Raw genomic sequence first — 281,452 nt, 5'->3', positions numbered from 1 at the left:
AAAATTATTCTGTTCATCAAGGTGGCATTTATTAAATGTAAAAAAAAAAGTTCAATATTTATTTATTAAAAATGTATTTATTACTATGTAATGACTTACTCCAGTCATTGTTGCTTTAATTACTATTACCATTAATAATATAACAATAATACTAATTAATATTACAGTGATTTCTGAAGGATTATGTGTCTGGAGTAATGAAGATGAAGTTTCATCTATAAAACCACCATATGCTTTAATTAAATTATAAAGTATTTTTGAACAGTTTTTTTTCAGTGCAATAACACTTTACAATTTTACCGTTTTTACAGTATTTTTGATGAAATAAATGCAGTCTTGTGAGCAGGATAAGCTTATTTTAAAACATTTAAAAATCATACTGACCCCAAACTTTTGAGGGGTAATGTATGTATATATGTATATATATATATATATATATATATATATATATATATATATATATATATATACATACAGTTTAACAGAGCAAGGAAATTTTCACAGTATGTCTGATTCTTTTTCTTCTGGGGAAAGTCTAATTTGTTTTATTTCGGCTACAATAAAGCAATTTTAAATGTTTTGCAAACCATTTTTAAAGTCAAAATTACTCGCCCCTTTAAGCTATATATTTTTACTTCTATAGAACAAACCATCATTATACAATGCCTAATTACCCTAACCTGCCTAGTTAACCTAATTAACCTAGTTAAGCCTTTAAATGTCACTTTAAGCTGTATAAAAGTGTCTTGAAAAACATCTATTCAAATGTTATTCACTGTCATCATGGCAAAGATAAAATAAATCAGTGATTAGAAATGAGGAATTTGGGGGGGTGAAATAAACAGGGGGCTAATAATTCAGGGGGGCTAATAATTCTGACTTCAACTGTATATATGTATATACACTAAAAATGCTGGGTTTTTTAACATTGGGTCAAATCCATCTATTGGGTTAAAAAGTGTACATCTAAATTTAATTGAAAACACTAACCCATGTCCATACTTGGCCAAATGTTGGATTAGTACAACCCAGCATTCTTTAGAGTGTAAATATTTAGAGCTAAAATGTTTCAGGGGAAACATTTGAACGTTGTTCAAGACCATATTCTTCTGTAAATATTAGGCTACATCAATATTGGCTACTGCACGTGTGTTCTTAACTTTGAGAGAATCTGCAAGAACGTCCTTGAATGTTTCCAGATATAAATGGGATCGCGCCAAATGCGTTCAATAATCACTATTACCAAAAAAGGCGAAGTTTAAGTCCTATAGGTTTTAGTTTAACTTGTTTTTTTTATTTTAAATAATATAAAATGTAATTAAATGCGCCCTCGGAATAATTCTAACTTAATGAATGCTATTTAAAATGATTCCTCTTTTTACATTCAATTTATTATTATATTTATTGGTTAGATTTATCCTGGTGTTACAGGAGAAGGTCTGCGAAATCGCATTGGAACAAACAATGCAATCTGTTTCATATCATTATACAAGTAGGCTGGTCGTTTGCGTGTGCGCACTGCCGTGTGTTGGGAATCTCCGGTCAGCAGCGCGCGCTCTTGTCGGCGATCTTCGCGCTGGAAGGACACGAGTTGTGAAGCTTTCATTCAGGAAATTAACAGCTGGTCTTATTTAATCAATGTTATGTATTTACACGATATGTGGTGAAGTGTTACCAATATATTCATTTAGAAGTGCTTTTGGATCATGCATCCTCCACTGAAGAAGTGACCAAGAGGACAAAGGTGGGCAAAATATCGTTTGCTTAAACTGAAATAATGCTGTGTTTTGTAATAATATTTTAATTAGCAAGCTAATTTAATAGCACTGAGTCATAACGAATAAATAGATAATTATTCCGTAGAACAAAATAATCAGTAAAATTATTTGTAGCACATAAAGATAACGAAACCCCAGAGGTGTTTTTGTCCTGTAAATTTCTTGCTTTTAAGAGAGAAAATGAAGTCAAGTGAGACACTCATTACTCTGAGATGTCTGGTTGCAGAACTGAATTGAATCTGTCTTTTAGGTGTGTAAGAGCTGGCTCCACCATTACAACTGTTAGATTACCTCTCTAGTGCTGCATGAGGAGAGAGGGATTTTAGTCATACAACTGCTGTGTTGAGGTGTGCTGCTGCTGTTCATACAGTCTGCCTGGATGCAGATTAATCTGATGGTCCAACAAATCACAGTCATTATATTGTTTTTGACAGAAAGCAACATAGTGTCTCACGATGTTCTGGTTATATTAAGATTATCCATTATTGTTCATTAATAATGGAGATTTTAATTATGCATCAGGTGAACTAATCAACAAAGTCAATTATCTTTTCTCTTTCTATTTATTCAGATAGGCTAGATGTGCTTTTATATTTGATGCTCAATAGGGGGCATGTTGTCACAATTTTTTTCACAAACTACATTTTGAAAATACCCAATGTTATTTGTCTTGCTAGGAAGCCTGTTTCTCCTAGTAAATATAGGATAATTGGATTTAGGTATTATTTTTAAATCTCACATTTTTTCAAGGTTCAATTGCACATTTATATTTTAGAATTCTCACTTTTATTTTCATAATTGCTACTTTGTCTCTCAGTCAGAATTGTAAGACAGTCTATAAACCTGCAACAACAACAAAAAAATTATGAATTGCGAAAACAACCTGCATATACAAGAAGAGAAGTCACTTACAATTCCAACTTGCAATTGGAGGAATAAAAGGAGTTGAATCAAACTCCGAACTGCTAAAAATGAAGCCAAAAATAAGAAATAAAGCTCATAGTTGACTTATAATCTAAATACTTTTCTTTTTTTTTGTCAGAATGGCGAGACAGCATTTAAACTCACAACTACAAGAAACAACATAATTGCAATGCAACATTGTGAAACATACAATTAAACTGATGAAGTTTGTATTCATAAATATTGATTAGGGCAGGGTAAATGATTGAAATAAAAATCGCAAAGCTGTGAAAACTTAAAAAATGTCAAGAGGAAACAACACAAAAAAAACAGCCTGATCTCAAGAAACAAATGTACCTATTTTACTTCCGAAAAGTATATAATTCCCACAAATTCCCACACAATTCATGTTGTCCCATTGTAAATCTACTGAGTTAGCTTAATTGTGTTCACAAATTTAAGCGGATTGAACATAAAACAATTAAGTTGTCCCCGCAAAAAACGTTGTGTTTGTTTTTTCAACTCATTTAAATAAATAGTTTAAACAAACTGCAAAAGTCATTTTGTTGATTGTTTGATTTCATTCATATGCAAAATGTACGATTTTTAAAAGGATGCTTTGCCCCAAACTTTTCCCCATATTAGGGGATGAACAAATTGCATTAAAACATACACATGACATCGTATAAACTCATATTCACCACTAAATCAAAAAGACAGAAATTGCCCTAAGATTGCGTTGGGAAATCCCCATAGTGTTGCATTAAAAACACTAAATTTTACTGCTTTTATTGATTCAGTGTGCCTGATTGTCAATAATTACATGACTATGGCATTATCTGACGGATTTAATTCAAACATTCGACTGAAGTTATATTTTGAATTATGTTTTGATTTTGAAAGTGATTTTGCGAAGCTTGTCAGTAAACTATGACTCTGTGTAGTAACCGGCTTTGCTGACAAAATGCGCATGCAAATTGCCTTCGCCTAATCACAAAGCCCAATCTATCTCACACAGCCATATCATCCTGCAGCCCAAAACCATATACTCACTGAAGCTAAGTAGGGCTGAGCATGGTCAGTACCTGGATGGGAGACCAAGTGGGAAATCTAGGTTGCTGTTGGAGGTGGTGTTAGTGAGGCCAGCAGGGAGCACTCAACTTGCGGTCTGTGTGAAGCCTAAGGCCCCAGTAAAGTGAAGGGGCCACTATACTGTCAGCGATATAGTGATGAGGCATTAAACCGAGGTCCTGACTCTCTGTGGTCATTAAAAATCCCATGGCACTTGTAAAGAGTAACCTCGGTGTCCTGGCCAAATTCCCTCCATCAGCCCTGACCTATCATGGCCTCCCAATCATCCCCGTCTACCGAATTGGCTTTATCACAGTCTCTCCACTACACCTATAGCTGGTGTCCTGTGGCTATCGTCGCATCATCCAAGTGGATGTTATACACTGGTGGTGGTGTGGAGAGCCCCCCCCCAATGATTGTGAAGCGCTTTGGGTGTGTGGCCATACGCAATAAACGCACTAAATAAATACACATTACTTACTTACTTACTTACTAATATCAATTGAGAATTTCTATTTCACAGATATGTCTCTCACAAATCCTCTTCTTTATCTTAGAAATGTGGAAAATACCTCAGAATTGTGAGTTAAGAAGGTAGCTTATTCTGCTACAATGCTAACAATAAGCTGTTATGCAACAAAGTGTTCAAAAATGTGATATTATTGCGTTTGCTGAACTGTAACATTCTGTCTCAGCAGGTTCAGTGTGACTCATTGACTTCTTCCATTCACCCTTTACAGTGAACACTTGTAACTCTGAACATCTAACAACTTGTAAGAGTCCTCGAACAGACAGAAGCCAAAACGTCTGCTGAAGTTGTTCAGTTTAAGCCAGTATTAAAGAGACTTCTTCTCCATAAGTACATATGAGTGGCCGTTAATGGAATTTTATTGCAAAGAGATAAAAGTGGATCCTCAGTGCTCTACAGCTTTTAGGAGATGACGACGAGAGCGTTTCGCTATCTCTTATGCACAATCCAGCAATGATTACCCCGAATTCAAAAATAATAACATACGGTCCTGACCAGGCATCATTTCAAGACGTTATCTGTACATCTTTCACTTTCATGAGGACAGAGAACACAGATTAAAGAGATTCCCTGGCTGTGATGTTCACTGTGGTCTGTTCGGGTTACTTAAGTCTGTCTTTTATACTGAACACACAAACAAGTGAACCGCAGTGGACATCCATTTCCAGGCCGGCGTATAGTGGTCTGTGCTGATATCAAAGGTCATTCAGATCTGAGGAAATACTGAATTTGCTTCATGAGAAAATGCCCAAGCAATACATGAATTCGTTTTATTTCTCTCCTGTTGAAAGAGCGGTTCAAAACTGGGAGGTCGTGACCCTGAAAATGGGTCAGAGGTCTGTTCTCACAAAATGCAGGGTCACAGATAATACAACCCAGACTACATTAAATAAGGGTCATGTGTACATGGCTGAACACCGTGTGTTTGGTGTGGTGAGTTATTATGACATCTCTGATATTATGTTCAGAAGTTAGATAGTTATATTTATAATTATATTTATTCCTATTATATCATTAAGCAAAATGCACAAGTGTTCATATTGTAGTAATTGTAATATTTAAATGTAGTAATATTCACTTGTTAAGTGTGACGTCACGTGAAATGGCTTCCAGGTCCAAACGCTCTATCAAACTGTATGGGGAGACTCAACAAATGGTAATAATAAACGTTTACAAAGCAATGTAATACTTTTGAAAATCATGATCACAGTTTATATCCATACCTAATATCCGATGTCCAGAAAGGTATTAATTTTTTAAAAATGTTAAAGTATTGGTGTCTGTGATGCATCAAGTCCAAAGATGGTTATGTACATTCAGAAATTGAGTTGTGATATATTTATGGTAGTAAATTTACTCTTTCTCTTTCTCTCTCTCTCTATATATATATCGTTTATTTTCTTTTTGGCATAGTCCCTTTATTCATCAGGGATCGCCACAAAGGAATGAACCACCAATCGAGCGGCATATGTTTTACACAGCGGATGCTCTTCCAGCTGCAACCCAGCACTGGGAAACATCCATACACTCTTGCATTCACACACATACACTACGACCAATTTAGTTCATTCAGTTCACCTATAGCGTATGTCTTTGGACTGTGGGGGAAACCGGAGCACCTGGAGGTTTCAACACGAGAAGAACATGCAAACTCCACACAGAAATGTCAACTGACCCAGCCGGGGCTCAAACCAGCGACCTTTGTGCTGTGAGGCAACAGTGCTAACCACTGAGCCACCGTGTCACCCCCCATTATCCATCTCCCTTTAAAATAAATACTTTCTATAGGGGGCTGCACAGGGGCGCAGTGGGTAGCATGTATCGCTCTGCCAGTGAGAGTGGTTGAGCTCAAGTGCATCAAATGAAAGCAAATGAGAGCCATATTGAAAAGGGCGGAGCATGTCAGACACTAAAGAGCATTTGATTGGTTTTGATTTGATGGGAAATTAGTTTGAGTTGATGGGAATAAAACTTTGATTTGATGAATTGTTGATCCATTTTGGGCGGAAGTGACAAACTACATCTTTACATGTTGATATCAGTTTTATATCTCCTAATGCAATTTGTCACTGTTTTGGAGCAGACTAGCTTATAAATAGCTTCAAAACTAACATCTAAAAAATGTATTTTAATTTCATGGGACATTTAATAAAACCACACCAAAATCACATCGTCTATATTCACTGAGAAATGTTTAAAATGATTCATTTTAGGCAACACAATAGCTTAGTGGTTAGTGCACCAACACATGGAGTGGTAGCACTTTAGTGCCTCCCGAGTTTGAATCCCGGAGGACATTTCCTGACCCTTACCCTCCCCTCTCCCACTTCGCTTCCTGTCTGATTACTGTCCTATCTAATAGAACAAAATGCCAAAAATAAATCTTAAAAAAAAGATTCATTTTCAATGGGGCTATACTCATTTATGCTGAGTGTAAATATATTAGAAAACATTACTAAAATAGATTAAATTTGGGCAGCCATTAATCCAGTCTTCAGAATCGAATCCAACAATGCTTTTAAATAATAAAACTACTCATTTTCTTATTTGTTACCACAAACTTGAGCTACTGTGTACATTAAACAAATATTGACTTTCTATTGACCTCCTACATTTCTGTTTACAGCGTTTACATTTATCTCAAACAGGTGTCTGTTTATTGTCACCACACCATGGCAGACATGGATGACCTCCACAATGAATCCCGGAGAAACATCTCTCTAGATTTATCCTCCTCATCCTTCACCGGACTCCAGCTGCTGATGGTCCTGAAGCCGCTCTTCATCCCACTGTACACCATGCTCGTCCTGATCGCCTGCTCTGGAAACCTGCTCCTCCTCATCCTCATCGGCCTTAACAAGAAACTCCACAGCACCACAAACTTCCTCATCGGAAACCTGGCCCTGGTTGACCTGGTCATGTGCCTGTTCTGTGTCCCCCTGACAGCGTTTTACGCCTTTGATGAGCGCGGTTGGGTGTTTGGCCAGTTTATGTGTCACTTTGTTACTCTGATGCAAACTGCGACTGCATTTGCTGCAGTCCTTTCGTTGACCGCCATTGCCGTGGATCGATATGTAGTGGTCGCCTACCCAATTCGGCGGCGTGGAGGTCGTTGGTTTTGCGCATGGCTGGTGGTTAGCATATGGCTCTGCGCATTAGCAATGTCGACTCCCACTGCTCTACACACAGTCTACTTGGATCTCAGTGAAACAGGCCATGAAATGGCGGTCTGTGAAGAGTTCTGGCACGGGCAAGAGCTCAGTCGTCTGATATACTCTTGTTTTTTCCTGCTTCTTTCTTATTTTGTTCCTCTGGCTGCAGTTTCCATATCCTACTGTGCCATCTCGTGCCACCTGCAGCACAGAGCTACACCTCGCCTCATGGCAGCTACACCTTCCAACCAGGAGAAATGGGGACGCAAGAGGCGCAAGACATTTCGCCTGCTGCTGGTGTCCGTTCTGTCGTTTGCCTTCTCTTGGCTCCCACTGCAAATAGTGAACCTCATTCGGGATCTGGACACCGACTTCGTCATCCTGAGCAAGAATCACGTCAATGTGATCCAGGTGTCATGCCACTTGCTGGCCATGAGCTCGGCCTGCTACAATCCTTTCATTTATGCTTCTCTGCACAAAAAGTTCCTGTCATATCTGTGCCACAACATGTTTCAAAGACGAAAAGCTCACTGCACGCAGAGCAGCATCACCACCTCCAGCCGAATGACTCGCTTGAACACTTGTAGCACTCTGGCTGACATTCCCATGGCCATTAGTAAGACTTCACAGGATTGAGACTTTTTTTCTCTCTCCTCCACATAGATGCTTGAGACTGATCAGCCTGAAGGCAAGGTTTGTACCATCAGAACTGACTTGCTAAAGCAGTGGCGTTTGACAAATGCTATATATAAACTGAAAAGCATTTTATCTGCTAGAACGTTAAATGTTTGAATGTAATTTAAGGATCAGTCTTGGGAAGTGTTTAGAAGTTGTAAGCAAATATGTTGTATCTCCTGACCAGTAGGTGGTGCTGTGGCAAAACCGCTTATGTACCTTCAGGTCATACTTGTAATAACATATACCTACACTGTAAAAACTTATATAAACAATTAGTCCTGACAGCATGTTTTAAGTTCATTGTAACTTATAAAACTAAGTTAATCATGCTCTAACTTTTATAAGTTACACAAGCTGTTTTAAGTCAGATTAACATAATATACGTTCAATGGACTTATAAAGTTAATTTAATTCAGCTTAAAAATTGAAGGCAACCAGGATTTTTTACGGTGAAGTAGCTTTTTTTCTGAATAAGCTAAATGTTTGTAAAGATACAGCCTTGTGTCTTTTGTGGAGTGTTATTTGTCATATTTGTGTGCGCATTAGTAATCAACACAGGCTCACTGAAAAATCTGCCTACAAAAAAAAAACCCGATAACACTTTAATTAAGGTCAGAATTCACTGTATTAACAAACCATTAACTAACACTACTAGCTTAATAACCAGCTAATTAGCTGTTTATTAATAGTTAGTAAGGTAGAAGTTTGGTTTAAGTTTTGGGTAAGATTAGGAATGCAGAATAAGATCACGCTAACTAACAAACAGTATTTTAACAACAGGCAGGTAATAAGCCAGTAGTTATTAGCATAAATTGTGACCTAAAGTATTACCAAAAAAACATACTTCAGCGTATGTTTGACAGTAGTTTCTAGATAAAATGAATGCTACAGAGCAATATTACACCAACAGTAGCTCCTTTTCACACTTTACATGGACATATTCTTGACAAATAAAGGATTACTTTTGAGCAACCACAAATATATAGCCAAAAACACCTTAACAATCTCCATGATTTATAATCAAAGAGATTTGCCTCAACAATCTGTCTCCTTATGGACAACTTTTCTAGCGTGGTCAGTTTGCTTGGTAGCTCACCTTGTTCTGGATGCAGACTTGGTGCAGTGCAATCTGAGCTGCATCCGATGCTTTTTAATGAGCTCACCTAACCCCACCCCTAACCCTACCCGTCACAGCGACATCACTTACTCCATTGAGTGCATTGTGTCTGACATTGCATCGTTGAGTGATGCAATCTCAGCTTGCATCATAAAGGCTGCATCCAGATACTATTGCACCTTGTAGAGTACTGTACTTGTGATGTAGATCACTCGCGTTCAAGCTTAACGCAGCATGGTAACACAAAAGAGACAAATGTAATGTTAAATCATGATTAAAATTACATGGTCGGGGTGCACTTTTCTACTAAGCTTGCTTTTAAAAACACTATTGTTTGGGTTTAGGGAGGGGTTTAGGTCAGTTTTTTGCTTGTCTATGTGATCTGTACAAAAAGCCCTGCCTTTTCATTGATGTTTACACGAAAAATGTGTATCTGAAACATACCAACAAAAAAAGTTACATATTTCACATTCGCAAAAGGATAGATGGCATCTTCTACTAGATTTGTCATCTGAAATGTGCAACAAAAGATACCTGAAGCAACATATTCAGGTTTGTGTTAATGTAGACTGAGGCACAGTAAGCCTGAGTTGTTATTACTGGTTTGAATAAACATGCTGAGTTCTTTAAGGGGACCTATTATGCAAAAAAAATCACTTTTTTTAAGGGGTTTTAAAATTTAAACAAATTAGCTTGACAAAAGTCTGTGAATATAACCGGCTTTTATTTTTTTAGAATCACACTTCATAAAAACAGACACACTTTGTTTGACATTCTACCTTTGTATTAGTCATCAGAGGGGAGAAGCCCTGCCCATTAGTGACAATCTCTCCCTCATTAGCATACAATGTTAGTCTTGTTTCTGAATCTGCCACTATGCTGAAACATAGGCAGTGTTGCCAGATATAGCTGACTTTTTCTAACTTTTTTCAAAACCCACCCAAACACACAAAAATGCTCCAAATATTAGATTAATATTTAATCTAGTTTTTATTCATTTAAATCGAAATTAACTTAGTTACTTTAACTGTCACAGTTCTTTAACCATACATCAACCAACACCAACAGTCAAAGAACCACAACATAACTGGATCACATCGACACTCCCCCCCTCTCACCCACACACTGCACTTAATATTGTGTAGATTACACTATTACATCTATTAGAGTATGTTTTACTTTCAAAATGGGGTATAAATTCGTCCCGTTTGGTGTTTGAAATTCTTTTGAACATAATAAGTTTGTTTCTATGTCTGTTCTTGCTGTTAATTGCGGAAAAAACAAGATTGTTAAAAGTGTTATGATAAACCGCTGAGTTTAACTGCAGGCGCTGCGTGAATGCGCGTGCACGTGATTTTGTTACAACTTTCCTTTGCGGGTGCGCCCATGTAGTTTGCTCTATGCACTGGTCATTACTAACTGACTGGAGTAGGAGCACATGTTTTGTTAAATAAGTTGCATATAAAATTTACATTTCAAAACCGTCCAAATCTATGCCCTTTTTACCCGCACAATCAAATTCAAAACCTCCCAATCTGGCAACACTGCACATAGGCATTTGTAACTCTACCCTCTGGGAGTACATTCTCCTTTGATTTTAAATCGACTGGCACCAAAATGTCACAATCAAAGCCTAAAAGTGTCAGTTTCAAAGAGTTATAAAACATTATTTGTTTGTCATTTTGAGCTGAAACGTCTCATACACACTCTAGAGTCATCCGAGACCTATTTTACATCTTGTAAAAAGGGGCATAATAGGTCCCCTTTAACGTTTTGTTACCATGGTCTTAAAGGTGATCCGAGTTGATTTTTGTAAAAATCAAAGCATGTTCAAAAATATATGTTATTGTATGTATTGCTTTGCTTTTTGTATTCTAGAATTAAACAGCCTGAGGGCAAGAAATTGCTATATGTGAACTGAAAGATGTATGTATGTTTCAAATAAACATCTAAAACAAACCTGTAGACCACACTCCTAAAAATAAAGGTGTTTTCACATGTGGCACCACAGAAGAGCCATCATTGTTTCCCCAAACTTCAGTGGAGAGCTTCTACACTGTAAAACCCAACAGTAAACTTTATTAAATGAAATGAGTGTAGTTAACTCAAACTTTACTGAAAGTTAATTCTACTCATTTCAAAAGAGTAATGAGTTCATTACTTCAACTTAAACGAAGTAAATTCACAGTACTCATACAGTATAGATTAATTTGTAACTCAAATGGCTTGTAGCGGTTTGAGTTGCCTTAACTTATTGTGTCTTACAGTACTCAGCTGGTTTGAGTTCTCTTCATTTATTGAGTTTTACAGTGCTCAAATTGCTTCGTTTACTCAAATGGATTAAGTTCACAGTACTCATTACGATTCGTTTTTGAACTTAAATGATTTGTTGCAATCGGTTTCCTCAAATGGTTTGATTTACCTTAATTACAGTGTAATAGATGTGTAACATCGATATAGTATATTTATTTTATATTTATCTTTAAGGCTGCAGTTTGTCCTTAACAAAAATGACATGTTTCTTGACCAGCTATGGGGGTTTATTCAGTCCTTCAGGTCAGACTTGTGATCATGTACCAGGATGTGATACTGCATTACAGCTGACTTATTTAACGCCACAAATTTAAAAATACAAATACTAAGATGGAATTTATAGATATTATAGATAGCATTTTTACCTTACTTAGTGCTAAATAATGAAGTGTTACCTTAAAGGGATAGTTGATCCACAAATGTACATTTACTCAATATTTACTCACCCTTAAAAGGTTGCAAACATTCATGAGTTTCTTTATTCTGTTAAACACTAAAGAAGATATTTCAAAGAAAGCTGAAAAACTGTAACTATTAGCTTCCATAGTAGGAAAAGCACATATTGTGGAAGTCAACCTACAGTTACAGGTTTCCAGTTTTCTTCAATATATCAGTAACACTATAGAACAGTGTTTCCCAACCCTGTTCCTGGAGGCACACCAACAGTACATATTTTGGATGTCTCCCTTTTCTGACCCATTAACTTCAGGTGTTGGAGTCTCTTCTGAGGTTATGATAAGTTGATTCAGGTGTGTTTGATTAGGGAGAGGTTGAAAATGTGTACTGTTGGTGTGCCTTCAGGAACAGGGTTGGGAAACACTGCTATAGAATAACGGTCTAATTGTTAATGTTAATTAAAGTATTTACTAACGTCAAGTATCAATAATCTTGTATTTATTAATTATAGTTCAGCATCAACTAATGCATTATTAAAATCCAGTTGTGCTTGTTAACATTAGATACAGCACCATGAGTATCTTATATAACATTAACTAGCCTCAACAATGATTAATGAATACAGTGATACATCTACTACTAATAGTTGGTTCCCGTTATTAAATACATTAACTAATGGATCATCATTTTATTGTTACCAATATATCTTATTTTATGTTAAACAGAGAAAAAAAATGTCAAACAGGTTTGTGACAAGTGAAGGGAGAGTAAATGAAGACAGAATTTAAATCTTTGGGTGAACTAACCCTTTAAATGTATGTGTATTAGTACATAGAACGTATTAGTAGCTAAAGTGTGCTTATTGGTACTATTTTACCTTTTGTAGTACCCCGATAACCCTTTTTGTACATTTTGTTTCTGAGAGTGCACCTAAATGGACTTGGTAAACATGTTTGGCAGGTTGTGATCCCTGTTCTAAATTCAGACAGTTTAATATCATATCTAAACATTGTAATACAAACGTTTCTGCTGTTCTTTGGCAGCAACTGTCACAGCTGCTAGACGAAAAGTGCAATCCTCTGTGGGCTAGACCGCCTCATTTAACAATGCTCGGCTTGACCTTTGTGGACTTTGAAAGATGCTGCCTCTGAATTGAGACCATTTGCAACACCACGTCCATTGAGGTGTTTTCATCAACTGCTCTATTTTGAAGAAAACGACTATTCTGAAATGCAACTTTTAGGATGGCAAGGCCTGAAGGTCATCCCAGTTGATTATTGTGAAAAATCAAAGCATGTTTAAATGTTTTTAAAGTATTTTTCATCATTATAGCATCTAAAATGAAATAAAAAGGATTTGTTTAAGACACTAATTGTTCAAGCGACAGATAGGTGGTATAAATGAAAAAAAGGGAAAAAGGCTGCAGTTCACTCACTGTTCTTATGTATTCATTTAGTGTCATTGTACGGTGATGCTTTAATAATGTATGTCCATCTGCTTGATGTTAAGTACTGCACTCAAGTGTCCATTAGAGGTTTACTTAAAACAAAAACCCCTCTGTAATACCAAACAATGTAATGCATAGCATATTCAATGCAATAAAAGTGTACCAAGCACATTTGCATTGTTGATATATTCTTTTTGAATACTTAATGTTGACCTATTTCATTTGAAATATTTGATATTAAAACATTAAGATTTATTTTGGTAATGGGGGATTTTTCAATCATTTCTTTTTTCTGCTGGTTTTCATCAATTCTTCACAACAACAAGGCACTCTTCATGAGTCTTCAACTTGTCCATTAAACCGATTGTGATTTTGCTTGAAAATGTATTATATGTTGAGGTTGAAGGTTTTAAAGCAGGAGTAAAAGCAGACTATCAATAGAGTACAGTATAAAACGGTTTATTTATTTATTTTGCTTAATATTAATAAATGCTTATTTACTGTTGTAAACTGGCATTTTATTGTATCTACTGGTTATGTTTTCCTGTAGCATTTTAACACATACACTCACCGGCCACTTTATTAGGTACACCTTACTAGTACCCGATTGGACCCTGTTTTGCCTTTAGAACTGCCTTAATCTCTGGCATAGATTCAACAAAGCACTGGAAATATTCTTCAGAGATTTGGGTCCATATTGACATGATAGCATCACGCAGTTGCTGGAGATTTGTCAGCTGCGCATCCATTATGCGAATCCCACGTTCCACCACATCCCAAAGGTGCTCTACTGGATTGAGCTCTGGTGACTGTGGTGGCCTATTTGAGTACCGTGAACCCATTGTCATGTTCAATTCGCGCTTAGTGACATGGCGGGTTATCCTGCTGGAAGTAGCCATCAAAAGATGGGTACACTGTAGTCATAAAGCGATGGACATGGTAGGCTACTCAGATAGGCTGTGGCGTTGACATGATGCTCAATTGGTACTAATGGACCCAAAGTGTGTCAAGAAAATATCCCCCACAACATTACACCACCACCACCACCAGCCTGAACCATTGATACAAGGCAGGATGGATCCATGCTTTCATGTTGTTGACACCAATTTCTGACCCTACCATCTGAATGTCGCAGCAGAAATCGAGACTCATCAGACCAGGCAATGTTTTTCCAATCCTCTATTGTCCAATTTTGGTGAGCCTGTGTGAATCGTAGCCTCAGTTTCCTGTTCTTAACTGAAAGGAGTGGCTCTCGGTGGGTTCTTCTGCTGCTGTAGCCCATCCGCCTTAAGGTTTGACTTGTTGTTCATTTAGAGGTGCTCTTCTGCATGCCTCGGTTGTAATGAGTGGCTATTTGAGTTACTGTTGCCTTTATATCAACTCTTACCAGTTTGGCCATTCTCCTCTGACATCAACAAGGCATTTGCGCCCACAGAACTGCCACTCACTGGATATTTTCTGTTTTTCAGACCATTCTCTGTATACTCTAGAGATGGTTGTGCGTGAAAATCCCAGCAGATCAGCAGTTTCTGAAATACTCAGACCAACCTATATGGCAGCAACAACCATGCCACGTTCAAAGTCACTTAAATCACCTTTCTTCTCCATGCTGATGCTCGGATTGAACTGCAGCAGATCCTCTTGACCATGTCTACATGCCTAAATGCATTGAGTTGCTCCCATGCGATTGGCTGATTACAAATTTGCGTTAACAAGCAGTTGGACAGGTGTACCTAATAAAGTGGCCAGTGAGTGTATATAGCAAATTATCAATACAAAAAATATATATAAGTAGATTAATCCTGCAGAATTATTTCATTTGTAGAATTCAAATTAATTTTCAATATTTCTTCTTTGGCTCCATTTGAACATTTTATATCTGCAAAGTTGTGTTTTTCTGTAGCATTTTAACACAAATATATCAACAAAACATAACAAATATTCATTCATTCATTTTCTTTTCGGCTGAGTCCCTTTATTAATCTGGGGTCACCACAGCGGAATGAACCGCCAACTTATCCAAAACATGTTTTACTCAGCGGATGCCCTTACAGCTACAACCCATCACTGGGAGACATCCGTACACTCTCGTTCACACACATACACTACAGACAATTTTAGCTCAACCAATTGACCTATAGCACATGTTTTTGGACTGTGGGGGAAACCGGAGCATCCAGAGGAAACCCACATGAACACAAGGAGAACATGCAAACTCCACACAGAAATGCCAACTGACCCAGCCGGGGCTCAAACCAGCAACCTTCTTGCTGTGAGGCGACTGTACCTACTGTGTCACCGTGCTGCCCAACAAAGCAAATAATTATTACCAAACAACAAGTAAAATAATCCTGCAGTATAAATAATTTGTTTATTTGAAAATAATTTTCTTCTTTGGCTCCATAAGGACATTTTATATTCGTCTGCCCTTGCATCGGCAGATGGTAAATGAACCAAACGCAAATGGCCTAATAAACATCCTGCATTTAAGATGATCACGGCGCACAGAACCGTAACAGAATTACAAGCAGTTCAATTTAAAAGCACAAGTTCTACACCAAACTTCATGACCTCGCCTAAATCATACAGCTGATTACATCACGCTAATTTATAACAAATGCAATTAAGCCGGTTAAACTTTAAACGAAAAGCTAGTATATGGAAAATCAGCTCAGCTTTATTGAGCGTGGAAGTGTAAGAGGAGTCTAGTGTACACTCGGATGCTGAATACTCACTCCGCGTTTTGTACACTACACAGTAATTAGACATTATTGCTGACCATCTTCAAAGGAAGTGTGCAAAACACTGTTAGGCTGCATAAAAGGCCACGGACTCTCTATTACTGTATTATGAAACTACTTTCATCTGCCGCACCTGCTGTTCAGTGTTTTCGCCTTTTTGTTTTATACACTTGGCTGCTTTCATATTGTTATGCATCAGAAAACTGATTAAGCTGATAAGATGTTTTTTTCAAGACCTTTTAGTGATTTATTTTCGGTTTGCTTTCAGAAGCCTATTTAACTTTGTCCACATACTTGCATTTATTAATTTTGCGCTAAAACCGGCAATCATAAAGTACATTTGTTTACAGTCTCATGGGTAAATCCCTTGATTTTCTACACTACCTGACACAAGTCTTGTCGTTGATCCCAGTTGTAAGAACAACAAATAATAACTTGACTTCTAGTTGATCATTTGGAAAAGTGTCAGAAGGTCGATTTTTCAGATGAATACTCTGCTCAACTGCATCCCAATCATCACAAATACTGCAGAAGACCTAGTGGAACCCACATAGACCCAAGACTCTCATAGAAATCAGTCAGGTTTGGTGAAGGAAAAATCATGGTTTAGGGTTATATTGAGTATGGGGGCGTGCGAGAGATCTGCAGAGTGGATGATAACATCAACAGTCTGAGGTATCAAGACATTTGTGCTGCTCGGAACATTACAAACCACAGGAGAGAGCAAATTCTTCAGCAAGATAGCGCTGCTTCTCATACTTTAAGATTTGATTGGCCAGCCCAGTCACCAGATATGAACATTATTAAGCAGTTCTGGGGTAATATGATGGATGAGGCACCGAAAATAAATCCAAAGAATCTTGATGAACACTTTCTTTGCCATTCAGATGACTTTATTAAAAGTTATTTGAGTCATTGCAGAGATGTATGGATGCAGTCCTATAAGCTCATGGGAGTCATACACAATATTAATTCTTTTTCCACTGCACCATGACTTTATATTCTATACTGTACATTATTTCTGTTGGGTGACAAGACTTTCGTCTAAGGAAAGTCAGACTTTACTGTCCTAATTAAATGATTAAAAATCAAGGCATGATCATATTTGGCCTTTCATTTAAGCCACTTCTGATACCAAATGATCAACTAGAAGTCAAGTTATTATTTGTAGTTCCTAAAACTTGAATTTGTCAGGTAGTGTAATGAATTCTCTCTGTCTGATGAAGAAAGCTGGATTTAAAAATAATCCGGCAGCATTTGTGCTTGACTTCTGAAATCTAAATTACACAGGCACTTTATCTCTTCGAGTCTAAGTGGTGCAATTACACACTTCAGACTTTTCTCCAACTTCAGATCGCAGCACCTACAAAATCCCAGACTATGCATTTGAAACTGCAGGAGTAGAAGGAAATCAGATGCCGCACGTTAACAGGATGCGAGATTAATTCAGAACCCTTCTGCCGAGCACATGCTTGAGCTTTGCCAAATCAGACAGTAATTAAGAGATGATTAAATCTCTATCAAGCAGGTGTTTCATAACATATTCACTGCTTTTAGAACTCAAGTAGCACAAAAGTGAACAGCCTCCATAATTAGTGTTATCTTAAACAACAATTGTTTGCACGTTTACGCTCAGCATTATGTAATGTTTACACTGATAAACGATGCGGCACAGTTTTGTTGCCTATTAAATCTTGGTGTTTTTGTCATTGCATATTTGACTTAAACTATCCAGCTTACTTTATTTCAAATATGCAATGACAGTAATTTTTATTTTTTAAAAATTTACAAACAGGTGAATCAAACAGACATCATGACACCATGATGTTACACTAGTAAAGCAAGCTGTTGTATCTGTTTAAGTTCTTAAAATTCACTTTACGTTGTGGATAATCACTACACTGTAAAAAATCCTGGTTGCCGTAAATTAAATTTATAATGAAGCTGAATTAAATTAAATGTATGAGTCCATTGAACTTATATTATGTAAAACTGACTTAAAACAGCTTGCATAACTTATAAAATTAAGTTCGAACATGATTAACTTAGTTTAATAAGTTAAAATGAACTAAAAACATATGCTGTGATGACTTATTGATCATATTTTTTTACAGTGTACGTACTAACATTTAAATGAATAATTTGTTTAAAAAAATGTCTGCACGTAATTAAATCTGTAATTATTTTCAGTAATTGCATTCATAATTGCACTGTTGACCCATCACTAACACCTTAACTCAACCTTAAACCCACCCATACCACCAAAGTAGCACCATAAGATTTGTGCAATATAATAGTTTATGAAGTACCTAGCAGTAAAGGCCACTTAATATAAAGTGCGACTAAATATACTTCTTTGGGATTTGATAAGCTATGTCTGTTGTAAGCTAGATTTCTCAGTTTTACCGTATGAGGATGTTTCAGGCTTCTTGTTCTCAATTCTTTTATTTCACAGAGTTTTTGTGCAGAGATCAGTCCTGCTGTTCAGCTCACAGCTAGCGGTTCCTGCACACACTGTACTGTCTACATGTGAATGTGGCCTTAAACAGAATGGATAGTTTTCACCCTGATGTTCTTGCAGACCCATATAACCTTTATCCACTATAGAAAACACTCACGCTGCTCTTTTGCATATAAAGTGAATGGTTAAATCTATCTTTCTTTCTTTCTTTCTTTCTTTCTTTCTTTCTATCTATCTATCATATACAATGAATGGTTAAATAAATCAATCAATCAATCAATCTATCTATCTATCTATCTATCTATCTATCTATCTATCTATCTATCTATCTATCTATCTATCTATCTATCTATCTATCTATCTATCTATCTATCTATCTATCTATCTATCTATCTATCATATACAATGAATGGTTAAATAAATCAATCAATCAATCAGTCTGTCTGTCTGTCTGTCTGTCTGTCTGTCTGTCTGTCTGTCTGTCTGTCTGTCTGTCTGTCTGTCTGTCTGTCTGTCTGTCTGTCTGTCTGTCTGTCTGTCTGTCTGCCTGTCTGTCTGCCTGTCTGTCAATCTATCTATCTATCTATCTATCTATCTATCTATCTATCTATCTATCTATCTATCTATCTATCTATCTATCTATCTATCTATCTATCTATCTATCTATCTATCTATCTATCTATCTATCTATCTATCTATCTATCTGACGACATTATTTGTCTATTTATCCCCCATTAATCGATCATCTCATGATTGATAGATCCATCCATCTATATCAGTCCATCCATTCGCATCTTTGTCTATTTATTTCTCTACTCATCGATCAATCCATAAATCCATCAATCTACTGTACACCATCCAGCCACACCTTTATATTTCCATGTATTCCCCATTTTATCAATTCATCATTGTTGGATCCATCCATCCAATCATCCATCCACCCATTTATCTGTATCAATCAATCAATTCATCAACATCTTTTTCTATTTATTCCTCCACTCATCGATCAATCCATTAATCCATCCATCTACATTAGTCCATCCATCCACATCTGTATATGTCCATTTATTCTCCATTCAATCAATTCTTAATTGTTGGGTCCATCCATCCATCCATCCATCCATCCATCCAATCATCCTGCCACCCATTTATCTTTATTAATCAATCCATGCATCAACATCTTTATTTCTATTTATTTCTCCACTCATCGATCAATCCATTAATTTATCCATCTAAATCAGTCCATTCATCCACATCTTTATACGTCCACTTATTCTCCATTCAATCAATTCGTAATTGTTGGATCAATCCATCCATTCATCCATCCACCTATTTATCTGTATCAATCAATCCATCCATCAACACCTTTGTCTATTTATTTCTCCACTCATTGATTAATTCATATATCCATCCATCCACAGCTTTATGTCTATTAATTCCCCATTTATTGATAAATCCATCATTGATGGATCCATCCATCTGCATGTCTTTATATCTCTCTGTTTATCCATTTATCATCCATCTCTATCAGTCCATCCATCCATCCATTTATATTTTTATATTTCTATTTATTCATCCATCCATGTCTGTATTCATCTGTCTGTCTGTTTGTCTGTGCAAACACATTATTGATATTGCTTCTAGTGTAATTACCTCTGTATTTACAGTATGTGCCTTGCTCAAGGGCAACTCATCTGGGTATCGAAGATGGAGAGAGTGTGGTTCATTCATACCTTCAATTTGCCATGCAGGGACCGGGAATGGAACCACCAACATTTGGGTTACAAGTCTAACTCATTGACCATTAGCTCTTCAGTGTTTGGACTCTCAGTAGATTATTAAACCACACTGAACTGAGCTAAACTGAACTGAACTTAAATACTGAAAACTGAACTGACACGGATTCAATTTACTATGATCTTTCATGTGAAGCTGCTTTGACACAATCTACATTGTAAAAGCGCTATACAAATAAAGGTGAATTGAATTAGGCCATCACCACTATTTGCCTACCCATCTATCTATATACTGTCTGTCCACCAGTCTATTTTTCTATCCATCCATCTCTCCATACATCTGAATTTATCACCAGGTCACCATCTCCACCAAGAAGAGTGTTGAAGAGACTGAAGTCGTCTGAATGAGGATGACTCAATAATGACATTTGAAATCTTCAGTGTGTATCAAGTAAGCTCAAGCAGTAGTGAAAAGCAAACTTCTCATCAGAATGGCACGCTTAATGGATGAATATTCAAAGGGAGTGAGGGCTGAATATTGAGTGCAGGGGGAAAATTGATTCAAAGCTAATTACAAGAAAACAGAGGAGGCCCTTGTGTGCTCTTTGTAGAGTCTGGCTAGTTTAAAAGATGAAAAGTAAATTAGCAACTAGCACAGTGAGGAACAGGATTCTCAAATGATGCTCACCAGCAAAAGAGCATCAGTTGCAAAAAAAAAAGAAGCAAAATGGCATCATTTGTCTGATAATATGAATGCAAACTTCTCGAGACCAAAGACTCTTTTTAACATTAATACAGCTACCTTAAACCCATCTACCAGTCTTTTTCCAGGGATGTCCTCCCCTTCATATAAACAATTCTTATTTTTCTTTAATAGTAAAATAATATATCTTCAACTAGGGATAACTCCTCCTTCTCTAACCTGCTTTCCCTGACACTGCAAGTATCTTTTTAAATCAATTTAAATTAGATTCTGCAGATCAGAGTTACTGGAAAATGTCGAACACTCCGATCAACCGGTGGATGTTCTTCCACCTTTTTTGTTTAAGTCTTTGCTGATGTTGCCCCATACTTCTTGATAATAACAAATAGCAGCCTAGAATCTTTTTTAACCAGACAGCCTAAAACAGGGGTGCCCAAACTCAGTCCTGGAGGGCCGGTGATTTGAAAAGTTTAGTTCCAACCCCAATCGGACACACCTGTGCTAGCTAATCAAGCTCTTACAAGGTATTTTAGAAACATCCTTGCAGGTGAGTTGAGGCAAGTTGGAGCTAAAATCTGCAGGACACCGGCCCTCCAGGACCGAGTTTGGACACCCCTGGCCTACAGCATGCAAAGTATCAGGATTCTGCCACTTCGGTCCAGACACTAGTCCTGTCATGTCTTGCATGTTGTGCTCAGCTCGAGTTTTCTCAGGTCAAGCACTCATTTTCTGTCATTGTGTGTCGTTGTACGACAGCCGTTTTGGCCGTGCGCTCCTGCTTGATGTGGTTTTGGTTGGCTCTGGGATCAGAACATGCATATCGCATGTGTGAGTGCATGGTAAGTGTTTACATTCATTGTGCGCTTGTGTCTTATGTTTAGTCTTCTGTTGGCTTTAGACCATGGGTTTATTTTTTGCACCCAGCTCTCTTCCAGCCAAGAGGATCCCAAGACCAACCCCTAGCCAGAGGACTGCCACACCAGTAGAACTATCGCCCCTTTGGTGTATTCACCGAGGGTCTCCTCGAGGCAGGCTTGGATTCAGCGAGACAACCCTCATCCACTTTTTCTGGCTGTATTTTATGAGCCATTTGATTAAAAGGAGCTAGGCGAACTTGGAAAGTGGACTTATTGGGAGGAGGTGGAGTATGCCTGCCTCAGAAAAGAGAGCGAGATCCTCTAGGGGGAATAGACCCTTTTCACCACCACCAGCACCACCTCCCAGCCCATAACCAACCCCCAAGGGTTAACCCACACCCAAAAGTGGAGACTGAAGAGGAAGGCATCTTCAGTTAAGGCGGTTCCAGCCCCAGAGTTCCCACTAGTCTCAGCTATAGCCCCAAGGGGTCCTGTTGTGTCTTCCAGCCCTGATCCCTGCCAGTCTGCCCAGTCAAGTTTGTTTGTTTATTTGTTTTGCTAATGTTTTCCCTCTCTGTGTTGTTTTTGTTGCCTTGTTTTATTTTTATTATTAATGAACCCATTTTGAGTTATTGAGATTGAGTCATTGTCTCCCTACCTGATTGTGAGTAAATTCAGATCTGCCCTTTGTTGTAAGATTTTTTTAAAGATTTTTTTTCACAACTGCTAAGTTTTTTTAGCTCAAAATATTTTATTTGGAAATGAAAGTTGTAAAAATTGTGCTATATAAATAAAATGGTCATCCTCATTGTCAGGTACAGCCCATCTAAACTACTATTCATCCCCAGTCAACAAATACCTCCTCAATATCTCCGGCTTGATGCATCCAGAGCTTATCCTGCACAAATACCAATGCTAAATTACCACACTGTAAAACCCAACAGTCAACTTTATCAAATGAAATGAGTGTAGTCAACTCAAAATTGACTGAGTTAATTCTACTCATTTGAAAAGAGTTTTGAACTCAGTGTTGAAGGTAATGAGTAAATTAAATACCTCATTACTTCAACTTAAATGGAGTAAGTTCACAGTATAGATTATTTTTTTAACTCAAATGGTTTGAGTTGCCTTAACTTATTGGGTTTTACAGTACTCAGTTGGTTTGAGTTCTCTTCATTTATTGAGTTTTACTGTGCTCAAATTGCTTCGTTTACTCAAATGGATTAAGTTCACAGTACTCATTACGAATAGATTTTGAATTTAAATAGTTTGTTGCAATCGGTTTCTTCAAACGGTTTGAGTTACCTTAACTTTTTGGATTTTACAGTGCAGTGTCAACACTGTTTAAGGGAACGTTTCTTCTTGTATATACAGTAGATGTCTGCTATTTGCTATCTGACTTTTATTCTACCAATAGTTGAAAGTCCTCAAGCAGCTGAACACCAGATATGCTCATCCATAAACAACCGAAGTATATTTTCACATATTTTCCCCCAAAAAATAATGTGCTGAATTTAACAGAGTAAATTTTGGATAATTGGATGAATAAACAGTAATTGCAGTACATTTATGTCCATTTCCACATGGATGGACGTGCAATCAAAGATTCATAAGCTGCGACTCTTCCTTAATCAGAGTAAGCTGAAACAGCCATTTGCTTGTTTGTCCATGCAGAAATAGAAAACAGACCACACCACCGCCATGGTTTATTCATTTTCCAAAAGGTTTATTCATTTTCTATTTCCAATCTGCTTAATATGACTCACCAAATGAGGAAACAAGAGTAACCAAATTACTTTACTTAATATAATACACATCATATGGACACTTCCTCTGCTCTCGCAGGTAATTGCCTTGTAGATGATTATAATGATGCTAAATTTGTGCGTGCTTCTTGGGGCATTCGTCATATATGCAGAATCTCTTTTATCTTGACTCGTTGTTGAAGTTATTTGGATTTTTAAGTGTGAAATTACAAGCAGTTCCTATTTTGGTGTCTGCATTAAGTGAATTTACATATAAAGCCTATTGCTTTATTGTTCTGATGCTTGAAAGCTAGCTAGCATTTAGTGAGATAAAAGTATTTAGCTCAGATAAATATTCTGTGTCCATTTGTTGATGTTGGACGAAGCCGTAATTCATATCTGTAATTCATCTTCGTCACTCCAACATGGAGTCTGCGTGCGCAGAAATCCACAGATTTCCACATATTATTAGCCAATCACTGAATCTTTTTATTTTCTTATGCAAATGTGAGCAAATATCTATTTGTTAAGTTTTTTATATTAATTTCAGAAATATTATTGACTAATATGCAAATGCTTATAGGATTTATTTCAAACAAAGTTTATATTTTAGTAGATACGGTAATTTATATGAGACATGACTTGTTTACAAAACTAATGTATTTAATTGGATTTGCATTGTAAACATTAAATAAAAATGTAAAAGTTTTAGTTTTTTTATTTCATGTTTTAGTTACTATATATCCGAAATTATTCTACATAAATCCGCAGATTTCTTCTTCTTTTTTTTTTTTTTTTTACAAAATTCAAGCAGAAATAGCAAAAAATGTCTGCAGATTGTGTCTGTCTCTGGTCATAACTTCTGATCAACCCATGTGGTTTATTTTGTGACAACAACAATATGGAATGCAATATGGCAGTGTTTCCCAACCCTTTTCCTGGAGGCACACCAACAGTACATATTTTGGATGTCCCCCTTACCTGACTAATTAACTTCAGGTTTTGGAGTCTCTTCTTATGTTCTAATTAGGTGATTCAGGTGTGTTTAATTAGGGAGACATTGAAAATGTGTACTGTTGGTGTGCCTTCAGGAACAGGGCTGGGAAACACTGCAATATGGTATACAATAATTACCTCCATAACAAATGAAAATTGAAAAGTTTTTCAATGACACATTCTAATTTTACCAACAGGTTTTCTAAACGCGTGCTCTTTTCTTCCTTCACACTGTTAAAAGATTAGTTAATACAATGAACGTGCACCCTATACTGACACTGAGGAGAAGAAACCATTAAATAAAGTCATATTTTGTAGCTTCATAACATTCCAATTGAACCACTACAGACATGGGGAATGTTTTTTTTTTTTGTATATTGGAGTCTGGAACATTGCTGTCTATGAAGAATCAGAGAGCTCTCAGATTTCCTCCAAAATATCTTAATTTGTGTTCTGAACATGAACAAAGGTCTCAGGGATTTGGAACAACATGAGCATGAGTAATAATAACATATTTTTCATTTTTGGGTGAACTAACTCTTTCATTCTTAAACCTTTTCACTTAAATTACCTTCCTAAATAAGTCAGTAGTAATACTATTATTAACCCTTGTGCACTGTTCAAATTTGTTATGTTGGGGATGAAAACATCTACAGAATTAAACTGCTATAAAATTGCGTCAGATTAATTATTTTTTTAATTGCTTTGCATAAATCTGTCAATCAACCTCAGTTCTGATCAAAACTAGTAAATTGTTTAGAAAATTACAGGATTTTAACTCTTTAATTGCCAAGTTCACAAGTGATGTCACTGATTTGGTGGAAAAAAACACACAAAATGACGTGTTTTCAATGTAAAAGGTAATTGTGGACTGGATTTTTAAAAACTTTTTATCACAGTCTTGGACATGTGAACGATTAGTAACAACATTAGCTTTGATGCATTGTTAGATTTTTATTTGTTCTCCCTAATTTACTGTTGGTGGCTGTTTTTTCCCTATTGACCTCCATTATAACCACATTTGATGGTGCATAAATACACAGTCTTTGTTTTTGTTTACTCCATAGTTCTGAGAGCCAAGATGCATATTTTGATTTTCTCAGACACATCAAGGTAAGTGTGCAAAGGTCATTCTCACACACTCTCAGACACACAGTACACACACACTTTAATTTGCTGTCCATATAAAATCCAAAAACTAAGCTTTTTTGCACAGGCCTATCTAAAGGGTTAAGGGTGCCAACTGATGATCAACAGTAAAAATGACACATTTTAGCTCTTCAAACCGGGAAAACCACCAACAATCGATCATATGGTGTCATGGTTTTGCAATCAAAAAAATGTGGTTATAATGGAAGTCAATAAGACAAAAACAGCCACCAACAGTAAATTAGGGAGAAAAATGAAAATCAACCAAAAACAACTCAAAGGCAATGTTGTTTTACATGTCCAAGACTTTGATAAAAGGTCAAAATATCCAGTCCACAATTTCTTTTTATATTGAAAATACATCATTTTGTGTTTTTTATTAATTATGAATTTAGCAATTAAAGAGCTAAAATCCAGTATTTTTTAAGCAATATATAAGTTTTGATTAGGACTGAGGTTGATTAACAGATTTATGCAAAAAATGTTAATTATCTGATGCATTTTTACCACAGTTTAATTTAGTGGATGTTTAATTTCTATTCCCTAATATAACAAAAGGGTAGTAAATTTGCCCATATTGTTGAGTTAGAAAATAAATAAATAAATAAATAAATAAATAAATAAAAATAAATAAATAAATAAAAAATCAAAGCATGTTATTAAAATATGTGTCAAAATAAGATTTGTCACCAAAAATCCTTCTGCTAGCTGAAACATAGAAAAAGCAATGGCCAAATTAAGACTCAAAATCACCCCAGAGTGGATGAAAACATCCCCAACAGTACATAAGCGGTTAGAGCATAATGCGCATATATTTGAAACCCTGACACACTCACACAGAAACGCACCCTTAAACTAAAACTTTTTGTTTTAAAGTTACTTCAAAAACTAGGTCACTGTATGACACCAATGACCATCCATGACACGAGGATCAAACTGAAGCGTTTCAGTCCTTTCCATGTCACACTCTGTATGACAAAGTGCATTACTGTCTGTCTTCTCTTCTTCCACCAAGTTCACCGTCCACCTGAAAGCCACTGGCCACATGCAAATGAGGCCATCGCCACGCTTAGAAAAGCCATTTAAACTTCCATTTCTGACCGGTCTCGTTTAGTCAGCAGTGTCAGGCGGCATTCATTAACTTGTTTCAGTCCTGCTCTGTGGGCTTTAGTCTTGATGAATCCCTCCTCATACCAATTACACTGATTCTGCTTGGCAGTCAATCCCTCCGACTCGAGAAAAGGTCTGTGTAATGGCTTTAGATTAAGACCTGATCTCCAGGAAAAGCAATGAGAGCCTGAGCTCCAGTTGTTCACCCATTATGGCCACTCGTTACCTGCAGCGGCTCGAGGCAGCGCTAATAACCAGCCTACAGTTGGCTTAGAGAAAGACTGGGTGACCGAAGGCAGGAGGCCATGCTTATAAATCAACACTTATTTGAATTAGTCACTAGTTGAGTCGAGGTGGTGCTTTAAAGAATGCACAGACGTCTGAGAAAACACCATGTTTTTTGAGAAAACAAGTCACAGTTGATTAAGTTAAATGAAGAGGAAAAAATAAAACATACAGGTAAGTCGCAGTGATCACATTTGATCATTTAATTCAAGTGTAATGTAAAATTTTAGTTCACTTAAAACAGCAAATCCATCAAGTTTATCTGTATTAAAAACATAGCACTAACATGTTTCTTTATCCTATGATCATAGGGGAACCACTTTAATTATAGCATATGAAGATGATCAATGTTTCTTAGAAAACACTGTGCAATTCTGAGCATACCCTTAAGGGACACCTATTTTACCCCCTTTTCAAGATTTAAGATGAGTCTTTTGTGTATCCAGAATGTGTTTGAAAAGTTTCAGCTTAAAACAGCCATCAGATTATTTATTATATCTTTCAGAATATTGGAAATTTCTGCTCTGAACACATTGTAGCTGTTTTTGTTGCCTGTGCCTTTAATGCTAGTTCTCTCCGCCCACCATTCCCACGTGCCTGTCAGAGTGTGCCTCAATCTCCGCCTCTGCTGCATCAGATAAACAGCACAGTGACAGACATGAAGGAAGCAGATCTCATGTAACGTTTGTGAGAAATACTACAGTAAGAACTTTACCAATGATTATTTGATGTATTTGTTGTGGAGTTCATTCAAGCACTTCTGCAATGATGAGTCACACACAATGTCATTACAAAGTTCAAACGCACACACAGACACACACACACAGCACGCGCGTTTAACTTTGTACTGTTTTTGCATGGAAAATGTGACAGGATACATGCTAATATCCACTGCTGTATAGATATCCGTTATGTTAATGTACAAAATAAACCTGATTTAACGTCCACAATCCGGGACTGAAGCATTTTCTTTTATGATTGTTCTGACATGCGGCTGTGGGGATAAAGACGGTAAAATCGCTGTAATTCATTACAAACATGCACTGATTTAAAAACATTTTAAACTTGTAAAACTCACTCTTGATCACGTTTGATAATGATTGATGATCACAGAGCGCTGAACAGATCCTTTAATCCCACTTGCTCTGCGCAAGTCCTGTCTTGTTGATATGATTATACGCGTTACTACAGAGACATGTTAATACGCGGCTGTCAATCAACTCAGGGGTGGGGAAACCGCACTCCTACATCCCATTGCGGTGGGCCTCAAAATGGGAGAGATTTGGATCCTATTTTAACATCAGGAAATAAAAAAGAGAGACTTATTGTGTTTATATCACTCCAATATCACGTATATTATGTGGACACACTGTACCTATGCACAGTTCTGTCCAAACAGCTTCCAGAAGATGATTTTCATCATAGGTGCTCTTTAATTCGCATGATACCGCATACCCCCCAAACCTGTAACCCCCCCCCCCCCCCCCCCCCCCCCCCTCCTCAACTTTTGGTACAGTCTCCATCCTACCACCCCATATTAAAAATAAGTTTCACGAGTAACAGATGTTTGACTGAATAAAGAATGCATATTCGGGGAGAGGGCACTGAGCTCAGAATGACACCCTTCATTCCAAGGTGGTGTGGATCTTTTTTAAAGCTATATTTTATTGATATTTCAGGGATATCATCCTTTGTGTGCTGAAATTACTGATGTGCAGTAACTACAGTATAGAAATAAACTGATCAAATCAATACTTTATAGTTTCAGATGATTCAATTTCAACCTATGCAATTTTGTTTTAAAAATTAAGTGCCGGAAGTGGCCAAGTGTACAAAAGCAGCAGAATGCAACTGTTAGTCCAGTATTCAAGTCAATAATAAGGCCAAATTCACACATATTTAGTTATTCAAGGAAGTCACAATCACAATTTATGACTGCAAAGCTCTACTTTGAGCAGGGGCGGATTGAACCAATAAGCAAGGTAAGCAGCCGCTTAGGGGCCCAGGAAATCTGAGAGCCCCTAAATAAATATCTAGAAGTACAAATGACACCTATAAATGATATAACATTGTTTTCTATTATATTTTAGAGTGAGGGTCTAAAAATTAATTTGAATGTAATTATTACATATCCACAAATGTGTCTCCTACCTTCAATCATGGAACAGTCCAGCAGTCAAATCAGTAAAGATTTAGTTAAAAAAAGAAATGGTTCATTTGTTATTTTTAGTTGTGAATTCATTTTAAGGAAACAAATCATTTCAAAAGTTTTACAAGATTCTTTACATGTTGTTATTATTATTTTGTATTAATATAAAATGCAGAAAAGAAGATCGAATTATATAAGAAAAAACTGCAAAATAGTAATAAAAAAATTAAGTACGAAAGAAAGAACATTTAGGCCCAATGGCTGGAATTGCTTAGGGCCCCGAATTCACTAAATCCGCCCCTGACTTTGAGCCATAGCTGATCTTGTTATTGGGGGATGTGAAGATCCCCGGCTATACTATTAGACAAAATGTAACAGCCAGCATCCAACTAACAATTTATAAAATGACTAACCGTTTATTCATAATAATAACACATTGACAAACACTGCCCACAATGCCAGCTCTTGAGCGAGAGGATCAAATTTGCATGTGTCAAATTCTGGCAGGTTCCTACACATGATATCAGATGGATACAAGTATACCAAAAGGTCTATTTTGAGCGATGCTTTTGTTCGTTAACCTTACAGGCAAACTTCCTTTCTGAGCAACTAGCTGTCTTTCACACCACAGTGTGAGAAACCTGCTCAATGCTGCACAAACTTGTCTAGCATGCTCAGAGTTTTCATTTGTGGTTTTGGTATAAGAGATGTGAGGCGTGTGTGTCATCTGAAGGTTTCAATGCAGCCTCTGTCTGTCCTCCACACGAGCTGCTCACATCAGTTTTATGTTGTACATGACTTAAATATTTCCCTTTTTACTTAAGTATAAAAGCCTCTGTTGGTTAATTAAAATTTGACACATGAAACTACATCAGTTGAACCATTTTAGTGTCTAATGTGATGAGACATTTAATTTATCACTGTTTCTATGATTACAGATTAAAATCACAGGCCGTGAACACACTCAATTCTGAATCTGGATGTCGGTTCACCTTTTAGTTCTTAATCTTGAATCTTTACACACAGAGCTCAGTCATTTAAAAGACTAACAACTCCATCGAGTACGTAAACAAAAAGTTTTGTCCTGAAACTCTGAACAAACAGGCGCACAGGTTAATAAATTCTATACCAACTATATGGCGTAGGTGATTGATCGATATCGCCTATGAAGCACAATTTAAGATACTCCTCCACACCAGTTCCATACACAAGATATTAGAACCAGATAGATATCTCAATAGTCAATACACTTGTCTCTAGATAGTGTTAATATATTTTATATTGTAAAAAAAAAAGGCTTATTATATGGCCTTACCCTATCTCTAAACCTAATGCTTATACACTCACTGAACACTTTATTAGGTACATCCTACTAGTACCAGGTTGGACCTCCTTTTGTCTTCAGAACTGCCTTAACATTCGTAGATTCAACAAGGTCCTGGAAATATTCCTCAGAGATTTGGGTCCATATAGACATGATAGCATCAGGATCATGATAGCATTTGCACCCACAGAACTGCCGCTCACTGGACATTTTCTCTTTTTCAGACCATTCTCTGTATACTCTAGAGATGGTTGTGCATGAAAATCCCAGCAGATCAGCAGTTTCTGAAATACTCAGCCCAGCCCATCTGGCACCAACAACCATTTCACGTTCAAAGTCATTTAAATCACCTTTCTTGCCCATTCTGATGCTCGGTTTGAACTGCAGCAGATCGTCTTGACCATGTCTATATGCACTGAGTTGCTACCATGTGAATGGCTGATTAGAAATTTGCGCTAACAAGCAGTTGGACAGGTGTACCTAATAAAGTGGCCAGTGAGTATAAGTAGCCTGTGGCAATATTTGAATTACAAAATACCCTGTTAGATAAAATGTACCCTGTATGATTTTCAAGCATTTTGTATTACAAGGACACAAGGCCAATCAGCCAAACACTGATGAAGAAAAGAGAGTAAAAGCCATATTATTTCAAATTGTCGAACATTCCAGCAAATCAGACAGGCAAAAGTACAACTAGGTCATACCCATGTCATTATACACTTTTATGTCCTCGCAAACCACATAAACAAGTACACACACTAAATGCAACTTGTTTTTTGGAAAATATGGTAATATGTAAAAGGACGAAGCACAATAGCTAAAACGTGAATGCTGGATAATGAGGCTATTGTACTGCATAAGCCTTAACAGGTATTTTATTTAAATCCACATGGAGCTCAACAGTTGGTCATCTATGACGCAGCGGTTGTTAAGTAGCACTGAGAGCAGCGAATAAAAGACATTGTCCCGTCTTTCTGATCAACAGCGGGGTAAAGTAAAACGAAATAAAAAAAGGTCTGTTAGTATTTTCTCATTACTATGCAAATGCAAAACTCATAACAGTGTAGTGACCTCCAGCATTAGCCCGTGTTCAAGGTCCTGGGTGGAGATCTCATTTTCATGCTGCACCAGAAAACAGCGTCTGGTTTACAAACACTCTGGTCACTCTCAGCCGTGCTGGATGAGGTAAGAAAGAAGCCAGCGGGGAGAAATGCTTCAAATGTATTTTTCACAGAGGAAAGAAAAGAGTGAGTTGTATCTCCTCCATTGAAGATGACATAAAAACAGTTGATATGAGAAAACAGCAGTGCACAGGCGTATACCGTCAGAAATTCAAGATCTGCGACTTCTATCAAAACAATTTCCTTTTCACACATGAATGAATAGCCTATGTTCATTTTAATAGGAATATATGTGATCAGGATCTGTTTGGCAATGAAAATTCCACAGTCCAAACACATGCGGTATAGGTGAATTAAATAAACTAAAATTGGTCGTAGTGTATGTGTGTGAATGTGAGAGTGTATGGGTGTTTCCCAGCACTGGGTTGCAGCTGGAAGGGCATCTGCTGTGTAAAACATATGCTGGGTAAGTTGACGGTTCATTCCACTGTGGCGACCCCTGATGAATAAAGAGACTAAGCCGAAGGAAAATGAATGAATGAATGTGGTGAAACTCAGTTACTTCGAACAAAGATCTTTGCAACTGTTTGAAAGATACACATGAAATATCTGACACTAACTTTAACTGTTATTTTTTTTGTCAAACATGACAATTTAGAATCAAATAGAGAGATTTAATTGTGAATATATTTTACTTATAGACAAATAGCTGTTTAGGAAGTCACCTATTAGCAATTTTAGTTAAACGTTATTTATTTTACCATCTTTGTGCACCATTTTTCTCAGAAAACATACTTCTAAACTTTTCAAATGTTCACCAGATGTCAATAACAACCAAATTAATCCATATATACAAAGAAAACAAAACTAAATGGGTTAAAAATTAAATGAACATGACATGGTGGAAAGTATTGAACACACGAAGAAAGGGAGGTGTAAAAGGCATGGAAAGCCCAGACAGCAGCTGAGATAGTTCAGCAGTTAGAGAACAATCCTGCCTACTAATAGCTGTCCAGGAATAGTCTATTAGTAAATTTAGTTAGACATTTTTCAGTTATTTATTTCACCATTTTTCTGCATCATTTTTCTCAGAAAACATATTTCTAAAGGTGCTGTTAATTTTTCAAATGTTTACTAGATGTTGGTAACAACCAAATTAATCCATATATTCAAAGAAAACACAAATAATTAGTATAGGAATTAGATGAAAATGACACTGGGAAAGTATTGAACACATGAAGAAAGGGAGGTGTAAAAAGACATGGAAAGCCCAGACAGCAGCTGAAATCTCTCAGCAGTTAGAAAACAATCCTGCCTATAATCATAGACAAATAGCTGTTCAGGAATCATCAATTTGCAATTTTAGTTAGAAGTTTAGTTATTTATTTTACCATTTTTCTGCACCATTTGTCTCAGAAAACATATTTCCAAAGGTGCTGTTAACTTTACTAATGTTCACCAGATATCAATAACAAAAAATTAACCAATATATTCAAAGAAAACACAACTAATTGCTTTAAAAAATTAAATAAAGATGACATGGGGGATAGATTAATAGACAAACAACTGTTTAGGAAGTCATCTATTAGCAATCTTAGTTAGAAGACATTTAGCTTTTTTATCGAGTTTTAAACTATTTTACATTGGTTATAATAAGACATAACAATATTTAAATCTCTGAAAGAAACTGAGGCATGCCATTATTCTTCTGTCATTAGTTTGCGCTAAATATTTAGGATACAGCAATAGCAGACCCATTATTTGCCAATTCTGTTACTGTGGTATTTCAGTCAATTTCTCCTTCACATTTTAAAAATAATAGTATGATAATTTATAAAATTCTGTATTTGTATCTGGTTTGAGGTCAGTATATTGAGCTTAAACACAAAAAGGTTGAAAAATCAAATGTGGGGGTTTAGTTTACAGATTCAGTTCACTGCAAATTCTGCATTTGTTCTATATTATTACAGTTTGAAGAAAATGCTTTAAATGTACCCTCAATAAATACACAGTATATTCTAACACCCATACACGTATACACACACACACACACACACACACACACCCATACATATGGTTTTATCTCACTATTAGTCATTAGTATGGCTTCCATGCATCATGCTTCAAAACTAAGACAGGTGCAGTATATCTAGAGTAAAACAGCTGCAATTCATTTCCTCCCTGGCAACATCCATCATATCATTTCAATGACACTCTCAGCTATCAGGAGCATACTGATTTTACCCCCTTTAGATATATATCTCATCTTCTAAGCTTTCTGAACACCATCCCACAGTCTCATTTACAGCAAGCACTAGAAGATTTAGTGCAGTTCGGCTCATGAGTTTACACATTCCTCGCAGAACACACAAAATATTAATAACCTTCAGCAAAAAAAGAGGAATGTATTGTCCAGAGTAAGATATTTCATATCTAACAGATGTTTAGATATACTCCACAAGACTAAATGATGGCTGAATATACATAAAAAAACTAGTTGTTAAGTTTTGGATCTTAATACTTTTACCAGGATGACTTTGTGGTGTTTTTTTAATCTGAGAAGTTAAACTGTTCACTGTTGTCAGAAAAATCCTCCAGAAGCAGTAAAATTATCATGACAAACAAGGGACTCTTGATAAACAATGACAAAAAAAGTAATATGTGTAATCGTAATGTACTGGAAGAGCTTAACTTGACCATTCTTTCTTACATTTTTCATTACACGACGGGTAAAAATAAACAAGAGGAGGTTCCTATATTTTCCATTAGCACATTCCACCCTGTCAGCCTGTTCATTAGTGGGGTATTTTAGTGACTGTGACTTCATGTGTCTTCATCGATGAGTCATTGAATAATTAAATAAATTCATTCAAAACCTTTAGTTCATTCTGGAAGTACATGCAACCTTATAAGAGAATCATTGATATGGTCTTCATTCCAGAATGAAATACCTTAGTGTCATAGATGAAACATGCTTGAATCTTTTTGATGCTGTTAATTGAGCTAAATTAAACAAAACGAGACCATATTTTGTGCAAAACACTCACTGACTCACTTTCTTTCAGCTTAGTCCCTGCTCTATCAGGGGACATCACGGTGGAATGAACCACCAATTACTCTGGAATATTTGTTTTATGCTGTGGATGACCTTCCAGCCACAAATCAGCACTGAGAGTACATCCCCCAGTGCTGGAAACCTCTCTCATTCACACACACGCACGCATGCACGCACTATGCCCATTTGTAGCTTATCCAATTCATCTGGCATGTCATTAGATGTGTGATTTCTATACAGTACATTTGTTCATTGGATTTATTTCAGAGGGAGATGATAAATTGGTTAATACTATAGGATGTTTGAACAAAGGTTTTACTTTACACCTACGCTTAAAGGAACAGTTCACAGAATTAAGCATATTGACTTTCAGACCTCAGGCCATACAGTGTGTTCTTCAGTAGAACATTATAGGAGATTTTTAGCTGAAACTGTGGCTCTTGGTAATTTATAAAATGCAATTTAATGACTTTCGGCACTTTTAAAGTCAAACACAATACAACGGTAATACAACATTAATATCCTTGACTTCTGACAATACATTGAGGTCTTATGAAGCAAAACAACCAGTGTGTGAAGATTGAAGAACATTATTTAGAAAACTCGCACTTCAATATGACACTTATGCAATCATTTGCCAAGGCTGTAGATTGAAAATAGTCTTAAAGTCCATGTGAAATCAAAATTTACATTGTTTTTTTTGCTAGCACATTGCTATTTTTTAATGAACAACTAATAAATGAAAGATAGTCCACTGAAAAGGAAAAAAAGGTTTGGTAATCTTTGATGTCTTCACCTATATACTCTCTCCAATGGCTATCAGCCCCACCCATACCAGTCACCACTACCAAGCAGACCAATATCACAGATCTTGTGCTCTGCATTGGTGTGATTTACACTCAAAAAATGACATTTGCTGTTTGTTCAAACTACGTATTTAATAATACGAGTTGAACCAACACAATTCTTGTTTTTTGGGGGACAACTTAACTGCTTTATGTTCAATCCACTTAAATTTGTAAAAACGATTAAGTTAACTTAACCGATTTGTGTTGGGACAATATGAAGGAATTATGTGGAACCCTGCATTTTTTTCAGTGTAGTACAAAAAATGTGCCACAAGTCTAATTGTGCCATACGTGTTAATTTAGTTTTGCCTGCACTTTAAAAAATCCACAGTCACTTTGTGTCGGAAACTTGTGGCACAAAACTTATTCGTTTTTACAAATTTAAGCGGATTGAACATAAAACAATTAAGTAGTCCCAAAAAACTCCCGTATTGTGTTGATTCAGCTCATTTGAAATGAATCGTTTGAACAAACAGTGAACGTAACGATGTTTGAGTGTGTATTTGTTTAAGTTTAGTTTTTTTATTGTTGTTGTTTATGACTCTCAAAGGTGTTTGCAGTCATCGGCTTTCATTTTATGAAATCACCTACTACCCCTGATTTAGTTAAACATCTTACTTTAATGTTCTGCTGAAGAAAAAAGTGTCAGCCATCTTGAGTGGCCTGACAAGAAAGAACAGCAGATTTTCATTTCTATATGAACTATTACTTTAAGTGTCTGCTGAGCACCTGCGATCTAAAGCTACATCTGGTAATCACTGTATTGCTTTTTAAAACAACTTGATGTGATAGTATTATTCAGCAATTCACAGAAGAAGCCGAAACATCTGTTCCATCTGTGCTGTTGCATAATGAGGACATAAAATTAAATAAAGATCTTCATCTTTTTCTGAATCTGAAAAACCTTGAATATATGCAAGGTGAGAATGTGAAGGGCTCCTTTTTGAACTGCTCTATAAAAACGTATTTATGATTCTCAAATACGGATTCCATGCATAAAACTGTATAATCTGTAGTTAAAAGTTATGCTAAAATGCCTTAATTATATTTACAGAAGAATATAAACACTAAAAAAAAAAGATTTTACCTTGATCATCTGCTGCTCCCTCTGAAATAACATGCACATCTATTTTACTGGAATAAAAAGGGAAGAGCAATGTATAAAATGAAGATATAAATGCATATAGTGTGTGTGTGTGTCAACATAAATAACCTGTGATGAACCACAGAGATAAGTGATGTTATTTACTCTGCTGACCACTGCAAGGCTGCTGATGCGAGCAACAGGGATATTTCTCTCTTCTCATATTCAAAGACTCATTTTGTTATTATTTTTTCGCTCGTGAACTGATCTCATCATTGACAGAGCAAAAGGTGCACCATTCAAGTCTCTCTCATCAGTACGTGAGATGGCATACAAGGACTGATACGAGAATAAATCAGATGCTTCATGAATATGTATAATGCTGCTTACCTGCTCAATTAACTTACAGATCTAAATGCCATGCAACATTTTGAATCTCTAGCGGCGTGCAGTTGGTTGATAAGCGATGAGCTGCAAAATTTGATTTTGCTTTCCTTTCGTTTTCTTTCATTATCTAAGATTTGATTACAGCTCTGAAATTGTTTGTAAATATGTTGCGCGTTTGTTTACGTGCTGAGCTGGGAATACATTTCCCCTACTATGAATAAACGTTGATAGTTCTTAATTCGTAAATCAGTCCAGGTAAAAATTTCCTATGCATAACTCCGTCTGTTAAAATGTATTAGCATTTGGTACATCTCCACATGTAAATACAGCTCTGACACATCTACACGATTTCAAAACATCCAGAAAGACAACAGAACAAAGTCAAATGATGAAAATAGCAAGCAATAGTTTGCTCTTTAGGGTAAACCACAGGTATTCTCTAAATGTAGGCAAGAACCAATTAAAGTGCTTGTTCGTTGGACAGATGGCGACATCTAAATGTGCTTATCTCACAGCATTAGAATAAACTCACAACTAAAAACATCATTATTGCTTCCAAGGCATCATTTTTCATATGGATCATTAATAATGCAAACAAAAAGACTGCGGAACAATCTAATTTAGCCCTCAGTGTGAGATTCATTCATCTGTTTGCACCACTCAGGTACAGTATATTAATGAAAACAATGCACATATACAGTTGAAGTCAGAATTATTAGCCCCCTTTGAAGCTTTTTTTTTTATATATATTTCCCAAATGATGTTTAACAGAGCAAGGACATTTTCACAGTATGTCTGATAAGATTCTTTTCTTCTAGAGAAAGTCTTATTTGTTTTATTATTAATAAAAGCAGTTTTTAATAAAAAAAAAAACATTTTAAGGTCAAAATTATTAGCTCCTTTAAGCTATATTTTTTCAATAGTCTACAGAACAAACCATCATTATACAATAACTTGCTTATTTACCCTAACCTGCCTAGTTAGCCTAATTAACCTAGTTAAGCCTTTAAGTGTGGTTTATTTATAAACTAATTTCGAGAGGATCACGTGCTTATGATCAACACGGCTGGCTCCTCATTAGCTTCGTAATGTGACCCAATAGATGATTACGGAAGCATTATAAATAACCAGAGTTTTTCACTTCAGTTATCTTCGTCTTGAAGCTTCCCCCCCTTCCACCCCTACTTCCTCCCCCTTTTTCCGATAGGGCGACACGGTGGCCCAGTGGCTAGCACTGTTGCCTCACAGCAAGAACACCGCTGGTCCAACCTCCTATCGGGCTGGTTGGTGTTTTTGTGCAGAGTTTACATGTTCTCCCCGTGTTCGCGTGGGTTTCCCCCGGGTCCCCCGATTTCCTCCCACCGTCCAAAAACATAAACTATAGCTAATCGACTAAACCAAATTATCACCAAAAACAACACTAGTTTACCCTTTTCACGCGGCGACAAGCAGGGGAGTCCTCGAGACCTACCAGAGCTCGAACTCTGCTCTCGCCCTTCTAACGGGAGGGAGCCCCGGGCTCGAAGATATTACGAGCTCAGGGCTCTGTCCCAGGACAGCATGCCAAATATGCTTCATTGATTATGAGCTAAGTGTGAACTCTTGAAATGTCACTTTAAGCTGGATACTAGTGTCCTGAAAAAATATCTAGTCAAATATTATTTACTGTCATCGTGGCAAAGATAAAATATCAGCTAATAGAAATAAGTTATTATAACTTTTACGTTTAGAAATGTGTTGAAAAAATATTCTCTCCCTTAAACAGAAATTGGGGGAAAAAATAAACAAGGGGCCTATATAATTCTTACTTCAACTGTATATGTACGTTAAAAGTATAGTTCACCCAAAACTGAATATGCTCTCATTATTTACCAATGTAATTATTAACCAATGCAATCTCATCCCAATTCATAACTTATCGATTTAGTAGCTAATTCATATTAATTTGGATCTCATTAGTACATTTTAGTATGATTTGCTCACCCCCCCAATGATGGTTGGGATTAGAGGTGGGATTTGGGCATCTTACATTTTTATATGACTGAACTCGTATGAACTTGTACGAATTAGCCACTAAACAAACAAAATGGAAAATAGTTACGTTTTTAACTTCTTTTGTTTTTCGGAAGTTTTTCGGAAACCAATAAGCCAGTTCCTCCTACTATGGAAGTAAATTGTAACTTTTCCAGGGGTGTGAAGTAACAAATTACAAATACTCAAACTACAGTAATTGAGTGGTTTTTCTCAGTAATTGTAATTTACTGAGTAGTTTAAAAATCTGTTACTTGACCTTGAGTACATTTTTAGTGCAGTATCGGTACTTTTACTCCACTACTTTCCTTTAACCTGTAGTCACTACTTTATTTTTTCTTGTCTATGGGGATTGAAAAATCAGTCCTATGATTCCTGTCCAATCAAATCACACATAGAAATCGCATTATAATGAAATACCTCAAGACATGCGCGATTTATTATTGCAGCAAGCTGTTTTGGAGCATTAAACGTGTCCAAGAAGATGTCCAAAATCTTTACACACATTGACCAAGAGACTGTTTAGATGCATGTCACTGTTGAGAAGATGATGGATGTTTACTGTATGATGACCAAAATGGCCTTAAACACCCAGCAGGCACAAGACCTCAACATTTCGTTTGGAAATGAAAATCGTTTTGACGTCAGAACTCAACATTTTAGATTAGATTAGATTCAACTTGTCATTACACATGTACAAGTACAAGGCAAAGAATAGCAGTTTAGGTCTAACCAACAGTGCAATAGCAGCAAGTGCAGGATATAGGTATAAGTTATAAAGTGCAGTTATAGAAAAACTATGGTGATATTTACAGATGGATGTACTATGAACATTATATACAGGTAGTATTAGCTATGAACAGATTTACAATAAATGAATATATGTACAGGATGCTATTAATAATCAGAAGTGTGCAGATAGATAAACAATTACAAATTTATATGTACAGTGGGTGTGTACATAATTCCAAATGTCCATGTGCAGTGGGTATGTACAGTTCAAATAAATGAATCAGTGCAATGAATATGTGCAAATTTAAATGTGCAAATGTTAAATAGTGCAGTGATTGTGAGGAGTATAAATTAGATGAGAGTGGGGGATGTATTGGGGGGGCAAAAGAGTCAGTGAGAGGCAGAGTTCAAGAAGGAGACAGCTCTGGGGAAAAAGCTGTTCCTCAGTCTGCTGGTTTTTGTCCGGGGGAGCCTGAAGCGCCTGCCGGAAGGCAGGAGAGAGAACAGTCTGTGAGCAGGGTGAGAAGTGTCCTTAAGAATACTGCGTGCTCGGCGCAGACAGGGTTTCTTCTGGATGTCCTCTATGGCTAGCAGTGTAGTCCCTGTGATGCGTTGGGCAGTTTTCACCACCTGCTGCAGTGCCTTGCGCTCAGCAACAGAGCAGCTTCCATACCAGACTGTGACGCAGTTGGTCAGGATGCTTTCTATTGTGCAGCGGTAGAAGTTCACCAAGACGGCTGATGAAAGCTGGTTCTTCTTAAGTTGCCTCAAGAAGAATGCTGATGAGCCTTCTTGACCAGGCTGGAGGTGTTGGTGGTCCAGGAAAGGTCCTTAGAGATGTGGGTCCCCAGGAACTTGAAGGATGAGACAGGCTCAACGGCCATCCCATTAATGTGGATGGGATCATGTGAGCCTGATCGTCCCTTCCTGAAGTCCACAATGAGCTCCTTGGTCTTGCTGGTGTTAAGGAGCAGATTATTGTCGGTGCACCAAGTGGCCAGATGCTGTATCTCCTCCCTGTAGGCAGTCTCATCATTATTGCTGATTAGACCAATCACTGTGGTGTCATCTGCAAATTTGATGATGGTGTTGGATCTGTTCACAGGCCGACAGTTGATGGTAAAAAGGGAGTAGAGGAAGGGGCTCAGCACGCAGCCCTGTGGTACACCAGTGTTGAGTGTGACGGTGGTTAAGCAGATGTGGCCTGATCTAACATTCTGAGGTCTGTTAGTCAGAAAGTCTATAACCCAGTTGCAGAGAGACGTGTCGATGTCCAGGTCTCTAAGTTTGATCATTAACTTAGAGAGTATGACAGTGTTGAATGCTGAGCTGAAGTCAACAAACAGCATTCGTGCATAAGTGTTTTTATTGTCCAGTTGTGTGAAGACAGAGTGCAGTGCTATGGAGACGGCATTTTCTGTGCTCCTGTTGCCACGTTAGGCAAACTGATGTGGGTCTAGTGTGGATGGCAGAGAGTCTTTCAGACATCAGGCTGAGGTCAATGTCCAACCTAAAATCAACCAAATATCAATGTCTAATGATGTTACAGCTTGACGTTGTGTGGACGTTACCACTATGACATCTATCATACTTTGGATTTTGTTTGCCATAACTGATGAATAAATGTCAATTTTTGACATCAATATGACGTTGGTTTAAGATGTTGGATCGATGTTGGATTTTGGTCACTTTCATTTGACGTTGTTATTGGTAATCAAAATAACGTTGTCCTTAGGCGCTGACTAGACATTGAATTTTGGTCACCTGATATCACGTCCGAAATCTAACCTAATATTAACGTCGTATAATGTTGTGTGCCTGCTGGGCAATAACTAAATGCACTACAGAATGTTACGTTTACACTCATCCACAAATGACATGTTACTGCATCAGCTTTCTACAGCATAATACTCAATACTCTTTTGCTCTTTTTACTCAATAGCACTTTTGAAAGGTCTACTTTTTACTCATACTTTAAGTAATATTGACCACAGATACTTTTACTCGCACTACATTTTTAAGCAAGTAATGGTACTTTACTTAAGTATGATTTTTCAGTACTCTTTCCACCACTGACTGATTTTTCAAAATTAAATATCTTCTTTCGTGTTCAACAGAAAAACGAAACCCCTAAAGTCCTTGTAAATAGTGAGTACATTTCATTTTCGGCTGATCTACACCCTTAATTATATATCAACTGGTAAATAAAAGCTGCTTCATGTAATTTGAGCAACATCAGTAAATCATACGCTGAAGATCATATTAGATGCATCTGTGGAACATAAACAAGAAGGAGGAATGTCTTTCTGGCCTCAAACCAAAAAAATATATATAACGCAACTAGCAGATTTTTTCATCCGTTTGCAAGTACTTTATCCTATAGACTCTCTGGATTCTTCAATCCTCATTGAGACCAGTTCTCTTCAGAATCTAGGCAGAAAGATAAATCTACAAGTGGATTGGTGATCCTTGAAGGCCACTGAGAGTTTGAGCTCGCCAAGAAGGAAAATTCATTTCAGAAGTCATAAACTCAACAGCTTCGCTAGGCTACTGAGATGATGGTTAAAAAAACACTTAGAGGGCGATCAAACAGAACACGATGTGTGTGCAGTGGAATGAGGGAGAAAAACGCAAGGCCTCAGATATGTTTTTGGTACTTTAGCCCTATGTTTAAGAACAAAGTGTTATGAGATGCTGCAAAAGGCTTGAGACGTGAGCGCAATGGTAAAACATGCCCGTCTTCTGCATTTAAAAGAAATTTCTAGCAAAATTCAGTGGCTACAAATCTGACTAGGACCAGAGCAAGAGATCTATTTTAGAAACACTGCACAGGCTTCCTGTTCCAGCTTTTAAATTGATTTTAAAATTCTAAAATACTAAGTTATAAGGCCTTTAATGGACTTGTGCCAAAATATTTGTCTGAGCTTTTAATCCCTAAGCACATGCTGCCAAAATTGTGAAATTCTCTTCCCTTTTTGATATTCAGAATGGAGAATCCTGAGTGTTTTTAAATAATCTCTTTAAAAGTTCCTTTTTTAGGGTAGTTTTTATGTGATGTTTTTAAAAAATGTATTCCTAATATTTCATTGTTTCATCATCTTGGCTCAGTGCGTATGATTTTTATCTAGGTTTTATTCATTTTTCTTTGTATGTGTCTTTTACCTCTTGTATTTAAAGTGCTTTGAGATGCTGCTTTTAAAGGTGCTATTTAAAGTAAAATTTGTTATTATTATAATTATTGATGAAAGCAGTGGAATCAAAATAACATGTCGTCACCTTATCCTGTATCTTAATATGCTAGTTTCTTGTATACAGTTGGTGGAAATTGAAAGAAGGTATGTAATGTGTATATGAATTAATAGAATTCATAGATTAGTTTGTGAAAAGTATAGCAGAGACTTCTGTTACACTTCTGAAATCTTTAAACTGAGGTCAACTATACTCTCTAAAAAAATGCTGGGTTCCACACAATTGATTTTTGTTGGGACAACATAAAGGAATTAAGTTAACTTATTAGTTCTAACAAATTTAAGTGGATTGAACATAAAACAATTAAGCTGTCACAAAAAGAAAACTTAATTAAATTGAGCAGAATCAATACAATTCTTAGTTTAAACAAACAGCAAATGTCATTTTCTGAGTGGATGTGACCCTGGACTATACAAAAGGGTCATACAGGTTGATTTTCGGGTCCATTTATAGATTTAGACTAACTGAATAAGCTTTCCATTGATTTGTGGTTTGTGAGGATGGGACAATATTTGAGAAAGCTCCAGCTCCTCCTCCTATAAGCTGTTTCAATGCGTACACCTACTCTGCCCCCAACTCCAACCCCCAGTGACATCACTTGTAGAAGAAGTGCAGCAGGGAGAAGCTGGAGCTCAGCTCAGCCCATGTGGCTCTGCAGTGCGTAACAATTACAAAATTTGACTGAGATTCAACTATTTGAAAATCTGCAATTTGAAAGTTCAAAATAATAAATAAAATCTTAAAACAACTCTTTATAGTTGCCCAAATAAAATGCTTAGTAAGGCATACAACTAATCGAACATTATATTTTGACATATTTACACAAAGAAATAATCAAAGAATTTTCTTTTCATGGAACATGATCTTATAATATCGAAATATCCTAATGATTTTTGGAATAACAGTAAAATAAACAATTTGGACCAAAGCTATTGCCCAAAATATACCCATCCAAAATAAGGCTTTGTTGTCAAGGGTCACGTACTGTACGCTTTAGGACTGGTTGATATGAGAAAAATAACAACTAAAATAAAATCATAATAAGAAAATAGTAACATTTTCATATCGGTTGAGATCAATAATTGATGAGCTAATTGTATTTCCTCCCTTTTTTCTAAAGGTATGAAGGCAGATTTTTGCTCCTGAGCAAAAAAATGAAAAAACAAGAAATTATGGGTTTTTAATCATTAGAATATAACAAACATTTCACAAATTAATCTGTTTTAACTCTTAGAAATCTCCATTTGACAACAGCTTGTATATTCATGTTCATTAATAAACACAGTAACAAGAGCCTGAATATTTTAGTGCTCTGATCTTCTCACAGTCAAGTTTATATTATTATTTGCATAAAGAAAAAAATTATTAGTATCTTTGCAGTGATTTAAAACAAACATCCAGACCACATCCACGCTGCTGAGAGTGAACTTGTGTGCTTTGCCCTTTAGAGGTCTCTAAAACAATGAATATTTACATTAAACCTTCACTATTAAAAAGAAATCCCATAAAAATATCTAACTGAAAATGCATGCAACTGAAGGTTCTCTGAATTCAAGAAAGCCTGACTTTTATTAGATTTAATTTATACTATTTTAGTAAAATCTCATTTATTAATCAAACTTATTTTCATAACGATAATGATTGTATTATGACACACACAGGGTTAGACAGATATAACCCTAACCTTTTTTGTGAACGTTTTGACTTCCTTCAGGGGATGATCAAGCCTTAATTAGGGGTATCAAAACCCTCTCAAAAACACCCCCTGTAATTCACACAGTTTACAAGATGAATTAGCAAAATGAAGTGTTTTCAGCAGCTAGCAGTGTCTCATTTCTCTTCTAAGAGTTTGTGCTGTCGGGCAGAATAGGGTCATGGCAGGCTTGGCATGACACCCTGTGGTAACTCTGCTCCAGTGCAGCTTGTGCTCTGTAAATCAGAGATGTATTAGATGTGGTATAATACTTGAATGAGGGACCACCATCCTTTCAAAGGCACTCCTTATGCGCTCCAAACTTCATTGAGACATGCTGAATTGTTCATCTGTGATTTGAAATGCTTCCGAATTGCTTTATTAGTGATTTTTCTTGCCAATTACTTTTAATTAGTTTTATCTATTTTGTTTTGTAAAGTTGCTTCCGACCATAACATGTCCACACTAAATGGTTATAAGTGACATGTTTAAGGAATTATATGCAACATCTTTAATTTATTCTCTGAGGTAAGGAGAGATCTCCACTTAAGTATCATACTTGGACTGAAAATGTGCTTATAAATTATAAAGCTTAAAAGCATTATAAAGCTTAAAGCAACAGAATCAGTACTCAGTTTCAGCTGATCACCATGATAAGGAATCGGTACTCGATATTGGCTGCAAAAATCCTGATCAGACATCCCTAATACATATAGCTATATATGCATTTCATTATTACTAAATGGTGTTCAGAAAGTTGGAAATAAAGATTATTAGAGTAGGTTATATAAGAACATACAATTTAAAAACAGTAAAGATTTGTTGTAAATCTGTCAATTTTCTGTGGGAAAATAGTTTCAAAGGCAATTCTTTTTTACAAAAATAATCTATTATGATTTTGTACAATCATTTTCAATCAACAATCACCAAAAAAGTAAAGGTTTCAGTTTGAATTTTTCTAACACTTTTAGTAATGAGCTTTTCTAATACACACTGTAAAAATAATTAAACATCGATTTCATCTAAGTTACTGCGACACCCAGAGCCTTCAGGAAAAATCTTCACACATCTGAAGAAAACTTTATTACGTAATATGGATTTTCCATGACAATTTTGACACCGATGCCTCAGGACGGCTTTGAGAATCTGTTAACATCGCTCAGCCCGTGTTAAACATAATTACGCCCTCCACGTCAATACATAAAAAATAAAGCAGCTCCGTTTTCATTTAGCAAAACAAACGAGACAGGGAAGATTTGATGCTTATATATTATTTATTCCTTTTAAATATTTTCCTCTTATAATATACACTTCTATCTTAAATAATACAAATGCGCTGTGCTAGATCTATTATTTCAAAGAATGCCCAGTACTTCCATGCTGCACTGAAATATATATATTTATATATTTGTATAGACACGCTCGCCCACATACACACAAACAGCCATTCATCAAAGGAGCGAAGAGCTTGGAATTGATGGTCAATTTTGTATACAGAGGAATGAACATAATCCTCTCTCCTTGTTTTGGTACACAACATGTTGTATCTGCCATCCAGAACATTCTGCTAGAGAAGTATACATTTAAAAAAAAAATATGCAAAGATTTTTTCTTTTGTTTTTTTGTTTTTTTTTTGTTGTTTTTCACACAAACAGCGACCATTAAGGATCTACTCGACCACACCGCCAACCAAAGCAAAACGAGCTGGGCTTTAAATGTTCCGCGAAACCGCTATGGCATTAACACGTCTAAACTGGCATATCTGATGCTATGAAAAACAGAACGAAAGATCAAGATTATTTCACTTCTGCTTCTTTGTATATTTTGGTCGACACGACTAAAGTTGGGCATGGGAGTAAAACTATTAAACCACATAAATGATATCTTATAGCTTCATCACAATGACATAATTACTTCTGAATGATTAACATTCGCTCAAATCTCAATAAGGAATGAGTTCAGTGATTTCCATCTGAACATAAAAGTAAGACAACTTAGTCTTTATTAAAAACAAACAAACAAACAAAAAGGTCCTCATTTATCATGAACCCTATGAATGCAACTCACATTAAGTCTTATTTATTTTCAGAAACAAAAGCAGGGAGGCGTGAAGGTCAGCGCAGTGCGTTCAGACAATCTTTTTGATGGTGCAAAAAATAATAATAACAAAAAAAAAAAGAGAGCAGGCCGAAAAACTTAAGGAAAAACGATACCAATCGACTGGCATTTCTTCACATAGCAGACTTGTAACTATTCAAAGGCACAAACAGACCCACATAAAACAGCGTTCTCATATCATAATTAGCGATCTTGTAACAAAACTACCATGTAGGACGAGAAGCAAAGGGCACACGTCGAAAGCAGGCCTGTGCGCGCGAGATAAAGTTTGTCCATTCACATTTTGTAACTGACGGTTAAGCGAGTTCTCTTCTCGTATCTCTTTGTACACGTACGACAAATACACAGTATTTTCCTGCATTGGAGATCAGTAGCAGGTGACATGTTTTGAACGGAGTCAGACCGCTGACTCGGCGAATGATACGTTTTTAGTGCAAACTAATGGAGCTGCGACTGTGGATGTTAAGGAGTGGCGTGATAACCTTTGGTTTGCTGGGAAGGCAGAAAACGGGAGGGAAAAACTTGGTGTGGGATATAAGGCAAGTCATGATGGGTGACGGGAGGATGAAAGCTCATTACACATTGGTCAGAACGACACGTTAACCAAACGCACTCTGGGATATTTGGTCCGCCATGATAACAGTAAGTCTGTGATCCCCGACACCCTGTTTTGTGAATGACTGATTGGCCAGTGCATTTGTGGATCGATCTGATTGGTGCCTCCTGAAAGACGGAGCTTGGGTTCGATTTATCGAAAAATAAATATATTTTTTAAACCTTCCGTCTACAGGCGATTCGTTTGACAAGGGCGCCCAAAAAAGAGATTATTAGAGCTCTATTCCATAATTCAAGGTCATTCTTAATGTACCTGCATTAATTACTTCATCTTGTTTTGTTTTTACACTCATTCAGCAAATATAAAAGATAACTGCAAAAATAAATACTCAAATTTATGGAGTGAAAAATCACATTTTGGCGATCGGTACCTTTGAACTCAAGGTAGTTGTGCTCACAATGTCATCTTATAAACAGTTTAGCTTTTCTTTTTCTTTTCTTAGGAGAGCATTTATCCTATAAGGGAAAACCAAAAGCAACACCTCGCTAAAGACCTGTGGCCATCCAGTTGATTGGGCTCTGATTGTGTCGTAACGTTTTGGATTCTGGTTTCAGTGTATGGCTCCATTCAGACCTACTGCAGGTTCTTCAGCAGACGGCCGTAGCGGAAGTCGTAAACGTGACGGCAGACGAACACCAGGTCGGGGTCGATGTCGTTGGGCACGCAGCGATGAGCTGGGATTACATAGCTGGAAGGAGGGACCAGGGGGCTACGTTTGGGAAAGCCCTCCTCACGACACTTCACCAAGGCACAAAATCTGAAATAGGGATGATATTGAGTGATTACATGAAGGATATTGGGTGATGATGTGGCTCAGCTGATCAATGTGATCTCTTACCTACAGTACTGTGCTAATGTCAAAACATAGCACTTATCTTCAATACACGCCACACTGTTTTCATCCTGATGCCGAGACGCGAAAATCTCATTCTGGGGGAAAAATAAAAACACAGAATCAGTATTTTATATCTAACTTAAAGGGCACCTATGATGAAAATCAACTTTTGTAAGCTGTTTGGATAGACTGATTTGTATGTATAGTGTGTTTACAATCATATTGGAGTGATATAAATACAATAAGACCATTTTTTTTTATTTCCTGACGCTAAACTAGGATCCAAATCCCAGTGATTTTGAGGCCCACAGCAACATGATGTAGGAGTGCAGTTTTCCCTGCTCACCATATTGATTGACAGGTGCCATGCCTCCATAACATGCATACACATGTCCACAGAACATACATTTGGCAAAGAAACTGGGATTAAAATGTCAGTTTCAGCTCTCTGTGATTTTTATAAGTTTAAAATGTTTTTAAAACAGAGCATGTTTGCAATAAAGACAGCAAAATCTGTGTGAGACTGATCATTTCAGAAAGGCTTGAATAAACACCACAAATACATGAAATAAACTTACTGTATTTCACCTTCATCTGAGTCTGTCTCTATCACTGACTGCTGTTTATCTAATATAATGCAGGAGAAGCAGACATGCATGTAGGAACGGTGGGTGGGGAGAAGCAGCTCATTTGCATTTAAAGCCACAAGCTACAAAAATAGCTACACTGTATTCAGACACCAAAATGGGCAGATTCTGGAGGCTATAATAAATAATCTGATGGGTATTTTGAGCTGAAACTTTACAGACATATTCTGGAGATACTGAAGGCTTATCTTATATCCTGTAATTGGGCTAAAATATGTGCCCTTTAAGGGAAGATATGCTGTAAATGAATGAAACCAAGGGCGACGCAGTGGCGCAGTAGGTAGTGCTGTCGCCTCACAGCAAGAAGGTCGCTGGTTCGAGCCTCGGCTGGGTCAGTTGGCATTTCTGTGTGGCGTTTGCATGTTCTCCCTGCGTTCGCGTGGGTTTCCTCCGGTTTCCCCCACAGTCCAAAGACATGTGGTATAGGTGAATTGGGTAAGCTAAATTGTCTATAGTGTATGAGTGTGAGTGAATGTGTATGGATGTTTCCCAGGGATGGGTTGCTGGTTTGATTATTCAAGATTTGAGGTGACGTGAAAAAAAAATTATTGATTGATTTAGGCGGAAGTGACAAACTGCAAGCTTTAGATGTTTATATCTGTTTTATATTTTCTAAACGTGAATTGTCACTGTTTTAGAGCACACTAGCTTAAAGATATCCTTAAAACTAATAGACTAACATTTTTTATTTTAATTTCATGTTACCTTTAAATGACAAATTTCACAGAAATATTTACTCTCAGGCCATCCAAGATGCATTGAATTTTTGTTTCTTCCCTAGAACATTAAAACCATTTTAAGTCCAAAGTGTGGTACTTGTGGAAAGCGCAGACATGGTGCAATTGTTACTTAAGATGGTGTGATGTCATCAAGTCTAATATTTATACTTAAATGTATTCCATCTAAATCTTACAAAAGGTCAGGATATGCAGAATGTCAAAAAAGGTGTTGTTTTTTTTTTTAACCAAAAAATGCAATTATGGTCAGATTGCTGAAATGATGGCTGGTTATAACATACAAAGTATACAGGCTACTAACTGCTGTTGTTAGTACTATAACTGTTATTTTGTGTTAAAGTAAATTGTTGTCGTTTATGTTTGGTGGATTAGTTTTTATTGCTAATGGGTTATGTAAACTTGTGTTTTATATTTTTAGCTGAAGGCATTATTAGCTAAATTAGCCAATTAGCTAAAAAGTTCTGCTAAACGGGGAGAAATTCTCAACACATTTGTAAACATTCATTTATTTTCTTTTCGACACACAAATACATACACACACTCAAACAATATGGCCAATTTAGCTTACTCAATTCACCTACAGCGCATGTCTTTGGACTGTGGGGGAAACGGGAGCATCCACACAAAGGAAATCCACGCAAACACTGGCAGAACATGCAAACTCCACATAGAAATGCCAATTGACCCAGCCGAAGCTCGAACCAGCAACCTTCTTGCTGTGAGGCGACATCGCTACCCACTGCGCCACATTTGTAAACATAAAAATATCAATAGCTGATTTCTAATCACTAATTTTATTTGCATTTGCCATGATGATAGTACATAATATTTTAATAGTTATTTTTCAAGATATTAGTACTGAAAATAAAGGGCCATTTAAAGGCTTAACTGGGTTAATTAGGTTAACTAGGCATATCATGTAATTTAGGCAAGTCATTGAACAACAGTGGTTTGCTTTCTAGCTTGTTCTCCAATTGAAAAAAAAAGGCTTAAAAGAGGGAGGTAATAATGTTAACTTTTATTCAAGCCAGACTAAAAGAAATATGACTTTCTCTAGAAGAAAAAAATATAATAGGAATTACTGTGAAAATTTCCTTGCTTTGTTAAATATCATTTAGGAAATATGCGAAAAACTATATATTTTTTTAATTTACAGGACGGATAACAATTTTGCCTTTAAATGTACTTGAATCTTAATATTTAAATCAACTTTTAATGTATTATTTAACAGAACATTTTTAAAGACGTTTTTAAATGTCAACATTGTTTCATGGCTTTTTAAAAGTATCTTTTGAATTAGCGGAATTGTAAAAAAAAAAGCTCAGGACTGTTTACCAAAGCTGTAAATTAATTATATAATATATAAATTATAGTATTGCTGGCACTGATAGACAGCGCAACTGTGCTGTGGGTGTCCTGAGTTTGAGTCCAAACTCACGGACCACTGCCATTTCCTTCCGATATTCTGACAAAGACTATGGCTGCGTCCGAAATCACATACTTCCATACTATATAGTTTGCTAAAATCAGTATGTGAGCCGAGTAGTATGTCTGAATTCATAGAATTCGAAAATCAGTATGAGAGAAGTCCCCGGATGACTTCCTACTTCCGGCGAGATTCTGAAGTGCACACCCCTTATGCACGCTGCGCTATCCCATGATGCCCCACAAAGGAATTCATGAATGGGAGTGTAGCGACGCAACTGATGCAGGTCGGTCATGTGACCATGACAAAATGGCTGATACAGTACATCCATATTCCACTCATTCTTCTCATATTTATACTGTATAGAACATACTTTTTTAACGGTCGAGTAGTACGTTTACTTTCAAATGCAGTACCTACTGAGTAGTATGCGTTTCTGACGCATCCTATAGAATACACAAGACATGTCACTAGTATTGTTTTAAATGGAGAAAAGTGTAACGGTCAATATGGCTAATAAAGCTTGCCTTCTAGTACAGGAGCCAATCATCGATCGCCATAGACTGATGATAATCCAGGGGAGGGGCTTGGACCAGCAGAAGTTTCTGCAGAACTTATGAGACAGTTGTTGTTCATTTTATTGGTGATTCCTAATATGAAATTCAATCTTACAGTAAGCTTGGCAAGTAGCTTTGGAGAATTTGATGTTTCCCCATTCAGACAGAATGCCCTAGCATACTGCCTCAGAGGCATTTTAAAGATGGCCGTCGAGTGAAATGACTTGTCTTAAAGGGACTTTGATTCTGCCCTAACATAATAAAGTCGACAATGTCAAAAATAAATCTCACAAACTAAAAAACAACATGTTTATAATGCTGTAATTAACGTTCAGTTCTTTGAACAGACTGATTTTTTGGCTTCATAACAAGAGCTTATTGTACTCTCAGGAGCCACAAGCATTAATTCTGTTTTTATGAGTTTATTTTTTTTTACTCCATAAGAATCAGTTGCAGTTGACCAGCATTTTATGATTCAGTACAGATCTTGGTTTTAGCTACAAATTCTCTCATGTTCTACTAAAGAAAAAAGCAATCTACATTTAAGATTTTTAGCCTGAGGGTAAATTAACAGCACATTTGAATTATTGGGTGAAAGTGCCATATAAATGTTCCCGGTCTTAAATTATGTTAATAATCTGTTTGTAATTGCTGGGAATCATTTGTTTGTCCAGTGTTCCCATTTCACTGGTTTACTGAACACAGGAAACTTGTGCTGCCTACTTCCTCCATAGAACTCATAATCAAAGGAAGTTCAATGTTGACATTGCTAGTCCCCGGAGGACCACAATGCGGTGCCATGAACTGTTGTAGACTCACCTCACAGTGCATGCTGGGAATGCGACCCCCCTGAGTGTGTTCTGGGCGATAGTACCAAAACAAGCTCATCATCAGCTCCCCTAAAAGAGGGTATCCAGTGTTATGAGCTTTTCTGTGACTTTCATTGATGGTCCAATACAAGTGTCGAGAGGAAGGCTTACCTGACTCAGGGTCATCCCAGAAGGCAGAGACTTTGGCCACGTAAGGCAATGACTTCTTCCTGGGACCTGAGCGCAGTAGCACTGTGTCTCTGACCCTGATCACCTCTCCATCTCTTTGCACTCCTTCATAGCACCGCCGCAGGGATGCCGAGTCCTCAGCCTTCAATCAAATTAAAAACACAAGCACATTACACTTCAATAAAATCTATTTTTATTATACTCTTTAAGAATTTAAGGGGGTGAATCCCGCTTAAGCAAACCAGGTAGACTGTGGACTGCTAGAATGATTAATGGTTTCAAATTTGGATTATTTTTAACTTGACGTGATAACAAACTCAATTTGGGCCATATAAATGAAAAATGTTTAAAGGCATATAGTTGTATATGATCACACCAGAGGCGCTTGATAGAAGATAAATGCTTACTATAAAAACTGTCTGCACTAGACATGGGCTGGTATAAGATTCTGACAGTATGGTAACCTTGGATAAAAATATCACAGTTTCACAGTATTGTGATCACTGCTCTAGAATATGTTTTTTTAATGTCTGGGCAAAAAAACTAAAACTTTTTCCCCTTTGAACACAAAATATTTTACTTTGAGAAACATTTAAAATATTTTGGAGCAGTAAACACGTCAGGCTAAATGATTCAAATTCAAAACCACAGTAGTTCAAAAACACAGATTTCTTTACAATTTAAAACGGCGTCATTAAATATCTTTTCTGATGGAGATACTGTTGCCCTAAAATACAAAAACACACAAAAAACATCCTTACATATACCGTAGAAACGGCATAGAAGAAAGTTTTGGTGATTTTAAAAGCTTGACTTTTCCAAACCACGGTATACCTTAAAAGCGGTTATCGTCCCATGCCTAATCTGCACTGTGTTAACATGCTATTTAACAGCACTGCTGTTAAACAATAACAAAAGTGTGCATTAAAGGTGGAAAAATATCACGCTACACTAAATTTGGGATCAGTGACAATGTTTAGTTTTTTCTTGTTAGTTTTGGTCACACTTTATTTTGATGGTCCATTTGTTGAATTTAAGTTACTTTGCATCTACATGCCAACTAATTCTCATTAGATTATAAGCAGACTGTTAGGTTGGGGTTAGGGTTAGTGTAAGTTTACATGTACTTTCTTATAGTCAGTTAAATGCCTGTTGAAGCAGCAGTATCAGCAAATATTAAGCAGACAGTCTACTAATACTCAATTGGACTACTAATACTCAAAATATAGTGTTACCTGATCGATCCATAAACTACCCCTGAACCTAACCTTAACCTACTGTGCTCAGCGTAACTGAGTACACTCCATTTCGAAAATTAGTATTATCATCCATTTCTCTGTGAATACAGGCAATGTATTTTGATGCATTTAAACAAAACAAATTTATTAAACAGATATATTTATTTAAATAGTATTTTAGTCACCAAACATATTTAGAAATTGAAAGATAATAAAATTTAATTCAAGCAAAATATTGCAAAACAAAATTTAAAAAAATTGCAACCTCCAAAATTTCAACTAAATGTTTATATTTTTTTTAAATTTGTATTTATTATTTTTCTATAACATATAAATCTGGGTGTACTAGTTTTTGGACCGTTATCGTCAGTTATTTTGTTCGATAAGCTCCAGATTTGGCTTCAGTACTGCCTAATCTAATGTATATGCACAAACATTATATTGTACAGCTTCCTATTAAAAGTATGAATTTAAAAGATAGATTTCTGAGGGTGTACTTATATATGCTGAGCACTGTATGTGGTACCTTATATACACAGTACTATCTTAGGCAAGTACATTAAGTACTCATACTTTAAAATAAAGTGCAACCAAAATAACTTTACAGCATCATATCAGACAAGGGCAAGACTAGAGCAGCTCAAACACTTACAGTAACAAATGCATGACTCAGCAGTGTGCTTGACTAAACAGATTTGCTATAAAGATTGAATAAGCTCTCATTAAATACAGATGTTTCAGTTCATAAAAAAATACTAAAATGGAAAAAAAAACTGCCTGAATCAAATGTTTTTAAAGCACAAGTGCTTATTGTCTGTGGTTTACCCACCGGCTATTTAAAATATGCTAAGGAAATATTTATTTCAAAGTACCTCACTGGAATTTAATAATAATGTCCTTTCCGATGAATGTTTAGTTCTGACATTTTGCAACAGCTGTTCTAAGGAAACGGCCTGGGGCATCATTTTGCCATTTGCCATGAATAAACAGAAACTCTTTCAATGAACCGCTGCTCTACTTCATGTTCCTGCCACCTAAATGTCTTTTTAAGAAACTTCCACTATGCCAGTCATGTGTCAGGACGGGGCGGCTGGAGTACGTACCACAATGAACACTTCCTTTTCTGTTGCCACACCAACAGGCAGCCAGCCGTTTGTTGCCCGGCGACGGCTGATCTTCGACTGCTTGGCAGCAGCACTGCCATGGCCTGATCCCAGCTGGCCATCCTTAATGTGGGGGCAAACAGCAGAGTCCCGCACCCCAGAGCGAGAGCCACTGGGCGGCTTGGCCCTCTGAGGACATTCCCGTCCCACTCGAATCTGCACCTGGGATCGCCCGGTGTCAGGAAGAGGCGTCTGGAGGTGGGGCACTGACTGGGTGGGTGGAGGCACACTGGAGATGGGGCAGATGGACAGAGGCAGGGCAGAAGGCATCGTGATGGACGAGCTGCGGTCATCCAGAGGGTAAGAGTAGTCTTCTACATGGTGGAGGAAGCAGAAAACACTGGTTCATAAAATCTTCAACATGCATTTACGGCCATATACAAACACCATATTGGATGTAATACAACACAGCAGACTAATGCAGTCATAAATGAGTCAGTGTGCCAGATGCTGTGTGGTCAGATGCAAAGCGAAGAGCTGGAAGCACAATTATACACAACCTTGAGAGGAATGGATTTTTATGACAGAAACTATGTTATCAAATTTGAAAATGGTGGAACAATTGATTAACACATTGTTGTATGTAAGTTTTCATTCATTTTTTAAACTAATTTACTATATGGACAGCTACTGTAGATTCCAATCAGCCAGTCCTTATAGCGGTTGAAAAATAAACAAAAGATTAAACTACTTCCATTGATTCAAGGAGATTAATAAACACATGACCACAATAAGGCTATTAATTAAGAGCTGTTCACATACTGCATCTTTCGCGTGCACAATTTCGTAATTTCTATTCTTGCACGCATACTGGGAGTTAAGCACTCATGCTTTTCATGCGCATCTAGTTGAAAAAATGCAAGAGCGCACCGCGAGTCACATGACAAGAACTGACCAGTCAGATTCACACTTTGTATGGAATTTATACACGTTTCTACTCTAAAGAGAAAAAAAATACAATATGTCAAACAATTTCATAATATAGTTGATCAAAAGTGTCTTTCAGAGAGATGTTCAGCAACCTTTGACTATATTTGTTCTCTTTAAAAGGGAAATACATGATGCTTAGATATTATGCTTATATTTACATTAGACAAATCCTATTTTTTATTCTTAGTTTTATTTATTCATTCATTGTTTTGTCATTTTTTCAGTGTAAAATTATTGCTCATGTTTAAATGCCAGAAACTTTTATCACTTATTTTTAAGTCCAAAGAGAAATGGACTATTGTTTGTTTTTTATTATTATTTTGTGCTGTATTAATTGATTACTGAGCAGCAATAAATAACACTTTAAAATATGAGGAGTTTTCATGTGATTTCCTAAACTAGTATGCATAGAAATCATAACCAGGAAACCATGATTATTCCTCAGACTATAATCGTACAACCAAAATCTATAATCGTTGCATCCCTACACCAGGCAAGAAGAGGAAATCGTCGCAGTTTATTTTGTGTGACAGCACCTTAATAGCACCTTTTAACCTCCTGATCATTTTTAAAAGGGTTTAAAAACTCCTAAAGCTGTTAGTTTCAGTTCATGGTGTGTGCGGTTAAAAGAGACGATTTGACAACCTATATTAAACTGACCAATCTGGAGGTAAGAAAACCATACAAAATGAAGACTGCAGTATCACTGTGAATCTGAACCCTAAAAAGGGAACTAAGTTCAGCAGAAACAGCAAGTACTGTGTGTGTTATAGGGATGTTCTTATTTATAAACCATTCACCGCTAACAGACAGTAAGTCTTTTGACCAATTATATTGCCAGTAAAATGGTTTTAAAAATACTGTATATAGGCATTGTTAAAATGTTACAAATTCTGCTACACTTCAGTCAGAAAACGTTGAAAAGAAAAATAATTAAGTGCACTTTCCTCGTTAGCAACTTTGCATACTATACATTGGAGAACAGCTGTGTTATACATTGGAGAACAGCTGTGTTATAAAACTGGTATGAACTTTATGTGTTACACAAACATGGAGACACAAGCAACTATTTTAAAAGAAAACACAAAAATTACAATGGTGATATAATTATAATGAGCAGTTTTCTAATTGCCGTGACTCAAGGATGTCAAAAGGTTTGTGTGGGCATTTAAAAAAAACAAGACCAAATTGTGGGCCAACAGTGGATGAGCCAATCTTGGGAAACCTCCTGTCAATTGCTTATGCAGTTCCCATAGTGATGAGGAAATTTGAGGTGTGAGCCGGTGTGTGTGTGATGCATTCTTCTAGTAATGCATGAAAGAGTCGTCTTAAACTCTGAAATGACAAATCAACCATTATTTACTCATCTCTTGCAGCACCAAAGCTGCACTGCATCCCATTTTCACTTGTGGCGCGCACAAGTTCAAAATTCATTCATTCATTTTCCTTCAAATGCCAACTGTCTCAGCCAGGACTCAAACTAGCAACCTTTTAGCTATGAGGTGACAGTGCTAACCATTGAGCCACCATAATGCCCAAGTTCAATATATACTGTATTTTGTTTATCAATACAATTTTAACACAAATTTAATTGTTGCCATTTTTGGGAACTTTATATTCTTAACGGTTACAAGTACTTAATCCCTCACCCCCACTGAGAAGGTCTATGTGAAGACTCTTTAAAACACTCCTTTAGTGCATTACACAAAAAAATGATGTTTGTTCAAACTACTCATTTAAAATGACAGGTGTTATTATTATTATTATTGTTATTTTTACTGACATTATTAATACCATTACATGACTATCATTGTTGACATTCCCTACCGCTGATTGGTTTTGTTTTATCTATATTATTCACTTCATTTCTTGATATTACGACCTATAATAATATGCTTATATATATATATATATATATATATATATATATATATATATATATATATATATATATATATATATATATATATATATATATATATATATATATATATATATATATATATATATTAATAAATAAATAGGCACCTGCGGTAGCACCCAAAAGGCAAAGGAAGATGTTAACCATCGCACAGAAAGTTGGACTTCTGGACATGTTGTAGGAAAGTAGAAGTTACGCGGCTGTAGGGCGCCATTACGGAATAAATAAAGTGAAGATCAAATGGTTTTGATCTTTGGTTTCAATCTATTATACTGGACATATTTTTCTATAAAGGTTTGAACTTTGAGAGTGTTTAAACAAGAGAGAAAAAGGTGAAAATGTCTGTCTGAGAAAAGTGTATAAATCGTTTAGTGAGGGCTTTTCTTAAAACATCTATGATAATTGTTTAAAATAAAGCTGACTACTTTATTACACAGATTTCACTTATCCTGGGTTATTTTTAGAATGTAACTCCCATGAATAACAAGGGACCACTGTACAACAAAAATGTAATTATACGTTTATAGATATATAATTCGCTTTTAGCATTAGAAATACTACTGGGACTAAAGAGCTCATGCAAACTAGCAGTTTAATCATTACAGAATCACAAAAAATGTTGTGGTATTTTTACAATCTATTAGTTTAGGACAGCTTTGGAGGTCTTTAAACCTCTAATGAGTCTTACATTTTCGGGATGCTCTTAAAAACATAACTGGGAATGTAGTAGGCTACAGAGTTTTCGATCACTTAATGTAGTTTAGTCTTTAATTCACGCAAAGTCGAATTAGCGTACGTGACTTAACTGAAATCATCCAATTACCTCTTTCGATTTACGGTTACTGTTCACTGCTATAAAGAAACAGAATGAGTTTTTTCACAGCTGATTAACTAGTTACCGGATTTAACAGATCGAACCTTTTGTAAGCAAGATCAGGAACTCAAGACAGGTTTATCAGCACCATCAGCCTTTCTTTCCCCTGAGGTCTGACATCAATGAATACCAAACACAGACATTTTATTACAATCGGGAATCCCAGAAATCTAATAGGAGTCAACAAGCGTAAATTGAACTCCAATTCTGACCAAATCAAACAGCCCTCAGACTAAGTGCACACAATGAGATGTGGCTAAAGCGGTAATCGCACTCTGTCTGCACAAATAAAGGATAACAATACTTTAGATAACCCTGTTCACTGTGCACCCATCTGGGTTAGAAAAAAAAGTAATGCAGTCCATTGTACATTCACTCAAGCGTGAAGTGTTGTGTTATTGAAGAAAATCTTCACTTCTCCCCACAGTATAGACAGCTTTAATCAATTTGCACTCTCCTAATAGTCCATTTTTAGCACATACGGTATTGAACACCTCAATATAGCAGACGGTGCAATGTGAGAGTATCTTTTGTAAGTGTACAGCTTTCTATTTTCAATAATTGCACAATTTGCACAATTTAAAAGGATTGTTTACCCCCAAAATAAATCTGACATCATTTTAATCACCCTCTATTTGTTTAAAAAAAAAAATGTTGGTATAACAAATCTATCGAGTTTCTTTCTTTTGAACTCAAAGAGATTTTGAGGAATACACAGCAAAACTCAGTCCAAGGCACTCGAAATATGTGGAAAAAAGTCCCTATTTACATAGCTAATCCTTAAAAACCTAAGCGTTTTGGTAAAAAACTGCCTTCATCAGGGTAGTAGTGATCAGGTGCGTCTAAAGTTTCTTTTGAATGCTACGGTCTCATGACTAACAATACTAAAATATTATATTAAACACAAGCTCAACTCAAAAATCATCATTAATTCAGCATTGATAGAGGGGATTTTAAAGAATGTTGGTAACTGATAGCCATCAAACTTCTTGCGTGGGTGGAAAAGGCAAATGCTAGGCAAATGCAATCCTTAGGGGCACCAAAATGAATGTAGTTTTATTGTAATGAATATATATTTTTACATTTCCCATACTATGTCAACACTATGAATTTAGACTATTACAAAAAAGCAATCGCTCCACGTAAACAGAACTATTTTATTTGCTCTCCCATCTCAACCCTGTTCGATACATAACAAATGCCCCTCATGTCCCTCCCCTGCAAAGCCACACGAAGGCCCAATCCCAATTCTACCCCTTAGCCCTACCCCTGGTTTTGCGTGTTCACGTGAAAGGGTAGGTGCCTCCCAATTCTCCTTAGTTTGAAGGCGTAGGGTTAAGGGGTAGGGCTAGATAGAAAAGTGTAGTGGCTGGGAATTCACTTTTTACAGTGTCTGGTTGGTGTAGTGTTGTTGTTTTACGTGTTTACATAGATAAATATAACCACGGTGTAAATGCACAGTAAAGTTACGAGCTTATTGCCACGTTATATCATTATGATAACATGGTATCGTTGCCTTCGGTGATTTCCTAAAGATCAATACCAAAAAATAACACAACTGGAGTAACTACAGCAGTCGCGGTAGTCTGATCTCAAATGAAGTACCGCGATGACATATGATAACGTGAGCAGGTGTTGTAGTGCTGTCCCATTTCTTAGGGGTAAATTTGGAAGCCCTTTCCCTTCACAATCTGTTTCAAGAGTCAACGGGAATGGGTAGGGGAAAGAGTAGGGTTAAAAAATAGAATTGGGCCTTAGGCTACTGTACGAAGACGAAAAACTAATTTTGAGTAATGAATAATATTCATATAAATAAACTGAAGTTAAAGTTGGGATCAAAGGGGGTGAACGGGAGGTTTAAAAGTAGTGCAATAAGACTGTCAGGAGTTTCAGAGATCTGAGATTTTGTTACATATTTTTCTTCTCACAGGATAACACATAGTTTTACAATACAATTGTTAAGTATTTGCCGATTCATTATGTTTTTAATTTGAATTAGCTAATTCAGTAATGTTGGATGTAACTGGACCTTTAGCAACATTTTATGTAAAATTCGATCTAAAAGTTTGTTTCCGCTTTTAATTCAATTCATTGTGATAACGTTAAAAACGTTGCTGCCATCTACTGGAAAACACAGTAGCCTATTGCAGGAGTTTCCAACTAGGAACCAATCACAGATTAGCATGATGTTATCTTAGAAACAGGCTCAGCCATTACACCATCCGCGTTTACATGTGAGTGATTTCATGCAAATCATCAAGTAAAACAAAAATAGCGAAACCCTTTCTCAGTTTTTTTGTGTAGACTTGTGATTTACAGTACTGTAAAATACTAAAACATGTCTCTGTCAACGTTTTCAAACTATTATATTTGATTTACCAGTCACACAAGTGCCAATTTTACGTGTCACAACCATAATGGAGAGATGTCGCATTCATAAGGAAGCTTTTTCTTCTTAAGTGCAAAAATGTTAAATAAATAAAAAAAAATAAAAAATAAAAAAATCAATAATTTTTGTTCTATAGTGAGCTAATTCTTATCTTTTTGATTAGCCTTACTTCTTTATGGTTGTGTAGTTTAATTCACAGAATTTCTACTAAGTATGTTGTATACTGTAAACTCTAACTGCTAACTTTTTTGGTCACTTCCATAACGCATGTTTATTTTCCTTTTAAATTTAAGGAAATTTCTATTTAAAATTCAAAATGGTTTACAGATTGATATTTTTCTGATCTCATAATTCTGTGGAGAGTTGTTTTGGAAAAATAAACAGATTCAATATAATGTTAACATATCCTTTCTCTGTGAATTTATGTTTTAGGTTTTAACTGCAAATGTCACGTTCCTAATGATGGAATTGCTCATGTACCTTTGTATCATTCCCACTGAAAGATTAGACTGAATCAGGTAAACTTGATAGGGCTGCATGATCAATTAAAGGCAATATTTGTGCTCATTTTGTCAGCAAAGCCAGCTGCAATCAGAAGTAAATCCTCAGCACCTGCTTTCAGATGGAGAAGCGTTTAATACACAGAGCCATAGTTCAGTGACAAGCTATGCACAAGGTCCTGCAATCGAAGAAAATTGTTCTATGATTTGACAGCTGTGTGCTTAACATCTCAGTGAACTATGCCACAGCTAATGATAATCTGAAAGCATGTAAAAATCCAAGAGAGTAACATGTTTTTTGAAATGATCTATAGTTGTGTGTTCAGCAGATGAATCAATAAATGCAGTTAAATACTCTGTTAGATTTCTTGTGTCTCTTCTTTGTGGTGTATTTGTGGTTTCCACGCGAGAGTGCTCTCTGCACTTCAGAAGAAATGTACTACTGTCCACTGAGCTATGTTTCCATGACAACATGTGCACAATTAGTAGTGTCCTAAAGGTTGAAAACCCCTGGCCTACTGAATGCTAAAGAACTGTTCAAAAATTGTGCTGGAATACCTGATTAAATTATTCATGCTTTTGTTTAAATTATAATGTGCCTTAATAGGCAGCACCAAAAACAAGTTTGCGATCTGATCTAAGATTCGCTGTGTTTGTTGTGAAGGACAGATCTATTGCTCAATGAAATCATGATCAACTTAATAAAGAATGATTGGCTGACAGCTCAGCAGCATAATGACGTCATCTGATTAATATTCAATTATCCATGTGAGCAAAATTATACGAAATTCATAGTAAACATGAACTGAACTTAAACGCTACAAACTGAACTACACTGTTCCTATTTACTGTGACCTTTTATGTGAAGCTGCTTTGACACAATCTACATTGTATAAGCGCTATACAAATAAAGGTGAATTGAATTGAATTGAATTGAATAAACAGTTTGTTAAATATAATACGTAATACCTTTCCACCTTTGTTTTGAGCTGCAGGCTTTACACTTTCATGTGTCAAGAGTATTTAGCAATTTATTTAGATTTCCATTTAGAGCGGACGTTTTTTATTATAGTAGTCTAGGCCTATTTAAGTTTCTGAATCGGCGTAAGGAATAGGGATGCACTGATAAAATTGTTTTGGAACCAATCCGATCTCGATACCAAAATTCTGAGTATAGTCACGAGTTCACACTTGCAATCATTTAAGAATAAGGCGTATTTGGCATGCTGTCCGGGGAGAGGGCTCTGAGCTCGGGGAGACACCCCAACTCGAGTTATTCCCCTTATCAAGAAACAGAGAGGAGTTGGGATTCGAGCGAAGTATCTAGCCCAGCCCCAGAACACTCCCCCTGGGAATATAATGCTTAAGAGGTGAGGTGTCAGGGTGGTGGAGGGATGCTAAAGTCGTGAGATGCTGCAGGTAAGACAGCTTTGGTATATATAGGGGTTTGGTCAAGAACTGATTGGATAATGGAATAATTGTCCATGACGTATTTGATACTGAAACTTCTGCGTGTGCTCCTCCCGAAATTTGTTTACAAAACATCACATCGATACAGATCTGATCCTGATCCAGTGCCGTTTATTTATTTATTTATTTATTTTTTAAGCGTAATACTGTTTCTATAGCTCTGGTGCTAAACTCAAATAATATATCTTCTTTGGTAAAAATAACAGACCTACAGGCCTACTATACATGACAGACCACACAACCTAACTAAAAACATGATGCTTGCTGTAAACTAGGCTACATTTGAGCATTCGTTAGGACATTGATATGATCTGTTGTGGTCCAGCTTATGTTTCCTTTTTTACATTAAGATTTTTCTTTGAAATCTGCAATAGGAAACCACTATTGACCCTAATCGTGGGTAAAATAACCAGCCTTCTAGCAAAACCTGATATTTTTCAAACTAAACTAAACTGTCTGAGGCCAGTTTTACTTAATATTCCCTCGCCAAATCTCGCCGTGAGTGAAAATTCAAAACAATGTCTGCTTAAATGCTTCAGTGGCAAACAAACTGGTCTGTTAAATACAATATTGATCTAAATAAAATGTGAAATATCCGCAGTTTCACAGAAGCCTATATTAGGCTAGATAATTTTATATTAATGACAATGTATAGCCTATTTCATTTTTATTCATTTAATCAATTACTTAGATGACAATGAGTCAGGCTTTACGAACTATTTACAGCGCTTAAAGTATTTACCTCTGAAGAATAAACTCAGACAGAAAAGGATGAGAGAACAAAAACTCATTATGAGAATAATCTTACAGAGCGGCGCGTCTGCGCAGCCGGATGTGTGAATGAAGCGCTTGATGCACCAAGACACAACGCACAGCCCACTGGTATCCGCGGACACGTTCAAAACAGCAGCACAAAAGGAAGAAATCAGTCTCTTCAACATCTGTCCAATGTATTATTAAGACTTTTTTAAATGTAAAACTTCAGGTAGGCTTTCTTAGTGTGTGAAGAGCAGGTGATAACCCTCTCTACTCTAGTGTTGCGGAGGCGATCTGCTGATCTAACAGACATGGCGCAACACGATTTAGAAACAGCAGTTAACTCCTTGTTGCAGGTCAAAATGAAGCCATTTAATGCAAAACTAAATGCATTTCTCCACTGATTATTTAAACTAACAGGAACAAATAGTTTTGGAGAAAGTTTTTCCGTGTTGTCAACTCGACATGCAGTTTAAATTGTGGATGATCGAATTTGGATCAGTACCAGCTGGCCGATACTCGATTCAGCAAAAATATGAAGTATCGACCCGATATCCGATCCAAGTATCGAGATCGGTGCATCCCTAGTAAGGAATAATTGGCTGTCTAAATTAATTTTGCATCAAAAAAGCATTTTAATATCAGTAAAGGTGTCTGCAACTTCTGCGAAGCATCAAATCACTGTTATATTAGCCATCAATACATGTGCATGACCGCATAAATTATTATTCCTAAAAAAAAAAACATTTGAAAATTGTGCATGTCTATTATTATACTAAAGCTGGGTCAGTACCTTAAAATTAGTTTGCGTTTCTGTCTAACAAGTTCATCTTAATAAATGTTCTTAAGGTGAACCACTCCATGACACTCTTTGTGCTTTTATTTCGGAGTGCAGGTTGCATATATATATATATATATATATATATATTTTTTTTTTTTTTTTAACTATTTACTATTTTGCCAAGTGTATACAACTACTAAAAAATCAAAAGTGATTGATTATAGGTTCAGAATGTCGATTTCGATTACTTTGATTAATCGCCCAGCCCTAACCAGAACTGTTGACAACAACTCTCGGATGAGTTTCGAAGAATAAAATGATCCCGGATCGTGTCAAATCATGAATAAACAAATCCAGCTAATTGAGTAATCCACATACGAAGAACGGACCCCTGGGTAGTCCCTGTTGAACTTCCATAGTATTTACCCACACTATGCATGTCAATGGAAACTGGGTTCAACATTCTTCAGAGAGGGAAAACATTTAAGAGTTTAGAACTTGAGTAAATGTTCATTTTTGTGTGAACTATCCCTTAAATAGTCATCCAAATGCAGCAGTTTTAAAGTAACACTATGTAATGCCTCTGCTATACTTGTTTGTCTCAGCACCGTAAAGTCATGCTGTACCTAAAGAGAAACCCGCAGAGAGTCAGATCGGTGTCTCATTAACGGAGATTATAGCGAGTGAAAAATGACATTGTATAACCCAGCCGTGTGGTTAAAAAGCGACGAGGGAGCATGTCTGCGGAGGTCTCTGGTTCGCAAGCGGCTGCGCGACCACAGCTGCCGCCTCACAATGAACAGACAGTTCAAGACTCCTGCCAACAAAAATAAACCAGCACCCTCCCCACCTGTGGCAATTACTCACATTCAAACCAGCAGCGAGCAGACTGCAGGGAACATGCAGCCACAATGACACGGCTGGGGAAGGGAATTTCATTTCATTTGTCTCCCATTCATGCCGTTCGCGAGTCCTTGATGCGACGTCGATGGGGTTTCTTAATGTCACTGTATTTGTTGTGCGTACCTTCAGATCAATCACTTTTGAGACCGCTTGAGCTCATTCACAAAGACGTCTACTGCTGAGACTGGGTCAAGAATGTGGACACAAATATGGTATGGAATGACGATGATGAATGGAAATCACTTCATCAGTTTCAGAGATAAACGTTTCTGAAAAATTCAGTCGTTTGTTAATTTACAGAGGTCGAAAACAACTTTATAGACAACTAAATGGTTATACTCAATTGTTTTATTGCTAAACAATTTCATGCTAAAATTCGAAATTTTGGGCTCTGTAAGATTATTTTTTAAAGAATATTTGAATTAATCAAGTTCGATTTATATATATTTTAAAAGGGCACCTATTTTACCCCTTTTTCAAGATTTAAGATAAGTCTTTTGTGTCTCCAGAATGTGTCTGTAAAGTTTTTAGCTCAAAATACAATGTAGCTGAACACAATGTAGCTGTTTTTGTTGCCTGTGCCTTTAATGCTAGTTTTTCCCGCCCACCGTTCCCACGTGCCTGTCAAGAGTGTTCCTCAATCTCCGCCTGTGCTGCGTCAGATAAACAGCACAGTGACAGACATAAAGGCTGCAGATATCACGTAACGTTTGTAGTAAAACTTTACCAATGATCATTTATTTGATGTATTTGTTGTGGGGTCAATTCAAGCCTTTCTGCAATGATGAGTCACACACACACAGCATGTACGTTTAACTTTGTACTGTTTTTGCACAGCAAATGTGACGGAATACATGTTAATATCCACTGCTGTATGGATATCCGTTATGTTAATGTACAAACTGTTAATGTACAAACTGATTTAACATCCACAAACCGGGATTGAAGCATCTTCTTTTATAATTGTACTTACATGTAGCTGTGGTGATAAAGGCTGTAAACTCGCTGTAACTGATTACAAACATGCACTGATTTAAAAATGTTTTAAACTCGTAAAACTCATTCTTGATCACATTTGATGATGATTGATGATCACAGAGCGCTGAACAGATCTTTTAATCTTGGTTGCTTTGTACACGTCCTGTCTTGTTAATATGATTATATGCATTATTGCGGAGACATGTTAATATGTGGCTGTCAATCAATTCCGTGGGCAGGGAAACCACACGTCACGTTGCAGTGGGCCTCAAAATGGGAAGCATTTGGATCCTATTTGAACATTAGGAAATTTGCAAAAAGAGACTTATTGTCTTTACATCACCCTAATACACTATACCTACACACAGTTCTGTCCAAACAGCTTACAAAAGATCATTTTCATCATGGGTGCCCTTTAAATGTTGTAAACTATGACATATTGAATTGATTAAAAATTAAAGCATTAATTTCTTAAAATGAAACTGAATTTAACAAAAAACACTGAATATCTAAAAAATATTAATTCATATTTAATTAAAAGATTAAATATTAATCTAAAAATTAATCAAATAAAACCGATGCTGAGGTGGCGCAGTGGGTAGCACGTTCGCCTCACAGCAAAAAGTTCACTGGTTCGAGCCTCGACTGGGTCACTTGGCGTTTCTGTGAAGTTTGCATGTTCTCCCCGTGTTAGTGTGGGTTTCCCCTGGGTGCTCCGGTTTACCCCACAAGTCCAAAGACATGTGGTATAGGTGAATTGGGTAGGCTAAATTGTCCATAGTGTATGTATGTGAATGAGTGTGTATGAATGTTTCCCAGTGATGGGTTGCAGCTGGAAGGGCATCCGCTACGTAAAACGTGCTGGATAAGTAGGTGGTTCATTCCACTGTGGCCACCCTGGATTAATGAAGGGACTAAGCCGAAAAAAAATGAATGAAGGAATAAAACCTACAATTGAAACCTATATTTCAATTCATTATGCAATGAATATTTTAGGGGGAACTGACAACACTAATATTTTTTTTTAAAGCGACACTTTTAGATTCTCATAAAAAAACTACAGACACATAATTTTGTGGAAAAGAAAGTGTTCAGTCTGTAGACATACATTAGTACTTAAACCGTACTAAACCATAATGGTGACATTGCCACAAACTGGTGTGGCATATACAGTATAATACAGGACTTTGCATCAGAGCATGAAGGGATCGTTTTGAAACCATAGTTGCCTGTACACAAAAAAATAAAAAGATTCAAAACAGGAAACATTCTTTTTTTTGTTTAGTAGGTATTCTGCCAAGCATATGTGCATGCTTTAAAGTTTCTATTATGCTTGTCATAAAATTGCAACAATAATGTGAAATGAGAGAAATGTCTCTTTCCTCCATAAGTCAATCATAATCACCAGTACAGAAATCAGAATTACAAAGCATCTGTTTCAAGTGTAAAGGCTCCCAGTTACTTGTATAGCTATTGACTTTATTCTGCAATACGGAACAGCGCTTGTTTTTGAGATCGGTTTAGAAATTCCGACATAGTTGCCTTTGGAATAAAAAACTAATAAATAAACAATTGCTATACAAACAAGTATGTTCATGACTATACAAAAAAAAAATGTAAGAATATTATAGAAAAATATCAGATTGCAACATCAAGCATTTTTTAATGTCTAAAAATCAATGGAAGTAAATGAGACTGGTCTCGAGTCAAAACATTTTCAATGGCTGCACCCACTTGTACATGAAGAATAAGGTCAATAGGCATGGAGTTAGTTTGACAAAACAAGAAACATTAGAATCTTTTATTCCATTGCGCATCCTACCTGTTTCCATTTTGTGCATGCAGCTGGAGCATCCTGCGTTGTACGAACAGCCCCTGCTAGAGATGGGTTGCGTGGGTCTGTAGGCATAGCTGCTGAGCCTGCAGGCTTCACCATAGCAGGTGCCCACAGAGTTACAGTACGCCGGATGAGGGATCCCCGTAGGATGGGACACCGTAGATGGCAGCAGTTTGGGTCTCTGGACCCCGCTAGAGCACATCTTCAGCGGGGGAACAGACGAGGGTGGGTGGCTTCCTTGGTTTGAGCTTACTGGAAGCGATGGAGTCCCATGATGAGCAATGTGGACGTAATACCCAGGATAACAGGGATACGGATGGGCACCGATGGGCATCGCTGAATGCGTCAGAGTGTGTGGAGAAGGTAGAAATCCCTTCAGAGAATGTTCATCCGTTTCCGGGTAGGGTTTTTGGCCGAGGAACAGGGCTAGTCTATGGCAGTACTCCACTGATCTCTCTTGGGAACAGCAGTAATATGATTTCACATCAGTCTCCGTTTTCTCTTCCTTCACAGGCTTTAGGGGAAAGCCGAGCATGGATCTGCACTGATATCCTGGGCTAATAAAGCCATGGCTTCCTGTGCTCCCATCCCATAATGCCTCATTGTGTAGAGCATGCTTCTCACAGAAGCTGCAGCACTGCTGCGACACCTTTAACGTAGACTGACAGGCCAAGTTGTGCTGCTGTTTACGTGACTTAGACAGTAGCTGCTTCCCTCGCACTCCACCAGCGCTCGGTTTGCCTTCTGTTTTACCCCTGCGCTTCCCCGCCGAGGACGTGCTGGTCAGCTTGAGCAGGGCTGCTGCATTTAAACCAGCCAGACGCTTGGGAGCGGGACTGTTTAGAGTCTGAAGATCAATAGTGTCGCTTTCTGTCTTCGCTTTTTTGGGATTCCGGTTCTGTTCCGTCTCTCCGGTACATCCTCGTTTTCTGTTGTCTTGGCCTTTTCTGGGACAATCATTATCTTTAGCAGTGTCTTTAGAGAGAGAGGGGTCTCCTTTTGTCTGTTGCTGCTTCTTTGAGGGTTTTGATGTCTGCTGGGGGTCTACTCTGTCCAAGAGCAGACTGTTAACGGCTTCTGCATTCAGAGAGGCCAGCCGTCTCTGGCGAGGTTCAAGGATGAATTCTGTGTATAAGGCAGATTTATCAGGTTTCACTTTGCTTTTTGGTTCGGCCGCTGATTTGCAAGACTTACAGGCTTTCTTGCGACACTTGCAGATTTTTGACTTCCCCTGCATTTCCTTCACCTGGGCCTTCATGCCATTCCTACACGTTTCACTCTCGTCCAAGCGCGTCAGTACAACACAGCAGTTTAGTGCACTCACTTCACCCAATCCATGCCGTCCCCTGAGGGGGTACAGCTTCCGGTCTCTCTCGGCAGACTTCCCTTTTACCTCCTTAGCTTTTCCTCTTTGGGTTGAACATTTTTTAGCCTTCTTTTCTGGCCAAGTTCTGTCCATAGTTATCCGACAGTTGACCTGGTCCACAGATTCACTCTTATATCCACACAAAGAGTTCCTCTGCCGTGCATGGGTCATCACACTCTGCCATGCAAAACCTATAAAAGAAAATCAATAGGATTTGTAATTAAGCAGCTGTAGTTGCTATGATTAAATAAGTGGTGTGTGTAGATGAGCCATTATGATTTTCTTAACCTTTACTAATTAACATTAATGCAACCGGCTAAGTGAACTAATGTTGAAAAATCAGCACCTTAATCAGGTCGCAGGTCTGGCAAGAGTTTAGAGAATTTTAATTGGGCAGGGACAAACATGGCTACTAAACCGAGTAGGTGCAATAAACACTTTTTAATGAGCATATGTTGTTCTGGCCTTTTCTAACTGCAATCTCTCAAATTGAAAATGTTTTATCTTAGCTGGCTAGTATTTTACCTAAATCATTGCCTTAGAACACACTGGCATCACAGGCTCAAGAACTGATTACATTCATCTCTAATAGACCTGGAACACCGCCATAATTACCCTGTGTCCATTATTCAAATGAATGATGATGTAATTGCTCAAACATACACAGGGAGACCACAAAACATAATATTATGACGCTGTGTATTAGTATGATTGATGTGATCGTACCATCATGTCTGAAATGTTCAGTTTCACACAAATAAAAATGAACAATCTTTCAAAGCAAGTTGTATTGCTTCTTTATTCGGTAAATTTGAAGAAACTAACATGCCCTTTTCCCTGTATAATGACTGAAATTCAATAGCTTTTGGAGGAGTAAGTAATTATGACGACCGGATTTTCATTCATGTAAAATAAACCTCTGAAAGTTGAACAAAGACACTTGATTAAAATTACACAGTGAGAGGCTAGGGTGCTGCTAAAGGTTTCCCTGACGAAGTAGTTTGATTCAAAATGATAATTTGGTTGCCATTTAGTCTCCCTCAAGCAATTCCAAACTTGTTCTTCTTTTTGGGTGAACCCAATACAAGATATTGTGTTTCTCACCACTGTCTCCACTGGCCTGCTTGGTTTGGGACTTATAGAGCTGCGCATCGATGGATTTGCTCTTTAGTGTTTGGACTTCTAGCAGTGAAATTTAAACCACACTGAACTGACCTAAATTGAACTCTGAAAACTGGACTGACACAGTTTCAATTTACCAGAACTTCTATGTTTAGCTGCTTTGACACAATCTACATTGTAAAAGTGCTATAGAAATAAACATGAATGGAATATTTTGAAGAATCAGAAACAGGTAGCCTTCAACAATGGAATTCAACAGGTATCAGATTCCATCATTCCACAAAAATATGTTATCTTGTTCTCAACAGCAACTCAAACAGATGAGGAACAAGTGGAGGGCGAGTAAAAGATAAACTATAGGAATTATGAAGAACATTGAAGAACAATTAATGCAAGTATTCCACATTAGGTGTGTAACGGATCATGGTTGATCCGTGATCTGTACAGATCACAACCCAGACTGGAAAGCATGTGACCTGCTGATTAATAACTTTTTTTTTTAACTTGTAGGTTAATCCGACAAAGATCGCCTCCCAAATCATTCGAATCGAATCGATGATGGAAAAAGTTGTGGTGGGACCTAAATGTTTTCTTGAGTTATTAATTTAAGGTGTCTTCTGTGACTGTTTGTTTAGCCTGCATTAATCCATTCAGTGTAAAGTTGCACAATTAAACATTAAAAGATTGTGATCTCAATTCAAACCCGCATAACATGAATGATAAATTATAATAATTTGCATAGGTTTATTAATCCTTCAAAAGCGCTGTATTAAAATCTGCGTTTTATCGAGAGAGAGTCAGTTTACACTTTTTCAGTTAGTTAATAACAATTAAATAACACAGAAGTACTGGGAGAACAGTTTACAGTTCAGATATAAACGCTGATGTTTATAGTAAAGATAAAAATAAAAAAAAAATCACAGTTTAATGGAACTTGATGCTAGTAAATGTTTACACAACTACATTGTGTAACCAATGGGTGGCGACAAACAAGCATCAAAATTATGTCACTGAATAGGTTTTCAAAAATGAAACGCCTATAATGAAACATGAAGTTTTATGTGTGAAGTTTTTAATCATTAATTGAAAATAAATATGATGTGTTGTACAAGATGTTCGATTTCTATATTTAGCAGTATCAGCAACAGTAGCAAATAGGGATGCTCTGATCGATCAACTGGAGATATCGGCCGATAATCACATTTTATGACTGGATCAGTACATGCCAGTCTGGGCGATCTCATGAACCTATGGCAGGCGTTTTGAATTGGATAACATACCCCGGAAATCGTGGAGATGAGAGTGAATTAGCAAGAGATTGGAATGGCCTTGCATGTATTAAAGCCTTTTTACATAGCCAAAAACACAGAACTTTTAGTTTTTATATATTTTATCTATTATTTTCTGTAAAGCTGCTTTTGACCATGACATGTCCACAATAAATGGTTATAAGAGACATGTTTAAGAGATTATATGGAACATCCTTCATTTATTCTCTTAGGTAAGGACAGAAATAGCCACTTAAGTGTCATACTTAGAGGGAAAATGTGCTTAATGCATTATAAAGCTTGAAGCATCAGAATCAATACTCAGTATCGGCCGATCACCATGACAAGGAATCGGTATCGGCTGCGAAAATCCTGATCGGAGCATCCCTAGTGGCAAAGATAATTTTTCGTATTGAATATTTTCCTTTTTTTCAGCTGACTCTTTCTTAATTTTTATTTATATTAAAATGACAGGTTCTAAGTTCTGTTTGTTAATACCAATGCTTTTTGCAGTAATATTTTTGTATAAACAAAAGGCAACTGACATTTGTCTGCTCCCTTTTTTGCTGATCCAAAAAAAACGGTCCAAACCCTAGTGTGATCCTAACCGTGAGATTTGTGATCCGTTACACCACTACCCCGCATGATGAGAAAATAATTCTGATGACATTCTAAAGATGTACGACATGCTTCCCCAAGAGCTATTGATTAACTGAAAGGCAAGTCAGGGGTCAAACACACATACAGAGTCATACGACAGTAATTGGGCTTCAAAGGAAACTTAACACTACCAGACATGAAAACACTAACTGCTCTGACCTATTGACAAGTTCCTCTTTCTTTAAAAGGAACAGAAGTCCTTCAGGCTTTCCAGCTCTGAAGTTTGACCTAGTAGCTATTATTCGCCAAAGACAACTTTTAATGTCTGATGGATTGCTCTGATTCTGTGCTCTATGTTCTGTATTATTATCTCTGTGAAAAAAAAAGGTCTGAAGAAGTATGAATGCTACAGGCTTGCTTGGATTGTGTGAATGGATTCATTTATTCATGTGCTCGGTTATTAAGTTTGACAGCTGCTGTATTTGAAACTCCATCTGTCAAATAAAAGAGGTCATCATAAGCATCAGTCAACCTCAGATGCATACTGCGCTCTCCTTTACAACGCACAGCGCAAGTTCAGCACCCGTGAAAGAAACCGTTTTATGAACGTTCCCAAAACTAAACTCCAAAATTTGGACATAAAAAGGCATCCTCCATAATTGACAACTGTAGCATTCTCTCGTTTCAGAAACGGTCCACTTCATCTCTCCTACTGCGCTCTATACCATTTAAAATCATTCAGCCATGCCAGATAAAGAAGGGAATCATTCTGTGGTTCAACTAACCGCAAAAATGACTATTCTAAAGTGTTCAGCCAAACCGATTGACCCTTATACTGAAAGTAAAATTGACCAACTTTTAAAGTTCAGTATATCGTGTCATTATGCATGGGGTTGTTGACATGAAAATAATGAATATAATAAATAGACATAATTTAAAATGCAGTAAATGGTTAAACATTTCATGTCTTCCATGGATCTTGTTATAAAAGCTGCTGTGTTATTAAATGTTTTTACATTTTTGAACCAAATCTCAAACTGTTGGTGTGACTGGATACCAACATATCAATAGATTACAGCACTTACATAGTGGCTATTTTAATAAATGGCGACCATTTGTGTTATCCATATATTTCTAAAACATGAAACTTAATTCATTTTGTCACTAAAAATGACATTCTTTGCTAATTTTATATTGCCATTTGCACAGAAAACTTTAATTAGTTGAAGGACCCCATTCAAGGTCATGTGTCTGAATCCCCCTGTGAAGCCCATGACGTGCACCTGTTCAGTTTTTGTCTCAGAATTTTCCACAGATTTAATAGAGCTGGGTGATTTGGCCTAAGATCAACATCTTGATTAATTGAACATTTTAACTCTATTCTGACTAATGAACGATTATTTTATTTATTTATTTTATTTTTTTGCCCTCAAAGTTCACTGACAAGTGTTGGACAGTAAATATGCTCACACATTACAAGTGTGAGATTTCTGAATGAAGGGTGCATTACTTGAATTTAAAACAATTGAAGGAAATACACACCATCTATTATCTATGATTATTTACTGAACATCAACGTTGAACAATGGAAATTTAAACACATTGCCTAAAATTAACAGTTAAATAAGTAATTTGCCCTTTTGGAAATAAAATACAATTATTTTTTATATTTTTTTTTCATATTAAAAGTAAAAAATAAGCAGTAGCTCTTCTAATTCAATTCAATTCAATTTACCCTTATTTGTATAGCGCTTATACAATGTAGATTGTGTCAAAGCAGCTTCACATAAAAGGTCATAGTAAATAGGAACAGTGTAGTTCAATTTGTAGTGTTTAAGTTTAGTTCGGTTTAGCTCAGTTCAGTGTGGTTTAATAATCACTACTGAGAGTCCAAATTTTGAAGAGCAGATCCAACGATGCAAAGCTCTATTGATCCTGAACCATGCAAGCCAGTGGTGACAGCGGCTAAGTAAAATAACTCTTTTATATCCTGTAAATAATAATTTAAACAGTGCATTTCTAGCATCTTCTGTAAACAAATTATTATTTACGTTAAAATATTTGAATGTAATAGATAATATGCTGTATCAAGGCATCTCGGGTGCAGCTTCCAATCATCATCAGTGAAGTGCAAAGTAAGCCTCAAGAATGGGTCCATCATCCCACATGATCAGAGATCAGATGTGGCTGCAAAGTGGCCGCAGACGTAGAAATCAGCCACAGACTTTAACAGAGAGGGGTCACGTGACATGTAGGAAAAGTAATAGAAAAAAATGTCCTGGAAAAATTTGATCAATTAGATTTTGAATGTCTATTTCGCTTACTTTTCGATTAATAGCCCAGCCCTAATATTGAACTTTTTTGGAACTACAATAAAACATAATTTTACGTCCTTTTTAGCGTGACATCACTTTTTACTGAAAACGTCATGAAGTCACAAGTCATGAAGAAAAAATAATATATTGATATTTTCATGTAAAATAAATAGCACTCCATGAAGACAAGTCGATCTCACACTATTTCACTCTATTATTATCAGTTGTTTTTCTTAATTTAAGTCTTGAAGACACATTCATTCATTCATTTTCCTTTGGCTTAGTCACTTGATTCGTCAGGGGAATGAACCGCCAACTTATCCAACATATGTTTTACACAGCGGATGCCCTTCCAGCCGCAACCCAACACTGGGAAACATCCATACACACATACACTATGGACAATTTAGCTTACTCAATTCACCTATAGCACATGTCTTTGGACTGTAGGGGAAACCGGAGCACCCAGAGGAAACCTACGTGAACACGGGGAGAACATGCAAACTCCACACAGAAATGCCAACTGGCCCAACCAGGACTCGAACCAGTGACCTTTTTCAGTGAGGCGACAGTGCTAACCACTGAGCCACCATGTCACCCCTTTTAAAGATACAGCTCAGGAAAAATTTTAAAAATAAAGAAGAAATCGGTGAAAGAATTTATCATTAGTTAGTCATATTTTCCAAAACATCAGACTTCATAAATATCAAACTACATAAACATATCTGGTGTATATTTAAAATAAAATAATATATAATGGTGTTTGCTATGTCAACAACTACCCATATTTTATTTATGATGTTTTTAGTGGCATAATTTCTACTGAGCACAGGGGGAAATGTTCACTTTTCAAAAGCCTGTTTGTGTTCCCCACACGCTCAAATTCATTTGTTATGATTTTTTTTTAGCCTCAAGCAAGTCATCGTCACGGAGATACAGGATGGGGCAGGACACAGAGAATCTGCCTTTGTGGAAAAGTGCGTCCAGCAATGTCTACACTCTAAAAATAGCTCACTGAAAGTTCTAACAAGCAGGTATCGCGGTTGCGGCACAGTCAGCGATGAAACACCAGAAGCAGCAACAGATGACTGTAATGTCATTATGGATGAAAAGAAAGAAAGGAGATGCGAGTTGGCTGAGTATATGAGCTCAGGTCAGGATAATCTGATTTTCTGTCAGACAGAATCTGTGATTTATTTAACTTTTTCAGGTACAGAAGTTAGAATAATAGTTTGTTTAACAGTGGAAGTTGTTCCTTGATGTATTTAAATTTCATTCCCACAAACAAAAGATTGAAGGGATAGTTCACAAAAATTTATTCTGACATCATTTTCTCACCCATTACTTGTTTCAAACCTGTTTGACTTTCTTCTGTTAAACACACATGAAGATATTCTGAAGAAACCACTTCAATTCCAAGTAAATACTATGGAAGTCAATGGTTGCAGGTTGAGCATTCTACAAAACATCTTATTTTGCATTTAACAGAATAAAGAAGCTCAAAAAGCGTTTGGAACCACTATTTGGAACCAATATTTATTTTTTGGGTGGCCTATCCATTGAATAAGAAACATTTTTGACTTTTTGAAATGATTACTGTCGACTGGCTTTTATTAAACCATAAAGAAAGACATTTTTCTCGTACATAATTTATAGTCTACTATTATTTTTAGCAGAAATTATCATTATAATCAACATTTCAAGTATTACCATATTTTTTTCCCTAAATGTATGTAACAAGACTTAAATAATAATAAAACAAGTTTACCCATTTTGTGTCCCCCTACTTCTTAAACCAACGTTAAACTCTTTTGATTACGGTTATTAAAATATTCCCTATGTATGGTAAGTTTTATTATTTTAATGACTATTTTTCAACAGATTTGATGGAAGTTTGCAAAATGTAGGTAATTTTTTTTAAAGTTGAACATTAAAGGAGATTTTACATGGAAACTGTGGTTTATTGATGAACAAAATGCAGGTCAACAGCTACTGGTACTCTGAAAGTAAAAAAAAATTCTAAATAAAAACATACAAGCAAAACTACATGAGTAACTCCTGATCTCCTGATGCTACATTAAGATCTTGTGAAGCGAAACAATCCAAAAAACTAAACACTTACAACATGATTAACTTTAATCCACAGCCTCAGCAAACTGCGCTAAGCATTTTTTACGAGTGTGTTGCATAATGATGTATACATAAGCGCAAACTCACACATGATGCAGTGTTTACAACAGTGAGGAAGGACGCTTGTGCTGTATTGCTCATTATAACAGTCCTTGCTTTTGATTATCCTTGATGTTGCAGTAAAACAGTAAAAAAACTGTGTCAGTTTTATTTTCTTGCATGGGTCATAAGACCTCAATCATCAGGAGCCACAGAATTTGTTTGGCCAGTATATGGTTAAGTTTTTTACTTTTAGAGTACCAGCAGCCATTGGCTGGCATTCTAGGTATAACCAAGGACAACGGTTTCTGCTAATAAAAAAATCTCTAAGCTGAAGAGAAAGTCATCTATATTGTGTGGTCACACACTCTCAGAAATAAATGTACGCGAGCTGTACACTGAAATTGGTACCTCAGAAGTATATATTAGTACCTAAAAATTTTCAGAGTAACACTTTTGTACATTTTAAGTACTAATATGTACCCTTGAGATATTAATATGGACCTTTAAGGTACAAATTTGTACCTTTTGAAAAGGTACAACCCCAGTGGCAGCCAGCATACCTTTATTTCTGAGAGTGCAGGGTGAATAAACGTACAGCAATCTTTGAATTCTTGTGTGAATGATCCATTTAACACTGTGCACAAAGCCATGCATTAACAAAATTACATCTTGCATTTTTTAAATTTCACGAATCAACATTAACCTGATTGAAAAAAAAACACATAAAAGAAAAACTAAGCTTTTAAAATCTATTCTACTTGCTTTACAGCAATTACAACAATTCAATCTCACAGTGTGTGTTCACCAATGTCAAAAGCTTTAAATAAACGTCCGAAGGACCACTAAAAACTAAATCAACAGTCTGTAATTCTACGAATGTCACAAGTTATTGATCTGGACGGATGTGGGGCTCATAAAATAATAGACTAACTGCTGGTCACGTCCAATTGACTGACACAACACAAACTCTCCAGTCAAAGGTAGCTGGACGATGAATTGTTGGCACTATGCTGTGGAAAATTAGAGGTTCCCTTTCTAGTTTCAGGAGTGGGTGAAGGGAAATGGACCGCTGCCCATAATTTACCAGCATTCCGGGTGTTTTTTTTTTTTCGGGTTGAGGTATCAACCCATGACTTTCTGGCAAATAACCGGATAGCCATCTGGCATGTCGGGTAAAACAAAAACGTTAAAGAGAAAAACGCGCATAGTCTGCGTTTTAATATGTGCTTTAAACGTGATATCTGACGCGTGAAGACCAAAGTTGTTGTTGTTCCCTTCGTGTAATCTGAAATTCAGCCACTGGCTGTACGCGAAAAGATGTTGCATTTCCTCCTACACTGCAGATATGGAGAAAGGGAAGGTGTGGATAGAAACCAGAAAGAAGGAAACATCTCAGTGAAATGTACAGCGCGATTAAAGTAATCCTGGATAAAGGCGGCGAGCGCGTGCTGGAGGTGTATGATGATGAGAGGAGCTCTCGCGGCTCATAGGGCGTATCACACACACATAACACACATACACACACTAAAAAACAACGCTGTTCGTCTCTCATCCCACGGTTTCATCCACCGCATACCTCATAACTGCGAAACCTAACCAACACGGCCAACTCGAACCCGAGCTATCACCGCCAGTGCTGAAATCGACACTAAACGGCCAACCGTGAGAATCAAACGCCGAAGCGGAAAGCGCTCGATCGGTCCCTGGCGAAATTTCCGAGCTCCGCGGCGGTATCCTGAGCACGACGGAAGAACAGTTTCTCAAGAAGAACTCAAAAAAGCGTCTCTCGAACCGAATTCACAGCGAAAAACGATCGCGGATCATGTCATGTTTCGGTCTGTTTCCCCAGCGGAGAGCGAGCGCGAGAGAAAAGCGCATAACCAAGATAAAACAGATTAGTAATCCTTCATTTACCTCGTCATCCACTCACTCCGCCGTATTCCCGATCAAATAATCACATTCCGCGAGCGACGAGGGTCCTCTTGTCGGGCTATTACAATAATATCGATGTTCAACAGTGAAATGAAACGAGGGGAGCACACACAGCTGACAAGACACGTTTAATCGGTGACCTACTTCCGAAGTAGCGTGCAGCTCCAGATAATATTCATGCGCTGCATTCGTGAAAGCCGCCGCTGCGCTGGGACGAGCTCTCGTTAGCATCACTCAGGTAGTAGAGTGATGAAAAATACCCTCAACAAACAAAATCCAAAAAAAATGAGGAGGTTTAGTCCCCACCGCTCCGGAAAACTCTCTGTTGGTCAGTGCTTGATCTCGTGCAGCGAGCAAGTGCCTTGGATCAACAGCTATTACATAATGGACTGCCTTGGACTATCTCATCATCAGCAATAGCCTACTCAGAAACTAGATAATGGAATAATTTCCAAAGGGGAAAAAGTTCGACCGAGGTTATCAGAGCTGTCTAGGCTCGATTTATCGTTTAAATGATTATATCTGCTCAGGTGTAGAAATACTAAGCAAATACTGAAGCTTTTGCTCCAACAATCCTTCCAGGAACAAGTCCTAGTTTCTTAAGTCAAATCTAATTCAGACAGGCTGGTTTTTGACCTTTCTCATTACAGAATGCTTGTCAAGCTTAGCTTCTTGCCCTTTTTAATGTACAATGTGTGTGAAACCTCAGGCTAATATAAACACATTCATAAATTGCACTGCAATAGATGTGCCACCATGTAATCCTATTTTAGGGTTTAAAAACTGAATAATAATTCAGTGTAAATATAAATGCTACAGAGAAATCGAAAAGAATCCTCAATGATATTTTTTGGGCAGGAAAACACACCCAAATAAGTCTATTATATTTGTATATAATGGTTAATAGACGGTTATATGCATTCAATTCAAGAAAATGTTGTTCACAAATAATAATAATAATAATAATAATAATAATAATAATAATAATAATAATAATAAAACAATATAGACCATTTTGAGGGATGTAAACAAAAACAATGGTCACAACGTATTTCCTGTTTTACATTTTTAATTTCTATATAGCTTCTTAGAATCCAAAAAGAGCCCCATATTGATAAATAATGTTATGATAGCTGTTTTAACATTAAGTTATGATTGAATTGTCTTTTTTTTTTACAGTTATGAAATAGTTTGACATGACCACATTGAAATGGTCTATAGAGAGAATATTTTCTGATATCATTCTGCCAGAACATAATCCATCATATACATTTTTCACAATCTATTTTGTTCTAGTGCATTATTTGACAGCTACAAATTGATTTCATTTTGAGAAAATTATGCTGCTACAATGTTTTTTTTAACAACAACAATAATAAAAAACACAGTCTGTTCAATAAAGTTACACTTTTACTTGAAACATACTGTTGCAAACTTACAGTAACTTAAACAGTATTGTAGTTTTCTGCCAGAATATTGCATATTATCTATATTGTTTAACTTTTTTTGTTTTCCTTCAGAGGTTTATTAAAAGCAAACACACTAACAAAACTGTTTTATACACATTACATTCCTGTGTCTATGAAAAAGCACTGTAAATGTTTAACTTTTTTGTGTTGTTTTTTATTCTTAGCTGATTTACTGCATTGCACTGTGTTGTTAGGATTGAAGGAAATTTCTGTAGGGGGAGAGCAGGGACGAAAGTACCATTTTTCATAAAAACCAAAGTTTAACAGATAATGTTATTAGCAAAAACATATTTTTGCTGTGGTTACTAACTCACAAGAGGTGGTCTATCAAAATCAGGTGTTATTTTGTATCAATGTAGAACAAGTCTAATTGGGTATAAGCAGAAGGATTTTAAATTTGCAGTAACCTGGGTCAAGCGCTTTCGGTGAACTGTACACTGTTACAAAATCGGTACGATTAAGGTCCGTTTTCTGAAAAAAAAGTCTACAATCTCCACTGCCTGATTAATATACAATATAAAAGTGGGTCTGGGGTTGTACAAGAAGCACTACGTTAAATTACATTTTCCTGCACCATATCTTTAAAATATGGACATTTATTTTACCACAGTATTTTCAATGGTGTTTCTGCACTCGTACTAAGCTTGAACAAATAAATGAATGCTGAAGTCTATTTAACTGGTTATATTTTATTTCATTACAATATCGATGCTGTAAAAAAATATATATATATAAAATTAAAAAAATATATAAAATTGAAAAAGTCACATTAATCGTTCACCAGAAGTATGGGACAAATACCCTATATAACTTCATTTAAACAAAAGTTGCACATTCTTACTTTTAACTCCATCAGCAGGGATGAAAGTACACACGGGTGGGTGAAAAGTAACACCAATATTTGCTAGATTTACTAGCTTAATCTTGTTTATTTTAAATATATCTGACTGTGACCTTGTTAGTGTTAATTGCAAACATATGTTGTCCTTTATTTTTCAAAAATATTAAACTGGACTTTCATTTTAAATTTCAGCTCCATCAAATGTTTCAAAAGCAACCCAACATTGCAAAATGTTGAAATTTTAGAATATTTTTTATTACTGTTGGCAGAATGAATTAATTTTATAAAACATCTGAAGTGAACCACTGCAAACTCTAATGTGAAAGTGAAAAATAAGGCTTCTCTATTATCAGTGTTACTTTCATCACCACAGGGACTCTTGTCATTTAAACCTGATTTACTTTTAAACTAAAAAACTCAGAGATTGCAGATGTAAGGATGTGATCTTGTACTAAAAAACCTGTAGATTGCTCATTATTATGAGGCATGAAAAGAGAAAAAAAAGAACCGCTACAATAAATTAACTTTTTGTACATAAAAACTGAAATTCGAAGCCAACCACAGGACACAGTCCCGTAATCAGGTGATATTTGGCAGCTCCATCAAGGACTGCATGCTTTAATGTGCTGCCTACGTATAAAGCAAATGCTGACAGAGCTCAGAGAAAACTACTTGGTTACTTTGTCCCACGTTACTTTCGTCCTGCTCTCCCTTACACTTAACAGAAAAAGTACTGGTAATGTACTTCTAGATCATTAACCATTATCTGTAGATTTAGATTTCGAACAGTGTTCCTATGAACTGAAGGAGAAATGTTCAACTGAGGCATGGTTCATGCAATGATGATTTGGTGTGCATTTGCTTTGTCTAGAAAGAATCATCATTTAAGAGATCAATCATTTAACTGGTAGCGAGACTATAGATGAATAAAATAAAATTGAGATTGTATGAAGGCCACGCTGTAAACCACTGGGAAAGCATCAAGGCTTACAGCGGCAGCCAAACTCTAAACTATTTTAGATAACTGAAACAAAAGGATGACAACGTTTATGCTTGAAAATAAAATCACCTACTGTATGTCTGTGGTGACGAAAGGGCATCTGAGAAAAATGTCCAATAATAAACACCCACATATTCTAAATACACTTACACAGTGTTCAAATAACACATGACGCAACAAGATTCCAGCAACTAGCAATTTGTCTGTCTGCACCAAAACATTTAAAGTCTGTCTGAACCGGAAGCTGCGGCCATTTTTTTTGTTTTGTTGTTTTTCTTTTTCATATTGTGACGCAATTCCTAGAGAAACGGAATATTAATTGAGAAAACGGGGGACATGGCTTGTTTTTTTTCTACTGTGAGCTGAATGGATGTAGTAAAGTAGGCATTTTATCCAAAAAGATGGGGAAAAGAGTTTTGGGAGACAATTTAACAGACACCTCCCCCTCACCATTTCTGTTTGTTGTCATTGTGCTGTCAAAATTGACAGTCTGAGGGGCGTGGTTAAGTATGTTAACCACATGCAATACCTCAGACAGACATAATTTTGAAAATTTAACTGAAAACAAACAGGAGGTCCTTTTTAGATTTCAAGGAAAGATAACAAAGGAATTTTTTTCCTAATGACACGCACAGATGAATTGTTCACCACAAAACTAGCAACTTTAGTTTTGATATCATGTACACTGAAAGGTCTACGTGAACTGGAAGATGCTGAGACTTTTATTTCATTATATTGATGTACTTCCAAACTGAAATGAAATATTGAGTAGGGGCTGGGCTTTCTTTTGTGCAACATTCCATCACAGCAATTAGCAAATTTCAAGATAAGAGATGGTATTAATATGCAGTTGCTATGGAATCTCTCAGGTTGACGTCAACACAAGGACCTCCACTCTAAAAGTGGAACTAAATGACCAGATTTTTTTATTGATTTTTAATTTTATCATGATTTTCTCACGATTATTTAGAGGTAAATATTGTTATTCTCAAACATGTGGTAAAGGAACAATAATAATATCAGGCCAATGTATAGATCTACTGTTGATTAAAATGCTAAATCTTGTATAGACTTTGAATGGTGGACTTGAATAGACTTTAAATTTGTTATAGTCGTATATGTAGTAAAGTGATGACATCAGAATACAACAACTAGTCATAATTCTGAAGTTGAATTATTATGTTTAAGATGCTTGCAATCTGTCAATATAATTTTTTTAGTTGTAAAATGAGACATTTGTCATTATCAGATTCCCCTTTGCATTATATGCAACATTATGGCTAGAGTAGTTATACTGACACTGTTAAACATTTTTTTCCATGCACAACACTTTGTGTTCGCTATGAAAAAAAAACATATCAAATGCTTGTCGTAATCATAACTATAAAATGCGATATGATCATATAATGATGTGCACGCTTTTGGTTTCACTTTCACTGCCAAGTGTGCTCATGTCACGGCTGCTGTCACTCTAAGAAAAATAAAACATACATGCAAATCATACTTCCCACGCAACTCCCAAATGATCGCTCTGTGCAACAAACTGAACATTATTTACAACTTTATTACCTGTTAATGACAGACTATGCAGGTTCTAATAAAGTAGACATAATTAAGGCTGTGGTAAACAAATAGCTCACATGTCATTTCACGACTGCAAATACATCACTACAGGAAGACAGAAATGACATTTTTGGGTGAATTATACCTTATAAATACAGTATGTGACTCTTTCAACTCTATTTGGAAATGTCCACGTTGCTGAGCATGTATATAAAACAATGTGAAAACTTGTGTCCGTCTTTATGCTTCTCTCCTGTACCTGAAAATATAACTGGCTGAATCGTAGAGATGCTGGATTAGAATTATGTAATGGGTCGAATCGAGATCGCGATCATTTTTTGATTAATCGTGCAGCACTACAAACACTTTTTTTTTTTTCAGTGGATTAACTTGCACGGATTAATTATTCACCTTAAGAATAAAAATGTGAGCCAACAAAATAAACACTGTCAATTTAGATATCAAGTGGACTTTAAATACCAGCCACTGCACTCCCAATAAAATGGTAAATCTGCTTTTAACCTAATTAATACATATTAAAGGGGTGGTCCACTACAATATCATATTTTAAACTTTAGTTGATGTGTAATGTAGCTGTGTGAACATAAACAGCATCTCTGAATGCAGGACGCTCAAAGTTTAATGCAAAGGGAGACCTTGGTTTTTACAGCGTTAGCTTAGCGAAGCCTACAATGAACGAATTTTGGAGACTACAAAAAATTCCTTCCGGGCCAGTGAGATCACAAACGTACTTTTACCGCACACACACACCGCGCAGCTAAGGGGCGTGGCCAGAGGCACTGTAATGTTACAGCAGAGGGAGCTAAAATGTCGTCCAAACGCTGCTATTTCCACAGAGCTTCTTCTGTTTCTATTTTGGACTTCCAAATGACACGACACAAAGACAGAAGTGCTTACAGTTCAATATTAATTATGTTCCAGAGAATTATAAAATACATGGCAAGCATGATTTGACAAAACAGCTTCCAGAATCTCTTCCAGTTCATTGCTGGATTCGGTTAAAATCTCCTCAAAGAAGGAGCAGCTCCAACAAGCAGAAGCTGTAGCCTGTGAGTTTTTATTTGTTAAAGTTGATCATGACATGTACACTGTCTAGCCTTAACGGTATGTTGTAGCAAAGATGTAAACAACAGGAAATGCTGTTTGGCTGTTTAGCTACAAATTCATACTGCTGTAAACGCACACGCACTTCACCAGCGCATGCGTGTCTCTCTATAGGCAGCTTTTCAATGCGTTTTACATCTCAGATAATGAACTCGCAAAAGATATGTGAACGATTCATATTACTTACACATGCATATTCTGAATATATGTGAAAGACGTCATGTAACGCATTGAGTTAAAAAAAATACAGAAGTATTGCAGCAGAAAAATAAATCAAGGCTCACACAGGTCACATCCCACATCTTGTGCTTTATTCTCCTGTCAGTGTCACTGTAAGTTACAGAAAATAACTTAATCTGAGCATCAGAGAAAAAGAAAAATGAACATCGGTCCCGCTCACATGCATTTCTCGTATTACATGAGTCTACAGACAGTTCACACACGCATTCACACACAATAGTGATCTCTCTTAAAGGAGCTGCACCCCATTTTCACTCATTACAGACACTAATCAGATTTTATTTTAGAGAGCGGGCATGAGGTTGACTGACTGTTTACACAAAAAGCGTGTGCTTATACGGGCGTGACGTGGAGCCGATACGCGAATTGCAGCACATTATGACACATGACCAATCAGAGTCACTTGAGGGCGGGCCTTTCAGAGGAACCAGGAAATTTGTATGAGTACACACGTGACTACCGGGACATGTTAATACCCGCAGCTGTCAATCAATTCGGTGGGCGGGGGGACCGCACTCCTACGTAAAGTTGCGGTCGATCTGAAAACCGCTCCAATTGGTCCACCGTTTTTATGTTGCTAAATTGAAAAAAAAGGACTGGGTGTGTTTATATCACCCCAATATGACAGTCTATACACCATACATGCACATATGTCTGTCCAAACAGCTTGAAAAGTAGATTTTTCACCATAGGTGCCCTTTAAAATTACATTCTGGACCACCCCTTTAAACCTATTTAGCATTATTAATGAGTGACTGATGTTGTTGGTTTGCAATGAGTCACAGTTCTGACTTTCATTTTCAAACCATCTGCTAATGGCTAATGGTAATCTGCTAATGCATTCAGTAGCAATAAATGTCACTGGCACAAATGTAAAATGTCATGTAAACTTACATGGATAGCATTTAACACTGAATAAAACACATAATCTGTACCTGAGGTGATCATAGTCTTAGTAGTATATGCTGTTGTTCTGCTGCAAGGTCGTGAAAATTGAAATGGTTTCTAACAGAAATCTTGTGCATCGCTATCTCTGATGGTTAGGACAAAAACTAGTTTTAACATGGAAGAGATGGCATTTATCACGTTGCAGCACCACATCTTGTGTTAGGACACTGTGTTAAGTGAATAAAGCAACAGAGCTTGAGAGCTGTCTATAATGAGCATGTTCAATAACATGATAAAATCTCTACAGACATAACAGATAAAAACATCAAGGCTAATTTGAAAAATGTCAACAATACTCAAAAAGCTTAATAATTTCTGTGTATTTTATATCATTTTAAACCATGTAGGAAAAAATGAAAGAATTTTAATTCTTCGATCAAATAGACAAGCACTTGCAAAAACAAAAAACAGCTTGAGGCCAGATCTGCACACATACAATCAAACATTAACTAGGATATTATTATGAAAGATTCCTCCTCTGAGGCGTCAGCGTCTCAGATAAGAGAGTAAAGATGTTTAATGAACTGTCCCTAAAATGTTGATTATGCCGTTTTAATCAGGCTGTCATTAAAACACACACTGCATGTGTCAGGATGGCAAACACAACCTCAGCTCTGACATAAATCTCAGCAATAAAGTGGGTGGAAATATAAGACCCTTCTATCAAGCATCAGAGTCCATTAGTAAGCTTTAGAAAAGGAAACAACGATTTTCTGCTTTATGAACCGGTCATGATAAAAGCACCACAAATGTCTTTGCCATTTCAGATTTCCATCGAGAAAACGGCAACTAAAAACAAATGAACAGAGGTAAGGAATAACACCGCAAGCAAAGCTCCAGTTACACTGACACAACCTGGTATCATAAACCTCAAAGTAAAGCTGTTTTTCACGCAGATCGGCCTTCAGCGTGGCCTTCTCCTGAACGCGATTATCTCATGCTACTTGAAATGCGTTTTCATGCTGATTTAATGAGAAAACGAAACATTTGAAATGGGCTACTTAACTCACATAATTCAGCCTCATTGAACAGATGCTCACTGCCTTTGATAGATCAGATGGTAAAGCAGAGGACTGCGATTAAAGCTTGGTCGCCCATATGTCACTGATACCAACAGGAGAGAAATTCCTCCAAGGAGATCAATAAAGTTCTGCCTATTAGTATAGAAAATATATGAAAACCACTTTAAAACATTCATTTGTATAAAAAATAAATAAATAAATTTTGTAAAGTTTGTCAAATTTAACTCTCTGCAACTCTCACATGGTCGTCCACTGAAGCGAAGCAGGGCTGCGCCTGGTCAGTACCTGGAAAGGGAGACCACATGGGAAAGCTAGGTTGCTGCCGGATATGGTGATTGTGAGACCAGCAGGGTCCTGTGGTCTGTGTGGGTCCTAACGCACCAATATAATTAAGGGGACTCTATACTGCTCAGTGAGCGCTGTATTTTGGATGAGATGTTAAACCGAGGTCCTGACTCTCTGTGGTTGTTAAAAGTCCCAGGATGTCCCACGAAAAAGAGAAGGAGTTTAACCCTGGCATCCTGGCCAAATTTGCCCACTAGCCATCATGGACACCAAACCATCCCCATATCATAACTGGCTTCATCACTCTGTGTCCTCTCCACCAATCAGCTGGTGTGTGGTGTGCGATCTGGCGCAATATGGCTGCAGTCACCTCATCCAGGTGGATGCTGCACACTGGTGGTAAATGAGGAGATTCCTCCAATGTGTAAAGCGCTTTGTCCAGAAAAGCGCTCTATAAAATGTAAGGAATTATTATTATTATTATTATTATAAATTGGGTCTCAGTTGTGTATTCCTATGTAAAGTACAACCTCTTATGGAAAACCTCCTATACTCTTAAAAAAAAATTATAATCTGGATTCCAGCAACAGTTCCATGAAGAAACTTTTTCATCCAAAGAATTTTCCATTCCATTCTTTATAGTCAACAAAGGTTCTTAAGATATGTAAAATGTTAATACTCACTGCAAAACACACCTTGTAATCTTCTTTTTTTTTGCAGCAAGCTTTTGAGTGTAATTCACAACATGCGCACTATTGGTCAAATGTTTTTGAAAATCTTCTATGTCTTCTGCTCATTATGCCTGCAATTATTTGATACAATGCACAACAGAAACAGTAAAATAATATTATAAAAATTAAAAGATATATTATAAAAAGTCTGAAAATATTATATAAAAAGTATATTTATTATTTAAAATAACTGTTTGCTATTTAAATAAGTTTTAAAATGTAATTTATTCCTGTGATTTCAACGCTGATTGTGTTATGTTTTAGCAAGAAATCATCCTAAAATTCTGATTTGCTGCTAAAACATTCATCATCATCATCATCATCATCATCATCATTATTATTGCTATTATTAAAAACAGCTAAGTGGAAAATATTTAATTATTATTGTCTCATCATGTTTGGTCAATTTAGAGCATATTTGCAAAATAAAAGTATTCATTTCTATAATTTCTTTACAAAACAAATGATAAAGATAAAGCTTTTGAGTATAATCTTACAAAATCTTTTATTTTAAATAAATGCTTATCGTTGGCTTTTTTCATCAAAGAATTCTGAAAAAACACAACTGATCATGAATAATAATAATAATAATAATAATAATAATAATAATAATAATAATATTCAGAAAGGCTAAAATTCAGCTTTGAAATCCCAGTATTTGGAGTATTCTAAATGAGATGAGTCATTTGCATAAAACACACCCAAACCATCTCCACCCCAGAGCTTGCCACAAAGCCTTTACTTTTACAGCCTTTAGTCAAACATGCCACTCTCAAAACGTGCTCTCAAACAATTTGTATAGTCTCATTTGTACATTTTACTTCACTCATCACCATGCCCTTTGTTTTATAGGTGGGGTTTAGGGCTACGTCTCCTTTTAAAACTTGTATGAATTCTGACAACATGAAAAATAATTACATTCCTTCATGTGATTGGGCTGATTTAAACACAAAAGGCTTGACGCTCTTGATTCCCAGATGTTTTTGCATTTATTTATGCTTTCAAATAGCATTATTCAACCATTACTTGACATTAGTATTTTGAAATGCTAAATTTACTTATTGTACAACTGAACTTCTTCCTGTGGTTTTATAAATTATTTTTTTTCATTCTTTTCATCATTACAAATGGCTTTGGTCAGTCATAATTTTGCAATGATGCACAAATGTGTGTGTGTGTATTCATGCTTGCCAATATTTAAGTTCTGTTTATTCATCAGCACATCTGCCTACACTTAAATAAATGGTGTAGATCTGACTTTGAAACTATTTCCACACCGAAATTGCTAGTAAATTGAATGAGTAATTGCAAAGTAATAGACACATTTAACTAAAGGTGACTTATTGAAGTGGGAAATCAGATATCTTGATCCTTTATTCAGACAAACTAATGTGATGTTGGTGTAGATATTCTTAAGCGTATTAAGCGTGATAATCCAAGGAAACATGTTTACTGTGAAATGCTCAGGAAAATCGCTGCTAATTAAATAAAAGAACCAATGAAATATTAATAACTGATTACATTTCAGTCAAGCTTTTTTTTCTCTGTAAAACCCAATCTGCAATAAGCTGTAGTTTGCCTTTTTTGACAAATCACTTTGTTTCGTGTTCATCTCTGGTCTAATAAAACAATGTCCTCATATTTTAGTGATTTAATTAAAGTCATTAAGCGCAAATGTTGTGTAAATCGGACATCACTGTTGTACTCCAATAATCTTTAATAACCTCACAACTAAAGTCATTTTACAATTAAACTAATTTAAATCAACACTGTACACCCCGTTTTGCTAGTTTAATTTACACTTTAGTTTGGGATCAACTCCAGCTATTAACAACTTGCTTATTAGCAGATAATTACTAGAATATTGGCTGTTTATTAGGTAAAAGAATTTACAAAAATGACAGTTTTCACCCTCAGGTCATCTAAGAAGTGACTTTTCTTCTTCAGTAGAACATGAAAGATTATTTTAAACTGAGTCTGTGTTCCTTGTAGATTTAATGAGTCATTGGTTTGTTTTTAAGAGATGAAAAAATAAACGCATTCAAACAAGTTCAAATAAACAGCCAAGGCTCAACACTGATGTATTGTGAAAGGAAAGATCATTTGAAATTGAACATTTACAATATTATTAATAGTTCCTACAGTTCATTACAGATGACCAACCAACAAAACCATTTTCTTTGCTCTCTATATCCACCAGGGAATGCCCACCCTGAGGCCTCTAGAGATTGTGCAGTGCCACTTAATCAGGTCCACAACCTGTGAAGAGATGCCAACCATCCGAGGACTTTGAGGACAACACATGCACTTAATACAGAAATACACTCCATTGAACATCTACACATAGACATTAGGGATGTTCCGATATGCTCTTTCCTTTTCCAATAGCGATACCTGAGCTCAGGATATCGGCCGATACGGCGTACTGAACTGATCCCAGAGTGTGTATCTGTAGAAACAGTTGTGTACTGTATAACCCTGTATAAATTGCCAGAATTAATTGACGGTGTGCAGAGTTATCCATAAATAAAACAAGAACAAATACAAATAGTGAACTACAGTATTTTTATTATCTGATATTTATATTATCAGACATTCAACAGCAATATTATTTACAGTACTTTTTAAGTTCAGCCACAAACACTGTAAACTAAAAAAAAAAATCTATTCAAGCATTAGAGTATATAACTGTATCAAAATCTGTTAAAAAAAGTCAAGAAATATAGAAAAAGATCAAAACATAACCTTTTGGAAACGTAAAACTCAGAATAAATAAAAATAAATAAAAAATATACTGTGTTACCTAGGGATGTAACGATTCACAGTGAGCCAGTTGACAATCTATTTAAATATATAATGATTCAAACCAGCAGAAATGTTGAACGAATCGAGATACATTTTTTGAACAGAGGGGGCGCTGTGTTTACAGGCGCAAACTTGCTTTAGAGGTGAGGCAGCAGAATAAAATGACAGCGGTGAAGTGCGCCAGACTGCATGTAGACGTTTACTTACACTGACAGGAAAAGGAATATGATGCACATAAACCACCAGCACAATGAAAAACTACGGTCACAGACGTCTATGCGCAAAAAACTATTAATAAGTCAAACCATGCGGAACAGATGATTTGCAGCTCCGCTTGCTCTGACAAGTGATACGGAGATCACGCGGTGCATCAGTGTTTCAGCATAGATATGCTGAAATTTCTTTTTAAAAAAAGTAAAATCCCAGCACAGTCACAGTTTTAGTTTTGATTTAGTTTGTTTATATTAATGAGTCTTCTTTAGTTTATATTATTCTTTTTTTGGAATAAGTTTTTTTTTAAATAGCAATTTAGTTATGGAAGAAAATATATCATTTTGCAAAAAATGTGCAGCATTTAAGAAAAAAATGTTCACCTTAAATTAGTTTCAAATAATTTTGCTAAAAAAATCATGACTAAATCGTATCATTAGATAAGTATTGTGAATCATATTGAATAGTCAAGTCAGGAGAATCGTTACATCCCTAGTGTTACCCTCTTTTTCAAGAAAAAGAAGAACTGATTTCGTGTTTGCAGTGTTAAGCAAGGCTAGCGGGCATATGTCTCATTTGAAAAGATGGTATCCGATTGGTCTATGGATCCAAATACTCGCCAATACCGATACCAGAATTTTTGCAGTATTGGTGAGCATTTCCGATACTACTATCGATATCGAATGTTCAAAGATCATATAATCTTTTGTAAAGCCGCTATGAAACTATTATTATTGTGAAATGCACTACACAAATAAACTTGAATTGAATTAGCAAGTGAGGCAATAGGGATAAACGAGTAAAATTAAAAATGCCCCAACTATTGTAAAAGCCTACATCTGGGCACATTTCCCTTTGTTTGGACAGTCTTTCACTGACACTGAATGTACAGTAGAACACAAGATCCCCTGTGTAATGCTAAGGGCACACTGTAAAAAATCTCTCTCCCACTCGCTGAGCAGCAGAACACAATGCTGAACATGTTGATGCATTCAAGAAGCGTTTTTTTATTGAGCAGGTACATATAACGGTTCAGATCATATATCTGACTGTGTGATTTTAACAGCTTTGTTTATTTTGATCATCCGAGTCATTCATGTATCAAATATGATTTAGTAGGCTTTATGGTTAACGGGTAAACACTTTCTGTTTCTCTTACTGTTTCCTTTATTGGTTTTTGAGGTAATAAAGAACTAAGATGAGCAAATATATGTATATTTTCACAGCAAAATAACACAAGAAATGGCACAAATTAAGAAAGGTGTCCACAAAATCAGTAATTTTAGGCCTAAAAATGTTTCCTCAAAATCCAGGACGGATTGGTTAAGCATTGAGCAGACAAAAAAAAAAAACCCACATTTTAACAAGTACAGCCTGAGCCTGTTGACTGTATTTGACTGCTGTTTGATAAGTGGGAAAGGAATAAAATAGCCAAGAAAAATAGCCTAACCATAACAATAGGCAAAACACATGAAGCAACATAATAAAAAAGCATGGTATAGAAAAAAAATTACTTTTTATAAATGTAACCGGATTAAGAACATATTGGGCCCTGGAGCTATAGCAAATCCAAGGGCCCCCTTATATTATTTTACCTCACAAAAGTATATATATATATATATATATATATATATATATATATATATATATATATTTAGTTGTTATTGACATTATTAATCAAAATTTAATCATTTATATTATTATCTAATTTTCCACCATTTAATTTATATTTGATTATTATATATTTTTTCTATTTTATTAAAATAGGCCTGCAAGTGTACCAAATTATTAATAATGACATAATATGAACTTTACAGTTCAAATAGGCTGCAAAAAATCTGCAAAAACAAAACAAATAAAAAAAACATGTGCAATACTTTATAATGAATAGTGCTTTATAATGAATACTTTAAATAGGGCTTTACCTTTAAATACTTTCTTTACAACTTTAGCTGACCATTAATTCCTAATGATATAATATCTTTCAAATTCATGCTTCTAATATCCAAAATAGCCTATAGTGGTCTTCTGAGTTGCAAAAGGCTAGCATCGTTATTTTATTTATATATTTTTGCATCAGATATATTGTCTAATGAAACTCAGCGCCAATATTTTATTGCTCCATATTATTACTGACGTTTTCATAAAAGAGGCAGAGTAAACATTCATTTAAAAAAAGTTTGCTTTCTAACGTTAGACTTACTGTGAAGCATAACCGAGTGTATTTACTTGAGATAGATACTACACAACGATGGACACTTTGATAACTGCTTGTGTAGGCCATTTGATTTGTTCGTGCACTGTCTTTGTTATATTGTGTGATGAAAGGATTTTGTGAGCATGCGCCGGTTTGAGTCCGAGACAGCGCTTCAGTTACGAGTCCATTTAGCATGATTCTGCCTATCCCAGCTTCTGTTACTACATGTACAAGTGTATCAATGATGAAGACTGTTTAAATTTAAGATTTTGTTCCAGATGAGCTTGGTTAGCCTACCTTTGACTGGACGGTTCTCGCAGTAGTGCTGAAATAAGGGACTGTCCTGGGAAAATTGGGACATCTGATCAACCTTATGGGTGACTAAAACAGGGCTATTCAATATTCTGATTGGGCTTCAGCCACTCTGAGACCCAGTTTAGCACCGGCGTTACTCCTTTTGAACAGCAGCGAACCGAAAGGAATGATTCACATTATCAACGAGAGAAAGCATAGCAAAGAAGCATTTCCTGCATCATAACACAAATTAATTCTTCAGCCAATCAAAGGCCCCCTTTTCCGTGGGCCCTGGGGCTTCAGCCCCACCTAGCCTTTACGTTAATCCGGCCCTGAATGTAATGTAGAATTTAAAATAAAAATGTCCTGATATTCCATCAGTGGTGGTCAATAATGATGTAAATGTAATGCAATAGTTTTTTCATGTATTTGTACTATCCTGAAGTATTTCTATTTAGGGAGACTTTGTACTTTACTATACTCCTAAGTCAAATAATGTTCCCTTTTATCTTTATGAGTGAATAAAATCATAATTGGTCTTACATGAGGAAAGCCACAAATCAGGTTACAGCGTGCACTCCGTTTTGGATTGTTCTGGTGGTCACTTTGTGGTGTCTACTTAGCATGAATATCAGTGTCAGTCTGTAAAGGACAAGAGCGCAAGCATAAGCTAAACAACTGTGATCTCCGACCTTAGGTGGCACTGCATCAAGAATCATCCTTCATCTATAAGCGATAACACCACATGGGTTCAGGTACCACAATACGTAGTTACATCCACAAATGTCATTTAAAACTGTACTGTGCTAAAAAGAAAGCCATATGTTAACAGTGTCCAGAAGTGCTGTCGACTTCTCTGGGCTCGGAGGCAACTGGATTAATGCACAAACACTAACAAGCACATCCAAGCATTACTAAATTGATATAGCATTTTACAGGAGAATGACTGAAACTGAATTTTGTACACACTGTGTGTTGTTGTGACTGGCAAGTGTATTTCTTCTGATACAAAACTAGTTGCTGTAAATCGGTAAATCAGATTTGGCCAGTATTTATGCACATTTATATACAATATAGTAAAAGAATACTCATGTGAACCCATGTTTAAAGGGCACCTATAGTGAAAAATCTACTTTTCAAGCTGTTTGGACAGAAATGTGTGTAAGTATAGTGTATAAACTGTCATATTGGGCTGATATAAACACACCCAGTCCTTTCTTTTCAAATTTAACAACATAAAAACAGTGGACCAATTGGATCGGTTTTAAGATCGACCGCAACTTTACGTAGGATTGCGGTCCCCCCGCCCACCAATATTGATTGACAGCTGTGCGCATTAACATGTCCGGTAGTCTTGTGTATAATCATATCATCAAGAGAGGACGAGCGCAAAGCAGCCGGGAATAAAAAGGTGTGTTCAGTTCTCTAGGATCATCAATCATCATCAAACGTGATCAAGAGTGAGTTTCACAAGTTTAAAATGTTTTAAAACAGAGCACGTGTGTAATGAATTACAGCGATTCACTTCAGATGCACTTAATCAGCACAGCCGCGTGTCAGAACTATTATAAAGGAAGACGCTTCAATCGCGGTTTGTGGACATTAAATCAGGTTTATTTTGTACATTAATATAAGAGATATCCATACAGCAGTGGATATTACCAGTGTCATGTCACATGCGTGCAAAACGAGTGCAAAGCTTAACGCGCTGTCTCTCTCTCTCTCTCTCTCTCTCTCTCTCTCTCTCTCTCTCTCTCTCTCTCTCTCTCTCTATGTGTTTGTGTCCTTGCTGTGTGTGTGTGTGAACTTTGTAATGACATTGTGTGTGACTCATTGTTGCAACTGCACAAAAAAAATGCATCAAATACTGATTGTTAAAGTTCTTACTGTAGTATTTCTCACACACGTTACGTGAGATCTGCTTCCTGAGGCAGCCGAGGGCGGCGATTGCTGACAGGCACGTGGGAACGGTGGGCGGGGAGGACTAGTCTTAAAGGGCCAGTACAAAAAAAAAAACAGAAAAACCTTTTTTCCAGCTATAATATAGACACTTCAAACAGCTATAATAAATAATCTGATAGGTGTTTTGAGCTGAAACTTTACAGACACATTCTGGGGACACAAAAAATTTATATTAAATATGAAAAAAGGGGTAACCTATGTGCCCTTTAATAAAATTATTACATTTAGACTTGCAACAAGGTTACAAATAAACCGCAAAACTCAAACTCAAACAAAACTCACTTAAATCAAGTTATTCACGTTTTTATTCAAAGCATTGCCATATTGTTGGTTACGTGACTGAAATGATAACAGATAGTATAGCCATAATGTATCATAGTTATTTGGATACTTAAGTACATTTGATGGCAAATACTTTTGCACTTTTACTTAAACCAAAGTGTAATAGGAAAACTTTTACTAAAGTTATACTTTACCTAATGTATCTCTAACTTCAGTACTTGTCCACAACTGTATTACATGAGTTTCAATGTCTGGAATAGACATTTTAAAATTCTTTGGTAATCCAGAAATTCCATGACCGATGGGAACCCTGCTTTAAATCCACAACAACTTGGACAATCACAAGTAAAATCCATTTGGCAAAAACAGCAATCCATACTCTTGCATCAGAGTTTGCACTAGCACATATGTCATCAAGCAACCGGACACTCACACTTACTACACTTGTGTGCATGCAAAACACTGTTTGCCCAGGGTGTGTTCATTTTATTACAATAATGTTCATTTTATTGCACAGAACGATCACTTTGTTTCATAATATCTCAATGTATCATCAGGAGGATTGATTTCACTCATTTATAAACCCAAAAAACGGGTGACAATTGGCTTGCATTATACAGGGTTCCTATACAATTTTACTACAAAAATTGTATGACTTTCCAAGACTTACATTTTCATGACAAAATGTTTCATGTAATGTCTACATACACATGGTAATAATAAGAAAAACAATGACGTTCAATGATGATATTATAGCATATCATAGAACACGCAACAATCTATTTTGTTTTTATATTGATTTTGATAATGCTTACACAGCACTAACAATGTGAGAGCAAGTTTTTGGCCATAGAGCAAAAAAAGAAGTAAAGACAACTAACCTATATTTAAGTTAGGGCTGCACAATATATCGTTTCAGCATCGGTATCACAATGTGTGCATCCGCAATAGTCACATCGCAGGATACGCAATGTTGGGATTATAGTTTAGTTTAATCAAAATGGAGTAAAAGTTTATCATCTGCCTGCATTTTTGAAGAGATGGTTCAACCAAATATTACTTAATATCATTACACCCTTCACTCGTCTCAAACATTTATGAGGTTTTTTTTAAGTGAACACAAAAATAATATAATTTTATAACTCCTATAGTATTGAAACAGTGTTAAGTATTAAGTGTGAGTAAATAGTGAGTACATTTTAATCTTTGAGTAAACTGTCCCTTTAAGGCCTGTGACTGTGTAAACATTTCAATATATTAAATGTTAAAACATCCGGCCACAAGAAATCTTTTGTACCTTTAATAAAGTTAGTTTAATACATAATACACAATGAAGACTACGCAGTGTTGATTATTCAATATCTGTACCTGAAAAGTGAATACCTGAAAACTATAATTCACTTTCATCTTTACTATATTTTATTCATCTATGCTTGTAAATTATTTGTTATATATTATTCGAAGGGCAGAGTGGTGGCGCAGTAGGTAGTGCTGTCGCCTCACAGCAAGAAGGTCACTTGGCATTTCTATGTGGAGTTTGCATGTTCTCCCTGTGTTCGCGTGGGTTTCCTCCAGGTGCTCCGGTTTCCCCCACAGTCCAAAGACATGCGGTACAGGTGAATTGGGTAGGCTAAATTGTCCGTATGTGTGTGAATGAGTGTGTGTGTGTGGATGTTTCCCAGAGATGGGTTGCGGCTGCAAGGGCAACCGCTGCGTAAAAACGCACTGGATAAGTTGGCGGTTCATTCCGCTGTGGCGACCCTAGATTAATAAAGGGACTAAGCCGACAAGAAAATGAATGAATGAATATATTATTCGAGATTCACTCCCCTACAAAATACCCCAACCAATCCAAATAAACCTGTTAAATCAATATATATCAAGGAATTACAAAATATCATAATGTCAGATTTTTCCAATATTGCGCAGCCCTAATTAAAGTATACAGATATTTGTTAAACTAATTTCCATGACTTTGTGGGTTTTTCCAAAACTTTTCCAGGCCTTGAAAATGCCATGTCAAAATTCCATGATTTTCCAGGTTTTGCATGACCATATGAATCCTGATTATATGAATCACTAAAAACCACACATTCAGCAAATAATCTTCTTTAATATTTTACTTTAAAAAAAGGCACCTACAACTTCAGTGGCCTGAAGGTGAACAAATCAAATGTAAATGTTTATTTTTGGGCGAACGATCCCTTTAACACCTTATTCTACATGACCATACATCAGATACCTTAATCCTAACAACACCTTACTACTATTAATAAGCAGAAAATTGGATGTTTATCTAAAAAGTCACTACATTAAAAGTGTGAATTAATCCCTAAACTAAATTGCAACCAAATTTACACCTCATCCGTGCCCAAAAGCTCGAAAGAACTCGCAAATGAAGCTTTATCAGCTCAGGTGGCCATCAGCACACTGGTACCATTCAGTTCATTTGCACACTGTCATTTGAAAAGCATAGAGAATTCACAGCGAAGAGGCTGAAAAGCGTTAATGTTAACCCACAGCGTCATCACACCAAGACTGAAGCGCCACAGTCTGATACTGACACTGACACATTGTCCAAGAGTTCACTGTCCACTGCGCGACCTTCTGCCAGTTTAGCGACTCACAGTAATCACTTTACTCCATTTCAGTGCACTAACGTAAAGCTTTCCCAGCAATTGCCTTCTACAATTGCTTCTCTCTAAAAAAAAAAATAAAATAAATCTCCCCCATCAATCCAAGGTTTGCAAGTAATCGCTATATTAAAGGCGAAACTGAACTGTCATGAACTGTTAAACACAGACAGCATTGCTCATTCCAGGACAAAGGCAAACTTTTATATTTGTACTACAATGATTTGATGCCAGAATTATAGTCTTGCTTTTGTTTTTGAAGATAAACCAGATAAAAACATCACGCAATTAAATGCTCATCAAAATTCAAGAGGTTTCCAGGTTCGCTATTAGAGATTGACCAAAACAGCCCCAATTCTGCAACTAAAAGCAATTATCGTAGAGAAAAGGCCACTTTCAGATTAATTGATTAACCCCAAAAAAGGCAAAGTGAAAGCATTATTTTCAGTCTTTGCTACCAGGGTATACGGTTGTAATCAGCCAACTGACTGATGACTAAAGCTTTTTACGTAGACATTTCTTTTTTGCTTTGTTTTCGTTGTAGCTAATTACAATCATCACTGTTCATTACTGCAGATTTTAAAATGATGTTTAATCAACAAAGCAAAAGAACAACAGAGTATCTTCCAAACGCAGGTGGGACTGAATATGTGTTTACATTTTGAAAAACCTGAGATTTCCATTTGCTTTAATGCTCTGTGTTCTATATATAAGGTATAATAGCTGGCCATTAGGGACCATACAGATAAAAAAAAATACTCTTCGGAAAAACAAAATGTCCTCCAACCCTCTTTAGGGCATCGTCATTTATAAATGCCTCTAAGAAAATTCTATTTTTAAAAACATTAATGACATTTAACCAATGAAATAAAATCTTAGTAATGCCACATGACATCTCCTTTGGCTAACAAATCTAAAAGATAGTTGCCATTTGCTTTACATAATTGGAAAACAGGAACTAAATGAGACATCAGCACACATTAGGTGACATGCTCTCACTATAAAATCTATAAAAATCTTGACCAAAAATATATTGTATATTTTAGAATGTTTTCTAAAGATTTGTGTAATTTTTTATCCACATTTTAGAAAAACAATAACTCCAAAACACAAAAATCTGTGTGTCAGGTAAAAATGACAAAGTCCTTTTAGACATACATATTTCCTGTGTAGCTGTCAAGGTTGTTCAGTACTATGAGGCAGTGTAGGAGTTTTTATGTCTGTGTTCTTGGTTGATTTTAGTAAATTTTAGTTAGTTAGTTACACTACGGGTTTTGAAACAAACTTTTATTGTTAAAATACTGTGTGTGTGTGTGTGTGTGTGTGTGTGCGTGTGTGTGTGTGTGTGTGTGTGTGTATATACACGTGTTTTTGTGACATATCAGGACACAAATCTGTATAATGACATAGGTATGACACGGGTATTACAAAAAGGAGGTGAAACATGAGGACATTGGTGACATCCTCATTTCTCAAAAAGCTTATAAATCCCACAGGATGAGTTTAATCAGAGAGTAAAGATGTACACAGTCTCCTGTGATGGTTGAGGTTAGGGGTAGGGTGGGGTGAGGGCAATACAATATATGGTTTAGACAGTATAAAATGAATGGAAACCTATGTAATGTACCCACTTTTCACAAAAACAAACGTGTGTGTGTGTGTGTGTGTGTGTGTGTGTGTTTCTCAGTAGTGGACTGCAGCTGGAAGGACATAGGCTGCGTGAAACATACGCTGGAATAGTTGGCAGTTCACTCTGCTGTGGCGACCTCTGAAATGGAGACTAAGCAAAAGGAAAATGAATAAATGTTGCACTTACGTTTTTGAAAAAAAACAACAACTTTACATCACTTTTTTTCGTGAAAAGACATTGTTACACTACTATGTTTGAAAAAAGACACTGTTACACTGTGACTACTAAAAATATAGACACACCACTGATTTTGAAAACTATATGGTTTAAATACGGTTTCAAATTCTAAAACATTGCTGAACAACTGTTTCTGAAACACTAAGACATGTTTGCATTATTTTCCACAGAGTTTAAATGCATTTGAATCTGTCTCGAGTTCCAGGAAATTTTACATAAGTTCTAAAACAAATTTAGTGCTTTATGAAGAAATTGAATATAAATTTAGTTTTTGACATGTTTCTGAAACACAAGACATTGACTGACTTCTTTCTAGACAGAAAAATGTGTTCAAACGTGTGAAGTTTCAGACAAGTTTCCAAAAAATTATTTACCCTAATGGGACAAAGTCAGTTATAAATGACGGCAAAAGGTCAGAGGTCAAAGAGGTCAAAGGTCAGATGTACAAAACAAATTATGTAAAATGATTTTAGCCTTAAATTTTTTTAGATGTGATTTCACAATTAGTCTCATAGAGGGCTAATGGCCAAGCATTTATCTTTTTTTTTATGAACATCCTGTTAGTATGACATCTGCATATAACAATCAGCAAACTGAACAAAAGGAAAAAAGTTTCACTACTGTATATAGAGACTTGATGTAACATCCAATAACAAAATCAAGCCTTCTTATTAATATATAATAACACTGGAGGACAGAAATGAGTAAAGATGAAGAAGGGTCCTAATAAAGGCAATGTCATCAAGCTCTCAAATTCCCCCTTCATTACCGATGTGAAAAATGTAAGCAGGTTTTAATATCAGCCGCTTTTATGATTTGGCTTTCCAAATTAACGACATCTTCTGTAACTAATTTTGCTAATATTATAGCCTTCTGACAATACTGTGTGAAATATGCTTGTAATTTTTTACTGCAAAAATCTCAATTATAATTGTAATACATTTATGTTCCAATTATATATAACTGTACAGTAAAATAAGGTCAGATTTAAGGGTTTTGCAAGTAAACACACACACTATTTGATTTAAACTACGTTAAGTATTCCATCCAAAAATGTAAATGGTCATTACTTACTGACCCTCATGTTATAATAAAAACCATTTATCTTTAGACCACAAATGAAAATTTTTCTAATAAAATGAGAGATTTCAACCATAACTCTTTAAAGATCCAAAAACATACCCTCAGATTGAGCAGTTTAATGCAATTCTTCTAAAGAGACACAATCACTAGAGAAGATGAATGGCTTTGATTAGACTATTCACATATAAAGAGCGTTTAACAAAAGTTTACAGCATTTCAATTTGGTCACAAAAACTCAAGCATGCGTGCATATTGCTTGAGAAAAATTTAATTCATCCTGTGTGTCACATTATCATGTTTAAGCTTCACTAACAACCAGTCTGGTTAGTTCAAGCTTTTTATAGTCTGGTTAAGCTTTTTTTTATGTTCATGAAGTCTGTAAAGGTTATTACGTTTAATGAAAATGAATGAAAAAACGAAAACTAGAATTGAAAAAACGTTAACTGAAATAAAAATAAAGAGTTTTTAAAAAAACTAGAACTAACTGATTGTGTACGCATTGTGTACATACAAAACTAACTGAAACTAACTAAAATGATAGCAAACGCGCCCTTAATTTTTGTCTTTGTAAATGTATTTAATACATACTGTAAGCCGTTTAGAAGTAAATCTATTTATTTTGCACTGCCAAGTGTTTGACCCGTACAGCACCTCAAGGGTCTGTAATCCTGATGCCATAGACCAGATCAAGCCAGTTCTCCTCCAGTCACTCCTCACTGTTGCACCCACGACAAGAACATGACAGCAGCACAGTGACAACATTAAATACGACCTGAGCAGACACTTAAAAGTATTAATCTAACACATTTGTGACCAATAATGTGTTTTATTTCTGTATACTGTAAGTGAATTCAATCACGAACAAATCGTTCTTTTTAACCGGATCTTCTAAGTGAACCGGTTGAACTAATTCACCAAATCGAACTGAATCCTTTGAAATGATTCGCCTCTCCAGTAACGTTAAGCACTTCTCCACAAATAGCTTTTTTATTTGTGCGACTGTTCTTCGGACATTTTGCATGCCTGAAGAACAGTCAAAAATGACCAAATTATCACTTTGGTTGAACTAAACCTTTAAAATATGGCCAATTTCTACAATCACATTAAGTTCATTTGATGTAAAACAGTTTTCATGTTTAACACAAACTGTTATGCACATTTTTCAATAGCCTGAAAAGATTCGTAGACCTTTGAACACATCTAAAGACAGTGTAAAGAGTTTCGGGATGTACTCGGCATGTTAATTTGTTTGCTGGTGTTAGTTCAGACTCTCAGATGACAGTCTGTTGCCACTGAACTGACAGAACGCAGGAAGTCAAACTCTTGTTAGTTGTTAAGGAGTCTGTCTTCAAAGGCATGAAAGACGCAGGGCAAAGTGCCCAGGAAAGCGCGAGGGATCCTTCCCCCCCCCCTACAGAACAAACTCTTATGACAAATCTTGTTAAGATTACAGAGAAGAATTGACTCCTTTAGATGCTTTTCTGAGAGTAGAATCAACAATAGTTTGACTGGGTTTCCAGCTGTGTAGTAACGACCAGTACAAACAACAGAGGCTCGATCTCGTGTTTTCGCACGCTGGGTTTTGCCATCTGCGAGTCTCCAAACCATGTGTTCCTCAAGCTTCAGGGGACGCCTGAGGTCTGGCTTGGAAGATTTTAGCGTGTCTCATGAATAGGCTTTACAGTCCTTTTAGCATAAACATTTTAGCAGTGATAATAGACTTCAATCTCTTCACGACGGCCACAGCTGCAAACCTGCAAACAGCTGAATCTGGTTTGGGTGGCCACTTTTGCCCCCAGAACACACCAGTAAAATTCACAGCTGCGGCTCTGGCATGGGACCAGGTTGTGTCTGATGGCTTTAAGATTAGCCACATGAAACGACTCTCCCTCATCAAGCACACGAGAGAGCTGGCGATCTCAGTCCTGACGGCAATAAAGAACATTCCTGAGTGTCTTCATTCAGATAGAAATACTGCAATCAAAGTATGTTTGATGCAGTCTGAAGAAAGGTTTGCCTACGGCGATTTTATCATGGATGAAAAGAAAGAACACGTAAGCCTGTAACTTACATTCTCACCCTAAATTATCTGAATAAAACGCGACACGTTTGTTTCATAGCATCACCAATGATATACTGCTTCTCTATAGGTTTCCAAGAATGGCTTTTAGAACATTGGCGTCAAGGGAAAACAACAGTTAGTCATCAGCGATTAGTCAGATGACATTTGGTACACATTTTGCTGCATGTAATAATTCATAGAACTGTTTGGAAATGAATCCGTCAATATGCATGAGGAAGATGATTCAGGCATTTAAAACGGAGCATGAAGAGCTGCTTTATCTGGTTGGATTATTATTTTCCATACATTCCAGGATGTTTAACTATTCTGCAAATGAAATGAAAACTATTGTTAAGTCATTCACATGGACAGTGCAGCATTTTTGATAGTGATCATCTACATTTCTGGCTGATTATTATTTAATGTTATGGCCATAACTAATAAACACTCCAGGGTTCCATTCTTCATACCTCGCTTAAAATATCAGACATTCGTAACCTTTTAAATGTGATAACAGACCTCTGGCTAATTTGGTTCTCAAACAAGTTTGTGTAACAGATTTAAATATTTAAATGAATTTATGTGAGATCAATGCAAGCATTTTTGTCTTTTTGTGAAGGGCAGATCTAGCATTGCTCATATTGATCCTCAAATCATAATTAGCAACGAAGCGATTGAACTGGCAGCAAGACAACAGTGTAATGAAAACAACAAATTTATATTAAATTGTAAGCCACATGGGCAAAATAACATAAAAAGCAGCAAAAGTTATTTATTAAGGGATACACAATAACGTTTTATTTTTGTAGTGTTTGTACCAAATTTATTATAGTTAAGAAAAACAAACGAAAAAAACAAAAACTAGAATTGAAAATTTTCATTAACTGAAATAAAAGAGAGTTTAAAAAAACTGAAACTGCATTGTGTGTATACACAGCTAACTGAACCCAACTAAAATTATAGCAAAAAAAGTCCTTTCGTTTTAGTCTTTGTAAATGTATTTAATACATAAGCCTACTGTTTTTAGAAGTAAATCTATTCACTTCGCACTGCCAGGTGTTTGACCCGTACAGCACCTAAAGAGTCTGTAATCCTGATGCTATTGACCAGATTAAGCCGGTTCTCCTCCAGTCACTCCTCACTGTTGCTCCCGCGACAAAAACACAGTGCAACATTAAATAGACCCAAGCAGACACTTAAAAGTATTCATTTAACACATTTGTGCGCAACAATGAGTTTTATTTCTGTATTACGGATCACGATCGCTAATTAATCGTTCTTTTTAAACGAATCTTCTAAGTGAACTGGTTTAACTAATTCACCAAATCGAACTAAATCTTTTCAAATGATTTGAGTCTCTAGTAACAGTAAGCACTTATCCACAAACAATTTACCTTCTACATGCCTGATACCCCACTCTGAATAAACCAACATATACAGAGTTATTCAGTTATTGGAACAGTGCACTGAGATCAGATTTGAGAAGAAGTGAACTGATAATACTGTGCATGCGTAATTCAATGAACTGAACACAAAAAGTACATGACAGCCTGATGTGACTGAACTAAACTTAAACAATGGCAGTGCGGGTAAACAGAGGGCTTAAATAGGAAGATCTGGTGAAACGCAAGTTTATTTTATAACAATAAGGCGTCATGGAATTTAAATAAGTCAATCATGCTTCAGTCGGGTTGCAAACTGTAATTGTAAGAAACTTTTCAGATCATGGTGACGTTTTAACCGTCTGAAATTATGATTGCTGACTACATATTGTTGATATGTTGAGTCCAAACATGGGAGAATTATCAACACTACTGTGTATCTAACCTCAGAGGTAGCCTTGCACACATATTGCACTTTGAGTGGCTATCTTGATTTTAAATTTGAGGATGGGTAGATTGGTGACCTTGTGTCAAAAAAAAAGGTAGCCTATCTTTGGTTGAGTTTTTATCATACAATATTTATTCTGATGATTTTGAATCTTGCACCTAACAAATATACTAATTTACACAAAAACAACAAACAAAAAAAACTAAAACTAATACTGAAACTAATAAAAACTGAAACTAAGCAATTTCAAAATACAGAAACTAATAAAAACTTGTAAATCTGCCACTAAAAACTAATTAAAACTAACTGAGTTTGAAACCAAAGTCAAAATGAAATAAAAACTAAAAATGAAAAATCCAAAACAACTATAACCTTGATTTATACAGGCTTACACTTTTCTATTCTCAATTAAAATACTATCAATAATTATCTATTTATTTCATTTTGCATGTAGAGTGGATTTTCTATAAGTGGCAGCATAAAAGCTTCTTAATCATCTGGCATAAGGCATAACTGACTAAATGAACTAGCTAAATTTAAATTAATATTAATTAAAGTATTCTGAGATTTGCACCAAGCCCCCACATAATAGCTGACATCAAAATTATAAGTGCGCATGACTAAATAACATTTATAGAATTATTACAAGAGTTGGGGCAGTACCATTTCAAAGAGCACACGTTTGTAACTAAAAGGTCCCTATGGGTAATGATTGTAGAACCTAAAGTATACATATTAGTCCATTTAAAAAAAAAAAAAAAAGTGTACAATTTGAACAATTAGAAAAAAAATACCCCATGATAGTTCTTTATTTGAGCCTTTGGTAGATAAACAGTGTTAAATGAATTTTAATAATTATGACTGATTTAAAATGTATACATATTCTTATTCTTCAAGAAAACAACAGCAGTTGATACAGACCTTCAGTGAATTTAGACTTTACAACATCATAACTACTCAAATGTATTTTAACATTTACTTCCCAAGTCCCCATGAACCGGAAGCTGCGGCCGCAATTTTTTTTTTTGTATTGTGATGCAGTTCATCGAGAAACGGAATATTAAATGAGAAAAAGTGGGCGTGGCTTATTTTTCTACTGCAAGCTGAATGGATGTAGTAAAGTAGGCATTTCATTCAGAAAGATTAGGAAAAGGCTTTGGGGAAAGTTATTACAACCTAACAGACACCTCCTGTTCACCATTTCTGTTTGTTGTCAAAACTGACAGTTGAAGCGGCATGGTTAAGTATGTTAGCCACACCTAATACCTCAGACAGACGTAATCTAAGTATTTAACTGAAACAAAAACAAAAAAATAACAGGAAGTGCATTTTCAGATTTCTATTACTTTTTTTTTCTTAATGCACAGATGAATTGTTCACCACAAAACTAGCAATGTGAGCCAACAATATCGTTAGTTTTGATTTCTTGGGGACTTTAAGAAGCTGTAATTGTCTCAGAAACATGCAATCACCAAACAAATTATTATTAAAAAAAATTTTATACCCTGCTTTTCCAACAGAACCCTACATAACCAGAAATCTTGGCATGTGTGAACCATTCTTTATTTGAATATTCTTTTTATTTTTTTATTGCTGGTCACTATTCTCTAATATTAAATAGAAAAACAAGCGCAGGACAAATGGGTCTCATTCATTACTAATTGTTTACATTTTTGTATTTTTATCAAGCGGCAACCTCCCGCTCTCCATCTTGAAGCAAATACAGAAGTAACTAAAACTGCAATTCATCAAAATTCCACTAGTCATGGCTTCATAATAGAGCAAATTTCTTTTGAGCCCACTGTTAAAATGGCCAACTTTACAGCAGAAAGAAAAGGTGTTTACAGCCTGGTACAAAGAACGATTTTGGTTCATATAGCTAATATTACCCTTCATGACAACTGGGGGTGAATTTTTTTTAACTCATCAGTTTCATTTATATTCAGTTTTATTAAATCTGCATAAATAAGGGCATGGCCACTTGAGTGACAGCTAGGTCTCGCTGGTCAGTCACTTCACCTCAGCTGATTCCAGCTGATTATCCGCTGAACTTGGCAGATTTTGTTTTGTTTTATGTGGCTTTACAGTCAATTGCCTTTTGAAACTATATCTTACAATTATCAGATGATTTGGTATGCTGTGTGCATTTAATTGTGCTCACAAACCATTCACATTGCCTCCATTTTCCCAGGTGAGTGAAATAATACACTTATATTCTATCTATAAATGTATTTGTTTTATTTAGGATCATTTATCATTAATATTTTTCTTTAGAACTTAAATGCACTCCAGAATCTGACAGATTGATTAGCTGTAGGCTATAAAACAGTCATCTGAAACGTCATAGTGTTATGCCTGGATTTCTTAAATAGCCTTGCATTTACTAACACAGACTATATTTTAAGTGTTTGGAAGTATTTTGCGTTTTAATCCTGTAGAAAAACGTCGTAAGAATAATTTTTAGTGATTCAATGTATTACAACAGCGTTTTTTTTTAAAGACTAAACACTTTATTGATATAGTGAACATGTGGTCAGAAAACAAACAAGTTGCAGGTAATGAAGCATTAAGCATTTCTCCCCAAGTAAAGCCTGTCGAAGCAAAATACTAGCAGGCATCTGTAGCTCCGCCTCTTTGCCCTTTTTTGGTATCCCCTGGTCGGTGTGATGACGCGCAAACAAAATGTCGCCGATTGGCCATGCCTAATTGTAGCTTCTTTTGTGTTATTCAGAAACCTATGGGTGACGTCAAGGATACTACGTCCATATCTTTTACAGTCTATGATTCATATGTAGAGATGTGTGCGATTAATTGAAATCATATTGAAATCGTGATTTGAACATGCACGATTTCTAAATTGCCTTACAGCACGATTTACCCACAGTATGCTATTTGAACCAATCATAACGCAGCACGTCTAAACAGAGCGTGAAAACAGGAGAGTGAGCTTAATGACAAATAGCCTGCATAAACAGGCATAATAAGTTCAGCAAAGGCAAGGACTTCTTGCCCAAAAAAAGGTCAACATCTGAGGTGTAAAAATACTTTGGATAGAGGAAATCGTCTAAAAGCGTGTGAAAAGCGCGAAGTGCATCCCTTCTTTCAGCATTCAACACGTTTTGTGCTCATGCTCTTTTGTCACTGCTCGGCAGCCATCAACTCAGTCTCAGATGATCAAAAACATTGCTGTAGTTCCGATACAAGTTTTATTTATGGAGAAAATGAAAAAGCAATGCAGTTTTTGGATGTTCTGAGGTAATTAGTTTAACGAAATGTGTATATTCTATATAAAGTATGAAGCTGATTGCTCAGTTCTTGTTACATGACTCGCGGTGTGCTTGCAGAATTCTGAAAGTAGAAATGATGTTTTCAACTGGGTACGCATAGAATACCAATATGCACGCAACCTGGGAACCTTCTATGGAAATAATGAACTTGTGCGCGCAAAAGATGCAACCTGTGAATGGACTATTTTACGGCAATGTCACAAAGAGGTCTATGATCTATGCATGGCAAAAAATAAAAAAATTTGTGGACACGTACAAAATTACACACAACTACTTGTGGTCAAACAGAACATCGAAGCCTACTTGTGTTTGACCGCGCGCGCACACATACATACACACCCGGTAGTCTATTTATTATTTTTTTTGCCTTATGTCTGTTTTAGAGACATGTTACAGGTCTTTGATAAAGATCAAATTGTATTCCTTTTGAAATATGCTTCAGATTCACACTGTAAAACGTCTGTATGTGTCAAAATTGTGATTAAAATCGAAATCGCAATATTGTTCAAGAAAATCAGGATAGGTTTCTTTTGCCCATATCGCACAGCCTTATATATTCAATTGAACTTTTCATGAAAACTTTCCACCTAATTCACAACACATGCGGTACGCACAGGAGTTTGCTCTGAAACTTGTTCTTCTGTTAGCGAATTTCTAAAATGAACACCCGATGTCATTGGGTCAGTAATTTGCATAATACACACCCAATCCAGCCTTATATAAAGGGTTTCTGTAAAGCACCACTTATATACCCATCAACTCTTCCGTTTTTCCCGGAATTCTCTCGTATTTTACAGTTCTATCCCCCTGTATTTTAGTCTTTCTCTAAAGGGTAGCAATAAACATTAAAGAGCCGATTCTCCTTATATGCAACCACCAGGGGCCGCCCCTTGCTCTTAAATGAGAGTCTGTTCTGTGCTTTCATTTTATTTAGGCATGAAAACACTTTGAAATAAATATAAAAATGGTGCGATTCCCTTCCTTTTCATTACAAGTGCCATCGCCTCTTCTATGCAATCCTAAAACAGTCATATAGCGGTGCGTGACTGTCAGCTGACACGCTTCATAGTGATAAATAGATGCTGTTTCCCAAACAGATTCTGCACATGCGAATTAAAGCAAATCGAAAGTCTGGGTTTTGGGTGAGTGTTTGAACAGATATATACAGATAATTAATAGTAATAACATCTAAAGAGGTCGATCTTGGTGGGGTATTTTTTTAAACAACTAATTTTTTCCTAAATGAGCATAAATCGTTAGTCAAGCAATCAAATGCTTTCATTATAACGTTAATGTTAGATGTGTGAATTTTTAAAGTGACACCTGTTATTTAAATGTAATCAAACAAAAATCCAAATAAATGAAATTCATTTATTGCTCTTTAAATCAGAATGTGTAAGTTATACAGTGAAGAAAAAATTTATGAGATTTAATAGCTTGATCCAATTTTTTATAATAGCTATTAATTTTAATAAGCTAAACTGTTGGCTAGTTTATTTGCTTCTAATGTATACTTTCTATTCATTCTTTTGTAAATAATAATAATTAATAATAAATATTATAAATAATAATTAAGGGGGGAGGGGTCACTTATTATGATGGGCATATCCCTTTTGTCACATTCCAATGCAGACAGGTATGCACTTGTCCAAATAAAATTATGATTTAAGAAGAGGCTGGCACTGAAACAAAAGAAAAAGAACTTTAATGGTAAAGAAGGATTTAATGTTGGACATGGAACACACTTTCAGTTCTGAAGACGCGAGGTGCAACGTACTGCATTTTTGTTGTCTTTAGAAAAGACTCTTTTCAAACGAGCAGTGTGCTGCACGTTTTATGATGCTAGGCAACCACTATATCAACGATTGTGAAGCTCAAGTGATTTTTCTGCTCAAGTTTACATTTTTCAACGAGCACACCGTCAAAATGGAGCACTGGCAAATGCAAGATTTACGGGGGACACATAAACGGCGCACAAAACACGATGTCAATAGAAAACCATTTTAAAAAGATGCCTACCACAAAAAAAAAATGCATTTCGTTACAGCGATACTTGTGGATCCGAACCATGAGACCAGTGTAGGTTCACACCTCTAATGTATATGTAACATATGTATTTATATGTAGGTTTTTAATACACGTTTATAAGGCCCCCAGGTATATATCATTATTGTGTTTTTGTTGTACAGTTATTCTCGAGTTGTTTTGTATACATTTACAATGGATTTTAGTAAGAATGTTTGGATGAATCAGGATTTATTTGTGAAAAAAAAGTGTATTCACATTTCGTAGATGACCACCATAAATAATATAAATAAAAAAAAGAGCAAATTAGCAATTAAATATCCAACACCAAAACAATAATAAATCGAATAAATCATTAATATAAGCAATATTCGAAGGCTGTTTGGCTTAAATTCTGCAAGTTGTTTTGTCCGCAAGTTCAATAAGGAAGACATCTATATTAGCTCTGTCAGATCAGCAACAAAAAATTCTTTATTAAAATCAATACAGGCTATTATTTTGTATCTTGTTTATATCAGCAAAGGAATCGATGCTCATAAGACAAACTAGCCTGTATCTCCACTCATAATGCACATCAATACTGAGAGGCCGTTGTGTAATCATGACAACTTCGTCTTTTTAAATCCAATTCTCCATGTCAAATTTGTAGATTTGATGTGCAGCGAGTGGGGACGAGTCGGCCCTGCGTACTCCATGTTGTACAAATTTGGTAAAAGGGGTTATGGACCATTAATCTAAAAGTCAATTTGCTGCACATAAGCTGCCGTCTGTAATGGGATATCACTGATGATCTGCTCAGTGAAAAATCCTAATCATGCATACAAGTTTGATGGATTTCTTTTTCCAAAGAGGTGATAATTCATGTTAAACATGAGCTGAATTGATTTAGTGAGAGACTGATCTGTATTAAGCGCATTTGACAAGAAAAATAGGATGAGTGCAAAAGAAAACTATTTTTGTATCTGAAAATAGTTTGATATTTAATCATCATGGAATAGATTTATATTTATCTATATCTAGCTCTACATCAATCTATTAACAGAATTAACAGCCGCTTGAATTCTCAGTTTCTTTGAATTTATTAGGAGTGGGTTCCAGCAAAATGTTAAATAGTCCAAATTTTTAATTAAATATTGTCATTTAGAGCTTTTCAGACAGGAACAATTAGTTCGAAGAACATACGCTTTCATTTCATGTAAATAAAAACAAGGGTTATTAGCCCAAATATTGATTGATTGAAATATATATTTGCAAATAATATTTGCTACATATATACACAGATACATACAGTGGGTACGGAAAGTAGTCAGACCGTCTTAAGGATCATGTGATATTTCAGTTTTTCTTTTTTTAATAAATCTGCAAAAATGTCAGTAATTCTGTGTTTTTCTGTCCATATGGGGTGCTGTGTGTACATTAATGGCAAATGGCTGCAATATAACAAAGAGTAAAAATTTAAGGGGGTCTGAATACAACTACAATGAATAAGTTAATTCACAAATTTTTACAAATTTAAGTTGATTGAACATAAAACAATTAAGTTGACTCCTTAATATTTAGGCTTAAAATTTAAACAAACTGAAACTGAAATAGTTGGATTCAACTACAAAATTGTAGTATTTTCTGTTGGATTCCTAATATTTCTTTTGACAAATCATGAGACAACTGAGGTAAACATGTGAAAATGAATATAAAAGCACATGTATAGTAGAAAGCTGCTTTTACACTTAAAAAAAACTGTACTTATTTACTTAAACACTTACAATTATTATTTTAGACAACTGCAAAGATAAAATCCTTCTCTATCCTGCAATTTATGAGGTTCTTATGAAATAAACTTTAGCTTGTAGTATAGAGATTTTATTTTTTTATTTTTTAAGTATTTTAAATGCAGGGCTGCACAATCATTTCAGCACTGATATCGCAATGTGTGAATGCGCAATAGTCACACCCCGTAGATACTGTATACTACCTGACAAAAGTCTTGTCGTCGATCCCGGTTGTAAGAGCAACAAATCATAACTTGACTTCTAGTTGATCATTGTGAAAAATGGCAAAAGGAAGATTTTTCAGATGAATCATCTGTTCAACTGCATCCCAATCATAACAAATACTGCTAACGGCCTATTGTTGATAGAAATCAGTCAAGTTTGGTGAAGGAAAAATCATGGTTTGGGGTTACATTCAGTATGGGAGCATGTGAGAGATCTGCAGAGTGGAGGGCACCATCAGCAACCTAAGGTATCAAGACATTTGTGCTGCCTAGTACATTACAAATCACAGGAGAGGGCAAATTCTTCAGCTTGATAGCGCTCCTTCTCATACAGTACTTCAGCCTCCACATCAAAGTTCCTGTAAGCAAAGAAGGTCAACGTGCTCCAGGATTGGCCAGCTCAGTCACCAGATATGAACATTTTTAAGCATGTCTGGGGTAAGATGAATGATGAGGCATTGAAGATGAATCCAAAGATCTTGATAAACTCTGGGAGTCCTGAAAGAACGCTTTCTTTGCCATTCTAGATGACTTTATTATTGAGTTATTTGAGTCATTGCAGAGATGTATGGATGCAGTCGTCCAAGCTCATGGGAGTCATACACAATATTAATTATAATTAATCAAGTTATCATTTGTTGTTCCTAAAACTTCGAAAGGCGACAAAATTTGTGTCAGGTAGTGTATATGCAATGTTGAGTTGACTGCAGTGTACTTTTTACATTTACAAAACAATAAAGCATGCACTGCTTATTTCACTTATCTTTGCTTTATTGCAGTCATCAATGCTTGTAGTTTGTTTATTACTGCAGAATTATCCCAATCATTCAAAATTAATACATAACATTTTAGGGACCAATTCTCGTATTAACATGCATGGTATTGAAATTCTGGCTGCTTAGTACTTATAAACTACATATTCTGCATAATCTTATTCTACATCCCTAACGCAATACCTAAACTATCTTGACATATATTAACAAGGATAAAATTAGGAGTTTATTGAAGCAAAAGTCATATTTAATGGTTTGCTAATAGCGAGAATTAACATTTAAATGTCTATAAATTTATTCCAAATAGTACTATTCAATCATTTAGTGAAATTTTATAGATACAGTATATCGGAGAAATACAAAATATCGCAATGTCAGATTTTTCCAATATCGTTCAGCTCTATTTTAAGTCGTCACATTGCTTCCTATATACCAGTGCAGTCCTAATATTTACAAGGAAGGTATTGCTCTTGAGGAACACTTTATTTGATGGACTCTGAGCCACCAAACAGGTAATAAAATCCTTTTTTTTTTTTTCTCTATCCATAGTCCTTGTTTTTTTTTCCTTTGGCTTCAGGCTTTCCATCTACGTAATGCCATAATTACAGTCACTTTATATTCAGCAGTCCGGCACGCTATTTATATCCTCTCTTGATAGTAGCATTTAGAGCTTAGGTTATATTTTACTTTGTCAGGTTAGTCAAAACATTTCACCTGAGCTGACTGTTTTGGACCATTAGACGGAAATGTTTGCCTTGTAAGTATATATTTTCAACTTACAGATCGCATTTATTTTCACGAAGGAATTTAGGCCAAACAAAATTCAATATAAATGTCTAGTCATTATTTTTACAGAAATCTCAGGCACTTAAATAAGACAGGCCAAACAAATGTGGATTTAAGCATATTGAACATCCGACTAAACAACATCATTCAAAACTCCTATAATTGGATCATAAAATAGGACATAAGAGCATATATTGCTCCTCAAACATAAAGAAGCTTCTGGATAATAATGAGAAGAGAGAGAAAAACACAACAATACAAAACTGCCTAATAATCGGTTTCAGTAATATGACCTAAAGTACTATTTCCATATCATCTTGTTTGTCAAGCTTTTTGTGTGTTTACATATACAATATTCTGAAGTCGGGGGAGGTAAATAAAGCTGATGTTCATCTGAATTGGGTATATGCACAGCTAGTGTTTCTTCCCATACTGATAAACTTCCGGTGAAAGCTTAGTGTGATTATTTTTACATTTCATAAGGTTTCTTTTACAGCATTGATGTTGTAATGTAATTAAAATATAATCAGTTAAATAAACTTCAGCATTCATTTAGTTGGTTAAGCGTAAAACAAGATGAAAAGCTGTTTATACGCTCGCGCCCTTCAGATTCAGCAGGCGAGCGCTAAAACTCCATTGAAAATACTGGAGTACAAATAAATGTTCATATTTTAAAGACATGGCGCGAAAAAATGTCATTTAATGCAGTGCTTCTTGTACATTCCGAGACCTACTTTGTATCGTATATCAATCAGGATACTGAAAAATTAAAAGTCCTTCTGAATACTTCTGCATATACTCCATAGACTAAACCTGTGTATTGATATGAATGCCATTTAAACAATAGATCAAAAGATGAAAACAGGGTGCTCCAGCATCCAAACAAGCATATTACAAATTTGTCTGTACATCAGAATGTATTCTGTCTATTTATTCATTTATGAGCAAAAATAAATAGATAAATCAATGTATATCATGCCTTTTTTACCATTATTTACAAAAGACATAGACAAAAATGTCAGTCAGTGAATCAATTTAGTCCAAATAATCTGGTTAGACATATTGTGGATACAAATCATTTGAACGCTTTAGGGATTACAGTGCCCCCAAAAACACTAATTAATTGTCATTTTTTAAAATATTTTTATCCATTTTTCAGCAAGAAGTTTTTAACCAGTCAATAAAATGTTGTATGATCACTCTGTAAAAAGCAATTAGTTGACTTTTCTTAATGAATGTGGTAATCCTGTTGCTTTGAAGTTATTTTTTTTTCATATTATTAAGTAATTAAACTATGTGGATATTAATCCAAATGTACTCAATTTAACAGTTCCAAGTTACAGTGGGTTAACTCACTTTTTTAAACAATAAAAAAAGTCAACTTGTCGCTTTCGAGGGGCACCTACGATGCAAAATCATCTTTTGTAAGCTGTTTGGACAGAACAGTGTGTAGGTATAGTGTGTACACAGTCATGCTGGAGTGAAATAAACACAACAAGTCTTTTTTTTTTTTTATTCTCTGATGTTCAAATTAGATCTAAATCCCAGATATTTCAGGCCCACCGCAACGTGATGTAGAAGTGCGGTTTTTCCCACCCACTAAATTGATTGACAGGAGTGTATTAACATCTCCTAGAAACACATACACACATGTTCACAGAACAGCATTTTCAAAGAAACTGGGATTTAAAGTAGGGCTAAATGAGTGCAAACACAGATAACACTGGAGCATTTAAAACCCACAAAGATCAGTCGATTCATTAGCAGATCGCTCGTATGTCAGCTCATAGACAGACCAGCCAATCTTGAAGGCTTTAAAATGCTCCAGTGTCCCTCTATCTGTGCACTTGGTAAACAGCGGTGAAGTGTGGTGAACTAATGACCTTCTCAGCCATTCACAGTCATTTCTGTTGAGCATGTGAACACAATGGCTAATCAGTGGTGTTTAAGATGCACTCAACATCGCTTAAATGTTAGCGGGAAATGGACGTTTTTAAAATTTCAGTACCGAAATTCAGTATTGTGACAACACTACTGTTTACGACTTGACACAGCAGGGGAAACAAACACACAAAAAGGGAAAGGTGGGTGGGCAAACCCAGCTAATTTGCATTAAAGGCACAGGTTACAAAAACAGCTCCACTCTCCTCAGAGGGCGATAAAATCGGTGTACTGAACACCATTGTTATTGACCGAACACCATTGTCAATAACAATACAAAAAGTTTGGTATGATGTTTTGATATGAAGGCTGTAGATTTATTAAAATGTTGTTGCGGAGTGCGTGCCTAGAAAGGAATGCCAATAAGCTTAGAGTGTAAGTTTGTCATTTCCAATGGAAGTGCGCGACTTGCACGAAACGCACATGGCGTGCAAGCAGCGCACATGTGAAGCGCACATATTTTCCAGGTAAACCCATTTGAAAAACATCTGAACTTTACCGAATGCCATGAGTGCACCGCGATTCATGTAGGTAGAACTAACCAATCTGCTTCACACTTTGTATGGAATATACACATATCAGTATAACAGTAGACTAATTACCTGAGACAAACCAGTACACCCAAAAACTGCAGTGCTTTTTACTTTTCTGCATTAACTTGCATCGGGGTTGCAGCAACGGTTTGTCCATTTGTCATCCTCTGAGAAAAAGGTTGATGGTCGCCTAGATACGAGAGACCCCAGAGGAGTGGGAGCGCAAAGCCTTTTGTAAATAGTTAAGCAAACCATGCACTCGCGTTTGTCACTTCAGGTCAGAATAACAACACATACGAAAATGAGTGGCCAGCAGCAGTGAGGAGATTGTAAATTAAAAAAAAGAATGTAAGGATGTTGCAAGAGTTTTTTTTGTTTCATTTCTTGTGCATACCAGCCACTAGCACCCCACCAGAAAGGATTTTTTAGCATATGGAGTAATATAGTCATTCAACTTCAAAATTTGTAATGTTGCAGTATGTATTTGAATAATGACGGTTAGTTCCTTCATTAAAAATCTCAGATTTGATTATCATAATCAGTTTTGTTTACAGAGTTTGAGGTTTACTGTATCATTATTATTCACACCTTACAGATGTTGATCTATGTTTACCATTCCACACACTTTGTAACATTTTATCTATTAAGTTTAAGGGTCTCTTTAATACTTGTTTATTTTATTATAAAGCGATGAGATATTTTGTTTAAATATTTTTGTTTTTGACTATTAAAACTATTTGCCTTAGTACTGTTGGGAATTTTAAAATAAAGTGGTTAAATAAAAAATTCTAATATTCCTAAATGTATTGTTAAAAAAATATTCAATAATTGTTGATATCGAATGATATGAAACATGACATTGAGAAAAATTTTTTTTGCAATATCACCCAGCCCTAATTAAAAGATGTGTTCAAACTCTCTGTGGTCAACTACACCTCAAGAAAGAGTTTACAAGTTTAAAACATTTTTAATACAATGAATGTTTGTTATAAAGAATAGACCGAAAACTCACTGTAATTCATAATCAAATCACCAGAGCCACATAGAGCGTATATGAGGACGATTCAAGTAGACATACAAAAACAGTGTAAAGTTAAACGTGTGTGTGCGCGCTCTGCGAACTATGTAATGGCTATGCGTGTGACTCATCGGTGCAGAAAATGAACCGTCGTTTGCTTGAATAAACTCCAACACAAATATATCAAATAAACTCACTTGCTATATTTGACTCAAACTAAATCTATAATCCATTAAATAAATCCTGAATCTGCTTCATCCGTGTCTGTCACGGTACTGAAATCTTAAAAACGTCCATTTCCCACTAACATTTAAGTGCTGTTGACAGAGTTCTTAATCACCACTGTAGGGGTGTCAAAATTAATTGTTTCTTCGGTGCACCGCGATGCAAACGCAGACAACTCTGTATCGTTTCAGAAATAATCATAACCAGTTATTATGTACTGATGTCATTTATCTCATATGCGCTATTTACAACACTCCAACTACTTAAAAACGCAGAAACTGTGCACAATTTCACTGCGTGTGCGTTTGCTGGATCAGTCTTTCACTGGCACTAACAGCAGAAGACCCTATTTCACTATTTAAATTTCTAGTTTTCACAAGTATTGTGATTGGCCATGAAGGTCATTAGTTCACCACTGTTCAATGAGTGCAAACACAGATAACACTGGAGCATTTAAAAGCCACAAAGATCAGTCGATTCATTAGCAGATCGTTCGTATGTCAGCTCATAGACAGACCAGCCAATCTTTAATTTTACAGACTCATTTTGGAGACACCATCTCACATATTCATAAAAGGGGTAAAATAGGAGCCTTTTTAAGGCAGGGGAGCCCAAACTCAGTCCTGGAGGGCCAGTGTCCTGCATAGTTTAGCTCCAACTTCCTTCAACACACCTTCCTTAAGTTTCTAGTATACCTAGAAAGAGCTTGATTAGCTGGTTCAGGTGTGTCTAATTGGAGTTGGAACTAATCTCTGCAGGACACTGACCCTCCTGCTTTAAGGCAATGAGATTACTGATTTTTTATTTTTTTTTTAAGTAAATGAATCAAGTTTTACATTGCACTTATTCATTTATATATATTTAACCAGTAAATGTCAGAATAAGCATGTTATTTAATTTTACATAAAGTACATATACAAGTATACCCATTAAACTGACTTATGATGAGATATTTCACGCATATTTTGGCATTTCACTTTAAAGAAAGGTAGACTTTACTTGCATTTAATATGCTTTTCATGTATATACAATCATTTCTGTAAATTTAATTTGATACAGACTCTAATACAGGTTTCGCCTTTGACCCATCAAACAGTGTTGAAATGAAAAAGAAAAATAAAACTAACAATTGTCAAAGATATTAAGAGGATTTTAGGATGACACATAAAACGCTGTAATATAACACTGTATTATTTATAAAAATTAACACTGAAGATCAGTGTACAGTATAATGGTAAAAAAAAGACATTTCTTCACAGCAGACCAGTGTAGTAAACTCATCTTATGTAAGCTCTTTTTATTAGAATATAGAATATGGGTTTTTATATATATTAACAGCTTCCACTAATCAATATCAAATCAACACATAAAAAATATTTTCTTTAAAAAAAAAAAAGAAAGAAAAGAAAGAAATAAAAAAAATTAAATAAAATAAAAAATAAAAATAAAAACAAAAATCACCCTACCTGAACTCTTTGTCTTGATGTCTAACATCAACTATTTGCTGGCAAGATGCAAGCATCTATAAAAAAGCAAACTGTTTCACAATAGAAATGTAAAACCTTCTCAACTGGACTTTCTTTTTGTCAAATGTTTTTGACAAATTGTATAGAAGTAATTTAACTGAACATGACAAGATGAAATATTTTGTTTTATTTGCATTTTGTTTACATTTGTTTTACATTACATTCACTCAATTGTAACTTAAAATACTAAGTTTATTTGGAAACAAATATCATTTGTCTAATAATAGTTTAAACTGGTTAAAGGGATTTTACTGTTCTTTTACTGTTTAAAACTGATATAGTCCAAACTATTCAAGTTCAGCATTGTTTTTAGACAACACAATACCAAAGTTTCAGGTTCATAAAAGTTAAATTAATCTGTTGTGAAATAACCCTGATTTTCAATACTAATAATACTCTTTTATTCATTTTTTAAACAATACAAAATCTCTAAATTAAATCTATGAATTTTTAATTTTTTTTGAAAGACATTTCATCCACATTTTATATAATAAAAAAAGCATTTTACTCTCAAACCATACACAACAAGTCCAGAGAAACTGCACATTTTCAAGCTCCTTGTCTTCCTCATCACTGAAAGAACAGTCTTCCAAACTTAGTTTGATTCCGAGGGTTTAACACTCGATTAAAAGTCAGACAAGGTGAAGTGAGAAAACATTTCAGTTTCAACTTTGACTTCCAGTGTTTTCTACAGGGAACAACTAGTGCAAAGACTACAACCCGTGATTGCGTTACTAACAAACAAAAGATTAGACAAACAACTCATCATCACCTACACACACAGTGCGCGACGCGACACACCAGAACGATCCATTTCTGACCCCCAGCATTCGAACAAATTAGTTGATTATGACGAGAGCGTTCTAGTTTAAACGCGTCGCGACGGAACGTGATGTAGACGATGACAAGCCTGTCATTACGAATAACGAAACTAAACCAATTTCTCTACAAACAATTAATCTTAATTACTCCACAGGATGGCGAGCCTAAAAGAAACTCAGCATAGGAAGACAACACGCTAAAAAACAGCGACTTACGTCTAAAAACTTCCATTTTTCAAACGTGCAGATGATCTTACCTTTACTGGTGTCGTGGACTTAAATGGCGTGTACGAGTTTATTGGTCCGGTTCGATGTGTTGAAAACGTGAAGGGGAGCTCATTGTGCTGTCATCCTGAGGAGGAGAACACCTGGAATACAGCAGACTCATGCAGAACTGACACAAACACTTTTACCATGGAGTTTACGTAACACCACCATCCGCTGGTCACGATCGTGTCCCAAATCATAGTCTTCAACCTGACTAAACAGCGTTTTTAGACATCATAGTCTACATAAATGACTAACGACACGTATATTCTTTGCCAAACATGCTGTATGCCTGTGTAAAGCCCCGAAGTGTGAATAAGGAACTCGCCTGTAATGTCGACAAAAAGGTCTAGGTAGAAAGCTTACTAGGTTTTGAGACACCGCCAATGTGTTGACGTATTGGCATGGTGGGACAACATGGAGTTTCTTAAAGGGCTATGAGCACGTGAAACATGAAAATCAATTATTAATTTAGTGGCTCCAAAAATGTAGACACCTGATCTTAGGGAATGTGCGAATGTATCAGATGCGAATCTTCATGCAGTGCAGATACACTTTATACAAAATAAGTAAATTAATGATAGGATTTTCTCAGAAATGATTTCACTTTTCTGAGACAGATTAAAAGCTTTATACTGTAGTCTTTTAGTGGATGATGATGAAGACACTTCAGTTTCCACAGGCGTATGTCATCACACTGACCAGACTACATTACAAGTGTAAACTATATATAACAATGGTATCATGCCTTAGCCTACTTCTAATATAGCCAAATTAGATACAAATATTTGGTGAATTTAAAGTCTAATTTTAATCTCTTTTATATATTCCACAACTAAATGAATAGTAACTACAAGACAATGAAGTATATCTTTAAAAATGTTAGTATATTTTATTCCAACCTTACATGAAAGCATAAATATCATGAACAAGATAAAAGCGTGCAATCGAGTCATCAGTGACTTATGACAAAACCTAATAAATCAGATGAATAACATACATAATTCTTTCATTTTCCTTCGGCTTAGTCCTTTTATACATCAAGGGTCACCACAGCGAATTGAACTGGCAGCTTATCCAGCATTGGTTTTACGCAGCGGATGCCTTTCCAGCCGCAACCCATGACTGGGAAACACCCATACACACTCATACAATACGCACAATTTAGCTTACCCAATTCACCATAGCACGTGTCTTTGGACTGTGGGGGAAATCGAAGCGCTCAGAGGAAACCCACGCAAACACGGGGAGAATATGCAAACCACACAAATGCCAACTGACCCAGCCTGGACTCGAACAAGCGACCTTCTTGCCGTGAGGTGACAGTGCTAACCACTGAGCCACCATGTCGCCCCACATACATTATTTTCTATGTAATTACTTTACATTAAGGTTCTGTTTGTGATATTAATTACACAAGTAAACATGAAATGCATTATTATTATTCCCCTATTAATGCAACATTAATACAACTTGTAATTTTATTTATCAATTACTAAATCTGATTTATCAAAACTTTCAACAAATAAAAACATGTTTATTAACTACCGTATGCAAAATAAACACCATAAGTTCTATTGTTAGTTGACCGTTAATGTGTTATTACTCATTACTTACTTCAATAACTGATATTGACTAATGGATGTTATTGTAAAGTGTTATCTGCTGAAAATATCAATTTTGTTAATATACTGTACAAATTGGGATATTTTATTATTTTAAATTTAATGAAGCATCTTTTAAAAACTTTAAATAATAAAAAACGACATACTGTTAATGAACATTTTATCATTAACAATCTATTTAAACAGCTTATGTAACTGAATAAAAATATTAGGTGGAAAACATTTTTAAAAACGCCAAATAAATGTTTAAGTTTATATAAATAACTACATAAAAGGGAGATATATATATAAAACAATAAATATATATGACAAAAGAACTAAAACATTTTAAATATGCATTATACATTAGTAAACAATACAGCAACTAAAAAGACATTTATGAAAATAATGATAATGCAATCCAAATGATAATAAAACCTGAAAGCGCACCAATGACACAAAACAGCAAATCACAAACTGATAGAAGGAAGATTACGTTTATTCTAAACAATCGTAATACAATCAAACACATGGAGTGATGATTCAATAAGGCAGGATCCTCAGAAAACCCAAAGGTTTCATGGACCAACATAACAGCTTGCTTTAAAGTGCAACTTCTTGAATTGGAGAAACAAATGAATGTCTGAATTACAAACTCTTCGAAGAAATGATCTGTCTGTACACATGAAAAAAACAAAATCATGTTATGGGGTCAGAAGTGATATGCAAAACAGCCCACAAAGGGTGACCGTGTTTCTTAGAAAAGAAAAACAAACAAGGTAATTACATGTACCATGTGCTACAGAAACACCCCCCAGTCACATGACAAAGGCTTTCAGGACAAATGAATGGTCTCAGCTGTTTACATCACCACTGCTTTTTCCACTGGGAATTAACTGTGCAGCTAGTTGTTGGAGATCAATTCAATTCATAGTCGGTCCTTTAAAAACAACTTGGTCTAATTAGTAAATCTCTTACCACTGCATTTGTTCTTGAATGTAATACTACCTAATGCTTGTACAATGTTTGACATCGAAAAAAACCAAAGCAACTGAACCAGGACATTTTAGACATGTTTTATATCCTGAAACTGATTAGGAATTCCACTTTACATGAATGAAAGTGTTAAAAATCAAGATGCCAGATGAGCGTTTAGCCTATGAAACATCTGGCCACAGCACACAGTCTGCTACTCAGCATCAGATCCTCAATCCTGACTCTTCATTTGAACATGATGTTGAAGGATCTGCCGATGACCATCCTTCTGATCTCACTGGTTCCTGCACCAATCTCATAAAGTTTAGCGTCTCTTAAGAAGCGGCCCATTGGGTAGTCATTAATGTAACCATTTCCACCTGCGAAGAGATGTAACAAGTGAGTCAGATCAGACAGGGGTTTACTGAATGAGCAGGATTTTATTTGCTCCATTTTTAAAACCCACCACACACGATAGCAAACAGTCTAAGAACTTATAAAGTGAGTCTGGAGTAAAAATATGTTATTATATGTGCCATTTTTACATGCAGCATTGAGTGTAGTTGGCACTATATGGCAAAATTATCATTATTGTGATAATAGTATTTGCAATATAGCAGACGTGTGATAAATGTTATTACATTTTTTGCATAGGTTTATTTTAATTTGACCAATCCAATGGGGCCTTACTCTCTTTATACCCGCCTCCCTAGCAGTTGCTGTTCTGCTATTGGCTGGAGCATCCCAAAAGTGAACATAGAGCTAAAAGTAAATACTATGGCTGCGTTCAAAATCGCACACTTCCATACTGCATAGTACGCTAAAAAAGGATGCGAGAACTACCCAGGTGACCAACTATTTCTGGTGAGATTCTGAAGTGCGTCGGATGGATGCTATGCTACTATTCTGTAGTGCGTCTGAGATTCATTCATACTGCTCCCATTCATACTGTATAGAATGTACTTTTCTAATGGTCGAGTAGTAAATTCAAATTCAAATGCAGTACCTACTGAGCAGTAAGCGATTTCGGACTCAGCCTGGTGGGAAATGCCAACAGCCAATCAGAGTCAGAGTATCTGTTGAGGTTTTTCCTCATTCATAGTGCTTTAAAGACAAAATATTTGCATCTTGACAGTCTTTAGTTTGAATTAGAATTAAGGTCTGATCTAAAGAACATATTTTAAGATCTGACATTTTTCTTTACTTTAATATATTTAAATATTTTTATTTTCATATAATTTTCTAAATAACAGATTTAAAAACATTGCTAATAAAGAAAGCTTTTTCTCTAGGAAAATTTTCTATTGTAACAAATATCCTTATCGCAATACTCAACAACAACATTGCATATTTTTTCAGTATCGTGCAGCCCTAACCTAGAAGCAGGCCATACAGCTGTCATTAACATAGAACCCTTATCTTGATGTCATTATCATCCAATTAAATCAATTGGACCACTAATTTGAGTAGCTTGTCAGTAAACTATTATTCAGTGCAGTAAATGCTGCTCCATCTGAAAGCACATTTAAACCAACCAGGGTTTAGACCCTGCTTTACTGACAAAACATAAATGAAAATTGCTTTTGATTAGTCATCTAAGCAAAAGGCACTGGCATAAAATATATTTTCTTTAGCTGTCAAACTACTTGTATGCAAATGCTTTGTTTTGCAGCAAAACACTGTTGAGCTTCAAACAGCGTTTCTGCAGGTATCAAGTAAAATTTAGGACTTTGTAAGACCTTTTTAAGACCATTATGAATGCAATTTCAGACATATACAGGTCTTTTTTTACATAACATTACAATTTGTTATTTCTTAGCTAGATGTTTTAAGTAACTTGTCAAAACAAGCAAACCCTAGATGTACTGTATATATACAACTACAAATACACGTTTCAATAAAACATCTTTAAAAATAAATCTATGCTAATCTAAATGTATGCATAAAATTCTGTCAGTGTCCTCACCATATATGGACAATAAATGCACATAGAACTTTTAAACAAATATTATTGTATGGGTGATAATTAAACCATATTGTAAATAGAGTTAAAAACAGAGTTTTGATTTCAATAGAGATGGATCGTTAGTGACTGGATGCGTGTTGGGTAGCTTTACATGGACATAGGAAAATTAAGACCTGATTGCAATTATTTAAGACCAACAAGACAAAAATTCGGTGAATTTGGGACTTTTTAAGGCCTAAAATTTACTTTTTGAAATTTAAGAGTTTTAAAGACCCAGCGGACACCCTGTTTAAAAAATGGACATAATTCCAGTCCGCTGGATATGTTGTGAATATGCCTGAAAAAAGTCAGAAACAAGATGTGTGCCCATCTTGTCCCAATTCACTGTCAAGAGAATGTTTCAATTGGGCAAATATATCCAAAACCCAAAGCTCCAGAAGTTAATTGGGTCTTGGGTTGGAAACTCTTCAAATTATACAATCTGATATCAGATTTTCAGGTAGAAAGCCCCTTCTTTTATTTAAAGTCACAAGCATCTTCAGTTTATCATACGTTTTAGCAAAAGATCAGTTATTTTACAGCCTCATTTGCTCTTATTTTCCAAGGGTGCTAATATTAGTGAAGGGCACTGTACAGTATATGTGGCATTTACAATTAATCAGCACATTGAATGCTCAATCATACCAGGCAAATCAAAGTTTCAATTGTTTAGCTATTTATCCACCCAGTAATTTTCTGCTCTGGTAAAAGAAATGAAGACAGGGAAACGTTTAGCCCCTGATCTCTGTCTAAGGCACATCAGGAGTTGTTTCTTCTATTTTTTTGCTGTTTTAACTATTAGGCACTCACCCAGGCATTGAATCCCATCCAAGGCAACTTGAGTTGCGTTCTCAGCACAATAAAGGATTACCCCAGCACAGTCCTACAATAACATGACAAATCAATACTGCTAGTACACACACTCGGGAAGGACTGTATGCATCATTTCCAGGATGATTGGAAACGTTATAAAACCGAGCAGTCAAACAACAAAACATTGGTAAAGAGTTTTTACCTTAGCACTGAAATGGCCTTTGTCACAAGCACGAGCAACGTTGTATAAATACTGTCGACAGGAACTGAGGCGTGTGTACATGTCAGCCATTTTTCCTTGCATCAGCTAGTTTTTAGGAAAAAAAGGTTGGCAATAGAACGTTAGTTGGTACCGTTTCAGAAATGTACAGCGACAAAAATATGTATATATTCAAACATACTACCTTTGAAAGTTTGTTGGTAGGATTTTAATATTTTTAAAAGAAATCTCTTATGCTCACAAAGGCAACATTTATTAAATCAAGAATTCAACTGCTAAATTGTAAACAAATATATATCTTAAAATAACTGCTTTTTAATAATAATGTACTGTATGTAAAACAATCTGTGATTTAATGCTGAATTTTCAGCAATACTTCAGTCTTCAGTGTTTCAATATTTCAGAAATCATGCAAAAATGCTGATGTGCTGCTTTACAAGCATTTCTTCCTTTTTATGAAACAGAAAGTTCAAATAAACCTTTTTTTTTTACAAAAAATACCATTTTAGGGATAATTGGATGGCCATTCAAATGTTGTAATATATAACGATGAAAATGTTTGTTACAATGTAAAATTCTGTAAAGTCACTTTTGATCAATTTAATGTAAAATTGTTGAATAAAAGATTATTTGCTTCTTTTAAAATATTACTGACCCCAGTTTGAAGTAAATCTATGGATATGAATAGTTAGATGGTTATGCATTTGTTTTAAGAATATTTATTTCGCATCAAAAAAGTTATAAGATATATCTATGGTAAAAAGCAAAGGAATAAGTGGGCTCCCTTTATATTCTAATTAGGTAATAAACTCTGTTTACTTGCTATTTACTAGCCAATAGTCTCAGATAAGTCTTTGGAAGTTGCAGTCATTTTTCACAGCATCTTTTATTATGTCATTAAACAATATTTCAATGTCTCAAATTTCTCACTTGAAAGTGGTCCTAAATACATCCGCACAATTTCTGAAGCAATGCAAAAATATGCTTGTTATTTTCTTTTAGAAATGGTTGATCATTCGTTACAAAATCAAGTTTTTAAATTTTGCTGTTCATTTCGAAATCATTAAATAATGAATCTCCTAGCTACCTGAAAAACGTACTGCCCCTATAATCCCTCAAGATGTGATAAGAACTTGCTCTAAATTCCTATTACTCACTTAAAGTGTTTCGGTGGCAGGTCCTACAATATGAAATAGCCCACAAAACAGCATTAGTTTTCCTCCTAGCTTATCTGCATTCAAATCTAGTCTTAAAATATGTCTTTGGCTTTTAGTTGATCCATTTTCATGGTTTTGATCCGTTATCTCTCTCTCTCTCATGTTTCTCCAGATTTCTACTAGTTATATGTACAATTACAGTATGTGTACAAACAGTACAAGTATACTTATTTGCTTTATTCTGAAATCCACTGATGACATTTTTTCTACATTAATTTGATTTAGTTTTTGCATAAAATAATAAAAACAGGTGGGATTTTTTTCAGATATGTTTATATTCATTTAAAGAAAACACAATACCAATATTTTAACTTATTAAACCATTGGTAACAAGAATTGAAGAAATCTTATTGCAGTTTAATAGAATAAAACAAATAGTAATATTTTACAAAAAAAATAAATTCAGCAAATACAGAGAAATTTCAAATGGTCTCAATTATTTCAAGAGTTATGAAATGAATAATAAACCTATTCATACATTTTCTTTACATTAAATTTCTTGGCAAACAGAAATTATATCTACTAATATATGAATATAAAACATGTTAAACACAAACCAAACACTTCAATTTACCTGAAAGTGGCCAATTTTCTGTCCAAATGCTTCACGAACATGTAGATAAGGAATTGCATGATCAAGCACAGCTTGCATGATGCTGAGGGAATGTGTAAAGTTGTCAAACAAACAACTACAACTGGAAATGCTACTGGAAATAAACACAGCAACAATTACCCAACAGGTCCAGAAGCCAGGACGAGTCTCTCCAGGTCCAACCCACTCATCAAAACATAGACTCCTTTATTTAAAGGACCCAATACATTTTCCTCTGAAATCACAACAAAACGTTTTCAAATTCAGTTTGGAGCCTTATACATATTTAGCCTCACCAATATGCACAAAGACTCACACACCAGGAATCTTGCAGTCTTCAAAGACGAGTTCACAAGTGCTGGATCCTCTCATTCCAAGTTTATCTAGCTTCTGCGCTGAGCTGAATCCTGGCATGCCCTTTACCACACAAGAACAATCAATCTGATATGATTATCTATTGAAGTTACTCCCTCACTGAACAATAGATTAAAAATGAAATCAGATTCATCAGATTTTTGCAATATGGTTTCAGATTGAACAGTAAAACCTAATAAATCATCCAATGGGATGTGGTTTTCTTCTCTGACCTTCTCAACAATGAAAGCCGTGATGCCACGAGCTACTGCTTCTGGGTCTGTCTTAGCATACACAATCAGAACATCTGCATCTGATCCATTCGTAATCCAGAATTTATTACCGTTTAACACATAGTGATCCCCTTAAAAAGAGAGAAATCAAGGCTGTAAGAGAGGCGTGAGGCGTTAGGTGTTGACAACATTCTAGAGACAAAAAAAACCCCAATATGTCATTACATTAAATATGTTTATTGCTATAATAATAAAAATAAGCATAACAAAGAATATATAAAGACTAATAAGAATATAAAAATAGTAATAATTTATCAACAATGCTAAAAGGTTTTTGTTTTTAAATCTCATAATTCATTTAAATCACAAAACATTTTAAAATGCCTAAAGTAAAATGGTTTAAGTTTTAATCAATGAAGTAAAAATAGTGTTGTAGATGAATAACATTTATTAGTTATTGTTTATTACATGGAAAATAACAGACGTAACATTTTTATATTGGTGCAAGTGTAAAACAAACATCTATGTACTTGATATTAGACATTCATGCAGACAGTACTGCCTACACGTCAACAAAAAAACTGTGTTGCTTAATATTTTTTGTTGAAAAGAAAATATTTTTACTATACATAAAGTAAAAAATAGTAATTATTTGAAATAGAATTGCTTTGTTACATTATAAATGTATTTACCATCACTTTCTGAACACAATTGTTATTTTATATATATATATATATATATATATATATATATATATATATATATATATATATATATATATATATATATATATATATATAAATTTACTTCGACATTGACACAATTCTAACATTTATGGCTCTATACACTAACACAATGGATTTGAAATGAAACGACCAAGATGTGATTTAACTGCGACTGTCAGCTTTAATTTAAGGGTATTTGCATCCAAATCAGAATTACAACAGTTTGCACATGTGCCTCCCACTTCTTAAGGCACCAAAAGTAATGGGACAATTGGCTTCTCAGCTGTTCCATGGCCAGGTGTTTGTTGGTTGGTGTAAAGAGCCAAAAATGTTAGAATTGTGTCGCTGTCCCAATGTTTATGGACCTGACTGTACATGCATACAAACATGTTTATATTAATTTGCTATATAATATAAAAAAATTATATAAAAATATAATCTAAAACTTTTAAATGACATGACAACAAATGCTCATAACATGCATAAACAGTTGTGCATGGCAACATAATAGCAAGCAGACAGTGGTGAGGAACAGAGTAGAACATAGAATGATAACAGAAAGCCAGTCACCTTGTTTTTTTGCTGTCAGTTTCATAGACACCACATCAGAGCCAGAATTAGACTCACTCATGGCCAGAGCACCCACATGTTCACCAGTCAACAACTGAAGTACAAACATAGACATAACTGATAAAACACTGAGCCTAAAATCCTTAATTAGTATGCATTATGTCATGTGTCTTTTTAAGAAAGCTAAAGTCAGAATTAAACGAGAGCACCACACATCTTTTCTTTTTTTTGTGATGTATATCCGAGTGAAAGGTTTCTCAGACAAGACCAAATGTAGGGGACTGCATACAGTGTTTCATAATTGTTTTACTGCTGTAACTGATTCATTTGTAGCCGATTTCATTTAACTGCATAAACATATAAATAAACAATTAAGACTTTCATGACACCTTTATAATCATACCATGACACGTCTCATGAATATGAAGAACATTTTGTGTATGCTTATGACAACCATCATAAAGTTTATTGGCTCAGATGTCATTTTAAATGCAAAGATGACATTGTGATGTCTTTTTTATGACGTGTTAACACAAACAAATGCATCAAAACCTGCCAATGTCTTTGTCATGGCATTAGCAACTTGACTTGTCATAAATCTGTCATAAACATGATTATCATAAGCATTATCATAATTATAATTGTGTCATTAATATTTTTGATCACTTTTTCCAGTGGAACAAACTGACTTTGTCATTAACGTTTCTCAGTAAAAGTGCTAGTGTCAAATAATTTTATAACAGCATCATTAACCTTTAATGACAAATTTAATTTGATTCATGAGAATTAGGATGGACTCATGAAAGTCATGCTTATATACATTGTCGTAACAAAGACGTACTTATTTGTTTTATGTTTGTCATCTTTGCAATTAAAATATCATAACTGAACAAATGACACTTAATGTCAGTTGTCATTAGCATGCGTAAAAGCCATGATATCTACAGTTAAAGTCAGAATTATTATCCCCCCTGAATTATTAGCCCCCGTTTATTTTTTCCCCAATTTCTGTTTAACGGAGAGCTGATTTTTTCAACACATTTCTAAACCTAATAGTTTTAATAACTCATTTCTAATAACTGATTTATTTTATCTTTGCCATGATGACAATAAATATTATTTGACTAGATTTTTTTTAAAGATGTTTCTATACAGCTTAAAGTGACATTTAAAGGCTTAACTAGGTTAATTAGGTTAACTAGGCAGGATAGGAAGGTGATTAGGCAAGTTATTGGATAACAATGGTTTGTTCTGTCGACAGTCGAAAAAAAATTAGCTTAAAGGGGCTAATAATTTTGACCTTAAAATGGTTCATAAAAAAAAAAAAAACTCCTTTTATTCTAGCCGAAATAAAAGAATAAGACTTTCTCCAGAAGAAAAAATATTATCAGACATACTGTGAAAATTTCCTTGCTCTGTTGGGAAATATTTGAAATAGAAAAAAATTCTAAGGGGGCGAATAATTCTGACCATCCGTATACAGCAAAATATTGTATGATTAATGTTAAAATAAATAAATAAATATTGTCAATATTGAACACCCCTAGTAGTTTGGGAGGTTAAGCGGATTGATTGAAATGCTGTGGTTTGCTTTTGGTGGATCTCTGATTGAATGTTTGTCCGTACTTGAGTCAGAAAAAAAACATTAGAGAAAAAAATTTTTTTGTTGTTGCATGAAAGATTTATTTTCATGAAATATTATAACGGCACATGAATGAATAAAATAATAATAATGTGCACAGATTAATCCTTTATACTAAATATTGCAATCTAAAATAAAAAAATGCTAGTTCTGTTTCCATGGTGACTTTAACTGTAACACAGATACTTGCATATAAACATTCAAATATTTGGTTTTGACTCACACCTTAGGCATGTACTTCTCTTTCTGCTTCTGGTTTGCATGTCGAACCATCTGATTTACACATAAGTTGGAATGCGCTCCATAGCTGAGTCCAATAGCGGCTGACACGCGGGAGATCTCCTCCATAACAATCACATGATCAAGATAGCCCAGTCCCGTTCCCCCGATCTCCACTGCACACATGGGGAAAAAAGATCAGTTAGATTTGCAAAAAGACTCATCAGACTATTCTCAATATTGCTTCAGCAACTGTTATCTCATCAACAATAGGTATATTTTATAAAACAGCGTATATGATCCAACCTGGTGCAGTAATTCCAAGAAGTCCAAGGTCACCCATCTCCTTCCAAAACTCCTAGTTTAAAAAAAGAAAGAAAAATGTCGTATTTGGTATGATTCATTGCTCAAGACATTAATACATACAGGGGCTGAACAATGAAACTGAAATGCCTGGTTTTAGACCATAATAATTCATTAGTATGGTGTAGGGCCTCCTTTTGCAGCATCAATTTGTCTTGGGAATGACAGATACAAGTCCTACATAGTGGCTAGAAGGATTTTGAGCCATTCTTCTTGTAGAATAGAGGCCATGTCACTATGTAAGCTTGATGCTCTCTCCTCCAAAACACCCCAAAGTGGCTCAATAATATTTATGTCTGGTGATTGTCAAGGCCATGAGAGATGATTAACTTTACTTTCATGTTCATCAAACCACTCTGTCATCAATCTTTTTGTGTGTATTTGTGCATTATAATCCTGATACACGGCACTGCCTTCAGGATATAATGTTTGAACCATTGGGAGCACATGGTTCTCCAGCATGGTTCGTTAGTCCTTAGCAGTCACGCGCTCATCTAGCACAAGTATTGGGCAGAGGGAATGCCATGGTATTGCAGTCCAAACCATCACTGATCACCCTCACGCTTCACTCTGGGCATGCAATTGTCTAGGTGGTATGTTTCTTTGGGGCTTCTCCACACCGTAACTCTCTGAGATGTGGGAAAGACAGCGAAGAAAGTGGACTTATCAGAGAACAATCCATGTTTCACATTGTCCACAGCCCAAGATTTCCGCTCCTGGCACCACTGAAACCGACTTTTGGCTAAAGCAGCCCAGCCATGTATACTGACCCTGTAGCTCCCGATGAACAGTTGTGGTGGAATCAGAAGTTACACATGTAAATCTGCAGTGAACTGGGCAGCTGTGGTTTTACTTTTTTTATACAATCTGGTTTAGCACCCAGACATCAATCAATGAAGATAGGCCACCAGGCTGGTCAAATTAGCCATCAAACCTCCATCACTAAATTGGCCAGTGTTTCAGTTTCAATGTCTAACCCCTGTATAGACTCATTACATCTTTGTCATGTACAAAAACTCACCCTCATCTGAGGAAACTCGTTTTTCTTGTCAATCTCATCAGCATAGGGAGCGAGTTTCTCCTGGAAGAATCTCTGGACGGTCTGTCTGAGCTGGGGTTCAAAAGAAAGATGGATGATAAACTATGCATTAATGGAAGCCTATTTCCACCAGAGAACTTTTTTTTTCACAATTTATGACTTTTCTCCACAAAACAACACAAACAAAGCAAAACAACAATAAAAAAACAATTCAGTGATGGTGAATGCACAATTTTAGCAGTGTTGTGGCACGAATGTATTTGATTGCCATAAAGGCGTCCAAAAGTTTAACCTGGGGCTATAAAATAGCTGACGCTATTGCTGTGCTGTTAATCTAACGTAAACACACCAATCCTATAAAAAAATATTTAAATGCTGATGGCTTTTCATTTGCATGTTGTTGTTTTTTACTATTGAAAACAACTATTTTTATCTTCTGTGGGTTATGGGTAAAATATGGTAATTCTAATAGTTTAATAATATTTATTTGACTTTGAAATCACAAAGCGACCCCCTGTCATTGTCCTGCGATAATGGGAACTACTGCTGTAAGGGTAGTATCATCATGGTGTAGTGATGATATCCATAACATTTTGCTGCTGATCACCAAAGTTATAAAATACGGCTGCACAATATATCAAAATGTTGCAAATAGGATTCTACCAACACCATTAATTAATCTTGCCATACTATACCTGCTGAAGTGTCACCATACCAAGTAGTATTGCGATACTGTAATTCATAGCTCAAATTACAAAGAAAACTGTCAGAAATACTACATTTTATGTTTTAATTGGCCTACTTGAATTTTACTCCTTTAAGGCCAAAAAGTATTATTTGCACCCCACTTCATTATATTTGTTTTTTTTCTAGAAAACGGACCAACAATGAAATTTGTAACAAAAAAGCATTTTTTCCAACAAAATTAGACTATATGAAGTGGTCAAAAATTGTTTCAATGTTTCCTGTTGCTATTTTTGGTGTTTTTTTATCTGTTTTTTTTTTCCAGTTTTATCAGTTAACAATCCAAAGTAATTCAGAATTTCACTTTGTGCCGCGGTTGTTGTAGCTACTAAATCATATTAACATGAACAGAAATGAACCAATTCAGATGTGCGCTCGAACTGAAGCGTTAGAAAACGTGCAATAGGCTACCATTAAAGGCGTGAAATCTACACCATTTTGCAAACCTTAAATAGCTCTACAGACTAATAAAATAAAACGGTCTATTGTAGCACAAACGTACCGCTGAACCGTGCAACCCTAATTGCAAAAATGAAAAAAATGCACTAAAACAAAACAATCACTATGAACCATTAAAATAAATTATTTTTGAAAATAATCCTGTCTAGCAGCATCCCAATGCCTGCAAAATAATTAACTGGTTTCTTAAAATAAATAAAATGCATTTATTAAAGGCAAGCAAATGCAATTAGTACAAAAAAGATTAAAAAACCTTAAGACTCCATTGACTTTAATTAAAGCCATATTAAAACTAATAGAAACTTTCAAACATTTAGGGTCAGATATTCTGAAAGTTTTTTGAAGAAGATTCTTTTGTTAACTAAAACTGCATTCATTTAGTTAAAAAATATTTATTTAAAATCCTATTCTTGTGAAATATTACTACAACTTAAAATAACTGTTTTATAGTGTAATATATTTTAAAAACAAACGTATTCCTGTGATAGTAAAGCTGAATTTTCTGCAGCCACTACTCTAGTCTTTAGCCTTTAGAAATCATTCTGACATGCTGAACAAATAACTTTAATGATTATTACTTATGCTCAGAATAACAGAACTTATTACAGGCAATTTAAAAATAATTATTTTGTGACATACATGTTTTAATTGAAGCTTTTCATGTTTCATGTTTAGCGTTAGCTCTACAATAAAAGATCTGGGTGTCATATTAGACAGCAATTTAACTTCCCATGTCACAAAAAATGCCTTCTTTCAACTGAGAAATATTGCTAAGTTACGAAGTATGCTATCCATCTTAGATGCCGAAAATCTAGTCCATGCTTTTATGACTACTAGGCTGGAATACTGTAATGCTCTGTTTGCTGGCTGCCCAGCATCCTCTATTAACAAACTTCAGCTAGTACAAAATGCAGCTGCCAGAGTTCTTACCAGGTCTAGAAAATTTGATCACATCACACCAATTTTATCCTCCTTACACTGGCTGCCTGTTAAGTTTCGTATTGAATTTAAAATATTGCTTCTTACCTATAAAGCTTTAAATAATCTAGCTCCCGTTTATCTAACCAATCTTCTGTCTCGCTACAATCCAACTCGCTCTTTAAGATCTCAAAACTCAGGGCTTCTGGTAGTACCTAAAATAGCAAAGTCGAGTAAAGGAGGTCGAGCCTTCTCATTTATGGCTCCTAAACTCTGGAATAGCCTTCCTGATAACGTCCGAGGCTCAGACACACTCTCCCAGTTCAAAATGTTTTAGTAAAATATCTTTTTAGTAAAGCATACACTCAGTGCATCACTTAGCGGTATTATACATGAATGTGCTCCACACAGGTTTCTGCATCTTGTTTATATACACTATGAACAGCAGCTACGCTAATTATTCTCTTTATTCTCTATTTCTACCTGGGGATACTCATCCCAAGGCCCTTAGACCACACAGCGCCACTGATTCGATCCAAGACCAGTGACGAGATGATCCCAAGTTTTCCATATCCTAGACCAGGCCGTATCCTGAGCAGCTGCTGTGGTGGTCATGGAGGAGTGGAGAGCATGAGACTGTTTCATGTGACGCTGCAGGGACATGCGAGTCTTCGCTGAGGTCCAGCTTCCAGCCTCCGCGGCGCCTAGACTGCAGCTCTGCACAAGACGTTTGGCCGGAGGAGAAATGGTCTTGCCCAACTGAGCCTGGTTTCTCTCGAGGTTTTTAATTCTTCCCTTTCACCAATTAGTGAAGTTTTTCCCCCTCCACTGTCGCCACTGGCTTGCATGGTTTGGGATCTGTAGAGCTGCGCATTGATGGATTATTCTTCAGTGTTTGGACTCTCAGTAGCGATTATTAAACCACACTGAACTGAGCTAAACTGAACTTAAACTCTGAAAACTGAACACTGTTTCAATTTACTATGATATTTTTGTGAAGCTGCTTTGACACAATCTACATTGTAAAAGCGCTATACAAATAAAAAAGAATTTAATTGAATTTTCATGGATTGACTGCATATTTGCTGAATAAAGTTTAAATAGGGTGGGAAAAATGAGTAACGGTGACCAAATGCTAAAAATGTGGTAAATGTCAGATCTGTGAAAGATGTGTTTTATTATGTCCTCAAGTTTGTAGTTTTTTAACTCTTAATGATTTCCTCCAATCAAAACGCGCCGTCCATTTACACCCACCCAGCTGTTCATTTGTCACAAGCAGCACAGGAAGCACATGTCATTAGTTGCATAACAACATCGCATGAACAAGGAATCATTAAATGAAGTGTCAATATCAAGTCTGGATGTTAACGTTCCCCTTTTAATGTCAAGCTCTAACTCACATTTAACGCGTTATACTGCTGATAACTGCCAGTGTTTAAGCTCATACGCAAGACGCGTCAACAGCGCAAATAACAGCGACATTTTAGTTGTTTTGGTTGTGTTTTCAGTTTGTGGGATACCTGGATCTGCTCCTCATTGAGTCCGTTCACAATGTCGTCCACTGGAACCGCTCCAGCGCATCCGCGACGGGGAACACAAGCACTGACCTTCATAACTCCCTGACAAACACGCAGTGCTCTTCTGACAGCAAACATTTTAGAGAATTTAGTTACCGTGACTTCAGGGTTAAGACAGAATACAGCTGGAGAAAGGTGAATTATGCAACAGGTACAAGAGTGTGGCAGGTGACGAGTACAACACTGGGAGCATCACCACAGTAAACAGAAGGAATTCCGCTCTTCTTCTCTTCTGTTACGCGACGTGATTCATTACCTGCCGCTTGAGCTTTACTGGCACCTACTGCGAGGAAGTACAAACTACACTCAAACTATATAAGACCGCAGAAAATCCCTCGTTGCGACAATAAAACTGTTATTTTTCAGCTGTAAGTTACTTTAGATGAGGGGTGCCCAAACTTTTTCTTATGAAGGACCAAAATCCAAGCTTGATTGAGAGCTGTGGGCCAAAAGTAAATATAGAAAACTGTATTACATTAAAGTAGCCATAGGTAATTTCCTAATTTAAAATTTATAAATATTTTTTTTTTAATTACTTCAACCGTAGGTACTCATGCATTCTCATTTGATTTTTAAAAATGTATATTATTTTAACGAACTTAGTACAATAAAACCTTTTTAAAAAAGCATTTTAAAAATCCAAACGATGGAGTTCAATGCTGAATAAAGTCATGCTGAACCGTCTTTGCTTTGATTTGCATGTTGTTGTCTTCTATTTTATTCGTTAAGAGACAGTATATATATTATTATTATTTTAAAATCTGATTCATTTACAGCATTTAATTGAAATATTTAATTTCAGGCTGCTTTTTTGTAGCTCAACAATAAAACATACAAACAAACAAACAAACAAACAAAGGTTACATTAAAATAAACATGAGAACCTCTGTTAAAGGCATTCCCCAACCCATCCCAATCCTTTTCCCTCTAGCGAACCAAATCAAAGGATACAAAGGGCCACCTTTGGCCTAGTTTGGGCATCTCTGGTTTAGATTAAAAAGTAACTGAGATATTAGATAAAAAAGTAAAATAGATATTAGTTAATTTAAACATTTTCTTACACATTTTTAAGATCAAAAGTTGTATATTTGTAACTGTACTTATTCGATATTAATTAATGCTTTATTAATTAGTAATATTATTGTTAACAAATTAGACCTTACGTTAAATTGTTAACTAGTGTTACCTAATTTACTGGGAACTATTATGTTACACTAACTAGTGTGTAAAATGGTGAGTAGGTAAAATATTGTTGCTAATATATATATATATATATATGTTGGTTGCATTTTAGAGTCATATTTTAAGCACCATTTTTTTGCTGGACTAGCTGGTTGGATGGTCATCATAACCAAGTATTTTGATGTGCAAAAAACATTTTCTAAAGATTTAGAATAAAGAAATATGAGAACAATACCTTTTTTTAAACACAAATTTATTACATCATATATCATTAAAAAGTAATCTGTTAAAGTTTTAAATTAAAAACTGGCATATTGTCATATCATTAATTTAAATAATAAACTGGCTAGCACATTCAATTTTCCTCAGTCACACTGAAGCGACAGCCAAAGCCTTCTTCGCTGGGTTATTTTCACAATTTATTATGGCAGAGCAGTCAAAATGGGACAATTGAGCTCAAGTATCGGACAAATTCTGGACCTTTGTCAGTGGGGGGTGGGTCTTTCAAACCACCTGAACCCCCACTGCCTACGGGCATGAATGCATTGTATTTTCTTTGTTTTGTTTTGTTTTCTTATTAGTTGATGTGAATTGTTTTATTGTCATGTTGTTTTGTGTTGAGAACACTTACCAGAAAATACAGTTTTAAGTAGGCTATGTTTTTATTTATTTTTTTCCAGTTACAAACTAATTTAATAATTACAGTATAATAGTTTGCATAATACAATTGGTTGATATGCAACCATTTATAAAATACAGTCACAGTTTTTCCCTTTAATCCTATTACCGACAGGCCAGTAGCCAGCCTATTGTATGGGGCAGTTCTTTTTCTCAAAAAGCAAACCTTTTTGCAGTTATTCGACTCTTTTTCTATTAAATTATGAGGTTCAAATACTGCATTTTAGTGAAATTTTTAACACAAATTTTTGCTGGATCACCTTGTCATATGGTGATTATAATAACCACACTTTTTGATGCAACAAAAGTATTCCCTACATTTTTGTCAAAGTGTTTACCATACTATTTTACCATGTAGTGTTTATTTACAAATGGGCATTTAAACTGTAGTCTATTACAGTTTTATAAATAATGCTCTGAGTTTAGAATTTATTTTTATTAAAAAATGTTGAACGAAGAAATGTGAAAATATGCTTGTTTTTAAAATACAAATTTATTATATTCCATCATTTATAAAAAAACAATTAGGAATATTATTAAACTTGTTTTAAAAATAATAACACCTGTAGCCTATAGCAAATAACAAACTGGCCAGCTCATTTCCTCAGTCAGAATTCATCCAGTTGAATAATTAAAAATTACATTTGTCTTATATATTTGCCTTATATCAGTTATTTCTCCAATTTATGATGGCATACTGTCAAAAATGGCACAAATGAGCTTGTATAGCAATCAAAGTCTGGACCATGTCAGTAGCGGGGTGGGTCTTCCGAACCACCTGAACCTCCCCTGATACGGGACTGACCTATAGTATAATGCAGAATTGCACAATAAAAATAAACAGTGAAGTGAAGGATTATTAAAGTAGCAATTTAATCTATTTTTGTTGCATTGTAATGTAAATAAATCTGAAAAACAATCAAAAGTTATTTAAATTAAGCTACACAATGTTGTGCGATGTTGTTTCAAATATCTTATAACAAGCCGCTTAGGGCCCCGGGGAATTAGGGGGCCCTGATCAATGCCAAGAAGCCTATATTAATCATGTGACTCTTTTATAATTTTTCTATCACATGTTGTCAAATCTGTCTATATATAACCATTAAGATTTTAATGTTATTACTTCTTTTCTAATCCGAGGCCCCCAGGAACGTTCCTACTGTACTGCATATGCAAATATTTAAATTAAATCATATGAATCACAAGTATGGCTAATTAACTGTACATAATTTGTGAACGTTTTTATTTGTGAATTTATTGTATTTACTTTTACATTAAGTAGGTTAATATATATTTTAACATGCAGTTTATTTACCACACACACACGCACGCACGCACGCACGCACGCACGCGCACGCACGCACGCACGCACACACACACACACACACACACACACACACACACACACACACACATATATATATATATATATATATATATATATATATATATATATATATATATATATATATATATATATATATATATATATATATATATAAAGTGTTTTGAGTTTTAATGCTATGGCCCCATACCTGGAATTGCTTGGAGCCCCTAAATCACTAAGTCCCCCCTGCTAATAACAAAATGTCATTTTGATCAAAACCGCATGGTCTAAAATGGCGTTTTTCACAACAATGTTTGCTTCACGTCATTCAACAGCTCTAAAAAGAATAGAAAAAAAAAACAATTCTTGGTATAAAGAACATCTTAATATGAAACTCTTTCCTATGAAACTCTTTACAACGTAAATAACATCTTATGCACTAAAACATTCGTCAAGGGTTTTTCACGGAACCATATGACAACTTTTGTAAACAAAGTGAAGGTTAAACCCGATATCAACAAACAGCAGCGTGCTCGAATACTACACTGAATAAGGAAATGAGCAACAAAGCTAAAAGTCAAACAAATTAAAAGTCAGGAAGAGTGGCGAAACGTTTCAAATGCGGAAGATGTGTGTTGACGGAGCTCGCGCGCTGTTTACAGGCAGGGGCCCCCGCTGTGAACGCGCGTCTGCGGACTCGCACTGAGCACTGAGCAAACTTATCTGGATGGAGATCGTTTGTTACATAACCAACTGGAAATAAAGTCACTGGACTGAATCGACACATCAACGCTGGGGTTTTACTTTAGGGCCCCCCACTCATTCTCTATCGCAGCGAGTGACAGAGGGTGGGATAAACAAAGCTCCTGTCACCTCTCTCTCTCACTCTCTCTCTCTCTCGATGCCCAAACAGAGGCGGAGGTCTCTGAGAGAGGCGGTGTGCTCCCGGTCGTCTCCGGTTTGCGACGGATCAGGGAGAGGAGGAGGAAGAGGAGGAGGAGGAGGACGCGCAGGAAACTTTTCATCCACACAGATTTGTGATGATCAAGCACAGATGGCGGAACAGTACAGCGGGCAAGCAGGCGTTCTCTCGGACAGTCACCCGGGGAGAGGGTGCCAGGTGCCGCAGGTGACCATCACGTCGGACGGGGACTCGCGGGAGATCACTGAGGAGGATCTGGAGGAGGAGGTGAACGGAAGACTGCGACGCAAACTCTCCAACTCCTCCATCTCCTCTAATGGCTCCTCTACGGCGTTTGACGAGTCGGAGGATGACTTGCTCAGCGACAACGAGACCAAGAGCAAAGGCATCGTGACTCTGGAGCATTTGGGGGACTCGGTGGACTCAGCAGAGGTGAGTGATTCACATGCTACAAGCAGAAAAAACAACGAGTTTAGAGAGGTAGCAACTCGGATATTTGGTTGCAGGTTTGGTCTTGTATGAAGGGAAACCTGAGCTAGTTTCTCCTACTCCTGTGAATGTTTGTCAGTATTGCAACACTGTTAAAAACAAAACATAGTGGTTCTTTTCAAGGCTCTGGTGGTTCCACAAAGAACTTTTAACATCTATGGAACCTTTCAATGCACAAGTACATACTTGTTTCCAGTTTCGAAATGTGCTTTAGTGTATTCAAATGTTTGTGAGATTTGTTTTTCACAGGTTGTTTGGGGAACCAAAATGTCCTAGTTCTTGTGGAACTGTGAAAGTGTATTTTTTTGGAACTTTTTAGTATTGTACTAAATGCCCTTTATTTGGGGAGGTGGAGATTATTAAAATGTTCCTTTATGAACTGTTCACTGAGTTATTTAAGGTTAATGTTTTGTGGGGAATCAAAAATGGAACTTCTATTGCAATGCTGCAGAAACACTGGATATATTTTATAAAGTTGACCACTGGCTGTTTTGGCTGCAAAAAAAAGTTGTTAATTTCCAACATTTTTGCCCTCCAAAGGAAAAATCATTTAAATAATCTATAACTATGTCATTATAAACTTATAACAAAACCTAGTTGTGCGTAATGCTATAAGACTGGAGCTGTCACACTCAAACCTTATAGAAGTTTTCATAGGCTTTTAAAACACATTTTAGAAACAAAAAAATAATGAAACAACAAAATATAAGCTTTGTGCTATAGCCAACCATTTATTATGTATTATATACATATTATACAGTATTAAATGGTTTTCTGTCATTTTGAATATGCATTTTTATTTCTATATGACCTAATTAAAATAATTCTGAAAACACAAAACAGCATCTAGAAAATATACGTGTTTTATTATGTTTAAAATGTTAATGTTTGTTTTACCCTAAAAAGGTCTGATAACATTTCTTCCAAATTTAAATGTTTTTCTTGTTATAATGTGTTTTTTTAGATTACCAAGCCTTTTCATTTATTGTGATTTGAAAGCAATGTAATATTGCTTTCTTACCTCCTCTGAATTTAAAACATTGGCATGTGTCTGAAAACATGTTACCTTTTGTATTATTCTGTGTAAAAACCATTTCGTAAATGACAATGGTAATATTTTAATTTTTATAATGCTTTTTAGTTTATGAAGCTTTTTCATTTATTCTGTTTATAAATCAATGCTATTTAACCAAATATTGCTTTCTTACCTCTTCTGAATTTAAAACAATGGTATATGTCTGAAAACATGGTACCTTTTTATTATTCTATGTAAAAACCATTTTGAAAATGACAATACTGTTACTTTAATTTCAGAAGAAATATCATAGTTTACTTTACAGCGTAAAACAAAAATAAAATTTCACTATAAATCGAAACTGATTATATTTAAAAGGTCCTTTGATTTTTTCCATGCTGCATATTTAATATATTGTTTTATATTAATATGTAGCATATATTACGTAATTTTAACTCAAAATAATACAAAACAAATCTAACTAGGTCTTCGACCTTATTAAAATAGGTGTGAAACCTAAATGCAAACCCACATCTAGAGCAACACACATTGGTTTAAGTGGACATATGACTCATTACCATATAGTTATAGTGTTTTTTAGTCCCTGTCCTTAATTTTAAATATATATATAAATATACAGAAAAAATATTCAGTGTTTGTTGTGATTCATTACTTATATGGTAAATATAGACTTTCCAGTGAATTAAAATAGGACTATATTATTATTATTATTATTATTATTATTATTATTATTATTATTATTATTACGATCTCTTTTTAAAATAAGACTATTCGAAACCAGTCATGAGACCAGCAATGAGGAACTGTTTTGTTATGAAACCCTTTTTTTAGTCTGTTCTTGAGTCACCAAATTAGTCTTTTGATACCTGTCTCTGTATGTTGAGAGCTTTCATTTCTACATACAGTAGGCATTAAAATCAATAGATTGAAATTGGCACATTTCCAAATAACTTCAGCATTCACGCATGATATGTTCCATTCGTTTGTTGTAAAGACTCATGCGGGGTCATCATGATGGTATTTGCGTGGGTGTTTCAGATAATTGTTCTAATAACAAAATCATCTCTGTTCATCATGTTGTCAAAACCGCTGTATGATGTGACATGACACATGACATCGGCAGCTAGATTTGGATCAGGAAGCTTTTGTACATTCTTTTCTGATGTATTTGCTGTTGTGTGTTGTGAAAACATCCATGCACAGCAGATCAATATGTTTTTTACCCCCTTATTGTTTACAAAGTAGGCTGTTCAGAATTTTTATCGGAATTGTTTATATTTTGTTTGCATTAAGTATCTTCGATGCAGTTTGAGTTGAACAAATATCAGAGGCGTGCAGCTTTAATAAGCTGGCAGCACTCTGAGTGGTGAAATAACAAGCTCAACAGGCTTAACTGCTATGTGCCAAATCTTTTTTTTTCTCTTGTGCATACTTGCATGTTGTTAATTTCATTAGTGGTGACATTTGCAAATTGTTTGGAAAGTAGTTGTGTTAGTGAATGGTACAATCACTATTGATGCTTTCTGAATGTAACTGATCTATGCTTAAAAAACAACTCGGTAATAGTATTTTAATGGTCCATTTTTTGATGTTGACTGTAAGTACTGTAAATACATGTCAACGAACACTCATTATTTAGTATTAGTAGGCTGTTAGGGTTAGCCAATATAGTACATTGACAAGTTACATATAGTCAGTAAAATATAAGTCAAATAAAGATAAAGTTAACAAAATAAAGTTACATTTATCAAGCAGACATTTTTTTTCTTATAAAGTCTTGCAAAATTAAACTTTTAGTCATCAGAATGTCTAAAAGGAAATATCAAAATAAAGTGTTAGCAGATGTAAATAAATCAACTTAACCTGTCTCCAACTCAGCCAGCATAGACATAGATATTAAAGATAATGGCCTAAGTCCCTTTAAGACGTTTCACTTGGTGATCATCTTTGGCATGCCTCTCTGGCAGTCTTGCATGTAAAGCTCCTGTCAGTTTGAATGGAAAAAACCCCCCATGAAAATTCTCGAAAGTTGTTTGTCAGGCTTACCATTATATTTTAGATTTGATGTCATGGATGAAATCTGGCAGCACGCATCTCAGAAATGTTCTTCCTTATGCTCAAACACCATTTAAAAACAATATTTTTCAGTTTTTTATTATTATAGAATATTTAGTGTTTCTTCTCAATTTAAAATATATGTGTAACTAAAATTACAGTGGCATGAAAATAGAGGTTGAAGCATCTGTAGCATACAGTAGATTTAAACAGTAAATCAGTGGCTGCCTTGCTATAAAAACAGTAGTAATGCTGCATTGAAAAAATATTGGAATTGGAAAAAACAGACATTATTATATTTTGTTTTTCTGCGATATTTATATGAAGAATATTTCAACAGATTACATGAATAGCTCAATATGGAAATAACTGATGATTTTATGAGGGAGCGGATCTGTATAAAACATTTCTTGATTTTACACTTTATTAACACTTTATTTTACAGTGGATATTACATATGTTCATAGCAATTACTCTAGTAATAACATTATAGATAATTACACATAGCTTACCCTAATTCTAACCTAACCATATCAAAAGTATTTGTAGTTAAATAATATACTTTGTACTTAAATGTATAGTTAAATGTAACAAGGATATTGGAAAATGAAGTGTAAACAAAACTGAAGCATCGATAAATACAAAAGATACAAATTAAATAAACAGTGCTTTATGTTTTTCTGCACTGTAAGTAAAGGCTGGGTTCCACACAATTCCTTCATGTTGCCCCAACACAAATTTATTAAGTTAATTAAATAGTTTTTACAAATTTAAGTGGTTTGAACTTAACCCCCCCCTCCCAAAAAAAACAAACAAACTAAGAATTGTGTTGTTGTGTTCAGTTTGAACAAGTAGCAAAAGTACATAAATAAAACACCCAGTGGTCTTTACTGTAGTAAATTAAATACAATAGATCATTGTTTAAACTACAAATATAAAACAGGCGTTAAAAGCATGCACAAATGATACAATTTCACATTGTTATGGGTAAGTTTAACACCAAATTCACATATTTTTTGAAACTGCTGCCTGGTCAACTGTCAACATAATTGACAGCATAAGAAACAATGTATGGTGCTGCATTAAGTGGAGTAATGCCAATCAGATATCATATTCAATTCAGTTCAATTCAAGTTTATTTGTATAGCGCTTTTCACTATAATTATTGTTTAAAAGCAGCTTTTAACAAGGTGCATGTTATTGCATTATTGTTATTAGTTACCATAATGCAGAGTTCAGACTGCATGGTTTTAGCCCCGATTTTTCACTTGAAATCACAGGCAAATCGGTGCTCGTGCACGTGAGTAATAATCACACAGTGTGAATTATCAAAGACGCCCTCTGAGAGAATCGCCGATGCCTGTGAGATATTTGGCATGTTAAATATCTGGAGCTGTCGGCGATTCAAATCATGTCGTGTGAATGAGTTCTGATTGAAAGTAACATCGGCAATCACCTACAGCCAATGAGAAAGCAGCATCCACTAGCATGGGTACCTGCAGGCCAGCGGGAGGTTAGGGTAGACGTTAAAAGCGTTATCAGTTTATTTGGATCCCAAGAAATGGAGGAAAAACTAGTGGACAAACTAGTGGAAAAACTAAGTACATTTTCTACCCCACTAAACGCTTCTTTCTCATTATGTAGTTGATAACAGAATATATACTACGTGACCTTGCATTGTTTCCATCTCACTTCTTGCGTGTTTGGTTGTGAGATGTAGTTTGGACAAAGTTGTCTGGAATTTTCCTATTTTAAAGTCATGCAGTGTGAAACCTCCTGTCACCGGTCCATCTTGCAGTGTAAACAGCACAACGGAACGCTAGCCCAGATAGTCATGCAGTGTGAAAACATCCGTGACCCGACTACTTTGAAAATCTTGCAGTCTGAACTCGACATAAGTTTATTAGTTACTATTATTACTAATAAATATAACAGAGTGATGTCAAAACATGGAATAATAATACACCATGGCTTCCCTGTTTTTTATTTGGGGCTTTGCAATGTGGGTATTTCAATGAAAGAGCAAAATAAGGTCTGTGGTAGACACAACTTGACTATACTTGAATGTTTTGTTCCACAACATAAACCACACAGACGCACACCCCAACAGTTCTTATCTTACTTGAAACCTAAGTTGTATAAATACACACATTACAAATTTTCAATATGGATTCTTGTTTAGATTATAGAGCTTGAGCAATACATTAAATTATTTGCAAGTTCCATTTACCACAGAAGTTAATTTAATTGTTAATATAGAAAACTCTTAGCACTGAATGGAAAGCAGCTGTTACAAATCATTTGTTCTTTTTGTCAGCTAATGTTCTTGTTATGGCTTCAGTGCCAAAGTAACATTGAATTCACTAGTCGCTTCAGATCTGTATAAATACAGATAAATACAGGGTAAATGTAAATTATAGGGCTGTTTTTTAACCATTTTTACAAGTAAAGATGTACAAATAATATGTTTAACACTTAACAGACACTTAAGAGTGCTTAACATATCTAACCAATCATCTCCTAACGTTTGTTTCTCGCCTCTGCCATGTCTGTGATTATAGTCAATGGATGTCTCATGCGTTGTGCTCATTCACAGCCATAGAAGGCCTTCGCTGTCATTGTACTTTAAACACTTTGCCTCTGTAAATCTAGACGCCAAGTCTGCACAATATCTCCCTGCCGCTTTTCGGAGAGATGCACATCTTGCACTGAATGAACTGATCAATGTTGATCTTCTTTGTCACAATAAAAGTCAAACTCAATGACACGGTAGAAAGCCATTCAGAGACTTTAAATTGAATGTTTGTGCAGACTTGTTCCAGACATCTATTTAGAGAAAGAAAGCACATATGGTGTCACAAAGTGACAAACACTTTTTATCAGCCCGTATCAAAACATAAACTCATTGCCGCTTGACATTTAAGCAGAAGCCACAGTGTAACAAACAAGTTTCCATCTGCAGTTTGATGGTGAAGCAACTTCAGGTCAGTTTTAAGACCTCACTGTAGGAATTATATGATTGAAATGGAATGTTTCTAGAGTAGAAGCACATTTTAGTTACTAAAAAGTAGAGTAGGCAGAAGGAAAAAACATTTCTCTTTTATGTCTTATACTAGCAAATGAAGCCCACCAAATGTGTCGAGTTCAACTTTTGGTTTTAAATTTTTTTAAATGTGTATATAATGCCATAAATGTCTCATGTTTGTATTTACTGCATTCTTTAAGGAAAGCAATGGATGTGTTAGGTCTTTTTTTGTGATTTGGTATGTGATATGTTTATTGTAGGTAAAGCTTTTTATGTTTTAATAGAAACATGTCACACTTTTATAAAACGTGATTGGTGGTTGTTTGAGTGTTGGCACCATGATGTTTGAGTTGTCTGCATGACTGTCCAGTTCAATATTTAGTTATGGGTGTGTTACAAATGTGTGTGTGCACAGCTCCACAGAGTGCTGGGTATAGCCTTTGGTTTATGGCTTTTCTCTGTATTTATACAGGGCCATACGCACGCAGTGTGCTTGACTTTAAAATGATGTGCCGTCTGGATCTTGTCCAACTCTCCAAAGCAGTTTTATGGACTATGTTCAGTTTAAAGGCTCAATTATAATTGCGTAAAGAGGGTTTTCAAACCAGCTCTTGTACCTGAAGGGTGACTTAAGCAAGTTGGCAAACTTGATTCATGCATGAAGAAAGTAACAAATGAGTTTCTTTCCATGTCAAGTGGAAGAACAAACACTGCACTTCAGCTACACCCTTACGATTTCAACACCCACAGTATACACTTCGCATAAGCAATTTAAAAACAAAAAAATAAACAAATAATAAGATGGAAATAACTAAATAAAATAAGTAAACTAAGGCCATTTATTTAAGCGTTTTACTGCCAAATAAATGCTAATTACAGACTAACACACACAGTGGACCTGGGCTATTAAACCAAAGTCATTTTAATGAATTGAATCAGTTTAGCTGAAAAAGTAAGTGGGCAATAATGTGCCCACCCTATTAATTTATTATTTTTTAGAATGTGTAGCATTATCAGTGCATTTCTTATGGGATAAATCCACCTCTGAATTCAGGACATTTCAAAGTGTGAACAGTTAGTCATGGCCACCATATTGAGAAGAGTCATTCCAACCTGAGCCCTTCATGGGTCCAAGTGATGGGCACAGTTGATTATTTGCCCATGTTTAAAAAGCGAAACAAATGATGCAAATCAAGTTTTTAGGAATAGTTTTTTGGTTTCATGCAAGTCATCCCTTCAAAATTCTCACATGGGAGTCTATGGACCAATAAACCAAGACTTCCATGCAGATTAATTTGATCTATTATCATTAAGTGTAAAAAAGTGGCATCACATTTAAATCTATACACAGTGAGTCAGGTTTATTATAACTAATCACACACATATCTGTTGAGATTATGAATACAATGGTCAATCAGAAGAATTAGTCACAGGGTTTACACAGATACATTGAATTTTGTTACTGTAAGTGCACATTGACTGGATTCTGTGTGCTCACAAATTCTGTCATCATGAACAACAAACTGAAGATACACTGTAAAGGCGAGGTCACACTTCCATTCATACGTATGAGAATGCACCAAACTGGAAACACAAACTTGTGCGACAAGTTTTGCATTTCGTGAGATTGTCAAACGCTGACCTGCGGATTCACATCATGTGAATGCTTGAGATTAATAAAAGATCAAAACACAAGCTCTCTGTACAGAAATGTAAATTATGGAGCATATATCACTCGTTTGGTCAGTGTCATCTTGTTTTAACCTGTAGCTTTTTGTAGCACCATCTGATTTGATTTCACAAGCTGAAATTCTAGTGCGGTCACAGCTTTTATAAGACATTAATTTCTTAAGCGATCAAAACAGCAGCTTTTGTGAAAAAGAATAATTAATGTTGTGGACTCTTCGATATGATTTGTAATTTCCCCACACACCATTGTTAAAAATACGTTTTCTATGAATCAACTTGAACAATTATTATAATTCTGAATTGTTCAGCTCTTTACATCTTTGTACAATAAAAATACTGAAACATGTCATTGATAACAGTTTAGAAAGTAGTCTGAGTTACTGAAATAACTGGTTAAATGAAATTATACAACTATTAAATGCTTTATCGATTAACATTCTAATATGTCCAGTTATTTTCAGATAAACAAACAGCTAAAGTATAGTTTCACGTCTCCCACCAGTGCCAATATACAGCCATATCGCACTGCTACTCATGTGATATTGCTCATATGAGTGCCTACTGAGGGACTACTTTCTTCCTCCATTCATTCACATCTGCAGATGACGTCAGAACAGCAGAAACCATTGCTACTTCACACACGTCACTTTAGAGCTAGTGTTTGAATGATTCTCTAGCATAATATCTAAAGTGATGACAGGTGATGAAAACAGGTGATTTTGCTGACATTTTAAGATTATAAGGCTGAATGGCATGGAATGCCATCAGTCTAGAGACATTTCCCAGTATTTCTCTGTTGCAATGGGGAGATCACAATAATTGACCCTGAAAAAGCCAAAGCAAACACTAGCAGATTACTATGGTTTAAATACAGCACTACAACATACAAAGGAAAGAGATCGACTTAGAATCTCACTTTTTAATGATTTGATCAGTTGAAGTTTGTAGTTTTACGCTGAGTTTTTCTCCTCTAAGGGCTTATTATGCGGTCTCTGTTGCCATCTTGTGGTGGAGCGTCAACCGTCTTTGCTCTGCTCACTATGATAGGCTGATGGATTGCGATGCGCTGTATCTCAGAAATGATAAATATTTAAAATAGGCACTCTCCTTATAAATAAACTGCATAGTTGCAATCTAAACGACTACATTCTCACGTAAAAGGTACAATATGTTGTCCAACAGCTGCAATATTTGTCTAACTGTGGTGAGTTTACTGATCTGCTGTTACTCTATGTGGGGGAAGTAATACAGAAGGGACTGGTGTACCTACACACACACACACACACACACACACACACACACACACACACACACACACACACACACACACACACACACACACACACACACATATATATATATATATATATATATACACACACTAAAAAATGACATTGCTATTTGTTTAAACTACTTAATTTTAAATGAGCTTAAACAACACAATTCTTGAGATTATTTGGGACATTTTCTTATGTTAAATCCATTTAAATTTGTAAAGACTAATAAGATTACTTTATTCCTTTAATTACTTAATTTAAACTTTAAACTTAATTAAACTTAATTTCTTTATGTTGTCCCAACACAAATTGATTATGTGGAACCCAGCATTTTTTTTACAGCGTATATCAATACCAATACCCTTAAAATCAATACCAGGGGGCAAAGAATATTATAATAATAGTACAAGAGAAGTACATTTCTGCTTGGAAGATGAACCCTTCGAAAGAATTAGTGCATTAAAAGAGCCCATTAAAATAGAACCCAGCCAAATAAAGTGAACTGCATTATAAACTGAGACAGCAGTTCTGAGGGAATGATTTGAAAGGGTTTCCAGTATGCTCTTCTGAAATGGGCAGCAAACCAGATGTCTATGTCATGAGCTGAAGTGCGAGATTCACAGCTCATCTGAGGCTGTCTGTGCGCATGTATGTGTGTGTTTGCATGCGTGTGTGAGTCACACTCTTAAAGAACATTTTGCTTGATTAATCAAAACACTGAGTTGGTTTCGTTTTTCTGTTCACTCTTCTGCTTTGGGGTGCAGATTTCTTATCAAAGGTTGAACATTTAAAATATTTGAGTATTTGAAACATTTAATGCACTTCATTCCTATATTTATTGATAATTCTGTTCATTTTGTTGCAGCAAACCAATGCCTGGTGGAAACTAAAGACCATTGTCAAGTGCCCTTTGGTGGCTTCACAACGAAGACGGCTGTCTTGGGTTCAGTTAGCAGGCCATAAAGGTAAGACTGTTCTAGTCTTACATTGTAGATTGATATCCATGTTTCAGTTCCATATTCAGATATTTTACACAGTATCCTGGTTAAATGCATATGGCAGTGTTTTGTTTTGCACATAGAAGTGTGAAAAAGCGACAAGTAATTCAATAATTTATGGCGATTATATATTTTTATAAATTCAGTTATCATTTTTATTAATACGTTATTTATTAAACCGAATCAGGCTGGAAGTAGCTTTTCAAACTACTGCTGTAGTTATTTTATATATATTTTTACAAATATTATTGAGTAACTAAGTTTCATTAAAACTGTTATTTTGCCATTTATATTAGAATTTTTAATCATGTTTGCATATATTTTTTATTTTATACTTAGATTTGGGTATTTTAATTTGAAGTTAGACTAAATGTAAATGAGAAACATTTCCTTGGCAATAATCTTAAAATAAAAGAAAACAATTTGACAAGTTGTTTAGGAACGGTTTTTACTCAGAAAGTGTTTGTACATTTCAGAAATTATTTTAAGCCAGCATTCTCTTTTAGGGATTTACACCTACCTAACTTTAAATAGTTACAGTTCCTGACCCCAGTGAGCAAACAAAAATTAGGTATAATCGAAAAGAAGACACTTTGAGCTGTACTATGGTCCATCTAAAACAGGGATGCCCAAACTCAGTCCTGGAGGGCCAATGTCCTACATATTTTAGTTCCAACCCCAATGAAATACACCTGAACCAGCTAATCAAGCTCTTTCTAGGTATGCTAGAAACTTCCAGTCAGGTGTGTTAAAGGAAGTTGGAGATGAACTATGAAGGATACTGGCCCTCCAGGACTGAGTTTGGGCAAAAAATATAAAAAGTTATTTATTAGTAATGAGAAAGAAAAATTGTACTGTGTTCAATATTTGTTTTTTCACATACAAACACAGGAAAATTAATTAATTATTATTGTAATAACCTGGAAAATATGCCTTGAAAGCCAAGTGTCTCGTTTGTTTATATTTCAAATTTGATGAAGATAGCATGCAAAATGAGATTTCTGCAAAAAGTTATCTGAGACTATATCAGTGTTATTCCTCCCTCACTGTCAGAGGAACCTTCCCAAACTAAAACAGTAACAGTTGCTGAATAACTTGGTTTACATTCACAGTTCATGTGTCTTTGGACAGAAGACACTTTAGGCTTTACTATGCATCATCTAGTGCAGAGAAGCCCAAACTAGGTCCTGCGGGCCAAAGTTGGCCCATGGGAACCTTTGATTTGGCCCGCCATCCCATCAGAGAAGAGAAGTTTGGGGTTAATACCTTTAATACACATTGTCATTTCTAGTTTAACATAACTTTTCATTTGTTTTTTTATTTTAAGCTACAAAAAAAACAAACTTTGATTGAAGGTCAAAGGTTTTGATCAATTATATGTTGTAAATTATTATTATTATTATTATTATTATTATTATTATTATTATTATTATTATTTTTTTTTGTAATGAACATCCTGTTGCTCAACAGATACACCACAACTCAGAAATCCTCAGTGAGCAAATTAAGGCAAAGGGAGGCGCAGCTTGACTAGTGTATTCGGCATGAAACTCCATTGTGTCATAGATGGAATTCCTATGTTTTCATTATAATAGGTTAATTATAAAGTGTAAAAAAATTAATCAAATGCATGCTTTCTATCAATTTTGAAATAAATGAGGTCATTATATATGGCAACTTTGTTATAGAGCTTGATATAGTTACCTTTGGCCCAAGGCTCTTAATCAAGGTTGGTATTTGGCCCTTCATAACAAAAAGTTTGGGCATCCCTGATCTAGAGTTTATAATTCTCAAAAGAAAAAAGTTATAGATTCTTAAGTAATGTAAAAATTGCACTGCGCTAAACATTTTATTATTTCAAAAACAAATATATGAAATTAGTCCTGGACTAATAAAAATGGACACAAAATTGACACTGAAAAATTATTTATTCGTAAAACATATTTTGTCCAACCAAATATAGCCAATTACATATCATTTGATTACATTTTTTTCTTTGCCCTCAGTCAATCTCTCATTAAATTGTATTTGTGAAAGTAAAAGAGCCACTGATTTGAGCTCATGTGTTTTGTCTGTTTTATTGTCAACAGCTTTTTGTTGTAAATGTATAGGGAAGTACAGTCATTTGATACAAATTTAAGGGAAGTGGTTGTGACGCTAAAGACCGTAACAGTGTACATACAATCTTACTTATTTCAGTCAGCATTCCCTCTTATTTCTATCTTAATCTTTGCTAAACACGTCCAGAAATGAAACACATAATTCATTTACACTTTTTATCACCCTGAATGTGTGCAGATTGTGATTATGTAATATTCATATGATGAAGGCACAAACCCTGACTGAGATGTCAGACTCCGAGTGATTAAATGTGCATCAGTGACTCAATTGTGTTTGTTTTTGGGCTCAGGCAGCTTTAAAGCAGGCGATGAAGGCTCCATACTGAAGAAGTTCTCTGAAAACGAGAAGCGCTGTTTCGAGAGGCTCAAAGAGGATGCTTTACGTGGCTTTGTGCCCAGATACTATGGGTTAGTGGAGCGAGACGGAGAGCTTTTTCTCAAAATGACCGACCTGTTGGCCAGCTTTGATACACCCAACGTCATGGACTGCAAGATGGGAGTGAGGTACAGTCAACAAAGTGTATATAACCTATTTTTTAGCTAAATAAATAATGGAGATGCTTTAATATTTTATGTTTATATGTTGAATTTCTTTGTACTTCATTTCTTTATGACATGAGTGATACAAGGGGGGAAAACTACATATGACTGAAAGATCTGAATGTTATTACTTTTACATCTTTAATGAGTTTTTTTATGCTCCAACCAGTGTTTATTAGCATAATTGAGTGACTTTTTATTGTTAGCAATATTTTTAATTATTCATTTTAGACTATTTTCATTTTAGTTGTATTTGTTTTTTTTTTATTTTGTGTTTATTTGTTATTGTTTATTTATTTTTGTTTAAAATGTCTATTTAAAGGGGTGGTCCAGAGTGTATTTTTAAGGTTTGGTTGTGTTTATAAGATACAAAGCAGTGTGTGCTCATGCTTAATTTGTAGAAAATCACAAATTTTTTGATTATATACTGCTACTCAGCTAACACCAAAACGACTGTCATATTTCCTAGTTTCTCCGAAGGCCTGCCCTCAAGAGGCTCTGATTGGTCAGCTAACATAATGTGCTGTGATTCGCAGATCAGCTCCATGTCACTTGGAAAAGTGCAACGTTTTTAATAGCATGTGCTTTGCCTCTGTTCTGTAAATATTAATCAATCAATTTAGCTGTCAGCTGTATCAGTTTGAGCCTGAATCAGACAGAAAATGAAGAGGAAACAGCTGAACTTCATTCCTGCTCTCTAAAATAAAATCTGACAAGTATCTTTCATACATATTCGGGTTATAAGTAATATGAAGATTGCGGGTTTACAGGGGTTTGACGGATAAATATGAATTTGTATCTATATTGTTAACTATGCCAAAACAGCATTTCCCGTTGTTTACATCCTCGCTACAACACACCGTTAACACAAGAAACTATGCATGTCATTGATCAATTTTAACAAAAATAAATAAATACTTACAGGTGTCACTCACAATTTGCAGCTTCGTCTATTATGGTTGGAGCTGCTCCTTCTCTGAGGAGTTTTTAGCCAAATCCAGCACTGAACTGGGAGAGATTCTATATATTTCTAAATAAATCTATACATTTCTATATAATTCTCTAAAACATAATTAAAATTATATTGTAAGCACTTCTCATGTCCTTTGGAAGCCCAAATACAGAAACAGAACAAGCTCTGTGGAAGTGTTTGCACGGCATTTTAGCTTTCACTGTTTTAACATTACAGCCCCTCTGGCCACGCCCCTTCTCTGCGCAGTGTGTATGTGTGTGGTGAATGAGCGTAACTTGAAGCGTTTGTGATATCACTAACCCGGATGTTTTTTTTGTAGTCCCCCAACTTCGTTCACTAGTCGTTTGTTTGTTCATTATTATAGACAATAGACAATTAGCTCAAATGAAATAATAATGTTTTTTCAGTTAATTTATTCATTCATTCATTGATTCATTTTATTTTCAGCTTAGTGCCTTTATTAATCTGGGGTCGCCACAGCGGAATGAACCGCCAACTTATCCAGCATATGTTTTATGCAGCGGATGCCCTTCCAGCTGCAACCCATCTCTGGGAAACATCCATACACACTCATTCACACACAAACACTACGGACAGTTTAGTCTACCCAATTCTCCTGTACCGCATGTCTTTGGACTGTGGGGGAAACCGGAGCACCCGGAGGAAACCCACACTAATGCAGGGAGAACATGCAAACTCCACACAGAAATGACAACTGACCCAGCCGAGGCTTGAACCAGCGACCTTCTTGCTGTGAGGCGATAGCACTACCAACTGTGCCACTGCGTCGCCCATTTAATTTGTCATTCCATGTAAAAAAAAAGAATCACAGAATAAGAATCAGGTGGTAAAATTTAATGCTGGGTTATTGCCAAATGCGGCATAATGTATTCCGCATGAGTAAATTACATATAAAGTCGATGCAAATGTGCTAATAGGGGTAATTTATTACCTTAATCTACCTCAATGTCATCTATCGTGCAAGTTCAAATAATTAAACTCAAGCAAAAAATTTGCATAAGGGAAAACATCCGGTGAGTAAACCAGAAAGAGTCGTGTGGTACTTCGCATCTGGTGTGAACCCAGCATTAATTAGCTTTATCACTGTCTCTCCACTTCACCTATAGCTGGTGTATGGTGAGCGCACTGGCGCTGTTGTCCTGTGGCTGCCCTCACATTATCCAAGTGGATGCTGCACACTGGTGGGGGTGTGGAGAGACCCCCTTCATGATTATGAAGTTCCCGTCTTTCGGATGAGATGTTAAACCGAGGTCCTGACTCTCTGTGGTCTTTAAAAATGGCATGGCACTTCTCATAAAGAGTAGGGGTGTAACTCCGTTGTCTTGGCCAAATTCCCTCTATCGGCCCTTACTCATTATGGCCTCCCAATCATCCCCATCCACCTAATTGGCTCTATAACTGTCTCTCCTCTACACCTATAGCTGGTGTGTGGTGAGGTCACTGGCGCCATTGTCCTGTGGCTGCCGTCACATCACACCCTCACGCCCTATGGACCACCACTTCCCCCACCCCCACCCCTCATGATTGTGAAGCGCTTTTATTGTTCTATACACAATAAATGCACTATATAAATACACATTACTTACTTACTTACATAAGGCAAAAACAATGCTGTTAACCACTGTAAAGTTAATGATTAATAAAAATGTAAAATAATGTGTTTATGCAGATTTCAAAAATGTAAATGACCATTTTAAATGGAGAGTTCACCTAAAAACAACAATTCTGGCAGCATGTACTCACACTCCACTTGTTCCTATCCGCTGAGGTTTTTTTTCTGTTGAACACAAAAGAAGATATTGTGAGGAATGTTGGAAGCTTGTAGCCATTGATTTCCATGACAGTGTAAGTCACTTATTTACTGACCTACTTACTCACCGCTGGTCTCCAACCGCTCTTTCCCACTGCAGACTTTGCTAGACCACGCCAGAAAAACAAAACCCATGAAGGTTCAGAACCACTGTAGGGAAATACAATAAACAGTGATTACATTTTCATTTCGGGGTGAACTTTCTTTTAATTGTTTTACAGCCTCCAAGTGTGACCAAGGGATGAATATACTATTAAATGATATTTTATTAAATATGTATAATGTTTATAATATTCAAATGATAAAACCTAATATATAATTATATCATATTTATGGGCGGCATGGTGGTGCAGTGGGTAGTGCTGTCGCCTCACAGCAAGAAGGTCGATGGTTCGAGCCTCGGCTGGGTCAGTTGGTGTGTCTGTGTGGAGTTTGCATGTTCTCCTCGTGTTGGCCTGGGTTTCCTCTGGGTGCTCTGGTTTCCCCTACAGTCTAAAGACATGCGCTATAGGTGAATTGGGTTGGCTAAATTGTCTGTAGTGTATGTGTGTGAATGAGAATGTATGGGTGTTTCCCAGTGATGGGTTGCAGCTGGAAGGGCAACCGCTGCGTAAAACATGCTGGATAGGTTGGCGGTTTATTCTGCTGTGGTGACTCCTGATAAATAAAGGGACTAAGCCGAAAAGAAAATGAATGAATGAATGAATAATGTTTAAAATATTCTAATTATATAACATAATATATAATTATAACAATATTTATGATGTTCAAAGAACACAATATTCAAAATCCTCAAATCAATTAAAAATGCATTTTAAAAACCTCATTGTCTCTTTATAGAGTCTCAAATCTCAACGGACTCTTTAGACAGATGATGTTTAATGCTCTGCGTTTATGTGCTGTGCATGATGAGTGCTGAAACACCTGTTCTGGGAGCTGATCTGCATCCTGTCAGGGTGGAGCTCTTGAAGAGAGAGGCTCTTTGACTGCAAACAACAATATCAACCACTTCCTGTGCACATGCAGACTTAACACACATGCAGGCACAGGGTGTCCCTCAGGGCTTCCTTCTCACACACTTCACGGATCCGTCTTACACACTCAGATATTCGGTCTGTGTGTGTGTGAGAGAGACAGAGGAGTCCCTGGGTGACTTCCTCCTTTCATACAGGAAGTCAAGTAAAGTTCACACACTGAAAAAACTTAAAATGTCATGATGATCTGATTAACAGACAAACTAATCTAGAAAACAAAATTTGCTTGACCTTTTCACATATATAACAGGTCCTTACACTATAAAACATCTAGCGAATATAGAAAAACATTGCGTAATATACCAATGTACCACAAAAGATGATTAATGCCTGCTTCTATGTCACTCTTTTTAGCATCACCCAGCATTTTGAGCTGTACTAGTAAATAATAATAGGGACTTTAAGCAACAGCCACTGATGAACAATGGCATTCTCACCTTATATTGAGCATTCATGAATTTAAGGAACACTAATGCTGAGTTTACACCAAATTCGAATTTGTGTTCGCACAAGTCAATTACATACAAAGTCAATAGAAATAAAGGCAAATTTCACTGCAAATTTGGCACAGAATGTGCAGTTGTGTGGAATTGATCTCTTTAATTTCTTCTACGCAACGTTTCGCTTCTTCAACTCGAGCTGAAAATTCACGTGAGGCAAAAAACATCCCATGAGTAATCTAGAGCAAGTGACGTGATCATTTGTATATATTGTCTATTGATGTTTTTATTTAGTTATTATTTTTACAAATTGAGTAAAATTGGTGTTTTTTAACCCAATAATTACATCAGTAAATTAATCTACCTTAATTCTTTTATGAATAACTAAATGCAGCATTGTTCCTGTTTATAGTAGGGCTGGGCGATATGGCAAAAATGCAATCTCAATATTTCTTTTCCATATTGAAGGAAAACGATGTATATTTCAATATAAGTTGTTAATGTTTCCAGCTTTTAAAGAGTTCCCCAACAATGACTGAAGCCACAAAGATTAGACACCATTAAATAACATTTTAAACTATTGTTTATTAACAAAAACAGTTTACACATGATTTTTTGGAGAACCGATATTCTGTTATATACTTAAGATATGCAATATAAAATACAATATTCTGAAGAACTGTAACTGACAGCATATATACAGTACACAATAATAATTCCTTACATTTATATAGCGCTTTTCTGGACACTCAAAGCACTTTACACATTTTTTTTTTTTGGGGGGGGGGGGTCTCCTCATCCACCACCAGTGTGCAGCATCCACCTGGATGATGCGATGGCAGCCATATTGCACCAGACCACACACACCACTCACCAGGTGATTGGTGGAGAGGAGACAGGGTGATGAAGCTAATTATGATGTAGGGATGGATAGGAGATGATGGCCAGGGAGTCCACAAGACAGCGCTCACTAAGCAGTATAGAGTCCCCTTCATTATACTAGGGCGTTAGGACCCACACAGACCACAGGTTAAGCACCTGTTGCAGAGAGCTACTGTAGCTGCCTTTACAAATGAAATACACTTATAGCATTTTCTAAAGATAAGCAATTACAGAAATATTTTTAAATAAATGTTTTACTTAATTAAAAATGGTAAAAATAGTCATCATTAAAATAAACAACAGTTTTACTGCTGGCAGGAAAGTGAATCGAGCTTGCTAAACAATACTGAGTGGCATAGCATATCTCTAATATCAACACAATTACAGATCCCTGTTGTTGCGTATGTCTGCTGTGTGATTGGCTCTTAGATCAATATTGAGTAAAAACGTTCATAGCTTTTCAACAAAGCGACATAAATTTTATCGCGATTCGATATAATACCGTTTATCGGCCCAGCCTTAGTTTCTAGTAACTTTTTTCATGCTCGACTTCAGCGATGTAACTGCTTTAGGTCAAACAGAAAGTAAATGATAGTAATGATTGTCTAAAAGTACGAAGATACTGTGCAGTGCCAAGTAGTATAAAATATTGCTTTCCTTCTGATCCCCCACATTAGAAGTGGATGAACTTTATTTTTACTTAAGCTCCAGAACACATCAGTGAGAAGAACTGTTCATTGTTCACTGCAATTTACAAACAAGGCACGGTTTGACACTGTATTTTCAGAAATATTCAAACTAAAAGATGACGCTGTTGCAAATATATTGGATGCGAGAGCAATGTCACACCACTGAAGTGTGAATAACTGTTTTTATTATATGGAAATTTATTGCTGTGTCTGTTATTACAGATCATTTCATAAACCCTAAATCACAGCAGCGTCCATCCATCTATGAGAACAATATAAACATTCATGCAGAAGTTTACATTGTTCAGCTGTACTTTTAAAACATTTGAAATAAAGTGAAACTCTGAGCCTGTCATACTGTTTACTTCTGAGTCTACAATCCAGCATGGATTTTCCAAACTGTGTTCTGATGATGGGGTCAAAGCAAGACAGAAATATAGCCTATATGACTTCTAGATTGTGGTGAGTTTTAATGTAAAATTCCTGATAATATTAAAAGTGGGCCTCAGAGAACAGCACACAATAGAAAAAGACATTTCATGACCCCTTTAACCCTTGTGTACTGTTCAAACTTACTACCCTTTCGTTATGTTAGTGGCTGTTTTTGCCCCTTTGACTTTCATTATAATGACATTTTTTGGACTGCAAAGCTATGACACCATATAATTATTCATTCTTAATTGTTGGTGGTTTTCCCTGTTGTCAAATGTGTCATTTTTGCTGTTGATCATCAGTTGGCATCATTAACCCTTTAGATAGATAAAAGCTGCTGGCTTTCATATGGAGCTCTGTCGAGTAAAACAGCAAATTATAGTGTTTGCATATAAATAATTATTAATTCATTCAATTTCTTTTCAGCTTAGTCCCTTTATTAATCTGGGATTGCCAACTTATCCAGCACATGTTTTACCCAGTGGATGCCCTTCCAGCCGCAACCCTTGCCTGGGAAACATCCATACACACTCAATCACACTCATACACTACGGACAATTTAGCCTACCCTATTCACTTGTACCGCATGTCTTTGGACTGTGGGGGACACCAGAGCACCCGGTGGAAATCCACACGAACGCAGGGAGAACATGCAAACTCCACACAGAAACGGCAAATGACCCAGCCGAGGCTCGAACCAGTCACCTTCTTGCTGTGAGGCGACAGCACTACCTACTGTGCCACTGTGTTGCCTATAAATAATTAATAATAATAATAATTCCTTACATTTATATTTTCTGGACACACACTTTACACACATTTTTGGGGGGAATCTCCTCATCCACCACCAATGTGCAGCATCCACCTGGATGACGCGACGACAGCCATATTGCGAAAGACCGCACACCACACATCAGCTGATTGGTGGAGCGGAGACGGAGTGATGAAGCCAATTATCATATGAGAATGGTTGGAGGCCATGATGGACAGATGCCAGTGGGCAAATTTGGCCAGGATGCTGAGGTTAAACCCCTACTCTTTTTTAAAGAACATCCTGTGATTTTTAATAACCACAGAGAGTCAGGACCTCGGTTTAACGTCTCATCCAAAAGACAGCGTTCACTAAGCAGTATAGAGTCCCCATCAATATACTGGGGCGTTAGGACCCACACAGACTATAGGTTGAGTGCCTTCTGCTGGTTTCACTAGCACCACTTCCGGCAGCAACCAAGCTTTTCCATGTGGTCTCCCATCCAGGTACTGACCGGGCGCACCCTGCTTAGCTTCAGTAGGCAACCATGTGAGAGTTGCAGAGAGCTAGCTGCTGGAAAACTAGCTGCTTTCTAAATACACTTACTATGTTTACTATGTTCTGAGAGCTGAGCTGCTTATTAAGATTTTCCCAGACATATCGTCACCTTGGAATTATAGGGTTCTATCTGCGTTCTGAACGATTTTGAGCTTCAAAGTTTTTGAATTCCATATAGAAAACAGTATGTGTGTAACATTTGTTTTTTAAATAAAAAGTCTTAAAATGTAAACAACATCCCAAAATGTCAATAAGTTGTCATTTAATCAGAATATGTCAATAACTCAATTTTGACAAAAATGTCAGATAGAACCTTATAACTCTAAGGTGACGATATAGATATCTCTCTCACACACCATATAGAAGCAGAGCCGTACAAATGACAAATTTGACCTCTTCCCAACATAAATAACCAGCAGCAACAATCATGTCATGGCTTTGAAATCAAAAAATCTCATTATAATGGAAGTCAATTGAGCAAAAAGAGCCATGAACATAAAGTAAATGTAGTAAGTTTGCTAACTTGCAAACTTTCGAAACATTTTCCCTATATATGTGTCAAAATAAGATTTGTCACCAAAATCATTCCATTTTCAGAAACACAGAGGAAGTTGTGGCCAAATTAAGACTTATAATCACCCCAGAGTGGATGAACACATCCCCAAAAGCACACAAGGGTTAAACGTCTAATTCTTCTGTCTTTCTGTCTGTTTGTTCTCTCTCAGGACGTATCTGGAGGATGAGCTGGTTCGAGCGCGGGTGAAGCCAAAGTTGCGGGAGGACTTGTATAATAAGATGCTGGAGGTGGACAGCGGAGCTCCTACAGCAGAGGAGAGGCAGCAGAAGGCGGTTACTAAACCACGATACATGCAGTGGAGAGAAAGCCTGAGCTCCACTCACACTCTGGGTTTCCGCATTGAGGGTATCAAGGTAGCCACAGCTTCAACAAATCACAGCCAGCAGAACTGACTCTAGATCAGCAGAAAAAAAAACTGAAAATCAGAGCTACACTGTTTTAATCAATCAATCAATCAATCAATCAATCAATCAAATAATCAGTCAGTGCATTTTCATTAAACAGCTAAATTATATAAACCACTATTACTATGTAACCACTAATACTAATGTCATATATAATATATTATTAATATAACAGCCATAATGAACTTTTTATATTGAACTATTAAATAAATACAACTATAAATATGAATGCAAGATGTGGATATTCTATAATATTAATAATATTTAACATTTTTTTTAGCAACAAAGCGGTATAAACCATTATTAATTATTAAAAACCTACAATATAAAAAAGAACTATTACTGCTAGAATACTTTATTACAATATTGTTTTGTTAAGAACAAATTGTAACTAACAATAATGTCAAAATTTATATAGTAAAAATATTATTATTAATCAAACTTTTCAGAAATAAATACAATCATGCATACATACATTGAACTAATAATATTAATATTATTTATTGAAACACTATAATGATATTAGTAATAAATAAATTATTATATATTATATAAAATATTACATATAATTTCATTAAAAGATTCCCTAGTATTGTTGATAATACATAATTAAGTAACACTTTAGTTTAGGTCTCAATTTATGCTATTAACTACTGGCTGATTATCTACCTATTATTAAAATATTAACTATTCACTAGTAATTATAAAGTATAATCTTATTCTGCACTCCTAATCCTCAACCTAAACTTCTTCCTTACTAACTATTAATAAACAGCTAATTAGTAGCTGATTAAGCTAGTAGTGTTAGTGAACTGTGAATACTGTGAATTGTGACCTAAACTAAATTGTTACCCATAATTGTTTTAATTTAACAACAAAATTATTATGTTGTATTTATATATTATATATAATATTAACATAAACTGTCCATAAATAAATCAACCAACCAATCAATCAAGCTAGTAATATTAAAAAACCATTGAAACAATATTTTAATATTAGTAATAAATAAATTATAATAAACATAAACAGTAAATCATAACTGATATATGCTGGTATTATAAATATTAATTATTAATATTCTTTACTATTAATGATAATACATCATTTTTATTTACACAACTGCTGTATTGACTATTAATACAATATAATATATTAGGAGCAAAAAATCTTGTTAAAAAATTTAAGTCCTTAAAAAACATAATCCTTATTTCCTTCCGCTTTTTCCGGTTCACTCGGCTTTTGAAAACATCAGCTGCACTAACCTAAAATTATTTGTCAGTAATACAAAAACATTTAGTTGTGTTAACAGAAGATTATTAATTGTCTGGAGAGGTGAACTACTGTTAGAAAACCGACTGAACATTTTTTTCTGCTGAACTAAAATGCCTGAAGTTGAGTGAACAAAAAAACATAGTCCATATTTCCTTTTTTCTCATGTACTCAACATTTTTTCTCACCTTTAATTGATAGGACAGTAGAGCGTATTGACAGAAAAGCATGGGGAGAGGAGAGAGATCGGCATAGGAATCTTGAGGCAGGAATCAAACTTGGGTCACCGTGAACACTGGAGTGCCATGTGTGGACTCAATAACTACCACACCATTGGCACCGATGTGTACGGAACTTTTAAAAACATCTGTTGTGCTGACCTAAAATGACTGAAGTTGAGTGGAAAAAAAAAACTCTTGTGGAAATTGGTACTAAGAAATAATACATTATCAGAACAAACATATCTCAATTGATAACAACAGGAAGGCCTGCATCACATGTGAAGCATACAAAGCATTTTTTCCTGTTTGTCTTGCCACGTATTGATCCTTGTCTTGTTTACCATTATTGTTGTTTTACCTCCTTTCCTGTTTCTAATTCTGTGTCTAATAAATGTTTTGATAACATTTGTTTGTTTGTTTTGATAATGTATTATTTCTTAGTACCAGTTTTTAAAAGAGTTTTATTGTTCACTCTACTTTTCCAAGAATTAGAAACAGGACAGGAGGTAAAACAACAATAATGGTAAACAAGACAAGGATCAAAATATGGCAGGACACACAGGGAAAAACGCTTCATTATGCTTCACATGTGAAGCAGGCCTTCCTGATTTTTTCAATTAAACTATGTTTGTTTGTTCAGATAATGTATTATTTCTTAGTACCAATTTCCACAAGGGGGCAGCATGGTGGCTCAGTGGGTAGCACAAATGCCTCACAGCAAGAAGGTCGCTGGTTGCCAGTTGGCATTTCTGTGTGAAGTTTGCATGTTCTCCCCGTGTTCATGTGCATTTTCCCCCACAGTCCAAAGGCATGCGGTATAGGTAAATTGGGTGAGCTAAATTGTGCGTAGTGTGAGTGTGTGGATGTTTCCCAGTGAAGGGTTGCAACTGGAAGGGCATCCGCTGCATAAAACATATGCTGGATAAGTTGGCGGTTCATTCAGCTGTAGCGACCCCAGATTAATAAAGGGACTAAGCTGAACAGAAAATGAATGAATGAATTTCCACAAGAGTTTTTTGTTCACTCAACTTCAGGCGTTTTAGGTCAATGCAACAGATGTTTTCAAAAGTTGAGTACAAGTCGGTGCCAATGGTGTAATGGTTAGTGTGTCAACACATTGCACTCCTGTGTTCACCGAGTTTGATTCCCGCCTTTAGGTCCTATACTGATCCTTGCCCTATGTTTTTCTGTCTATACGCTCTACTGTCCTGTAAAGGTGAAAATAAAATAACAAAATCTTGAGTAGATGAGAAAAGGAAAAAGGATTGTTTTTTTGTTCATTTAACTTCAGACATTCCAGTTCTGCAGACAAAAATCTTCAGTTGGCACAACAAGTTTTGTTACAGAGTAGTTCACCTCTCCAGAAAACTAATAATCTCCTGTTAACAGAAATAAATGTTTTTTGTATTACTGACAAATACTTTTAGGTCAGTGCAGCTGATGTTTTTAAAAGTCGAGTGAACAAGAAAAAGCAAGACAAATGTTTTTTTGTTGTTGTGCTAAATTTTTTACAGTGTATAAATCTAGCTATTTATATAAATCAACATACTAAAATACACACACACACATATATATATACATATATATATATATATATATATATATATATATATATAGGCTCATTTATAAATAATTTTGAACACTATTCAATGTTAAAGAATAAGCGTAAAACAAACAGACGTGTTTTTTGCAATAACACATTCCCACATTTCCCTGCTTTCTCTGACTGTGGGAACATTCTACACGATAAACTTGTTTATGTTGTTTGTTTTTTCAGAGAGGGGAAACCTGCAACACAGACTTCAAAAAGACCCGCTCAAAGGAAGACGTCACGCAGGTCTTTAAGGATTTCATCGAAGGCAATAAAAACATAATTGTGCGTGAGTTCTTAAGAACCAGATCAACCTGTTCTGTGAAATCAATGCATGCACACCTACAATTACCAGATCAACACTGAGTCAGTGGCTTAATGAACACCAGACCTTGACTGCTCCGTATCCTGGATATACTGGTTAGAAAAGGCCAGACATTGTTTACTGTTAGTGGCGTTCCTCCCACAAGGCAGTCAAAGTTCAAATTCAGACAAACACATGCCTGCTGTAGAGGGACAGAGAAGCCTCTTTTAAACTGGTGATAATTAGAGCCAATCATAATCATATCTGTTGAGCGCGTGTTGAACACATTGGCCAATCAGCAGTGTTTAAGCAACAGCTTATTCTGAAAACGTAGCCCTGTATTTATTTCTGGAGATCGCAATTTATGTAGCCAGAGGTACATATGATTGCATTCTGTCTTTAAAACATATGCTACGGGGCGGTATGATGCTGCTTTTATTTGCGCTTACCAGTTAAAGCCACTTACCTGCATGTAATTGGCTTTCCTGCTGTTACCAGTTTGTCCAGTAGCTCGCCATGTACGTCGGTGGACTTGAGACACAGAGAGGAGTTGACCACGACAACGGGGTTTAAGTATGGCGAAGAACTGTTCTAGAAAGTGGATAAGACAAAAACAGACGGCTAAAAATAAAATAAACAAGTAAATAACAGGGTGAGAATGTGGTAAAATCTGAAAACATGGTAGAAATCAGATGAGGGCTTTTTTTTCTAGATTGCTTTTTAAAACAATGTAGGTTGGGTTTAGGGAGGTAGGTGGGCAGGTCAATCGGTGCTTTTGAAAACACTATTGGTTGAGCTAAGGGAAGGGGGTGGGTGGGGTTATCAGTTGGTCGATCAGTCAGTCAGTCATTCAGTCAGTCAGTCGACAGCGGCTTCTGGTGGATTTACATGAGAACATCAGGTGCGAATGGCACTCGCGAGTGAAATTTGAGATCTGAAAAAGCGTACACAGCGGCCTCTAGTGGATTTGTGAAAACAAAAACTTTACAAAGCGTACCTCCTGGGACATATTTGGCACTCTCCAGAAATGTATATAGTAGTAGGTTTTCAGAATGAGCCAGGGTTGTGTTTAGGAGTCACTCAGCAGCGTTCCAAATGCAAGCGGGAAATACTGTCACATTTTTTCAATTTCAGTACAGACTAGTACCTAAGTTGATGCCCATCGTGAACACCTAACTACTCGCAGTCTCATAACTTGACCAAATAATTCAGAAGCATTGTCTTCTTATTGGATAATAAAACTTTGTCTCATTAATAATAATCAGACACTGATGTGTCATTGAATTACTCACACTCCTCTCCTACATCACTAAAAGGTGACACTCGTCCATATAGATTTTGAAATTAGTGCTAAAAGCCCAAAAATGGCCAGTCGTTCCCTAAAATGACAGTGAAGCTAACAGATGCTAACCTTTCTTAATTGAGGTTCAACACAAATAAACGTGTAAAAATCTCAATCTAAAGCAGTCTTCTTTGTCCAGGATGGGGTCTGTGTGTGTCAGACTTCATGCAATGTTCAGATTTTTCAGTTCTGAATGTAGGCAAATGAATACAATATATTAAAGTAAACAATGACTCGTATCCACACTTAAACAGAACAAAACTTGAAATACAAACAAATTTGCAATGTTAAATATTGCAATCAATCGATTAACTGGGAAAATAAGGTGATATTAATTTTTTTTTTACTTTATTGAAGTGCGATGGGTTCATTCCGCTATGGCAACCCCTGATAAATAAGTGACTAAGCCAAAAAGAAAATGAATGAGTGAATGAAGTGTATTGTCTTGCCTTAAAAGAGCATATACTTCGGGTTGTTATGCTCTCATTTGGTAGCAGTTTTGAGCATAGCATGATGATCATTGTCGTTTGTCTTACTGAATGTGGTCTCCTCAGCAATGAACTATTCTTTTGAACTTTTGTAAGTGCTGATGAGCAGTGTTGCCAGATATTGCTAAAAAAAATAAACAAAAAGTATTCTTACAAAAAAGGACCAAAATAAAAACAAATAGGATGCAGAATCACCATCAATCTTTATTACTGTCTAAACGGTTGATCTTTTGTACATAGAGCAATATAAAAACAAAAAAAAACATTTTAAACTTTAAATTTGGTGTCGGGATCCCAATTTGAGCATAGAAATTGGTGATGTTTTTTTCTTAGAGTGCAAGTTAAGGGTTAATGAACAAGGGAAGTTGATGCTAAAGTCAGGTGTTTGAATGCAAAGCGTTTCACAATAACTAAAACTGAGTTTAAAAAGCAAATATAGCTGCAAGGCTTATAATGATTGTGTTTGAAGAACATGTTTATTTTAAGAGGAAAGCAGAGAAAGCTCTAATACTTCAAGAAGAAGCCGAAACAAACAAACCTCCTTTAAGTAGTCTTTGTGTAATTGGAGCCTCATTTCAGCAAATATTGAAAACAAATATCTTGTCTGTAATTATTTCATGGTGTGCTCTTCTTTTACAGAACTCCTATATTACAAGACTTGGAGAGATTAAACGAGCACTGAAGGCCTCCGAGTTCTTCAAGAAACATGAGGTAAAAAAAGTGTATTTTTTTAATAAAGAGTTTGTCCTTATTTGCAGTACATTAAAACTAGCATGTTTTTATTTTCAAGTGGTTTCTTAATTTTTTTTTCCATAGCTGTTTGTATATTCAGCAAATTATGTTGTGTTGCAATGTAATTGTACATTAAATACTGAGTAATATCAAAGTCCCTTTAAGGCAAGTCATTTCACTCTGCGGCCATCTTAGAAATTCATATCGGGCAGTTTGCTCGGGCATTCTGTTTGAATGGGGAAACATCAAATTCTCTGAACTTGTTTCATTTCTAAACCTTCGACTCACACAGAATCTGTAGAAATACACATCAGGTCAGAGCCCCTGCCCCAGAGGATCGTCAGTCTAAATTACACCATCTAAATTGCGATCGATGATTGGCTCCTGTTCTAGAAGGCGGGGCTTCATTCACCATATTGACCATTGCACTTTTCTTCATTTAAATCTGTATGAGTGACACGTCTTGTGTATTCATAGTCTTTGGTAATATGAATGTGAACAGTAAGTAATGTTGGGTTAGGTTTAAAGTAGAGGTCTGCATTCCCGCGGGACCTGATCAAATTTCTTGTAGAGCGGTAATATATTTCCAAAAAAATTGGTAGCGGTCGGTAACTCTGGTGCAATTTAAACAGGAGCGAGCGGTCAAACAATATAGCGTTCCTAAGTCCTGACGTTATTTCTGAGCAGCATATCTGTGATTTCCTCATTTTTATTGAGCACTGGTACAGGCAGTGCTCATGACTGTTACATGATGAACGCCTGACCAGTGCTTTCTGCACATGCTTTTTTCCCACACAGTCTCTGTGTGCATCATCTGCATAACAGTCCTCAGCGCCGGCTTTACCAACATGGGAGAGCAAAGTGAAGATACACTGTCCTTCAGCTTGCATTAGAAAATGGTCAGTTTATTGTAAGGGAACCCTCATCAGGCAGGTCTTGGAAGTCTTGTTCATGTGTCATAGAGGCAAATGGAAAAAAATGACACTTTGTGCGATGTAATAATACCTCAAGGTTTTACCCTTTAGCAGTCACAAGACTGGAACCTCAGGTTTAAGGCGGCACTCATGTCTCAAAGGGGCAAACAAAACTGACATTCAGCCTTCGATCCTTGCACAATTACCTACAGTTTTATCTGCTATCTCTCTGTTTAAGTATACCCATTTTAAACGTGAGATTTTGGAAACCAAATCTAAATTTAGCAGCAATGGTCGGGTCGTGTAGATTCTAAGCGAGCAGCGGGTGAACAAAGGCTGAATATACAGCGGGAGCGGTCAAGGGCGGAATAAAACCTCACGGGAGCGGGACTAAAAGATCAATCCCACACAGATCTCTAGTTTAAAGTTTGATTTAGGGTTACATATTGTAAATATTCAGAATTTACTCATGTTGTTATAATAGTAGTTACATTTATGTGTAACAAGAACACAGTTTGAAAAACAGTTTGAAGGGATGAAATATTACATTAAGCATCATAAAGTTGTGGCTAACTGTAGTATTGGTAACCTAGTAACCAACAGTAAACAAGATAAGCAAAATGGAGACAGCTATTTAGTCCTGTAGGTTTAATGTTCGCTACATCGCCCAGCATTCACATCAACTCTTTTTTTCCATTCCAAAACAACTTAGTTTGGTGAATTAAGGCATTTCAGAATATGGCATTTCCACCATTCAATTCTCAAGCGATACTTCAAAATATAGATTTTTTAATGAAGTATGATTGAAACCCAGCTCATATCTTTTAGCCCAAAACTTCTAAATGCTTAATCAAATCAAACAATTATGAATTTTTGCTTACCTAAAAATGTCTTTCAGGTGATTGGAAGTTCTCTTCTGTTCATTCACGATCACACAGAGAGAGCTGAAGTGTGGCTCATTGATTTCGGTAAGACCACAGCTCTTCCAGACGAACAGAACCTGGATCACTACAGACCCTGGGAGGAGGGAAACCGAGAAGACGGATACTTATGGGGCCTTGACAACCTGCTGCAAACCCTGTCCTCGCTGGGAAAAAGAGAGTGACCTCCTCACTGCAGACTTTTCACTTACTGACAGAGCGACAGCAACCGCAAGCTGACAGACACTTGTAATAGAGAGGCTACCAGTGAGAGAGTCTGGTATTTTACAGTATTAAGCTGTAAAAGCATTTCACCACAATCATGGTAACAACCAAAATGACTTCTTTCCTTAAATTACAAAAAAAGAAAATCGCTCAAAAACAAATACAAATTTAGGGCCAGATTTACTAACCCGGAATTAGCATGAGACTGCAATACTAAAAAAAATCTGCAGTTAATTAAATACAAATTAAGGAAGAAAAATGGTGACTTCACTCAGATAAGCTGTCAATTATGACATCACAAGACATTTTAATACCATCAAATAACAAATATGACATCATTTTCAATTAAAAACTATTATTTTATGCATTTTAATGAAACTACAGCTGCATTTTGGTGGCCTAAAAATGCTAATTCTTGAAAAAAAAAAACGTGTATCTCAGTGTAAGTTTTTAAAATCCAATTTCTGTGAAAAAAAAAAAAACATTTTATAAAGACAGTGAGATCATGGACAAGTGGCTGGACTGACATTCATAATATACCATCATTAAAGGCGCAGTTTGAGACTTTCGCCGCTAGAGGGCGCCAATCACAACAAACAAAGGCATAGATCGATGACTCTGTGACTAAGTGTTGAATCATGGTAGTTGTGGTCTTCATTACATCCTACAGGACTCCTGCATGTTTATGGATGAGCTGAAGTATTAAACACTTATGATGGTAGCATGAAGCAGAGTAAGACTGAAAGCCTTCATAGCAAAATGAGAGCAATTGCTGATGAGAAAGAAGCGCCACACAGAACGAAAGCAGCAGAGCTTTTATTATGCCACAGTCGAAGCTTCCGGTTCTTCTGCTCATGATCAACTGCAGATGAAGCAGCACTGTTATATCATACTAAATACATTTAAAGTTCTGATCTAATGCTGCTCGGTGCAGTCTTAATAAAACACACAACATATTAAAGCATCTATGGTGGTCCCCTGTTTTCTATAAGAACAAACAGCATTAGCATGACGACACAGGATACGTTCTGTTTCCTATTAAAATCTCGATGGATTTGAACATTCTTCGAAACATCTGGGATAATGTAAGTACGTAAGTCAGCAAAATATATAACATTTTTCTAGTGTTTTTTTTTTTTAATTAAACATACATTTTTGTGCCTTTTTGTGAATTTGTATCTACAGGGGCAGTTTTGACAGTTTTGTTATTCATAAACAAAGAAAAAGTAAACATTTTTGTACAATTTTCTTATGCAATCAATTTATGAGAAAAAAAATAATGTCAGCAAATAAGCAGAAGAAAGTTTAGTGTCTTTTTTTACAGTGTACATCAGTTTGATAAAACCCTTTGATCAAGATATTTGAAGCGTAGCCTAATTTTTTTTGCAGTCCACCACCAGGGGGCGATCAAAATAATTTGGCTTCAGTTTTCAATATGTGTGACACCCCCTTTAAAAAACAGTTGCACCTCTTTCCCATGATGAGCAACACATCTCCCTTTAGCACATGCGACTGTATCTATTTACTGCATTGGAATGTAGAAATAAGGGATACATATGGTGGCCGAGAGAGCTTAACGCGCTGCAATTTAAGAACGCACATGCAATTGCAAAAAACACTAGCAAACTACGAAACAATCTTCATCAATTTGACAGCACAGGTGTTCTCACAACACAAAAAAATGTGCAGCAATTGGTCACAACACAAACATTATTAAATTGCTCTGCATTTCTCACACAACACAATGCAAACTCTAATAAAACGTGCTGCATTTCACGCAACACAGAAATGTTTGAAGGAGACCCTAAAACGGGACCTGGTTATGGAGGTTGTGGTTATTTAGGCTGATAAATACCAGAGACATGGGCATCGGGTAAACAAACAAACAAACTCACCTTTCAAAGATCTCCTACAACTTCAATGGCGTCGGTTACGTTGGATCCCCTTGAAAAATTTCCATTGTGTTCCCTTTTTATAACGTTGTGAGCAATGCAGCTCGTTTTATCAATGTTTGTGATGTGAAAATGCAGCTAATTTTATTAATGTTTGTTTCAAGAGTTCACACTTAGATAATGCTTGACAATTTTAGCAGGTTTGGCACGCTGTCCCAGGAGAGAACCCTGACCTCGGAGATAGATGAGCCCAAGGCTCCTGCCCGGTCAATGAGCATTAGGAGGGATACGAGATCAGGTAGTTCTCGGTAACTTCCCAAGAATAGACCACTAACTGCGCCAGTGTGCACGTATTAAGCTACGGTCACACTGGGCTTTGTGTGTGCAAAATTCTGTCGTGCAGAGCTGCGAAAAGGGGCGGGATTAAACAAGATGATTAGACATTAATAAAGCGAGCGATTGCTCCATGTTTTAAATTTCTGTCCAGAGAGGTCTTGTTTTGATCCTCAATTGATCTGACGCAGTCAAGTGATGCGATTTCGCAGGTCAAAGTTCACCAAGCTTGAACTTTGCACCGCAGCGAACTGCGATACTTGACGCATGACCCTGCGTTTTCGGTCTGACGCATTCGTGTGCGTATGAATGGAAGTCTATGGGAAGAAAAGTCAAGTGTGACCGCAGCTTTAGGTGCTTGTGACTTTAACTTGTGCTACATGTCTTGAAGCTGCTGTCACACTAGTGGTTGTGTGTGCGAAATTCTGTCATACGGCGCTGTGAAAAGGGGCAGGATTACACAAGATGATTAGACATTAAAAAAAGCGAGCGATTGATCCATGTTTTAAATTTCTGTCCAGAGAGGTCGTGTTTTGATCCTTGATTGGTCTCACGCAGTCAAGCGATGCGATTTCGCAGGTCAGAGAGTTCACCAAGCTTGAACTTTGCACCGCAGCGAACTGCGAAACTTGACGCATGACCCTGCGTTTCTGGTCTGACACATTCGCGTGCGTATGAATGGAAGTCTATGGGAGGAAAAGCCCAGTGTGACCGCAGCTTTAGACTGTGGGAGGAAACTAGAGTACCCGGGGAAAACTCACGCGAACACAGGGAAAACATGTCGACTGGCTCAGCTAAGTTATTGTTTGAACCAACAACCTTCTTGCTGTGGGGCCACCGTGTCACACGAGCTTACAATTGAGGCAAAGGGATGGATAGGGGTCTTCCAAATGAAGATGAGGAATGAAGCTTAGGCTGGATATTTATGTTAAATTTGGAATGATCCGATTGGCTACTTAGTAGTTAGTGATAGGGATCAGCTGCAGTCAATCCTATCACGTGCTCCTCTCAAAATGAGTTTGTGAAACTTTACGTTGTGAGAATTGCAGTGTGTTTTATTAATGTTTGTGTGGTGTGAAATGCAACGTGTTTTTTGTGTTTGCGTTATGAGGATTTGCAGCAGGTGTGCTGTCAAATGAATGAAGACTTGTTGTAATTTACTGGTGTTTTTTGTGATTGTATGTGTTTTCTTAAATTGCAGCACATTAAGCTCTCTCGGTCACTGTAGATACACCAGTTTTTATGCTCAGTTGAGACAAAATGTGTTTTGTTTAAAAGGAAACCCATCAAGACCGACATGTTTAGATATTATTATTATTCTTATTATTATTATTATTATGTGTATATGTCTGTTCAAACATGCACCCAAAACTCAGAGTGTCCACTCTCGCTTCGCCTCAAATCGCATGTACAGAATCTATTTTGGAAACAGTGTCTATTTATCAATATGGAGCGCGTCTGACAGTCACGCACCGCTACATGAACTGACTGTTTTGAGGATTGCAAAGAAGGGGCAATGGTGCCTGTAATGAAAAGGAAGGGAATACCACTGCTTTTATATTTATTAGGTGTTTTCATGCATAAATAAAATGAAAGCACAGGACAGATTCACATTTAAGAGCAAGAGGCATCCCCTGGAGGTTCGGCGGTATGGGTTGTGTATAGGGAGGATCGGCTCTTTGATATTTATTGCCACACTTCATAGAAAAATGTAAAATACAGGAGAAATACAGTAAAATACCTTTACGGGATGATAGCAGGATAGAATTGTAAAATATAGGAGGGTTGACACTTATGGGGTTAAGACATTTTACATCCAAAAAAGCAAGTGAATCAACTGCCATTAATATAAACGCTCACCCCCTCATAAATTTTTTATCAAAAAGAGAAACTTGTATAAATACATATGAAATAAGGATGTATAATAACGGTGCAAATACTAGAACACGGGCTTGTGTCATCGCAGGATTCATTTAAAGAGAATTCGTTTCAGGATTCGTTTCTTTAAAATGAAATGCATCTACGGTAAGCTTAGCTGCAAAAATCTCAGTCCAAACCTTTTTTTATTACTAATTTTTAGGGTTTGCACTAGCTCAAGTGATTAGTAAATCTGATTAGTAAATATGGCCCTACCAGATACCAGAACATAACATGAGGGCACAATTTATAACTCGTTTTAAGCACTTAAACAAGCCTTACGATTAAAAAGGTTTAAAGATATTGAAACAAATTCTGTCAAGCTTGTCCATATTTGGGGGGGCTGTTAGTTTGCATTCTGGAATCTATCAAAATCTGTTTTGTTGGGCACACTCTTCATATAAGATGGTCTCAAAAAGCAACATTGCTTCATGTTTAGTTCCACCAAACTTTAGTCACCAATTGACGTTGTGCAACTGACAGGTTTTTCATTAAGTTAATGTGTACAGTAGGTGCAGCACATTTGTACAGTGTGAGTAACGCACAATACTAGTGCATTTATAGTACAGAATTATGTTAATGGGACTGACTGCAGTGATCAATCAAGGGTGGTGTATTTAGAGTCTCTGGATGATTGCGTGGATATATTGTATTATTTTTACACATAAGACGCTGGGTTGTGATTTTCTCTTCCTGCACACCACTGAAAGTGTTTCATTATCAGACAAACTTAACCTTGTGACACTATTTTGTTTAGGCAAGGAGGGCAGGTGAGTTTTGTTACAGTGTTCCCTGTGCAGTATGTTAAGGACAAATAAAACATCTGCTCGAAAATCCTTCGCTATTTCTGAAAGTCATTTTCCTCCACATCAGGGTTGTAGTCAAAACAATTTATTTAAGGTTTGCTATATTGTCCATATTTTAACATAAAAAAATACAGGTAGTTACATGTACTTTAAAATTCTCTTTATGTGATGTACATTTCTAATCTGGCTGGTTAGAAATGAGTCCCTGCAGAGTCTTCCATAAAAAGCAAGACGCATGCAGAATATTGGCAGTGATAACCGACAGAAAAAAAATAAAACAAATACCAATAAAATAGTAAGGTTAAATATTACAGCTACATAAGATAAGGGTTAGTTTAGAGAGAAATTAATGTTAATCAAAGAATACAGCACTCATTTTCCTGGCTAAAGTAAAATTATTTCTACGCTTCTATCCAGTTAGAATTCTACAAAAAGTAAAAGAACCTGAACGGTGAGTTGTGTGTCGTGTCTTTAAGGAAAACTTCACTTCCTTTTTTAAAGGGAAATAGGCTTATTATACACATATCCTATATTAAAACAGTTGATTTTCACCATTTTTCAATCTATTCAGCAGATCTCAAGGTCTGGCGGGAGCACTTTTAGCTTAGCTTAGCATAGATAATTGAATCGGATTAGACCATTAGCATCTCAAAAAAAAAATTAAAAACAAGTTTTGATAATTTTCTCATTTAAAGCTCGACTCTTAGTTACATTGTGTACTAAGACAGATGGAAAATGAAAAGTTGCTATTTTCTAGGCCGATGTGGCCTGAAACTATAGTCTCATTTTGGCGTAATAATCAAGAAACTTTGCTGCTGTATCATGGCTGCAGCAAGTGCAAGCATATTATGCAGCACTATTTCTAGTTATGTGATATCATATCCACTGGTATTAGTGCACAAAGAAACTACAGAAGTGTCTAGCTTTAAAAAAGAAAACGATCAAAAATCTTTTGAGTGAGAGGCTAATGGTCTAATCTGATTTAATGATTTATGCTAAGCTAAAAGTGTGATTTTACCTGGAGATTGGCTTATTAGATTCAAAACTTAACTCTTTATCTCTAGGGATGTATAAAATTAGCCTATTTACAAAATAAAAGCGGAGTGTTCCTTTAAGTCAAAACTTATGACTTATTTCTGTAATTCCTCTATTAGCATAGATACATCATTCTTCCCCTTTTATGATCTTTAAATGACGGTCAAATTATTTGACTTCAACAAGACAAAAATAAAGTTAATATTGTGGAAATACACTTCTGTCTCCTTTTCTGTACATTTGCATAATGATTCTCTCAGCAGTCCCTGACTAAAATAATAATAAAAACCCACACAAATAAATCTCTACACATGAAAACATTATTATCCTACTATATCTAACAAAATCCGTCGTAATAATTAGTAATAAGACCTAAGAATAGTCTCAAACTCAAACTTCTCATGCATCATATTACACACACTGAGGTGTTATGCGGTTCGTGTTTGCTGTAATTTCTCTGCATGTGAGGTAATGCACAGAAACAAAATCACAGTTAACACAGGGGAGCTAAACATTTAGTATAAGGACATTTGGAGATAAAACGCACTTCTATTTATGCATTAAGTACTAAAAAATAGATTGCCAAAAATGCTTATGTCTTTTAACAGCTCCCTAGAGGAGTGTATTGACGTGAAAATCAATACAATCTCCACAGCAGCCGCAACAATTGCACCCTGCATCACACGCCTCATTAACTTCTAGCATATTCTAGGGCAATACCTTTGTAAAGTCCTTGCAGTTACCTCAGTGTATCACAGCAATGCACCCCTTCAGTAAAAAGGCAACTTACTGTTTATAAACGTGTTCGTGTTTCAAGACAAAACAGAGCAAAACACCAAATCTAGTCTAAATAAATGGTCCTTAATGTTCATTTCCAGTCAAAACACCCTGTATAGATCACCTGAACTCAGATTAAAGGTGCCTTACACCTTTTTAATATACCTCTTCAATCATTTCTGTATAATAATTCTCCAAAAATGAAATGAAAATGCTTTCAAAAGGTATTATCGCCTTCACATTGTTCCAAATTTGTATGACTTAAATGTTCTCACCAATATAATAATAATAATGTTATATATACTATAGTGTTAGCAGCATATATAATAGTGTTCTGTTTATTTATTCTGTTTATTGCCTGTCAATTTAAATCCTCAAACTCGTAATTGCAGGATGGATTCTGATTAGCTGTCAATATTTCCATCAGCTGGTGAACAAAATTCTTAAACAATGTGTTTCTGTGTGTGATTGAGCTGGTATGTGTTGTGGACTTTGCTATGTGCTATTTGCAATAGCTTGGTGAACGCCCTTGGTAAGCATGGCATTCATCTTAAGAACAGGCAAGACAATACACTGAAAAATGACTTCTGTATAAAAAAATAAGTCATACCGGTTTGCAACACCTTGAGGGTGGGTAAATAATGACAGAATCTTAATTTTGAGGTGAACTGACCTTTTAAGGCCAACTCCTCTATTTGTTTTAGCTTTGTCGAATCACTAAATTTAAAAAGGTATATTGAGTTGTACTAGATTTCACAGATTAATAATTATGTGGTATATATATATATATAACATGATTTTCTGTTTATGTGAGGTCTGAACATTTTCGAATAAACTCCAGCAACCTGCTGAGAAATGTAAATTCGCAAAGGACATCTTAACCTACATCTATGTTCATCTCTAATGATGACTAATCAGTAGTAAAAGACTTAAATAAGTGAACGTCATGTGTTTTCACAGTGTTGACAGTAGACGTGAATCCAGTGTAAAAGGGCTGCTATTAGCCAAGTGGAAGTTTTCATAGAAATCATCAGCCATTTTCAGGAGAGGTGCCTCTTAATGGCAAATTGGTCATGTATCCTCATGTCTTTGGTGTTTTTGGTATTTCATGCACTTGGTTATCAACTGACAGTACTTAAAAGCTGGAATACATTACATAACATTTGTCCAGATTTTCATACCAATTTTTCAGTCTTCAGTCAACATCAGCTACCAAATGTCTGCTGATTTGCACAAGATCCAAAAAGCTGCATGACGGTTTGTGCTGTGTTTACTGAATACAGACTTTAAAGCTTAAGACTATGGATACATTCAGTTAGAAAATAATAAACGTGTTGTTCAGACTCTTGACTTCATTGTGTTTTCTATCAATGGGGTTTGGGGTTCATGTTTCTGCAGGGGTTTATGTTTGGAATGACCTGGGGCTGTGTGATTTTCAAAGTGAAGTGACACAGTTTCGTGTTGACAGAAGTTTTGTGGACAAAATCAAGTCATTTCATCCTAAAACTTTTTGGGTGTTATCAAGTCCATTTGCAAAAAGTACATTTAGTTTCAGTAACCCAAGCCCCATGTCCAAGGAACATGCTTGGGTCGAATCAATGAGGACCTCTATTGTGTAGTGTATTCCAGCCTTAACCTGTCATTCTGCCTATAGCTCAGAGGTGTCCAAACCAGCTCTTTGAGGGCCTCTGTCCTGCAAAATTTAGCAAATCAAGGTCTTCAGACTCATTAGCTGGAGCTGGATCAGGATTGGACACCCCAGGTCCAGCTAATCCATTACAGTTCACATAAAAAAACACCTCAAAACTATACAACACCAAAAAAATGAGGCATTTCCTAAGTCGGACCATTCTTCAATGCTACACAGGGGTGACACTCAGGTCTTCAGACAAGGAAAAGCCAGAATCCCTGTCCCTGGTGGGCTTCTCAGGCTGGGTGTACCTCCTTACATCCTCATGTCCGTAACTGGCATGACGCTTCACCAATGGTTTGTGGATGAAGGTGGCAGCTTGGCTGAGGGCAACCAGTGAAGATGTAGCTGCAGAGCTGGTGCTGGGCTCCAGAGATTTGGACACAACCACAGGCAAACTCTCAGTCTCGTAGCTCTGTTCATCATACGCGTAGTTTACGTTGCCACATGGGAAGCTCTGAAGCTTTGCTAAGTCCATAACAGTGGCAAGCGAGACACCCGCAGCCCCTGTGGGACTCTTCCTAGAGGGAGCAGCTGTGGGAGTCAATGTAGTTTGTAAGGGTGCAGCAGATGGAGGTGGGGAAGCTGAAACATTTGCGTTAACTTCTACTCCAGGGTCTGTGTGCTCTGAGGTGGAGGACGGGGCAGAAACAGACGTGGGATTGCAAGACAGAGGCATAGACTGAGTGTGGCACAGGGCCGACTTTCCCCGTCCAAAGCTTTCCAGGACCCAGGAACCGTAGGTGGGGTTCCAGAGGTTTTTAGTCTTGTTCTTTAGCTTCTGGCTGCCCGATGATGAACTACTCCTGGAGCATGGCCGGTGCTCTGGGACTTGAAGCCATGGCCCTGGACAGACTCCTGGAGCAGGAACAGGCTCAGCCCAACAGGGCTCCAGTGTCTCTCGGTATGTGCCCACTTCTTGTGTGAGGTGGACTGGTCTTTGTAGCTGCAAACGGGGTTTGAGGGCCTGTGGAGTGACACTGGTGATGCTTGTTCGAGGGGAAGCATCCTGGGACAAAGAGTGGGCAACTAGAAGAGGGGTCATGCTGCCTGATCCATCAGGGCGAATTACAGTGCCGCCTTCTTCTTCAACAGGAGGACCACACTCCACTGGAAGAGGGGTGTTGATGACATCAGGATCCTGATGGAGCAACGGATGTGAGATGAAGATGAGAATTCACGGAGGTGACAGAAAAAGAAAAAATGGAAAAACAGCATTGAGTCAGGAAATATAATGAATAACGGTTATTCAATTATTCATTTTCTTTTCGGCTTAGTCCTTTTAATAATCATGGATCGCCTCAGCGGAATTAACCACCAACTTATCCAGAATAGGTTCTACGCAGCTGATGCCCTTCCAGCCATAACACAGCACTGGGAAACACTCACACACATACACTATGGCCAATTTAGTTTAGTAATACCCAATTCACCTGTCCCACATGTCTTTGGACTTGAGGGAAACCGGAGCACCTGGAGGAAACCAACACGAACACGGGGAGAACATGCAAACTCCACACAGAAATGCCAAGTGGCCCAGTCTGGGCTCAAACCAGCAACCTTATTGCTGTGAGGTAATATTGCTACCCATTGCGCCAACGTGTCACCCCTAAATCATGATTATTTTTCTCTTTTTACATATTGTTCTGATTTTGAATTATATACAAAACTGTTTTTGAATAATATTTATTTAAAAATATGCTATACGCCCTTACAGAAGAACCACATGAGACTCACATGTCAACAACACATGGTTTTAAACATGTTAAACAAACTTGATAGAAGGTTTTGTAACATTTTAATTTTCAAAAATTCATTTAATCAATTTCAAAAATGAATTGTATGTGATGGGATTAAATTAAAACTATCCAAACCATGTTTTTTCTGTTTCACATGTTCTACAAATATGGTCCACATGTGTTTCACATATGATTTTAACATGTGAGGCTCATGCAGTTACCATAAGTGTAAAAACATTTTAAGTAACAAACAAAATCCAATTCATGGTATATATTGAATAATAGTATGATTCACAATTTTTCTCAGTATATGTAGGCTACTAATAAAAACATATAAAAGAGTCTTTATTATGTATACAACAATAAAGCAGCCGTTATATTTTTAAAAGATGAGCGTAAAAAGTTCTGCTCTCCAAGCAAATAAAATCTACATTCAACCTAAAAGAAATACAATTCAAATAAAATAAATCTGTCACATTTTGACTCTGCTTTACCTGTGTACAGTAGTTGATCCTCTCTAAAATAGTTGTGAAGTTTGGTCTGTGTTCTGGACAGTGTTGCCAACACTGTGTCATGATCCGATAACTAAAAGAAAGCAAAGTTATTATTACATAACCTTTATTAAAAGTGATGAGGCACATTTCATTAAAGCTGTATAGTTTCTAACAGAACATTTTTCAGAAATCATTTAGCTTAGACCCATGATCCACTCTCAGTCTGAGTAACAAAGCTTTTATACAGTGCTGAAGTCATTATATTACAATTCCTAAAAAAAATACTACAAATTTTTTTGTGTGTTGGGAGTGTGGCTAGTTTACACTGAACAAAAAACAGCCAAGTATTTTTTATCTTTGAACTGAAAAGCTCCAATAATAAAACCAATACAAAAATCTCAAGGGAACTTATGGCTAATTATTCACTGCAGCAGCACTATACATATACTTACACGGGCCCAGGGCAGCTCTTAGGTGGATCCATGCGACCTCCACCAGTTACAAACTCCAGCACTTCCTGGTTAGTTTTGCAGGGATAAGGCATGTACCCAAGAGAGAAAATCTCCCACAGCAGTACCCCGAATGACCTGCAGATGGAGACAAATCGCATGCAATAACCACAATGCCTGGCCTCACATAAACGAACGCCGATCTACTAATAATATTGCATTTAACAAAACGCAGTTATAATTAAAGAAACTGAATGCATTTACAGTAAAATCAACAAACTTTAGTTTATTTTAAATTCAGTAATTAAAGTTTATTACCAGGTGTCAGTCTTGCATGTAAAAATGCCCTCTAGGAAAGCTTCAGGAGGCATCCACTTGACTGGCAGCATGGCACGGCCACCCTTCCTATAGTAACTCGCCCTGAAAAGGATTTGTCAATGTATGAAACTCAATGCGTGTGCTCAATACTATTTAAAAAATAAGCATGTAACATAACAAGCACCTGTAAATATCTCTGGCCATCCCAAAATCTCCAATTTTAGCGACTCTGTCTGGTCCAGGGCAAGTCAAAAGGCAGTTTCGAGCGGCAATGTCCCTGAAAACACACATAGACACATACACACGTATTGTATGTGTGCAAGACATAAAGGTCAAGAGCTGCAGGGAGTTAATGGTGTCTATTTTTTCACTGAAGAGCAGTGTTCTGTTCACTCATTGAGACAACGAAGGCAACTTCAGGGCAGAGATCAGTAAGGACAATCACCTGTGGATGAAGTGGTTTTCTTCTAGGTAGCGACAGCCAAGAGCGATGTCTCTGGCCATATGAAGAAGCTCCAGCATGCTTAGAGAAGACGAATGGTTCTGGGGGAAGACAAGACAATGCTTTTGAACTAAACATATGTATGCTTAATTCATATGTACACTTTCATCACACAAACATATGTATACTTAATACATATGTAACACTTTGATCTTGTGTTTGAAAACATACTTATCTTTTATTATTGTTTGCCTGTTTTTTTCTGAATTTGTCTGTAGTGTGAAATTTATCTGTATAATAGTGCTTGAAGCCATTTTATGGCTGTAAACAGGGTTATATCATGTAGAAGTTCATGTACAAAAGTGTATAAACATTGTTTTGAAATTGTATTAAAGTGTGTTGCACAATTATGAAACTTAAAATGTGCATATATTTAGTTTGCATAACACTTTTAAGCAGTTTTCATTTAAAAAAATGACAAATAGAAAACTCAAAGCAAGCACATTTAAAATCCAAAGACTGGAGGCAGATGGTGCTACCAAAATAATTGTGATAGCATGGGTTGACCACTAGATGCCTGTTTAGTTCTGCGTATATACAAATAGGATTGTGTTATGCACAACATGAAAAGTATTTTTAGATAAAATTACATACTTTTATTAGGTTTTGGAGTTAAGACAGGGCCAGCTAGGACCCAAAACAAACCAAAAAAAGATTGCACATGCTTATCTTTCATTTCAACAGCATTTGTCTAGAATATATTGTTAATAATTGAGGAACATCAAACTATTCACAAAGTAAACATACCATTAATATTTCACAGAAAAATATGACTTGTTTGTTTTTATCTAGCATGATCAAATACCAGACAAAAATGGGCTGCAAAAATGTACACTACAAAAAAAGGGAAAAGAATTATTGAATAAAATTATATTCAATAACTCTTTTTTTTGTAGAGCAAGTAATAATTCTGAAACAAATCCAAATGTTCACATTTGTGCAGGTTTAATACATAAATACAAATAAATAAATAGATTTTTAAATGAATTTAATTACCTAATCAAACTTAAAATAACGTGTCATAACATTCACAACAATGAGTAATAAAGTTTGCACTGTGTGCTCGCGGTTTTTTGAAAACTTTTTTTGGTGCGTTAATCTTGTCAATAATATTATTCAAAAGGTCATGATTCGCACTCATTAAATAATTACTTTGCATAGTTTTTATTTTACATTCTTCAGGTGATACAAAACACAGACATTTCGGCACAATGCCTTCCTCAGTGTGTGGCACAATCTTCTCACCACTCTTTTATCCCACAGTCAATCACATTACGTCATTAGTTAGACAGCCACTCAATAATTAAAAACATCTAAATCTCAGCTTCATTTCAATAAGCTATAATTAACCACACAAGAAATATTTACCTTCATCTTTAAAAACATTATTTCACATGAAAATAACATGTCAGTTATCATCATTCACGTATGTGTGTGTTTTGTATCCCCTGAAGAATGTAAAATAAAAACTATGCAAAGCAATTATTTAATAAGTGCGAATCATGACCTTCTGAATAATAATATTCACTACATAAATACAAATATATCTTTAATAATCAGTCAAGAGTAGTGAGTGATTTTTTTATTTGTTTGTTTAATAGCATCTATATCATGTGGCTGTGACTAAAACAACTGCACAGATCTAATGTAATGATACACATGGGTTTTCATTCACTTAACTGTTCACATTCCCCTCCCATACCTACCAAAACTGGCATTTATTCATTCATTCATTTTCCTTCGGCTTAGTCCCTTTATTCATCAGGGGTCGCCACAGCGGAATGAACCGCCAACTTATCCAGCATATGTTTTACACAGCGGATGCCCTTTCAGCTCCAACCCAGTACTGGGAAACACCCACACACACTCACTTTCATACACTACGGACAATTTAGTTTAAGTAAGACAATTTAATTTAGTACCCGGAGGAAACCAATGAAGAGGAAACCCATGGGTAGAACATGCAAACTCCACACAGAATTGGCAACTGGCCCATCCGAGGTTCGAACCAGCGACCTTTTTCTGTGAGGCAACAGTGTTAGCCACCATGTCGCCAACTAGACATCTTTTATGGTATTTTTTGACAGCTCAAGCACAAAAAGAGGTGAAAGAAACCCCAGTTCATTAAGTGTGTGTTGTCTGAAAAGCAGATTTATGCACATGCTTTAGACTTTCAGAGAGAGAGAACAAAAAATGAATTCAGTTCTGATCTGCTTATCTTCATTGACTTGTTTTACACTACCCAGGTAGCAAAGAATTCTGGCCCAGATGTGGCATAAAGCTAGCACAGAAGGCATTCATCCGGCACTGGCCTACAGTATGTGGGCCAAACATGGTCCGGGTTTGGCAGAGTTGGGACTATCTTTAAGGCGGAACATAATTCTTGGGCCAGATATCAAATGTAGTATTTGGCCCAGATGCTAATAATGGATATGTGGGCCATGTAAGTTTGGCCTTTCTTGACCCACGTTTAAACTATTTTTATTATTTTTGAATAAAGGAAAAAGCTAATCAGTTTGCTTCGAGAAAAAGCACACCCATAAAGAGCAATTCTTCGTGGGTTTGTTAATTTCATTGCAGTCTTGACATACCAACATATCTGGCCCAGTTCAGGCTCAGCCAGACTTGGTCCAGTCATGTACCATAATTCACCGCGGCATGTGGGCCAAGCAAAAGTTGGTTATGTGGGCCAGAGCATAGACAGAGATATTTTGCTACTGTATGTGGGTATTTAAATAAGCAATAAATGAAATCATACAGAAAATGAGCGAGAAAACAGACATGTTGCGCTGAACATGAAAATATTGAGATTTAACACACATTCAAAAAACTTACACTTCAGTCTATATTATGAGAATGTTAATGTGTTTAGACTTTTGATGGATGTAAACTTATTGTAGTGCCCTAAACTAAAGTATGAACCTGTGAAATAGCTTAAAATGTGTGCTTTAATAATAAATAGCATGTGTTAATGTTTGTTTTCTCATGTAAAGAATTTTCCTCCACATGTGGCCAAACCGCCATCATAAAAGCAAAAATGTGTGCTAACTGAGAAACATATGACAGTACCAAGTCTGAATGCACACAAAAAGGCTTACAGTTCTGGGTCGGTTGAGTCTCAAGAAGCTCTTCATGTCTCCTCCTGTCATGAGCTCCAGCAGGATGAAGCGTGGCAGGATCTGCAGACTGACGCCAATGCAGCGCACAATGTTCTGATGGCTGAACTTACTGCAGACACACAAGAAAACCCAAGTGAACTACTGACTGGAAGAACGAGTCAGCTTGATTTTCATACATCAAAACATGTCATAACAGTACTCAGCCACAATTCTCAGATTTGTGACCCTGGACCACAAAACCAGTCAAATTCTGGAAATGTATGAATTATAATTTTGGGATTTGTGCATTATCTGAAAGTTAAATAAACACGCTATCTATTCATGCGTACTTTGTTAGGACAGGACAATATCTGGCCCAAATACAACTATTTGAATATCTGGAAAATACTAAGAAAATCGTGTTTAAATTTGTTCAAATGAAGTTCTCAGCAATGCACGTTACTAATCCAAAAATGAGTTTTGATATATTTATGGTAGGAAATATTTAAAAAAGGCGACGCAATGGCTCAGTGGTTAGCACTTTCGCTTCACAGCAAGAAGGTCGCTGGTTCGAGTCCAGGCTAGGTCAGCTGGCATTTCTGCGTAGAGTTTGTATGTTCTCCCTGTGTTGGTGTGGGTTTCCACAGGGTACTCCTGTTTCCCCCACAGTCCAAAGACATGCACTATAGGTGAGCTGAATAAACTAAATTGGCCGTAGTGTATGTGTGAGAATGTGAGAGAGTATGGGTGTTTCCCAATACAGGGTTGCAGCTGGAAGGGCATCTGCTGAGTAAAACATATGCTGGATAAGTTGGCAGTTTATTCCTGTGTGGCGACCCCTGATGAATAAAGGGACTAAGCCAAATGAATGAATGAATACTCATAAATGTATTCATGAAACATGATCTTTACTTCATATTGTAATTATGTATTGTAGGTATTAAAAAAAAATATCATTGTGACCAATACAATGGACTTTTGGAAAAAACAATGCAGTGCAACAAAAGACTGGTTTTGTGGTGCAGGGTCACATATGGTCATTCTAAGGAGCTCTGTGTTTAACAGGTGAAAAATGCATCATTTTGTTTATACTGGTCAGCACTGAAAGCCTAGTGGTCAGAGTGCCGTTACACAATGCCACTGTGCTGTGGGCATCCTGAGTTCAAGTCCCCGCTTGCCGACCTTTCCTGATCCCATCCTTTTACTTTCTCTCCAACTTCACTTCCTTCCTTCCTATATATATATATATATACATATATATATATATATACACAGGTGAAGTCAGAATTAGCCTCCTGTTTAAAGTGACATTTAAAGGCTTAACTAGGTTAATTAGGTAGGCAGGTTAGGGTAATTAGGAAACGATGGTTTGTTCTGTAGACTATAGAAAAAAATAGCTTAAAGGGGCTAATAATATTGACCTTAAAATAGTTTTTAAAAAATTAAAAACTGCTTTTATTCTAGCTGAAATAAAACGAATAAGACTTTCTCCAGAAGAAAAAATATTATCAGACATACTGTGAAAATTTCCTTGCTCTGTTAAACATAATTTGATAAATATTCAAAAAAGATAAATAAATTCAAAGCGGGGCTAATGATTCTGACTTCAACTGTATATGAGTCATCTTAATAGTCTCCATAATAATAATAATCCTAAAATATTAGTATTCCAGCCATTTATGTCTTACATATCAATAAATCTTAATTCTGTAAGTCAATTATTATGAATAAATAACTGAATATATAAATGCTTAAATTAACAATCAAATAAATGCAATTAGATTACTTTACAAAATGTATTAGTTACTATTGCATTCAATACACTTAATGCAGTCTTCACAAAATTATTAGACTTAAAATATTATATAAACACTACCGGTCAAAAGGAGGAAGTAGGAAATGTTTAAATGTTTTAAAATAAGCTTATCCTGCTCACCAAGGCTGTATTTATTTAATCAAAAATACAGTAAAAAATGTAAAATTGTGAAATGTTATTGCACTATAAAATAACTGTTCAAAAGTAGTTTATCATTTATTTTAATCATTTATTCCAGTGATTTTAAAGATGAATTTTCAGCTTCGTTACTTCAGTATTCAGAGTCACATGATCTTTTGGAAATCACTCTAATATTAATTATTATTATTATTATTATTATTATTATTATTATTATTATTATTATTATTATTATTATTATTATTATTATTATTATTATTAATGGTAATAGTATTAAAAGCAATGACTGGAATAACAGTAATTCATATATTCATTCCAAACTACATACAATAAGTAATAAATAAATATTTAACAAATAAATATTTAACATTTTAACATTTATTTTATATTTAATAAATACCGCCCTGATGAGCAGAATAATTTTATTTAAATTATTAAATAAAATTAATAATAAAAAAAACTGATCCTAAACTTTTGACCGGTAATGTAATATATATTATTATATTATATTTAAATTATTGTATACAATATAAATAAAGCTCAGTAGTAAATAATTAGTATGAGCATAATAAACCCTCGTTTTCTACAAACCAGGAGCTGAATTTATTTATGCATGCGTTCATGCATGTATTCATCAATAAATAAATACATGAATGCATAAACGAATGTATTTACACAAATTCATAACTAACTAAACTAACTGACTAACTAAATAAATATGTGATTGGGGTTAATTCACATAAATATGTATTATTACATGACTTATTTATACTTAAATCTCAGGATTTCTGCACAAAGCCAAATCTAAATCAAAACATCCGCTGGTAGGGAATCACCAGTCTAACCCATGCGAATGAAGTATGAAGGATATGATGTTGTTCATTAACAACAGTATGATTTACATAGAAAACATCTGTCCTGCCTGACTCAAGAGGATGCCACAGCCTCAAAAACAAACAACAGATGTGATCTAATCGCAGATTACATTTAAAACAAAAGGAACAGCTTTTATAGCCTCAAGTTTTGGTGACTGAGAGCAGAGGATTGGAATGACAATGCCCGATCGCCCTTTTTTCGGTCTGTCGCACACATGTTCAGTATAATCCAGCCAAAAATACCTCATGATCAGAGCCTCCATTAGGAAATCCATCTCGTCCTGCTCAGAGCAGATTTCTGGAAGAGTCTGAGGGATGGAGAGAGATGAAAAACAGGATCAATTAACAGAAACCAGAAACCGCTTTCAAAGGCAGATCTGGCAACCCTCACCTTTATAGCGACTTGCATGGCTGTGTTTTCTCCATTCATACCCAAAACCTGTCCTTCATACACTTCCCCAAAGGCACCGTGTCCCAACGCCCTACAGAAAGATATTGTTACTTACAAGTGCAAACGCTGAGCTCATTTCCATTTTATTCACATCATCACAAAAAAATTTAAGCAATATTCAATAGGCTGAATATGATGCATACTGCAGCCATCCAAACTGTCAGCACATTTTCTTTCTTAGTTTTTTTACCTAATGAAAAGTCAACATTAGCATTTTCCGTTATTCAACAGCATGTCAGATAGGCTGTCAACAGAGCTCAACTAACCCAGGATATTACTTCTGCTAAGGCTGCGTGTCCACAAAAGCATTTTAAATGATATTGTATGAATTATTTTCAATGAAGTTGCTGTTTTAAAAGAAAAACAAATCAGTAGGATGCCAAAAGTTGACCAAAGTTTTGCATAAACAACGTTTATCCAGTGGCATTTCGGGACTTCCTGCTTCCCCCTCTTTGGGGCCCCCATTCTCAAGACTATCACAAACCACATAGAAAGTGTTTTTGATTTGAAAAACACAAGAGTTTTCAGTGATGTCTTGCATGTATCTATGCAACAAAAATAGATGTTTTTTACTTAGCCTATAATGACAGAGCCCACCTTCATTGTGCTCTTGCAATAATATTTTACTGGAAAGAAATTTTCCTGTAGCCTACATATAAAATCATTTTATATTGTGTCAGGCTGCTAATAAGCCTGTTTGTTCTGCGAGAACAACCACCAAGATGTACGCCTTACATATTCATATTTTACATATTCTACAGCCAATTTTGTTTACCCAATTCACTTATATAGTGCATGTCTTTGGACTCTGGGGGAAGATGGAAGATGATTCCCCCACAGTCCAAAGACATGCACTATACCTGGAGGAAACCCACACACAAACGTGGGGAGCACATGCAAACTCCACACAGAAATGGCAACTGGCCCAGCCAGGACTCGAACCAGTGACCTTCTTGCTGTGAGGCAACAGTGCTAACCCCTTAGCCACCGTGCTGCCCCATAAGAGACTTAATCAAATTAAAATAAACAACTGTAAATGTAGAATATACCCAGCAAGGATTTTTTTGTGTTCAAAAGAAGTCTAATAGATGTCTAATAGACATCTAAACATCCTGTCAGTGTAAATCTAACAGATGAAAAGAATAGCCCAAAACTAGAATAGTTAAACCAAACACACAGAAATATACAACTGAACGTGAATTCTGTTTAATCTGTCTGATGATTAGACCAAATTTGGGCTATTTTTAGACATCTATTAGATTTTCACTGACCAAATACCAAATTTAGCCTTATTTTAGCCAAGACATCCGTGCTAGATGTCTATTAGATGTCTACTAAATGCAAAAACGTTTGGTGGGTATCTGCAAGCTATGTCCAAGGCAGCATGTATATACCTGAGGAGGGTGATGTTTTTACGCGGCACTTCCTTCAGCTCGCTCAGAGAGGCCGCTTTGCCAAAATAACCATAGTTGGGGTTGTAGTCGGTCATGATGGTGGATGAGCGAATTTTGCTAAGCTTGTACTCTGGACTCTGCAGTCGAATCCTGACCGCATGCAGGTGGTTCTTCTTACGATAATATACTGCAAAAAGCCAAACACACACACCAAGAATCAGCCAAAGTCATCATGCTTTTAAGAAGTTTTCTTCAGGAATAAATCCACTGCCTCAATTTGCATAATTGTACATCTCAGAGTGCGATGTAGATAAGATTGTCAATATAGGCTTTCATGATGGTAATTTTCTAAGAGATACAGAACAACCAAGTGCACTTATTTCTCCCCTTGGAATTCTATCAAATTGTGCATTTTAAAGGCACTCAGATGAGGACTCAGGTTCTGGGCCCGGTTGCATGAAACCCTTAAGCTAACAAATCCTTTAAGGTTAAGGTTACCCTTAGTAAAAATTGAGATGCAAGAATTTAAAATTCAAATTAAATTCAGATTATAGAAAGATTATATCATGTATATTTAAAGCAATTGTCAAATTGTTCCAAACCAAGTGCAATGTGTTTTGAGACAATGTATCGGCACCATGCAAAAGCATCAATGTTTCTTACTGTTTTTTCCAGAATTTCTTTATAGTTTGCCATTTTTCTTTTCTTGAACTCACCACTATGGTTTCATACTTTTTCACTACTTGTACTGTTCTACTTGACAGCAAGATTTCAGGCTTTCATTTTGTGCAAATGAATAACTTATGAGTTGTAGTGACTTTGGAGAGTTTATTCATGTTGCATATATATATATAAATAATTTAGCCTTTCATTCTCAGTCCAGTTTGGTTTGCTTTTTGTATTCTGTGATGTTTACTCTCTCTATAAATACAACTGTGCTTTATGCAAAAGTGGTTCATTACCATTACTGTAAAATGTAGTAAGTATAGCAACCATGGCATATACTCTATTGCCGTATGTTGACAGAAATTACAGTGCAACACTAAGTAAAATCACTTACTTTAGGTATGGATGACAGTTTAGCTTGTCGCAAAACTCTGAGTGAAATGTCTTGCCCAAGGGTTTTTTCACCCTTAGGGAGACCCCTAAGTTAAATTACTGAAAGCATTTCATGCAAGCGGGCTGTGGGTCTGTCTGAAGGATGTCGGGCAGGGTGGACTCACCCTCTGTGGAGGCTGCCCATGTCCCCGATGCAGGTTGGTAGTCTGCTGGGGAGGAGGGCGCTGCGTGGAGGTGAGAGGTCCGCTTTTGCCATCGGGCTGCTGGTGCAGAGGCACGAAGCGGAGCCGGCAGGAAGTTGACTGGGTTTTAGGGGTGAGAAGGGGGGAAACCCAAGAATAGACTACCAGCCTGCATGGGGGAGAGCTCAGGGGAAGACACACAATTAGCGTCCAGCCAAGCTCTGATATCCAAGGACCCAGAGACCCGCTCTGATACTTACTTGAGCTTTGTGGTCATGTCAAATTCCAAAGATGAAAAATCATGGGCAAAATTTTGTTGGTCTCCTTTAGATCTGTTACTTTACACCAATCCAACTGCAGGTCCATTTAAGTGCAGCGTGTGTGTGATTTTATAGATGGACCCATACCTATTATATTTCTGATTTCAATTTCTCAAAACTGATGTTTACATTAAAACAATTTACAGTCTGTTCAAGGCAAATATTTTACCAATGTACACGTTCTCTGGGATCAAACCCATGACTATTGTGCATTATGTCTAATTGTGTAGGCACTGTTTTTGTAAACATTCTTAAAAGAAAAGTTCACCTAAAAATTTAAATAACCTCATAATTTACTCATCCTTAAACCAACCTCAAGTTCTATGACTAGAGTATCTTTCAGATCAACACTGTTGTAGTAGTTTTACATTTCATCCTGGCTCTTCTATGCTGTATAAAGGTGTGGGGTAGAGGATCTTATTTGAAGCTTTTGGTTTTTTTTGAAGAAAAAGAAACTAGCCACGAATACAATCCTGCAGTCAAATGTTTCAGTGTAGTCAGTAGGCAGTTAAAAAACATCTAATGGCTACTTTTTGGCTAGTAGTGGCAAGGTCTAGGTCTAAAGGTGACCATCAAAATTCAAATACAGTACCCATCTTTTTCGAAAACATGCTATAAAATTGCTTTTTAAAGAAGCGTTTTGGAAGTTGTGTCTTTATTTATTTTATAGTTACATAGAAAACAGGTCATGGCACAGCATTTTATAGTTAGTGCACAAGTCAAACAGACAATACACTTTGTTTTTAAATTGAACATAAAGAGGCTTGATATTAAACATAGTCAATAAAAACTAAAGCACTTCTACTGATGACAGTCCATTGCATACACAGAGTTTGAGCACACTGGAAGGCTGTTGGTTTAAGGCACATCTCGATCACATTTAAAGGGTTTGGCCAATTAATTCACTGGGGTTAAATCCGGTTTATAACCAGAAAGATAATTATAATGATGACTATCGCACTAAATCCAATACAAAATATTGTTCTGTTAATTATGAGCACAAGAAGGCGTTTTGCTGTCCAGAGCTTGTTGACCTTTTAAGTTGGACTCCTTGAAAAAAAAACTTTTTTTTTTGGCCCATGTCTTGGATTGAATTACATACTAACAACACTCTAAGCAATTGAAAATTGAAAAATTATAATAATAATGATAACCTATGGACAAAAGGACGACCAGGTGGTTACGATGCTGATTGGCTGTTGATGTATTATGATGTTAAGTGCTATTGTTATTAGAGTGGTATGAACTCCCCTATTGTTTTAAACTTCAAATGATTTTTTTAGTTTATTTTAATTTTTTTTTTTACATTTTTTCATTTACAATTATGGTGGTTTAAGCAGATTAAGCTGATAGTAAAAGAAGAACTTTTATTAAATATCTAACCAAATTACTTACTTTACTGCATACACTGTCATTCAAGTCGATGAAATTTCAAATGTAATTTGGGGGAAAGGTACTGGTTAATTCTAAATGTTGATTATAGATTATATTGGTTATAGCCAGTGATTATATGTAATATAAATCTCTTATTGTATGTTTATATGATTATATGTTATCTAAATTATTCACATCAATACAGCTCATTGCAAGTATTGAAAATTTTATTTTTACAATTTATATTGAATATTGATATAAAATATTTGATATTAATTTTATGATATCCTCTTAAAGTTGCTCACATTTATAGGGACAGTGCGCTATGACACTTATTATTCCCTCACTGTCCTCTGATGGAAAATAAACTTTCTTATTTTTCCTTTTTTGGAAGCACAAAATATAGTCGCAATTACAAAAACACACAAATGAAATAGCAGCAATTAAAATTCATATACTGGTCAGCACACATTTTTTAAAAAAGCCTTCAGGCTACAGTTAGTTTTGATATTAATTTGGCTTAATTGTTTATTTACATGCATTGATGTGTTAAGGTTAATGACAGTGCCTGTCTTAGTTCCCTACTCATTTCTCTAAATGGGGTTGTGCAACACTACATATAGATCTGCAAACTCAAGCAAGCAGTTTGTACAAATATTAAAAACACACTGTCCAAAAGCAAAGATCAAAACAGCCTGTTTGGTTGTTCATTCAATATTAACTAAGATGAACTCAACACTAAGAGCAGTAAGTGAATATATTGTGAATACTGCTGTAGGTAGCTTATTTAGCAGAGCTTAATGTTTGCGTAAACATACTGAATTTGAACTTCTTATAAATGGGTTCAAGTACACTAAGATTCACAATTTTGGCTTGGTAATAGTTGTAAATATTTTTTATGAAGTAATGTTTTATCACAATAATGTAATACTGTTAAATATTTGTTACAATTTAAGAGGTTCTTCCAATTTATATAATATATTTACATATATAATAAAATAATTAATTAGTGTGGTGTGACGGAATTTATCACACGATCTTCGGAAATAATTCTAATATGTTTTATGAATTCTAATAATTCTGCTCAAGGAACACTTTTTATTAATAATGTTATAATTACTTAATATTCACTTCACATTATAATTTATTTATATTTTAAGTACATTTTAATGTCTTCTTGTTAAATTCAAAAAACAACAAGAAAAAATTTAACTCAAACAAAATAAAAACACATTTGTATGGTAGCCTACAGTGGAGAAATTAAGTATTAAACAAATCTAATTAGTTTACAAATTAAGTTATGCTAATTAAACTGAAATGACGCAGGGAAAAAGTATTGAACACATGAAGAGAGGGAGACTGCAACTGAAATCTCTTAAGTTATTCAGCAAACCTCTGCCCTTCATTATTGTAAAGGAATATTAGCTGCTATGATATGCTAGATTTTTTTGGTTTTGTTTTATTTTTATGTTCGTACTGTTAGTTTTTTTTTTTTCAGAAATATTATTCCCAGGAAAAAACATGACGTGTTCAATACTTATTTCCCCCACTGTATACTTGTATGTCAATTGCAATTTCTCCTACAGTATTAAAGTGCCATTAAAATTAGAAATATCAAATTTCGCCACATACTAATTGTCCCTTAAAAGTTTCATTTCATGTCACAGTTCATTTCATATCACATATTCTACATTGGTTTTGTAACATTAATGCCAATGGGGTTCCGACGATTTACCTTAAGTGTACTACATTTACACATAATTACAGGGGGGCATGAAAACATCACTTGTAATTTCTCTGCTTGTTCTCACAATTACAGTTTCTACTGGCTCTAAAAGCACTGATGCTGAGCTCTCAGTGTTGTGTTCTTCAGGGAAATGCACTCATACATGACTAAATGTGTCCTGTAACGTCACGAGCAGATAATAACAGAAGCATGTCAGAGGCGGTGGAATGTGGAGGGCACCGAATTAACGCAGAACTGGAAGAGTCTCTTACTGAGAGTCAGGCTGGCACAGGTCAGAACAACACCGGTCACCACTGTGGACGCGATCACTGCCATGATGAAGACCAGGGATGGAGGCCCGTCTGCCAGAGAGCTCAGAGGAACCACTGGAGGAGGACACATTGAGGGGAGGAGTTAGAAGTGTTGGAGATGTTTGTTGGTAAATTGGCAGAGGCCGTGTTTGGTACCTGCGCAGGTGACATTGTCTGGTGCCAGAACCTCGTCGCTGTCACAGAGGCACAGGATGAGTTTGGTGTCTTCATCACGCTTGCAGCTCTGGGTTTGACAGTGGCTGCAGTTCAGATAGACCTCGATTTCAGCTTCGCCGTGACTCTCCATGGCTAGAGAACATGAAGATTTGAAGAAAAAAATTATGTTTGATGTAACTGCTTTGAGTTACAGTCAATTAAAAAATAAATTGTGTTACTAACTGTTACCACAATAAAACACACATTTTCAGCAGACATTTTACAGTTTGTTATGAAAGTTTATAAATATGAAAATGTGAAACTTTTTTGTTGGTTACTAAATACTATAAAAATATATACAGTTGCAATCAGAATTATTACTTTTTTTATGTTTTAAATATTTCCCAAATGATGTTTAACAGAGCAGGAAAATTTTCACAGTATGTCTGATAATATTATTTCTTCTGGAGAAAGTCTTATACCTTATATCTTATTCGTTTTATTTCAGCTAGAATAAAAGCAGTTTTTAATTTAAGGTCAATATTATTTACCCCTTTAAGCTATATTTTTATCAATAGTCTACAGAACAAACCATTGTTATACAATAACTTGCCTAATTACCCTAACCTGCCTAGTTAACCTAATTAACCTAGTTAAGCCTTTAAATGTCACTTTAAGCTGTATAGAAGTGTCTTGAAAAAAATCTAGTAAAATATTATTTACTGTCATCATGGCAAAGATAAAATAAATCAGTTATTAGAAATGAGTTATTAAAACTATTATGTTTAGAAATGTGTTGAAAAAATCAGCTCTCCGTTAAACAGAAATTGGGGAAAAAATAAACAGGGGGCTAATAATTCTGATTGCAACTGTAAATACTAAAATACTATAAAAATTACAAGTAATATATTTAAAAACATAAAATAAAACAAGCCCACACAAAAAAAACTGCTGAACATTTTTTTAGAAAGCTTGTTAGCAGAAATGACAATAAGTCAATTATAGATATTCCATGTTTTCAGAAGTAAAAAATTGGGTAAATGCAATCCCAATTTCAAAGGAATATGCAACAATTAGGATCTTGCCATTATTGTTCAGCCCTAATTCTAATTGGTTGCAATTATTTAAGGCAGGGGTTCCCAAACTTTTCAGCCCGTGACCCCTAAAATAACAATGCCAGTGACTCACGATCCTCAAATTCCTCTTAGGTGGTTATAAATATGCAAATGTTGCTCATACAACAATAGGCCGATATAAACACGAGTATATTGACAACACAAAAATGTGCAACAGTTTAACAACCATATCAGTTTTATTGTAAATTATTTATTTAATTTGAACCTCAACTAAAGAGACTGGTGGACACAATGTTTTCAGAGTCTATTCTTGATTTATTTTTGGAGACCGCCACTCAGATATCCATTCTCAATGTTCAGTTGTGGCCTGTATTTTTTTTAAATGTATTTGATTTCCATAAAGGTGTCAGAAAGATTAACCTGGTGCTGTAAAATCTATCTTCTGCAGCTGATGTTATTGCTGTGCTGTCAAATCTGTAAAAATCCTATAAAAATTAAGAATAATTGAAAGGCTGATGGTTTTTCATTTGCATGTTGTAGTTTTTTACTATTAAAAAATACTATTTTTATCTTCTGTGCATTATGGTTATAATACAGTAATTCTAATAGTTTAATCAAATTTATTTGACTATTTTAAAATCACCAAGCAACCCCCTATTATTGTCCCGTGACACCCCTGGGGGTCCCAACCCTCACTTTGGAAACCACTGATTTAAGGAAATAGCTACTGAAAATGGGGCTTAAAAACTGCTGGTTGTCTGTCCACCTGAGTAATGGTGTGCGGTAGAAAGTTAATTATAATTTTTTAATTTAAAACTAGGCTTTTTACATGTCATAAAAATGTTTTGGGTTTGGTAGGCGGCACGGTGGCCCAGTGGTTAGCACTGTTGCCTCACAGCAAGAAGGTCGCTGGTTCCAGGGATGGATAGTATTTATGATACATGTATTTCAAATACATGTTTTAAATACAAAATAGTACTTTGTGATTTGTATTTGATAAAGCTGATGAAAATTTCTTAATATTTTGTATCAAAATACTTTAGTGTCTTTTATTTTTGTATTTTTAAAATACTGCTAAATACTTTGTAAGAAATCTACATCAAGACATCATATGAATGCACCCTCTGATTGGTGCTTTGGATGTTATTGACTCTTCCATTTAAAAAAAAGATTTGAAAAAATCTAAGGAGAAAGAGTATATTGTACAAATAATGTAGCAGTTTTGGACGAATTGCTGATGCCAAATGTTAGTCATTAAAACAAACAACATAAAAATTACAGTGGTGATTTATACAATACTTCATGGACTGTATCAAATGCCAGTAGTTGATCAGTAGGTCCACTGTATAGTTAATGAAGAGGAAAGATGTAAACTTTAAGATGTCACAACATATGAAAAACAAATATTTAATAATCAAAAACACCTAAAACAGTTTAAACATTGAGTATTGAAGATATAAGTGAATTGGGTAAAAAAGAATTGGCCCTAGTGTGTGTGTGTGAATGCGAGAGTGTATGGGTGTTTCTAAGTTATGGGTTGTGGCTGGAAGGGCATCCGCTGCTAAAACATATGCTAGCGGTTGGCGGTATATTGCACCGTGGTGACTCCTGATAAATAAGGAACTAAGCCGAAGGAAAATTAATGAATAAATGACTGTTTTGGGTTTAAACATACAAGATTTCATCCAAACTGTGACAACCTCCTATATGACATTATATTAAAATATTTGTCAACATTATGGACATTTAATTAACACAGCAAATAATTATTAGTAAACAGATAATTAGTAAACAGATTAGTAAATCATGTTAGAATGACAGTAACAAAAACTTTCATGAAGTATCTACAAAATCCGTACTTGACCTCACAAGCGACAGTCAGTCTGAAATCTGCCCCTTTAACTGCAAACACACTTGTGGTAATAAACAGTGGCGCCACCTTTAATAAGTCACATAAGGTCTTCTATTATCTACCACGAGTTATAATTTCTCAATTTCACATTCATTTAGATAATCAGTGTCTGTGCGTGCGCGGATGTGTGTGTCTGAAGCCTGCTTTCTCAATGCAGCCAACTTCTGTGAGAAAAACAATAACTCCAAATGCATGTTGGGTGTTCTGAAAAAGCACTGAAGCATTTGGTGAATTTATTTCAATTTAAAGGCCTGTTGACATCAAAAGTGGTAATTATGAAGATAAACATAACAATAAGTACATTAGCATCCACACTAACAAATGATTTAACTCTGTTTATTTTAAGTGAGCGCTGCAAATTATTTATCAAACAGTACTGCTCCTGCACTTGCTCTTACTGCTTTTGCAATGAAAAACAACACATGAACAGTTCAGAGGTAAAAACCTCTAAGTGCCATCTGAAATATTCTTCTAATATTAGCATTTGTCTCAGGCTCATATGTCTTGATTTAGTAATTTCACTTTTATGGCAAAGAATAGGTTATTTTCATCATTTTTAACATGAACTAATTGAACATAAACATAAGAGGCTGAGAAAAATACTCATTGTAAAAGAAAATTCCAGGTGGCACTTTTTTTTGCAGGTTTTTGCATCTGAACTCCTCACATTTTGTGACTAAATATATATAAACCTGTAAAATTCGTTTTTATTGTCTTATTTTTAAGATGCTATTTATTTTTTCCTATATACCTTATATATATACTAAATGTCTTACAGATGTAGGTGTTATTTAATGTCATGGGCACAAGTCTACATCATTATACACCGTCTAAATTGGGTTAAGTCTGACCTGCCAGAGGTTGCAGAAATATCTTTCCCATGGGGTGAACAAAAGAGACGCCATCTTGTCCATCTGCTGTGATGCCGTCAAGAAGAGGTGCATCACCACCTGGAAAAAGGTAACATAAAAAATATAGATATAGATTTACTAACAGCATATACCAGTACTAAATATTGCGGACTTAATTTTTTGGTTAAATCACATTAACTTTTCTACTCATCTCAGCTTTCATCAATAAAACTGACTAAAAATATTAAATTTAACTTTGTATAACCTAAAAAATTTAGTTGAAACCTGATTAACTTATTTTAAAAAAGTTTAAGTAACATAAAATGTTTGTTGACTTGACTTGTGATTACTTTATTTTACAGTGTACTGTCAGGGTAAAGATATTACTGTATGTGAATTTGGCTCCCTTTCAGATCCAATATTATAGGAGGACAGTGTTTTAAATGAATTATGCAATGCGATGTACTTCTTTACTAATGCTTAAAAACAGCATGTTTTGACCATTTTGTGCCAGTGCTGTAGTCATTAGTTTATGGGCTTTTAGACATTATGTAAATGATATCCTGTATCTGTGTTCTTTAATTTGAACATTCATCAGCAGATCACCTACAAACCTGTACACTTTGACCTGTGCTTTAATGGGACTGCACTCTTCTTCTCTGGCTCTTAACCATTAAATCAGCCACTACTTCAAACTGTAAAATTAAGCTTTTACTGGATGTAAAAACACATATGATGACTTAATAGCTGTACAATTATCTTTTTTTTTAAGAAGAAATATCAAAGCAGGTACATTTTGTGTTAACTTACCATAGATATTTATTTTATGGTCTATGTTTCAGAAAAAAAAAACTTCACAGTAAGCATCAATAATTATTCTGAACATTTAAAACAAGATCCCACCAAGAAAACATTTTTGGATTTCATTTCTTAACTGCTGATGTCGCTAGTTAACACACTCAATGCATTTTTAACACGACCCATCATTTCTAAAATATCAACCTCTAGATACTGTATGTCGATTTATGGTAAAAGTACCAGAATTAATACATATAATATGAAAAATAAGAAAATATGAAGTGATAGACCACCTTATTTTAAAATATATTCCAAAAGAAAACATTTTTGAACACTAAATCCTCTTTATTTTTTGAAATATTTCAGATTCTCACTTAACATGTTTTCTTGTTGTTTTTTTTACAATAAAACCAAAATCAAGTGTAGTAGTGCAACAGGATTATGTTTGTTTGATTTTATGTAAACCAACAATGCTATGTGTGTAAACCATTATTTACAACAGTCATTCTTTAACAGACATTATTTATTATTTAAAAGAGTCAAAATATGGTCAACCATTTGATAAAGCGGGCAGTTAAAGGGCTATGGACAGTGTACAATAAGGCCATTTTAAACACTGTAAAAAAATTAGTTAATGAATAGTCACCCATAGCTCATAATTCAGATTTATTTGCAAATTATTTATGATTTTTGCTCCGGCAAACTAGGATGTTGAGAATGTGACTACATTTTAACAAAGTAACTTTGACATTCATATTAGTCTGTGACAATATACTATAAACCAAATAACATTTGAGAAATAAATCAAATGCTCATGAGATTATTTATAGCCTGCCCTCAACATTTGCATGTACTTTAAGTCACACCCTACATCACCTGGACATCTGAGGATGCTAATGAACCAAGTTCTCCGCCAGTGATTGATTTACAGCTGGTCACATCACAAAATGCAGGACATATAGATTAAAATTATTAATACATTAAGAACTATTAATATTGAGCTATGCGTAGATCTATATAGTTTGTATTATATGGCACCTTTAAACATTTCAAATACTGTTCTTTTGAACTTCCCATGCACCCAGTCCTAACCCTAACCCACTTAAAGGTTAGAATAATGATGCATCACATGAATAAACTCTATTTAAAAGTACATTCAAACCAAAAAAGGACTTTACATAATAATAATAATAATAATAATAATAATAATAATAATAATAATAATAATAATAATAATAATAATAATAATAATAATAATAATAGTAATAATAATAATAATAATAATAATAATAATAATAATGCACAAACTGTAATTTCCCACCGCCTTGGTCAGCATAAAAGACTTCTATCAAAATTCCACCCATCCCAAAACGTTTAAACAGTAGTGTATATTTCTACTTTACAATAATAAAACTGTTTCAAAAAAACAACAAATGTCTGACAGCTCACTGTGGCCTCAGCCAAAAAAGAGTAACTCCAGATTAGAAGGCAATATTGTAGTGTTTGTACGGTTCCTGTTATGACATGTGCAAGTGTTTTTAATCATTTACCTCTGTATCCTCCACCGCCCCCTCCAGCGGAGCACGCGCCTCCTCCTCCTCCGAATCCTCCAAATGTAGCCCATCCAAGCACTGACAGAGCCTCAGGACAGGATGAGCCTCCTTGACCCCCTTCAACAAGAGACTTTCCTGCCCATGAGAGAGAGGACAAGTCGCTCCATCCGCCACCTCCACCTAAAAACACACACACATAAAAACAAACAAACATGTTTCTGGACTGCTGGTTTAGCTATTGTTTACTCAGTGCTGCTCATATTAGAATAAAAATGGAAATTGCTTTGGTTTGAGGATGCAAAAAACAGTGAAATTTTAGACACTAATGGTTCGCTCTTGAACTTTTCTGGACTATTGTCTGTAATACGAGAGCCTGCTTTTAAATGACAGATATTCAATAAAAAAGCAATCCCAAAACATTCGACACAACTTAATGGATAATTTGATCCTGATGGTTAAACTGAAGAGAATCCTCTTACTTTAGTGAAAAAAAAAATTAAAACTGCTTTGTTGCAAATGGAATTAAAACATTCATAAATAAGGACTCGGCTGGAACTTGCTGGAATAATACTTGTCCTTCATAGAAATCTAAACCACAGAGTAACTGCTTGCATTCAAAGAAAACAAAATCAATTCCAAATCCCATTAAACAAGCAGTGAGCAGCCACTCACATCCATGCTGAAAATATAATGAACATCTACATTTTAAAGAGTGAATGGGTTGTATTTAGTGGCTATGAATTGCAAGGGAAACCAATTAAATATTAACTGATTATGTTGCAATCAGTGTGTACTTTATTTCCTGGCTGTGAGCTTTTTATTATTCGATGATAAAATTATTTATTTACTTCTTAAAATAAAACCAGAACCTTGATTGTTATAGGTATAAGTTATAAGTGTCACTTTTGTGACTTTTCAGTGACTTTTATTGCATTGGAATAAATGTCCAGAGTAAACTGTCATAATGAAAACATGACAAAGCCATTTGACTATCTTGTTCATAAACAATGGTGTCAGGACTTTTCATCTTGATGACACTGACACTTTCATTGACATAAATACTTGCTTTTGAAGAATGAGCTGTCCATTTTGAGCAGATGACACGCTTTTCATGTTATCAACTAGGTTTTGCAGTTTGTACTAATTATTTTGAGAAACGCATTAACTGTTGTTCAAATGTAAATAGTGTTGTGAGAAATACACCAAAGCCACTGAGAAAAACTGTACTTGATTGGTGTTTTCGATATGGACATTTTCTTTTTTGATAATCCAAATTACTGCACAGAGAGTGTTTTATTCATTTATTACCTTTTGCAAATGTCTGATATTAGGAATGCTCATGCAGAAGACATGTCAGTGTGTATTTTTGATTTAAACTATTACAGTTTTTCCTCATATGAATATTATTTTAATGTAAAGATTTTATTTAATGTTTAAGTATCATTTTCAGTGTTTACATGCATATTTATACTGTATATATAAATAAATACATGTTTAAATACATTTGTTTGTGTGTGTGTGTGTTTTTGTCCTCAGTGAAAAAAATATAGTAAAATTCTGCTTAGCCAGCAGGAGCCCTGAGTCTAAACAACACACTTATAATAAACTGACATGGCAACACTACAAAAGTGCACAAACAGGGAATTTGTTGTCAGTTGTTTCGTTCAAATGCCACAACATGGCATGTGTTTGGTGCTGTAATTTTAAATTGGTCAAAAATAGGGAATTCCAAACTGGTGAGATTCCTGATAGTTAATTGGATTCAGAATCAGAAGGTAGTCATGTTCTGTACACATACAGAATAATAATTTAGTAAATGTAGTTACTTATTTAAATAAATGTGTCAGCTATGAAACTTCACAGTGTCTATGTGACCATATCACATTGTCACAGTCAGCTTATTTCTGCTTTTTAGTCATTATTTTAAAACCTCATATATAGTTGAAGCCAGAATTATTAGCCCTCCTGAATTATTAGACCCCTGTAACTAACTATGTTTCAAAAAAAAGAATTTCTAATAACTGCTTTGTTTTAGTGTGCCATGAAGACAGTACATAATATTTTACTGGACTGGCGATAACCCAGGGCGTCATATTCCTAGCAGAGCCCCCTCCCCTCTTTACTTTTGTGCGCAACAAACACCATCTAACACCTCCCCACCCCCCGGTTTTCACTTTCATCTGCAACACCCCAAACACCCCACATCCCTCCCCTGCTCTTCACTTTATTTCGCAAAGGGCCGGCACGAACACCATGAGGGCAGCACGTTTGTCGTTTGCCTAAGCTTGCGTCGCTACTGTTACTGGACATTATTCAAGATACTATCCAGATAGCATACAAATGTGGGCCACTTAAGTTACTGATGGTCTTCCTTCGGCCCAAACAAAATGAATGTGAGCCTGAAGTGACCCACCTGTACAATGGCAAAAGGGGGCCAAAGATTCCAATTCATATATGGGCCATTAAAGGCAAAGATTTGGCACTTATGGCAAAATGTAATCTGAATGTGAGCCTAATGTAGTTCATGTGGAAAATGGTAAATTTGGCCCAAACGACAGAGGACAAATGTCGGCCACATTTGGCAAAATTTGGCATAGTCATTTAAGGGTAATCTGGGTCCAAACCCAAAGTGTCTCACATGTGTAGGTGCAAATGTGGCCCAGTTATCTTGGGACATATGTGAGCCACTTTTGTCAAATATTCGGAACAGTAAGCTCTGGCTGTGAGCCTAAAGTGGCCCAGAGAAAATATGGCAAATGTGACCAAGTTATTTTAAAACATATGTGGGCCAATTTTGTCAAGTATTTGACACAGTGATCTCAGGCTAATATGGCTTTGAGCCTAAAGTGGCCCAGAGAAGATATGGAAAATGTGGCCCAGTTATCTAAAAACATATGTGGGCCACTTTTGGCAAATATTAGGCACAGTAAGCTCTGGCTAATGTGGCTGTGAGCCTATAGTGGCCCAGAGAAGATTTGACAAATGTGGCCCAGTTATCTTAAAAATATGCGGGCCACTTTGGGCAAATATTTGGCATAGTAAGCTTTGGCTAATGTAACAGTGAGCCTAAATTGGCCCAGAGAAGATATGGCATATGTGGCCCAGATCTGGCAATCAGGAGTGAACCGCCCAAGTGCCATCATTTCATCATTGCGGTATGTGGACCAGATGTAAGTATCTGGTGTGGACTAGATCTGGGCCAGAATAAAAGCAAACTGTGGCCCAGAATAGTGGCAGTTCTGGTTTATTTTGTAAAATTTTGACTGATATGTGGTATTGCTATGGCTTAATTGTGGCCCAGATATGGCAAACAGGAGTGGACCGCCCAAGTGCTATCATTCCATGCGCTATGTGGGCCAAATTTAAGCATCTGGTGTGGGCCAGATCTGGGCCAAAATAAAAGCAAACTGTGGCCCAGAATAGTGTTAGTTCTGGTTAATTTGGTTGAATTCTGCCTGAGATGTGGTATTGCTATGGATTAATTGTGGCCCAGATCTGGCAAACAGGAGCAGACCGCCCAAGTGCCATCATTCCATGCTGTATGTGGGCCAGATGTAAGTATCTGGTGTGGACCAGATATGGGCCAGAATAAAAACTAAATGTGGCCCAGAATAGGGTCAGATCTGGTTTATTTGGTTGAATTCTGGCTGATATATGGTATTGTTATGGCTTAATTGCGGCCCAGATTTGGCAAACAGGAGTGGACCACCCAAGTCCCATCATTCCATGCGGTATGTGAGCCAGATTTAAGTATCTGATGTGGGCCAGATCTGGGCCAAAATAAAAACAAACTATGTGGCCCAGAATAGGGTCAGTTCTGTTGTATTTGGTTGATTTCTGGCTGAGATGTGGTAGTATGTTGGAAATATTTAAAATAAAAAAATACACAGAAGGGCTAATAATTTTTTTATATATCAATTAATTATATATCAGATAATGCTGTAAAGATATTGTACAGTACCTGCTGCTCCCGATCTGCCACTGACACCAGAAACAGTGGTGTCATTCTCGTACTGTTCCAGAAAAATCTGGTCCTGGCTGCTTTCTGGATCCTCGAGGTAGGCCTTTCCTCCCCCTCCAGCTGCAATCAGCAAAGGAAGTGGTTGCCCGTTCTCCATCTGCCCCCGGCCATCCAAAAAACAACAACAGAGTTATTTTCATCCAAATACCACAGAAAGACTCCAGTGACTCCCTCATTTCCATCTGTGTTCCAACTCAGATGACTCCAAATTATTCCAGGATGTCTCAAAAATGCTTGTCTAGACAGGCACTATCAGAAGACAACTGCTGTCCACATGGCCCCGCTCAAGGGGACTCGCAAGGTTGTTTTTAAAAGATGTGTTTGATACAAAAGACAGGAAGAAAAGAAAGATCTTACCCGATATATATATGTGGCTCCCCCTCCACCACCACCACCCCCTGCCCACTTCAAGGCTGAACCGTCACTGTCAAAACCATCTTCAATCACAGACGACTCGCCCAGACAGATTTTATGGGTTAGGGGGTTCCTCTGTGCAGAAATGAACAAAACAGAAGCCATGTTTCCATCCAAAGTTCTGATTTTACTTCATGAGCAAAATTGTGAACAGTTACCACCCTATGTATTAAAGACAATAAAAATCATCACTTTCTGACAAACTATCAAGATATAACAATAACAATAATAAAAACCATTATATATCTTTAATTTGAGAAGCAACTTCATCTTTTTTTGCACCTTCGAGTGGCAGACTACATGGAAAGTAACAAACTGTCATGTTATCTTGAAAAAGCTAGTCCATGCTTTTATGACTTCTAGGCTGGATTACTGTAATGCTCTATTCGCTGGTTACCCAGCATCCTCTATTAGTAAACTTCAGCTAGTGCAAAATGCAGCTGAAACCTTGCCACTGGCTTGCTTGGTTTGGAGCAGCACATTAATGGAAACTGCTCTTCAGTGTTTGGACTTCCAGCAGTGATCTTTTAAACCACACTGAACTGAACTAAACTGAACTTCTGAACTCTGAAAACTGAACAGACTCAGTTTCAATTTACTAGAACTTTTATGTTAACCTGCTTTGACACAATCTACATTGTAAAAGCGCTATAGAAAAAATATATGCTAAGACTAAGTGAATGGATATATAATGATAGAGATTTGGACATGAGAGCCATGTGTAAGTAGCTCACTCACTCCTGGACAGGCATCTTCTCCTTGGTGGCCAATTAGAATGTAGAGGATGTCACCTTTCTCCAGGTGGAAGATGGCTGAGATGATCACACCGTGTGAGCGCTTGTTATGGTTCTTTGCTCCTTTGCCTCCTGCGGCTCCATAGGCTGAAATCCTGGAAAATAAAGAGAGTTCTGCCAACGCACTGAATTAACAAACTGAAAACACACCTGCTATCCTAAAGCACTAATGAGCATACAAATGATTTTGTTCAAACATTCATAAAAGAAAGAAAAACACTTGAAAAGATCTAATTATGTAGCAGGAGGGGGTAAATATGTCATTTGGGTCAAAGATGAAGTAGTTTTCAAGCACTAAAACAATAAAAGTGTAATACAGATATTTTTATACATCAAAGTGAGCTGCTTAAATTACTTTAATTGCTTCAATTTTTTTCTGAGCAATAATGACTGTCATACAGTACATATTTTTTGTCATTTATTGAAGTTTTTCTCAACCACGTTGCTGGAGGACCACCAGCTCTGCACATTTTCCATGTCTCCTTAATCAAACACACCTTCAGATCTTCAACTCATTAGCAGAGGCTGAAAGACTAGTAATAAGGCTGCATCTGAAATCACCCACTACTCAGTAGGTACTGCATTTGAATGTAACGTACTACTCGGCCGTTAGAAAAGTACGTCCTATACAGTATGAATGTGAGCAGTATGAATGGAACCTTTCCCACGTGAGATGCGTCGCTTCACTCTCATTCATGAATTCTCTAGCGGGGCATTATTAGATAGCGTAGCGTGCATCGGATGAGCACTTCAGAATCTCGGTGGAAGTAGTAGGTCATCCGCATACTACTTGCATACTGATTTTCGAATTCTATGACTTCGGACATACTATTCGACTCACATTTTTAGCGTACTATATAGTATGGAAGTATGCGATTTCAGACACAGCCCATAGGTACATCCCAAATTGCATACTTATTCTATGCCCTCTTGTAGAATAAATTGTGTAAGTAGTGCATTCACACTGAAAACTATAAAAATATGAAGTGCACATTAATTAACCGGATGATGCACTCATTCAACCGGTACAAATAAGTGAGGAATGATGGACACTTCATGCACTTAACAGCCACTGCCTTGCTCATGTAGCGTAAGGGGCGTAGCTATCGGGTTGGATTACATTATTTATTATGGCGCCTCCTGATGGTGAATGTGGTTATACTCATGGCAGGTATTACTTGGTAATTTGGTTATTCATTTCGCTAACTTGGCAGCCGTCAAACGTCATCAGGGAAACGGTTCGAATTTCCGCTTAGTAAAAAAAAGTAAATGCATAAGTTCAATGTGTATAGTGTACCATTTGGGACACAGCCCATTTCTCCTTAACCAAACAAACCTGATTCAGATCGTCAGCTCATGTCCATTTTTGCAAGCTCTGCATCAAATTTGTTCCCAAGTTAATCAAAAACGGTTTGTTGAATCAACTTGAATTCCATAACTTTTTGTCAGCATGGTCTGTAGATCATGTGATTCAATTTTTGTGAAAATTAGACAAACGGCCTAGGACGAGATTGATAGAAAAAAACGTCACAGTGTGTGTTTGAATCGACTTGAGCTAAGGCATCAGAGGAATTTTGATTGTAGCCCATTGGGTTCAAAATTTACAAACATAAACATAAGTGAAACTTTGGACAAGTGGTGAAGCTAGAGAGTTTGAGTTAGAGAGTCCAAATTTGATGTGGTTGAAGATCAGACTGTCCTCTATCAGTGTGCTAATGTTTGCACCAATGCCACAAATAGTTCATTGGGCTGCCATAGACTCCCAGAGTGGAAGAAGCTGGAAGAATAATAATAAGAAACGGAACGGATACAATAGGTGTATAAGTACATAGTGTATAGTGTGCCATTCGGGACGCAGCTCATGTCTCCTTAACCAAACGCACCTGACACAGCACAGGCTGAAAGACCAGTAATAGGTGTGACAGACAAAGAAGACAACTAATACATGCAGCATTGGTGGTCTTCCATGAACGTGGTTGAGAAACACTGATTTATTATAATAATAAATCATATAAAAATATGCTCCAAAACGTTGATCAATTGTCATTGGAAATCTCATTTAATTCAAGCAAATACACTTTGGTAACAATGTTTCGATATGAAATTTAATATTATTCTACGACACATAGATATGTTTAATATCATTATTATACAAGCTGATGAAACTTATTCTGAGGTGAATGACTACAGATAGAAACTGTATTGTATATATTAGTAATTAATTAAAGCTTGTAGAAATTAAGAAAGTTTTTTATTTAGTTACTACAGTTTTTATATTTTCCATTACTCAACAAACTAGATGTTCTGAATAGTTTGTCAATGTGTGATTCTTATTAACTGTTAACTGTTTTTTGTTTGTTGTCTGTTAGACCTATGTGACATGTATACTGCCTATTCTTGGCCAGGGCGTTTTTCTAAAAAGATTTTTAATCTCAATGTGCCTTTTCTGGTAAAATAAATGTAACAATAATAATAATAATAATAATAATAATAATAATAATAATAATAATAATAATAATAATAATAATAATAATAATAATAATAACAACAAACAATGTTACTTTTACATAACTTAGTAAGCTAATTTTATTTCATTCCATCCATGAAATTTACATGCAAAATATAAATCTAATTTAACTTTTTTTTCTTATATATACCTGCCTACCTACAATACTATTTACCTGCTTAATATTTTAACATTGGTGTTTCTCATAAGACAATAATCAAACAAAACTGCCTTTTAAATATACTGAATACACAACCTGAGCTATTCTTATAATGTAAACGTAATGATTTTAATTCCCCTCACATCACTAAGGAAGATAAAACGTCTTGTCTTGAGGTAAATATAATGTTTTTTGTTATTAAATCCAGCCAGTGCTTTGGGCACCAAAACAGAAGGATACAATAAAAATAATTCAGTTTATGAATGAGGGATAGCGTGGGATGGATCTCTGTATTTCAGCATGGCTCTGTGAATGTAACGGTATCACAACATAAGTTGGTCTGATAGTTATCAGTCATATTTTTTGATCTCCGCATGCCCTTCTTTCACAGCCAGTTTTGGAGTTGTTTTTAATGAGCTCCCATGACTAGACTGTATAATCACTGTTAATCAGTTCAAAGGCTTGACTACACAGGGGCCAGATTAAGTGGAGTACAGGAAGAGATTTATCTGTGCCTACAGCCAGTGAGTCATGCCTCTCGCTGCTTTTACAAAAAAATGAGACAGAGGAAAGCAAAGAGAGAGGCATGAAGATAGCAAGAAACTGTTTTTGCATGCTAGTGAGTTTCATTAATAATGTAAATAAAGCTTTGTAGTAGGTTCAGAACGTGCATAAAATAAACTATAATTTGATTTAGTTCAATTCACCCAAAATCACACTACAAAAAGCAACTATATGTGCAATAAGCTTAATATTTTCACCTAGGCCTTCTTATGACTTGCTTTTATTGTATTTATGATGTTTTTATGCAGATGTGTTTCTAATTTGTGAGTGCACACGTGCATGTGTGTGTGTGTGTGTGTGTGTACGTGTTTTTGTGACATGTCAGGACACAAATCTGTATAATGACATGGGTATGACACAGGTATTACAAAAAGGAGGTGAAATAGGATATATGCTGACGTCCTCATTTCTCAAAAAGCTTCTAAATCACACAGAATGAGTTTTTTCAGAGAGTAAAGATGTACACAGTCTCCTGTGATGGTTGGGTTTAGGGGTAGGTGGGGTGAGGGCAATACAATATACGGTTTGGACAGTATAAAATGAATGGAAACCTATGTAATGTACCCACTTTTCACAAAAACAAACATGTATGTGTGTGTTCTATTTATCACTGTTGGTTTTGGTCAATGTATGTGGTGTAACACAACCATTATTATTATTATAAAACAGTATTTCTTTAGGGCAGCACGGTGGCTCTGTGGTTAGCACTGTCACCTCACAGCAAGAAAGTCGCTGGTTTGAGTCCCGACAGGGTCAGTTGGCATATCTGTGTGGAGTTTGCATGTTCTCCCGGTGTTGGCGTAGGTTTCCTCGGGGTGCTCCACAGTCCAAAGACATGCGCTATAGGTGAATTGGGTAAGCTAAATTGTCCCCAGTGTATGTTTGTGTGTGTGAATGAGTGTGTATGGGTGTTTCCCAATACTGGGTTGCAGCTAGAAGGGCATCCGCTAAATATATCGTGGGATAGTTGGTGATTCATTCCGCTGTGGCGATCTCTGAAAACATTTTAGATGCTGGTTGCAATTATAGAACGATTTGTAAGACTTAACCCCCATCCACCTTAAGAACGATAACTATGATAATATTAACATCAACACCAATGCACAAATTCTGTATATCCTAAGCACACTCTCGGTTCTGCCACTTTAAAAGCTGTTTGAAGCAGGATGGAATCTGAATGGCATCATCAAAAACCTCACCCCTTTTCTGTGTTGCCACTGATAAACACCTGAAAGACCATAAGGGGTTTTAATCCTAAAATTGACTCTAAGCCAGAATGATCTCCAGCCTCTGAACTTACTTGTACATGTTGGTGGCAGGGACCTTCCACATCTGTACACCCCTGAGAGGACCCTCTTTTCCCACCACCACACTGACATTGGTGTTTCGGTAGGCACTGTCACACTGGGCTTGAGTCGGGCCCAGAGGTCCACTCGCTCCACAGGAAGTGAACCACCATGTTATTAGAGACGCCTCTGAAAATAAAAGACAGGCTTTCTTGTTCATGTTTTTACAACTTACTGTTCTGATGGATTTTTTTTTTAATGGTGTCACTGCACAAAAAGACGTTCTGAAATTTTTCGTGAAGGTTACAAAGTGATTTTGATGGTCCAATTGAGTATTAGTAGACTGTCTGCTTAATATCTCTTGATACTGCTCCTTCAACAGACATTTAACTGACTATGAGAAACTTTGCAAGTACATGTCAACTTACACTAACCCTTAACTTAACCCCAACCTTACAGTCTACTTATAATCTAATGAGAATTAGTTGGCATGCAGATGCAATGTAACTAAAATTCAACAAACGGACCATCAAAATAAAGTGTGACCTATTTATAGTTCTACTGCAATTTATGTCCAATAAATGCTGTTCTTCGGAACCCATCAAGTAATCCTCAAAATTACTGAATGAATCCTTAAAGGGATGGTTCACCCATAACTGAAAATTATGTTCATCATTTACTCATCTTTGATAGTATTCATTACACACAAGCATACTGTGGACGCCAGTGGTTACTATTCCAGCTTTCTTCAAAATATCTTCTTTTGTGTTCAACAGAGGAAAGAAATTCATAAAGGTTTGGAAATATTTGAGGCTGAGTAAACGTTCATTTTTGGATGTCCTTTTCATTTTTTTTCTTTTTTAAGGATGACGTGACATTGAAAATTGAGTGATGCTATTTCTGTAACTAATTAAATGCCGCTTTGGTGAGCAGAATAGTCGTCTTTCAAAAATCTCACCAACTCTAAACTCTAAACATTTTTATATTTGTAAAATCCTCAGGAGAGTAAATGTACCTGATGCTGATGGTTCTGGAAGAGGACTGAAGTCTAAATCATGGGGTAGTCCTTCATGAAGCAGTTCATTTAGTTCTTATGATCAGATGAGGAAAGAGAAAGAGCAAAGAAAATTAATTGGATGAGACATTTGAATCAAACCATCCTGCTGTAGTTTTTCGTGTGTAGTTCTTTGTTAAGAACATCATTGAATTGGAGTGTTGGTTTCTCATATCAACTAGATTATCCAGAATTTTTTTCTTGGCCAACCGTCTCACTTTATAACAGTACTTCACACAACGCAAGTCAACCAGAGAGACATTAAACTAAGCAATATAAACCAGCCTGGACTTTTCTGCTGGTCTAAACATCCTTTTTGATATGTGGTTGACAAAAGGGGTTCTGAACATGCTGCAAGCCAGATTCATATCGGCACTACCTACAAAAAACAACAACAGTATGTGTCTATACAGGGATGTAACATGCACGTTTTCATACAGAAAATGTCCAGTATACACTCAAAATAAATGCTGGGTAACTTGTGTTAGAGCTAAATTTAAAAATACAATTTAGGCTTATCCATTTATGATCCAATCTTGGGTTAACACAGCATTTTTAGAGCAAATGTCTTTTGGTTCGGTGCTGAAGTGTCAGTTTTAAATTTCTAGTTTTACAAATCTTCAAATACATTCTTAAATCCAAACATTAATATTTTATTTTATGCCGTTTTAATTGATACAAATTTAAACCTGACCAGACACTATATAACACACCTATTGTCCAATAAGTGCAAAACGCTTTGTGTTTCTTCCAAATTTTGAAAGAACAATTTCAACATCCACAGCTCATTGTTTTGCTATAGAAATGAACCCGAGAGAACAATCATTCATTCATTTTTCTTCAGCTTGGTCTCTGTTTCGCCACAACGGAATGAATCGTGAACTATTCCAGCATGTGTTTTCCACAGTGGATGCCCTTCCAGCCGCAGTATTGGGAAACACCCATACACACTCATTCACACACTCATAAGCTATGGTCAATTTAGTTTATTCAATTCACTTATACCGCATGCCTTTGGAACTTTCAACGTTCTTGCTGCGAGGCAACAGTGCTAACAACTGAGCCACCGTGACACCCCCCAGAGAACAGCATTTCTCGAAACATTTGCACAATATTACCCTAAATAATCAATATATTTAATAAACCTGTTGGTGAAAACAAGTTATGAACGTCTTTGCATTATACTTGAACAAATGAGAGTAGAAACATTTATGAGTAATTAGATTTAGATTTATTAATAAATAAAAAAACATGAGTGGAGTTTCCATCTTCGATTTTTTCTTTTGATGGCTAATTATTATACCTAAAAATAAGTATATATTATATGCTGGAATTCAGGCACAAGCACTGAAATAGTTTAAATCCTTAAAGGGGGAATCATCCAAGTTAAAGGCAGCATAGAGTGCCACAAGAAACTGTCTTTGTCTTCTTAGTAAATTGTCTGCCTTTTGGCAATATCATCAGAACACATAGGGCTAGTTTTCATTGTTACACTGATGATACTCAGACATATATTTCATCAAGACCAGATGAATAATGCTAACAGAATGTGTTAAAGATATAAAAGTTTGGATGGCCAAGTAATGTTCTTCTTTTAAAATCAGACAAAACAGAGATATGAGTCTCTGGACTAAAAACCTGTCTGCAGAAGCCCTTAGAATACAATTTGGATATAGACGGATGTTCTGTTACTTCATCCAATACAGTCAAAGGCCCGGGTGTTATATTAGACAGCCTCTTGACCTTTTTATGTTACAAAAAACAGCCTTCATCCACTTTAGAAACATAACCAAGCAATGGAACATGATGTCTGTTTTTTTCTGACACAGAAAAAAGGTCCAGACTGGACTTCCAGACTTCAAGCCACTGTTAGTCTAGTATGCAGAAAATATCATATCACCCCAATATAAATGGTGTACTTTATCACACTATTTCATGCTCTTATTTGTAAAGTTTTTTGGTAACACTTTATTTTGATGGTTCATTAGATTATTAGTAGACTGTCTGCTTAATATCTGCTGATACTGCTCCTTCAACAGACATTTAACTGACTATAAGAAACTCTGCAAGTACATGTCAACTTACACTAACCCCAACCCTAACCCCAATCTAACAGTCTACTTATAATCTAATGAGAATTAGTTGCAATGTAACTTAAATTCCATAAATAGACCATCAAAATAAAGTATGACCATTTTTTTACATTACATAAACATATATATCTTTTTTGTTTGTTTGTTTGTTTGTTTGTTTTTAGCATTATAAACTGTAGATGATCCATAGTAAAGCCCAAAGTGACTTCTTTCTAAAGATATATGAACTGTGAATGTAGACCAAATTATTCAGCAACTGTTACTGTTTTTGTTTGGGAAGGTCATTTTTGAGAAAGTGTCTCTGACAGTGAGGGAGAGAACGACACTGATATAGTCTCAGAAAACTCATTTTGCATGCTATCTTCATCAAATTTGAAATATATACTCATGAGACACTTTGCTTTCAAAGCATAGGTTATTCTAGGTTATTGTATGACTGATTTCATGTGTTTGCATATGGAAATACTAATATTAAACACCGTACAATTTTATTCAAATTTTTTAGGAACATTTAGCAAGTGGGAACAAAACAAACAAAAAATAAAAATGCATATACATACATACATATATACACAATTACATCCATTCCACACATGCATATCTATATACATACATTAAAATATTAAATTAACCTCATCCAGAAAATAAAAAAATAAACCAAATATGTATAAAATAAAATATAATAAAAGGTTGCCAAACATATTCTCGCAATGATGCATAGCCTCTAGAATTATGTAAATGCTAAATTATAGATAATTATATTGTCATTGTGGAAAAAGCCAGCCATTTAATCCCTTTCTTTTCAAAGATCTCTATTTGTTATTGAAGTGCATGTGTCATTTTTCCATTTCCTCAACTTTTGCTATTATTTTGAACCATTCATCTTTAATTGGTGGGTCTTCTTTATACCACATCCGGGTTATAGCTTTTTTACTTGTTGCCAATAATATCTTAAATAGATATCTATCCTCCTATTCAAGTTTAATAGAATTATCTCCTAGATAAAGTACTTTGAATGATCTAGAAATATGAAGATTGAAAATATTAATAGCGGAGTGCACAGTTTCCCAAAAACTGTTAATTCTTCAGCACTGTGGAATATATGCGCATGATGTGCCTCTTCTACCCCACAGTTCCTCAAACAAGGATGAGAAGACCCAGATTGTAATGATTTAATTCTCGGTGTAATAAAAATCAAATCAAGTTTTTCCAACAAAACTCATGCCACATTCTTGAGCTTGTTAAGGCCTGTGGGGCAGCACATATTTTAACCCATTGGTCTTATACCTACTTCCTTTTCCAATTTTAATCTTATTTAGTCTATTGAGAATATAATGAATAACTTTTTATATTTTATAGCATGAAACTTTCTTCACTGACCATAGTAAAGCTAAATGTGTCTTCTTTCCAATGATACTTAATTTTTGTTCGTAGCTCACTGGGGTCAACAGCTGTTACTGTTTAAAGTTAGGTAGGTGTAAATCCCCAGAGGTGAATGCTGGCTAACAGGCGAACAACAATATTCAAGTAATTGGATTTCCAACATAGTTTACAAGATTAGCTGAGATCTATTTTATTCTTAAGAAAATTGTCACTTTAATTGCATTCATGTAATAACTGATCCACAATCTGTTTAATAAATAAGAAAATAAAACCAATTTTACTATTAGTTTCCTCCATTATGTAATAAAAACTTACCTAAATAAAACAACCAGTGATGTATCCCATTACACCCTAGTAGAAAAATCTAAGACAAAGATCTTACATTTTTAACTCCTATATTTCAGAATAACTAAAAATCAAGCAAAAGAAGAAAATACAGTTTGAAAAAAGAACTGAAGTCCTCTAAAGGTTATTTCCATGACTGGTTTTGGATAGGCTGGAAAATGTAGCTCATTATGATAAAGAGCAGCAAGACGAGCACTCAACATAAAGCTGATTTTAGTCAACAGATGCCACAAGAATTTCTCTAAATCATCAATTATGTAAAACAACAATAACAAAGACAGTAAATCTTGACTTTAAGAAGGCCTGTCAATTCCTGTGGTCACGGAATCAAGTCTAAATCTGAAGATCCTATAAAAACTATTTAGAAAAGCAGAAAATCTACTGTTGGCAGCTTTATGACATCTGCTGATTTTGAGGACCTCCCTATTCACTTCACATCCCCTTTCTACTGTCCTTCAAAATCACAACCAATCAAGCAGAGTCTGAATCAACCGCTAACTGGAGACAGCAGTTAGACATCATCTGACAACATCACATCTTAAATTCTCTGTGGAACTAAATACTACATTTTTGAGTGAGTTTAAATCTGCGCATGGGTCAAAAAATTTGCAGGGATTGACAAATCAACCATTATTGTGCTGCCTGTGTGTTCATGTGTACATGTGTGAGGCGGAAAGGTTACCTGTGTCAAAACATGCTGCACTTAATGAAATGTCATCGAGTGCAATGTCAGCCTTGGAGCCAGAAGTCCAGAAAGCCTGCACTTTAAGATGGAAGCTGCACTCAAAACAAATGACAAATTATTTTAGAAAAAGAGCAAAGGGTGAGTGAGATTTTAAAATATTTATGCAGATATTAAAATACAACAAAATGACTAGCTCAACATGGTCATTTTCATATTTCAGAAAATCGATCCTATAAACACAACTTTGGCTTTGCATCATACACTGTAAAAAATGCAGGGTTTCACACAATTCCTTCATCTTGTCCAAACACAAATCTATTAAGTTAACGTAGTACTTTTACAGGGTATATGCAGGATTCCTAAAGGTATTTTCAATGACCTTTTCAAGACTTTTTAAAGACCTTCTCAGAATATTTAAAGACCTCATCGCCACTCAAGTTCTAATCAGTATCAGACCTTTAACTTAATAAACAGTGGTTAATAAACAGTGGTTAATAAAGAGTTGTAGTTAAATTAATCAATGGAGCACAATCATGTTAATATTACAAGAAAAATTGATATATTGATGCTTTTTTTGAGTCAAACACTTTGAACAACGCTTGAACAAAATTAAAGACCTCGTAAAAAAGCAATTAAATACCTTTTAAGGGCCTTAATTTTCTCATAATTGATTTATCAACTTTTAATACTTTTTAAGACCCAGTGTCACCCTGTTTTAACAAATTAATGTGGATTAAACATAAAAAATTAGGTTCTCCTAATGTGATCTCAAGAATAGTGTTGTTGAATTGTCAGCTCATTTTAAGAAGTTAAACAGTAGTCAAGTTGGAGTTAAGTAGATTGAACAAGCAAAAAATCTATATTTTTTTAATGTAGAAGGCACAGAAATTCATGTCTGCACCATGGGCTCTATGTACAGTAAGACTTTTAAAGCTGACGATAAAATTCCAGTGAAAGCTAAATGTGACTATTATTTTATATGTGACTATTTACAGCATCGATCTGGTAATGTAATTACAATACATTTAGTTAAATAGACTTAAGCATTCATTTAGTTGTTCAAGCATAAAATAATATAAAAGACTGTTGTAACCGCTGGCGCCGTCAGTAGCAACAGGCTAGCGCAGAAACTCCATTGAAAATACTGGGGTACAATAAACTGTCATATTTTAAAGACGTGGTGGGGGGAAATGGAATTTAATGCAGTCTGGTCTGAGACCCACTTCATATTGTATATCAAACAGGCAGTGAAGATCCCTAATTTTTAAAGAAATCAGATCTTAAACGTGACAATTTTGTAATGGAAAGACAGTTCACCGGAAGCCTTTGGGCTGCCTGGCTGAAACTTAAAAGCCTGTGTGCATATAGCCCATTATTGAATGATTAAAAGATCAATAATTAACATTTTACCTGAATTTTATGATCATCAAGAACATTTCAAAAGTCAATTGATGGTGTTTTATGCATTACATACAGTATACTGTAAGTGATTAGTATGTCTATATTATTTTGGACATTAAGCAGAATTCATGCATAAATCTGCATTAATATTAATATGCACCACATCCGACCATTTCAAAATCAGCCATAATTTACATTTATTCATTTAACAGATGCTTTCATCCAAAAGTGTTTTACTAAGGAGGCCAACAGAAGCAAGTCAAATCACTTGAAGAGCAACAGCATGCACATAGATGCAGTGATAAGTCTTAGTTAGTTTAGCACTGTGTGCAGAATATATACTCTACCGGTCAAAAGGTTGGGTTCTGTATGATTTTTAAATGTTTTTAAATAAGCTTATCCTGCTCACCAAGGCTGAATTTATTTCAACAAAAATACAGAACAAGTTGTAAAATTGTGAAATGTTATTGCACTATAAAATAACTTTATTAACTTTATTTATTAGATTTTAAAGATGAATTTTCAGCTCCATTACTTCAGTATTCAAAGTCACATGATCCTTCAGAAATCACTTTAATATTAATAATAATAATAATTCATTCATTCATTTTCTTATTGGCTTTGTCCCTTTATTAATCTGGGGTCGCCACAGCAGAATGAACCGCCAACTTATCCAACATTTGTTTTACGCAGTGGATGCCCATCCAGCCGCAACCCATCTCTGAGAAACATCCACACACACTCATTCACACTCATACACTACGGACAATTTAGCCTACCCAATTCACCTGTACCGCATGTCTTTGGACTGTGGGGGAAACCGGAGCACCCGGAGGAAACCCACGCGAAGGCAAGGAGAACATGCAAACTCCACACAGAAACACCAACTGACCCAGCCGAGGCTCGAACCAGCGACCTTCTTGCTGTGAGGCAACAGCACTACCAACTGCGCCACTGCGTTGCCCACAATAATAATAATAATAATAATAATAATAATAATAATAATAATAATAATAATTATTATTATTATTATTATTATTATTATTATTATTGTTATTATTATTATTATTATTATTATTATTATTATTATTATTATTGGTAAAAGTAACAAAAGCAATAATGACTGGAGTTATAATTTCATTTAAAACTACATACAATAGGGGCGTCACGGTGGCGCAGTGAATATCACATATCGCCTCACAGCAAGAAGGTTCTCCTTGTTCTCCCTGTGTTCGCATGGGAGATTCCCCCACAAGTGCATAAACATGCAGTGTAGGTGAATTGGGTAAGCAAACGACCCCAAACTTTTGGGCGGTAGTATATTTTTTTCATTTAATTACAGACAAGCCTGAAATTATTAACGCGCAAGGAGTATGAATAATGTCAGGTTTTACTGTATATAAAGAAACAAAAGCAGGCTCTGGATGAGATGTGCAATACGTGATGTGCAATACGAGTGGTTTAAGAGCATAAACCTCACAAATATTTTCAAAACAAATAACATGAAAAATGTCATTAGGTGTGGTGGCTGTAGTATAAGTGGAATAGTTGACTCTGGTCTGTTAAATTATTGGAAAATAATGCACAGCAGGGGTGTAAGTGACATCATTCAACTTGAATTAATAGTTGTTTTTCAATTAAATAATCAGATTATGACTCAAAATGTAATCATTAGATGATGATTATGCCACTGAAAGTCTCTTTGGCTCCAGCACAAAGCCAAGATGGTCAACGTTGATGCATTCATCATATTATCTCACCTATTTAAAATTTCTGTAATCGGCAGAGTGATCTCTTGCCAGGCGTCCTTCCAGTGTCCGGATCTCTCCCAAATCAGTGCTGGTGCTGAGGCTCCATTCTCCACCACAGACAAAAGCACTGTCCCATTGAAATCCCCATACCGGTAGAGAGAAAACTGCAACTGCGCAGAAAAACCTCAACACTTCAGCAACTACAAGAACAGACGTCTCCAAAAGAAACACCTTATTCATGGAAAATCAAGTGTAAAATTTAAACTGGCTCCATGTACGTTTATTCAGCGTAAGCTGTTTGAAGATATGCTGGACAGATGTGCCCTTGTTTTTTTATGGACAATTAACTTGAAATATGCTCATAAAATCTAAATCCAAACATTGTGGCAAACTTGTAGGAACACCACAGTTTCAAGAGAAATACCATTTAAGTAAAATGAAGAAAATGAAGAAATTTATACTTTTATTCTGCAAGGGCACATTAAATTGATGAAAAGCGACAGTGAAAAATCTTGTTCTTTAAAATTCTACACAAAAAAATTGATAAAGTGTGACAAAAGAAAGCGTATTAAGGGTGGTTTCTTTCTATTAGACCATTTTGTACACTTGGACAATAGTACAGTCCTTTTAAAGAGATGCAACCTGTTAGCCAGTCAAAGGCATTTATTCTCCATGTCTAGAATTGTCATGTCTATTCAAACCATGTGTGTTCTTATGAGGGGTCAAAAAGGGATGAAAAAAGCCCATTACTTCTAAATAATGATGTTTTTTTATGTAAAAATGGACCCTAGAGTACACTACGAGTTTATGATCCCTTTAACCGTCAGAATAAATTCTTACCTGACAGTCCTGATTGGATATAGTTGAAGGCAACGCAGGGCTTTGAACCAGCGCCTCTCTTTCATCACCGTGACCTCTGACCTTTAAGAAAAAGAAATGCCCTGAGGCGAGAGAGGATCAGTACTCTACAGAGTGCTCACAGCTTACAAAACCAAACCAAACGCACAAAAAAAAAACCTTAACTGGCGAGGTTGGAAAACCTCTTTATGTGCTTTTAATGTCCATCTAAAACAGACAACGAGAGCTTTCACTGTGAGCCAGAGTTTCTCCCGTTCACACAAAACAGCCTTTAAAAAAAGTGGGAAAAGAACTAGTCCATCATAAACTGGACTTAACTGTGGACACCTGCACTGTGGTTTTGAGATCATCCTAACAATACATCACACTAAGCTAAATGACACAGGATATAAATCATTACAGACTTCTTGTATGGATAACATTTTAATCCTGTTAAAAATTCAAGGATTCTCATGTCATGAAAATTCCCATTGGTGGCATTCATAACTAAATGGATTGGCTGCTTTAAGACAAATGGGCTGTCTGAAGACATTTTAATAGATGTGTTTTTTATGCACATCTCCCTGTCTCGTTTGTAAGAGAAAAGAAAATGCTGCAAAAAAAAGTCTATGAGCAAATATGGAGAGCAAAGCCTCAAATATACTGTACTTGGTTTGACTGTTATAATTATAATTTAACTTTTCATTCATTCATTCATTTTCTTTTTGGCTTAGCCCCATTATTTATCTGGGGTCGCCACAGCAGAATGAACCGCCAACTTATCCAGCATATGTTTTTCCGCAGCGGATGCCCTTCCAGCTGCAACTCATCACTGGGAAACATCCATACACACTAATTCACACACATACACTACGGACAATTTAGCCTACCCAATTAACCTATACCGCATGTCTTTGGACTTGTGGGGGAAACCGGAGCACCCGGAGGAAACCCACGCCAACAAAGAGAGAACATGCAAACACCACACAGAAACACCAACTGACCCAGCCGAGGCTTGGACCAGCGACCTTCTTGCTACCCACTGCGAACGTGCTACCCACTGTGCCACCGTGCAGTTAAATAAAAAAAACAAGTGACATATGTTATGTACTTCCTGATGGGGTCCTGATTAGCAGCAAATATTAGGGTTCAACAGTTATTTAATAACCGATATTTTTTGTTTTGTTTTGAGTGAACAGGTAAAATGGTACAAATTTATTGAACAACGTTTTGATCCCATGAAGTGCTTTATTATTCACTGCAGTTTTTCAGCATTTTACTGTTTGTTTTGCAGATAATCTTAAGGAAAATTTACATTTTTATTAAAATTTTCTCAAAATATTAATGTAACCCACCGTCCTACTGCATCGCTCCTCCGCTCTGAGCTGGGATCGAACCAGCAATTCCTTGTATGTGAGTGGGTTGCTCTAACAAGGAGGCTTAAGACCATGGCCTCTAGCATCTGTTGCTACAGCACCTTCTGAAGTCAGAGGACTGAGGTTTACCTGCATAGAACTTTGCTAGCAGGCCTCCGTTACAGTCACCCCCCTAAACCTCACTCCCATCCTGGACGAGCCCCCAAGTATGACCCACCGGTCCTACTGCACCCAACCCGCTCTGAGCTGGGATCGAACCAGCAATTCCTTGTATGCGAGTCTGTTGCTTTAACAAGGAGGCACACAGCACTTCACTGTGTTTTGAGTGTATACTAACATCTACAACCCTAAATCAGAAAAAGTTGGGACAGTATGGAAAACGCAACTAAAAAAAGAAAGAAGTGATTTCTAAATTTACTTTTACTTGTATTTCATTGCAGACAACACAACAGCACATTATTTAATGTGTTCCTCATGATTTTTGTTTTTTTTTTCAAAATAAAGACGTATTCCAATTCTGGTTCTTGTAACACATTTCAAAAAAGTGGGATGATATAAATTAGATTGTATTAACTCTGTTAACAAACTTTACATTTATGTACTACTAATTTGGGGTCTACCTTTTAAATAATTTGTTTTAATGAATGTTTTGTTTTAAGGAATAAATAAATATTTTAATAAAAGATTCACTTCACATTATGATGCCTGTAATATCATTTATATTATATATATATATATATATATATATATATATATATATATATATATATATATATATATATATATATATATATAGATAGATAGATAGATAGATAGATAGATAGATAGATAGATAGATAGATAGATAGATAGATAGATAGATAGATAGATAGATAGATATAATTCGCCAGTAATAGCAGTAGGCATTTATTTTCAATGTTTAGAATCCACGGTGTCTGTTTATTAATATTATGATAAGGTCATCATGAAAATATTATATAAATATAATATAAATACAAAAAAAATGCAATTATTGTCTGTATAGCTGAAACATAAAGCAATATAAATATCTACTGTCATTTTTTTGATCAGTCACAACAGCCGAAACATTTTTTCTTTTGTTGGTAAAATATTTTTTAAACATAAATCTTTTTCACCACTTCATTATGGAAACTGATAGTTAACCAATGCAACGACAAAACAAGGATGTTGTTTCTCATTTACCTTGAGTGTTCTGCAGAGTTGTGCCCAGCAGATGTGTGTCTTCAATCAGCTGTTGTCCACTAACTAGTCTCCAAGAAGACAGCTGCTGTGTGTCAGCTGCTGACCAACCACAGGAGCCCAATTCAAATGAACAGTATGAACCCAAAGATAAAGTGCCTGCAAAGATATTAAGCATAAATAATGAGACATATGTCGAATCTGTACACAATAAATACAGCTGTTTTTTGAAAGAAATAATACTTTTCATCTGCTTCCATTTATCCATAAAATGTATTATTATTACTACATAAACACATGTTTAGCTCAGGTTTAAATCTGCTTTAGGCCAAAGACAAAGTCTGTATTTCAGTAATCTGATACAGTACTGAAAGCATTACATAATTCCAACTTCAATTACTTCCAGTAATAACCCAACCACAGCCATATTGACATGGGACAAAAATTGGTGGATTGTTTTCAAGATCTCAATTTAATCTCTTTCGGGAAATACCCATGTCCTCCAGCCTGAAATTATTATGTACACTGGCACAACGTTTTTAGCTTTAAGCTTAGCTACAGGAGCTGAAGAAAAAAAATTATTCACTGTAGTCTAAAATAGATGAAATTACAAATTAGCTTCACACTTTAAATATTTTACACCTAAAATGATGACTAATTTGACAGGACTCCAGCTAATGTGCGATAAGATGCTCTCTGGACATTATAAATGGGCTGGGACACTTTTAACTAACCGATAGATTTATTATCCAGCAGGCACGTTTTATAATGTCATGGTTGTAATTAACAAGCTTAAACTTAGTGGGAGTTACTTTAATCATTTTCATTAGCATGCTGTCAAATCCTTTGGAGAATATCAAAGATGCTTTGGTCTAAAAGTCAAGAAACTCTGGTGTTTTTCATACTTCTGTATTACTCATGTCCAAAGCAAATATAATAAACTACTGTATATATATATTCAAATGTAATTTTTAAAATACAGTGGGGAAAATAAGTATTGAACGTGTCATGTTTTTTCCTGGAAATAATATTTCTAAAGGAGCTGTTGACATGGAATTCAAGGAGATTTTTGATAAAACCCCAAACAGTACAAGCATAAAAATAAAACAAAAAATATGAAAAATTTGTTGCAATTGTGTAATAACAATGAAATCACACAAGGAGAAAGTACTGAACTACTGAAATGTATTTAATACTTTATATAAAAGTTATTTATATAAAAGTTATACTTTATTTATACTTTTTTGGTGATGGCAGCTTAAAGACGCCTCTCATATGGAGAATGAAGACACATGATTTGCTCACGTGTGAGTTTTTCACAGACTTCAACAGAGTATAAAAATCTTGATGGTTCTGTGGGTCTCCTCTATCAAATCTGATCCTTATTTTGTATTTCCTATTGGATTCGAGTCAGGTGATTGGCTGGGCTACAGCTTGATTTTTCTTTCTCTGAAAGCATTTCAGAGTTTCTTTGACTGTGTTTTGGATCATTGTCTTGTAGAAATGTCCACTTTGGTTTCATCTTCATCCTCCTGCTTATATAGATGTTGGACGGAAGCAGCTCATTTTAATTTACAATGACGAAGGACAGAGGGTTGCTGAAGAACTACTGAGAGATTTCAGCTGCTGTCTGGGCTTTCTACACCTCCCTATGTTCATGTGTTCAATACTTTTTTACCCTGTGTCATTTCATTTTATTATGCATAACTTCATTTGTAAACCATTTAGATTTGTTTTCTTTGCATATAAGATTTCTTCTGTCGTTACCAACTTCTGGGAATATTTCAAGTCAACCTCACCTTTAGAAATATATTTTCTGAGAAAAATGTTGACGTGTTCAATACTTTTTCCCCCACTGTATACAGTTGAAGTCAGAATTATTAGCCCCCTTTTGATTTTTTTCTTTTTTAAATATGTCCCAAATGATGTTTAAACAGAGCAGGGAAATTTTCACAGTATGTCCAATAATATTTTTTCTTCTGGAGAAAGTCTTCTTTGTTTTATTTTACTAAGACTAAAAGCAGTTTTACAAAAAAAAAGTTTTTTTTAAATAAATTTTAAGGTCAAAATTATTAGCCCCTTTAAGCTATATATTTTTTTCGATAGTCTACAGAACAAACCATCATTATACAATACCATGCCTAATTACCCTAACCTGCCTAGTTAAACTAATTAACCTAGTAAAGCCTTTAAATGTCACTTTAAGCTGTATAGAAGTGTCTTGAAAATATCTAGTAAAATATTATTCACTGTCATCATGGCAAAGATAAAATAAAACAGTTTTTAGAAATTAGTTATTAAAACTATTATGTTTAGAAATGTGTTAAAAAAAATCTTCTCTCCGTTAAACAGAAATTAGGGGAAAAAATAAACAGGGGGGCTAAATAATTCAGGGGGCTAATAATTCTGATTTAAACTGTATACACTACCATAGTTGGGAGTTCATTTTCAACATCTTGACCACTAAGGCAGTGATTATTTGATCAAAAATACACAGAAAAACAGTAATACTATATATGTATTAAATGTATGTATTAATGTAATAAATATATGTAGTTGAGATGAAATCAGAAATTCTAAATTCTAATTCGGCATTGTAGAATAAAAAATCAACTTTAATGTTTTAAACAGTCATGCTGTTTAATATTTGAAGACAATTTTTATCCAATTAAAACAAATACATTGAATTGAACTGAATTGAATTGTAAATTATTAATAACATGCTGTTTATTTACCATATTAATGTTAGTTTTTCAACCTCACATGAATATGGCTTTTTTCAGCAGCCAATTACATTTTAGGATTATAGATTCCAGAATAATTTCCAGAATGTGTATAATAATGCTTTGTACTGAATGTAGAGTATATGCTAATGAGCCTTTGCTCTTACCTTTTACAGTATACCTTTGTGAATAGTAGTTGAGGAATACTAAAATCACAAGTTCTTTGCTTGCAGACTATAATTATAAATCACATAAGCACTGTATAAATGTTAATGAAGATTAAATAAATCAATAAATATGCAAATATTTTTTTCCTGAAAGACAGCAAACACTAATGCTGTTTAGGCTCATTGTGTATGTCTTGAGTGCAAAACTTTGACAGTGCAGGTTTGCTAATCCAACGCCCCAGTGAAAGGATTAGAAATTTTATCATAGCTTTAAGATTTAATACAGCTAATGTGAGCGACACACAGCCAGCCGGTTACTCAGCGCACCCTCTTATTCAGCCCTGTCACACTGCTGTTCATACTTTAATTGAGCACTTTCAACCAAATGCAAACTGGCAGGAATGATCTTGCAAATCTAACAAGGATTTATAGCTCCAAGACCAGCTTTCAAAGAAATTTTTTAATTATCATAAATTAAAATAATGGACTGATGGAATGCAGCCCGTTCTTTACATTTAAAACAACAAAAAGATGACAGACTTTCTTTAAGACCTAAGAGCTCCACGTGATGGTCTGATGTGCGCAACAGTAATTGCATAAAACTGAAAAGGCATCAGATTTTGAAAGCCGTGTTCACAATTGATGACCGACTGATAAAAAGAAATTACACATCTTCGTGGTTTATAAAATATTTACAATCTTGCATTTGACTCACTGCATATTAAGCCCTCGTCTTCCCCTTGTGGGCAGTCAGTGTGGAAATCACACACTCTTTGTTTCTCAATGCAGCCTCCAGAATGACATTGAAGAGATGAGTATTTCTCACAGTCTGAACCCAAATCCACATAATCATCACCTGCAGAAAACCACAGAAAAATATTATATCCACTGCCTGTCCAAAAATAAAATTTGCGCACTCTAATATTACATTGGACCACCTTAAGCTTTGATTTTGGCATGCAATAGCCATGGAAAAGTTTCAATATGCTTCTGCATAGTCACAACATTTATTCCCATCCAGAGTTGCATGAATGCCAAACACATCTCATAGCATCTCAATAGGGTTAAGGTCTAAGCTTTATGGTGGCCAATCCATGTAAAAATGATTTCTCATGCTCCCTAAATGACAATTTGAGCCAAATAAATCCTGGTATTGTCTTCTTGGAATATGCCTGAGCCATCAGAGAAGAAAAAAACACAGTGATGGAATAACCTAGTCATCCAGTATATTCGGGTCAAGGTGCCTTTTTTCATGGGTGCATTCATCATTTTATTTCATGCCTCTCTTCTTACACTGATGCGCCCATCACTATGGAACAGAAAATCTGGACTCATCAGATCTCATGATCTTCTACCAAAATCTTTGTTTTCACTATTAAACCAGCCGTAAGTTCTACTGTTGCTTTTTTATGATGTGATTTCCTTAGACAGAATCGATCATTTGAGCTTTTTACCAACCACAAAGATGATGGTTGCATCCTATCCAGACAGTTTTTATTTAAATGTGTTGGACAGTTCTTATCCCAATTTTAGTAGATTCAGAAATCTTTTCAGATGTTTTCTTTGCTTGATGTATGCCACTAACTTGACCCTTCTGAAATCGATAAATGTCTTTTCCACAACTACAGGACGTCTTCTGACATGGTTATTTAAGAAATGAGAAGTTGCTATCTGCATCAAATCTGCATAGGGTTAAATAACTTGTTACTGAATGAAACATAATCATCCATGCAGTAATTGTCCAATAGGAGGCTCTTACCTTTTTTCTGAATATAGTTGGTCACATTTTTTGTGTTATTTAGAAGTGTCACATAAAGAAGAAGAATATTATGTATATTTATTTAAAATAGTCTAATATAACATGTTAAAGAGTATGTTTTGGAGCATATTTTTATCCTTTGGAAGTGCATGCAAATTCAATAACATGAACCAAACTTTTAAAGGCTTTCACTAAAACAATAGTAATTATAATATACTTGATATATAATATACGGCATTTATAATCTCTAATCTGTTAACTTTTGATGTTGAAAATTAAACAACTGGAAAAAAAATACATGAAACTGTTAATTAATACGATTTTTTACAGTGAAAGGTAATAATCATAAGACACGGTTATTATTTGAGAATAAATAAAATTGCTTTTACCTAGGACACAGTTTTTCAGCTCCAGTGAATCGAATGCCAGAAACCCAACTTCATGACTGCTACAGGAGGAGTACTGCACTGTCACCTGGAAGGGCTCGTTCAACTGACCAATCACAGCCTCCAGGACCTCCCACTGCGAGCTGGACACCAAAACCAAAAAAATATATATGTATTTCATAGTGGTTGCATCACATTTGCCACTATATGTCCCGATTTTATCAGTTACACCAATGTACGGCCATATTGGAGATACTTGGATGTAAACAACAGCATGGACTGCATGGTAATGCACTACTGAATAATTGGTAAGCAGGAAAGGAATACAGTTGAAGTCAGAATTATTAGACTTCCTTTGATTTTTTTTTTCTTTTTTAAATATTTCCCAAATGATTTTTAACAGAACAAGGAAATTTTCAAAGTATGCCCGATAATATTTTTTCTTCTGGAAATTTTAAGGTCAAAATTATTAGCCCCTTTAAGCTATATTTTTTTCAATAGTCTACAGAACAAACCATCGTTATACAATAAATTGCCTAATTACCCTAACCTGCCTAGTTAACCTAGTTAAGCCTTTAAATGCCACTTTAAGCTGTATAGAAGTGTCTTGAAAAATATATTATTTACTGTCATCATGGCAAAGATAAAATAAATCCGTTATTTGAAATGAGTTATTAAAACCTAGACTGCAGCTCCACACAGGAAGTTTGGCCAGAAGAATAACTGTCGTTCCCAACAGAGCCTAGTTCCTCTCGAGGTTTTTTTTCCCTTCACTTCATCAATTGGTAAAGTTTTTTTCCTCGCCACTGTCACCACTGGCTTGCTTGGATCGGGACTTGTGGAGCTGCGCTTCAGTGGATTTCCTCTACAGTGTTTGAATTTTCAGCAATAAAACTTAAACCACATTGAACTAAACTAAATTGAACTTCAACTCTGAAATCTGGACTTTACTAGAACTATGTTAAGCTGCTTTGACTATCTATATTGTGAAAAGCGCTATATAAATAAACATGAATTGAATTGAATTAATATGTTTGGTTAACATTAGCAAATACTAATTAAGTGCTTAAAGAATTCATTGTTAATTTATGTTAACTAAAGCATTAACTAATGATAACAAATACAACCTTAATGTAAGTGTTCATCGTGTCTAATATTCTGGAGTGATTATCTAGATTTTACTGTTTGGTTCATTTAGTTTTTTCCACATTTGCACTTTAAGCATTTAAACCTCAGACCAATCCAAACATGTGTGCAAAAATCAAGCTAAATAACATCAAGAGAGAAGCTGGCCATGTATTACATTATGTCATTTTACCAAATGTCATGCACGCATGTGAGAGAGCTTCATTAGATGTACAGGAGTGGTTGGCTAACGCATACTGTACTAAAGAGAGTTAGACAACATTATTAAGCATATGACTGATTTGTATGATACACCACACTCTATGGCGTAACCTCTTTTAGGCTCAGATCCATACAGCCGAATGCAGAAAGTAAAAGTGTATTACCCACATCATGATTGTACTGGCTCATTCCAAATTGCATTGCATCACCGTCTATTCCTAGCTTTCTGTCAGAACCAATTATGCCAAAAGAAACATCAGGTCCTACTTTTAGAAACAAAATGCTTTCATCCGTCTTGTTCGTGACGTACCCAGCATAAGAAAATCAATACCAACTACATCTCCATAACAAAATCTTTTTTCTGTTGTGAGTACGGGATACTGCTTTACACTATTTTTTGTGTATAATATGTATATGTCATTGCACTTTTATTAACTGCAAAAAAAGCACAAAAAGGGGGGAGGGGGGACTTTAGAATGTCCTCATCAAATGTCAGGAAATATAAATAACAAATACAGTAACAGGATCTTTGGTGAGTGAGCTAATAATGTTAAAATTATTAAATATTTTTAAAAAATCAAACAAAAAAAAGTTTTACACAGAGCAGTTTGCAGTTGTTGGTCCCTAACTTAAGCACTTCTTTTCACCATAACAACATCATCATCATCAAGATATTACTGTACTTTGTGCATGTGTGTGAGCGTGCTTTCAACTGTGTGTTTGTGTATGTGTGGTGTGTGTCTTCAAATGTACACAAAAATACTATATATATATATAGTATTTTTGTGTACATTTGAAGATGTATATATATATATATATATATATATCTACCCAGCAATGTGTTAATATGCATATATATATATATATAGATAAAAACTGTAATCTGACTAAATTAATTTTAGATTTCTTTTAACCTAAAACTTGTTTATGACATGGATTTGATTGTTTACAATATTGATCTAAGAATAGACAAAAACAAATAAAATACAGTTCATTTTTGTTATGAACAACATGATATATACTCACCGGCCACTTTATTAGGTACAACGGCTCGTTAACGCAAAATTTCTAATCAGCCAATCACATGGCAGCAACTAAATGCATTTAGGCATATAGACATGGTCAAAACAATGTGCTGCAGTTCAAACCAAGCATCAGAATGGGGAGGAAAGGGGATTTAGGTGACTTTGAAGGTGGCATGGCTGTTGGTACCAGATGGGCTGGTATTTCAGAAACTGCTGATCTACTGGGATTATCACATACAACCATCTCTAGAGTATACAGAGAATGGTCTGAAAAAAATAAAATATCCAGTCAGTGGCAATTCTGTGGGTGCAAATGCCTTGTTAATGCCAGAGGTCAGAGGAGAATGGCCAGACTGGTTCCAGCTGATAGAAAGGCAAAAGTAACTCAAATAGCCACTCGTTACAACCGACGCATGCAGAAGAGCACCTCTGAACGCACAACACGTCGAACTTTGAGGTGGATGGGCTACAGCAGCAGAAGACCACACCGAGTGCCACTCCTGTCAGCTAAGAACAGGAAACTGAGGCAACAGTTCGCACAGGCTCACCAAAATTAGACAATAAAATATTGGAAAAACGTTGCCTGGTCTGTTGAGTCTTGATTTCTGCTGCGACATTCAGATGGTAGGGTCAGAATTTGGTGTCAACAACATGAAAGCATGGATCCATCCTGCATTGTATCAACGGCTCAGGCTGGTAGTGGTGTAATGGTGTGGGGCATCTTTTCTTGGCACACTTTGGGCCCATTAGTACCAATTTAGCATTGTGTCAATGCCATGGCCACAGGAATATTTTCTGTACCTTGTTGAATCCATGCCACGAAAGCAGTTCTGAAGGCAATAGGGGGTCAACCTGGTACTAGCAAGGTGCACCAAATAAAGTGGCCGATGAGGGTATTTTTAAAATGTATTCAATTAGAAAACAGTTTTTTAAAATGTCTTAATATTTCACAGTTTGCTTAAAAAATGCAATCACTGTTAGAAAACTGCTAATATATGCAGGCTTGAGTCGACCCATGTAGCGCTGAAGAACCTCAATCTCACCTGTCACTTTCCTGTTCTTTGATTGTAAGGTCAATGGGTTTGATGTCGGTGGAGTCGGTGCGCTTCACGAAGGCTGATATGTTTCCAGTGTGGGGCTCTGGCTGAAAGCGAGCGAGTTGGAGATGACAAAGTGGCCCACTGCTGAGAACTACAGGACTGGTCATGTGGAAACTACATCTGCCTGCAGACAGATGACTGGAGCTGGGCTTCAGCAACAGAAAATGACCTGGTGAAACACAGGAAGGTCTTACTACCTACAATGATTAAGAGAACTAATTGAATAAAAAAAGCTCTGTGCACAATATATTTTTTAAGATACTTAAAGGGAAAGATCACCTACAAATGAGCATTAGAAGAGTTTAGATGGCAGAAACCGCTAAATGCCATTTCAAATTTTATTCTACAATAAACATTTTGTCTTAGGCTCTTGTGTGTGTGTTCAGTAATTTCACTTTTATGGTGATGAATGGCTTCTTTTCCTTGCCTTCAACATGAAATAACTACTGAACATAAACATAGGAGGCATTTTCCATATGGCTTTTGAATCTGAACTATTAATTTATTCATCATTTATTCACCTTCAAGTGGTTCCAAACATTATGAATTTATTTCCTCTGTTGAACACCAAAAATACTATGGAAATCAATAGCTTTGTACATTTCTTTAAATATCTTTTTTGTGTTCAGCAGAAAATAACCTCAGTAAGTGTATTGGGCTTTGGGTTTCATCTCATCATGACCTTTATTTTGATATTCATTTTGGGCTATGAATTAAAATTTCATCTCTAGTCTATCCTGGCTTCACTAAAAGAATTGATTCATAGGATTGACTATTTTTTAAGGTAAGTGGTTGCAAACTGGGCTGAATTTAAAAAAAATTAAGTTGAACATTACTAAACTTTAGGGATGCTCCGATCGGCAGATAATCAGTAAGAAACAATTCTTCCTTGACGCACACATTTAGGCCATCCATATCTGGAGCTAGATACAATACTTCGTTGACGCACACATTTAGAATTGTCTATTTTTGCTGTAAGCAATGAGAACTGTTTACCTGGATCTTTTGGTGTAAAGAGTAGGATTGCTGCATTGTTGTACTGTAAGTCAGATCAGCCTGTGAACTCAGCTTGAGTGTGAAGCCCTTTTGCCATAGAACTGCAAACTATCTTCAGTAAATTTTTCATTTTTAATTGCATCTTCGACTGAGTCTTCTCTTCATCTGACACTCCAGACTTTTCTTAAACTGTTTATCTTAAACCCCAACAGTTTAAATAGTCAGATAATGGTCGGATAATCAGATAATCACATTTCATGACTCGATCGGTACTCGCTAATCTGGCCGATCTCAAGAACCGATCACAAGTGTTTGTTTATGAGTTTACAAGCTGAGGAAGATACACATGCGCTTATCAGCGGTGCTACAACACATGCAAAGGTAAATGATGCGTGGGGGTGTGAGTGATAACTGTGCTCATGTCACAGCAGCTAAAATATACCGTTTATACAGTCTATTTGGTGCTCCCAGGAACTCTGCGATAGGCCTCTTCATAGTGGCGCCGTGATGCCCGTGAATTAGATAAAATACCCCAGAAATCATGGCGACGAAAGTAAATGAGCAAGAGAACAGATTGCGAGAGGCACGGTGATGTTCTAAGCATTATATTTGTTAGATTAAATAAATAGTGCAATAAAGAAGATCACTCTCTCATTAAGCTGCTGTGACTGTCCGGAGCTTCGATCATAGAGCTGCTTATTGCTTACTTCTTACATTTTTATTTACATGTTTTATGTATTATTTTCTGTAAACCTGAGTCTGAGTCCACACTAAATGGTTATAAGACACGTGTTTAAGGGATTATATGCAACATCCTTCATTTATTCTCTTAGATAAGGAGAGATCTCCACTTAATTGTCATCCTTAACTTGAAGCTTGAAGCATTAGAATCGGTACTCAATACCGGACGATCTCAATGACAAGGAATCAGTACTTGGTATTGACTGCAAAAATCCTGATCGTAGCATCTCTACTAAAGTTAATTTGTTGTGTTACATATTGAGCAACTTTTTATTTGACAATGCTGGTGTGTATTGTACCTGTGTGCTATGTTCTCCCTTTTCTCTTTCTCCGCATGAGCGGAAATCGGGTGCAGCTGTGAGAGTGGTGGCACCAATTATAAAAGCACGCTGTTGGCGATGTTCGAAAAGTTCTCTGTTTCCCCTCACTGTCATGGTGTGTGTGTGTGTGTGTGTGTGTGTGTGTGTGTGTGTGTGTGTGTAAGCAGATTGCCCCAAGTTTACTGTGTGGCAGTGAATACATTACGCCTTTTCAAAGTCATCTGGTGAGATACTCTGTTAAAACGATAACAGGACAGTATTTTTGTGTTGTTTATTGCATGATACACAGGGAGGCCCTTTTCTTTTTGTCAGTTTTCTCTTGTTTAATGGTTATTTAAGAAGGGTAGACTTGTTTTGCTAAAAATTGTTATTTTTGTTTCAGGTAAGAGGCACTTAAAATTATTAGCATACATCGTTTTATTTGTTGTTCTGGCTTTTAATTCCCTTGTAACCTTGGTTTCTGTCTGATATACAGTTGAAGTCAGAATTATTAGCCCCCTTTGAATTTTTTTTCTCTTTTAAATTTTTCACAAATGATGTTTAACAGAGCAAGGAAATTGTCACAGTATGTCTGATAATATTTTTTTCTTCTAGAGAAAGTCTTATATGTTTTATTTCGGCAAGAATAAAAGTAGTTTTGAATTTTTTAAAAGCCATTTTAAGGTCAATAATATTAGCCCCCATAAGCTATATTTATTTTCAATAGTCTACAGAACAAACCATTGTTATAAAATGACTTGCCTATTTACCCTTACCTGCCTAGATAACCTAATTAACCTAGTTAAGCCTTTAAATGTCACTTTAAGCTGACTACTAGTGTCTTAAATATATCTAGTCAAATATTATTTACTGTCATCATGGCAAAGATAAAATAAATAAGTTATTAGAGATGAGTTATTAAAATTATTATATTTAGAAATGGGTTGAAAAATCTTCTCTTCATTGCACAGAAATTGGGGAAAAAAACAGGGGGGCTAATAATTCTGACTTCAACTGTATATATTTATTAAGGATGCTCCGATCAGGATTTTTGCAGCCGATACTGAGAACCGAATCCTTGTCATGGTGATTGCCCGATACAGAGAACTGATTGTGATGCTTCAAGCTTTATGTAACTTTGCCATTGCATGAAGCACATTTTTCCCTTTAAGTATGATACTTAAGTGGAGATGCTGCATATAATCCTATACATTATTATTAGTGCATATAATCTTAAACATCTCTTATAATCATTCAATGTGGACAGAAGCAGCTTTACAGCAAATAATAGATAATAAGCAGGAGACTCGTGGAGCCTCTGGTAGAGGTCATACAGTTAGACTCAAGATGGGGCTGATTGCTCAGCTCACCCCACAGCAGCTCAAAACACTGGATACTGTATACAATGGTTGCTGATCGATCAGAGCATCCCTAATATTTATGTTTAAAGGGCCATGAACCCCCCCTCTTTCAGGTCCAGTCTACTACCTCAGAATTTTTTCAAAACATGCATCGTAATGGGCGTGGTGCTCTGTGGCCAGAGGGGGTAGTGGGCGTGGCCGTTAGTGCAGGGGAAAAAGAGTGGAGCAATCAACTGTTGCAGTTGGACACAAACCGTGAGGAGCAAAGAAATAAACAGTAATTTAATGTCCTGCTACATGCTATTCATAATTTCATATACATATAACCACAATTTGTTATATCATCATAAAGATAATCGTGTTTATATAAACACTATAAATAAAGAGGACTTCTCTCCTCCTCAATCCCCGGGTCTGAATGCAGACACAGTGGATAGCAGTGCAGGAAGTCTCTTGCCCTATCTATTCCAACCATTAGCCCTGCCGGCAATCTGGAGGATTTTAAACATGTGCAAACACAGGAGCACGGATATAGGCGATGTGTCTCAGTAATGAACCATAGACTGTAACAAACTCAACTGATAAAAGTCCACCATTCTCCAATTCTCATACCGCTCTCCTGACAAAAATGCTTGCTGCAAACCAACAGCTTTGCTGTATCAGGCCTGACAGAATCGCAGGGAAAAACATGCAACAAACCCTGTGGATCATGGAAACAAACACATATGACCCATGTCTCACCCAGTCATTGGGTCTCCCAGCTTGGCAGGTCTGTCTTGCCTTTGGAAAGCACGTGCTCTCATGAATAATTAAGAAGCAGGCTCTTCTCGTAAGATAAGAAAACTCCGCTATGAATAATAATGAGAAACTGGCATATCACTCCACTCGCAGATTCATGCTACGTCATCGATTTTGATCCCGCTCCAAAAATTATTTTAACCCCGGAAGATGAAATTAGCTGACAAAAGGTCAAAATAATCCATTTTGTCCACAATTAAAGCTGACAGGTGCTAACGCTGTCTTAACTGATGCTCAACACCCACAAATCTGTTAGCATCTCGAAAAAAGCACTCCAGGGTTTCTTGAACCTGTAATAAACTCGTTAACCCTTTCAAAAACTTGGCCTGTGTGTGTGTTTGTGTGTGAGCAGGAATGTCAATACTGAGTGACCTCTTTTAATTGAGAGTCAACCTTTTTTTGTTTGTGGCGTGGTACTTCCGCCACGTAACCGTTTGGTTAAATTCAGCCCATATAAATAGTTTGCAACCACTTACCTTAAAGAAATTGTGTAAATCCAATGAATCTTTTTTCAGTATTTCTGTTTTAAGAGGAAGTAGGCCAAGTTAGGTTAGTGTTCACAAAGGCCTCTACTATCCAAGCTCATCTTACATTTCACAGCCCATTGGGATTAAACGTCTGTAAGTAATTGTTTGATCATGAGGTTAAGTTTTATTTAGCGTGTTGTTGTTTGCTACTTTAATATATTTACTATTTTAAGAAAACTTGGTTTTGAGAACTTTTTGTTGATAATTTGAATATTTCTTTATTTGATATTGATTGTTTTGTCTATGGGAAATTTATATTTGTGTATTTTCTTTTTGTTTGTAGTTTGACACTTGACTTCACGCCATGATTAAACTTCGGAACTGAATTTCTGTCTTCATTGAGTTTATAGTAAACGTATATAGCAGATTTTTAAACATCTAAAGGTCAGAGAAGAACCCGAATGTACATCAGTTATTGTTTTATTGAGCTTCAAAATATAAGAGAAGAAGAGAAGCTATACCTTCAGATTTTCCAGTGGAGTAGTCTCTGATTGGCTGGACGTCGCGTCTGTTAGATCTGTGCTGCTGTGCTGAAGTGATAAACCAGTCTCCTCCAGTGCTGTGACTGGATAATGTCCAAGAACACGGAGACTCGAAATCACAGAACGAAACTGAGGAAAGATGAAGTTGCATCATATCAGGGGGTTAGAGGGACATCACTACTTACACTGCAGTAGCATACAGTGACCAGAAATGGAAATAATAAACAGAGAAAAGATTAATATGTCTGAATATGTGGAACTGCTAAGTTAAAATAACATATATAACAGCAACACACAGGCAGGTCTGGCCTAATTAAAAACAATAAACACTGAATCAGACTATATGGAAAGACAAAAGTCAAAAGTCTAGAGAATAAATGATTCTTGTTGAGCTGCACTGTTCTCCTATATAAATAAATGTAGATTATAGATATTAATCATTCATTTTCCTTCGGCTTAGTCCCTTTATTTATCCAGCATATGTTTTATGCAGTGGATGCCCTTCCAGCCGCAACCCAGCACTGGGAAACACCCATACACTCTCGCATTCACACACACATACACTACGGACATTTTAGCTTATCACAGGTCTTTTGACTGTGGGGGAAGATCTATCTATCTATTCATCTATCTTTCTATCCATCTACAGTTGAAGACAGAATGATTAGCCCCCCTGTTTATTTTTTTCCCAATTTCTGTTTAATGGAGAGATTTTTTCAACACATTTCTAAACATAATAGTTTTAATAGCTCATTTCTAATAACTGATTTATTTTATCTTTGCTATGATGACAGTAAATAATATTTTACTAGATTTTTTTCAAGACACTTCTATACAGCTTAAAGTGACATTTAAAGGCTTTACTAGGTTAATTAGTTTAACTAGGCAGGTTAGGGTAATTAGGCAAGTTATTGTATAACGATCGTTTGTTCTGTAGACTATCGAAAAAATATAGCTTAAAGGGGCTAATTATTTTGACCCTAAAATGGTTCCTAAAAAATTAAAAACTGCATTTATTATAGCTAAAATAAAACAAATAAGACTTTCTCCAGAAGACAAAATATTATCAGACATACTGTGAAAATTTCCTTGCTCTGTTAAACATTATTTGGGAAATATAAAAAAAAAAAGAAAACAAATCAAAGGGGGTCTGTCTGTCTGTCTGTCTGTCTGTCTGTCTGTCTGTCTGTCTGTCTGTCTGTCTATCTATCTATCTATCTATCTATCTATCTATCTATCTATCTATCTATCTATCTATCTATCTATCTATCTATCTAACATTAATATCTGACATATTATACACCCTTAATTGTCTATTTCATTTGTATTTTTCAGCAGCCATTTCAGTCTTTATTTTCATATAATCCATCAGAAATCATTGTAATATTTTTTCATTTGTTATTATTACCAATAATGTTGTTGCTGCTGATTTTAATATCATCATCAAGCATAACATCATTTATTTTTCCCAGTATTGTTTAGTAGAAGAATATTTAAAACAGCTATGTTTACTCCAAACTGATTTTTTTAATAGTAAAATTTTCTGTCACTTTGGTCAATTTCATGTGCCCTTGTTTTTTTTCAGAAAACATAATCTTTCAAATGATCTGCCAGTAATTAAAAAGCCTAAGAAAAAAATAGCTTTTTTGTTTTTGGGATTCAAGAGGACAATTGGGTTCACACTGGAAAAGCCTCAAGACAGACGTAATTAAACTGTATTTTTTTAAACTCTCTGTTGCTCTGAAGTCCATCCAAAAATGCAAAAATATAATCAAATTAAACAGCCAAGACAAGAGTATGTCAGTTTGGACAAGAGCGAGAATATCTTGAGGGCTTTCTGTTTGTCATCAGGCATTCCAGTGGAAAGATACAGACAAGTTGTCTTTGGAATGGTGCAAGACTATTGATGAAGAATGACCGCAAAGAGGGAAACCACAAAGCCCCTCTGACATTCGAGTGAAAAGTTCCAACGGGAAGTGCCCTGGGTGGAAACTTAACCAGATCAATGATTCTTCTCAGTTCACTGTGGTGACTGCAATGACAAACTCTATTTAGGAAAAATAGAGAGAAACAACAGGAAGAAAACCACTGGAGAAAGAATGAGAAACAAATGAATAATCAGTGCTTTACCATCACTGCCTTCTGCTGGACTGGATTGAAGAGGATTTGGATGCACTGGGTCTTCTGCAGCTTTTTCCAACAGAGCACAACTGCTCCTCACAACTGGAGAAAGACATATAGAACGAACGTCAAACACACCATTTTTAATGGGTGATAGTATAGTAAGAGCAGTCAGTCTTGGAGCAACAGCTTCAAATAAGTTATAGGAAATAATGCTGAAGATGTCCTAGCCAATGTTCTTAATTTATTTATCAGTTTTTGTTTTGATTCAGTGAATATAGATTTAATACAAACGTTGCTTTAATGCAGGGGTTCCCGAACTTTTCAGCCCGCAACCCCTAAAATAACAATGTCAGTGACTCACGACCCTCAAATTCCTCCGAGGTGGTTATAAATATACAAACGTTACGCACACAACAATAGGCCTATATAAACATGACAACACAAAAAACACAACAATCTAACAACCATATCAGTTTTATAGTCATTTATTAATTTGTTTAATTTAATATTAACTGCAACTAAAGAGACTGGAGGACACTATGATTTCAGCACAAGTTTATTTTTGGTTTTATTTTGGAGACCGCCACTCAGAGATCATTTTCAATGTTCAGTTGTGGTCTTTATTTATTTTTAATGTATTTCATTGCTATAAAGGCATCAGAAAGTTTAACCTGGTGCAATAAAATCAATCTGCTGCAGCTGACGCTATTGCTGTGCTGTTAATCTAACGTAAACACACCAATCCTATGAAAATGTATTTAAAGGCTGATGGCATTTCATTTGCATGTTGTATTTTTTTACTATTAAAAGATACTATTTTTATCTTCTGTGGGTTATGGGTAAAATATGGTAATGCTAATAGTTTAATCAAATTTATTTGACTTGTAGAAATCACAAAGTGACCTCCTGTCACTGTCCTGTAACCCACACTTTGGGAACCACTGCTTTAATGAACCGTGGACAAATGGTGAATTTATAAAAAAATACAAAAGAAAAATACAAAAAATTATGTCTTTTGATGTTCCTATAGTGTGTATGTGAAGACTCAAAATACTCCACAAATATATATGTAATTCATAACTCTTCAAAACTGCTTTAATCCAAATTTTCCGGTTTGGTGAACGTCGCTTTGAATTTGAATGAGCTTGTGCTCCCGACCCTCTTTTTAAAAGCTATAAACGCCTATGTGTCACCATGGTGTCAGATTCAAAAGTCTAATGGTTTTGCGGACAGACGGCTCCTTTTCACTCAGGGCTGTTTATGCTAATGAGGGAGAGATAGTCAATAATGGGTGGGGCTTTCCAACTCTGATGACATGTACAAAGGGAGAATGTCAATCAAAGTGTTTCTGCAGACTGTTTTTATGTAGTGTGATAATAAAAATATAATTCAAGCTTTTTGCATAATAGGTCTCCTTTAAATTAAGGGCTTTTTAGAATCAGTATCAGCTGGACCAAGGACCACGTTTGGACCATGTTTTCTGTGTTCCTCCACATTATAGGGTGATTCCAATCTTTTCTATTCCGATCAGCAGGACATGTAAACACTTGATTTGGATTGGAAACTGAAACTGATAAGTTCTGTGAACAAAAACAAGAAAAAAATCTTAATGAAATGCTGCAACACACTCATTATTATACTTTTGACTGCAGTTACTATGTAATATGAACACAACGGGGCAGTATGATACCAACACTTTTGCTACTTTTCATAATAATGATATTTACAGGGCCATATTAGCGATAAAGTAGGATCATTTTTGTGCAGTTCATTGCACAACACCAAATAAATGGCGCAAAACAACTTAACAATGTCTATCTATGATTCATAATCGGATATTTGCCTCACCTACTGTATCTATCGTCATAAGAAAACTTAGCTCACAGTGTTAAACTGAAGCAGTGCGCTCAGGTCTGATTAAGTACAGTTCTACAAAAGAGAAAAAAGGTCAAATCAAGGGAAGATAATGAGGCCGTGATGCACTTTCCCTTGCGTTTGCTTTAGAAAACACTATTGGTTGGGTTTAGGTATGGGTTTAGATCAGTGTTTGCTGTTCTAGGTAATCTGTGGCAGCCCCCACTTTCTTGTTGACAAGAAGGACATGCATCTCAATCATACAACAAAGCGACCTCTAATGGATTGGTTATCTAAAACATGCAACAAAACATACCCAGAGTAACATATTTTATGTAGGCTTATAGGCACATACTGTATTTCCAATGAGCTGGGCTAATTTTTTTCATGTTAAACAAATGTTTGTACAGTACATGAGCAAATGGCATTTAATTATGTGTAATTATGTGTATACAGTGCATCCATAAAGTATTCATAGCGTTTCACTTTTTACACATTTTTTTATGCTAGAGCCTTATTACAAAATGGATTAAATTAATTTATTTCCTCAAAATTATACACATAATACCCCATAATGACAATGTGAAAAAAAAGATTTTTTGAAATTGTTGCAAATTTATTAAAAATAAAAAAACAGAAAAATCACATGCACATAAGGATTCAGTCTTTGCCGTGAAGCTCTAAATTGAGCTCAGGTACATTCTGTTTCCACTGATCATTTTTGAGATGTTTCAGCAGCTTATGGAGTTCACCTGTGGTAAATGCAGTTGATTGGACATGATTTGAAAAGGCATACACCTGTCTATATAAGCTCCCAGGGTTGCCAAAGCACAAACCAAGCATGAAGACGAAGGAATTGTCTGTAGACCACCGGGACAGGATTTTCTCGAGGCACAAGGCTGGGGAAGGCTACCGAAGAATTTCTGCTGCTCTGAAAGTTCCAGTAAGCACAGTGGTCTCCATCATCCATAAGTGCAGGATGTTTGGAACCACCAGGACTCTTCTTAGAGCTGGCTGGCCATCTAAGTTTAGTGATTGGGGGAGAAGGGCCTAGTCAGGGAGGTGATCAATAACCCGATGGTCACTCTGTCTGAGCTCCAGCATTCTTCTGTGGAAAGAGGATAACCTTACAGAAGGACGACCAAGAAGAACCTTACGGGAGCCACTCCTTAGTAATGGGCACTAAGCAGCCCGCTTGGCATTTGCCAAAAGGCATCTGAAGGACTCTCAGACCATAAGAAACAAAATTCTCTGGTCTGATGAGACTAAAATTGAACTGTTTGGAGTGAATGCCAGGCAGCGCTCATCATCAGGCTAATACAATCCCTACAGTGAAGCATGGTGGTGGCAGTATCATGCTGTGGGGATGTTTTTCAGCACCAGGAACTGGAAGACTAGTCAGGATAGAGGGAGGGATGAATGCAGCAATGTACAGAGACATCCTGAATGAAAACCTGCTTCAGAGTGCTCTTGACCTGAGACTTTGGTGAAGGTTCATCTTCCATCAGGACAATGACCCAAAGTATACTGCCAAAATATCAATGGAGTGGCTTTACAACAACTCAGTGAATGTCCTTAAGTGGCCCAGCTAAAGCCCAGACCTAAATCCAATTGAACATCTCTGGAGAGATCGGAAAATGGCTGTACACCATTGCTTCCCATCCAACCTGATAGAGCTTGAGAGGTGCTGCAAGGAGGAATCTGCAAAAATTCCCAGAGACAGGAGTGCCAAGCATGTGGCATCATATTCAAAAAGACTTGAGGCTGTAATTGATGCCAATGTGCATCAACAAAGTATTGGGCAAAGGCTGTGAATCCTTATTTACATGTGATTTTTCAGGTTTTTTATTTTTAATAAATTTGCAACAATTTAAAAAAATCTTTTTTCACATTGTCATTATGGGGTATTGTGTGTAGAGGTTTGAGGAAATAAATGAATTGAATCCATTTTGGAATAAGGCTGTAACATAAAAATTGTGGAAAAAGTGAAGTGCTATAAATACTTTCCGGATGCACTGTAGATACACAAAACAAGCTTTTATCGATCAATTCCAAATTACTTTAATATCATTTCTTCTCCTTCCACTGTCTATCAAGTGCTGCATTGTTCCTTCAGAATTTCAAACACAGATGCCTCATCTGTTTATGGGATGGGGATTTCTTACCCCTTGGTAAATATAGCAAGTGCAACACAAAGATTTATATGCCCACCCCGCTGTCATATAAATAATAAGACTGTCTTTTAAAACAAAGATTAGGTTGTTCTGCATGCTCAGTCTGAAACAGTGGGAAACTGTATATCTTTGCAGCGCATCTCAGAAGATAGCATTCGATATGAAACAAGTTCAAATTAATAAATCACAATGATTTCGTTGGGAATGTTTGTGAACCACTCAGAGTCTGGTATTGTTTGTGGATACTGTAGCACACGGGTTTGAATGTTTTTCCGTTCTGCCTACAGTCGTTCCTCACCATTAATGCTGCATTATGTAACATTACACACAGATCAGATTTTGCTGATTCAGAACAGCTCAACACAGTGGTGAGCTTTCTAACAGTAAAGATTTGTTTTATCAGTTAACGTTCATTCATCAGGACCCACAACTACAATTATGTATGAGCAATTCCAGCATTGACAATTGCAGTAAAATCTCAATACATAAATTGACAGAGGAAGTATATGTTAACATTATATTGAAACATCTGTTTATATTTGTTAAAACAACTAACCACAGAGTTGTGGGAGCAGAAAAATGTCAATCTGTAAACATTTTTTATATTTTAAATTTGGAAAATAAACATGCGTTATAAATGTGACAAAACTGAAAAGGTCTGCAAGTTTGCAGTATACAACATACTGTACTTTGTAGAAATTCTGTGAATTAAAATACAAAATAAACAATGCTAATCAAAAGGATAAGAGTTGGATCACTATAGAACAAGAAGGATTGATTTGATTTGATTTTACATTTTTGTATTTATAAGGAAAATTCTCTGTTATGGATGAGACATCTCTCTGTTATGGATGTGACAGATGTGAAATTGCCACTTGTGTGGCTTTGGTAAATGAAATATAATTGTTTGAAAACACTGACAGAGGCATTTTTGAGTATTCTTAAAGCACTGTAAAATACAAGCCTACACAAAAAAACGCATAAACGGTTTTGCTATTTTGGCGAAAACTTAATTTTTTTCATGGCAAGGTTGACATTTGCATGGACTTACTCATATATAAAAAGTGAATTAATTAACAGTTGAGGTTAAGTTTCAGTAAAACCCATTAATTAACAGTATCCTTGTAATTTATAATGTAGTGATGTCAGAAAACTGTCGTCTTCATGCTTTATTCAAACATATTGATGTTATGTTGATGTCAATTTTTTAAGTGTATTTTGTAGTTGTGCATTGAAAGTGAAAGAATTGCAAGTGCTCTGTGTTTCATTTCATTTTTGATAATGGAAATAAACATGATTATTCAGGAACAGGTTTCCAACACAAGGAAGGACCAAATTAATATTATTAGCAGATTATATGTCAGTCTGTGTCAGTGTGTACTTGTTTTCTGTCTTTAAGTTTTTTTTTTACAGAAAATGAAAATCAAATTTCATTTTTTCAATACCTTAATCAAGTTTAGTGTTTTCCTCTTTCCAAAATAACATGTTCTTCATATTTTGATGGTTTAATTAAAGTTGTAGGGTCTGCTTTTGGCCATAACTGTATCCAACTGCTTGTTGAATTGAATTAAATGAATTCCTCTTGTAGACAGTGGCACAGGAAACATAGGAAACAGAGAAATTCTCCATCAGCCATTTATTTTACTTTAAGATCTAGAGAGGTTGCCATAGCAAAGAAAGAAAAGGAAAGAAAAGGCAAACTCAATCCTTTCCATTATTAGAACACAAAAACATTTGATGAAAGCTCATTATCACAGCAATGGCTCACTATGGTGTGCCAAAATCAGCTCAGTAATGAATATGCTTTGCCAATTATTACTGAATCTTAAGGCCTTCCATGATCACTGAAGTGCACTATTTCTGTCATTTCCAGATCAAACCATTTTAGACCTGATCTATCTCCTTCAGTTAAAATTCCTTTGATTTCAATAGTGTCAACAGTTCTGAGTTCAGAAGAAAAGCTTCTGATGGAAAGATAATGAAGATGGGAAGCGAGATGTAGAAAAACCTAATCGGAAAATTAGCGGTTGAGATGATCATTTTGCAAAAGAAATTATGCTGTGCAATCATTCTGAGATATTTATGATGGCAAATAGCATAGACACAACCTTTTAAAACCCCTCAATTCTTGAAATATCGGTGATTATTTTAAGTACACTGGCATTTTTAAACTGTAAAAACACCAAATAAAAGATATCTGAATTAATATTCTTGCTTGAACTTATTAAAGTCAGTTAAAATTAACTTTAAAAAAGTAAATGAAGGGTTATTTTCAAATCCACAAAGCATTCAGAATGGCTAATGTTGACTGGACTATTAAAAACAAATCATGTATTTTATATTACAATGTTATAATGTTTTTAGAATTGAGTCAAGTTTAAGTAAACTACAAATAAAAGAGAAACAAAAAGAGTCAACATAGAAAAAATATATATTTCTAAATAATAATTAGTTGATTCTTCTAGCAAATTTTACAGTGTATGACTGACACATTGTTAGCAGACCCTGAAAAACGAAAACACTGTCAACATGCTTTTGGAGGATGTGAACATTTATAAATTCAATGAAATGGCAAGTGATTCATTCAAAAATAAATCCCTTGTCAAATCAATGGTTATGCTACATATTGTGCACAAGAGCAAAACAATGTACAAAAAACTGGCATGACAAATCAAAGACATGACGTTATAACCAATGACATTGGTGACACAATGGCTTCCTTTTCATACAAATCTTTGAAGTATGGAAATAAACTAGAAAGTGGGAAGATACTTAAAACAGTCAACAAGTCCAATTTTAGCAACAAAAGGCGACTGAGTTTACATGTGTGCCTGTGTGTGTGTGTGTGTGCAAAGACTCAAATGGTCAAAAGGTCAACACTCACAAATCACAACCATATTGCCAATGGGGAATCTGTCATGTGATGAAGTCATGTGATTTACAGCTAAATACACAAACAGACTGCAGCTGCTTAAACGGATCATTAAAAATGGGCAAGTTAGCTGAATTTCAAGCCTCATATATTTAACTACAAATACTGTGCGCATTCTATTTCCAGTAAATCTCAATATTAACCATATGTACAAATTATAATTAAGTGCAGGCTCAAATGAAGTGTAGATTTACTCTTGCCAATTATAGAAATGTTTATTCTTACATTTTTTTCGATAGCCTAATTTTTTGGAATATGTTACTTATTCAAGTTGCCACAACACAACACTCAAAAAAATATATATATTTTACTTGTCCAAACTTCTTAACTTAATTAAATAACTACTTAATTAAAATGAGCTGAAACAACACAATTCTTCGATGTTCAATCCACGTAAATTTGTAAAAATTGTTAACAACATGAATGGGACAACATGAATGAATTGTGTGGAACCCTGCATTTTTTACAGCGAACCTTATTATAGCCTTTATTTGATATTTATCTTCATTTAAAATGCAGAACAACTGCCCAGAAAGCAGTTCAATACTGTAAATAGTGAAATTGGATTGTAACAATTCTGCAATGTGAAAGCAACTTTGTACGCATTCTACGAAATTGAGGACCTACAGTAAGCTCAAATTTATTGTAAAACCAATGTCATATATATCAAAGTGTTTACAAGTGCTACGAGGAAGCCTCTGCAAAAGAGTTTTCCACCTAAACAAAATAAATAACCTTACAAAAGGAATAAGGAATAAAAAAATGAGGATTACACAATATGCTAAACGTTTTAAGACATCCTGATCATAACAAACTTAACAAAAGTGTTTCAAAGGCTGACTGAACCAAATTGCAGAAAATAAATAATAATTAACAAATAAAAATAAATAATTCTGAGCAGATCTGATTGTAATTTTCTGTGAAATCTGTCATCTGAATCTGAAGTGATAGCATGTCTACCATTAGGGCAAATATTATGTAGTACATTCTAGGCTTAAGACTGCAGTGCAGCAACAGATGACTGAATGCAGTTAACACTTTTGGAGCTTTTGCATTGGATGACCCTCTCCCATAGTTCCTTGAACTATTGGCAGACTTAACTGCTTTTTAGCATGTTCGCAGGAACTGAGAAAGATATTAGTTACAAGTGCACTATTTGGGACAATTAAAACTCACAACAACAACAACAACACAGATCTGATCATTCCATCCTCCAACCTCCAGTTGTTTATTTTGTTGTTCTTCATGTTATAGACCCTTTTAACACTTTCACCCAGGTTTCTCAGTAGCTGAAGTCATCACAGTTAAGAAATCTTAGAGCGCAGTGAATGGGAGAGTACAACAAATAACTGTTTACAATCTTATTTGTTCAAATAATAAAAGAAAAACTCCATGATGATGTTATAAAGACGTTCAGAAAAAGAAAAAAAATATTGTGTTAGACTGATGGCAGCAGCCAGAGGAGAGAATAACATCAAACTTACTGTCCTGTCACATAGATGCTGCATTAGAAACACCTTGCACATGCGGTAATTTGCTTTTTGTAATTTGAAGCAAAGATGATGTAATGCATACATAAATGTTTTTAAAAAAATCTAAATATTAAAAACTTTCAAGGATTTAAGACGCTGATGACTGTTAAATGCAAGTAGGTAAATGGCCGGAGAAAAAAAAAAATGTTAATAACTATTCAGTAACTATTTGATGCAAAATCCCTTTTGTTCAGTTTTGTGAGATCAGTGAGTGTTACCATATATGTGATGTACTGTAATCTGGTCATTCACAATATTGATTGATATCTGGCGATACATGGGCCAGTTGGCATTTATGATATGATGAGGACCAAAATTTTGCTAATATGCTTGGGTTTTGCTAGTCAAAAGGTTGTACATGCAACATGTAACATGATGGTTGCGACAGCTTTTCAGTGTGGCATTGATTACTGGCCACCAGAAGAAGAAAAAAAGTCACTGAAGCCTCTTTTTTACTCCAGTTTATACCAAAGTGAATGGCATTTTTTCTATAGTGCCACCATCTTTTCTGCCATTAATTTGTGATAAACATTTTTTATTCCAGGTTGTTCCACCAGCTCTTACAAGATCTGCTTTTCGCTACCAGGAATGTCTCGACCTTGCCTACACTCTCAGAAATAAAGGAGCTGTCACTGGGGCAGTACCTTTTTAAAGGATGCATATTTGTATCCAAATAGTACACAGTGGTACCTAAAAGGTGCATATTAGTACCCAAATGTACCTAAAAAGTACCTTTGAGGTACCATTATGGACCCTTCAGGTACAAATATGTACCTTTTGAAAAGGTACTGCCGCAGTGACAGATCCCATACCTTTATTTTTGAGTGTACTGACCATGATGCTGCCATTTCAGGTGTCTTTTTCTTTTGGTGGTATAAAAACTGTTTAGTCGTGTGAACTAACAATACAGCATTGGCTGCGGACTATTTAAATATAGCAGGTTTGGTGCCTTGTTTTGCAAATCTCATAACACTGCTAATGATGACTCTCTCAGACCAATCAGTGATCAGCGGTGTGTATACTGTATGTCACATTTTGGTAACAGTACCCAAGGAGGTGCTAAAAAAAGCAATGGAAAAGCCCCAAAAAGGAGCCATACCATACAGTGGAAAATCACTTGTAAGCGCCTCATCATGCAGCTTTCATTCTAAAATAATGCAGAGCTCCCATTGAAACCTACTGAAGAACAACAGCTTCAAAAAATCTGCTTTGGTGGACACACTGCCTTACTGTAACCCCAAGTTAACCCACTTTCAGCTCTGTCCTTCAGCGGGAGCAACTCATTAGCACTTATTTCGCTCTGCCAAGAGAGCACTCTCTGTTTGATTTGCATGTGTGACAATCCTCTGATTTGAGTCCAAGTGGTGAAGCATGGCATCTGGCCTACCTGTTCCACCCAGTTTAGGGCAAAAGAGGAACATCTGACAGCTGGGCTTGGTTAAGCACACACTCTCAGCAGAGACCTGTCACCCCTCACCAACATGATCCACAGCGCAGCGCAGTGAGCACAGCTGACTCATCTGCTGAGAGAGAGCCGAGCCTCATCCCTCTCTTTCTATAGAGGATAATGTCGACTCTTAATACTCTCCACTTCAGCTGACAGGCACACAGGCAATCCTCACCACTGATGTCTCAATCTGTGCGGGATCTGAGACATTCAATGTGGGTTTAAAAGGGTCAGGAAAGGCATCAGATCTATATATTATATTTCTGGCAGTTAGATTAAAGGGATAGTTCATCCCAAATTAAACTTTTGTCATCATTTACTTGCTTTTTACAAACTTGTTTCAGCTACTTTCTTCTGTTGAACATAGAGCATTCATTGCTTCATTAATTTTCCTTCGGCTCAGTCCCTTATTTATCAAGGGTCACCACAGTGGAATGAACCACCAACTATTCCAGCATATGTTTTACGCAGCAGATGCCCTTCCAGCCACAACCCAGTACTGGGAAACACTCATATGCTCTCGCATTCATGCATGCACTCATATACTATGGCCAATTTTGTTTACCCAATTCACTTAACCCATATGTTTTTGGACTCTGAGGGAAACTGGAGCACCTGGAGGAAACCCACGCGAACACGGGGAGAACATGCAAACTCCTCACTGAAATGTTAATTGGGCCAGCCGGGACTCAAACCAACAACCTTCTTGCTGTGCGGTGACAGTGCTAATCACTATTTCCATCCAAAAATGCAAATTAAATTTATGCACAAAACTGGAATATTACATAAAATATGTGCGAATAAAGCAGCGTTTCCATCAAAGGAGTCAAAGAGAACAAAATCGTCACTTCCTGATTAACTGGCGCCAAATATCAACAGTAAAAATTAAATTTGCTGTGATAGGAGAAGCTGCGTGAATCCTTTCTTCATTTAATAAATGACTTGCATCTCAAAAGACGATGCTGACATACAATGAACGCCTGGTGGCGTTTGAAGCCATGAGACGCAGAGCACAGGTGCTCTTGACAGTTAAAGAGGTAATTATTAATATAATTACACTAATACTGAAATGGTTAAGGTATTTTAGAATGACCAAACAACATTACAGATGTTTTACAATGCGGTCAGTTAGCTGGTTTGTCCATGCACACACATTTCGATCATCATGATCTCATTAATTTTCTTTTCGGCTTAGTCCCTTTATTACTCCGGGGTCACCACTGCGGAATGAACTGACAACTTATTCAGCACATGTTTTACGCAGCAGATGCCCTTCCAGCTGCAACCCATCTCTGGGAAACATCCATACACACTCATGCACAATGGACTATTTAGCCTGCCCAATTCACCTGCATATCTTTGGACTGTGAGGGAAACCGGAGCACCCGGAGGAAACCCACGCGAACACAGGGAGAACATGCAAACTCCACACAGAAACGCCAACAGATCCAGCCGAGGCTCGAACCAGCGACCTTCTAGCTGTGAGGTAACAGCACTACTTACAGCGCCACTGCGTTGCCCCATCATGATCTCTTATAACAAAATCACTTGACCTTTTTTCTATGAGCATACTGGAATTTGTTGTTGTAAAAGTGTTTCCATTGTAGTTTATGCGCATCTTTTCTTATCCTACTCAGTTATGCGCAAATAAAAATAGGTGGATGGAAACATTTAGATAGTGAGACACCATGCCGCAACACAAAACATATTGCAAAAAAATATGAAAACTCCTAATCATTGCCTTCCATATATTTGTTTTTCCCACTATGGATGTCTATGTCCAACATTCTTCAAAATATCTTCTATTGTGTTCAGCAAAAAATAACTAAATTAAGTAGTGCATGCTTACATCTTTCAGAAATGCAAGCGAATGTCATGTGGCCAATTTCTGTTTCTGCATGTGTGACATTTTTTTGAAGCCAGTGCTCAATTACAGCCATATTTGTTTGAGCACGAGGCAAAAGAAAAGGAATGAATGCTACCGCTACAATTGCAACAATTGTCTGTTTCAGCTGGTAATTGCTCAACTGAGCTGCAATCTTGAGAATAATGGAGAATTATTAAGATGAACAAATGTGCTCATTCATCCACTCAAGCTGGGGTCAGAGTAGACCCTGAGCAAGCACATTTTCAATGGTCATAAATGAAATTAGAAAAGTTGTTCTGATAAATAGAGCAGCTATGAACTAAATAAAATAAGAAAAGGAGAAACACATCAATCATACCCTCACAGTAGTATCACACTTATGATCACATTTCAAACTCAAGCAACCTCTGTTAGCTTAGCCACATGAAAAATTTTAAATCAATTGAGTTTCAATAAGAAATGAAATATTTCCATGCAAACCTTGTTGTAAAATACCTTACTGTATTTTAATAAAAGTACTCTTTATTTCTATATATTCCTACCAAAACTATAACTGCAAAGGTTTGAGCTAATGAGAAAAAATGTGTTTATGCTCTCAAGCCACTACTGTAAAACCAGGCTGTCAGCACATATTTTCACCATAAATGTAGCTTAATTGTAGCACTTAGTGAAGATCACAGAGCATACTTTTGGGCTTGTTTGGCACTTTAAAGCAGTGCTGATGCCAGGGTTGCCACTATGTTTTGTGGGCTCCCTGAATAGTATATTACGAGTTGGGTTCCCCAGTTTTCATCCATTACTCCCCCCCTCCCTGTTATTATCATAATTATAATTATCATTCTTATATTGTTATTTGTTGAAAGAGTAGCTAAGAGCGAGATATTAAAATAGAAAAAGAAATGTTTGGAAGACAAATGCATGTTTTTTTTATTTTACTTTTTTTTTTTTTACGTTTTAATGATCGTTTAAACCACCAACCGTTTGTACACTAGGCACACACACAAATCAAACCACGTCTTCCAGTTAAGGGGCTAAACTAAATAAATCAATTAAACAGAATAAATAAATACAATGATTTGAATATAATCGGAATTGAGATCAATATGCAATAACAGACCAGAATGCAGAGCTAAATGTGTTATAACGTAAATGTAAAGAAGAGACCGTCATGTAATAAATACTGAACTTATAATAAGTGAATATGAGGTGGTTTCACTTTCAAAATGCGGTATAAATTTGTCCCATTGTGGCATTTTTAATTCTTTTGAACACGTTCAGGTGCTGCTTGGAAATTTGATAAGGCTTCTATGTTCATTCTTGCTGTCAATTGTGGAAGAAATGATTGATAAAAGGTTTCTGATAAACCACTGTGATAGTTGCAGGCGCATGCACGCGAGGGGAGTCAGATTTGTCAGAGGAGTCAGATTTCGATACAACACCAGCACTGCATGTTCCTGTATGTCGCGTGTAGTGATGGGTCGTTCTTGAACGATTCGTTCATTTTTAACAAATCTTTTGTATGACTCAGGGAGTGAATCACTCATTTGTGTGTGCGCCTAGTTGTGCAAGCGGAGCTCACGTGCTACCTTCACACAGAAGGCGCATGTGTGGCCTCAAACCATATCGATATGAAAGATATTGGATAATCCCGCATCACGTTGGGGAATCATATCGATATATCCCCAGAATTAGATATACCGCCCAGCCCTAAATTGACCTATAGTGCATGTCTTTGGACTGTTGGGAAAACCGGAGTACCCGGAGGAAAGCCACACATACACAGACAGAACATGCAAACTCCACACAGAAATGCCAATTGGCCCAGCTGGGACTTGAACCAGCAACCTTCTTGCTGTGAGGCAACCGTGCTGCCACTTTCCAGTAAATTCACTTTTTAAAAGGCTGTACATCGCAAACAAAAAGAGAAAATATGCAAGGCAAGCCCTCATTCATGGGAATGTAAATCAGGCTTTTGCCATTTCCGAAACATAGACTCACATAATTGAATTTTTTTTGTAATTGGTTGCAGCAAAGGTAAAATTATCAAAATTAAGAGTTTTAAAGAAACATCTTTAAAAAAAAAAACATGCTCCCAATACTTTCACATTCACTTTGTGCCTCTATAGTTTTATAATAAATCACATGTATTTATTAATTCGCAGTTACTGTGCTTCCTAGATGCATTAGAAAATGGAAATATGAACATGTCTACCTCAGCAAATATAGTATAGCAGCACAAGAGATCATTGTGAGCATTGAAAAGACATGTACTGTATGAATGAACGCTGAGGAGCAAATGCTCAAAGCTAGCAATAAATTCAAGACACAAGAATCAAACTTTCTATTAGAAATGCTGAGATCAAAAAGAGGAATTTTCTGTGTATGAACCTAAAGACAAGCAGAGAAAAAATGATTTATTGAGTAAATCTGACACCGATGATGGCTAATTTAATGCAGCATTGGTTTCGTTTTTCAAAATAATTCAGTTCAGGCCTACTTCGTGTATCGTGGGATCCAGCTTTGCTTGGACTCAAATCAATTAGAAGATTTAAAAATAAATAAATAAATAAAATATGGGAGGACTGTGTCCACATGAGAGCAGTTTTGTCCCTTCACTTTGGAGAGAGTCTGTTTTCATTCAGACTTTTGTCCTGTTGCCAGATCGCTGCAGAAATGACTGCTTACGATATATGAAGGAAGATCCATCAAAGTAAAGTGTTTCAAGCCTTTACTCGGACTGCATCAATCATTTGTTTATAGAGGTTGTGGTTTTATCGTAATAGCAAGAAAAATGTTTGAACACTGGATAAAAGACTGATGTTTTGTCAAGCATGTATTTTTGAAAGAAATAATTGTTTATTTCAGCTACTGTAGCAAAACTGCATTACATTACATACATTCATCATAGCAAAGAAAAAAAAAGTTTTTACACGGAAGTACCGAATATGGAAACATTTTCATGTGCATTTTTGTAAATATTACAACCAGTGGCGTGAAGTGACAAATTACAAATACTCAAATTACTGTAATTGAGTAGTTTTTATCAGGAGTATTTATTTATTTATAAATGTAGTTTACTATCTAGTTTTAAAAATGTGAACTTTTACTTTCTCATGAGTACATTTTTAGAGCGGTATCGGTACTTTTACTCCACTACTTACCCTCACTACTTTTTTTTCTTGTTTCTGGGGATTGGCTAAAGTTGATTAATCAGTCCTGTTTCATAGAAAGTAAATTGCATCATACTGAACAACCGCAAAACATTGGCGCTTCATAAATGCAGTGATATAAACTGCAAGAAAATGTCATAAATCCACTGATGAGAAGATGGATGTTTACTGTATGAGGACTGAAACCATCAAATGCCCTTAAACAATTACTAATGCACTACAGAATGTTACGTTTACACATCCATGCACAAATTGCATGTAAACACATGAGCCGTTCACATCATAATACTCAATACTCACAGGACGATAACCGTTTTCAACGTATGCCGCAGTTTGGAAAAGTCAAGGTTTTAAAACCGCCAAAATTTTCTGTAATACAATTCCTAATGTATGTGTAAGTTAAGGGTTTTTTTTGGGACAACAGTATCTCCAGCAAAAAAGATCTCTAAAGACCCCGTTTTAAATAAAGAAATCTGTGTTTTTGAAACTAATGAAGACAGCAGAAGTCAATGATTCATTTGAGTTCATTAGCCTGACATGTTTACTTGACCTCCACAAAATAACAATGACGATATTATATAATGGCTTTTCACAATTAACTCAACAACATTTTTTTTTGTTTTGTTTTAGCATATTTAAAAGCAACAAATGTTGACCAAAGTGCTTTACAAATCAAACAACACACAAAATCTATACAGTAGTTATATATATATATCAACAAAATAAAAAGAAATACATTGAGATGCAAGACAAAGGGAGGAGCATGATCTAATACACAGTATAAAGGTAAACCATTCCTCAGACAAGGGGCTGCAACAGAAAGCCCTGTCCCCTTTAGATTTTAATCAAGACTTGGGAATAACCAGATGAAGTATGCAGATCAAGAAGCACACCAATGTAAGTAGGTGCCAGACCAATCAAACCTTTAAAAACAAATAACAACAACTTACTCAATCCTATTCATTTGACTGGGAGCCATGCAGTGAAGGGGCGATAATACATGGCGAAATTCTTGCAAATTTCTTAGTTCTTTTATTTTGAACCAGCTGAAGGAGTGGAATTGAAGAACAAGAAGCCTCAAATACAGAAACTTCCAATAATCTAATCGGCACATGATAAAAACATTAATAATGGTTTCCAAATCCTTGAAAGTCAGAAAAGGCTTCAGTTTAACAACATTCCTTAATTGATAGAAACCACTTCTGACTACAGAATTAATGTGTTTGTCAAAGTTTAACTCAAAATTGAGTCCAAGACACTTTGCGTGATTGTAAACTAATTGATAATTTATAGATTCAGAAACACTCGGAGGGCCAAACACTAACTTAAATCTTTGATTCATTCTGGTGTAAAAATATGCCCGCCATCCATTCCTTAATATCATTAAAAAGGACTGTAAAGCCAAATTTTCTCCCATTTTTACAGGCATATAAAGTTGAGTTTCATCAGCGTAAAGAGGATGGCTTTGGTAAAAATGGTCTAAGTGAGTTACTTTTGGGATCCTTATCAGATTTAATGCGACCGAGAGGACATGACTTGATGCAGAATGTCCCTTACAATCATTCAATCATTAACTAGAGCATATCTGAACTGCTGATAACAATCTACATCACCAGATGTCAAGTGAAGTGATTCATCGGCTAATCGTATAAGGTTACCTTCAACTCCTGGGTCAAGCCAACCGCAGGGATTTACTGTTCTTTGTGGTGTGAAGGATGTATTTAGCACATCTTTACCTAACAGGACTTATGCAACAGCAACATTTCAGTGCAAGTGCTGCTCTGAAGGAGTCAGAGGTCCCTTAAACCACCTTAATATTGATTCAATGAATGTCACGAAATAAATGTCAACAGCCTGACAAAGTCAAACTGCATCAGAGGGAACAGTTGTCTAAATAAGCCCATCTGCTCGGCTGCTCCGCAGGACACAGCAGCCCTGAAATCAAAGTGTTTCATTATTATGTAGTAGGTGTGACAGACATGAAGAAGGAACAAAATAATTACAGGATAATTGTGTCTGGCTGGCCCTCGTGAGGCTGTTATTCGCATCTTGTGTCAATATTACATGCACTTAACGGTTTTGGTACCTTTCACTTTTCACTTTCACAAAAAGCCATGAGCTTTTTAGAGGAACGGTGAAAACATGCTGTTTTACAGTGAAAACTGTATGATATTAAGTTTACACCATTTTGAAAAATGAACTTTCCAATAGCATGGAAAGAAGGTTGTTAACAAATAGTGATCCATTGGCTTAAAACAAGGATTTTTATGGGAGCCTGAGATTATGTATTAATATTATGTATTAATAAGTTTAATAAGTGTTTGTTTTTGGGGCGGCACAGTGGCTCAGTGGTTACCACTGTCGCCTCATAGCAGGAAGGTCGCTGGCTCAAGTCTCAGCTGGGCAAGTTGGCATTTCTTTGTGGAGTTTGCATGTTCTCCCCGTGTTTGCATGGGTTTCCTCGGGATGCTCCAGTTTCCCCCACAGTCCAAAGACATGCGCTATAGGTAAATTGTATAAACTAAATTGTCCGTAGTGCAAGAGTGTATGGGTGTTTCCCAGTACTGGATTGCGGCTGAAAGAGCATCTGCTGCGTAAAATATATGCTGGAATAGATGGCGATTCATTCATTCACTGTGGCAACCTCTGAAATAGAGACTAAGGCAAAGGAAAATGAATGAAAGAATGAATCAATGAATGAAGCCTTTGTTGTTGTTTTTTTAACCTTATTTCTGGCAGAATTTTTATATCTCATAATTTTTTTCTCATTTGCAAGTTTCTAACTCGAAACCGTAACTTGTAATTCTAAGGCAAAAGTCTCAGAATTGTGGGACCAACATAATTGTATTGATTTTTAAGAGAAAAATAATTTTTTTATGATAAAGTATCTGTAAGATAAAGGTTGCAGGTATTTTTTTAATTGCCCTTTTCGGTTTTTCTTTTTTTCATTTTTTAAATAAATAATCATTTTTTGATGTAAAGTGTAATACAATTACACAGCATAATGGATGTAAATAATCTCAATTTGGTATTTTAACACACTGTAAAACCCAACAGTCAGCTTTATCAAATGAAATGAGTGTAGTTAACTCAAAATTTACTGAAAGTTAATTCTACTCATTTGAAAAGAGTTTTGAACTCGTTGAAGGTAATAAGTTAATTAAATACCTCATTACTTCAACTTAAATGGAGTAGATTAGATTAGTTTTTTAACTCAAATGGCTTGTTGCAATCGGTTTCCTCAAACGGTTTGAGTTGCATTAACTTATTGGGTTTTACAGTACTCAGTTGGTTTGAGTTCTCTTTATTTATTGAGTTTTACTGTGCTTAAATTGCTTCATTTACTTAAATGGATTAAGTTCACAGTACTCATTAGGATCAGTTTTTGAAATTAAATGATTTGTTGCAATCGGTTTCCTCAAATGGTTTGAGTTACCTTAACTTTTTGGGTTTTACAGTGCAGTGTAGCGCTGAATATGCTTAATTCACCAATTCAACCATTACCCAAAATATTTTAGAAGAAAGTTCCATTTCAGTTTTCAACATTGTCCTTTTCATTTGCTGTTTCTTTGTAAAAATTATTTCCAATTTTAATAAATTACAGATTCAGGCCCTATTTACTATCTGTTGATCTGTCCATATGATCAAAAGATGAACAGACTAAAAAAGATGAACTGTGAGCTATTTTATTTTGTCAGTCCTGTATATATAAGCTGAGCACAAACGCTCTGCTTCCAAATGACGATTCAGTGATGCACTTTACAACACACTTATTGAGCCTCTTTAATGTTTGATGCTAAAAGCAAACCTTTTGATCTGTGTTTAGAGATTCAGACCTGTAATTACAGGACGATTATGCAGCTTTCTTACCAAAGAAAGTCCATTTCAACCAAAGATATCGTCTAAAGTCATGCTGAGCTCCACTTATGCAGTACAGCACATATGTACAATCACCCATTTTGTGCAAAAAACTAAAATGTTCTTAAAGTTATAGTCGACATGTTGTCATTTCAGTGATTCGTGGTGTGGGAAGAATGAAATGCAGGTTCACTGCAAACTATTGCAAGACTTTTAACACTATTCAGAGACACTAATATCAGCAGCCTTGGTAAACATGAGCAAAGAAGGCTGTGGAAAAAATGCAGTTTTAACTTCTTATCTTTTGCTTAAAGATGTGTCCAAACTCTGTCCTGGAGGGTCAGTGTTCTGCATATTTTAGTTCCAACACCAATTAAACACACTTGAAGCAGCTAATCAAGCCTTTTCTAGGTATACTAGAAACTTCCCGGGAGGTGTCTTGAAGAAAGTTGGAGCTAAACTATGCAGGACACCTGCTATCCAGGACTGAGTTTGGACACCACAGGCTTAAAGAGATACAGCAGTTCACCCCAAAATGAAAATTCTGTGATAATTTACTAATCCTCCACTTTTTCCAAACATGTTTGTGTTTTTTTCTTCTGTTAAACACAAAAGAAGATAGACTATTAGGGGAAAAAACTACCATGAACATCCATAGTATATTTTGTTCCTGGAGATGTCAATGGCTGCTTTTTTCCAACATTTTTATTTATGGATGAACTATCCCTTTAAAATATAAGCAAAAAACTCTGCTCTTATTGAAAACAAATAATTGCAGTTTAATAAAAAATATCTTTGTAAAAAATTGGTCTTTTACAGTTACCCCTATCTATTCATAAGAGCAAAATATTTGTAAATTAAATTCCCATTGATGTTTAACTTTTTTATTTATTTTATTTTTCATTATTTTTTAGTACACATGGGTGACTATGAACACAAGGTGTTATAGGAGTTCAACGTGTTTCACAAGGCTATAAATATGAGGAAATACAGCACATTAGTCAAACTCACTCATTCATCACAATGGGTGAAACAAAAATACAGAGCTGTGATTTGAGGCAATGTTTTGTTGAGCTTCATAAAATGTGAAGTGGATATAAGAAAATATAGCCAAAATGAACAGTTAAAATGCCTATTTTCCATCACTGGGCAATAATTAAGCAATTTCAGCTAACTTAAATTGTTATGAATCAGCCTGGAAGCAAATGTGTGGCCAAAAAATCTTCAAAATTTCACAGCTGAAAATCTGCAGTTAGTAGTCTTGAGGTCAAAAACTCAAGTTAACAAACTCAAGTGTCTTTCTTTTTCCACTTTTTGTTAATATTTAAGTAAATAATCAAATGTTAAACAATAAGGTTAAACAATAAAACAATTTCCCAGTCTTACTTGCTCATATGCTGCCAATATTCATTGAGGGCACTGTAGAAGGCTCTTCACTGAATAAAACATTGCTGGAGTATTTCACAAACTGCAGCACACTCACACTCTTGTAAACTAGAGAGTCCTGCAGGGATGACATCAAAAACCAAACTACCAGTATGACATTTTGACTTCAATTAAGGACAATTCAACTGTTACCCAAAATGGTTGAGAAGAAAGTACTGTTCCAGTATTCAGCATTGTACTGTAGGGGACTGTAGCATACTGTACAGTGTACACTGAACAAAACATTGCTGGAGCATTTCACAAATTACAGCACTCTGACGTGTTCACCATAAGCTATTTCATCACTGTTCCTATGGTTTCATGTGTCAGCCTATGGTTTCATGTAATATAGCAAAAAGGACAAAGTGATGATAAAACTGCTCATTAAAAATGTGAGAGTCTGATTTATGGAAAGAAAAACATTACATTTTAGCTGAGCAAACTATCAGATTAAATAGAGAACTAATGGAGACTTTTGTCAAAGAGATTTTCTTCACAGCTTCATCTCCTAAAATATGCCCAATTAATTACACATAACTTCAACAGTTTTTATTTTCTTCAAGAAACCTCATAGTAGGGCTGAACGAAATTGGAAAAATCTGATATAATTTTTCTGCTATGAATATTGCGATATGAATACAGTTTCAGAAGATTGTTTGAATAGCTTAACAGTATTAAGGTATAGAAATGTAATGCTTTTCTTACTTTGTTTTGTCTTGTTTCTAGTCCAAATATATAAAAAACATTGTACGTACATTAATGTTTTTTAAAAAATATATGGGAAGTTGATCTCTGCTTGGACAATTTTTGATAATAAATAACAGTTTAACAGTGACTTTTATAGACATTTTCTTTTGTTTGAAACAATGAATTGTATAAGAAATAATGTATATAGAAATAAATCCATAAAATTACAGAAAAATACTGTCAGCTCATTCTTTATATATATATATATATATATATATATATATATATATATATACACTTAAAGTCAGAATTATTATCCCCCCTGAATTATTAGCCCCCCTGTTTATTTCTTTCCCAATTTCTGTTTAACAGAGAGCTGATTTTTTCAACACATTTTTAAACATAATAGTTTTATTAACTCATCTCTAATAACTGATTTATTTTATCTTTGCCATGATGACAGTAAATAATATTTGACTAGATATTTTTCAAGACACTTCAATACAGCTCAAAGTGACATTTAAACTTAACTAGGTTTATTAGGTTAACTAGGCAGGTTAGGGTAATCAGGCAAGTTATTGTACAACGATGGTTTGTTCTGTAGACTATCGAAAAAAATATAACTTAAAGGGGCTAATAATTTTGACAATAATTGGGTTTTAAAAAATTAAAAACTGCTTTTATTCTAGCCAAAATTAAACAAATAAAACTTTCTCCAGAAGAAAAATATATTATTAGACATGCTGTGAAAATTTCCCTGCTCTGTTAAACATAACTTGAGAAATATTTAAAAAAGTTTTCAGAATTTAATTCTGACTTCAACTGTATATATAAAATTATGTACTGTATATGTATAAATTAAGTAATATTATATTATATTATATTATATTATATTATATTATATTATATTATATTATATTATATTATATTATATTATATTATATTATATTATATTATATTAGTTACCCTGGTCCAAAAAAAAACAGTCAAAAGCATATTATTTTACAATTTTAAATATAAAAAAATATAAATAACAAATTAGAAATACTTTACATGTATAAAAATACTGTTTATTATTGATGTATTAGTCCCATAACTGATGTCAAATTATGACATATTAATAGCAGGAAATTTACCAAATATCTTTATAAAAAATGATCTTTGGATAATATCCGATTGATTCTGACCTGATAATTTTGGTCGATATAATGTATTTTAAGTTAATTGACCAAACTTTACTGTATTTTTTACTGTATCTAGTGTTGTATTATCTCTATCATATCATGAAATGCAGTCCTACTGCACCAAACACTGCATAATCCATGTAAAATGATTCCCCATGCCTGACTTGTTTTTAATCTCAGGAAATTCTCATACATCTGCTCTGGTTCTTCCTTTGGCTTATGTATGACAAGGGACAGATTTATCTTGTTATTTCTGGTCTTCATCGCCCAAAGGGTGTGATTTATGATTTAACTTTAGCAATTAGCTGTTACCAGTAAATAGGCAGCCACCTGTCTGATTCACGTCACTACAAAGTTCAAATGATCTCCTAAAAATAGTGAGCTCCAGTTTGACATTATAAAAACACTTTTATTATATACCATATACCTTGCTCAATTAAAGCACAGGCAAGAATACAAATGTAGTAAACCTAAGGTCAGACTATGCCATGTAGGTCAACATATAATCTGAATTGTTGGGAATCGAGTTCAGTAAGCTTCAGATGGTCTTCAGATCGTCATTTCAATGACTTCCTAATGCATATTTCATATTGCTTGATCTGGCAAGCTGTAAAGTGATTGGCTAGATTCAGGCTAGTTTTGGAAGTCAAGCAAACGTGATTTTTTTGTCCATCAAATTCATAAAAGTACCAGTCTCCTTAAAACAGCAGGTTCACAGTTCGTTTACTGACTACCAAAAGCATAATTCATATAGCTTGATCTGCTTTAATGTGATTGGCTGGATTCAGGTTAGCTTTGGAAGTCAGGCAAAAGTGATGAATTCTCCTTATAGCCAAAAGGTTACATTTGGATTTTAAGATACAGCAAATTTTACCTTCAAAATTCATAAAACAAGCACTCTCAGCTTGAAATCTGCATGTCTGCAGAATGATCACAATCTCTTCACTGACTGCATAATGCATATTTCATATTTTGCTTGATCTGGGAACTGGAAGGCCGTCGTGGGATTGGCTAGATTCATGCTAGCTTTGGTTTTTACCAGTCTTTCTCCCTGTATTTACTGTATGTAATAGTTCAAATGTATTACTTGAATGAGTGGAAATTTTATTTTAAAGTTCTTACATTTTCATTAGTTTTGCTTTGTTAGTCTATTGTTATTCTTTCACTACGCGTGCAAAGTACACTGTAAAAAGATTCATTCATTCATTCAGTTTCCTTTTACACAGAGGATGACCTTCCAGCTGCAATCCAGTACTGGGAAACCTGGGAAACTGGCAATCCAGTACACTCTCGCATTCACACATGCACTCATTGTGTTTAACAATTCACCTATACCACATGTCTTTGCACTGTGTGGGTTGAACAAGCAAACTACACACAGAATTGCCAACTGGCCCAGCTAGTACTCGAAACAGTGACAGTGCTAAGCATTGAGCCACCATGCCACCTTGTAAAAACATTAGCTTACTTCAAAATAGTGTGTAAACCCATTGTGATTTGAAACATTAAGGCTAACTTAATTTTTATTATTAAGCACACAGTAGTTACTTAATAGTTTTAAAGTAATGGGTTAACTAATCATTTTTAAAGCAACAGATTAACTCACATTTTAAAAGTCCAGTCAACTCATCACATTTAACAATGTAGGATTACTACATTTTTATAGGTAAAGTCCACTAATAATTTTTTAAAGCAACGGATTTACTCACTTTATTAAAATAAAGTTAACTAATCGCATTTTAAATGTAGGATTACATGGCGTCATGGTCACGCAGTTGGTAGCACAATTGCCTCACAGAAAGAAGGTCGCTGATTCGAGCCTCGGCTGGTTCAGTTTGCATTTCTGTGTGAAGTTTGCATGTCCCCGTGTTCGCGTATTTCCTCCGCGTGCTCCGGTTTCCCCCACAGTCCAAAAACATGCGGTATAGGTGAATTAAATAAAACAAATTGGCCGTAGTGTATGTGTGTGTATGCACGAGTGTATGGGTGTTTCCCAGTTTTGGGTTATGGCTGGAAGGGCATTCGCTGTGTAAAACATATGCTGGATAAGTCGAGGGTTCATTCCGCTGTGGCGACCCCTGATGAATAAAGGGACTAAGCCGAAAAGAAAATGAATGAATGTAGGATTTCTAATTTTTTTATAAATAAAGTCAATTAATAATTTTCAAAGCATTGGATTTACTCACGTTCTAAAAGTCCAGTCAACTCATCACATTTAACAGTGTAGGATTACTACATTTTTATAAGTAAAGTCCACTAATCATTTTTAAAGCAACAGATTTACTCACTTTATAAAAGTCAAGTCAAGCCATCACACTTAACAGTGTAGGATTACTCAGTTCTTTAAAGTAAAGTCAACTAATCATTTTTAAAGCAATGTGTTTACTCAATTTTCAAAAGTAAAGTCAGCTAATCGCATTTTACAGGGCAGGATTTGATTATATTTTTATGTATTTATTTTTGCAACACTGAATTTAGTAAGCAGTAATTAGTCAATAACTGATGTCGACATTTGTCACTTGCTCATCCAAACTTTTATCATTTAAAGTTAAGTGTTTTGATTACGTTTTAAATGAGAAAAGTTCAAAAAGACATGGATTTAGATATGTTGCTGCATCATCACATCTTTTTTTCACACCAGCCAATTTACTGTAAGCAGAACGTTTTAAATTAATCTAAAACCAGCTGTAAAACATATAAAAAATCTCCTGCAAAATGGTTAAATTTAAGTTTACGGCTTGTTCAAACTGCTTATATTAAGTCAGCTAGAAGTTTTTATGGGACAACTTTTGTTTCAAGTCCAATCCAGCTAAATATGTTAAAAATAGTAAGTTAACTGAATTTCTTCATGTTGTCCCAACAAAAATCAATTGTGCGGAAGCCAGCATTTTTTATAGTGTACATCATTCCTCATTCTTCTGTTTCTTTTCATTTCAATAATGCTCCTGTTGTGGTTAGAAAATCTGCCAATATGACAAATGCTAAATAAACGTCAAAGCATCTGAACAAGACATTTGAATCTGCCTCGTAATTCTTACTTTTCTAAAGCACTGACATTCACAATCCCTGGATGGGTAAATATCCTCAAAGATGACTGTAAGCTGACAGGACAGACGCATAATATATGATATCCGAGTTCAGCTCTCGGTCTTCGATGTTCAAAAGCATATCATTTTAGTAATATAACACACAGGGGTTGTTTGGTCATTTCTGTGTGAGTCAGAGAGGTAATATCATTTGGCTTAGAAAGAAACAGTATGGAAAAATGAACACTGCTGGAGAATTATTATCTAGAGGCAGTATTCACCTACATACTTCTTGTACTGTACGTGTCTTGAGTTGCTTAAAAATGGCTTTAGGTTTTTGTCAATATGACATCTCTGTGTTCAATCTCACTAAAAGCTCAGCTCAACAAAGAACAGCAGAACTACACACAACCGAGTCTGTGTGTGCCAAAAAAATCAATAAACACACAAATAAATACATAAATACATTAGACAGTTAACGTATGTACAGTCTTGAATACTAAATGGCCAGAGTGCTGAACACTGCAGAGAAATGACGTACTGTCCAACGTGAAGCGAAACTGCTTATGTCGACCACTCTTTCCAGATTGCTAATTAGAGGAGAAGTCTATTACATAAAAAGTGACCTTATAACAGCAACAGTCTCATTACATAAATCATAAATACTCTTGCCGTACTCCTGACTAATGGACAACAAACATGAGCTGATAATCTGTGATGCTGATGAGGTCTTTCTGTCTGAGCAGGACAGATGAGCCACTAATCAACAGGATTAGATTAAATATCACAGCTCAGAGACACAGACAGCATAAATTAAAGATATAATTTTAAATTAAAATATGTTTTGAGAAGTCTGTCATTCAAACTAACAATGTAATGTCAAAATGTTTTATATATATGTACATATATATTAGGGCTGCACAATATATCGTTTCAGCATCGATATCGCAATGTAATCATTCGCAAAAATCACATCGTGAGTACAATAATCACATCGTGAGTATACGCAATGTTGAGTCTGGATCATTTCAAGTGTTTTTTGAGGCCTGTGACTGTGTGAGAGTTTTAAAAGCATTCAAACATAAGAAAATGTACCGTTTGTAACTTTGACAAATTAAAAAACGATTAATTTCTGTTAATTGTTTATAGACTATGCAGTATTATATTAATTGAATTTGATAATTCAATTACTGTATACCTGAACACAATACAAAGCCTCAGAAAACAATGAAACACTCTTTATGCATTTTGTATCTTTTTTTCTTTATTGTTTTTATCTATGGTTGTAGATTGTTTCGTATATTTTATGCACATGCCATTCATGCCCTTAAATCATCCAAATCATCCCTGACATGCTGTATTCAATTAGTTTATTGGTTAGAAATGTGGTGTTGTTTTTTCACAATACAATATTTAATGTTTTTGTGTGTATTTTATGTTTTATGGATTCATAACACTTTCACTGTTTACATTTTGCCAGGTTGTGCTACCATCTTAACAAAAACGATTCCATAAAGAAATTTGCTTGCACCTTATTTTAATTTTAAGATACAATTCTCACAAATAATAAACCCTCAACTATGACATTTGCCTCAATAAAGTCCTAATTTGCTGCTTATTAGTAGTTATTAAGGTAGTGGTTTAGGTATTAAACATAGATGTAAAATAAGATCATGCAGAATATGTACTTTATTACTAATAAACAGCCAAACAGTTAATAAGTAGGCTCACACGTAATCTATGTGCACAGAAATCCGCTGAGTTTAAGCCCATTGTTGAATCTGTTTATTTACTTGTGTAAGTTTGTATTTATCCAGTTATTATATTAATTTCAGTAATATTAATGACTAGTATGAAAATGTTCATATGATTTATTCATAATTCAGATTGTAAAGCAATATTTTATGTCTTTTAGTAGATATATTTTATGATATTTGCTTTGTTTACCAAAAAAGTAAATCTAATTGGATTTGCATTGTAAACATTAAATAAAAGTTAAAAAGGTATTGATTTTTATGTCATGATTTTTTATGTAAAGATACTCTCAAAATCATTCTGCATAAATCCACAGACTTTCTACAAAATAAGTCACTATTAATAGTAAGAATTGTTACTTAAACTAAAGTAGGATTGCTGTGAAAATATGTGTTCTTTTAAGAAATCTTCACTAAAATGTTCTTTGAGGAAACAAAGATTTATTTTGTGGCAAATGATCACAATGATCTCTTTAAATGCAGTATTTTGTCTACTTGTGCAAATAAACTTAAGCAAAAAATGTCTACTTGGTAAGCAATATAGTGCAGCAACTGAATGAGAAAAAATCTAAATAAGCATTATTTTTTTTATTTACAATAGTCAACGGTAAATATTTTCCCTAAATACTGACTCATTTTGAAGTAACCTATTTTCAAGAGGGCTGAGATGAAAACAGCACCGTTTTGTCCTAAACTTCAGAACAGATGAACCTCCTCAAGCTTGCTCATATCTGAGAACTATTAGTTCTTCCCAGAGTCTACTCGAACTCTTAGGGTACTTTATTTAATTAGTATGACACCACAAATTTGGCCAGCATATTCTGAGATGTCAAAGGTTTTATGCCTCGGAATAAATTAACTTCATTTCAAAGTTCTGCTGAAATCTGCGCCATGTAAAAGACCATTTCAGTCCGTGTTTAAAAATCATTATGTGGAAATGTGAAATCCACTTAAGCCTACATGTGTTTGCCAATTGACTCCAATCAAAGTGAAATTAGCGGTTTCATGTTTCCCACGAGACCGACTGGAATTAATTTAAAACCAAGTCGGAATGCATTTATATCAGCGTTTCAGTATTTAACGTCGACAGAAACCAGCAGACCATAATTAATTAGTAAAACACTCACCTGTGAAGATGAAAAGGGCAAGTTTTACAAAAGTTTGTCGAGTAATATAATCCATGGCTCCTTAAAAAGGATCCTGGAGATAAAGTATTTGTTAGCCTAATCTCTCTATCCACTTTTACTCCTGGCGCGGGAAAAAGATTAATAATAGCAGGTAAAGCGTCTTTCGGTAACTCCAGTTTGGTCTCGTGGCTCCAGCTTCTCGCGCCTCAGAGCTGCTGTGATTCATTATGATGCTGATGCTGCAGCGTTTCTCTCTCTCTCTCTCTCTCTCTCTCTCTCTCTCTCTCTCTCTCTCTCTCTCTCTCTCTCTCTCTCTCTCTCTCTTTCTTTCTGCTACTGTTTCCGATCAACCGTCGCTCGGTCCTAATGCCGGTTAGTCACAGACAGCAGGCCAGTCTCCGACGCACCCTTGGGTTAAAGGTGTAATCAGTCATTTTCTACATATTGCTCATTTGTTTTACAAGTCAGGCATTTGATATAAAGGAACCATCGGTGCTTTAAGAAAAACATGTACATTCACAGAAGCTACATATTTATCAGTGGATAAAAAGCAGATTCATGCAGCAGCAGGTCGCCCTCTCATGTGCCTAGCTTTGTTGACATAATGTAACTAGCTTTGTCAGGTAATTAGCTTAATTATGGTGTTTCTGAGTTGTACTGGGAAGTTTTTGTCTCAGAAACTCTGGCTGTGTTCCTTTTGAATGTAAGTGGACTTTGAAGTGGACAGTATCTAATTAAAGGTTTCCTTGATTATGTTTTCACTTTTTAAAATTTAGTTTAAAAGGGTACCTATGATAAAAATTATAATTTGGAAGCTATTTGATCAGAATTGTGTGTAGGTATTGTGTGTCCACAGTCATATTGGGGTGATATAAAGACAACAAGTCTCTTTTTTTTAATTTCCTGATTAAAATAGGATCAAAATTCCTCCCACTTTAAGTCCCACCGCAACATGACGTAGTAGTGCAGTTTCCCCGCCCACCAGATTGATTGCAGCGTATTAACATGTCTCCGTAGTAACACGTTTAATCACATCAACAATACAGGACATGCACAAAGCAACTGGGATTAAAAGTTCTGTTCGGCACTCTAATCACTAAGTGAAGTTTATTTATAAACTAATTTCGAGAGGATCACGTGCTTATGATTTCTAGTGGCTGGATCCGCATTATCCAATTCTCAATGCACCAATCAGACGACTCCTAAGCTACTACAAATACCCTGGGTTACATTCCACCGCTATCTTCGTTTTGAAGAATCCCCCCTTCCACCCCTACTCCTCCTTCTTCCTAGATGGGTGACACGGTGGCGCCGTGCTCAGAACTGTTGCCTCACAGCAAGAACGTCTCTGGTTCCAGGCTTTACCAAACCAGCAGACGTTTCTGTGCGGAGTTTACACTTTCTCCCCGTGCTCACGTGGGTTTCCCCTGGGTTCCCCGGTTTTCTCCCACCATCCAAAAACATGCAACTTAAGTTAATTGACTAATCCAAATCGGCACCATAGACATGCTTCTAGTAAGTATCTGCAAACACTATCTGTTCATTAGTTACTACAGCAGGGGAGTTCTCGAGATCTACCTGAGCTCAAACTCCCCTCTCGCCTTGCAACGGGAAGGAGCCCCGGGCTTGAGGATCTTATGAGCTCAGGGCTCTCTCCCGGGACAGCATGCCAAACAAGCTTATAATCAATCATTAGCTAAGTGTGAACTCTTGAATCATCATTAAATGTGATCAAGAGTGAGTTTTACAAGTTTAAAATATTTTTAAATCAGTGCATGTTTGTAATGAATTACAGTGATTTTACCGTCTTTATCACTACGACCGCGTGTTAGTACAATTAAAAAAGAAGATGCTTCAATCCCGGTTTGTGGATGTTAAATCAGGTTTATTTTGTACATTAACATAACGGATATCCATACAGCAGAGGATATTAACGTGTATTCTGTAACAATTGCTGTGCAAAAACAGTGAAAAGTTAAATGTGCACGATGTGCGTGCGTGTGTGTGTGTCTGTGTGAGGGTGTGCACTTTGAAATGACATTGTGTGTGACTCATCGAAAGGCTTGAATTAACTCCATAACAAATACATTAAGTAATCATTGGTAAAGTTCTTACTGTAGTATTTCTCACAAACGTTACGTAAGATCTGCTTCCTTCATGTCTGTCATTGTGCTGTTTATCTGACGCACCCGAGGCGGAGATTGAGGCACACTCTGACACGTGGGAATGGTGGGCGGAGTGAACTAGCATTAAAGGCACAGGCAACAAAAACAGCTACAATGTGTTTAGACAGAAATTTCCAATATTCTGAAAGGTCTAATAAATAATCTGATGGCTGTTTTAAGATGAAGCTTTACAGACACATTCTGGAGACACAAAAAACATATATTAAATCTTGAAAAGGGGGTAAAATAGGTGCCCTTTAAACTTTAGCTAGTGTGTGGTGTAGTGTGGTGGAATTTCAGCATAAACAACATTTGCAAAGTTGTGGCACTCAAAGTTCAATTAGAAGGGCAATATTTTCTTTTATAGAATTTATTTATTTATTTTAAAGATATTTTTCCCATTATTATGATAGGTCATTATTTATATTTACAGAAAGTGATGTTGGAGAGATAGAGGGGAATAGGGTAAATGCAGTATGTCTGCAAAAGTATGCAGAAGGACTCATTTTTCAGTAACCTGGGTCAAGCGCCTTCAGTGAACTGTATGCTATTAAAAAAACAGCACCTTTAAGGTCTGTTTTCTTTAAAAATCAACAATCTCCACAGACTGAGTGATATACAATATAAAGTGGGTCTCAGAATGTACAAGAAGCACTGCATTACATTACATTTTTCTATGCCATGTCTTTAAAAGATGAAAATTCATTTTACCACAGTATTTTCAATGGAGTTTCAGCGCTAGCCTGCTAATCCTGACGGGCAGGTGCATGTAAACAGTCTTTCATGTCATTTTACGCTTGAACAACTAAATGAATGCTGAAGTCTATTTAACTGACTATATTTTAATTACATTATAACATCGATGCTGTAAAAGAAACTTATAGAAATGTATAAAATTGAAAAAAGTCACATTAACTGTTCACCAGAAGTTTATCTGTATGGGAAGAAACACTAGCTCTGCATATACCTTATTGGACCGGGAAAGGTCTTTGAGTCACGACAGTTGCAACATATGTTGCTACACTGACCATTGCACTGCTCAATGTTTTCAAAGCCTATAAAACCAACAGCTGGTAGGGACAGCAACAAACTTCTTCCTGGGATTATAACATCACAAACCTAAAAGTTACATAAACAAGCATGATGTTTTTCACAGTTAGTGAATCAGAACACACTGCAGCTGACCAATCAGAGCCCATTGTGTTTCGGATGAGCTAAATAGAACCCGAAAGTCAACAAACTTTTTTTTTTTACAAATGGAGTCAGTGGTGAAGAATCATGTGAAAAATAATGCGATTTATTTGCTATAACAAAGCATAAACACATTACAGTGCACTTAAAAAATACAATCAAACCTTTGGAAATAGCTTATTTTCAAAGCATTTTCCCCCTCTCTTCATAAAATGTGAAAGTAATTTATTCATTGGGATTTGTGGAGCTGTGCATCGATGGATTAAACTTTCAGCAATGAAAAAAACACACTGAACTAAACTTCAAGTCTGAAAACTGGACTGACACTTTCAATTTACTAAAACTTCTATGTTAAGCTGCTTTGGCACAATCTACATTGTAAAAGCGCTACAGAAATAAAAATGATCTGAATTGAATTGTTGCCTATTAATATGACACAAAATAAAAATATTAAATAAAAAAGCATTCCTTTAGCCTAAAAAATAGAGCTTGCCACTATCAATGCAAAGATTGCATGCATGCAGAATTGATCAAATGTGCACCTTCGCTGGAACGTAAATCCATGTTTGAGAAATGCATAAATGTAAATAGATACAGAAAAGACTCTGCCAATATTATCGAGTCCCAGGTGAGATTGGTAAACAGTCATTTACAGGTTAGAGAAGATCACGTAACTGCTAAAATACAAATAGCATGATTGCAAATAATCAGGATGAAATATACAAGACAAATGTAATATAAACCCATTATGCTCATTTTAATATATTACACATCATCAGCTCTTTTTAAAGCCTTTAATGTGATTTTTTTATTAATTAAATTTATAATAAATTATGTTTTTTACAATTATGCATTGATGTATAACTGTGTTTTCCCTCACAATATATTGCTTTACTCTAACTGTTACAGGTTCACCGCTTGGCAACGTCTGAGGTAATAATAAATCTACATAGATAAAGCACTGCAGTGATGTATTTCTGCATAATGCAAGCATTAATAAATGTAAAAAATATATATCAACCAAAAATATATATCAGTTGACGATGATGTTATTAAAGCACCACAGAAAGTGCTGTTACCAGAATTTGGGAGTGGGGGGGGGGGGGGGTATTGTGATTCTCTGTCATGTGACGCACCATGTGTTTGACATGAGTTTCTAATATAGAGTTTAGATTCGCCTGTCAAATTTGAGAATAATGATAGAACGTCTGGCATTTAACCTTTAAGGAAATAGTTCACTTCCTGCCACAGAAGTTCTGCAGCTGACCTATCAAAGACATATCAAAGGCATTAATATGCTCCCTAAACCATTTCTTTTCTTTCTTTCTTTCCTTTCTTTCTTTCTTTCTTTCTTTCTTTTCTTTCTTTCTTTCTTTCTTTCTTTCTTTCTGTTTCTATTGCTTTAGGGGACACACAAATCAACATTAGGCAGAACACATTTTGAGAGAATATTTTGCAAAACAAATGCACACAAATATGTTCATGTATGAGCTCTGTGACAAATCGGATAATAAATATTTGCAATGAACAGCTAGGAAAAATGAAAATGAAAACATTTATTGTGAATGTAAAAGATCTGAATAGTTCCAAAGATCAAACTGCACAATAAACAGATTTATTGTTCCAAACAAAGAACACATTCAGTGTATGCCCCATTCAAGTGTTTTGACCCCATCCTGATAATTAAGTAATTTAATATTGAGTATTTAGGGATGCTGAGTCCCATTATAATATTTTTCTAATGCTATGTGCACTTTTAGATATACATTGAATATATTGAAATCAATCCGCTTGTATTTGCTGACAACTACATAGCTCTGTATTAAGAAAAAGTATTAAGAAACAGCCATTCATTATAAATACGTGCCTCAGCCTACATTTTTGTGAAAATAAAATAAAACAAAACAAAATGTGATATACATTGTTCTGGCTTACGTAAAATATGTTGCACGTTACATTTTCATGTCAAATCCACCAAAAGGCGACGTCTACATTTTTGCGGATCTGATTTATGTTATTTAGGGTTTGTGTTGTTGTACATTTCATATACATGTCAATCTTGTAAATGCTCACATAAAGCCGGGGCTTGATGTACAAATCACTTAGTGAACCACTGACCTGAACCCTTTCCTAAACCCAACCAATAGTGTTTTTTTTAAAGCAAACGTAAAAGAAAAGTACCCTGCAACCGCATAGATTTACACAAATTTTACATTGCTTTTATCAGTTTTGAGGAATTGTGGATCATTGGACATGAAATCAGAGCGCTCTGCATCACAAAAAACAACCCTCTACAAGGTGAGCTACCAAACAAACTGAAACTAGAAAAGATGTTCATATAAACATAGATAGGTTAAGCAAATGTATACAATTACAAATCAAAGACACTGTTCATTTATTTTTAGTACCTATTGGTTGTTGTGCAAAAACTGCACAAATCCTTGATTTGTTGATAATATATTCCTTTAAATATCATTATTGTGAAAAGGAACAGAAGTTGTTAGCGCCATACTGCCCTATAGAGTTCATTTTATGTAGAAACTGCAGTCAAATGTGTGTAAAAGTATACATTTTATGGTTTTGGCTTAAGCATATATTTCCAATGAGTCTGTGTTGGAAATACAGTGCTAAGGAACACTTCTATTATTCCTTTTAAAAAAGAAAAGGCAGGATTATTGTTAATAGTATACTAAACATGAATAGAATATCTCCCTTGTTTATATGTAGGTAATCTTGCAATTAACCTTTCCCCAATTCAGCCAATAATGAACATTTATTACCAGGGTAAGTTTCATGTTAACCACTTAAACTCACTTACACTCATAGAAGCAAATGTTTAATATTGACATTAATGGTTCCATGAAGAAATGTTAACATCCTTGGAACATTTACATTGCACCAAATGTGTTTTATGGTGTATTTATTTTTACACTACAAAAAAATGTTTCTTTTAAGGCAGGGGTCACCAAACTTGTTCCTGAAGGGCTGGTGTCCTGCAGATTTTAGCTCCAACCCTAATCAAACACACCTGAACAAGCTAATCAACGTCTTAGGTATACTTGAAACACCCAGGCAGGTGTGTTGAGGCAAGTTGGAGCTAAACCCTGGAGGGACACCGGCCCTCCAGGACCGAGATTGGTGACCCCTGTTCTAAGGCATTGCTACAAAAACCTTAATTTTTTAGAAATGTATATTACACAGAGAGGATTGAAAATATAGTTTTCAGCATCCCAGAGTTCATGATGTCTGTTTTGAAGTTTGTTTGCATAAGTGAAAACGGAAAGATTCATCGGTCAACGAATAATCCAGTGGCAGATACATGTGTGAGGTTTATTACATTACATTTTCTAAAGCTGTAGCTATTCTTAGAAAAAAACACATTACTGTAGGGCCTGAGCACTGATGGTGGACACACTTTGAATTACTCGATTTATTCAATCATTATCTCTGTCTTCTGTGGAAAACTAAATAGAATGGTATAATTCTAAGAACAGAGAAAGAGATGAAGAATAAAAACACAGCAACATAATAACAGTCATTAAATCAAATCACATTACGTTGACCACGTTCCTGTAGATAAAATAAATAGGGCATCAGAGTGGCAAAGGTTGGCTTCCCATAGAAAGCATGAACTGAAAAACGGGTAGTTTAAACACAATACAAGTCACTTTGGATGAAAGTGCATACAAGGCATAGGAAAATAGGTAACAGTTTACAATAACAGTACTAACGATGAGTTATTGCATCCGCTAATCATGAACTTTAACTACAACATGAGTCACATGAGTTCATGTGAATGACGGCCACCTTAATTACTAGTTAGTACATGCTTGTTTGTTAATTAATGTATTAATTACCACATTAGTTCATGCTTAATTTAACCATCATGAACTCATAATATGTTTATGTGTAATTATATCATGACTTTACTTGGAGGGGTACATCATCGTTAACCCATTTGTAACTACTCATGAACTCCTTATGCACGTCCGTCTAGTGCAATTACACTGAATAACAATAGAAAAGTGTCAACATCACAGTTTAAACACAGGAGTTCATGAGTTAAGCATGAGTTAATGTTGATGTGCCCCTCCAACTAAAGTCACGACATAATTATACATTAACTGCTCATGAATTCAGGTTGGTTAGATTTTGTTTAAATTTAAATGCTAATTAATACATTATAGGCGATCACAAACTGAAGGGGGGATGGGGGGTTGGCATTGATGGGTATGTTTGTGCGAAGTCAAGATCAGAAAGGGGGGTGGGGGGATGCTGAATCTCGTTGCGTTTGAGACCCCTGTTCTAAAGTGTTCTTGGAAAATAGTTATTTTTACTCCTTGTTCAAACAAACTGATGTCGTGTGGTGTCGTTTTTGTAAGCCAGTTCCATGATTGTAATTGGTGAGTGGAAATATCTTCCACATTTCTGTTGTTTGATTTGTAATACACAAGGAAATATGCTTATTGAGATATATTCCTTTGTGTGCAGTATAATATATGCTGAAAGCACTAACCACGTCATTTAGCTACTTTTTATTTGCTACTCAGGTAGAAAAAAGGGAGAAAAAACACACACACAAAGCTTTCAGGTTTGTACTTAAAACACTATATATACAAAAGCATTACCTAGAAATGTAGTAGGCGAGTCGCTTTCCTTTTCATATTTCTGTGTTGTTACTTCTAACAGTACGTCACTGAATATTTCCAGCAAGATTCAGAAGACAATCAAAGCAGCTCACATGCATTCACATTCATATTTTATATTGTTATTTTTGCTCAGTGCCCTAAAGGGTTTGGTGGTGGTACAAATATTATGTGATAAAGTTTTTTTTTTTGTAATAAGGCTGAATCATTCCTCTCAGGTCAGTTATTAAATTTTATCCTCTCCCGATGATTGTAAAGCCCGCCTTGGGCTGCCATATCACAAGCAAAACTCTCCATCAGTCAACAGAGCCTTGAATGCTTTCATGTCCTTTCCATATTTGTCTCAGAAAGAAAATATGTTTTCGCACTTGAGAAAATAACTTAATGACTGTAATATATATAACATGGAGACAAAGTGCACACTGCACGTCTGCATATATTTCTAAGTTTAACCTCTGAAATAGAGCTCATAAAAATGGTTTCCTGTGATTTCATGCTGCATATTTTGACTCTATTTTTTTCAAAGCTAAAAAAAAGAGAAGCTACTGTACAGTATATCCTGAAACAGAATATCAGGAATAAATATAAGGAATTGATCAGGAATAAACGTGACCACACCTTAACACACTAACTATATTGTCATCCAGTTTGATGCAAATTTACATTAACTAAACATTATTTTGTAGGACCATAAACTTGAGCACCTTGTAGATTAATCAGTCTGATGTAGAGATTGTCTTTTTCACTTTGGAGCGTTATCTATAATTTAAGTTGATCTCACAGGTCGCTGTCTGTAAGTGTGCATCTACATCTCCTCACTGACCTTACAATCTTACTCAGCACTTTATAAAGTCAGACTTTCCTCAGCACCTTGCAAACTTAACTATGATGTAGTCAGCACTATTTAGACCACAGATGCCCAAAGTAGGGCCTGCTGGCCAAAGTTGGCCCATTGTAATCTTTAATTTGGCCCACCATCCCATCTGAGAAAAGAACGAGAATGATCGGGCGAATGCCTTTAAAAGAAATCATCATTTCTAATTTGACATAACCTTTTTTTGTTTGTTTGTTTTATTGCTGAGTTACCAAAAAAAGCAAGTTTCAATTAAATGTTGTAAATGAATCAGATTTTTCGATCTCGATGGATAGAGGACCATACAGAAGACATTGGTGTGGAAATCACGGGAAAAACAAGTGTGACTCCATTCTGTTGTAAATGAGATTGTTTTTGTTTTAATAATATGTTCATTAGAAAATGTTTTTAAAATGCTGTATTAGTAAATGTAAAGCAATGTTTTTTAGTTATTTTTAAATATTATTAAATAAATTAGGAAATTACCCATGCGGCAACTATATTTACCTCAAGCCCCTAGCCTCAATCAAGTTTGGTTTTTGGCCCTTTATATAAAAAAAAAAAAGTTTGGGGACCCCTGATTTAGACTCATGCACATACTATTTTGACTCTGAATTTAAATGCAAAATACGTACAGTTTTCTCATTAAAATATCCCAAATCCACCAAGGCTGTTATGTGTTTTACTTATGAACTTATCCCAAATGTTTCAAAGACAGTCAAAATCCATTTTTTTAAATAAGTGGGATGACATGGACCTTGTCTTGTATTTTAAATACTTCAGCTCATCATCCATGAACATGATTTCTGCAGAAGTCCACAATACTCCCATGATTCCACCACAGCGTCATTAAAATATGTCTTTGTTTGTTTTGAATATGCACTCTCTAGTGGTGAAAATTACATGTTTAAATTTTACAGATGCTTAAAGTTTACAGATTGCATACCATGCATGGTTAATAAAATGTAAACAAACATTGTACTATGCACAGCACGTGTGAATAAAAACTAATTAGAAAATGATTTGGCCATTTTAACAGCTTCGACTGTCACAGTGCATGTTACAATCATATAATATACAGAGTATAGATGAATATAAATGTAACACCACCATGATAATCCTCAAGGTGCTCACTGTGTGTCGAGTTAAAATGAACTTTCTTAATAAAATCCAAAGAACTTAATGCTGTAAAATGATCTTTCATTCATATGGTGGCACTGAAAGAAACAGTTTTGGAGTAACAGAAGAATGAGAAATGAGGTTTCAGGCTGGCTTGTGTTTAGACAGACGCAGATTAATAAATTAAAAACTTCTGTTTGGATGAGTCACATTGAAAGCAATAATAAAGCAACTAAATGAACCCCTAAGTGTTATTAAAAAAACAGACACGTTATTATATTCAATCATATTAGGGGGACAGTGGTTTATTCTAGTATTTATAAATAATAAAATACTGTTTTTTTAACCATTATACCATGATTTGTGTGAATGCTCAATTATTATTAGCTGAATAATTAAAAATAATAATTAAGTGCAAAGGTTGCTGTTAATAATGTAATGGATTGTTTTCATTTAAATACACTCACACACTTTACTATGACCTTTTATGTGAAGCTGCTTTGACACAATCTACATTGTAAAAGCGCTATACAAATAAAGGTGAATTGAATTGAATTAAATAGTCATACAATGCCAAACAGTGTAAAGCAAAGTCAGTAAATAAACTGTTTTGTCCATGTTAATCAACCATATCTGGACAATTCAGTAAATGTTATATTACAACTATCTGCAGATTTTACTGATGACAATATTTTACAAGGGAGGGAAAGACACTTATATAAATATTTATACAACGGTTCTGTCTGGTTCTCGAATCTGATTGGCTGATAGCTGTGCAATATTCTGCTATATCAGAACTCGTACAGCCTCTTCACTCGTGTATATTACTCCGCCCACACGTGTGGCAAATAGAGGAATACAGTTCTCACTACAGTATTACAAATATTGCAGCTGTTGGACAGCATAATGTACTTTTAAGGCTTTTTTAGGCGAGAATGTAGTTGTTTAGACAGCAACTATGCAGTTTATTTATAAGGAAAGTGCCTATTTTAAATATTTATATTTTCAGATACAGCGCGTCAGCATCCATCAGCCTGTCATACTGAGCAAAACAAAGATGGTTGACATTGTCCACATACAAGATCGTGGCAGAGACCGCATAATAAGCCTCTTGAGGAGAAAAACTTAGCATAAAACTATAAGCTACAACTGATCAAATCATTATTAAACTTGTAAGTCGATCTCTCTTTTGTATAATGCAGTGCTGTATTTATACCATAGTATTTGTAGTGTATTGAGTGTGAGATGGGACTCGCATATCAGGAAGGTATGTATTCTGTGTTGGCCACTCTTTGTATAACTCTGAGTTACTTTTTGGTGGCCATCTGTTTCTAAGGAGTCTCCTGTTTTTGTTACTGCAGACTAGTTCAGTAACCGGAAAGAAAAAAGAAATGCCCACGTGTTTAGTGTTTTTCCTTATCACAAACACTACAGTAATCTGGTAGTGTTTGCTTTACTTTGGCTTTTTTGGGGTTAATTATTGTGATATCTCAATTGCAACAGAGAAATGTTGGGAAATGTCTCTAGACTGATGGCATTTCATGCCGTTCAGCCTTAAAATCTTCAAATGTGAGCAAAATCACCTGTTTTGTCATCACTTTAGACCATACGCAGGAGAATCATTCAAATACTAGCTCTAAAGTGAAGTTGATGATTAGTAATTTCTGCTGTTTTGATCGTCAGATGCAGATGTGAATGAATGGCAGAAGAAAGTAGTTCCTCATACAACAGGATTTTGAGAGTCGCCCTGTTGGATTTTCTTTTTTATATAAACGATAATGCCATCAAACTGTTGTATAAATGCATCACACTCATAGCAGTGCAATATGGCTGTATATTGTCACTGGTGGAACACTTAGCACAATGCACACCTCCCACCAGTCCCAATATACAGCCACACCGCACTGCTACTTGTGTGATATTGCTCATATATATACTTGTATATCAATATATTCCTTTTGAATATGGCTACATTTGGGTCTGGAAGATATATCAGATAATTGAGACCAAAAATGGCCATTAGATATACTCCAAAACAAATATGTTTCATGTTCAGCCACAATTTACATCAGAATCAGCAGTAGATTCCAAAAAAGGGTCTGGGGTGAGGATGATCTTGGCAGGGTGCGTCACACTGCCAAGTACCAGAAGAATCTACTATATAAAAATTATTTATATAGCCATGGATTATCCCTAACTGCGATCATATTACTATAAAGTTCATCACAAGTTTACAGATATTTGGGTAATGAAGTGTCACTAATGTCTTTCTAGTAACAAGACTGGAAGTCATTGCTTGTGTGTGCATTTACTGGCAAAATCATTCTCTAATTTTAAAGTAATTTCCCATTATTAACTGTGTAAGGGGGGCTATTATGTTTGTTTTCAATGATGCCTTTTCAAATATATTTGGCACACAACGAATCTTTTGTACGATGATAAACGGGTGACACTTTAAGTCACTTTTTTTTTATCTATTTTTTTATTTCATATTTAGAAATGTTTGCTTTTTCAGCCAAAATCCAATGTTTTTTAGTTGTTGAAATTTGCTTTCATAATTTTTTATAAATTGTTTAAAGAAATGAAAAAAAACAGAATCACAAACATACTGCTTATTTTAGCCCAATTAAATGTACTTTTTGTTTTCATGATAGGATATCTCATGATCATGGAGGCTTTGTTCCAGTCTCTATCGTCACTCTTTTTCCAGTTTGGAGAGCATTGCAATGGTCTGTCTTCAGAACGAGATTGGTGTGCTCATATGGTAAGAATGTGACGTTTGGATGCACACAACCCTCTAGAAATGATTGTCTTGGAGCATTTCTTGACCAGAACATTACATCATCACCTAAAGATCAAGTGGAACACCATAAAAAACATTTCTCATTGTCTGCTCATAGACAATTGAATAGAAAAATGAGTGTGGAGTTCAGTAGGTCTTTGAGAGAATAATAGAAGACATATTACTCTAACGATCCAAAATATGATTAAAAGAAAGATGTTTGAACTTGGTTCCAAACTTTAGATTGACTTCAGTGAAATCATCCGTCATCTTTCATGTCCATTAAAAATGGGGTGATATGTTTTTGACAAGTATACAGAACATATAATGCTTTATCAAGCAACACTGAGCAAAAATAGAACAGCAAGACCACAATTTATTCAAAAGGAGAGTTTTTTCAATTGCTAAAATATTCAAGTGCAACACTTTTTCATGAGAACTGGTGTCAGAAAGCACTTTAGGCTTGAAATGGCTCTTCAAGAGTCATTCATTTAGCTGCTCATTTGCATTGAGACAGCAATGACCCTTTTGCTGATATAAATACTGTGCATTTATTCCATTATCATGTAGGTATATGAGAATCTGCTCTCTTCCCACAGGATATACAATTGGACAATAGAATTATTATATTTAAAAAATTTAAGCTATAAAAATAAATCATTTTTATATAGCAAAATAAATTCAATTAACCCATGGTCTGTTAAATTCTTGATTCTGATTGGCTGGAAGGTGTTAATGCAATTGCTTAATGCACAGGTAGTTCCAGTCAGTTTTGATCACAGTTAGAAATAA

General features: G+C 35.7%; 5 protein-coding genes across 8 annotated transcripts; 2 read left to right on the top strand and 3 right to left on the bottom strand.

The window, feature by feature from the left end:
- The first annotated feature begins 6,942 nt into the window (after positions 1-6,942).
- Positions 6,943-8,129, top strand: prlh2r (prolactin releasing hormone 2 receptor). Its single transcript, XM_056477610.1, has one exon. The coding sequence runs from the start codon at positions 6,954-6,956 to the stop codon at positions 8,067-8,069; it is 1,116 nt and encodes a 371-aa protein (XP_056333585.1). The 5' UTR covers positions 6,943-6,953; the 3' UTR covers positions 8,070-8,129.
- A 37,801-nt stretch (positions 8,130-45,930) lies between these two features.
- Positions 45,931-121,182, bottom strand: bahd1 (bromo adjacent homology domain containing 1). Of its 4 annotated transcripts, none has more exons than XM_056476941.1 (7): positions 119,786-119,836; positions 68,500-70,071; positions 55,116-55,489; positions 52,757-52,916; positions 52,596-52,675; positions 48,413-48,504; positions 45,931-48,331 (listed from the first exon to the last, which is right to left on the bottom strand). In XM_056476941.1, the coding sequence occupies exons 1-7, from the start codon at positions 119,811-119,813 to the stop codon at positions 48,148-48,150; spliced, it is 2,490 nt and encodes an 829-aa protein (XP_056332916.1). In that variant the 5' UTR covers positions 119,814-119,836; the 3' UTR covers positions 45,931-48,147. The 4 variants fall into 4 exon arrangements, with proteins under 4 accessions (XP_056332916.1, XP_056332918.1, XP_056332920.1 ...); XM_056476943.1 differs by lacking the exon at positions 119,786-119,836 and adding an exon at positions 120,924-121,182 and having other exon boundaries at positions 45,932-48,331; XM_056476945.1 differs by lacking the exon at positions 119,786-119,836 and adding an exon at positions 79,434-79,598 and having other exon boundaries at positions 45,932-48,331.
- Positions 121,183-123,018: 1,836 nt separating this feature from the next.
- On the bottom strand, positions 123,019-137,450 carry ivd (isovaleryl-CoA dehydrogenase). The gene is made up of 12 exons (XM_056477064.1): positions 137,146-137,450; positions 133,487-133,576; positions 132,409-132,460; positions 132,109-132,278; positions 130,242-130,335; positions 128,947-129,077; positions 128,680-128,776; positions 128,501-128,594; positions 128,342-128,423; positions 126,533-126,637; positions 126,328-126,400; positions 123,019-123,892 (listed from the first exon to the last, which is right to left on the bottom strand). Exons 1-12 carry the CDS (start codon positions 137,278-137,280, stop codon positions 123,759-123,761), a joined length of 1,257 nt encoding a protein of 418 aa, XP_056333039.1. The 5' UTR covers positions 137,281-137,450; the 3' UTR covers positions 123,019-123,758.
- A 3,572-nt stretch (positions 137,451-141,022) lies between these two features.
- On the top strand, positions 141,023-176,096 carry itpka (inositol-trisphosphate 3-kinase A). Its single transcript, XM_056477182.1, has 7 exons — positions 141,023-141,743; positions 151,748-151,847; positions 154,291-154,504; positions 162,856-163,060; positions 166,382-166,480; positions 168,969-169,040; positions 170,874-176,096. Exons 1-7 carry the CDS (start codon positions 141,291-141,293, stop codon positions 171,078-171,080), a joined length of 1,350 nt encoding a protein of 449 aa, XP_056333157.1. The 5' UTR covers positions 141,023-141,290; the 3' UTR covers positions 171,081-176,096.
- A 41-nt stretch (positions 176,097-176,137) lies between these two features.
- On the bottom strand, positions 176,138-268,115 carry ltk (leukocyte receptor tyrosine kinase). Its single transcript, XM_056477183.1, has 29 exons — positions 267,905-268,115; positions 239,874-239,966; positions 237,723-237,872; positions 232,483-232,708; positions 229,071-229,210; positions 227,638-227,778; positions 224,036-224,191; positions 221,460-221,560; positions 220,629-220,789; positions 217,465-217,559; positions 212,923-212,997; positions 211,922-212,096; positions 207,336-207,486; positions 206,541-206,672; positions 206,124-206,280; positions 202,160-202,342; positions 199,812-199,910; positions 195,973-196,125; positions 195,778-195,891; positions 190,845-191,031; positions 189,391-189,481; positions 189,243-189,307; positions 186,171-186,300; positions 183,016-183,113; positions 182,755-182,847; positions 182,571-182,672; positions 182,256-182,390; positions 181,804-181,894; positions 176,138-180,711 (listed from the first exon to the last, which is right to left on the bottom strand). Exons 1-29 carry the CDS (start codon positions 267,957-267,959, stop codon positions 179,740-179,742), a joined length of 4,521 nt encoding a protein of 1,506 aa, XP_056333158.1. The 5' UTR covers positions 267,960-268,115; the 3' UTR covers positions 176,138-179,739.
- Between the last annotated feature and the right edge of the window lie 13,337 nt (positions 268,116-281,452).

This window comes from Danio aesculapii, chromosome 17 (assembly GCF_903798145.1).
Source record: "Danio aesculapii chromosome 17, fDanAes4.1, whole genome shotgun sequence".
Taxonomy (NCBI): Eukaryota; Metazoa; Chordata; class Actinopteri; order Cypriniformes; family Danionidae; genus Danio; species Danio aesculapii.
The sequence above is the reverse complement of the archived record's forward strand: the minus strand, read 5'-3'. Positions and strand labels throughout refer to the sequence as shown.

Bases quoted from the DNA above. Each gene is read 5' to 3' on its own strand.
- ivd (XM_056477064.1), bottom strand. From the start codon at position 137,280: ATGTTTGCTGTCAGAAGAGCACTGCGTGTTTGTCAGGGAGTTATGAAG. The intron at 132,461-133,486 runs GTGAGTTTTTGT...TTTTTAAACTAG, and splicing joins ACGAGTTTCCTCAGATGAGG to GAGTTTTGGAAGGAGATGGG. The intron at 130,336-132,108 runs GTGTGAGTCAAA...TTTGTACTTCAG, and splicing joins AAGAGAAGTACATGCCTAAG to TTGTTGACTGGTGAACATGT.
- prlh2r (XM_056477610.1), top strand. From the start codon at position 6,954: ATGGCAGACATGGATGACCTCCACAATGAATCCCGGAGAAACATCTCT.
- ltk (XM_056477183.1), bottom strand. From the start codon at position 267,959: ATGGATTATATTACTCGACAAACTTTTGTAAAACTTGCCCTTTTCATC. The intron at 191,032-195,777 runs GTAAGAGACTCT...GGCTTTTTGCAG, and splicing joins CTGTGCCAGCCTGACTCTCA to TATATTATCGTAAGAAGAAC. The intron at 180,712-181,803 runs GTAAAGCAGAGT...TTGCTCCATCAG, and splicing joins GGATCAACTACTGTACACAG to GATCCTGATGTCATCAACAC.
- bahd1 (XM_056476941.1), bottom strand. From the start codon at position 119,813: ATGTTAGACATCAAGACAAAGAGTTCAG. The intron at 52,917-55,115 runs GTACGTACTCCA...ATTTGATTGAAG, and splicing joins AAAAGGAAGTGTTCATTGTG to GCTGAGGACTCGGCATCCCT. The intron at 52,676-52,756 runs GTAAGCCTTCCT...ACCCTCTTTTAG, and splicing joins CTGGGATGACCCTGAGTCAG to GGGAGCTGATGATGAGCTTG.
- itpka (XM_056477182.1), top strand. From the start codon at position 141,291: ATGCCCAAACAGAGGCGGAGGTCTCTGAGAGAGGCGGTGTGCTCCCGG. The intron at 141,744-151,747 runs GTGAGTGATTCA...ATTTTGTTGCAG, and splicing joins ACTCGGTGGACTCAGCAGAG to CAAACCAATGCCTGGTGGAA. The intron at 166,481-168,968 runs GTGCGTGAGTTC...CTTCTTTTACAG, and splicing joins AAGGCAATAAAAACATAATT to AACTCCTATATTACAAGACT.